Source organism: Pteropus medius, unplaced genomic scaffold, assembly GCF_902729225.1.
Source record: "Pteropus medius unplaced genomic scaffold, Ma_sr-lr_union100, whole genome shotgun sequence".
In the NCBI taxonomy this organism is placed as follows: Eukaryota; Metazoa; Chordata; class Mammalia; order Chiroptera; family Pteropodidae; genus Pteropus; species Pteropus medius.
The window spans coordinates 3,865,511-4,153,868 of record NW_024349222.1 but is presented as its reverse complement, the minus strand read 5'-3'; the positions used below and the strand labels follow the sequence as shown (position 1 = coordinate 4,153,868).

The following is a 288,358-nucleotide window of genomic DNA, read 5'->3' as shown; positions in this document are numbered from 1 at the left end:
TGGCGATCGAGTCACTAAATTACAGCGTATATACAACCAACAGTGACGTGTGAGTCAGCCTCTTATTGCTGAGGGTTTTTCCTCCCAAGAAAAAGATGTATTTTTAGAGAGAGAGGTTTTAAAGAGAAGCAAGAATATTATGTCCCTCTGGGGAATAAAACTAATCAATAAGCCCAGGAAATGAATTCATAAAATAAATGAAGCCACAGAGTTAACAGTTTTCAGAGTGTAAATCATTGGTGACAGGCTTTAGGTTTCCTTCTGCTTGTCGAGGAGAGATTGCAAGTGGTGAATGCTTGATCTCTAGAGGAGCAAGGGGCATGCCAGCCTGCCTGTGGCCCCACTTCCCAGACAGCTCTGTGCACAGGACCTGGATCAGAGAAGGCAGCCCAGAATGGCTGCTGAGGGTCGGAAGTGGCAGGAAGGCCAGACAGGGGAGGACACCTCTGCTTGCTGCCTACAGCGGCAAGTCTCAAGCTGGTGGTGAAGGAAGCTTTGGGATTGAGACTTAGGCCGTCTTGCCCACACCCGCTATTTTCAGGAGGAGACTTGTCCAGGGGGTTTCGCTTATGCGTGGGGATGAAGAGGCTGGCAATTACTATATCCTCACTGTGGGCAAGGTGTTTTTTATGTTATCCCATGTCATCTCTGCATAGCTTTGAGGAAGATTGGTATCTCCACTTTCAGAATAATATATTAAGAAGCCTCAAGGTTTTGGTAACATATCCCAGGTCACATGAGTATCAGGTGGCAGAGATGGGACTCAGATCTGTCTGGCTTAGAATTTCACCTGCTTCCTACAGTACCACCTTGCATTCTCTACCTAAAGTAAGTTGGATGGGGTGGGGGGGCTCTAGCAGCTCTATTTCCCTGATGTAATCCTCCCATAGGCCTAAGAGGAGATAAACACAGGCTGTGTGCACGGACCTATCCCAGTGAGCAGACTTTTAATATTTTCTTTCCTTACAAAGGACCAGTCATCCTGGTTTTGAAGGCAGAGAATTGACTGTTCCACCTGTTTATTGGTTTCTCTATTTCCCTTCCACAGATGGTCTTATGGAGTGTTACTGTGGGAGATTGTTAGCTTAGGTGAGTATCCGTTTCTCTCCCAGGTGAAACTCCAGGCAAAAGGCCCAGGCCCCTCCTGTGCTCCCTCACTGTGTAATTCCAAGGGTATCGTTTGTATGTGGTGTCACCAGATGTGACTTGGAAAGAGAACTTTATGAGTTTCAGTGTATAAGTGTGTTTTATTCACACATTTCTCTTTTTGAAAGCCCTACAGCTTATGTCATATTCGATACTAACAACCACTATACTAACAACACACCCACCAACCATGGTGAACATGAACTCGGATATCTGATATAGATTAGCTGTCTCTGATGGTGCAAAGATGTCATAGAGCTATTGCAGGTTTACTTCCACAACTTAAAAATGGTACATTATACAACCAATAAGAGCCATAATTTGAAAGCTAATAGCCTATGAAAATGTACATGCCAAAAAAATGTACATACATCATGGTCCTAGTTTTATAAATATTACACTTTTAAAAATCTGAAGGGACTACACAGAAAGGTAACAAAAGCTATTGCATTTTTTCATGTTTTTTTTTTTATCTTTTCAAATTTTCTACAATAAACATATTTCTTTTATAATTAAAATTGTAGATACAATAGGAATTGCATAACTATAGACTTCTAATTAAGGAAAAGGTACAGATGTGCTGTTTGTAGACAGACTTGGGGAAGAAAAATAGCCCTGTAAGTCAGGAACCCCGTAGTAGATCTTTCCACTGAAGGAACGGCCACACTGCAGTACGGTCTGTAGTTTATCCTTTGTAGGTTTGTAGTCCAGCTTTGACATACAGTGGGTTCGCTCAAAGAGCAAGATCATGCTCAGTGCACCCCCTGACACACCCATCTTTCTCCCAGGCTCCTGGCTTCTGGCCCCTGGGCAGAAGACTTTGCCTTCTGCACCAGCACCAGAGGAGCCTTAGGGCAACACCGGTTCTGTCTTCCAGGTGGCACCCCCTACTGCGGGATGACGTGTGCAGAACTCTACGAAAAGCTGCCCCAGGGCTACAGACTGGAGAAGCCCCTAAACTGTGATGACGAGGTGTAAGTCAGGCCTCATCTTATTTAACCCTCCTGCTGCGTGTTTCGTGGACAGACTGCCGCTAATGAAGGAATTAGCTAATTCATACACATATACCTATATGTATACACACACCCACAGACACTGAGATTGCAAATAGCTAGAAAAAAAGGCTTTTTAAACTAAGACTGTTACGCATGAGCAGGTAAGAATCGCTTTCTAGGCATAGATATTTATGGTGAAATTGGGAGACATTTAAGGTGATGATTCTTGGGAAGGTTGAAATGAGGAAGGTCAACAAATGCAGAAAAGATCTGAAACAAATTGATGAAATTATTCATGAATAAATAAATGCCTTGAGGCTAACTTTGAGGATAATGATTTCAGAGCTGTTACATTAAGGAAGATAGATTTTTCTTCATAGAATTTTGATTCTACTAAGATCATTTTCCAGGAGTAAGAATTATTCCAAGGGGAAAAATGAAAAACTTCAGTGATACCAGAATTCCCTGAATTTAGCAGAGGTTAGAAGCTGCCTAATTAGCCTGATTTGAAGAGTGAAAGGCTCTAGGGTGAAGAAATAACTTACTGTCTATGCTGAGCCATTGCCAAGAGTAAAAGAGGGTGCTATTATGTTCCTGGGACAAGAGACTTAAACTATTCCAACCTAGGCAAATGAAATATACTTGAACCATCAGCACTGGACAGTCCCTAAAATCCCACCTTTTAAGATTCATTCCACGAGGAGTGAGATTTTTCACTCATTATGAAAATTCCGGTAAAGTACAAACTGTTCTAGAATCTGTCCCCTGAGGCCAGTGGTTGACGGCCTTCTGTGTACGTAGTTTCCCCTGAGGCATTTGTTTAGTTTGTGAAATCTTGAGCCTCACTCCCAGACGTTTTGGTTCTGTAGTCTAGTGTGTGGGTCTCAGAAACCTGCATTTTAATAATGCAAGTACTTCCAGGCAAATTTGAGAAAGTAGTGCCTTAGACCAGTGCTTCCCAAACTATGTTCATGGAACGTGCAAGATGTAAAAAAATGATACGGGGAAAGAAGCTCTGTGGTCAATTATGTATGGGAAATATCATGTCAAAACTGGTTAAACCGGGATTTTGTTTGTTTTTAATGGCAGGAATTCCCCGGATTTGACGCCAGTCCCAGAGGGAAATGCAATAGGTGGCGTTTTGTAAATTTGTTTGAGCGTGAAGCCATTTTTTAAAACAGAACTCTAACATGTTGAGGGATGCAGTATCCCAAGGGAGATAAATGCTGCCCTAGAAACATGACTCAGCTCCTCCCAGATGATCAGAATAGCTGAGGCCAAGGTTCTGAAGAAATGGTGCCTGTGGCAGGCACTGGGTCCACTGAGAAGAAAGAGGACTTAGCGAGGCAGGAGGCCTCACAGACACTTTCTAGGTGCTGCACCTTTGTCTTCTGCTGGCTAAGCTTAATGATTGTGTGTTGAATGGTAATATTCTCTTCTCTTTTTTGCATACCCTATGCTTGGCCATGCCCGGGACTCTAGCACAGGCATAGAGTTAACCCTTTAATTCTGTTTTCAAAGGTATGATCTAATGAGACAATGCTGGCGGGAGAAGCCCTATGAGAGGCCCTCGTTTGCCCAGATATTGGTGTCCTTAAACAGGATGTTAGAAGAACGAAAGGTGAGTATGGCATTCAAAGCAGGGGCATTTTCATTCGAATTTCTCATATGCCCAGTGTAGTTAATAGAAAGCTGATATAATTCAATTATGTCAGGTTCTCCTTGACATAGCCTTAGGTATTATAGGGACATAAAAGATGTGGTCCCCAACTCTGAGACAATTACAATTTTGGAGGAAATAAGATGTCTATACAAGATGTAGTCATACACAGTAGAACAACATTTAGAATTAGTCTATTCGAGCTAGGAGGAATCTTAAATCTTATCAATCATGTAGCCTGACCCTTTAATTTTATAGATGAGGAAACAGTCTCAGAGGCAAAAGTGACTTGCTCAAGGGCACAGAGCAGGTAGACAACAGAGCCTGGTCTACAGGCTACTGGGGGGAGGGCCAGGAGTTCCATAGAAAACTCCTAGAAGTTAGGTGGCTGAATGTGAATGTATTGAGTTCAAAAGACTAATCTAGTTTTAGGAAAATACATTTTGAAAGTCATCAGAGCCCAAGTGGTAACTGCACCAGAGATATGGGTGCAATCACACAGGGAAAAGTGAGGATGAGAAGTGGACAGAGGGAGGAGCCTAAAAGAAGTGGAACTTTTCAGGAGGGACCAATGAGGACAGTGAGAAAGAGAAGCTCAGAAACCAAGCAAAGCGAGAGGATGAAATCTGACTGGCAGGAGTCAAGGGATGCATTTCAGGAAGAAAGCTGTCAAATACAAAAGAGGAACTGAGGACAGAAAACTGTCCCCCAAGTACCTAGTGTTTAAATCGAAATAAGCCAAGGAAACCAGGGTATTTACCGTAACTGCCCCCAGCAGAGGCAGTACTGAGGCAGCCCGTGTCTCTGAATCACTCTTGTTCTTCTAGACCTACGTGAATACCACGCTTTATGAGAAGTTTACCTACGCAGGGATCGACTGCTCTGCTGAAGAAGCGGCCTAGGACAGACCATCATCATCTAACATTGTTTCCCCTCCAGCAGGAGACATCCTTGATGCCAAGGAAGCATGCGAGCCTCTGCCAAGAGAGGTGACATAGAATAGAGAAGTGTATATATATTGCTGTACGTCTGGGACTTTCATCACAAAAACCCCTGTGTGTGAATTTATAGTACACTCTGACTCTAATAGAACTGTATATACTGTTTTGAGTAAGAATGTGCTGAAATTAGAATGCCTGTTTGTGGTTTCATATGCAATAATATATTTTTCTAAATATGTGGATTTTAAAGGTAGGTGTGAGAGTACAATTACTGTAATGCATAATTCATTACTGTCCTAGATATTTTTGATATTTACATTTATATTGATTGCTATGAAATATTTTGCTGTAGAGAAGTAAAATATTGTTAACAGACTTAATACTGACCCTGATAGCACAGGTAAGAAAAGTGGGGGGAAATGTATAAGTTCTAACAGGACATAGGTTAACATTTAAGAGACTGAAAATCCAAGTGATATAAAGCAGATTCTTCTATCCCTAAATTTTCTCCCTCATCTGTAGAAGCCATTGAATTTCACTGGCTCATTTGAAAACTTTGTCATGTATTTCCAGAGCCCACGAATCAGTCAGAATGTTAAATATCTAAAAAGACTTAAATCTCATTCCTTAGATGCCTAAGACCTTTTTAGGTTTTACATAAATAAGTTTTAAAAAATTAATGGGATTTGGTTTTAGTTTTTTTGGTAACATTGATTTGTGTATTTTAAGAAATTAAAATAGGAAGGCTGGAGTTATATTTGGGAGACATGTAACATTAATCATACCAAATTAACATCCTTACATGTATTGTACATCATAAAAACTGTTTCGATCAGTTATAGGCTTACTATTTATACTGTAGGCACATGTTACACTGAGATCATATAGTAAGTAAATAATAAATGTCTTGCCTACCAAGATTTTTTTGTGCAGGAATGTGTCTCAGGTATTACCAAATGTTTTTGTGATACTTTAGAGAAAAACATCTTAATGTATCATCCTCCAACTTGTCAGTAATAGGTATGTAGAAGAGTCGGTGGCCATATTCCGCTTGACATGGCATGTCAAGCTTACAAGCTCAGGAATGACTTCTAGAAGTGTCCACCTGTCTAGTCCATCTTCTTGCAGTGTGCTGTCGTGTTTCAATGAGAACAGAGCTTAGGGCTGGACTCCCTTTTAATTGTTATGATGTTAAATAGTCAACATATCACATAAAGTTCTATATCCCTGCCATCTAGTCAACCTATGTATTCAGAAATGATGGCCAGAAAACTAAATTTATCCCAAAGGCTCCTCATTCACAACAGCATATTCACATGGAGACAGAGCGAAAAGCAAGAGTACTGGTATACCAATTATTTAATCAAGTGGAAACTCAAATGAAGAGCCATTAAAAATAGGTCTAAATACAGTTGACCTTTGAATAACTCAGGGGAAGTTTAGGGGTACCGACCCTGTGCAGTTGAAAATCCACATACAATTTTTGACTCCTCAAAAAACAAATAGCCTACTGTCAACCTAAAGTCTTACTGGTAACATAAAGCCGATGAACACATAACAACATATGCATTATATACTGTATTTTTACAACAGAACAAGCTAGAGAAAAGAAAATTAAGAAAATCAAAAATGCATTTTAGTATTTGTTGAAATAAATCCACATGTAAGTGAGTGGACCTACACAGTTCATACCTGTGTTCAGGAACTCAACTGTATAATAGTTCTTTCTATTTTCTACCCAAGTGATATAGAGTGATAACTCTTGGTTTGCATGTACATGGAACTGAATAAGAACAAGGATGATCTCAAACATCCAGATAATTTTGCAGATGGTTTTGGGACGCACAATACATTTTTTTCCTATTATAGTTTGAATTTGCTTATAATTTTTAATTATTTTAAATAGTATACATCATTATACATTTATCTCACATCAAGTACCTGACAAAAGAGATGGCTAGGTATATTTACGATTTACTTGTAAATTCACAATACCAAGGCAGAAAACCTGAGGTATGCTTACTGAGGGCATATCACCACTATCAACTGTCAGAAGGTGACTAATTTACTTCTGAAAGAGCCACACTGTTGATTACTCTGTGACTCACCTATATCATTGTCAAAGAAACCTCTGACATTCTATTGCATGTTAGCTGCATTCATTCACATTGAAGATTCACGGACTTATACCCAAAGGTAAACTGTCAAATTGAATAACGTCATGTAGCTTCCACATTATCAAAGAGCAATTAAGAAAGAACCCCTCAAAGAGATTAGACAATTCAGGAATTGGGAATATAGATTAAAACTTATTGTGTTTAAAAGATTCACGCCCCCCTGAACAAGCCCGATCCCGTCTGATCGCGAAAGCTAAGCAGGGTCAGGCCTTATTAGTACTTGGATAGGAGACCACCTAGGAAGACCAGGTACTGTAGGCGTAAAAAACTTAAAAAATAAGGGACCGTAAGCTGACAAGGTCCTTGTAATCTGTGAGGTCAACCAAGGGTTAATTTGCCTAAATAGTAAAAAAAATTAAAAATTATTAAAAAAAAGTTAAAAAAAAGACCCATAGGACACTGCCTTTAAAAAAAAAATCAGTGAGTTGTTGATACGAATTAAAATTAAGTAACAGCACACCAGTTAGAATAAAAACACATTCTCAATAGTCAAACAGCCAAAACCTTTATGTTAATAGGGTGCATTGAAAAGTTTACATTTACTTCCACATATCCTGTAAGGAGATTTAAAAAAAAAACTTTAAAAAAATCTTTACCTAACAAATCTGTAACTCCTAAGAAGTATGATGGTTTAAGGTATTTAGAGAGAAAAAATGTAGGTAACCTGAGAAACCACCATTATGAATGTCACTGACCTATTAATTCAACTTTAAACCACCTTCCACTGTTATTTGCACACTACCTATGAAGGTAAGTCAAAAATTGAAACCAACTTAATTTCTCCCCACACCGCCCAGTCACAACTTTGGAAATCACTGTGGCAATTTAACCTTTAAAATGTAATAAATAAACCTCAACGGCACTTTTCCTCTTCTGCTTTCTTTGAAACTGTCAAGAAACCTCATACCATTATTGACCAAACTCTACTGCCAGCAGTGGATGCCAGAGGAATCCATGAAACAACAAAGTAGCGATTCAAATATTCTTGGGGAAAGTGATTTCTTCTTTCCTTTCAGATCTTCTTTTACCTTCCAGAGGACCAGTTCCATGCAGAAGGCAGCATTTCCACTTGAACGGTGACCTCCAAATACAAAATAATGTATTAGACATAAGATCACTATATCTGCGATGTTACCCATGAATGTTCTCAAAACAAAGCCTTGAGGTTGTTTATAACAAAACCAACACTGGCCACTTACCAAAATATGACTGCTTAACATCTATAACAACCCCTAATGGTTGCTTTATAGATGTTTCATATAAATCATTATAAAACAAACATCTCCTGTTTTCTGTGTAGTGCGACCTGTCACACTGTCACTACCTTGCTGTTGGTGGACAGCACACTGGTACCTTCTCCACATACCTCTTTTCCAAGGAGATACAAGAACAAAGTGGTGGACATCTCTGAAGGACAGACATCTGGCAAGAAGGGGGAAATATGGAATGCTAGAAAAAGTACGCTTCTCTAAGAAAAGAATGACATTAAATGCAGGATTACAACATTTTAAAAAGTAGATAAAATTTACCCAAAATATAAAGCCTACAGTTCTGGTGAGAATAAAAGATGTCTGAGATTGAGAAAAATCGTATGGTGACCAACACTTCTAATAACATTTGTCATTTCTTTGTGTCTTACCCTGAGAAAACTATTGTATATAACTTTTAGGAGATTTTGCTTTAAATAGGCTATTTTTTGTTAAGTGAAATTTTTATGTCCATGGTTCAAGATAGTTTTCAATAGAACACATTACAAATTTTATAATAGAATTTTGTGGGAATACTTTGAGATATGTTTTTAAGAAAGCAGATAATAGAAATTAAAGACCCTCTGCAAGATGGTATTAGTATCTGGCAGGCTTAGAATAAAAGAATAAAGACCAGGAAAAAAAATCTGTATTTTGTACAATTAATGACATAATCAGAGGAGCATGCCATATCTTAAGTATCTTTAGAAACATAGCATTATAACAATTTTAACATATTCAAAATTAACTTTCTTTTCTATCTTGTGCACAAGTGGAGTCTATATGGGTACACATGAATATATAGTGTAACTAACCTCCATTCCAAGCCAGACACTGGTAAACTGTGCATATAGCAATGCCACTAACAGCATAGTTGGTGGCTGTACTTGTACTTGATTAAAGTTGTGTGTATTTCATCAGAAAAACCAAAAAGTCACTAAAAAAGTTCTGAGAGCAAGATATACCAATCTGGTATAAAGCAAGCACAAGATAATGAACCTACTGAATTTGAACTATACTTCTAACAACAACACACACACACGCAATCTACCCTGGGTGAGATAACCTGGACCTAATCAACTTTAGAATCTCATTTGGTTTAATGAAAAGCACATATTAAAAGAGGTACACAGCAAAATTTAGAAAGGAATTAGATCTCCGTACTAACGAGTTTCATGTATAAATTCAAAGACTAGGCAACTTGCTGGACAATTATCTGGCTACTATTCTCAGTGTAATTGCCGCGAACACCCAGGATTCTACCAAGCAACGGGCAGGTAATGCTTTTTACGCAAGCAGATGCTTTAGTCTCCATGGATTCAGAGAATCTATAGAGAACATGCCATAAGCATTTTAGACAGAAGACCTTTGCTATGGACCTTATGGTTTGTTCAGTCAAGTCAGACTTAGGATCCTGATATTAATTACAAGCAGAAGGGTTCTTACCATCATCCTGAATGATTCTCAGTACGTAGTCAGCCACTAGACTCTTCAGGAATCTTTTGTGAGGTAAGCCTAGGCGATGAGGAAACATAACTATCGTGTCCACAACTGAAGTACGAATTAACTGTTAAAGAGAAAAACCTATCAGAAGCTCTTTCCAAATAAGGGTAGCAGCAACAATAACTGTAGCAGCAGTAACTATGCTACAATTGCTAGTAATTTGGAACAGTTATGATGTATCAGTCACTAAGCACTTTATATAGATTATCTCACTATAACTTGCCAAGTAACATAATAAGGTTGGTATTTTCATTCCTCATTTTAAAGTTTAGGAAACAGGCTTTGACAGATTGAGAAAGTTGCCTAAACTGTTAGTAGAGTAGGAAATCAAATCTAAGCAGTGTGACTTCTGAGTTCACTTTCCTACCATGATAGTGCCACCAGGGGGCAGCATAAGTACAGAGAAGGTCCAACAATGACTGGGTATTAGAAGGGCCATGCTCCTTCCACCTTGTGACTTGGCTGAGGGTGGGGGAGGCACACCTCAGTTTATCCAAATTCTATCTCAGTGGTTTCCTGGTCTGTCCCTGTGGAGGGAGCATGGGCAAGCACTCGGTCCCATCTAGGTTCAAATCCTCTGTGTTTACAAAAGAAGCTGAATCAATTTTCACTGCAGTTTGGTAAAGCCTGAAGTATGATAGGATAGATACTGGGGAGAGGGGCCAGATATTGGAGAACTTGAAAAGTCAGGTACCACTTTAGATTCCTCCTTAGGAGAACTATATTTGGAAAAATATTGAATAAGATTAGCCTCAGGCCAAGAGTAATTTAAAGAATGATTGAAAAATGAGGAGTTGGAAATTTAACGTTTAGTATCTGCTATGCCATGTTTATAAGCACTTTAAATTCTCTTTTAATGTGTCAGCTACCTTCTAGGCACTGGTTCTGGCTGCAGGGCTGAGTTAAAAAGGCGGAGGTAGAAATAGAGAAAAATAGAAAAATCCATGACTGGATGAAAGAGATTAAAAGGAATAAAGGAAACACAGTGGTTTGTAATTTTCTGGTCTGGGAGACAAGCAGAATAAGATGATTCCTGAAAAATGAGACAGGAAAGCTATGGTGAAAAGTTCAGTTTGAAAGGTGGTGCCTCAGGTGACAGAAGGATATTCCTGTGAAGAGGTTTCTTACATGTCTCTCACTCTCTTTTACCACAGTTTGGTAAGGTCTAGATGGAAGTGCATTCCAGGCTTTTCCGTCACATGCAGAGACAACACTGCTGTGTGCAATACATATCTATACTTGAATATCATCAGCTTTACTGCGAAAAAGGCTGGCACTCACCTATGAAATTTAAATGGCCTTACCTGTATTCTTGTGCTGAAGAACCAGCCTTTTTCTGGTTGAATGTAAGTGAATGTAAGTTCTCAGGGGTAGCTGAAAGAAATACTCAGTAAAGGCCCCCGAAGTTCTAGAGGTGGCTGTACAACGTGGCAGCCACCAGCCACACGTGGCTATTTAAATTAAACAAAATAAAAACATCAGTTTCTCAGTCATATTAGACACATTTCAAGTGCTCAAGAGCCACATAGGGCCAGTGTCTACCGCCCTGGAGAGTGAAAATATGGAAGAGAATATTTTCCCTATTGCACTGTTCTAGAACAAGAGGGCCATGGAACTCTTAAAGTGCCAAACACCGCAAGGGCACTGTTGAGTAGCTTTCACAGAGACTGCATGGCCTGCAGTCTCTGTGAAAGCTACTCAACAGTGCCTGCAGCAGTCTCTGTGAAAGCTACTCAACAGTGCCCTTGCGGTGAACGAAGCTACAGGAAATATATTAATGAATGGGTGTGGCGGCTCTGTTCCAAAAGGACATTGGCAAAAATAGATGGCCAGCCTGGGCCATGGTGTGCTGACTGCTATTCCTGAACACACAGCAAAGAATAGACAGTTTTAACCTGGAGAATATGAAAAGGGAGATTTTCAAGTCTATCATGCCAAGAAAAATGAATATGACATTTGATTTTGAGCTTACCTATAAAGCCTGCTTGGCTTAATGTGAAAAAGTATCTCCAAGTATATGAATCAAAGAGCCTGATAAACAGTCTTACTCATTTGAATGTTAAAGACAATGATTAAAGACAACGTCAAAACAATGACTGATGAAGGATTTTGTTTCCGATCTTGATTAGCCAAATGATTTTAGCTATCTTATACTGTTTCTGGTTTGTGATACCTGGACTATGTCATCAGCAGAGACAGCGATTCCTGTCTTGGTTAATAGGGCAAATCAAGCATCAGTGATAATACAATGCTAATGACTACCATCTTAACACATATAGTTTTGCAAAAATATGAATCTGTGATTCTTTACCTTAAGAGCATAGTGACTTTGTTCAAAGCCATGTCCAATTAGCGGCCAACAGTGTCGGCACTGAACAGGTTCAACAAGATGGCTTGCACATCACGAATTGATGTTTTAGTGCTCTTCAAGTCATCTTCTACCACACCAGAAAACCTACCCTAATAAGACGCACAATGCATAGAAGTCAAGAATATAACTCAGTGGTTTTCATCGGTTATAGTTACTGACCCAATGTAACAAGCATTTGCTGAATACAACAAAGATCTTACCTATAAGACTGTCAACTACCCCTTTACTAGGTTATATTGGTAACCTAGTAAAATTTATAATTTGTATCAATAAAATAAGGCTGGGGGTAAGGGGAAATACATTATTATAAGCTCACAGAGTTCCTTTTGAACTCTGATCTTTATAATGTTTTATCAATTTTAATTTAATGAAGTCGCCTATCTCCCTGTAAACTAAGCCTAAAGATGAAATGTGGGTAGCATGGAAGAGCAGATGGAGCTGTAGGCAGACAACCTGGGTTTGAACTATGTTATGACTCTGCTATTTACTTACTATAGTTGATGTTCAGCAAGTTATTTAACCTTCTGGTTTCAGTTTTCTGACCTGTAAATTACCAGTCTTATTGGTTTATGAGGACTCAATAAAAAAAAAAAAATACATGCAGGAATCTGACTATTCTAGTGGCTTTCATGAAGCACATACTAAATGAATGTTCAGAAACATGGATACTGTTGTGTTTCACTGCAATTTAGGAGAAAAGCAAGATATAAAACTGGTGCAAAGGTATTTTCAGTTTAAATTATATGATGAAATTATTGTCTCCTGTAAGAAAAAAAGATACCTGACTCCATCATCTGGCTTAGTTAGGGAATGTGATACATAATCAAATTTTTGGATGAAGAGGAAATTATCATGTAGAGTACTAGGATTCATTTTATAAAGTTTTTAAAAGAATGCAATGCCTTGACTGCATTTGAAGTTTTTTTTAAAGATTCAAAGTTTCTTTTTAATTTATAATGCAAGCCCTTTAGTTATCACTTTGCCTCTATAAATTATCAATAATTGACCAAAGTATTTCTTGCCTTGTTCCAAGAAGGAATTAAGGAAGATCCCATTAAACCCATGGAAGAATAAGAGTCAACAAGAGTACAATAACTTTAAACGTATTACAGTTTTGTCAATTATATCTCAATAAACCTGGGGGGAAAGAAGTACAATAGGTGGGCCTACCAGGATATAGCCAAAATGAGTAGGGGAAAAAAATCAAATGAGGTCAGGAGAGAGATTAGTACATAAAATGCATTTTCTAAAAACAGCAACTTTATTGAATTTTTATGCTTAAAACAATATGAGAGAATTTAGGTTAAAAAACACTAGTTAACAGAATTCTCTAAAAATATTTAATATTTATCACTGAGACAACTTTAAATTTACATGACCACCTTACTTTACTGTGTTCCAAAATTATTATACACACACATATAACATATATACTATATATACAATATAATATGCATATATATGTATATATGCATATTTAGTCATATTTGGTTATACATATAAACAAGTCTTATTAAAAGTGCCATTGGGGAAATTGTTATTTAAAGAAAATTGAACAATAAATATATTATCACGCCAGTAATAGATACTTCTAAATTTTCACTCTAGAATAAGATGTGCCTTCTATTTTATTTTTAAATAAATATATAAACATGTCATGGCTCACACATCTTTAGAAAACCCAATTTAAATTGATCAGTGATATCACTGGTGTTTCACATGAGGTTTTTGAAAATTAAAAACACATCTATATTGTACCATCTCAAACTAGCATTGAGTTTGGATCAGAAATATGTCACAATTTAATGATAATAATGATTAATAAAATAGAATGTGCACCGAACCATTATTCTACATGCCATATCAAAGTTATGTACTCTCAAGGTCACGTTTACAAGATTATAGAAATGTTCACCTAGTGGGAATAACACCACGATATTTTGAAAAGGAAATGATTACTGACTAAACAAATGAATAAATGCATAAGATATTTTATTCAATATTTTTTGCCTGTGTCTCTAGACGCCTACCTACTGCTCTAACATACTGAAGTCTGAGGCCTTGTCTCTCATTTTGGGTTGTAACCCAGGGCCTAGCAACAGTGTCTGCATAATTTCAGTAGGTATCCAATCAAAGGTTTTGAATGAATAAATGAATTAAAGGAAAAGAGTGTAACTCTTGACTCCAGTGAAAGTTCCCAAGCTAAAACTTCACATGAACTATACTTTGAATGTTCTACAGTCTCAAAAGCAAATAACTTATGTAACACATACCTCGTGTTATAGTCAATGGCTTCCTTGTCTGGTTTCACAACAGTGTCATAGATGACCTGGAGGCTGGGGTCAACCACAGTCACTAGAGTAAGTTCCATGCCTTTGGCTGTATAGCACTGTAAGGGGAAAATATTAATGTCATCTTAAGTAGACACAGCGTCTGTTAACATCTGGGAGATGTTAAAGGAATATTTCTAGCTAGAATATACAATTAATCATATCATTCAGTTTTACCAACAAAAGCCAGTCAGTGGACCTGACAGTCATGTGAAAGGTGTTCTAAGCTTTAATTTTTTCCTTGATGTCAGTAATATTTCTGCTAATAAAATAATTTCACTTTCTTGTCTCTGCCTTTATAATGATTTTCATTAGAGATCAGCCTTATCCAATAGAATCTTCTGTTATGATAAAATGTCATATTTCTGTGCAGCCCAATATGGTAGTAACTCACCACACATGGTTATTGAGTATCTGAAATATGGCTAGTGTAGAGGAACCTAATTTTTAACTTTATTTAATTTTGGTTTATCTAAGTTTAAATAGCCACATGTGGTGAGTGGCTACCATACTGGACAATAATACAGTTATAGACCTTGCTGAATGAAAAAAAAAGAAAACCCCTACATCAGCTATATAAACATGGCATCATAGAGGACAACATGGTAATGATACTTAATTTCTAAGCCAAAAGCCAACTATACTGTTTTCAGTTAAAGATCTGAGCTTGAAAACTGAACACTGCCCTTCTATATTTATTATAATTAAACTCCACGAATTCTGTTCAAGATGACTGTTCACATATTTGAAACATACAAAGCACTTTCCCATATGTTAGCACATCTGATGCTCACAGTCACTGTGGAGTTATTATTAACTCTATAATTTACAAATTAAAGCATCAAGGAGACTTGCTGAGGGGTGACAGCTGGTAAGAGGCAAAGCTTCCCAACTCTCATGATTCCAAGTTGTGTTCCCTACTTTTTAGTATTAATTCTTATATGAAGGGAGAGAAATCTCTATAAACATTTTACTGTCTCTATAAATAACAGTGTTTAAAAAGTACTTATTAAAGCTTTTATGCTGATTTGGAGGATTACAACAGTATTCATTAAATTTTCCACCCATATAATTTCAGCAATTTGATAAGTAGAACCACCACTGGTTATATATAAAATTAATAAATAAAAGAGGATCATGAACCAGTTCCTGGCTCCATCATTTACTAAGTGCAGGAACTCTGTCAAGTCACCTAACCTTTTTCATCTTCAAGTGCTTCATCTGAAAATATGTGAACAAAACTGCAGAGCTATGCGGACTTGAGAGATAAAGCCTAGGAAAGCACTCTATACAATGCAGAGTGCTCCACAACTATTTGGCTGTAATTACTGCAATAAGGTAAGATATAAAATTGACATACCACCTCACAATTCACAGCAAAAACACCGTGATTACCACCAAGGGGTGGGAACTTGACAAAAGTCTTCACAAAGCCCTCAAGGTATTCTTTTTGGTCATGAATGTGAAGCTGAAATCAACATTGCCAAATAAATTACTCTTGCAAGAGTAATTAAGCTCATAAAAGTTTCACTGACTGAAAATTAGCAAATTAATTCTTTCAAATGCTTAATGATCCCCCAAGGTCTGTGTTGGAGACAGCGACAACCCAGGATCTGAAACAAGCAGCATTTTGGGGGACAAACCCTACCTTGGCAACCTGACATCCAGGTGATCCAAGCACACCTTCGCAACAGCTGTACCGTGTCTCTAAGGCACCAAGGACTGTAAACCAATCAAAAAGTAAAAATCAAAACAAGCAAGCTTCACAAGGCAGAGTGGCTAACTTTAAAAGCATGTGTCTTATCTTACCTTCAAAGACTTAAGGACTTTACTGTGCAAGTGATCCGATATTACCATTCTCCACAGTCACTTTTTTAGATATTACATAATGAACAGGAAAAATCAACTCTTAATAGCAGTGTTCTCAGGGGATGCACACTGAAGGTGACTGTCAACTGCCAACATCCCGAACACCTTTCAACCCCTTCCTCCCCCCTGTCATTTGCCCTGGTCCCTCAGCTTCCCCCTGGTGTCACTTTATCCTACTGTGACTCCAACTCAACCATCCTCTCAACATCTTCTCCTTCTCCCTGACCCTTCTTCCCTCCTCGTTGTTGCAGCCCTCTGGGTGACTGGCTCCAACTACTACCTTTTCTCATCCTGTATATGAGTGGTTGATCTGACCCAAGAAACATCACCCGGTTACGTAGACCAAGACCACAACAGATTCTCCAATCTTGGCTGGTCCTCTAAAATCCTGATGCCTCACTTCTTTTGCATCCTTAGCCAGGCACTTTGCACATTTCCACAGCAATAACCTTAAGCTTTCACATTTCTTTTCTTACCCCACCCTCACCTTCTATCTCATTTGTATCCTGATCTATCCTGAGCCCTTCTTCCCTCTGGCCCAAGGTAATGTCCTCCCAACTGCTCCCAAATAAATCCCTCTGCCTCCAGGGATTTCTACACTTTTCCTTAGAAAATGTTATTAGATTGACTTTCCTAAAATGTGTTTTCATTATATCATTTTCCTCAAGTGATTCACTTGTACGTTGTACAAGTGATTACTTGTACTGATCAGATATAGATTTCTCAGACTGGCCCTGAAGGCTCTTGCTTAACCAACCTTATGTTACACATCCAATCTTGGCATCTCCTAGCTTTATCTTACTTTCTCCTGTGGTGAGAAAAGGGTGGCAGAAAACCAGTATTAACAGAGCATTCATTATGCCAGAATCTGACAAATCAACTCATTGACCACATACAGCTCATTCTATGAAAGTGGCAACAAAAGCTCAAAGAGCTTAGGTAACTCGCCCAAGGTCTGAGAAAGTGGGTGGCAAAATAGCCCAAAATCTCAGGTCTACTGGCTCCAAAGTCCCCATTCCGTTCATTATGGTGTATGGCCGAGTTAGCCCAACTGGTCTGCCTGCTACACTTATTCTTCTTCGGTGTCTTCCTTCTTTTTTCTTCTTTCAAATTCACAGCCCTCACTCTCTGAAACTAAGCCCTCTATGCTTTAAACTCTCAGGTCAAACTTAACCTAATTTATTTTACTAAGTTATTTATTCACGTATTTATTTTGTCACTCAATCATACCCTCTTCCTATTTCCTTTGCCCTGCTTTATTTTCTTCATGGTATTTATTATAATATCATCCATATTCATATCCATATCTACACAAATAATTCATCTATCCTTCCACATATTCATTAACAGCCTACGTGTTAGGTACTATGCTATATCTTGGGGAGACAGTAGGGAGAAAAAAAATGATGGTCCCTCCAAAAGCTTATAGTCTTTTGGAGATGGCAGATAAACTAATGAATCATCACAAAATGTAATTGTTCAGAGCTGTGAAAGGAAGACACAGGGTATTGCAATAGAAGAGGGTGGCCCTATTTAGATAATGAGGTTGGGAAGGGACCTCAGGAAGGTAATATTTAAGCAGAGACTTAAAGAATAAGAAGGAACCAGCCATGTGAAAAGCAGAGGGAACAACAGCTAAGAAGGCTCCAGAAAGGTAGCCAGTGTGGTGTCTTCTACTCTTTCCAGATATTGATGGAAAGAGTAGAAGACAGAGGGGCAGAGGCCAAGTTAGGCAGTGAAAGTATTTTAATTAAAACAGTGAAAGTGTTTTAATTAAAGCAAGGGAGTGATGTGAACAGAAATGTGATGTCAAAAATTATTCTGGGGGTTGTCAGATGAGAAATAAATTGCTGGGGGGCACGACTGGAGAAAGAAAGAGCACAGTGAGACTGGAAAGGAGGGTGGGGCAGCAGTCAGGGACTGAGATGCGGGCGGTGTGGACCTGGGTGCTGGTAGCAGAGGTGAGGAAAGAGAGAGGTTTGGGATACATTTCTGAGAAAGAACGAATGGGACATGCACATCCCTTAGATGAAAGGGTACACAAAAGAGATGATTGGTGACACCCAGGTTTTTCATTTGATTAGGAAAAAAAAAACAGCTGAGTGGACTGTGGGGAACTGACTGTACTGGAGAAGAGATGGGGGCTGGGGAGGCAGGGAAGCAAGAGCTCATTTTCACTCAGTGTGGGGCAAGGGGCAAGGAATTGAAGCTATTAGCAAACGCTGGCATGTGGAGAGCAGTTGTAAAGTCAGGAGGTAGCCGACTGACTTGTGGTCTTAAAAAGGCAGAAAGACTGTCTTAGCCTGAGCATTTCTGAGCCAGTGAGTTGCACGGCACGGCTAAGAAGCGGTGGCCTAAAATAGGTGTTCATAACTGAAATTTCGGAATCGATAAAAGTTTCTCTTTACTGTACAGTCCTGAGAAACTATGTATTGAATTGAATACTTTATTCCACTTTTAACCACTTTGGTACCAGCTCGCCAAATAAAAGAAACAGAACTACCAAAAACTTACTTTTATGACTCAGCACTTGGCCAAAGTGGTAGTTACACTCTTCTACCTGACTATGTTTGCCTGCGGGAGTCACACCATAGATTTCCCCACACCGACAACAAATCTTCTTAGAAGCTGAAACAAAACATGAAGTAGAATTATTCATGGATGGACAAGGGAGAAAAGAAAAATGGACCTGAAGGTGGGGACTTGCCTTTGCATTCCTGATCCCATAGTGAGGACATATCCAGTGTGCTCACAAAGTAACAAGAGAAGTAATAGGATTACTCAAAGGAGTACTTGCAGGTAATTAGTTTATTGTACCAGGGCAGCCCCTGCTCAGACAGGCATCCCCATGCCTGCCTTCAGAGTCAATGCTGGATAACTGTGGTTTTAGATCACAATTCGATTGTAGTTAACATGATTAGTCATCTACTCTAATACATAGTAGCTCCTAAAATAGGATCCATAATATCCTTATTATTTTGTCCCTTTTATATATACAGTGGTCTGTATGTTTATTAAATCACTGTAAGTATATCTGGGCTTTTCATTAAACCCATGTATGAATATTTGTTTTTTATTAATAATCCTCAAACTGGTCTTGATAATGATAATGATGATGATCATTATGATCACAGAAACTCATTTGAGTATCTATGATGAGATTATGAGGCAGGCACTGTGCCAAGCACTTCATATACATTACTTTAACTGATTTTCATGACAGTCTGATGAAGTAGCCACCCATTATTACATTATTCAGAATGCGGAAACCAAGGCTGGGAGAGGTTAAACGACTTATCCAGCATCCAAACCTGGATCTGCCTTCCTCCTTCCGGTCCCATGTTCGTAACTGCTAAGTGCACTGCTGTCCACTGAGAGGATTTTTTTTTTAAGTAAAGCAAATGGTAAAGAGAATTCCAAATAAAAATTATAAGGATGCAAAAGATAAAGATCAAAAGATGAAAAATATTTCTATAATTGCCTTTCAAACTCCAAGAGACTTAAAATTTGACAGTTGTGATGTTACATATTCTATTTTTTTTTGTCTCTATCTCTTTTGAGTGGAAGGTGGAGATAAAAATTAACTAATTATGACTAATATTTGGAGAAAATACAAAATAATAAGACATTCTAAAGCTTTTTATGAGAATTCCTCATTAAAAGTCTGAATCATTCAAAACACAGCATTGACTATGTATATGAATAGTGATTAGGAATAGGAGCGCCAGAATCAGACATCTTGGATTCAAGTCCTAGCTCTACCACTTATTTTGAGTGACCTTTGACAAGTTATTTGACTCCTCTGAGCCTCACTTGTATAAATGGAGGTAATAACAGTACCTATCTGAAATGGTTGCTAAGATTTAGTAAAATAGATTATGAATAATATAAAGTGCTTAGATAATGGAAATGAAACGAAAAGGAAAATAACCCTTTTAGGGGTCTAGTCTTAACATATAGAAAGAAAAATTTTCAGTTCCTTATACTTACAACCATTCACAAGAGTTTTTGTCATGCCCAGGTTTAAAAGAATACTTTCTGGTTTGTCAGGGTTGGGTTGGGGGTATTTATTTTCATGTAATTGTTCTTCAATTAGAAGGTAGTCTCTAAGATGTATGTAGAGAACAATTCTCGTGAGCACTGAGAAAAGAAAAAAGAATTGCTCAATAAAACTTAAATGGCATTTTTTTCTTTTTTAATTAGTAGTAAGGTTAGAGTCTACTAGCCGTTTCAGATTTAACATGCTAGAATTCTGATTTACATTAAGTAAGGTAGTAGCCTAAAAGAATGCAAGTCTTCCTATTCTTCAACAACAACAACAAATCAGTATTGTTCCCTGATTATGTGGTGTCCTATGCTTTGGATGACAGAAGGAGAATAAGAATTATATCAGTAACAGCTAGTGTGTATTAAACATGCCAAAATCTATTTTAAGGACTTTGATTTAAACTTGGCATTAACCCAGAGAGGCAAACACACTGATTTCATTTTTATCCATGAAGAGAATGAGGCTCAGAAAAGTAAAGACACCTGACTGAGGTCACACAGCACAGCTGAGACACAAATCCAGGTTTTCTGGTTCCAAATCATGCTTATTGATTCTTAATACTCACTCACATAAGAACAGTATGAAAGTTTACAAGCAGGAAGCAAGGAGACGCATGATGACTCTCACCAGGCAAAATAGCTCTAGGATCTCCTTCCAACATCATTAACCCAGGCCCAGATCCCCTCACTCTTATGGATTCTTAAGAAAGTTTCTCCGGAAGCTAAGCAGGGTCAGGCCTGGTTAGTACTTGGATGGGAGACTACCTAGGAAGATTAGGTGCCGTAGGTGTAAAAAATAAAAAAATAAATAAGGGATTGTAAACTGACAAGGTCCTTGTGTCAACCAGAGGTTGCCTCGCCTAAAAAAAAAAAAAAAGAAAAAGAAAAGAGAAAAAAAGAAAGTTTCTCTAATATATTATTAAAAACTCTAGCAGACTTTGCTAGGCACACTTTGGTAAAAACCCTTTGGTAAAAGGAAAAATTCTTCTGAATGAGAAGTATTGAAGCTTCTAAAAGCACCTACTTTTTTTTTTCCCATCCTTTACATAAGGCTTTCTTAGAGCAGAAGCACTGCTATCCGGTATTATTTAAAATATAACTAAATTCAGATAATTCCTTTGCTTTAGCTTCTTACTTGTGGGAGCTTGTTCTCAATTCAGACTTTGAATTTGTTCCCAGACCTACTGAATCAGAATCTGCATTTTAACAAGATTCCCAGGTAATTTCATGCATGTAAAGTTTGAGAAACATTACTCTTGCTGACTGGATATATGCTATATAAAACAACAAGAACAACAACAACAATAATAAACAAAGAGGATTCAATCCAAATATTGCTTAAATAAAAGACGACTTTTCTTCTATTTACACTTATTTTTAAAAAGGACATCAAATATACATAGTATGCAGATCCTTCATAAACGATAGTTTAATAATTGTGTTATACCAAATTTACTTTCCCCTTTAAAGTAACAACTATCAATATTGTAGTAAGCTTACCATTTTTCTTTTCATTCTTTCTCAGTCTAGTTGTTTTGATGTTACTGCTTTCAGACATATCTACAATATACAAAAATATTCCTCCTGAGAAAACTTTTATCTGAGATAGTGAATTTGTCTGCTTCATAAAAACATATAGAACATAAAAAAAATGGTCTATAGCATAGTAAAACATTTATTTTATCTTAAAACAAGTACCCACCATGTGAGACCAACATCTTCATAATCATTTCCAAGTTGGGATAAAAGTTAAATCTTCTGAATTACTAAAAATGTCAAGACTTCATATTTGACAAAGCTAATATATTTTAAATACTGGATGGAGTATGTCTAAATTTGAGTCACTGAGTGCACGTAATTTACCATACCTCTAACAGCTTTGCAAACCATTTCTATTTTCAGTGGGAATATTTAAAATATATACTTAGACCTCTATGTCCTGTTTCTGTATGCTATAGTTAAAAGGAAAAGGAGGGGAAAACTAGAATACTGTGAAAATACTAACAAGAGAATTTTAATATTTTAAGCATTTAAGTCTACTTAAAGTGTCTTACATTAAAAAATGCTATAAGAAAATCGTAAATAGTTTTTATATTCTCAAGGTTGAAATAGCCTTTCTAAACATGACACAAAGTCAGAAATCAAAAAAAAAAAAAAGATTGATTACACTTTGAAAGCTTCTGTATTATAAGAAAATCTTCACAAATAAGGTTGAAGCACAAATGACAAATTGAGGGAAAGGCGATAGGCAAAAGTTTGTCCCAAAAGAATAGGCTACTTCAAAAACAGGGCAGAAGGATACAAACAAGGAATTTAAAAAGAGGAAGAAAAAAAGGAAAGGTCTTCAACTTCATAGTAATAACAAAAATAAAATAAAATAACTATTTTCAATACGAACCTTTGAATTCTGAAAGAGGATAAGTGATAAAGTTTGGCAAGGTGTGAGGAAAGACACATATACTCCTATCTTATTGGTAGGGAATGGTAGCTTTTCTGGAGGTAGTTATATTTACCAAATTTAAATATACGGATCCTTTCTGCTAGCTTCTATTTGCACAGGAATATATGTTAAGGATATATATGCTTGAGTATGGGAAATGTTAGCATTCACACTTATATTTATCACAGAATTTATGGTAGAAAAATGTAAACAATCTAAGTAGTCAAATGTGTTTGGTTCATCTATAGTATAGATTCCATAAAATGGAATGTCTATAGTATGTTTTATATAATAGCCTATCACGTAGTCATTAAAAAGTATGCTAGAGATCTAGATATTAACATAAATTCTAGATTAACTGACTAAAGAATTCTATGATACCCTCTTCAGTGAAAAAAGTTAGGGAGACTAAATGATTGTTTTCATTAAAATTATTAAAATTATATTCATCTCTGTAGTCCTGTAAAGAAGAAGCTATTTAAGGGATTTGAAGGAGATGTCTTCCACTGTTTTTGTTTGTTTGTTTTTTGTTTTGGGGGTTTTTTTGTATTGAGTTATGCTATGCATTCTCAATGGAGGTCATACTACACCCAAGGAAGCAAAATTAGCTCTTGAGGAATGAAAAAAATCTTAGCTATTACAATGGTATGTGGCTACCCAAAATTCAACCTTACCTGACAAAATGTCATCCCTAAGTAAGTAATTTTAGGTGGCGGGGGAGGGACGGGAGATAGAAAAAATAATGTCTAAAAAGATTGGGACTAAAACAACAACAACAAAAAGGTCGAGATATACTAGTACACACAGAAGTGAGTTACTTTTATAACCAGAAACCAAACTTAAATATGTCAGTGATAACTTCTTTCAATGAAGTTATATTTATATGTCCAGTTTCAAATCGAATTTATTTTTAGCCAAAATGCCACTGTATATTCTATTCAAGAGAATATTTTAAAAATAATTCCATTGAATGTCTAAAAATGACCCTGTTAATGAAAACACATTCAATATCAGGTGTTAATCATAAGTTTTTACCTCATTTCTTGATTTGAAAAGAAATTATTTTGAAAAGAAATTACCTTGATATCTTGGCTTCTTCAGAGTATTTATTGCTATGTTTACATACATATTTCTACTGCTACAGCATTCATAAATGGCTTTTTCTTCTATTTTAGCCTAGATCACAAAGTGAATAATTAAATGAAAATACTAAATCCAAAGTCTATGAATAATAAACATCGCTTGCAATATAATGGATAACTATGGCAAAATGTTTATTTAACTCAAGAAATGGGGGAAATGGTGCCATATATAAAAAGCAACTTATTTTACATTTTATGTTTATGTTTTTTGAGAAAGAAAAATAAACTTAATCCCATGAGTCCAACCCAAGGACCAGATATTCATCTTCACAAACTAAAGACCACTGTTTGTTTGTATAAATTTAAATTGCACAGTGCAAAGACTATACAAAGCCTGTAATGTACATGAACTCATTTGATTCTCAAAGCAAGCCCCTAACATATCAAAGGCACATAAACTATTATTCTCATTTAAAAGAAGAGGAAACTAAGGCTCGAAGTGTCTAAATAATTTGCTTAAGATCACACATGAAAGGGAAGACATGACCTATTTCATTATCTTTTTGCTATAAGCTATTTTTCTAAAACCATTAAGTAATTACTATTTTTATATCAGGACTTACTATGATAGGTCAGTAAGAAAAAAAAAGAATGAAATAGGAGAGAAGCAAGAGAATGTAACAATAATAAACAGAATGTTATATGAAGAATTTATTGTGTACCTAGTATGTGCAGGTTTAGTATAAGCTCATTAAACATTTTCTTATTAATTTTCATTGTGATTCTATGAGGATGAATGCCATTATCACCAATTTATATGAGGAAAATGAGGCTCAAGAAGATTAAATATCTGGCTTCCTGTTGCAGAGCTAGTAACTAAATCCATGTGTGCCCAAATGCCAAGCCAAGACTCTTATCATTCTGCTAAACCATTACAGAAAGAAAGCCATGGGGCCTGGGGACAAAAGAGAAGAAAATATAGAGATGTTTAAAAAGACAAAGTTAAAAGAAAACAGGTAATATTTCTCTGTTAGAGGTGCCTTTTTTACTTGCCTTTGCTTTGCCATTATTCTTTAACCTATACAGAATCCCAGAGAAGACAGACTTCCAGAATGGCAGGGAGAAAATCTTTATGAGCTCATGTTCCCACACAAAAAAATAAAAATAATAAAAATACTGGCAAAGCACATAAAAACAAAAACAAAAACAAAAAAAACCCCAAGCATTTCAAAACTCTGAAAATTAACCAGAGCCATAGAACAAACTGCAAATTGTCTAAAAGAAGTGACTGGACTTCACTAAGACAGCAGGATTTGTACCATATTAGCTGGAAGCTATTCTTTCCCCGCTCCCTCCCCAGATTAGTGGCACCATAGCTGTAAAATGTTGGCAGCCTGGTGGCCAATAGAAAGCACATACGTCTTTCAGAGCTACATTGAAAGCATAATCTCAAGCACACTATCAGTATTTTGTCAGAATGAGCAGTTCCCTAAAAAATTCCTATTCCCAGGGTGTTGTAGGCAGAGGTCCCCAACCTTTTTGGCACCAGAGACTGGTGCTCCTGTGAAAATCTAATGCCTGATGATCTGAGGTGGGGCTGAGGTGGTGACGCTAGTGCTAAGGAGCAGCTGCAAATACAGATGAAACTTCCCTTGCTTGCCCACTGCTCCCAGCTGTGCAGCCCGGTTTCTAACAGGCCATGGACTAGTACCGGTTTATGGCCTGGAGGTTGGGGACTCTTAGTTGTAGGTATTTGATTTGACTCAGAGTTCAGCTCATGGGAGAAAAATCCAAATCCCCAGAGTGCTATCAAAACAAGAGCAATAGGTGGTAATATGGCAGCTACCTAAGGCTATACTTTCATTTGGGCAAATAAGAACCTGTCCAGGAATTTAAAAGAAAGCCTTGGAGAACTGATGACTATGTGGAACTTTGAATATTTCTGACGCATTCTCAGAGCTTAAAAGGTACACCATGGAAGACCTGGGAAGAGAGCTTAAAAGGTACCCCTCATTCACTCACTAGTGGCTGAACTTAAAGTACTGCACAAATGTGAAGTAAAAGCCCACACTGTCTTATAAACTGCAGCAAATTTGAAGACATGTCTTTTCACTAAATTCCCTTGGCAAACTGTGAAAGACATATATCGGGCATTTAAGAAACCTTTCAAACTAATCATTGGCTGATCACTAAATTATACTGATACAAGGTGACCCCTATGAAGCCAGACTTAAAAAATAAAAGCGAGAAATTAAAAAAAAAGCTACCCCATACATTTAGTGGCCATACTCTAGAATAAATACAGAATCTACAGAATTAGTCCAGGAAAGTTATTAAATAAGTAGAAATGGGAACAACAAAAGCCCAGCAACAAAACAGTAAAAACGTATCTGACACTAAAGTTAATACAATATAATATTTAACTGTACAGTTTTCAACAAAAAAATCATGAGACATATAAACAAACAGGAAAATATACGCATACAAGAAACAAAGAGCAGCCAAGAAAAAATGTCCCTGAGACAGCCCAGATTTTGGACTGAGTAAAATCAGACTTGAAATCAACAATTATAAATATATTTTTAAAATTCAGTTTAAAAACAATTAAAGGAAAGTGAGAAAATAATGACTCATGAAATAGAAAACACCATAAAGAGGAGGTATAAAAATTTTAAAAATTTAGCAGTTCTGGGGTGAAAAAGTACAAAATTTGACAGGAACAATTCACTGTGGTAGCTCAGCAGATATGAGCTGTCAGAAGAAATAATCAGTGAAATTGAAGATTGATCGAGATTACTCAGATTGAGGAACAAAAACAAACAAAAAAATGAACTGAGGCTCAGACACCCGTGGGAAACCATCAAGCCTATTAACATATGCATTACGGCAGTCCCAGAGAAAGTGAAAAAAGAGAAATGAGCAGAAAAATATGTGAAGGAATAATAGCTTAAATCTTCCCAAATGTTATGTAAAACATTAATTTATACATTTAAGAAGCTCAATAAGCTTCAAGGAGAATTTATTCATAGACAGACATACCTAGACACATCATGGTCAAATTGATGTAAGTCAAAAACAAAGAGAACATCTTGACAGCACTAACAAAAAATTGACTTATCACATATAAAGGACCCTTGATAAGATTAAAAGCTGATTTCTCATGAGAAACCATGGAAACAGTGAGATGGCATTTCAAAGTGTTGGAAAAATGAAGGTAAAGTTAAGATATTACCAGATGAACAAAGTCTGAAGGAATTCATCACTAGCAGATCCATCTTACGAGAAATACTAAAGGGAATCCTTTGGTCTGAAAAGAACACTAGATAGTGATTTGAATACACACAAAAAAATAAAGAACCCTAGTAAATATAACTTCATAGAAAAATATATAAAAAAATGTGTTTTTGTAATCTTTTTCTTCTATTTTAAAAGACAATAGCATATAGTGATAATTGTAAAATTATTGATGGGCTTATATGATAATGTAATTTATATGATAGCAATGCTATAAAGGAGGGTAGGGAATCAAAATATATTGGAGAAAAATTTTTATATACTATTGAAATTAAGGTAGTTTTAATCTGAACTAGGTTGTCATAAATTAAGATGGTAATTATAATCCTCGAGGAAAACACTAAGAAAATAATGCAAAAAATGTAGTCAAAGAAATGACATGGCCATTTAAATGGTACACTAGAAATATCTTTCTGGTGGGGTGATGTGGGGAGAGGTAGGAAGAGGAGGTAGCCTGAGGGAAACCTCCAAGTCCTGGGAGGTCAGTGTCCACAGCAGAACAGCTGGGATGAAAGTCTGGGCTGAAGTCAGGTGAGGATGTGCACTTTCCTGAGTAAGAGAGCAGGAGGTGTTCAGTAGAGTTAACAGAATCAGGAATCAGGCTGGGTTTTATGAAAATGTAGGCGTATGTTAAAGGCAATTCAAAGGCAGATATAGATGAGTGATTACATGGTCTGGGGTGCTAGGGAGCAATGAGGAGGGACTGCTAATGCTACAGGATTTCTTTTGGGGTGATAAAAATGTTTTAAAATTGATGGTGGTGGCAGTGAATATAGCAGACATAAATGGGGAACTGTATGAAATGTGAATTAAGTCTCAATCATGTAAAGGAGGAGACAGGAAGGTAAGGAACAGGCCCAGAGGCAGGGGTGGCACCTGAGTGGTAAGGCCTCAGAGACCCCAGGAGAGAGGGGCCTGGGTGAAGGACAATGGGATGTCCTATGCTGTTCAGGGGTCAACAGCATGAACCCGGCAAGCTGGCCAATGACTATGGCAGGCTGGGGAAGGCCCTGGAAGGGCAAGCGGCCCGACACTAGACTGCAGGCAGGGAGAAATGAACGAGGAAGTCAATCCCAGAGCATCAGATGCTGTTTAAAAATGTGTTTGCAAAATGAAAAAGAGGTTTTTCAAGGGCACTGGACCTTGTTAAGATTGGGAGACCCCAGGGTGCTAAGAAGGAGGCTGTGCCCCAGAATGGCAGAGTAGAGGGAGGGGCAAAGGCAGGCAGTGGAGGGTGCCCTGTGGGAGAGGCAGTTGAGTGGGAAACTTAGGCAGGAAGGAGAGTGACAGCTATGGAAGGTGGCTATCTGCTCAGGAGATGGTGAGATTAGAAAAAAAGAAGAAGAAAAAAGGAAAACAAACAACAAAAAAAGAAAACATTTTTAACATAAAGGAAAGCAGTAATTATAGAAGAAATATGACACAAGACATGCAGAAAACAAAGCAAAATGAATGTAATCCACTTAAAATAAATGTAAGTGGATTATACATGCCAATCAAAAGGCAGAGACTGAAAGAATAGGGAAAAATATGATTTGACTGTGTACTGTCTATAAGATATACATTTTAGATTCAAAGACCAAATAGGTTGAAAGTAAAAGGAAGAAAAAAGACATACATTATAAGCAGTAACTAATAGATAGTCGGAGTAACTATACTAATATCAGAAAAAGTAGATTTTAAAATAAAAGTTGTTACTAGGGACAAAGAAAATCATTTTATAATGGTAAGAAAATCTATCAGGAAGATACAACAGTTATAAACAAATATTCATCTAATGGACACAAAGCAAAAACTGACAGAATTTAAGTGAAAAATAACAACTCAGCAATAAGAGCTGGAGATCTCACTATCCTAATTTCAGTAATGGATACAACAAGTCAGAATATAATGAAGAAAACAGAAGATTTTAACACTATGAGCAACTATATATAATAAACATCTATAGAACACCTCCATGCAATAGGAGCAGAATACACATTCTTCTCAAGCACACATGAATTATACTCCAGGACAGATCATATGTTAAGCTATAAAACAATCCTCAATAAATTCAAAATAATTAAAGTAATACAAAGTAATACAATATTGATTTCTAATATACTATTAGTACTATACTTCTAATAGTATATTAGAAATCAACAATAGAAAATGTGGGGACTTCACAAATATGTTGAAATTAAATTACATACAACTAAGTAACCAATGAGCCAGAGAAGAGATTACAAGAAAGATTAAAAAAAATTCTTTAAGATGAATGAAAATGGTAACGCAACATACCAAAATGGAACACAGCTAAATGAAGCAGTGCTTAGAGGAAAATTAATATGGTAAATGGCTGTATTAAAAAGATCTCAAATAAATAACTTTTCCTTCCATCTTAAAAAACTAGAATTTTAATAGCAAACTAAAGCTAAAGAAAGCAGAAGGAAGGAAATAATAAAGACTACAGTGGAAATAAATGAAATCATTTTTAAATATGGAGATAACCAACAGAACCAAAATTTAGTTATTTGAAAATATCAGCAAAATTGACAAAACTTTAGCTAGACTGACCAAGTAAAAAGAGACAACTCAAATTACTAAAATAAATAAGGAAAGAGGGTACACCACTACAAAACTTACAGAAATAAAAAGAATTATAAAGAAATTCTATAAACAACTATATACCAAGATTTTGAAAATGTAAATGACACAGGAAAATATCTAGAAAGACAGAAACTCTTGAAAATAGGCAAATTTATAGAGACAGAAAGTAAAGCAGAGATTACCAGGGACTGAGGGGAGAGAGGAATGAGAAATTGTTCTTTAATAGGTACAGAGTTGAGTTTCTATGAGTTTCTGAAAAAAAAGCTCTGGAAATTGATAGTGGTGATAGTTAAGCAACATTGTGAATATACTTAAAACCCTGAACTGTGCACTTAAACATGGTTAAAATTATAAATTTTATGTCATGTATATTTTAATAAAAATATCAGGAATATATAAAAAAAACAGAAACTACATACCAATATCTGTAAATCTGATGAATATAGACACAAAAATCTTCAATGAAATTCTAAAAAACTGAATCCAACAATATATTAGAAAAAGGATTATTCCCCATGTCCAAAGGTGTTTAATCCAAGGAATGCAAGGTTATCTAACATTCAAAAAATCAATCGGCATAATATACCACATTAATTAGAATAAAGGGAAAAACTCTACATGACATCTCAGAAGATGAAAAAAATATTTAACAAAATCTCACATGATAAAACACTTAACAAACTAGGAATAGAAGGGAACTTTCTCAACCTGCTAAAGAACATGTTAAAAACAAAAACAAAAACAAAAAAACCCCACAACAGTTACCATTGTACTTAATGGAGAAAGATGAAAGGCTTTCCCCATAATAAAAGGAATAAGACAAAGATGCCCCTTCTTACCACCTCTACTCAACATTATACTGGAGGTTTGTGCTAGGGAAATTACACAAGAAAATGAAATAAAAGGTATTCATACAGGAAAGGAAGAAGTAAAACTATATTTGTAGATGATATGATTTTGTATAAAGAAAATTCCAAGGAATCCACTAAAAAACTATTAGAACTAATAAAACAAGTACAGCAAAGTTAAAAGATGTATGATAAAAAAAAATCAATCGTATTGTTATATAATACTATTGAATAATCTGAAAATAAAATTACAAAAATAATTCCATTTACAATGGTATCAGAAAGATTTAAATACCTAGGAATAAATTTAACAAAAGAACTTCAAGACTTATACTCTGAGAACTACGAAACACTGCTGAAAGGAATTAAAAGATCTAAATATATGGAAAGACATTCCATATTCATGGTTCACAAGACTTAATACTGCTAAATGGCAATACTCTACAAATTGATCTAAAGATTCACAGTAATTTCTACCAAAATCCTAACTAAATATTTTTGCAAAAAACACAAAGCTGATCCTAAAAGTTATATTGACACTCCAGGGACCAAAACAGTTTGAAAAAGTACAAATTCGGAGGACTCATAATTCCAATTTCAATACTTACTACGAAACTACAGTAATTACGACTATGTAGTGGTGGCAAAGGAAAGAAAAGAGATCAATGGAATATAATCAGAGTCCAGAATTTATGGTCATTTTACACTTATATTGATGAGCAACTGATTTTTGACAAAGGTGGCAAACCAATTAAATGGGAAAGTATAGTCTTTTCAACAAATGGCATTATGATGAGACATCTGCATTCAAAAGAATGCCTTTGGACCCCTACCTTACACCTTAAACAAAAATCGACTCAAAATGGAGTCGATTACCTAAATGTAAGAAAACTGTAAAACTCTGAGTAAAAAAAAACATAGGAATAAATCTTTGTAACCTTGGTTTCTTAAACAGGATATTAAAAGCACAAGCAACAACAGAAAAATTGAAATCCATTAAAATGAAAAACTTTTTGTGCTGCCAACACTACCATCAAGAAAGTGAGAAGACCATCCACAGAAAAGAAAAAAATATTTGCAAATGCTGTATCTGCTAAGAGACTTACATTCAGAATGCGTAAAGAACTCTTACAATTTAACATAAAAATGCAAATAACTCAAAGGACGGGCAAAGAATCTGAACAGACATTTCTCCAAGAATATATACAAATGGCCAATAAGCACATGAGAATATTTTCAGCATCATTAGCATTAAGGAAATGCAAATCGAAACCACAGAGATACTTCACACACACTCAGATGGTTATATAAAAAAACAGACAATAACAAGTGCTGATGAGCATGTGGAGAAATTGGAACCCTCATACATTGCGGGTGGGGATATAAATTGATGCAGCCACTATGGAAAACAGTTTGGTAGTTCCTCAAAAGGCTAAATTAATAAGTAGCATATGACCCAATAAACATATTCCTACATATATGCTAAAAAGAAATATAACCATTTGTCCACACAAAAACTTGTACACAAATGTCCACTAACTGAGTGAATAAATAACATGTATATCCATAAAAAGAATTATTATTCAGCAATAAAAAAATTAATGATACATGCTATAACATGGACGACCCTTGAAAACATTATGCTACATAAAAACATTAAGCTGGTCACAAAAGGACCACATAGTATATGATTCCTTTTTTATGAAATGTCTAGAATAGTCAAATCCTAAAGAGACAGAAAGTAAATTAGTGGTTGCCCAGGGGTAGGAGATATGAAGGGTTGGAGCGTGACAGCTAAAGGATACAGGGTCTCTTTTGCGGGTGATGGGAATGTTTTTAAATTGATTGTAGTGGTTGTTCAGCTCTATGAATATATGAAAAGTCAGTGAACTGTACATGTTAAATGGGTGAATTATCAGATATGTATATTATATCTTGATAAAAGTGTTAATTAGGAGAATCCTTAGAGTAGTCTTTCCTCGCTCCTAATGCAGGAATCTCTTGTGAAGACAGCTTAGCTTATATCCCATTTACAGCAACTGGCAGCTCGCTGCTCTGTGAAGCAGCTGTTTTATGCAAGCATATCATTTATAAAGGTCTTCCTCATATTGACCTGAAATCTGCCTCTTGTTGCTTCCATCCATGATCCTTTTTATAACCTCCAGAACAATCTAAATAGCACCAATCAGAGGAATAGCAGCACTAAGCCAAAATCTAGTGCTCAGACATGTTTGCCTAACAGTTTTTAAAAGAGATTTTTAACATAAAAATTCTTGAAAGATTGGAAATCTGTAAATATTCGACTTGAATTTACAAACTGCAACAATCAGATGGAGCTGAGTAGTGTCCCCTTCCTTTATATGGGGCTTATTCTGTCCAGAGCCATCGTCTCCGCCACTCCTTACTACTCACACAGTCCACATGGGTTCTTGAAGATAGGCATTGGGGTGGGCGCTATAGCTACTGCCACTGATTTGAAAGGTTTCAATTTGGAAAAAGGGTTCTCAGTAGAAATTGCAAACACAGTGTCTCCAAGAGACAAGGCATGTCTCATAAATGAGCATAAGTAGGTGCGAGTATGGGGGAATGGTGGGGACTATGGTTCACTAGACAGTATATGACTCATATGAAGGGGGAAAGACACTACTCAGATCAACGTACTGCTGGCCTTGGTACGAAAATCATGGGATCGACAGTTTTTGTCACTAGAAGTAACCAGGGTACTTTCTAAACTTAAGAAGACCAGAAAAATCTTCCCCAAACTGGTCCCACAGCCTGGTTTTGAAAAGGCAGTAGAGATAATATAAATAAAGCTGTTTGCTAACTGTGTGTCATGAGTTTTTTATTCAACATAATAGTGCATGTGTGTGTGAATCTTCAGTTAAATTACACTATTCAGCATTAACTAACTTTGTTAGCAGTTGCATCCTCTGTTTTATAAACTTCCAAATACTTCTTAACAAAGAGGCTGACATTGTCTCACTTCATCCGGCACTTTGGAGGAGGATTCTGATGTTACTGAAGTCTGCTTCCTATGAGTCACCTTATATTTTGTCATCTTGTAAAATATAGAATTTGATTAAAGAACACATGTTCTGCTTAACATTCCTACTATGTGTATGAAAGAAATAAAATTATCTTAGGTTAAGTTCTATACCAAATCGAAAATAATTTCGAGTTTGAAATTTATTAAAAGTGAATACATACAAGTGTAGAATTATCTATAGTCATAAAAAGGAGAAGACTGCTAAGTCAGCACTGCTACTTAAATGTACACCGTTAGAGCTGATATGATTATTAATCTGATTACTCTGTTTCCACATCCAGAATCTTAGAGTTTGGTTCTCTGATCAACATGTAGGAAACTGTAGTTTATCATTCTTAAAACAACTTCATATCCCAATGTTTTTCAATCACCATTTCACTAAGAAGAATGTTTTGACTTGAATAAAATTTGTGAACGATTTGTGCATACTCAATATTAAAATGATCACAGCTATAAACGATTTCAGCATTCCTTCTGAACTACTTATGAAGACTATGTCAATTCTGGAAGGAGTTAATCTGCCTCACTTTTTGGAAAAAAAAAAAAAAAGCCAGTGTTGCACTTCTTAGTAACAGTTCCCTCATAGAGCCAAGAAATTTTAGGAAGGGAGAAAGTCTTAAAAAAAAAAGGCTACTGCTACCAAAAGGAGAAAAATTACTAAAGAGGTAAAGTTATACTATCATATTACTGATGGAATTATTTGCCAAAGGTCTGTCTATCTGTCTCTGTCTCTCTGTCTCTCTCTCCGTCCCTTCCTCCCTTCCTTTCTCTCTCGCATACGTACACATTGAGTGTAGCTTGAAAGGTGTATTCCAATGTGAAATTTTCCTTTGAAAAAAATTGAAGAGGCTTAAATTAATCACAGCCGCAGATGTTTTAGGTCTAAAAAAATGCCTAATATTTCCAAGGATAGGATTTTAAAAATAACTGAAAGTGACACACAGACACCAATCTCATCATGAAATGAAAATAACTATACCCAACAGTAACTAAGAAAAAAAGCTGAAGTTTCTCTCTAATGGAGCCAGCATTTATCTGAATTAGGGATCTTGAGGAATATAGCCAGTCGCTCAGGGGCTCCATATGTAAGTAGGATATGAGTTATACGAAATGAAATTCTGGACTTCAGACTTAGTTTACAATATCTTTGCAGGAAAAAAAAGCAATACTTTTCACAGGAATGTGTGATCTGCTTGGATTTGCAGTTGGGACTTCCCTTGAAAGAACTACATCCAGATGAAGGCTGTTTGATATGAGTGAATTTTCTAAGAAGTTTCAATGAACAAGAATAAAGAGAAAAGGTAAATTTTAATAACATTAGCCCTCTCAGATGATTAGAGCTTATTTTAATCATCGATTAAAAATTTCAAAACACTTCCTTTACAGGCACACATGTGAGCACACGCGCACTCTATTTTTTTTCTCAAAGAAAACACAATGCAAACAAAAAAGTCTCAATAACCAATTTAATCTAGAAGAATAAATTTAGACAATTGATAAAGCAAAACACTTCATGTAAGGATGCTTGCAAAATACTACTATGGCTTAGCATCTAGGGATAAACACCATAAATGATTTAAAAATTAGCTAATTATATTATTTCAAGCAAAGCTCCATGTGATTGACAACTGTAGTTGGTAATACATGGACTTAATAGGAATTTTTTTCTTAAATAAGATAAATCCCATTTCTTAAATAAGTGATTAAAAAAAAAAGATTTTCTCATACCTCCTGAGACTTTCCTTTGGGTCTGAGAGGTTGGACATGCAAATGTATTCTTCTTCTGTTCTAAAGTGGCAGCCGTTATCTGCACCACCTGTTGCTGAACCTGAAGGAGTTCAGTGTGACTAACTGGTGGTGACATTGGTCCTCTGAATGGGCTAATGATCTCTTTACTGGTTGGAAAGTATAGAGTATCAACATAAAACAAAGAAAAATAATTTAAAAAATTGATAAGATTGATAATTTCACTTTTGTACAGAGGCTCTTTGGAACTGACTATATTTACAATACAACACGTGATCCAAATACACACATAATTGGAGTATTCCTAGAAATAAACTGAAATAATAAAATTGGATTAACAAGCATATAATTTAAGAAAATTTTCTTGAAATAAGAGAAAAAATTAAATCTATGAAAATGACACTTTGTATATAGGTAAAAATGTTAATAAGACAGCTAACGATAAGACATATTCCTACCAAAGTTACTGAAATTTGAAGTTAAATAATGAATTCTTTAGGTAACCAGACAAAACTATAAGGTGACTTATAACAAAAGAAATGGCAGGCTAACATCAGACTTCTCCATGGCAACATTCATGACAAGAAGAGAACAGAATATATGAAGGAATGTTCAGCTTGACTAGTAACCAAAGATATGTAATATAAAACAAGGAAATAAAATTGCACCAAGATTTACAGATTTTTAAAAAATATAAAGCTATTTTTGGTAAGGGTTTATGGGAAAGTAACTCTGAAACACTGTAGGACTATGAATTGTCACAACACTTCTGAAAGGCAATATGGCACCATACTTCTAAAATCTTAATCTTTATCTTCTTTTGTCAAGTCACTTCCATTTGTGAGAATTTATTTTAAAGAAAAAGAATTACTGATGAAACCAACAATTATTTAAATATAAGAATTTTAAGGGGGGCATTATAATACAATAAAATGAAAACTATAAACACCACAGCATTTGCAATTAAAGGGAAATAATGTTAGCTTCCAAAAAACTTGCTTCATAAGAGAGCAGGAAAAAGACACTAGTAAGTACCTAAATATCTGACCTTGGGATAGACACTCATTTCACAGATAAATCATTTCACAGATAAATAAAATTAAGCTCAGAGATATAAAATAACGTGCCCAAGAATAGCCAACGACTCTGCGAATAACTAGAATTAAGATTCTTATTTGTAACTTTGAGGCATAAACTCTTTTTATGTCATGCAGATTCTGCTGTCAGTGTGTACGAAGTACAAACAACAAAGAGACTACAGCAGAGAAAGTTTGTGTTAAAGAGCACTTTTTAACACAAAAACATTAAAGGAATATTACTTGCTGTAGTGCTTCTTCAATTTCTTTACATGTCATAAAAAATTTCAATATTAATATAAAGTCTAAGAGGTTCCAATTACTTTGAAAAACTAGTCAGTTCTCCTTATTCACAGTAGTTATATGTTCCATAGAGTCCCACAAACAATGAATACTGAACCATTGCTCCTAGAGCAAATATAGGGTTCAGTTTAGATGAGTCTCTGGTTATGACATTTTCATCAACCAATCAGTAACATAATCTTATTTTATGCGTGTTTCTATTTAAAGACACTTTATTTAGTATATATTGCTGATTCATTAATATTGAACTTGTAGTCAACAGCACTATAATTCATGCTTGAACCAAGCTTATCTTTCATGTGTTATGACATTTTCATCAACCAATCAGTAACATAATCTTATTTTATGCGTGTTTCTATTTAAAGACACTTTATTTAGTATATATTGCTGATTCATTAATATTGAACTTGTAGTCAACAGCACTATAATTCATGCTTGAACCAAGCTTATCTTTCATGAATATTTTCTCTGTGAGGCATATCACAGCTTTCTTGTTCTTAGGAACACTAGACAGCACTATACTTTGGGGTCATTTTAAACAGCAAAATCAACAAAAAATACAAAAATGCAAAAAACATGGCACCATATAGACTGAGAAAAGGACATTTGTTAATAGTATGAGAGGTGAAACAAGAAGGCAGTGTTGCTTTGTTCTACTTTAGCTGGGAATATGTACATCAGGCAATTCAAAATTTTTGCCATTATGAATGAACCATAAAAGCATGAATCTTAATTTTGAGGTTACAAATTAATTTTAGTAAATAGAAGAATTTGCAAATATAGAATCTGTAAATAATGAGGATCGACCTATTATTAATTTATGGGTAAAAAAGCAATGCAATAACAATATAACTGCTTTGAATGAAAATGTTAGATAATAGGGAAAAATGAAGGATGTGGAAAATGCTTACAAGAGGGAATCAGTTTACCGAGTGCCCACTTGTGCCCTTGGTGGATCACAAGACAATAAGTACTAAAATATACTTAATGCTAGAAATGGCAAGGTATGCATTCTATAAAGCAGGGATCCCCAACCCCCAGGCTGTGAACTGGTACCAGTCCATGGCCTGTTAGGAACTGGGCCACACAGCAAGCGGTGAGCAGCTGGCCAGCGGGTGAAGCTTCATCTGTATTTGCAGCAGCTCCCCAGAGCTCGCATCACCACCTTGGCTCCACCTCAGATCATCAGGCATTAGATTCTAACAGGAGCACCAGTCCCTGGTGCCAAAAAGGCTGGGGACCTCAGCAATAAGGTAATGTGTGGAGAGAGGGAGAGAGAAACTAAATGACTCACATCAAACTTGGCGGCAGTGTGTACAATTCTCTTTTTTGGTCCAGAAATGTTTTGGTAATACAATATATTCAATCCCATTTGCTTTCCTGAAGCCTAATGGGAAAAAGGTAGGAATTATCTAATTTATTGCGTCAGTAAAGGCAAATGTAGCATGTTTCATGGAGAGTCACAGCCATTCAAGCTACAAAATATTGGGCAACTTATTAAGAAATAATTCAGAAAACAGAACTTAATTTGGATAATTTGACATGCACATATTCCTGTAAAAGATTCCTCTAAGTTAGGAAATCAAAAATTACTGTATGTAATACCATGGCCTCTGGAAACTGTCAAGTCTGTAAGACACTAGCTGGCCAATTATCAAGGTTTTTACCTTGTCATTCCAATATATTATTGACCACAAGTATATATAGACATATATATGTATATATATATATTTTAATATATATATTTTATATATATATATATACATATATATGTCTATATATAGACATGTAATATGTCTATATAGTATATTAGAGTGTGTGTAATATGACTATATATGTCTAGTGTGTGTGTGTATATACTATATAGACATATTACACAATATGTGTTATAGAGTTTAGAATATTTAGAGCATATTTAAGTGAAACTCTCTTTGATTTAGGAAAAGGATTTAAAAAAAAGCTGACCAACCTGTTTGGCAATCTCTCTCTTACAAGCTTCACTTTCTGTGAACTCAATGAAAATTCGAAGACATTCCTTCACAGTGTTATTGGAATCCGAGTGAGTCTCATCTACAGTAAGCTCATTAAAATCGAATTTTGATAAAGAGATTTGCAGTTGGCTTGAATACCAACACTCAGTTTCTATTTTTTGAGTATCATAAATTGTTTTACATGTTTTTTGCTCATGGAATAACTTTCATCATGCTTTTCATTCTGTTTGTCACTGAAAAGTGCACAAGATATACTTTCTTCTGAAATACAGATATACAGATATGCCTCACTACCAAAGCTTCCCATCTTAGAAATGTGATTTTTAACACCATACAAGTTTATGTTACTTTTAACACCTAGTGAGGTCTTCATGAGTGATTTTAGTGTTTTGTTACTGTCATCATTTACTTGTGTGGTTACTTGGGTTTTATCTATTTCTTCCTCTTCTGTGCCACTAATTTGAAGATTTCTTTCCTCTGGGGGCATTATATGTATCCTTTCATCCATATTCTGATTCTTGAAGCCTCTGAATGGTTTAGATTTCTTAGAAATAGGCATGATTGGAGGTGCATCTATCACAAGGTCATCTTCATCAGAATCTTGAATATTTATTTTAATTCATATTGTGAAACATAAGATCTTTGGCTCTCCAAAGATTTGTGGCAATTTCCAGTTGCATATTTTGCAAGCGGCAAAAGTGTTGCATATCAGTCTCATCCTGCTTGACTTTAGATGCCCCAAGCAGCCCTGCAGAATAATTGAGCACGGGATCATATTCAAAATCAATCACTGGACGTTTGTGGTCCATCAATCACATACTTTCTGGGCTGACTCTCTTCATTCTTTGATGGTTCATTCTACTTTTTCTTTGGAAGCTGACTATTTTCAAGAAAAGCTTGTCTCACATTTGTGTCACTCAGTGAGACCACAGAGCTTTGTGATAACTCTTCAAGTGCGAAAGTAAACTTGGAAAGCCTCTTCTGCTTTTCTTCAATCTTAATATTGACTAACTCAATTTTTTTGTTGACTCTTTCCAATTCTGCCATAGCTGTGCCTAGTGCTATCAATGGAAGATGAACTTTATCTTTAAAAAACACAAGATGAAATGCAGACTCTAGGATATCCTAAACAAGTAGTTTCCAATCAGAAGCACATTAGCTTTGCTAAATCTAGCCTTAAACACAGGGAGTTGTTTACTAACTGATCAGTTCTTAGAAGGAGAATAAGTCAATCACCTCAAGTCTTTCAAATGTCTAGCTCATTTCTACATCTGATGAAAGTACACTTGGGCCTTAGAGTGACTATATACATCAGTGGGACCGGTCAGGTTTATACATAATTATTAAACTGTGTCGACTGTGACACAGTTTATATATATAGTATTCACTCCTTTTTACTAAACGGTGACAATATGGAAACAGTTCAAACAGCTGAATCCCATTATTTAAAGCAGGAATCTTTCCTTAATTTAGCTGGTCTCAACATTCTAGGTCCCTCTGCTGTTCTACAGAATGCCTCAAACACAAAATAAAACAAAACATGTGGCCCCACCATCCATTAAAAAATCTAAAAAATCAACAAATAAAACAAAACTCCAGGAACAGCAGGATCCACGCCCCAGAGGAAAACCAGGGCAGTGACAAGAGATAAGTCTTGCAGTGCCAGCTGTTCACAACACTTGGCAGCTCCTTCCTTTTTACTAAGGAAATCAACATATCTTCCCCTTTTCCAAGATACATTTTACTATGTTAATTATCGGATAATTTACACATTTCTGCCTTCTCCCAAACGAGATTTCAGACATAAGATATGGTCCCAATTATGCTTTTTTTAAAACTGAATTTATTTTAGGTAACCTACATGTTTTGATAACACACACGTTTCCTCTTTAAACAATGAGCTTTCTCCTGGCTCAATAGCCTTTCAATTTACCATACATTTTCTATTAAGAGATTAATTCCATTGAAATCCAAAACAAAGTATGTGACAAAAGTGTATGGTATTTTGATGGAGGAGGAGGAAGGCAAAGAGCAGGCATAAGAATGAGAATTATCATAGGGGTTCAAACATGAACGTTTGGATCCAAGTTTTCTTTAAATAAACTTGGAAAGGGGAGTAAACTCTGGGTAACCAGCCAGAATTGCATTTTGGCAAAAGCTGGGTTTTATTTGGTTGCCATGATTTAGGGAGGGCTGTTTAAGTACTGCTTTGGGGGTATGACTGATAAAAATAAGTGATTATACTTTCCATTCCACAAATTAAATTTTTTTCTGCTCCATCAGAAGCTAGATTTGGAGGGCTAACTTTGAAGTCTGAAGGCACACTTAGAATCCTCCTTCAGACTACAGGTGATTTGGAACAGCTCCTTTTGATTTATAAAAACTCCTTGCCCAACCTGGGTACCCACTCCACTACCTTTCACCAAAGGAAATTCCTTATAATAAGTCCACACTGGGGATGAGTGATGGAGAGAACACCACACAAGACCACACACATGCATCTTACAACCAGCAAACCTGCGCACACCTTCTAGGATCCTCCGCTCCTGGGAACTGACATCTGCTGGTCCTTGCAAGACCAAACGCTCAACGCCCCCAGCTCCCACACCACGTGACTTCGGCCCCGCCCAACTCAAGCTGCTCGAGAGGGCCACCCACACACGTAGAGCCAGGCTGAGCGCAGAGCTCTCTGTTACTCCTCGAGGTGGCGCCCTCTCCTCCCAACCTGAGAAAGGGAAGCTCTTGGGACTGCCTGCCCACGCCAACCATCTTCCCGAACATTACTGGGACGCCCCTCTTCCCAGGTGTTAGGAACTGTGTGACCACCCAGAAGGTCCGCTAAAAATGCCCCTAAACAGGACCCCCATAGCACCCTCACCGTTTGGCCTATCTCAGAACACACTTTCCGTGGGAGGGACAAAGGGAAAGAGAATAAGGACTAGCCTTATTTTGGGTGTGATGTTAGAAAGATTTACCCTTAGGCACTCTGGAATAACCTGGTTGCTCATTCTAAGGCAAGCACTTGTTTTTCTCTTGCCCGTAACAGCCACTCTATAGGAATTGCCCTTCAGCAGTTAAGATACAGGAAAACAGATTAAAATCTCTCTTTGAGGGCTGGGGAAGAGGCAGATTATGGGCATCAGAGAAAGAAAATATGAGGATGTTTCAGAATGCAGAAGAGAGATAGGTTTAAAAGGATTTTATTATGTCCTTTGAAGGGAAACAATTTAGAGGCCCAGAGAACCTGTTCAGGAAATGCAGGTTTAGCGATGGCATGGATTAGTAGGGGACAAATGAGTAGACATTCTCCTCTCCCCGCCCCACCCCCTCCCTGTTCCACCACACACACACACACACACATCCCAGCCTGGGCTTTATGACCCTCTCCTCACTTCTAGACTAGGGAAGAGGGGAAAAGAAATTGGACACCAGTTAGGGGCTATCTGATAATCTTCATGTCCCTCTCCCACCCCAATACCCTGACTACACTTTACAAGGTTATCTACAGTGTTCTCTGTGAGCTACGCCAACTGAGTATGAGAAGCCGATTTTTTAAAATATAGTTAACATCATCTCTTTTAGCCATTTTAGTCATAGTAATGCTATGTTAACTTTCTCACTCTACAATACTTTAGTACTAGAGACTATATGATTGAAAAGTGACTCTTACACTTATTTCCAATAAAGAAATTATTGGCATTTCCAAGGGTGGGTGGAGAAAAAAGTGGACCTGGTTGGTAGTCAACCCCTCCTCAAAAAAGTGGACCTGGTTGGTAGTCAACCCCTCCTCAAGCCCACCTGACATTCTTCCCACATGCCCTTTTTCACCCACAGATTAAACATAGCTCCTCTGCACATGGAGCACCTCCAAGCAGCTGCTACCACTTGCCTAACTTAGTCCCACCACATTTCTCGGTGTCTAAATTGGTAGTACAAACGCTGGCATGGAAAATGACAAAAGTAACCCACAGAGAGCAGCATGGGCTATTATAGCTCAAGGTCACTCCCATTGTCTCAGCAACTAGCATACTATTGGCAAGGTCAGACAAAGGCCAGCACCTGCCCAGATCCCTCTTTTCCTGCATGGGTGCCATCTTATATATTCCATGGCTACTCAAAGGCAGAGCTTCATAGCTTTTCCAACCAATGGTGAGGCTGGGGGTGGAGTCAGAGGAGAAAACTGGGGAGTGAGTGAATGACTCTAAGAATGGATGGTAGGCTAAGTGGTACCTGAGTATGAAGGTGTGTCTGACCTCCATGGGGAAGAAGGCTCACAGAGACCTAAGCTAGAGGTAGGGAAAACAATTTCCCAGGAGCAGAAAGAACCATCCCTGAGTTAAGGACCCTCCTGCCTTATGAGCGTGGGGACTTCTTAGCTCCTAAACAACCTCTTTTGACTTTTATTAAAAAATTGTCTATTAACCTTCATAGGTCATGGAGAGAACCTCAGCTTGGAAGCACATCTTACCTTTGCTTAACTCTAATGTGTGATCTTAGGCAAGTATCTGACTTACCTGAGTTTTTGTTGCTTGACCTATAAAAGAAACTTGCCTTTTTGTGGGGTAGTAGAATTCAATGTGATATAGTGTACCAAAGTGCCTAGCATAAAGTAGGTGAGAATTTAGGAGGGCAATGAAACCTGTCCTAAGTTCTCCCTCTCTTCCCTATCCACACATATCCACAAGAAACCTGAATCATTTCCCTAAAATCCTTCCAGTTGAAACTAGTTCATAAAAGGGAGGGAAAAAAAACCATGTCATTGGTTTTCTTTGTAAATTGAAATACTCCTGGGATGGATGGCCTCATAAGTCCCTAGTAACTTGAATTAGTCCTTGAGATGCTCTGCTTTTCTTCCAATGGAGCATAAGAGCCTGGATGCTTGAGGGAAGAGAGAAGGAAAGACCCTTTAGCTCTAAAAGACTCAGGGTCCATGAATCGCTCTCTAAGAAATTATGTGCTGGGACTCCTTCTGTTTTTTCTCTTCATCTGGAGCACCGTGTTATCTCAAGTAGTTATGGATACCTTAGAAATGGAAAAAAAAAATTTTTTTTTCTAATTGTCCTGTGAGAGCAGCCCTGATGACTTTTAAACAATTCAAGAATACTAGGTGTCTCTATTATTAATTTATTTTCATCTCTTGATGTGGCACAACTGTTTTGACAATAAAACATGAACAAGCATGTTCTTTTTGCTTTGGTGGTGGGGAGGAGCATGGATCATGCCGATCAACCTGAAAGTCCTCAAAACGCCCCCCAGTAAGGTAAATAGATATTTATGTCCTCATTTAAAAATAAACCAGCCCAGAGTGACTACTTTTCATAAGTCACTTTCCAAGATTATTTTTACTTGAGTATTCCACACCTTAAATTATTTTCTTGTATTTTTTCCATTATATATTTTTTATAGCTGAGAGAATTTTATTTAATATGTCCTCCTTTTTAAGACACCAGAAAATTTAAATGTCTCAGCAGAGTTTCCAAATCATGACATTAGTTTTAGACATTAGTCACAAAGAAAGATACTTTTTTATGACAAAATTAAAGTTGTGTATCAGCGGGAACTTCCTCATTCTGAGGTAAGTTTCTCTCATCAGTCAAACCTATGTCATCAACTGAGGCTGAGGAAATCACGTCCGTCATTCTAGATTTTGACTTTGTGTCTGATTTTCTCAATTCTGAAGAAGTGGTGCCCCAAAATGTGCTGCTGTCAGCACTCTTAGAAAAAGATGTGTCTGATATGCCTTCTGATGGATGAAAGTAAGACAGATTTGCCAGCTCTGGGTTGATGGAATATTCACTCTCAGATTTCTTTTTATAACTGAAAAAAGAAAACATATATCAAAAATTGTTTTAAATTGTGTGTGTTTGCAGCTCAACTCAAAAAAGCATTGTAAAAATTCAAACAGTGTATTGATACTTGGTATAACACTATGTAAATGAATGAAAAATGTTAGATTGTAAGAAAATGTGCTATTTAGAACAGAGTTCACAGCTCTTTTGTTCTAAGGCTATCAAAAAAAGATGCATATCTAAATTTTCTATATCTTTTCCAGTTGACTAGGGTGATTTCTATTTCTAGACAACTATTTTAAATATTGAGGAAATGTTCAAGTAGGATATTCCCTGAGAGCCCATGCTTCTTTCTGAATAGAGGAAATAGAACCAACTGAATACCTTCTATATAAATTTGGGAGTCATGTTTTCCTAACAGTCCACTAGAGAAGAGAGTGAAAGATTCACATCACATATGTTATGGAGATTCCAGAGGTGTGTAGACTTACTTTGTCTTCAGTTTGTACAGTAGGGAACTAGATACTGCCAAGAGGATGACAAAAAGGAAGAGGGTACTCAATGAGATGCCCAGCATTAATTTTAATTTGACATCCTGTAGTCCTTTCTGGCTGTCCTCATCTGTATTATTCAAATCAGAGTCTGAAAGGAAAGAAAGAAAATGCAATGAAAAAGAGTAACTGTGTTCATCAAGTTTTTCCAGAGGCATAAAGATTGCAAAAACACTTGCAGAGAAGTCTTCCGCCACCTGGAGTATTCATTGCTAAACTCCTCTATCCTCAGGCAATGCAAAGAAGAAGGCTACAGGCTGCTTGCTCCCTTTGGCCAAGTACTCTTAACTTTTTTTTTTTTTTCCGTTTAACCTTCACAGCAATCCTGGAGCTGTCCTTAGCTCCATTTTACAGTATCACAGAAGTTTATGAATTTTCCCATGGCACAGAGCTAATAAGTGGCAAAATCTGGTTTTAAACCCAGTTTACTAGATATTAGAATGTATATGTTGCAGACCCCACTCTGACTAATAAAAACCAGTTCAAGACTCTAAAATAATTACTATTAAAAAAGTGGTGAATTTACACACAAGGAATTCATTATTCAAAAGCAAAAGATGCAATTCTACTACTGGGATATAGATAGATTTTTCTTTTAAGCCAAAAGGATGGAGTGCCAGATGCTTTCTCCATGAAGTTTAAGAACTCAATTTGCCATTTTATTATTGAGATCAAACCTAGTGTTCTTGATGTTAAAAAAAGATATGGAAATTTATTTAACTTTCTAAAATAAGTTATACAATAAAAATGTTCAGATCCAGAAATGTCCAAAGTCTTTTTACTAAATCTATTAATGAAAACATATCTTTATTGCCAAATTTTATATTTTTCTCTGTGTATGACTGACTTAATAGACATTTACTTAGTAATGATTTTAAATGACCATGTTGATATTTCTTCCCTCTCCCCTAACATTCTCCCAAAAGTTCCAGGGGCTTTCATTATTTTCTAGGTAATGAGGTTTTGGTAATAAGCAATGATGAGCTCTCATGTCTAATTCTCTAATTTATAAAATATTGTAATTGTCAAAGTGCAATCTTAAACCAAGTGGAATGAAATGTGTGTAATTGTCAAAGACTGACATCTTGACTTTGGGCAGATTATTTCAGAATTAAACAAATGGGCTGCATCCTAATTGCTTTGCTATTCCTTAAAAAGCATTTTTATGAAGAGGTGTACTCATAGTACATTTTGTTTTTCAAGGTGATAGTCAAAACTAGAAAAGGGTTTGAAATTCCTAACCACTGGAAATTAAGTTATAAGTCTGGACAGAGTTTCTCTCTAAGCTTCAATTTTCTCATCTGTAAACAATATCATCTGGAGATAATATCAACTTCATAGAGTTGCTGCGAAGACTGACATAATAATGTGTATGAGCACCAGGCACTTACTGTGTGCTCAATAAATGATAGAAAATGAATTATGCTTAATTTAATTACTTGAAAAGACAAAATCTTTCTCAAGTGGCCCACCATTTGTCATTCCTATACATAGCTCTTCTAAACAAAGGCAATTCATTCTATTTTCTTGAAGCACTGTAAGGCAAGTGGCTGCACTTGTCAGATAATCCAGTGCAGAACTAACGTGACAGGACTTAGATGCATTACCAGATGTTATTTCTTTTTCAATAGTTTATTTGTAGGATGAAGTTTTGGGGGACATTAATATATTACCTTGTCATGAAATTTTCCATTCAAATCAGGTTTTTTTTAAAACTCATATAAATTTAATTAGTCCATTAATGAAAATTACCACATTCAACAGCAGAAATTCTCTCATTCATTGCTGGTGAGAATGTAAAATGATGCAGCCACTTTGGAAGACTGTTTGATAGTTTCTTACAAAGCTAAACATAGTTTTACCATACAATCCAGCAATCACAATCCTTGGTATTTACCCAAATGAGTTGAAAATTTATATCCACATAAAAACCTATACATGCTTATTACAGCTTTATTCATTATTGCCAAAACTTGGAAGTGATCAAGATGTCCTCTAATAGGTGAATGGATAAACAAATAGGTATATCCATGCAACAGAATATTGTTCAGTGATAGAAAGAAATGAACTATCAAGCCATGAAAATATATGGAGGAATCTTAAATGCATATTACTAAGCTAAAGAAGCCAGTCTGAAAGGCTACATACTATATGTTTGCACTACATGACATTCTGGAAAAGGCAAAATTATAGGGACGGTGAAAAGATCAGTGGTTTGCCAGGTGTTGGGGTGAGGGAGAAATGGATAGATGGAGCACAGGGAATTTTTAGGGCAGTGAAACTATCTGGATGATACTGTAATGGTAGACACGTGACATTATGGATTTGTCAAAACCCATAGATTTGTATAACACAAAGTGGACCCTAATGTAAACTATGGACTTTAGTTAATAATAATTATCAATATTGGCTCATAAGTTATAAAAAAAAATGCAAGTTGATAATAATAGGGGAAACTGAGCAGGAGGAATATATGAACACTCTCTATACTTTCTGCTCAATTTTCCTGTAAGCCCAAAACTGCTCTGAAAATAAAGTCTATCAATTAAAAAAGAAAATCGCCTACCCCTCTATTTGGTTTATCTGATTCAGGAATGGAAGTTACAAAACAAGATGGAAATAGTCATCTGCAGTATTGTAACTAGAAAACAATGCTTAAGAACCATAAATTTCCTGAAACAGTAAATGTCCTCTCTGATACGATGTTAGCCACCACACTACGCTCTTACATGTACTACATCTTGCTAGGAAAAACAGCATCACTATGCAGGCACCTATGTGCAAGTATTTATGTATTCATTTAATCGAAGTGTTTTGTTCTTACTTGGAATTGGTTGAAATAAGTTATCTTTTCCGTTTCCACTTTGTACGGTTGGTGTTCCATTTAAAGCTGTTAAAACAACAAATTGGTGTTATAGTAAACACAATTCATTAACTAAAATTGTATATGTGTATAGTATATACAGTTTATTCATGGTAGTTATTTTCTATGAAGTCACATGAACCCTGAGTTAGTGAATACTGAACTGCTGATCCTAGGGCACATACAAGATTAGTTTCCTGTGAGCCTCTGGTCACAACATTTTCGTCAATCAATCAATACAGAACCTTGTTTCATGTGTGTTTCTGTTTAAAGATACTTTCTTTTAGTGTATATTGCTGTTTGATTAGATGAAGCTCACAGTCAACAGCACTGTAACTCATGCCTAAGTGAAGCGTACCTAACATACGTTTTCTCTGTGAGGTACATCGCAGCCTTCTTGTGCCTAGGAACGCTGGCCAGCATTTTAATACTACACACGGGGGGCATTTTAAATAGCAAAATCACTTACAGAAAGCACAAAATGCACATAGCATTAAATAGACCACAAAAAGGACATTTGTTTACAGTATGAGAGCTGAAATAAGAAGGCAGAATGTTGCCTTGTTCTCCCTTAGCTGGGAATTAAAATTTTTTGCTACTCTGAGAGTGTCTGCAAATGACTGCAAAAGTGCATCAGATATTAATTGGTGGGGGGGAGGTTACAAATAAATTTTAGATGTCAATAAATTGTCAAATACAGAATCAGCAAATAATGAAGATTGACTGAATATGGTATATATTTTACATTTATAACACATGCATATTTCTGTGTGATATTACATTTATACATGTGCCCCATCTATGATATATACATTACATTTATACATGCATACACATATATGACATGCACATTACATTTATAATTCATGCTTATATATTTATGATATGTACACTAATTTTATGAATGTATGTACTTTGATATGTAATTTGCATTTATTCAGGCATTTCTATGTGCTTACATGCATAATGCTCTTAACACAAAGAAGGATTATATTGGACAAGAGACTTATTTAAAAATGTTAATTATAAATAAACTGAATGATTAGATTGCAACATTTATAGGAGAATAAAACTTTTGGGAGGAGAATCAGAAAATGCTTGACACGATTCACTTTCTGGGTTTATTTTGCATTTGCTGTTACATGTGTTGATGGTAGCAAATGTTGACATTAATTCTTAGTATTTACACTGATCTTGGCTTTCTTACATAAGACTTTAGAAAAATAAAACATTTTCCCAGCTACCTAACTACTGCGAGTTTACCTTTAACTAACATTGTCCAAAACGCAGGCTCATTTGGACCCTGGGTTGTTTCTGTTTAAAAAACAAAATAGAACAGGATAACAAAATAAGGTAATTTGGCATTAGTAAATTCACGATAGAACATTCATTTGTTTGTTAGTTTAGTCATTTAACAGTTATATCTGAGCTCTTACCATATACCAGACCCCTGTGGTTGGCACTAAGTTACAGAAATGAACAAGAAGCAGGTCTTAATGCTCAAGGAACACACGCTTGACTTCAGAAGCAGACAAGAATCACTGTTAACTGCTTTGTAGGATAAGAAGGGCTTTAAAGGAAACATACAGGTGGGATGCACAGAGGAACCAAATTCAACTTGCAAAACCTGCAAACCCTTCGAAAGGGAAATGATGCATCAATATAGGTTTAGAGGACTAGTAATTGTTTGCTAGGCAAACGAACTGAGAGAGAGGTCATTCTACTGTGAGCAAACTCAGAACCATAAGCAGGTTAGGTAAGCGCTTGGAGCTTTAGGTAGGCTGGAGTGAAAAACATCAATGGGGCATGTGACCAGAGATGAGACTGGAAAGTTCATTTCAGACTTGAATGCCTGGTTAAGCTGTTAGAATATAACCCCAAATTTAAATAGTGAAACTTAAATTTTTACTTATTTAATGATATATGCTCCAGGTATGACTACAACCTTATAATTTTAATAGTTCGAATATATTTTTCAGAGGGTTCTTTAGTGTTTTCTTCTTCATGTACTTCTAGTAAATTAAAACTTTAGTGTAAATTACTAAAGATATTGAAGGAGAGAAATACCAGGATGATCAAGTATCTATTTTTAAATATATCTAAAAAATGAATAAGGTTTTTGTTTTTGCTTTTGTTTTAGTAACGTTAAAGTTGCAAATGAATTCAGAGTAATCATATTAGGAACATACTTGGACTGCATGAACTGGAGAAAATAGGGTTTCATGTAACGACAGGTCCATTGTCTTCAATTAGACCATTCATTCAAGACCTTAGAGGAGAGCCATCCTGGGTTGTTAGGGTTTCACAAATATTTTATAAGGAACAATATTCTTGGCAGGAAAGTAAAATGGTGATTTTGATTTTGCAACCTCTCATTTTCGACATCCCTCACCCCCAAATAATCTTAGGAAACATTAGTAATTGACTCTATGCAGAGAGAAATTTATTCCTCAAGCAGGTAGAAATTTTTATGGAATTATTGAAAGTTACATTAAAATGTATATAAATATACATTTATATATATTTAATATATAAATAGAAATATAAATAATCTATAAATCTATAGTTTATATTTATATAAACATAAATATAAATTAAAATAAAATTGCATTTTAAAAAGAGTTTACTTTCTACCCCTTGTTAGATACATCTGAAAATAGATTCTTAGATTTTCACCATTTAAAAGATTTTAGAGTTACTTTAAACTGCAGCAGTACAAATTCTTTAATCATGCTATTACTTTATGAAATACTCAGGCTAGTGAAACTTAAATTTTTACTCATATAATGATATGCTCCAGGTATGACTACAGTGTAGTAACTTTAATACTTTGATGAGTAGAATGTGCTTCATTGGGTTTGCTAGTAGGTGATGTAGTTGTTTCATTGATGAGTTTATCTAAAAAAAGGGATAATGTATTATCAGCATATAAAAACATTGATTCAATATCTATGACTAGGCATATTTTTAAGCTAAAAAGTGGAACAAAGAAAGGGAGAAAGGAAAAAAAAAAGAGAAAGATGCTGACAATTTTTGAGATAATTTTAAGGAGGGAAAAGAAAGAATAGTTTTCGTGATAATTTGGTTGCTTGCATATAAAACTGAAAACTTTTTCATATAATTTTCCAGAGAGAGGAAAAGCTGGGAATGTGGTGCCACAAGCTCCCTTGGGAGGTAAAGAAGATCTATTGGATTAGATACATTGTTTCAGATGGTTCCTGCATAGGCCTTGAACTGATACTATCAGTCGAGGACAGTTTGGTCACTGGTCAGTGTAATGACATGAAAAGGGAGGCAGCATCAGTGTCCTTGTAATTTGGAAACATGAATATACTACTCAAAACACAGTTTCAGATATAAAGATTTGGAGCTACCAGTCAAGGATTTTCAGGCTTGATTTAGTACATATCTCAGTCTATAGTGTGCCCATCTGGAGATATGTCAGTAAGAGTGTATTTGGGGACAATTACGACTAGAGGACCATAGTTTCCCCCATGATGTTTGTATAAAATTTTAGTTAATGTCGCCAAATACAGGTGTCAGTAAAGTTCCATATGCAGTACTGGCAAGCTCAGCATAGGAGGAATTCTACAGAGAGGCAGAATGAATTCAGACTGAACCTATAAATAGCACCATCACAGGTATCTTGTTGGCAAGAAACCGTGGAAAAGAGACTCTGTTACCAGAGTTGACACTGATTCAGACAGGACTCAAACAATTGGTAAGTAATCCTTACACTCTGCTATGCAACCCTCTTATTCTAGTTTGGAGAAAAGTGTCTGGATTGCCTCAGCTACCTCCCTTGCCTTCAGAATTTTCGGGACTAACACAATTGTTAGTCAAAATTATTTTGGAGATTTCAATCTCTCATGGTCCTCAATAGGCCATCTCCGAAGGGAATGTGAAGTACCTGGTCTGTTTTCTTAAATAGGCTCTCTGTGTCTTGTCACAAAGAACTCAGATTGTTGTTTGCTTGTACAAGCAAAATTCTCATGAATCATTTGTCTAATTAATGTATACCTTGAAATGTCCCTATCTCATTTTTGTCCTGAGGTTTGAAATTACTCAAAATATTTCATTATTGTCAAGTATCTTTATTAATAATTAGGCATTACTGAGTCTGGCTTTTCCCAATATTGAAATTGCCATAGCCAGGAACGTTCTTTTATATTTACTTCCTTCTTTTCCTTATCTTCCATTTTATGCTTTAGTTTCATAGATATGAGCTATTTACACATAAAGGTGAAAGATGTGTTATATGCAATTAAAAGACTTTTAAGGGCCTCCAAAATCCCATGCCAACAATGGTTTTATTTATCAAATAGTTATGCTTGATGGAAAGATGCAAGGAAGCAACATTTGAAGCTGAAGCATAAAGCAGAAAGAAGTAAAAACATCAGTCTAAGAAAGACATAGAATTTTCTAGAGTCCTAAATTTAGTTATTTAATTTTTCTTTCCATGCAAACCAAAAATATGAGGCTAAGAAACGTAAGAACTTCCTCGCCTTCTGAATTTATCAATGCAACAGACATGGAGTCTCCTTAATTAGGAACTAAGACTTCTGATATTAGCTCTGCTAAGACCTTTTTTCTACCCAATACTCTCTAGTGGTGTTTTCAAGTCTTGCTCTAAGGGCTTTTCATATTTGCAATGGTGCCTTTCAGTACTTACAGTTTCTTAGAGCAAACTTCAGATCAGTTGTTGCTCTCACGGATATTTCTGACTGGGTGCCATTTGGATTTGCTGTTGTAAACACATCTAAAAATACAAGATCAAAAGTTTTCAGCAGCTAGCTAAGTCACTTCTTGTTCTTTTACATTTTTCTGCATCTGATTTTTTTCCTTAAAATATATACACTAACTAATGATAAGAAAAGAACAATAAAGTATCTGAGACATTCTTCATCTACAAAATAAAGAAGTGAGGCAAAGATTAAAAATAAAATTAATGGGAAAAAAAAAGCTAAACTAGTATCCTTTCGCTACCTGATTGTTTCTGAGAAGAAATTATTGAGGAACTTATTTGGCTCCTATTATGCACATATTTAAGTGCACAATAGGTGCCAAAATAGATTTGTAAATGTGTAATATTATCACTGTTTGTATTGACATTATCAAAAAGCCAAGTTAGTGCATTCATTTGTCCTTGAATCTTCTGTGAGACTATGGAAAAGTTCAGCTTAAAAATCATATGCTTCAAAAACAAAAACAATCAAGGTCTCCCATATAAATTCACATTTACATATATACATAAAGAATTCTGCTCTTAAGAGCTCAGCAGTGTTGGCTGTAATTCAAGACTAATGAGCATATTCACTTAACCAGAATCAAAGTAAATCAGATCAAAGTGGCAGACTGAATGTACATACACGCTTTCTTTTTCCAAAATCTCATCAAATGACAGAAAATTTTATACACACATGAATGTATATATGTTTAATACATTCATATATATCTATTTCCCCCAGCATGCACGCGTATGCATACACGCACGCTTGCACACGCACACACACACACACACACACACGCACAACACTGCTGTTAATGCATCATAATTTTTGAGAAATTGCTGAGCTAGATCTTTGGAGGAAAAAAAATCACAGCCCAACATTTATGTTATGAGTTATGAAAGTATAAAAATTAAAACGCTGTGTATTTTTGCAGGGAAGAACAGATCAAAGAAACAATAAAAAGATAGTAAAAAATGAATTTCAAATGAAAATATTTAGATTACATTAAATGTGAGTTTCACATCAGTAAGACATTGGTGTTAGACATTTGGTGATAATCCTTGAAAAATATAACGTTTTATGGCTATTTTGTGCCATATACAAAAATAATTGTATTTAAGACCTAAGAGTTAAAAATAGAAATATAAAACTAATTTAAAAACTAGAAAAATAATTTAATATCTTGAATTAGGTAAGGCCTCTCTAAGTAAGATGCAAAATGTAGAAATTATAAAGAAATTAATCAAAAATTGATTTTGTAAAATTTAGAATTTTCTCTATGATTAAGATACCTAAACAGATTTAAAGATAAGCAACAGCCTGGGAGAAAATACCTGTTACTTTTACCATAGAGAGAAGATTAATATACTAAATATAAAAAGATCTCCTACAAATAAATGAAAATAATATCTAATATAAAAATGGGCCAAGGGTAGAACGAAGAAATCACAGAGGTAGAAATTAAATGCACAATAAATACAGAGAAAAATAATCAACTTCATAATGTAAATTAAAATGGTAATAAAAATTTCTCACTTATTCACAAAATATGCTAACACTATTCATTGTAGTTGAGATTGTGTAGCAATCTTGGGTTAAATAAATTGGTAGATATTTTTTGGAGGGCAGTTTGGTAGTATCAATCAATATTTTTAAAGATGTACCTTTATTCAATAATTCCAGTGCTTGGTATCCATTCACAGAGAGATACACCCAAGTGTAAATGAGAAGAACATACAAGGGGAAAACTGTCCATAATCTAATTCTTTATAAGATAGTAGATAAATTATGGAACATTATTTTATGCAATGTTATGTATCCATTAAAAATAATGAAGTAGATGTGAAAAGAGCTCCAGAGGTGTTAAATGAGAAAAGTAAGTCACAATACAATCCTTTAGTATGATCCCCTTTATGTTTTTATATAAATATGTGTGTGTTAGAAAGATTTTTTTTTCCTTTAATTAAAGTAATCATCAGGTTCTTGACTTATTTAACCTCTGGTTAATTCAAGATAGAGTTACATCCTGAAAAATAAATGATTGTACCATTTCACACACAGTAGAGGCAACCTAGTGGTGGACAGATTAGATATCACTCCTGACTCTGCTTCTTGGTAGCTACGAAACCTGGCAATTGACCTCTCTGAGCATTAGGGATTTTTTTCACCTATAAGAGAGGGATAACAACTCATCAAAGAAAAAATAGGAATCCTATTTATGGATTATAGTTTTCAAAGTACTTGAGTGTGTGTGTGTGTGTGTGTGTATGTATGTGTGTGTGTGTGTGTGTATCTATATATATCTATATCTATAGATATAGATATAGATATAGATATAGATATATATCTTGGTTGTATTTCTATTTTTCCTTTGAATAATGTTAACAAAGATCCCAGAATAATTAGATTTAATCTTAATTTAAAAGAATTCTTAAGAATTTCTTATGAAATTTTCACTTTTTAGAATGGCGGACCTTATAAGGATATGAAAAGAAAGTCCATATGAAGAAAGGTGAATAATCTAAAGTTTAGGGGACGTTTCAAACATCTCAAAGTCATTTTGTTTGGGGCTGAATTTTGTCTGCCTCCCCATCCCCCCAAAAAAGATGTGTTGAAATCCTAACCCCAGAGAACCTCAGAATTTGAACAAATTTGGAAATAAGTTCATTGAAAATGTAATTAGTTAAGATGAAGTCACACTGGAGTAGAATGGGGTCTTAATCCAAGATGAATGGTATTCTTATGAGAAGAGGGAAATTTGGACACAGAAACTCAGGGAGGACACCGTAAGCAAATGGAGGCAGAGACAGGAGTTCTAATGCTACAAGTCAAGGAACGCCTGGGTCAACCAGCAACTGGAAGAGGCAAGGAAATATCCTCCCCTAAAGGCTTTGGAGAGAGCATGGTGTAGTCAGTCAAAACTAATTTTGGATTGCTGGCCTCCGGAACTGTGAGAGAATAACTTTCTGTTGCTTTGAACCACCCAGTTTGTGGTACTTTGTTTCAGTAGCCCTAGGAAACTCATACATGCCACCAAATAAATTTTGGTTAACTCACGAAGAATTAAGTCAATTGTTACTCATGTGAATAAATAACCATAATGCTACAATGAATTCTAAGTTAATTATAGACAATTACCAAGAGAACGTTGTTAAATAAACTTTATAATATCACATGAAAAAGTCGTAGGAAATAAGAATGTTATTTTACACACTGAACCATCTATAAGGTAAATTAGGATTTAAGAAGTAGAAAATGAAAAGATTATAAGTGTTTTAAAAAGAGTTAAGATAAATTGAGCTAATATAATCAGCTTGGTATACATACTGCTATTAACTTTAAAGACTTACATTGTTTTACATCTTTATAATGATGGTCATTTTTCTCACTAGCATGAGTATTATCCTTAGTTTCTTCTTCTTTATTATAGTCTTCATCATTCATAGGGTCCATGTAAGACTCTGAAAAAAAGTAAGACAAACCATAGATCAGAAATATGTTAATTTCTTTTACTATTTTCTTTTTCTAACTGCATTTTTTTCACAAAGGATTTGAGGCAGAGATTTAAATTCTAAATTATACCATATTTCCAATAATAAACTTTATATCTCACATAGAAAATTGTCACATACCAATTTTCTGGGATAATGGGTCATCTTTCTTATCCATTATTTCTGTGAGAGCTTTAAATGCTTACTCACCTTCATTACTGGGAATCACATCACTAATGTCTGAGGAAAAAACCCCAGATAAAATAATAAACAATATGAAATTCATTGGGATGATGTGATTTATCTAGTAATCTACTGTGTCTCCTCAGTTTCCTTTTTGTTGGCCAGCGGTTTCTATAACTAGCTAGGACATTATGATGTCACTGCCAAGTGAAGGTCAGAATGCTGGGGAGGAGTTTCCAAAAGCTTTGTGACTCGGTTTGATGTCTATTTTATTTTTGCTACTATGATGGTTTTTAGTTTTTTTTTTTTAAATAAGCAATTATAAGGTTTTCTTTGAAAATTAAGAAATATGTCTTCATGAACTAATGTGAATTATTGGTCCTTGAATTTTATTTATTTTTTAATTAAAAAAGTTTTTCAATTACAGTTGAAATTCAATATTATATTAGTTTCAGGTATACAGCATTGTGATTAAACATTTATATAACTTGTGAAATGATCTCCCCAATAATTTCTGTGGATTTTTAAGAACCAGTAATATTGTTGATAGTAAAATGAGAACAGACCTTTTTGGTTTACAACATTGTACTTTTGGATAACTGAAATCAAAATGTCTGTTAAAAATTAATCAGAGATACCAAAATTCAATCCAAATGCCCTGCAAATTCTGGTTCAGGGGCTATCTTACCAATAATTTTTTTAAAAAAAGTTTTTTGAGGCTCACCTTTTTAAGGTTTAAGATCTATATTCTTTAGAAAGCATAAAATATTTGTTTTGCTTAAGACTTTTACAACTATACCCATCTTTTACCTCCATACAGATTGAGGAAATTTTCTAATATTTAGTTAGTCAAAAGAGGACTTTGGTATAGATAATCTATATCCATACCTGTCTCACGATAACTCATATAATAAGCAATAAAGGCAAGAAATCAAATGGTCACTGTCACCAATAGTACTCTCCCTGATATTAAAGGATTAACTAACTTCCCCTCTCTCAATTTAAATTATTGTTGATGAATAGCCTCTGGGCATTAGAAAACATTTATAATTAAAATGACACAAGCATCAGTGAAAAAAAGTATGAATTTAAAAAGACTTAAAAGTTTTTTCAGCGTAATGAAGGTTTACAAATAAAGTCCAACCTGTGGTCTCTACTGAGCATACCTGATGAACTTCAGAATGAACTCATAGGGAGTCTAATGGCATAAGAGAATGAAGGGAAGCAGAGAGGACTTAAATTCTTAAGTATAATGGAAGTCAGGTTTCTTACTGTTAAAGAAGGGAATTATAAATATGTAAACAAGTGTTGGCCTAAAATTAAAAGAAACTACTTGAACCCATGGTTTTCAATATATGTATAGACAGATAGATTTAAATGTGTGTATTTTTACATATACTCATGCGTACAATAGATTCTCTACCTTTGCCCACTGAGAGGACCTGGCAACGGTGATGTTCCAATTTAATAAACACATCTAGTACCCAGATCTTGCATGTAAATACTATTCTCCACTAAAAGGAACCAAAGGAATTCTTGGAGAAATGGTCGGTTCCAGGTTTGGGGCAGGGAGAATCTAAGATGAGTATAGGACAATGAGTATCAAGAGCCTAAAAATATCTTTCTATGCTTTAAGGTAGAAATTCCACTTCTAGGAAACTATCTAAATGCAATAATTATGAATGCTGAAAAAAATTTTAGTCAAAAATATGCTTATTACTTCATTCTTTAAAATAAGGAAATTTGGAACAACCTAAATAACAAACAGTAGGTCAAGTGACCAAAAATGTTATGAATATTCACTAAATTGGATGTTATACAGATATTAAAATTAAGTTTATGAGAATGCCTATCTTATAATGTTAAATTACAAATGCAACATCTAGGTCCAGTATGAGTATAGCTTCTAGCCGAGACCTGGCCCTTCACTGCAGCCTTCTAGAACTTCTTCTCTTATATCTCATGCACCAAAGTTTATATTAGTGCCTTGAGCTGGGATTGGCATTCATGCTGCTTCAAGATCTTGACTTTGTTGCTCTCAAATACTATCTGTCCTTCAAGGTTTATGCCATGTAGTCATACCACTCTCTACCACCCCACCTATCACTATCATCTTTTGTCATTCTCTAAACCTGTCCTAATTCACTAAAGACTTTGGTACCAGTTTCCCACTATTCCTCTCATTTCCAAATGTTTCGTCTCCCAGAGAACTTCATTGGCCTTATAGACAGTGCATCCAAATGCTTGTTCTCTCAGTTTACTTGACTCCCCAGTGCCAACTCTCTTCCCTTCTAATATAATTTAGCAAAAACCTGAAGGCATGCACTTGGACATCATTATCACACTGCACAGTTCCAGCTTTGAAATGTCAAACTCCCAGACCCTGAAATTAAAAGTAACTATTCGAACCCATGGTTTTCGATATATATTGGTAGATTTCCTCCTGACCCTGGTTTGGTTCCAATATTCCACAAACATCCCTCCTCCTACTCAGATGCCCTTCTCATGCTGCTTGAGTTCTGACACCCCACTCTGGGCCCCCATATCTCCCTTTGCCCCAACCTGGCACAGATGCCTCCTGTGTTTGACCTTACCAAAGTCTTTGGGATGGGAATTTTCAAGACAATGAAGGGAAAAGTGACAGTGTAGTTAGTTTGAGATTTAGTGAACTCAGAAACATTCAGAACTTCTGAACATTATTTTCTCTTTCCTTTTTTTCACCAATCACCCTTGCCGCAAATCCTGTTCTAATTCCTTTCTCCCCTATCTTATATCTTCTCATTCACCTTGGAGTGATGATCCAAGTTCACATCTTCTAAAAGGAAATCTACACAGTCAAAAGACCAAAGACATCAGTCTTTCCATGAAACTTAGAGGCTTCTAAATATGTACTGAGGTTAAATGATTTGCCCTCCAGAAAAGTGAGAGTGTGAAGGTCACCTTCAAATGCAACTGGGAATTTGACAGTGACCAAGTCTGACTGAATGAATCATAAATATTTAGATTTATTTTATTTAATCTTTAGCCCATCTTATCCCAGAAGGGATTTTAGGAAGTTTACAAGAGGTACAGGAAATAACTGGATAGTACAAATGAAATATGGAAGAGGAAGGTAGGAAAGCAAGTGCAGGGATCTAGTTAATCGAGAATCAGCTTAAAAATGCAACTGTAGAGTCACATGATCATGTTCGAGGCTGGTATAGAATTGGGTCTATCCTTCATAGCAAACCATACCAAAAGGAGAATCTTGTCACTTACAAGACCCATCGTGTTGAGAAAAATAAGGAACTCCTTCTCATAGGACAGACACTTAATCCTGCTTTGGAATCAGTCAGGCTCATTTTCTGTGTGATCTGTCCCCTGCTTAACTCTTCAGCTGCATCTGTGCAATATGCCGCCTCCCTTGGGGCCTCAGCCACACTCATGCTCTTCCAGTCCCTCAAATGTGCTATGCCTGTTCTTGCCCAAGGGTCTTTCTTCATGCTGCCTCTTAGCTTGGAGGGCTCTTTTTCTTCTACTTTCTTGGCTAACTCCAGAAAAACCTGAAGACCTAAGCCTAAATGTTTACTATCCCAGGGAACTCTTTTGAGGCCTGAGACTATGTCAGGGTCTCCTGTTCTTCTTAGCATGCCTTGAGCTTATCAGGGGTCCCCCACCCTTAGGCCATGAACCAGTACCTGTCTGTGGCCTGTTAGGAACCGGGCTGCACAGCAGGAGGTGAGTGGTGGGCAAATGAGCCAAGCTTCATCTATATTTGCAGTCTCTCCCCAGCACTAGCATCACTGCCTCAACTCCACCTCAGATCATCAGGCATTAGATTCTCACAGGAGCACCAGTCCCTGGTGCCAAAAATGTTGGGGGCCACTGCCTTAGAGAATTCATCACGATCATAGAAATTTTTTGCCCTTTTTTTTTTTTGCTTCCTGACCTTTTGCCCTTGCTAGAATATAAACTCTGTGAGAATCTGTGAGACTCTTGTTTACTGCTATATCTCCAGACCCCAGCACATAGTAGGTACTAAAATAAATGCTGAAAAGAAATTGTGAGAGGCTCATTAATGAATTTCATTTACTGTTTCTTATAACAAACCATCTTATAAACTGAAGGCCTAAGCAATTTAGGAACTAAGTTGGGGGTATTGGCAAAAGGCCATCCTAATAAAAACTCACAGGAGAATGTGCTGTGGATCTGGTAGAATTATGTCATTCTGTCCCTGTTCCACCAATGGATCAAAGAGAGGCTGGAAATGGACACTTGGACATGGCTCTTGTAGATCTGCTCACTCTGCTTCCTAGAGTTGTCTTTCTTTCCATGCGGTGAGGGCATCGGGTAGGAGAGGTGACATATAGTTTATTCTGTACAGTGATATCACCCTACACAACAGGTCTGCAGAATCCAAGAAGTCCTGAGAACACCATCTTTTTAATACATAATTATGATTCTTTCTCTTATTGTCTGATCCTTTATCTGTTACTCAAACCCCTTCCAAACTCCTCCCTGACAGTTTTGCTCTGCACTGACTGTTTACTTAGTATGTATGTGCGTTTCTATGTGATACTATCATTCAAAAAATGGGAAGAGGTCCGATTGTCAGGACAACCAAGGGGTGTGCTTGCTTAGTTCAGACTCTTCCGAAACCACAGACTCTTGCTTTGCTCTTGGATTACTTCACTTGTGTGGTTGCAAGTAAGTCAGTATTCCGTAGTTTTGTTCTTTTGCTCCATGCCTCATGCCTCTGAATTAACTCACTTTATAAATTCCTGTAACTAAACTCTGTGCATTCCCTTCTTCCAACATAAGAAATGCCCATCTAGATTAATGCTGCAGAGTAGTTGGGCCAGCTATGCCCAGGAAAGCCTAACTGATCCTTACCTTATCCTGGCTCCTTTCCAACAGCTCAAAATAAAAGCATCTAGTTACTCACAAGCTGCCATATCCCTTCCCATTGGTACCATGAAAGGGCCAATACCAGGAGATACGGTAGTCCCCCTTATCCACAGTGTCACTTTCTGCAGTTTCAGATCCCCGTGGTCAACTGCGGTCTGAAAATATTAAATGGAGAACTTCAGAAATAAACAATTCATAAGTTTTCAATTGCATGCTGTTTTGAGAAGCATGATGAAATCTTGCAACTTCTCACTCTGTCCTACCGGGGATGTGAATTATCCTTTCGTCCAGCATATCCACACTGCACGCACCCATACTTTAGTCACTTAGTAGCTGTCTCAGTTATCGAATCGACTGTCACAGTATTTGCAGTGCTTGTATTCAAGGAACTCTTATTTTACTTAATAATGCTCCCAAAGGCATTCACATAACTTTTAATATAATACGTTGTTTTAATTGTTCTATGTTATTAGTTGCTGTTAATGTCTTTCTGTGCCTAATTTATAAATTAAAACTTAGCATAGGTATGTACGTATAGGAAAATCATAGTATATATAAGGTTCGGTGCTATCCACAGTTTCAAGCATCCACTGGAGGTCTCAAAAATATCTCCCACAGGTAAAGTGGGGAACTACTGTATTAGTCTTCCCTGGAAGACTCAGTCTGGTTAGGAACAAAATCGTTTTATTAGATCATTGGAAGGTGTGAACCCCTCTGGATGCAAGGGGCGCGAGCTCTGCTATACCTCTGACTGCTCTTGTCGAGCTAGAGGAGACCGGGCTTCTGTAGTCAGTCTTTCCCAGGCAGTGGCCTGATTACCAACATCTGCAGCAGGAGCTGTAAGTCCACATGTTTCCACCCCTTTGACCCATCAATTTGAGGATCTTAGCTTTCAGTGACATTTTCATCAGACTCACCCTTTCTATACTGTGAAGGAAGAATTTATTTCAACTTGTTGTCACTTCCTCATTGTTGTTTCCCAAGATTCCTTTGGTCTTTTCAGGGGCAACTAATTTTATGATCTTCATAATGAAAGGAGCTTTGCGACCTGGGTAGCGGGTGAACAATTTAAAGGAGGAATAATTTTTTAATAAACAAAGCGTGTGTGTCAGAGGAGATATAACAGAGCAACTAAGAGCAGGGGCTCTGGAGACAGATTGCCTGGTTCAGATTCCAGCTCCACCACTAACCAGCTGCATGACCTCAATTTATGACTAAATTTCCTCATTTGTAAAATGGGAGTAATGACAATAATATTTACCTCATAAGATTGTGGTGAAGATTAATTCAGATAACCCGAGTAAAACACTAGGCATGATGCCTAGCACTAAATGAGAGCAAGGACTGTCCCTGCGGGAGTTCACCACTGCTCCTCAGCATGCAACTGACACCCAGTCTCCACATCTGCAACAGGTTACGGAACAGTCACTGTCACCAACACTTTCCTCAATGAACAGTTGTGAGAATGGGATGGGAGACTATTTGTCACGTACCAAGCACAGTGCTTGGCACAAAATAGATTCTCAGTAAATAAATTCCCAGCCCTTTTATCTCCTAAAACGCCTTCCTAATTCCCACTGAAGCACTCACATACCCTTCTGTTCTGCTTCTAGTTCTTTCTAATACAGTAACTTGGGAAGCTAGGAGCAGCAGGGGATGCTCATTTAAAAAAAAATTACCTTGTTTATTTTCCCTTCCTCTTGTCAATAGATGAGAAGCTTGAGTATCTTTCTTTCACATTTCTCTATCCAAGTCACCCAGATTTTTTTTCAGTCACTTAGGAGAGATAGGGTAATTTCAATTGAATATAATGAGCCCAGGGGCAGCACAATCTTTCTTCTGAATGAAATGAGACAACATGGAGACAGCTTGCAGCAATTAGGAACTTTCTGCTTGCCATTTTTTATTCCTTTTATTTCAAACCCCTACGTTCACAGGGTTTTTCTGAAATTAGTGTCCAGAAAATGCTCTGCCAGTACTTAATACTAAAGTTCCACTTTATGTTATCTGTACAACCTCAGGAAGCTTGTGTTAAGGTTGGAAATGTGCTAAAAATGTTCCTGGGAGTGCGAAATGGGGCTTGCTTTTTGAATGAATTTTCTTTAACTTCCATGGCTATTGAATCTAATGATTTACTATCTTTTTTTAAAAAAACACCACTACTTGCTCCTTCTTTAACAAATGCTGGCTCCTTCCATGTTCTGTAGTTGAATTGTTTTGTGGACAATATCCAGGGAGTCCTAAGAATGGGAAGGTAAAAGTCATTCATTTAATCATAGCATATTTATTTCACCCCATCTTAAAACAGAGACTAGCATTGTGTCCAGATATAACTCATGATCTCCAGATGGAACCAGGAACCGGGGAACATTTATGGTCTGCATAACTCCTGGTGACCTGAAAGGAATCTGCAAGAGTCAGGTGGATGAAACGGATGTTGTTTTTAAAATGTAATGTGATTCCTATTCATTTCTAAATTTAATGTATGGAATATATGCATTAATAAATTCTACAGCAGCACATTGCTCTAGCCTCTCAGTTGCATATTTCTAATTGTTCATGTACCTACATATTTTATGTTATGGCTGAAGAATTAATATCAGTTTATTTCTTCAGTAGAGAAGGAAAGTTAGCAAAATACTAACTGTGATAGTTCTGTAAAACTATTATTGACAAAGCTAAGATCCCCTGCTTTGGTTGTTTCTGTATATTAATTCTTAAAAGTCTGCCTGTTTTCCTATAAGGATGAATAAAATGTGTGCTTTTTTCCCATTTCACAGTAAGGAGCAAGACCTAGAAATTTCTTATGTATTCTTCTAGTTGCTCATAAAAATGCTCTGCTCCCACCTCCAGTGAATCTTCCTGGACTTTCAGATTGTCCTCTTGTCTCCTGCCCACTCAGAGACCCCACTTGGGCCTCTGGCATCACCCTCACACCACTCAACACCACTCAACACTAATCATGCTGACCTTCTTGGTGTCCCCTCTTAGATCCATTGTCCCACCCAATTGCTGGCCCAGGGTCCACTTTGTATTTGTGAATGTACATCTTGTGAATAGAAATACTTTATGATCTCAGATGGACTGATCATAGAAGCACTAATGCAACCACATTAACAAATAACCAGAAAAGAAACTGAAAGTTGGCTCGCTACACCATATGGAGCCCGTGTCTGTAGAAATGGAAGAGATTGGAAAGAGGGCCCAGTGCCAAGTGGGTGAAGGTGATCCTCACGGTTTAGAGTGTGGGGTTCAGGGCCCGCTTGCGTGGTGTTGAATTCCGGCTCCATCACTTTCTTGCTGGTGACCTTGGGCAAATTACTTAAGTAATCTTAACTATAAAATGGGGATAAACATGGAAATCAACCTCAAGGGATTGTCATGAGCATTAGATGAGATTATCCATGTAAAATGCTTAGTGTACTTAATCTGTAGGCACTCAATATATGTATGCTTTTGGTGTATCGTCAAATTGATATATATTATATATTGCTTTTAATTAATCTCTGATAGCAGACATTAATTAGATACATACTTGCCATGTGGATTCATTCATTCATTCATTCGTCAAAAGTTTATTGAGCAATCTACTATATGTCAGACACTCTCTTATAGATGCTTAGGATACATTCATAAACAAAATAGAGATCCCTGATGTTTATATTTCTAGTGGGGAGAGACAGACAATAAGCCTGATAGGTAAATAATAAGCCTAATAAATAAATATATCATATAAATACTAGTGGAAAAAGAAAATTCGAGCAGAGAAAGGGGGATTGTGAATTCTTGTGGGCAGGTACAATCTGCAGAGACTTCATTGAAAAGGAGATATTTGAACAGACTTTAAAGAGGAAGAGTTAGCCATGAGGCTATCTGAGGGAAGAGCACCCATTGTAAAGGCCATAAACACGAGTGTGCCTAGTGTGTTCGAAGTCAGCAAGGAGACCAGGGGCGGGGGCTGGAATGGAGGGATCAAGGGGGAGTTCAGCCTTTTCATCTGAGTGTAACGGGTAGTGTTTCAGGGTTTTGCGCAGAGATGGGGCTACGTTCTCATCCATAGATAGGGCAGGGGTGGGCAGCACAGTTCCTCATTTCCAGCCAATGTTAAGAAGCCTCAGCATCTTTACCAAGGTTTCGCCTTAACCACAGCGTCAGGTGGGCCAAATGTCCCTGTTGTACCTCCATGTAATTATACTTCTGATCAAGACAAGCCCTGAGTTAAATAATTAAGCCTCTAGACAAATAAACAAGTCATGATTTACGAATTTTCTAAATGCTACTGCATCTGTTGGAAGTCAGTGTGCATGTGGTTTTTAGCAGTCCCAAATACGTCCTTACAGAGACGTGTATATGCACAGGATAATTGAAAGAGTGGATAGATTTAATGATCAGCTTAACTTATATGGGAAGTAAGTTTCTTATGGTAGTCAATTTTGCTGTTCCAGACCACTGCAAGACAAAGAACATATCTGTTAAAGAAATAAATTGAGACACACACAAAAAGTCAGAATAGATGATGGTTATGTGTCTTTTATTTGTGACATTTGAATTCTTAAGCTCGCAAATAATCGGTTTCATAAATATCCTTTAGTTTTATCTTGCTTTTCTAATTGATTTAATGGTGTTAGTCTGTTCTTACAGTCAAACCCTTAACTTAATCACAAACAGAACTTAAAAAAAAAATGATAATCATGTTTTTTCTGATGCAATTAGAAGAGATAATGGAAAACTTTGAAATTACAACCCTAAAAGCTAGTAAAACAGCTTGTCAGATTAGAACTGGACTCTTCCCTCTAGGTTACAAAAGATCTTATTTATTCATTGAAAACTTCTTATCTAGATTTAATAACTGCTCAGAGGTAAACAGCCTGTTATAAAAGTTTTTGCTGTTATATTTTTTAAATCAGAAAGAAAAAAAAAACACAATTATTTCCAAAACATGCTTTGTTTGGCTAATCCTAAGAGAGAATCACTTATTTCACCAAGGACCAAAATGACAAGATCAGGTGACAACAGTATTATCCAGGAGACACATCCAACTCCTAACGATTTTTACCTTTGTGCCCATTCAAGACACGGACATACTTTTCCTATGATTGTTTTTTATCAAAGTGTGATACCCAAGGGGTGTGGATGTGAAAATATGAAATGTTAATTTAAAAAATGTTAAAAACTGATGCACGTAAAGAAAATATGGAAATGTTAATTTAAAAAATGTTAAAAACTGATGCACGTAAATGAAGGGTATGTAGGTATTCATTGTAATCTTTCTTTTTTGAAATTTCCATTTTGAATTTTTTAAAAAATATAATAGTGGATACATGTACAATTTAACTAAAAAAAAAAAAAAAAAAAAAGAAGGAAATGAAGGAGAGCCAGCCAGGTTAAGAGGAAGAAGCAAGGTATCAGTCTCAGACCCAGAGAGACAGAGATGCTTGAGGGGCTGACCAGACCTCAGACCCTCCATTTGCAGTGAGATGTATTTACGGCGTAGTGAGTCCAAAGAGATTAAAAAGAAAAAAACCATCTGTGATGATTTTCTGATTTTCTTTAGAATTTGCCAAACAAAGTTCCATGAGAATAGAAATACTCTGTAATTAAAAAATAAGAGTAGTGTGCCAGAACTTATCCAAGGAGAGTTGATTAGTGCAATTAGCAATATAACCAGGAAGAAATCGTTCCAAGCAGTTTAAAAAATATTTGGATTTTTAAATTGAGTGAAAATTTCATATGCACAAACAGTTAATAGAAAATAATCTTATAAAAGAATTAATAACAAATGTCTTCAGAGTCTGGCATCCTACTTGATTAGGCATTGCTGAAATGCAGGAACATAGTCAATTTTTAATGCAAAACTCCTGTAGTTTTCCATCGTGCAGCACTTCCAAGTTCTTTCTTGGGCACGGGCTCTGTGTGGTCATTCTCTGTCCCACCGCTCGCCATTCCACATGGCGTTTACTGTGTGTTGCAGGGGCTCTTGTTTCTTTATTCTCTGGATCCTTAGGATACTCGGATATTCTTTCAGCCAAAAGCGATGCTGAGAAAAATATTTGCCTATCTTGTCCTCTCAAAAAAAGAGGGGGTGGGGTGGGGTAAGGTGGTGGTGTTTGCTGTTGACCAGAGCACAGAAAAATGAAGAGAGGTAGCAGCATCTGGATTCCATGAGACAACTTGGACGAGATATGAAGCAAGGGTTGTCTTGCTGGGTCAGGTTAATGCAGAATGCCACCGTGCCCAGACAGTCAGCCCTTTCTAAGTTTGGACAAAGGAAGATTTCATGCTTTCTAGGCTCTTGTGGCAGCCACAGATGTATTTAATGCATTACGTAAAATAAAATGAAATCAGAGTTATTTAGTTACTCTTTAATTAGCATTACATTAAAATGCATAAATCCATTCTTATCTACTTCCCTCCACCAACTGCTACTTTGTCAAATTCAAATGATCACTGGAAGTATTATTACCGCCTATTCACAGGCTTTCAGGGCCACCACAGCTTTGTGAATAAATCAGAGAAGGCAACATTTCTTAAATCAAAACTCACTTAGGATTCAAAAGGCAGGATATAGCACAGAATGCATTAGTCTGTCTACTGGAAATAGAAAACTTGGGAAGGATGGAAGAAGGAAGTTAGCTGTAGTTCCATGGTTACCTTGGCAACTGTGGCACAATCATTGGGGCAGAAATTAATTTTTATGCCATAATATAATCCGGCAGAGGAAGGAAGAGTGTGGAGGAAGAGGAAAAAAACATTGGCTGGATTTAGAAGCTCAGAGGGCCAGCTGGGAAGGTTACAAGTCAATATGCTGGGAGTTTGAGCTACTAATCACCAATTGTATTTTTGTTGTTTTTACTGAAATATTAGCATTATGCAGAGACAGCCATGACTTCCTACCCCTTAATAAAGAACAAACACTGCACTAATCTGGCTCGGGGCTTCTGCTGATCATCTGATCTTAGGAAACAGAAAAAAAAATATCTTGAGTTTCTGGAAGGGACAAGGAATGTTGTGGTTATAAAAAACACTCAGTTCAGGGTGATCTGGCAACCAGTCTCTTCCCTGTAGATAAAGTGTGTAGACTCTGTTGGGGGCAGAGACCAGCCACCCCACAGAGTGTCCCTGACAAAACTGCCTGTTAGGGAAATGGTGCTGATGCTGCGAGTGGGGCCTCAGGTCCCCACAGCTCCACAGCCCTGCACGAACTTAGGCCACAGGATCAGGGCGGGAGCTTCCAGGGACCTGAAAGGAAGGCTTGTAGAAAATCTTGCTGTGCATCCAGAGTCCCCAAATGCACTTGGTTCTTAGAAAACACATTACAGAGAAGTCGGCCAGCTGACAAGACAGATAAGTGGAATAGTACGAACAGTATCTCAGTCTCAAAACCTGAATTCCAGTAAAGCTTGGGCAGCAGATCCCAGGCAGAACTGTGAGGCTTCTCACTTAGGAGGCTTCCTCCAGAGACAGGAGGTCAACGAGTAGTCCTTCTCTCACACTGTGGCCAGCCAGGTCCACGGGTCATGGCTAGTAGCAGTCAGGGTTAAAAGCACACGAAGCGAGAGGGGAACATCTCTCAGGAGTCACCGCTCGTCCCCACCTCGCCTGCTCCCGGAAGGAGGTGTGCCATTTCGGCCAGGGAGGTCTCCCTGCTGCCCATCAGAACTCCAGGAGCAAACAGCTTTCTTATGTCTTCCGAAGGGTGAGACGGGGCGTCAGTGACACATCCTGCTCGTCATCTCTTTCTGGAAAGTAGGAAGAGAAGGATGGTTAGGAGAAACTAAAAGCAGACCAATGACTTGCTTAAAGATTCTGAGAATATCCCCAGGGCCTCTGGAGCCAACAGTGGGTTGCAAGCATGGCCCATGAATAGGGCTTAGTGTGCAAATGTATTCCGTTTTGTTGTTGTTGTTGTTGTTGTTTTTAAATCAAAGCAATGTTTAAAAATATGGGTTGCTTGCCAAAAATCCAGGTTGCTTGCTTTTCTGAAATATTGCAAGATCTGGAGCCACTGGGCGGCTGGAGTGGAAGAACAACCGTCCTCTTCAGATGGAGAATATGCTGTCAAGTTTGTCCCAGTCCCTGCCACTCCTGGCTGCCTCTCCAACAACAATCAAGTACCCCTTATAGGTTGAATGTCATTGGATTTAGACCGCTGTTTTTCTTAGAATACAATTTCTTTTTACCCATGTTTCCATTAAAGATAGACAAATGAAGGATGCCCTAAGTGGGTATAAGTCAAGAAGAGCAAGAGAGAAGATGTTGCTTAATGGAAGAATATACCAAAGGCTCTGACATGCAATCACCCTGCCTTTCACCATCTACCACCTGGCAGGCTCTTGTGGGTATTTACAGCTCCTAAATGTGCCCCCTATTATCTTTCTCTGGACCTCTGCACAGGCTGAGACTCTTGTCTGTGGCCTGCTCCTACCACATCCTGCCCTCTTTCCTTGGCTAATTGGCAATGATTTTCCCAACTCAGGCAAGAGGACTTTCACTTCTCTGGCAGACCTTCTGACACTTCCATCCCACCCACTGTGCAGTCAGCTGCTCCCTTCACTTGTGTCCACCTAGAGTCTTGCATGCAGTGAGTTGGTTTGTACATCTGTGTGTAGGCAGGGACTGTAGGCATGTCTGTTAGCCTTACTCCACTGTGAGCTACTAAGTGTCAAGACACTCATTCAATCACTACATGTGCTTTTATCTTGTAACCCCCGGCCCCCACCCTTAGCACAGTGCCTTGCATGGTAGTTCCTCGGTGGTTCCTCTTTTATCATCAGGAATGACCTGGATAGCAGGCTGGTAAGGAGCCTCATGCCAAGCAGCATTCTGGAGGACATATTTAATGTCATTTCAATTAGATGAATGAGCTGCATCCAAGTTCCAGCTGCTACATCTCTTTCCCACTGACCCAGGATCAACGCAGCATATAAAATAGGAAACATCTGAGTAAAAGCAGCTTGAGCATGGGAGTGCCCAGGGACTCAGAGACTCTTAGAAAATATACCAACGTGTTGGTTAAAGAACATACATGGCAGACCCTAGATACTTTTGCACCCCAATAATGTTATTAAATACAGACAAGGGTGTACAGATACATATATTGAAAAAATTAAATGAGCATCTACTTAGGCTTATAGACCAGGTGCCTGTGAGAGGAGGTTGCCGTTCACATGAAGCTACAATCTATTCGGGAGAAAGATGTAGATCACAAGATAAAATCCAATGACATAAATGCAAATATCCAGAGGAGGGGAGGCCATGAGGCAAGGTAGAACCAAATTCACTTAACATTTTGATCCCCTTCTTCCCTCACTACCCCCGTGTGACCTCTCTGTGCCTTCAGGTCTTGGCTGGAATGCCCCTTCTTAGAGATGCCTTCCCTAACCTCCAAGATTGAGCATAACTCTATCTTCTAGATTCACAACTGGAATAGTCTACTATTTGTTTCATTCCTGACTCCCAAATTCATCCCATGTCAGATCCTGTAAGAGCCACGAAGTAAGAGGCTGTGCCTGCTGTTTGCTGCTGTATCATCAGTTCCTGGTAATTGACATTCAATAAATATTTGTTTAGTCAAGCAAGAAGTGGGCCCTCAGTCTCCTCATCTGTAAAATGGAACAGTGACAGCTACCTGAAAAGGTGATCGGAAAAGGTAAACATACTAACATATGTCTGGACTCAATACACATGAATCCCCTTTCCTGATCTCTTCAGAAGCACAGACATGGCAGCAGTCACTTTGTGCTGGGGGTTTAGAGGCGTGAGAGCACTTCTCTATAATATACCCACTGAGAAGAACTCCAAATTTTGAGAAGATGGAATCTGACAGGTGAGGGTGGGAGAAGGGGGACTGGAGAATAGAGGCTATGGCTGAAGGGAAGAGTGGCTGAGGTGGAGCCTGCCAGGGATACAGTGTTGCTGTGGCTGGAGCAAAGGGGCCAGTGTGGGATGGTGACAGCAGGGGTGGGGAGACTTGTAAATGCACGATTGTTCAAATAAGGACCCATGCAGCTGGTGTGAGGAATGAAAACATATGATGACAATCTTAAAATTAATTTGCTGTTCTTTTGTTAATCTTCCATGGGTTCTTGTGTTTTGGTTACCTTTTGATGAAAGAGGTGACCAAAAGATAAGATAGGAATGCAACGAGTACATGTATGTTTGTGTGTATATGTTTGAGAGAGAGAAAGAGAGAGAGAGCGCGCACGCGCGCGCAAGGGAGAAATAATGGGATGAACACAATTTTGGCTTTATAGCTAATTCTGTAATTATTTGCAATGGGTCAATACTTTTGGAAACAAAGGACCTCACATCTGTTAAGCATCTATGAGATGCTAGGTGCTTGAGGGTGGCGAGGGTGTTCCATCATTACATCTATAAAACTCTGAGAGAAAGAACTAAGACTTCAAAGAGGAATTTGGGCCTCAGAGCAGTAGTCAGCTCCAGGTGAACAGGTAGCTGCAGAGCTTAAACAGTAACATTTGTTTCCATCAAACAAAAGTCTGCTATCCCTCAGTTTCAGTGTCTGGTGCTGCCCTACAGATATTACATCATATAACCCTTATCCTAGCCCTGTGAAGTAACATTTGCCCTCCTTATTGGACTGATGAGGAAACAGGCTCAGAGGCGAAGAATAATTTATCAAAGTACACAGTTAAGTGGCAGGAGTGGGATTTAAACTCAGGTCTAAGTGCCAAGGCCAGCTCTTTCCTCTCCACCATGTGATTGTGATGTAAAGCATCTGGGACATTCTTATGAATATGCATTCAGATGATATTGATTTTGTGGCTATATTAATTACAGATGGTTAACAGTAATTCCTGAGTTTTCAAAATGCCAAAGAGATATTTTTCCATTACTCAGAATGATGCCACTTTGAATTACAAGTGCTATCGGTAAATGCTAAAACAAATCTGTCACTAAAAGACTAGATACTAGAAGTATGGAAAAGTAAAAAAAATAATAATAAAGCAGAAGAGGGAACAATTCGAGAGAGAATATGGGACTTATCCAAAGCCACTGAGTTAGTCTGTGAAAAGCCAGGACCACTACTTTTCTTACCACACCATGCAGGCTCAAAATTCAGAAGAAAAACTGTTTACTAACTTTCTTATAGGGAAAGAATCGTTGAAATAGCAGATCAGAAACTTGAGGAAAGACTTCTCAGTTGGATCCACCTTCAAAAGCCTTCAAAGCTGTATTCTAGCACTTTACCACTGGGTGGTGCAAATGAGCTGGTTAAGAAACAACTTGTTCCGTGGGATAAAAACCCCAACCGTAAACCCCAAACCCGCCACTACCAGGTTCCATAGTTTTCCTCCTCATCAAAGCCCTCCGCAGGCCCTAGCAGGGCCAAACACATTGCCTCCTATGGAGGAGACTGGCCTAAACAACTTTTACCCAGGTTGCTCTTTAAGGATGAGTTTGCCATTGCAAGTCACCTGAATGCAGTACATATAAAGGAACACTAGTAAAGAACTCCAAAAGGTGCTTAAAAGGCATCTGTAGAGGTGATGAGAATTTTCTGAGAATTGTTTATAAGGACTGTATTTGGCTTGTATAGAAAGATTTTTTTAAGCACCAGATTTCAAAAATCTATCCTTGAGAAAAGAGTTAAAGCTAGGTTTTGGTTGTCTTCATTCAGTAATATTTAATATAAAGTCCCTTATTCCCCACTACCAGTGGGAGAAATTCCATACCCACAGCCTGGCCAACAAAGCTGTTCAGAACAGGGACCTCCTCCTACACTTCACTTCCAGTTGAACCCCCACCCACTCACCATGCCCACCAGGCTAGACTCAGCTAGACTCCTCCCTTCGTCTCCAAGAGGCCATGACCTGTCAAGGTTTCCAGTAGTTTCTCATAGGCTGCTTCTTCTATCTGGGAAAATGCTTTCTGCTCTTTTGTGCTTGGCAAACTTTGATATCCTTCAGGATTCAACTGTCAGCTGCCAAGATGGGTCCATTAGCTCCCTTCTTGGGTTTCCCATCACTGCACACATTCACTCATATCATATCACTTTCTGCCAGCATTGGACTTCATCATTTCATTTTCACCTGAACCTGAGAAGACCTTTAAAACTTCACTGTATATTAATGTATGATAAGGAATATTTTGGTCAAGTCACACAGCAGTATATATAGTTTGATCCAATAATTTTGGGACAAAGTATAAACAAAATATGAGTGTAACATGATGAGTTTATCTCTGTGTGGATGAAACATGTTTTCTATTTCTGATTTTTTGCCCTTTGCATATTCTTAGGATTTTTAGACATTTTTAATACATGTATATTTTTTCTAATAAGCTCCAGTAATTTAAAAAACAAAAAGGGAAGTAGACCAAATCTCCAAATTGACATCATATGTAGTTTTAAAAATGAAATTAAAGTGACTTCTGCCTAGTTTTTGTGGGAAATTGTGGTGGTAGATGAAATCAGCATATATTTTACATAAGATACTCAACCTCTTCTGTTCTGATCTAAAAACTTTTAAACTGAAATAGAGATATTTGCTAGTCATCCCAAGAAGTAGAACAAACGTATATGAATGCTAAGAATCAAATCTTATTCTTATTTCTCAGTTTACTCATTTTTAGAACTGGTAGTGGAGGGCAGGGGGAATAGGTGATCCAGAGAAGTAAAATGACTTATTCTAAGTCACATAAATGATTTCTGACACAGCCAAGACTACAAAGAAACCAACTAACTCTTAGTTTACTACACTGTTCCATCACACATTTTAGTAACCTAATTTTTCCATGAAATAGATAAAAATTTGATGTCTACTAAGTGTCAGTCATCACATGAGCTCCAAAAATTAATAACAAAATCATGGAATCACAGACTACTGCCAAAGATGAGAGGATACTTAGATATTTTCTAGTTTAACACTGTCATTTCAGAGATATGAAAACTCAGACCGTGAGAGAGTAAGTGACACAACTAATTAAGGTGGCACAACTAATTAATAGCAGAGATAAGACTCCTGCCCTGTGAACTCTCTGCACTTCACACTGATTTGAGAGGCAATTTGTATAAACAAGAATTTCTTAGAGCGTGCTTCAGGTAAAACCCTTCTTGAATTAATGGCTCTCCTTAACCTGAACCCCTTTAATGGCTCTCCACAGCTCTCAAACCAGGTCCCAGCCCTGGCGTACAACGCTCTTCTTGGTCTGGACTCTTCTCAACTACTCAATCTCGTATCCCAACTCTCCCCAACACTCCTTCTCTCCTGCTGAACTCACAGCAATTCCCATATATATGCATTTGCTCTTCTCTTCTCGGAATACCTTTCTCTCAACTCCAACATCCTTCATGGCTCTTGGTCAGTATCGCTTCCTCAGAGACACCTCCTACCTTCCCACCCTGTTCCCAAGAAGTCTTAGGTGCTTCTCTTCTGGTTTTGCTTAGCGCCAGTCGCACCCCTCACATTGTTCTGTGATAGTAATTACTTCCTGGTTCCAGCATGCAAGATTGCTCTTGAGGAGATGAACCATATCTTGTTTCTATTTGGACCCTGGTATGAAAGATCTGGCACATACCAGGTGCTTAAAAAATATTTGTTAATTAGACTAAAATCAAACGAAGAACAATTAGTAGGTCTATAGACCCAGTAAAATGAGAGAGAGAGGGAAATATGCATTAAGTACCTACTACGGTGGAGGCACTTACATTTATTTGCGTACTTCTTTCTCAAATCTCTGTGAACTAGGCATTGCTTTTTCTAATTTACATATGAGGACACAGAGAATTGAAGTAATTGAGAATTTCCCAACTTCACACAGCTAGCAAGTGAAAGAATAAGGACTTGAACACATATTTGGTTGACATGAGAACAAAAACAAGCAAACAAAAAACACACAGTTTCCATTACTCTCCTGGGGGGTAGGAATAAAAGAAAAAGAGTCAAGCCCTTTGTTTTTCCAGCATTTTAACATATATTAGGACTAGATTTGCTACGACAGCCTTTTAAAGCCTATTTCTATTTTTTTTTAATTCACAAACTTTCTGCTAATTCTGAGAAACAAGAAGGAGAAAAGGAGAGGAGGAAATGTTGGAAATAAATAAATGATTGAGGAAGGATGCGACACAAAGATAAAAGGAAGGTGGATGTAGAAGGTGCAGCAGTGTGGTAAAGAGAATGAGAGCACTGTGAAGAAAACTTTGCGAAAATGACCTTTGTGTAAGTGATACCCTTCCCCCATTAGCCACTATTAAAAACCCCATGGCTTAAAACTCAGTAGTTTGACGTACATAACATGTTAGATTTGACCCTAAGAGGGAAGTAAATTGCCTTTCAGCTAACATAGCATGCATGCACACTCACACACACACTTGCTTGCTTTCTCCAATAACAGAGCTTTGTCAACACATTTTAAAGGCATTATGTTAAGGTGATGGTTGCCAAAAAGATACCAAAAAACAAAAACAAAAACAAAAACAAAAAAAAACCCCAAAACAGTGAGTCTACCAGAAAAGGCAGTCAGGGGGTGGTGTTCTTTTTATAAAGTGCTTCCTTGTCCACCAACCAGCAGCACAGCCTCAGGGCCCCCTTAAAACCCCACCTCTCTCCCACCCTTTCACCTTCCACTCCTCCCCTTTACCACCCCCACCCCCTTCCCCAGCCTCAGTGCTCCCCTTACCAGTCCCCTCTGCCAGTTAGAGCATGGCCATGCCTCACCTGGCATCAGCCCCCAGTTTCTACTCAGATAGAGACAGACTTAGGAACGTGGGTTTGAGCTGCAACATGAAGCATGGGGACACTGCTGGTGGGGCTGGGGACAGGGATGTGGGTTAACGCCAAAGCCCTGTGACTGAGCATTCCCATGGCAAGGTTAGGCCCTTTGGGATGGTGACCAGGACAGGAGGATGGCTTTCTGCGGTACTTTTCATCCTACAAATTCCATTTCTTAGAGACTTTAAAACCACTAAGTTGCGTCCATGTTCTCCATTTGTTTCTTTTGTTATTGGCTATTTTTTTTCAATTGTGTGGATTGAAAATGTTGACCATCATGAAAATTCCATTTCGCTCATGGGTCTTTCCCCCTTCCAGCCTCCATTCCAAACAATCGTGCTGGTGATGTCTCCCCAAGATTTCATCAGAACTGCCCCAATCCACGGGGCCCTCAAGGGCCTCAGCCCCTGCCAACATCCATTCCCTTGAGGCCATGTGTCTACACTGGAGGTCAAGCAGATATTTTGCTATTTCCTTATGATGAGATCTAACCCACTGGTAGCAAAAGCAAGTGCCTTTGGAACCAGGAGTTTTCCTGGAGGATGAGGAGGGGGTTGAAAAGAAGTCAACCAGAGATGCCTCTGTGGTATGTGCATTGTTTTGAGCTAAAGTCCAGTTTAGCTTTAGGCTCAAGAGAAACTTTTGCCCCTCCCTTAACCCAGAAGAACTTAAAGTAGCTTAGTAAGAGATTATCAGAAATAACCTCTTTTGACCTACTTATAGGGCAGGGCAAACTTCTATTTACTAAACATCTGCTCTTCTTATCAACCTGCAATGACCTTCTGAAGCCCCACGGGCCTTTACCTCATCCCTAACTCAGAATGTCTCATATGCCCATTTTCTCTTTCTGCCTTTGAACCTTTGTATAGGTGGGGTCTTTGACTCTCTCCTGTGTGTGGGGTTCCTGTACATCTGACATGTAATTAAATTTGGCCATTTTCTCTTGCGAATCTGTCTCATGTCTATCTGATTATTAGACCAGCTGAAAGAAACTTGATGGTAAAGTTTCTTCTCCCCTTACAATGAGAACAAAAAGAAATGTGAGTTGGCATGAGCAAGGCACAGCGTAATAGTCAAATTGCATGGGTCAGTTTAAGGTAATTTCTGACTGTAGACAGGAACAAGCATCCAATGAGGTTTTTCCTAGCATCATGACACTATGAGTAGCATAACATACTAGTGTCAAAAGAATTCCAGGACTAGGCAGGTGTGGTTTTAGGGGCTGTAGATTCAGAAGAGGAAGTGGTATTGTGCTAAGGCATTTGATGTTTAGAATCAAAATCAGAGCTGTTGCTCAGAATCCTTCAGTTTGAAAGACTCAGAATTTCCTGCGATTCTAGTGTAGAAGGTCTACATTCTCTAATTCCTGCTGGTATCAACAGCACAGGGTAGAATGGTGCTGCTGAAAATCCAGAAGACATAAAACTTTTTTCCGTTCATCTCCATCTCCCACCAGATAAAGTCCCAGCAAGTTAAAGTGACTGCAAGTGTTTTAGATCTGCCTCCCTCTCTCCAGCCTTGCACACACCTCACTACTGTTTGTTTCTGTATCTTGCACACTTGCTTCTTCTGCACGGAAAGTCCCATTCCCTTCACCTTCCCAGAACACTCCTGTTCATCCTTTCATGTCCTGCTTATGTGCCTGTGAGAGTTATAAGCTGCCGAGATGGGAGACAGAGCTCTTCAGAGAAAGGGAAGCAGACTCAGTGCTGAGAGCGGCCCCAGAGCCAGAAAGTGGTCTGGCAGCCACAGCGGTGCAGTTCTGCTCTGAAAGGCAGTGTCTCACTTCAAGAGGGAGCCCAGGAGAAACAGCAAGCTGCTTACTGCAGGGAAATCCCGAACGAGATAGAAGGAAAAACAAACAAGCAAATATAAAACATCCCCAACCGCTCCCCAGCCCAATTCCCTGTGGGGAAACCGGAACTGTTGAAGGCAGAAATAATAGGCGGTCAGCTCCCGCCTGCCCTTGGGACACTGGGAGGCCCTGTTGTGGTCCCAGGACCACAATTGTCCACATGAGGCCAGCTTTCCCTTCACTGTGGTGTTTCTCTTGTTTTCTAGAATCTGAATAGCTGCATGGAACAGAGGAAGTTACACTGGTCTTTTCTCAAAAAGCCTTAACAATTCCAGGGGAAGGGCCCTCCCACTCCAGCTCCCTGGTTAGGCAGGTAATTCCATGGGTGGGGCCTCCTGGGGCAAGACTTTCTAAGGAGCCTTCAGTTCCATCCACAGTGCAAGGCCCAAGGAGAAGGATGATTCTGCTTTCACCTGTAGCAGGGCCACTTGGTATGTTCTCCAGGAGCATGAACCCAGCTAATCTCCTCCAGGAACTGGACCTTTCTGTGCTGGTTCCCAGATCCTGCAGAAGGCCGGGAGTTCTGTGAGCCCTCCTTGGAGATGCTGTGTCTCGCTTCCCCCCGGGGCTCAGAGTGCCTCGTTTCTGTCATGGCTGAATTTGAAGCCAGGAGGATGCGGCTCCCCTCACACCCCCACCCCATGCCCTGCCCCCATGGTCCTGCATATGGGACTTCTGGGCTGGAAGCTTCTGTTCACATGGGCAGACTGACCAGGGAGTAAAGAGCAGGTGACCTGGGCAGGGATCACGCACAGGGACTAAACTTTTTTTAAAAAACTATTTTTCTTAATGTAGTTGCATCTGTTTAATGAGAATTGAGAGAAAGCATCCCAGTAGGAGACTGACACCAGGCACCTTAAATGATTTTTGGAACAAGGCTTTACACATAAAAATAACTTGATTAATGAACAAGTGGATGAATGAATTAATTAGTGTCAACTCACAAAAGGGAGTGAATAAGAGGCGGCAGTGGTATAGGAGCCTTAATTAATCAACAAAAGTGTGCTGTGTCCCCAACAGAGTAATATCTATTACTTCCTGTACTTTTTCCATGTGCCAGGTACTGTGCTCAATGCTTTACATTCATTATTTATTTCATTCAGTCTTTCCAGAAGTCCTATGGAATGAGCGGTATTATCTTCATTTCATAGGTGAGAAAACTAAGATTTAGTATGTTAGTCAAAGTCACATAGCTAGTAATGAGGGTAGTCAAGGTTGAAACTTGAAAACCTGTCTTCCTAACTCGCCCACTATATCCCAGGGATCGTGATGACTAGATCTTCATTCATATCTGCATGTGCTTCCAGCTGAATCTCTTTGAGTCACTGGCCATACAAAACAGCACTGGTCGTGGGAATAGGGACTTGGCTGGTGGAACCATTCATGGGCGGCCCACAGCTGGGGCTGCTGTCTTTCCTTGCCAGCATCCCAAAGTCTGAATTCTTATAAGGCAGGCAGGGCCGCCAAACTACAAAAAAATAAAAATAAAAAAATTAAAATCCTCCCAACTTAAAGTACGTAAAGGAGCCAGCCAGCAAACAGAAATTAAAAAGGTCCTTTCCGCTTTCTTTTGGGAATGTGGGTGGCAAATAAGCCCAAAGGAATAAAAATAGAAACATGGCAGGCCAGACCTCCCTCCACAGGAAAGAACAATATTTATTTGATTAATTTTGTTCTGAAACAGCAGCCCACACTACTGATATGGAGGGCATTCCACAACGAAGGGGTGTGTGTGTGAACATGTGCACATATCTGCATGCCCTGAGTACATGTATACATATGTATGGATAGATAAACACACAGACCTGCCACCCACAGAGACTATTTATTCATATGATATAATCACACCGCTCTTCTTTTCCCATATCCTGCAAACGTTAAAAATAAGTCACTTTATGTAAACAAAGTCAGTCTCTTGATTTACATTGTTTCTTATAAAGGCAGATCTGCACATTTTTGAAGCTCTCTCATTTAACCACAGGAGATGGGTTATGAACACATGGCAGGCTCCCTCACCATGCACCGTGAAAGCAAAAGCCGAAATCAAAAGTTGCATCATCACTGCATTTCTCAAGATCTCCTCATCAAAGCCCACAGTCCCCCGTTCTGCCACTTGGTACTTTTTAACATCCTGACTTACTCTGCAGATCTACCTATGATGCCATCCCCCATCCTGTCCTTCTCGCTGGTGCACTGTCAGCTCATGACCATGATAGTGTATAAATCCAACCTGATTTCTGCTCAAAGCAATGTACCTACAACCCAAGGAGGCACAGTTTCAGCCCTCTCTGGCCATCAGCCTCTCCTCCCTCCTCCTTCATATCTCTGTCTACCCATCTCCTCTACTGCCTGGCTTGAAGTCCATACACCTATATGGGGTCTGACTCCTCCCCACACTCTGCATTTGTCAGCACAGCTGAATTGGTTTCTAGCAGATGTTCCTTATGCTCCTTGTTTAGGGTGACTGAATACACCCACTCCCTTGGAGAGTTGTAACAGATTTCAGCATGGCCCAGTGCCCACCTGTCGGGTTGCCCAGCTCTTTCAATATTGGATATGGGAAGGCAGGGTAAAGAATTCTCCGTTTGCTTTTGTCACTTGGCCTTTTCATGGGGGCAACTGGCTAGTGAAGTAGAGTTCCAGTTAGGCTGCGGGCACAGACTTTTATTTATCCTGAGAGAAGCTTAATGGGTCCAACTCTTAGTGACATTCAAGAAACCCTGAAGAAACATGATTTGTTATTTTGGATGTGCCCTGAACTTACAGGGCATGGGTCCCTGGAGGAAGAATTTACCTTCCTGGGAAAACAGAATTCCATAGAAACTGTTCAGCCTCGCTGGATTCACCACCAGACAGAGCTTTCCGTCACTTAATTAGACCTCTAGTGTGGATCTCCTCAGCGAGCCTGTAATTTAGGAAGTTTGTAGTTTCCTAGCAGTCTCACTTCTTTGATAGGAACAAGGTATGATGCTGATGGAGTAAACAGGCATGAAACAAACTGAATTTTCATTTAATAAAGCAAGACCTATGGCTAGGAGTCTGACTACCACTCATCGAAACGTGTTCTCAGGTTCCCACAGAGGGAGATTTAGTCTCCTCAGAGCTTTAGGGACCGATTACCTTTTAGTGTCCCACTTTGTACCTGACTGTCATCTCTATGGGGTGGCCATTATTCTTCCCCTGTAAAGAAACTGAAAATTGGAGAGGTTAGTGACTTGCCCAAGGTCACATGGTCAATACCTGGCAGAGAGAGAATTTGAACCAAGATCTGTCATTCAGACTTTCTCAATGGGCACTGGAATCCTTTTTCTCCTCCACATCAGGGAACTAGAAATAGAAACTACAGCCCGAGGGCCAAAATCCAGTCTATGCCTGTTTTGTATGGCCCGTGAACTAAGAATGATTTTTACGTTTTTAAATAGTTGGAAAAAAATTGAAAGTAGAATATTTCATGCCACATGAACATTACTTGACAAATTTCAAGCTACGTAAAGGAAGTTGTATTGGAACACAGTCCCACTCATTTGTTTGTGTATTATCTACAGCCACCTTTCCATTTCTATGGCAGAGCTGAGTAGTTGTGACAGAGACCATTAACTGCCCACAAGCCAAAATATTCCGTCCCTGGATCTTCTCAGAAAAAGTTTGCTAAGCCCGTTCTTCACCCTGGGGATACCATGAGCAGTGTAACTGTATAGTTTTCAAGCCATGTGGTTACAAATGGGTCCCCAAGCTGCCTTTCCAAAATCGACCTGGCCATAAATAGTCCAATATTTCTCCTATGTTGGGAGAGCGGTGATGCCACATCAGCAAGAAAACTCATGTAAAACAAGAAAGCAGCGAACTCTGTCTGCATCCCTTAAAACTAAACTTCGATGGTTTTCAGAGCACAGGTGAAGGCAAGCCCTTTTTTCTTATTCTCATTAATAAACCATGTAAACGGTATGAATTTTACATAAACAGAATGTGCTTCATAGGGCTTAAGCAATTTTTACCTGTAGGGCCCCTTCCTGACTTGTTCTTTGATGTTTTATTTTGAAGCTGCAATTTTAGACTTTTTAGCAATAGAGGTCATTATGGGCTATTGTTGTCACAATGTGTTTTGCTCTCATTATAAGAAATTGTCCACGTATTGAAGCATCACTGCTTCAGTTGAAGAGAAATAAGAGCAGATATCCTTTTCATTTACATACTTTTTGTTCCCCTTTCTGGGCTCAGCTGTGCACTTCAAAGACCTGGCTCACATGTGAGAAAAATTAAAAAATAAAAACCATACTTATTGAGATGAAGAATTCTGGAGAGGAGTGGTGGTGAATAGTTGCACAACAGTTGGGTATACTTAATGCCACTGAACTATACACTTAAAGATAGTTAAGATGGTAAATTCCATGTTATGTGTATTTTACCAAAATTTAAAATAAAATTAAACAACAACAAAAAGGCCCCACAGTATCAATTTTAGAAAAACAAAAAACAATTTCAAAACTTTCAGGAAGATTTTTATATACAATTCCACTAACAAAATGGGGGGGAAAAATCCTCAAAGAAGGGATTTTGAAAGATTTGAATCTTTATCAGGAAAAAATGAGCTTTAGTGTATGTGCTTATGAACTCGTGTGTGTGAGTGTACTTAAGCATGTGGATGTGCTTTCAAGAAAACTTTCACATTTAATTAATTAAATTCCCTCTGTTATTACTATCAATATTGGAAATAAAAAAATTTACAAGAATTCTTTCATTTAGAATAATCTCTATTAATACAAAATACCAAGAACACTTGCAGCAGCAACAGAAATCAAAATTAAGAGTAACTATTCTGAAAACCTCTTATTGACAATAACCTCTTACACCAGTGACACCAAGGACAAAACCATACCTAGTGGGCACCTATTAAGAATCTTCTGTAGTGTATGTGCAAAGGCTGCTGTCACCACCAGGGTAAGAACGAGTTCCAAAAAAGAGGAAAACACAATAGAATAGAAACCTTATATTAAAAATGGAATTTAGAGATCAGTATGAGTGGCAACCTCAATGAAAAGTCTTCCTCTTCAAACATTAGATTGCAAAACTAAAACCAGCATATGCTGGATGTGGGCAAACATCTTATTTGACTTCCGTCTATTTGCCAATGCTTTTCAAAGATTTATAAGATACAATCCCTTGAGTGTGTACTGTGAGTACTCTGGTACTTTCTGCCAGTTCCCCAGAGTAGAGGTGGTGCATGGCAGGGTGTCTGAAGGCTCTATGTGTGGAGTAAGCACACACAATAACAACAGCTGCTTATGGCCCAGGCCTGGCAGCGACAGGGTCAACAATCTAAGTGCCAACTGGCGATGACACTGGTCGTGTCGAGTGAAACCAGTGACAAAAGAACAGATGTGCTGCGTGTCTCTTGGTGCCTGCAGCAACATAGTCACTACAGACCAGCAATGGTGATGGAGCACTGAGTAGCATGGTGTGAAGCTGACATCAACTCAATCAAATGGCCACTGTCTTGTCTGCTTCACACAAACCCTGTACACTCCCAATGCACGTACGTGCATGTGCGCACGTGCGAGAGTGCACGCACGCGCGCGCACACACACACACACACACACCCCTATGCTTCACTTCCTATGCTTGGATGTTCTAGGCTTTCAAAATGAAAAAAACCTCTACAAATAACACCTTAAGTGCAGACACTGTGAATGTGTTACCAAGTTATAATGGGTCAGACCATCTCTTGCCCATCACAGGCTCTAAGGCAGAAGAGCAAAATGATGGCCTTTAGGCAAAATGCCCTCCTAGAAAAAGTTTGTTAGGTCTGTAGATCTAAAAATAAAATAAAAGAACTGCTCTAATAAGTTGCCATTATTTAACATTCTGGGGAGTTCACTCAAAATGTTAGAGCTCCAGTTTCTTTGGATTTGGAAATCCCAGGTCTCTATGACCCCACTGAAAGCATTAGCTGGACTTACATGGTAACTGCTCCCACAGCTTCCTCTTTCTTACTACCTGCTTGCTAACTCATATTTGCTACCATCCTGGCCTCTGCAGGCTTTGAGTTTGGCTCTTCTGATCTATGGATATTAAACTTCTTGAGGCAAGGGTCACGTGTTTTTAGTTGCCCCAGCACTTGGCAAGAACTCTTACACACTGTCAGCTCATTCAAGTCATTCAACAATGCACGTTCCATGAGCTCAGACTGCTGGTGTGACTTGACCACAAGAAGCAGCTGGGAGAGGAACAGAAACTTGGGGATCAGCTAGCTGCTATAGATCATCAGGACCCATCTGAAATAGTGTGTCCTTGAGCAAAATTCCAGCTCAAATGAACGTCTTCAGCAGAGACCAGGTCAGACTGAGTTTTGGAGTTGGACTGCACGTGTTTGACTCCTGTCCCCACAAGGCTGTGTGACCTTGGAGAAGTTACTTTACCTTCTTATCTAATTTTCCTCTTCTCTAAAATAAAAGTAAAAACATTATTTATCTCATAGAAATGTGTGTAGATTAAATAAGGTAACACAGAAACTCATTTCCTACAGCATCTATAGACGATGGACTAGTGATAGTCCATAGCCTTACTCAAAAAATTTCCCTATTATATTATATTTTAAAAGAATGTAGCTATTATAGACCACTAAAAGTCCTTCTATGCTGAAATACTTTAATAAGACATAAGATATAAATCTCTACCATCAATCTCTGTTCTAAAATAATTAGAAATAAGTGAAGTAAAAGGAAAAGTAGTGACATCAATGCCATTCTGGGTCCACGATGAGCCAGAACTGAAGAAGAATCTAAACCTTCCCTATCCAGTGGATTTACAACTTACTTTAGAGGCAGAAACCATTTCTTCTAATGTAATCTTACACGGAAGCCATGAATGAGAGAAATGTGGCAGCTCTGCTTGAAGAGAAGGTGAGGTCCCAGAACTGGGCTCCAACTTCACCGAGCACGTTCACAGAACCTGTTGTTAAGGACCACTAATCTTGGCTTTGGCCTCTCACTTACAAGTGGGAGAATTAAGACCCTTCATACCTCTGCATTGATAAGAAGGCTGATGCCAAGACCCATCCTGGTTGGTAACTGTATCCCCAGCACCTAGCCAAGCACCTTGAGCACTAATGTTGGTGTGATGCGGGCTCTAACACAGGTGAGGGAGGCATCAGGCTGAAGAGGTGAGATCTGAGGGGATGGGTTTCTAGAGTACAGTGATGACAGCTGCCTGCAGCGGGTAACAAAGACACCATTATGGTCTAGACAGGATACTGGTTATAGGGTCGATTTTGGGGGAAGGGCTGGCTGAGGGGAAGTAAGCCTGGGCTTAAGCAAACAAAATTAGTAGGGCTAGATTCCATCAAAAAATCAAGATGAAAGAGTCGTTCTTCAATCCAAGCATCTTGTTGAACTCTAATTCTTCTTAGAAATTTGGGAATAGCTGATAGTTTTAAAATGCGATGTTTGAACCACCTGCATCAGCAGTATCTGGGAGCTTATTAAAAATGCAGATCATTAGACCCATTCCAGACACACTGCATCAGAATTTCCAGTAGTAGAACCCGTGCATTTACATCCTTCATAAGCTCCCCATATGTTCTTACGCAGGAAAAAGTTCGAGAAGCACCATACTCAGTCTCACTGAGGCTCTCCCATGTTGTCACATTGCTCGGACCACACCCTTGGAGATTCTGATTTAACAGGTCTGGGATGAGGCCTGAGAACTGAGATGATTTCTGAAACCTCCCCAGGTGATGTGCAGCAAAATAATCTACAATCAGGGGGGAGGGTGAGCCACCCGTCTCTGTGGCATGAGTTACTTTTGTTACTATAACCTACTGAAAATGAAGATATTCTAATTGGCCCTTAGAGATATGTTGCTACTTTTCTTTTCAGTTTGTCTACTGAACCACCCAGGCAGCAGGAGGATCAAAGTTTTCCACAAAGACCTGTCAAAACATTCTTGTGACTACTGAGGTCATTCGTTAAATATGCCAGATATATTTACCAGGCTTCTTTTAAAAATAAAGTTTATTGAGGTGTATTTCGTCTTCGAATGTACAGTTTGATGAGTTTCGACAGATGTATGCTCCCATGAAACCATCACAATTAAGAAATGGAACATTCCTATCACCTCTGAAAATTCCCTCTTGCCCCTTTGCAGTCAATCCCCTATCCCTACCAGTGGCCCCAGGCAATCACTGATCTGCTTTCTGACACCGTTAATAAGACTGACACTGTGAATTAGATGGTTCTAGAGTTTGATATAAATGGGATCAAATGGTATGTACTTTGGTGTCTGGTTTCTTTTGCTCTGCACAATGTTTTTAAGATTTATCCATAACACAAATCATTAGTGAATTATATTTTTCATTGTTCCTTCTCTGTTTCAAAAGAAAGTGCATAGGGTACTACCTAAAAAGAGGTTTCCAGAGCAACCTGAGGACAGATTACTATGAATTGAAAAGGAAGTGAGAAATCTAGACAATTGGCTAGGAAGGGGAGGGGGAAGTGACCACACTGAGATAATGGGGATTTTCACAAAGGAGGTGATTTTTGGAGCAACGATCGCTTTGGAGAGATGGCTGACCTGAGCTGTAGAATGTGGAAAGTGAGAAAAGAAAGGAAAAAGCAGGGACCAAAGACAGGCATCACCAGTTTAAAAACTTTTGTCTGTGTGGTGATTTAAAAATGTCCAAAAATTCTTTGATAGTTCTCTCTTCAAGAGATAGAGCTTAATTCTCCTCCCCTTAAGTGTGGCTGGATTTAGTGATTCACTTCTAATGAATGGAAAATGGAGGAAGTGATGGTTTATCACTTCTGCCATTATTCCTTAAAGATATTGTGGCTTCCATCTTGGCTGCCCTCTTTGGGATCAGGGAGCCCGGGAGCAGTCAGAGGCACCTAACATGGTATAGCGTGAAGCGGTGTCATCCCTGAGAAGAGAAGAGAAAGTGACTTTTAGGCTTAGGAGAACATTGAGGCAGGGGGACTGGCACATACTACAGCCTGGAGGTGAGAAGACCTGACCCATTCAAGGAACTTGAGGAAGTTCCCTTTGGAGAAGTCTGAATTTTGCTTTCTTCATCCAGACCTACCTGTATGCCTTTATTTTTATTTATTGGTCCAGTTACACTCAGATTCACAACGTAATAGGAATTTATTAGCACTAATGTCCTAGAACTAATGTTGATTAATATGAAGTTCTAGTACAACATCATGGTTTAACTGGCTTTGTTGGTGGCTTGTATATCTGACCTTTATACATAAAATTATTTAATGGGAAGAAGTGTTCTAGGGACCACGTAAGTGACCACACCAGTCCTTAGATTAGGGAATGCCTATAATTTTATTCTCATATTTTTATTGTGGTGGGACAGGTGGATGGTGAGAGAAGATATATTGTCATATTTCAATAAGTAAAACATTCCCACATTCAAGTCCCAAGTTAATACTCATTTGACATCTTTTGGAGCCAAAGAATCTACTCTTATCTGGCCGGGAAATTTAAACTAGTCTAGACTACACATAGCAGCAAGATTTGGCAGGCTTATTTAAAATATATGGGCATTAAGCCATATCGACAATTCATATTTTCATGTCAATGCTCGGGAAGATAAATTAATTCCTGCTGTGACTGACAGTCTGCAGCCATTTCCAACAATGCAGACACAGTAAAGTGTAATTATGATTTGGACTCCCCCAGAGACCAACAGTGTGCCTGAGGTATTGAGCTCCTTCCTGAAATGAGGATTCTGACATGAGACCTGGGGAGAAACACTGAACAGATGATTTTGAGCCTTATCTGTTCTTCATTTGTAAACTGGGAGAGAAGTCGCCTAGCAAAGACAAGCAGACAATCCCAAGAGCTTAAAGAACTAAGTGACAATGCTTCATCGAGGCATCATGGGGGCAATTTTGGACACATCTGGCAGCCATTCACAGTGGAAGAAGGTATTCATTGTATATTTTAGTAAGTAACTCTTCAGGATAGAGCTTCTAATTTAGTGGTATCCAGAGGATGTTCCATGATGAAAGAAATGTTCACTATCTGCTCTAGCCGATGCAATAGCCACTAGATCCATGTGGCTTTTGGACACTTGAAATGTGGCTAGTGAGATTAAGAAACTAATTTTTATTTTTATTTAATTTTAATTAATTTAAGCTTAAGTAGTCACAAGTGGCTAGTGGCTACTGTATTGGATAGTGCAGCTCTGTCTGAGTAATGAGTCTTTAAAACTGTGAGCTTCTTAAGGAATGGAGATATATCTTATTTGACAAGTCACTCTGGCACACAGCACAATATTTTGCATATAGTAGGTTTTCAATAAATGCTTAACAGACCCTCAGCAGCCAAAAGAGTACTGACTTTATAATACAGAAGGTAGATTGTATAAGACTGTGTAGTGAATATCTTCCAAAGGTTATTTCAAAGCCTTAGACCCACGAAATATTCTGGAGAGAAAGGATTCCCTGAGCAAATACATCTGCAAGCTCTATGCCTTGCTTGGAGAGTTAGGATGCCTGTGAGAGTATTAAAGAAACTGGAATACCTTTATTACCTCACTATTTCCCATAGTTATCTGACTATGAAACCTCCTTCCACATAATACCTTTTGACATCTTTTAGAACGAGTAGATTTTGGGAAAAATACTATGGGAGATACTGCAGTAATAACAGGGTAAGAGGAAAACCTCCAATGATTCCTTGAAAGGAGAGACCCGATTTTTAGCACATGGTCAGCAAGTAATTAATGTTTACTGAATGATCTAGAAATGATTCTCTTCTAGTCATAATCAGAGGCAGGCTATAAACCATTTCCAGTCAGCAAAAGTAAAGAGAGAGGCAGTGTGTGACTCGTTAAGTCTAGGCATTCTCGGGCTGCCTTAGTAGGCATACCTGCATAACTAGAAGATAATCTGACATATAAGAATTAGACAGAGATAGACAATAGCAGACTGGGACAGAAGTAATACGAGTTACGGAAATATATTAGTAGTTTTCTAAGACTCTATAATTTAAAATTTAAACCAAGCAGCTAAACACTGAGAATTCATTATGATAATACTACCAGCCCCTATACAAAGGAATCACTTGTCCAGAGACATGGGGTGGTGTAAACCAGGATGTGACATGAGTCCCTGAGGATAAGAGAAGAGAGCAGTCCTCTTTGAGAAGAAAAATGACATAACAAGAACAGGACTGAGACCAGGGCAGAGACATAGTCCTTAGTTACTTCCAGTCTTGGCTTTTGCTAATATCTTAGTAATAAGAAATTGGAATTAACTCTAGATCTACACTACGGTTTCAGCTAAAAATTATTGATAGTTATTTGTACATATGCTTCACTATAATAAATTGTATATAGACCATTCAATGGTATGAAATAATCTCTTTTCAATAAATTCCTTTTGTTCTCTTTTAAAACGTGAAGTTAGAAAAAAGGAAAAAACTCTTCAGATCCAGTTAGGTAGAGGAGTCTGAATGGGGAATCCCCCCAGCCAAAACCTTCAGTCAAGATTGTGGTGACTTTGCAGTGAGGCACCTGAACCAAGCCTCTCCCTGAAGGGCTGGACATGGTACATGCGGATGACGTGCAGACTTCATCGTGTGCTTTAGAATCACTGAGATCTGTCCACTTAAAATGGGAACTTTGAAATGAAAAATATGTACCTACTATAAAGATAATACCTCAATGTTTATAAAGACGTTTAACTCCCCTCTCTAGGAGGGACCTCCCCATACCCAGGGCAAGTGTAATTGTTTAGTCCAAGGTGATAGTGCACATCCGCCTCCAACTACAGTTGCAAAGGGGTCTGCGCCACCACTGGCTTGCTCCTTTAGGCATCTCTGTCACTGCAGCTCTGTGAAGGGGGAGCAGGGGACATGGCCAGAGACAGGAGAGAGAGAACTCAGAGCCCTTGGTCCTGGGCACACAGGTCACCTGTTATGTGCAGCTTTGGTCTCTGTTATTAAGGCCTTTTAAAGCAAATAGTTTGATTTTTCTCACTATTATAAAAGTGATACACGTTTGTAACAGAAAATTTGAAAAGCCCAGATAGGTATATATAAAAGAGAAGCATTATCTGTAATCCCAAGAGAGAATCGCTCGACACTTTTCACCATATTTCCTTTCTTCTCTACGATTAGATGATTCTAACAGACAATACTAACAGATATATGATTTGAGTGATTTTCTAATACAGTTTTGAATCTTGTTTTAATTACTTAATATTATGTGCTGACAATTTCCTCATGGGTATTTTCAACTCTGATTAATTATATTTTAGGCCCTGAGATAAATCAGACCACATTTCACCCTAACCCAATTAAAAATTAGACAAACAAACAAACAAACGAAAAAACCCAATTACCTACCATCCTGCAAACCAGAAGCAAAAGCTCTCTGGACATCAGCAAAGGGTGAATAAACAGAACTGACAAAGGCATGTGGCTGATCTTGCCACATTCCAATAACCCAGCACAATGCAGTTCATTGAAAACAATACCACTTTTCTTTGCTATTTTTCAAATTGACACTTTAGAATATGTTTGCCAAGTCTCCTAAAATGGTCTCTGGCAGGCTCTCCCACTCATCTCTGGGCATTTGGGTTGCCCTGAACAACCACCACCAGCTGATGCCACGCTGGACACACCACACACACACACACACACACACACACACACACACACACACAATCTTCATCATCATCATCTGAATGGACAAAGTCCCATGAATACAATCTCCAGTTACTCTCATGCCAAATACAGCCCTTCTGCTCCCATGGTGGGTTTTATTCATGAAATCCTCTCTAAGCAAAGAGAGAAGGTCACCTTGAATGAACAATAAGGCCATTAAAGATTATAATCTCAGTAAGGCAAACTGGGAGGGCTCTACATACGATCTCTTTCACAGATGGGGAAACTGAGGCCCAGAGATATTGTATGCCTTGTTCAGGGTCAGACAACTTATGTGGTAACATAATAGAGAAAATGTCATTGTAAAGGTCAAACTGCCAGGCCCACAGGCTGAAGCTCCTTCTTCAAGCCTGTGTCCATGTCCGAGCCATCTGGCTAGATGTCAAGGAACCCGCCTGACAAGAAGCAGCCTGGAGGCCTTTGCACAGATGATGTTTAAAAAGAAAAGGTCCTTTCAAAAGCCCCACAATGGCTCTTCGTTGCTGGCTATTTTGGGGAGCAGCTCTGGCTCATGTGAGAGGCTCTGCTTCTTTTCACAGTACTGACCTGATCTTGCCATTACAGGCCAACCTTGGCTACTGTACTCACCCAAACGTCTCCAAGGGAAGTTCAGGTGTGACCTGGTCACCTCTTAGGGAAACACAAAGTCAGCATATGCTTGGATCTAGATGGGCTGTACTGAGCCCTTATGAGACAAGGTTTTCCAAATCTTTGGCCTTCAAACTGTTTTTCTTCCATTTGGTCCTAAAGTATCCATTTTTAAAGCAATGATTTTGATGCTGAAGCCTAAAATCGTTTGGTATATGAGTCAAGAGGCACTGCCTACAAACAGAGGAAGGGAAGATTTGGTGTGACAAAATGGCAGTAACGAGAATCATGAGGGATAAAGAAAAACACAGTTTGGATGCTGAGAAATTGCCCACCACACTTATTCAAAGTAAAGATATCAAGTGTGAGGAACAGATGAAATAATATGTTGTAAAGGGCTTAATAGAACACCTGAAACTCAAGAAACAAAGTCAGTGTTTATTTCTTGAAAACGTTTAATGCCTTGCACCTGGTAAGAACTCAGTGATGGGGTGTCATACAATGATGTGGGAAAACTGAGGAGAATGAACAGGGCTGGGCTTTCCTTTCTTTGTGAAGACCTCACATATGAGGAGTTTCACTTCCTCCCATCTCCCTCTCTTAGTCAACTCTTTACTTCATCCTGTGCAGCAGTGGTGGGTGTGTAGTTGGAGCCAGGGTAGAGGCAGGGAGGCAAAGCTCAAAATCTAGAGACACATCACAAAGATAAACAGTGTTGCCCAAACTGTGGATCACATCCAAGGATCATTCTGTTCTCTATAAGATGATAATGAGTGATAACAATAGAAAAAAGATTTTGGGAGCCAAATGCTATTAAATTGGGTGGGCTACACAAAATCGAACCAGTTTATTCACTGATGACTTCTAATCCGTGATTGTACATTGTGAGTCTTCCAGGGTGGAGATGATGTAGCCTTTTGTAAACTCATTTGACCAAGGAAAAGAAGCCTGTTCACACTGAGCATTACTTGGGACTGGCATTCTGAGGAATACTCTTAGCCAACACTGAGTGTTAAATTTTTCTTCTTTGTTTTATCTTCCTACCTAATTGAGCTAACAACCTCCAATCCTAGAAGAGGAGAGGAGACGATGTGCTAAAAATAGTAATTTTCAAATTTGAGAGTAACTGTCATCTAGAGCAGGGGTCCTCAACTCCTGGCCACAGACCATACAGGTCCGTGGCCTGTTCAGAACTGGGCCACACAGCAGGAGGGAAGCAGCAGGGAGTGAGCCAAGCTCCATCTGTTTTTGTAACCACTCCCCAGAGCTAGCACAACCACCTCAGCTCCATCTCAGATCATCAGGCATTAGATTCGCACAGGAGCACCGGTCCCTGGAGCCAAAAATGTTGGAGACTGCTGATATCTAATCTTACCCCTCAGGATATGGTCTGGGAACCAGCAGCATCATCATCGCCTGGGAGCAAAATGTACCTGCTCAAGTCCCATCCCAAGCCCAGGTGCACTGAATTTTGGCAAGATGCTTAGGTGATTCATGGGCACATTCAAGTTTGAGATGCAGACTGAGGGTGCTTGGGACTACACACTAACCATATAATTTTAACTTTGGTGTATGTGCAATGAAGCCCAGGTGTGCACATTTTAAAATGCCACCTCCAGGGGATTCGGATGCAGCTAGTATGAAGACTTCCATTGAGAAACGCTGACTTAAAGTGATCCTGCGGCCCAAGTACCCTGCTATAAGGTAACAGATCAGCCTTGTGAAAACATTTGGTTTTGCAGCAGTACCTCTACAAAGTATTTGATGATATAATCACCTTCATTGTTAGAAATAAGGAAATGAAGCCCTGGAGAGAGAAGGTGAAAGCCCTAGACCAAGGTCACTCAGGGGTCAGCGGGTGTATTAGAGTAAACAAGCACCTTCCTTTCTTTCCTCCCTACCTCTCCAACATCTCTCCTCCTCCTCCCTAGTCAGCCCTTTATTCACTAGCTACTGCATTGCTAACAGTCCTCTCTGAGTCCACTTTTGTTTTTAGTGAAAGGCCAACAAAACACTGCCGGCTGCTTGTGCTTGCTAATGATAATTCTGATTAGATCAATTCTGTCAGCTGACTCGGGCTGCCAAGTGCCAAGGGCTGACAGCAGTCTGCTTATTCAATCAGGGCTTGCCCCATTTTCTAATTACCAGCATCATTTGGACTCCTTTCCTCTAACTGTAGACTTGCTTGAGTTCAAGTCCATCTTCAGCTGTTGCACTTTTATGAGAAATGAATCCTTTGTCACATTTGTGTGTCAGTCCTGCAGCCTCTCCTCCCTGTTGGAGACCAAATGAAATTGCATGTGTTTCCCTGGGTTCCCAGGCTGTTGCTGACCAGCAGGTCCCAAAGGGATCCATGAGGCTAGCTCTGTAGGCAGAAGGCCATGCTGGCCTTCCTCAGTGTGCTGGCCCGGGTGACCTCTTCCCAGCTTCTGAATTCCAAATCATATTCCCACTCAGAGGCTTGATAGGTGACCAAATGTCCCAGCTTGCCAGGAACTGAGAGTTTTCCCAGGACATGAGATTTTTAGTGCTAACTCTTGGGAAGGTCAGCCATTTGTGCCTGACACACCAGGACACAGGCAGTGTGAGAGCACTTAACATTCCCTGAGTGATTTAATTGAAATATGGAACAGAGAACTGTCTGAGAATCAGGGTCTCATCTTTCTCTGTCAGGCCTAAGACTAAACGATGCATCTCTTCACTGCCCTGCACCTTATCTCGCTTTTAATCTCAATTGCTCATCCAATAGGGTGAGGCATAACTTCCAACAATGGATAAATGGAGGTCTGCAGGCACATTCTGAGATGAGGGAGGCACCAAGGAAGGAACACTTGGTGTGTAATCTCTTTGAATGGAGGTGTGTCATCCACAGAGTACTCCTCTCAGTTCAAAAGCACAGCTGGCGCTTATTATGTACTAGACAATACGGGCAATGCACCTTACGTCTTGTACACTCCCAACGCTCGAAGAGGGAGACACTGATACCATGAACTATATCTGCTACAAGGCTAGCTCAGGGGTCACTAAAAAGGCAAAAGACCATACAGTCTAGGGACAGGAGCAATAGGATACCTCTGGTTACTACATGCTGCTACTTTATGTTCAGATCTCACTTAACAGCTAACATTTCTTAAGCACTTACCATGAGAATAACCCATTGAATTTTTATAAAAATTCTATTATTATACTCATTCTATGAATGAGGAAAATGCAGCTATGAAAAGTCAACTATCTTACTCAAGATTGCAAGTTAGTAAAGGAAGAGTCCAGGGTTTGAACCCAGAGAGTTGAGCATTGTCTCCAGCACTGTCTGAGACTGAGTCTCTACCCTTGTGGGGGCTGGACCTGCATCACAACCAATGTGCTGGACAGTCAGTCAATATCAGATAAAAGGAGCAGGTGGGCTGTGGGAGCAGAGAATTGTGGTTGTGCATGACGAAAGCATGGCAGAGAAAAACATAAAGTGGGGTTTCTAATTCTATACTGTGGAATCCCAAGGCATGACTCCAGAAATGTCCCACTGGAGGTGTGGGAACTCTGGGAATACTGATGTTCTAAGGAAAGCAGGCCAGACAAATGCTGCTCTCTGGCCCTTAGCTGTATTAGAGTCTAAAGAATGTACAACTATAATGTGAAGCCAAATGCTGGATTTTTTTTATCATCCCTTTGAATGGAGGTGCTTCATCCACAAAGTACTTCAAGGGTTGAAGATGAACAGGCATTATTTTACATTTTTTAGAGTGCATTTGTAAATTCTCTAAAGCATATCTTTCTTACGCACTTAGAACATCTGAGCAACTTTCTTTGCATGTATAGGGTACTTGATGCACACGAATCAACTGAAAATGTGTTGATATGATATGACTCATTTTAATATGTGCATTGCAACAGTAGAACTTAGAAGTTAGGTATTCCAGCACTATCAGCAATTGAAAGTGTTCATTTCAGTAATGACAATACACAAGTACAGTATTCTTAGTGGACACTGGACTATGCTAAGAGCCTGACACTATATTATCATTGTCCTAGAAACATTCTCAATATCTTTTTCTATTACTTTATAGGCTTTGGTTTGTATAAAATGAATATGTAATTTTAGGTAATTATTAAAAACACTCATTATAAATATATAAAAACATTAAAATTAATCTCCCTGTAATGATAATGAACAAAGCATAAAAGGAAAGACACTGTTTTAAATAAATATAAGCTTCTGGGGAAAAAACTGATACCTCCTTCTTGCTCACTTCCACTGTTAATAATTCCTGGTTAATCCAATTATAGTTTTTTCCCCCAAAGAGGCTCTTATCTAGAATATAGAGTTTTGGGGGATCCTTCTGTGACTTTGAGACTTCAGTCAGCACTTGGCACTGCCAGATGTTAGAATCCTTGCAGCCCTTCTTCAGAAAATAACAGAGTTGTCTTATGACAAAGAAAGGCTTTCTCTGCCTGCTGACTTATATTCAGCTTCATCCTACAATGGCCTTTATATTTCTGTATGTTAAGAAGAAACTGACTTTCAGATCTGTCCATCTGATGTTTCTGCTCCTTTAGATGAGTGAAACCAAAACTGTGAGTGCTTAGGAGAGCCTCTTCCTTCTGTCAAACCTTTGGGGAAGGTATTTCCCCTCCACTTGAATGTGTCACCTGAAGAGAACGAAACTAAACTCCCCCAAAGCAGAACCACGTTCTCCCTGCGGTCAAAGTGGTTCCTCTACTCTTCATTTACATAGCCCCTACCCACTCTCTCCTCTGCCCTTGGTATTTTTTGAAATTAGCTTTATTGCTTTTTCCAAAATTTTAACTCCCTTGAAGTATTTATAGGACAAACTAGCAAAACTCAATCATAATGTGTTTCAGCTTCTTTCCATACTAGTTGTCCAACCAAATTCAGAGACAACTTAGTTCCTGCCCCTTTCAGAAAGCTGTTGTGAAAGAAAATGAAGAAAATTGGCACTTCTTTAGTCAATGATATACCCAGAAAGTTTTCCTTCGTTCCAGAACTCTTGAGTGATGCAAAGAAAAACTTTTTTTGCCACTTACTCTCATAGCACAATAATAGATTCAAGTTGAGAAACTCTAAAGGTGATAGATAAAATTCACCGATGTCTTCTTTGCCAGATAGAGGTACTGTGCTGTCTATGTACATGTCTTTTATTTTTGTATTTTGATTCTTTAACACCCAGGGCCTTGCTGACCCTGGAAGGACTACCCCTCCCAGGGCTAGCCAATTTCTAAGATAGTAAACAACTCACTCTCAAGCTCTTTACTCACCAACCAATATAAATCAACAAATCCAGAGCCCCACCCCAATCACCTCCTCTATCAGCTGTCATGCTTAGGGCTACTATTCCCCTGTCCTAATCACCCCATATCCAGGTACTAGGGAACCTGGGCAGCCCCCAGACCCCATTGAAATTATTCAAAATAGTCCATCTTAAACCTGCTTACCTTCCTTGCCCACTCCTTCCAAAGGAAACCATAATAAAGGCTCTTGTCCATGTTGTCCCTGCTCCCTCTGCCTCTGACCAACCTGGCTGCTTCCCTATGTGGCTCTGATGACATGGCGTAAACCTTTGTCTTGAGATCGGTGAGTATAACTACCCTTCCACTGGCAGTCATCTCCTGATCTGTTGGCCCCATTACATATAAATGATAATAAAACCTATATTTTAAAAGCATATACATAAAGAGAAAGAAAGCTAGGATAGCAAAAGATGACAGCCTGGCCCTTACATTCTGGACACTATTCAGATGGACTTGGATGAAATGTAATTGCTCTATCGGTTAAATTTAGCAAGACTGCCCCTTTAACTGTTTTGAGAGAAAAAGCATGTTTTTACTATAAAGCACTGAATTATACTAAGAAAGTACTCAACAGATCTGACTAGAAATAGCCATGATGGGAGCATCTACATTAAGTTACCACGTTATAAAAGATGATGGGGTTTTTTAGGGGTCTTTGACTTCTAGAGTACAGATTGAATCCAACTATAAAAATAACTTCATTTTCATGAAGAAAATGAATGTAGTCTCCATTCACCTAAATGATAATAGTAAAGTTTTATTTTAAATGTTCTGGATTCTAATATACTTTATGAAAATTGTGTAACAGGAGATTCAAGATGAAGAGCAAAGGTCCCGTGATGTATTCTTATCTAGGCTTACTTCTGTCTTTATCTCTGGAGTAAAAGCTAGTCAATGGCAGTTTTACTAGACATCATCTAGCAGCTGCCACATAGTAGGTGCTAAATATTTATTTATTGACCTAAAAAATGTTTCTGATCGTCTTTCAATAACAGTGTAAGAGATGAAATAAGAGATCAAAGATGCCCATTTAAGGGATTAAGTTAGTAGGTTTTGGAGCTGAGAATTAAAGCTACTCCCTTTGGCCCAAACCATTATAATCTAATTGCATTGTATCACCTCTTGGAGAGAAATTTAAGACCCTTATTTATTGGCCATGGACATCCTGGCATCTTTTGACCTTTAACTGACCTCTAAAGCCTATCTAATTCTGCAATGCTTTGGCTAACAACTAGCCATTAGTGAGTATTTCACATGGGTCTAGAAGTGTACTGTGACAAATGGCTGAGCTCCTGGAGGTGACTTGGGTGTTATCACTGCACGGTGACACTTACCAAGGGCTCAAGCTCCTTGCGGTCTATGAGGTTCATCTCTGTGACGAAGTAATAGAAGTGTTTGTAACAGGTGTTGACATGGGCCTCTGCACCCATCACAATGACCCGGTCGAAGTGGTGGATGTAGACGTGGACAAAGACCCGGAAAAGGCGGCACAGGATCTTCTTGCAGATCTGAAGGAAGTTCTTTGGGAAGGGAACACCTAGAAAAGACAAAAAAAGGAAAAGAGTGAGAATGAGAGTGAGAGTGACAGTGAGAGTGAGGTGAGAATGAGGTGAGTGAGAGAGTGAGAGTGAGAGTGAGAGTGAGAGTGAGAGTGAGAGTGAGAGTGAGAGAGAGAGAGAGAGATCATAATCACAAATGGAAAGCTCCAGCAGGCCCTGGGGCACATGCAGGAGGCCGAGGAACAGTTCTGGCCCTGGGCTCCCAGGCGAGCCTGCAAATGCCCAGCTCTACAAAGGCAGCTATGTCAGACACCACCTGAAAAAGTAGCTAAAATGGCATTAAATTCCAATGCCAACAACAACCAGGAATAGACCCAAGAAATGAGGGAAGAGGGTCATGTTCGTTTCTTGATTAGATCATTTTTGGTGGAGATAAACATGCAGAAATATTTATTTTTACATAGAAACATGGATTCTTCCTTCTAGTCTTTTAATTTGTTCCCCATATTAATAGTGGACATGAAAGTTCATTTTCCTCCTCCATCTAATATAAGAAATCTGGTAGCAGGAGGGTGATGCTACAGAGAGACTGGCACTCCCTGTCCCAGAGTCGTAGGGAGTGGTGGAGACAGTAGCAAGTTGGAATGTACTCTCTCATCAAGGGGAGCAGCTGCCACACGACTCCCACCAGAGGTGGCCATGAGGGGATGAAGGCCAAGGGCTGTTAGAACTTCTGATGCTTCGAGATAATTTAGAAATCTGGAGTCTATGTGAACTTGCAGCATTTTTTTTTTAAAAAACATTAGCAATTAATCTGAGGTTTTCAAAAATACCATAGGTCAAAACAAAATACCTTTCTAGGTTTGATTTGGCCTGCAGGTTACCAGTATGCAAATTCTGATACAAATTTTTCCTGAGATACACTGTTTCCGAGGTGGGCAAAAGCAACAGACTTCATGGATATTTCGCATTACACTCATTACCACTCCATCACCTTGAAGAAGTTAAGAGCTGGGAGGTGTTTTTCATAAGACAGATAGGGTGAGTGGTCAGACGGGGCACCCAGATCTCCCATCTGAAACCCATTGCCAAGTGCTGTTCCCAACTTGGTTAAGCAGCAAATAACAGATTCACAAGCCTACTGCCTTTCTTCCTCTCAAACACTGCCAAAGCTCTTGTCATTTACGCTGTCCTTAAGTGGTGACATGTTATTATGGATTCCTAAGATAAACAAACAGGCTGAATTCATACTCTTCTCCTTTTTCCAGCTGTTTGGTCATGGGCAAGTTATTTAACCTCTGTGAGCTTCAGTTTTTTTTCATGTGTAGGATAAAGACATAAATGCCAACAGTTGTGAGGATTAGAAGTGGTACCTGTGTGGTTTTGGTTTCTCAGTCATGGCAGGCCTTCCTTGCATGGATAGGAGGGCGTTAACATGAGCAAAATCCTCCTATAGTGCCTAAAACAGAATAAGAGCTCACTGGAAATGACACTCCTTTCCTCTGCAAGGTAAAGTCTGGAACATTTAGCTGTTTTTATAAAGAAAATAATTATCCTTATCAAGAAACGTAGATGTGACCACCGACTGTCCTTTCAACAGGATTGCAGAACTGTGCTCAGGCAAGCTCCTGGTCCCAGAAAGCCTAGAGCTTTGCTGTCTGTGCCTTCACAGGATCCCAGTGGCAGCTGTCTGGTGAGAGACACTCTGTAACAGGATCACCTGGGCCTCTCGGGACAAGATGAGGGAGACAGCACACGGCTGGCAGTTGGCAGAGGCAGGATCTGCCTCCCCAGGGCCCAGCATTAATACCAGCTTTTCTTAAAAAACAAAGTGGCAACATATCAAATGAACCTAGGGAGAGACTGGGGCACAGCTTCACAGTGACTGGGCAACAGATGCGGGGATTTGGGGGAGGTGGGAGGCAAAGCTGGGAGGAGGTGGAAGGCAGCCCCTCAAAGAGCTGAAGGGAGGCCAGCTGCCGGGCTCAAAGAGGGTCTGGAAGCTTAGAAGAAGCTCGACTCCCAGAGGTGATGGCATTCCCCTCTAATACAAGTGTGTTCCCATCAGGAGGGGAGTCCTGTAACCACACAGTGACAGTGCCAGGGGTTGACATATGTTACCTTCGCAGCCTATCTGTGAAGTAAGCTTTATCATCCCTTTGTCACAGATGAATAGCATTCAGGCTCTAGAGCAAGGATTAACTTGCTCTAGGCCACTTAGCTAAATGGTGGCAGGACCAGGATTTGGACCAAGTTAGCCTGACTCTGAAATCCAAAAGATGTGGTTGTGTTTGGAGTATGACTCTCTCTGCCAAGGGTAGAGGCACAGCTTGATCGCTAAGCACAGTGACGTGTCTACAGGTTACTCTTCAGTGACACAGAAATATAATTTAAAAAAAGAAAAGGGAGAGAAGGGTGAAAAAAGTTCATACTCTTGGAGCTGCAGATCCGAGGTGACAGAGGTCCGCTAATACGCTCTGCTGCCTTTAAGGAGAGATGTATCTTTTATGTCCATGCCTTAAGACCACAGACCTACAACTCAGAGTAAAAGCCAACACCAGGGACTGCATATACTGGGGACTGTGTACATCCCTGCCTCTGATTGGCTCTGAGCTCTTGGCTCTGTCCTCCATTCCACACCTGGTCTCTGGCCTGGCCTTTGGCTATGACCTTGGTTTGCTCTTACATCTTCCCTTTGGGCTATGGTAAGAGTAGTTGAGAGGAGTTGGTTTTGGCATGTAGAAGACCGAGTTTAAAATCCTAGTCACTATCTAGGCAAATTACTCATCACTCTACTTTATCATAAAACAGAGAAACATGTTTACTCTGCAATGTTCCTTTAATAGCATCTGTACTGTGCCTGGCACTTAATGGGAACTTTGGCACTAAATTCTACTTTCGTTATTTCTCACCTGAACTTCCGGGTAGCTGGGACCTCAGGCTCAGAAGCTCTTGGCTCTGGCTACCAACTTGGGCCTGACCCTTCCACCATTGCCTCCCTTACATGTAGTTCATTCTTCAAGTGTGAACGCTGCAGACAGTTCAAGTCGGGACATGCTCTGTGTGCACCAGTCACCCCAGGCCAGCTCTGGAAGCCGAGATGTCCTAGGCTGGGGATCTTAGGGATTCCAAGGTTCTCTGCTAAGCCACAGATGAAATCCCAGCTCACAGAGTATGGGGTTAAAAATAAGAAAGCTATGTGGCATTTGGGAAATTCATTCAATATTATTTATGGTTCAGGGGCCAATTATATAGTTTGTATAACTGACCCTTTTCTTAACCCTTTTCTCCTTTCTCTTCTGCCTTCCAGGTGTTCAGATTGTGTGTGTGTGTGTGTGTGTGTGTGTGTGTGTGTGTGTGTGTGTGTGCTTTCAATAAACGTTCTCCAGAAGGTGGGAAGTAGAAGAGATCGCCCCTCTGGACATAGAGAACTGGATGGTCACCTTTTTGGTGGACCCAAGAACTCTCACCCTGTATAACTGGCCACATGGCAGCAAGACAGGGCAAGACTCACCCTGCTGATCCACTACCTTCCCAGACAGCTTCCAGAGGGATCAGATCACAGAAACTGATTGATATGAGGGGATTCTGTCTTTATGGTGCTAAGAAGTAACCAATCACCATTAAATAGCCACAGAAAAGTAAACCCTGAGTGAAGCCCAATATGTGCATGTATGATGTCGTTTAGTCCCAGCGACACCTGAGCAGTGGTATTATCATTCAGCATTTTAAAAAAATGTAAGTGAGGCTTAGTTCAGTTAATGTATTTGCCCCTGGCCCCACAACTAAAAAGAGGTAGAGCAGAGATTTGGCTCTAAAACTCAGGCTCTTCCTTCCATATCTGTTACTATAGGATCCACAGTGGCAGGGACCCTCACTGCTGAGGTGGTCATTTTTTAACCTGCACTTAGCTCAGTACCTGGCTTGTAGAAGAAGGCTCCAAAATGTCTGCTTGTCTATTTTAAATGAACACAGTCTAACAGTGAGAAGAATGAAAGGCTAATGACTCATCTAAAATGAACACTGGGCTAGTTACAATGGCAGGCTGAATCTGAGGGGGCTGTGCACTGGTTGGGTCTGGACAAAGGGTAGTCTATGTGGTCCACACAGCACCACTGACCCAGCTCAGGTCCATGTCCAAACTCCTCCCTCTGTCTCTTCTGCTTCTCTCAAGTATATGAGATACTGTAGACTCTCTACTTTAGTATATCTCAAAGTATGTTTTAAAAATCACTAATCCTGAGATCCTCGGCTATAAAAAGAGGGTCATGAGGTCAAATATATTTGCAAAAAAACGCTACTTTCATAGAGGTTTATAACATACCTAAGCCTAGTAAACGGTCTGAGAATTCCTGTAGCAAAAAGTCCTATTGAACTCTGGAACTTCCTTTCTCTCATGATATTGATTGATTTAAAACATATAGAATCTGTAATCACACCTCTCAGGTTTCATTTCTGGCTCTACTACCTATTAACAATGAAGCCATATGCAAATGGCTTGGCGTCTCTAAGCCTCAGTTTCCCCATCTGGAAAGAAACAGGGATGTTAGTGTTATCTGTAGCCTAGGCGGTTGTTGGGGATTACGTGCAAACGTGTGACAGGCTTTGCTAATGCCTTGCATGTAGTAAGCATTCTCTCGTGAACTGTTAGTTTTAGTATCCCATGGGCCAAATGTTCTTTGTAACATACTTTTGGATTAAATTCCTCCTGAACTTAGAGTGATAGGTACTCAATTAAGCACTGGGTTATATTCTGCCTTGTATTATTTTCTACAAATTTCTCATATTTATATCTTAAATTCCCTGAACACAGAGATGGTTTATACTTTGATTCTACCTTGAAAAACACTTGGCACAGGGCTAGGTAGAGAATACTCATCAATCAAAATTGAATCATAAAAGAACAGTGATCTTATTTAGTCAAGATGTGAATCCATCATCTCCTATTTGGGAGAAGGAAAAGAGCCTAGAGCAGAAACAACAGCTTTTTGCTAGAATCCTGATATGGTCCTGGCATGGAAGGCTGCACACCGCTTTTTGGTGTGAAGGGAGGCGAGCTCTGTGATTAGAACATTTTGATCCAGCTTAGGGGGTGGGAAGAAAGAATTTGAAATTCATCTCTTTTTATCATTTAAACTTCCCTTCTCCTTTCAATGTAGTTTTTCAGACGGTGATAGTTAATTTTCAGTCACTGTACTCAATTAGAAAGTTAATGCCAGACAATATTAACCAGCAGTCTTAACTTAATAAATTGCATGTTTGAAGGATTTGGAGTTACACTTTGACTAGTCTTATAATGACCCAGACAAACTGTTCAAAAATAATCCCAGACAGATAGGTATTGATAATATATTTTTTTAAAAACTTCAAAAATAAAAAAAAAACAAAAAAACAAAAAAAACCAAAAAACTTCGATCAGAAGGTCTCTAAGCAATTTGTAAGCATGAACTAATCTCAGAGCACCCCTTCTTCTAGTCCACCCTGGGCCATATCCTATGATTCTCGGACTCAAGAAGGGAAATTTCAGATTCCAAGAAGTAGGCTCAAAATGGGAAAATGTGTTCAGATGAGTGTAGCACAGAGAAGTGACAGACATCGAAGTGACAGATATCAAAGATGACCTTGGACCTGGATAGCCTTAGGTCATGTGATAAGGCTTGGTCTCTGCAAATAGGTCAGTACTGAATTGGAGTTAGTGAACCTAAAACAGGGCCTGGCTGAGCCCAGATTCCAGAGCGAGCCAAGGCAAGCCTGGGCAGAGGTCAGACTCCCAAACCAATCACTCACATGCGGTTCTCACAGGAATTTGCTCAATTGTGAGACTCAAGGCAGGACTAGAATTTGCCAGGTGACGGGGCCAAGGGAGGAGGAAGACTAGACAGTTGGGGGTGAAGCTGGCAGGTGCGGTGAGCCTGCAGGGCCCGGAGTCTCTGTGGAAAGCCTGACGAGGCAGCCCCACAGCTCTCCCCCTGCCATTCATGAAGATTTGGTGCTTGGCCAAGGAGTAGTGTCTGACATAGCCCACAGTTTACGAACGTATCTGACCACAACTTTCTGATCTGCAAGCCACATTCAGTGTGAGAGCTAAATCGAGCACGGAATATAATCATTTTTCTGGGGCCCCATGCTGATTTGCCTTTCATCTCTGACTTAGTAAATCCCCTTTTTCCCAAACAAAATTTAATAAAAATTCCAGTAATTTCTGAGCTTCAATCCATTTTCTTCCTGTCTCTTTCTCTCCCCTCCTCCCTTCCCTGAATCCCTCAGATGCCCAATTTAATCCTTCCTTGTTGGGCACCCCTGAAAGAAAGTAAGTTGTCTAAATGGCTCGTATGTTTTCTTTTATCCTATTATGGAGGCCGCAAAGGGAAAGAGCTCTTCAGAGAACGCAGAAATGCTCTGGATGAGAGGGCCACAGACTGGAGACGCAGGTCCCAAAGTCAAACAAGATCCAGGTGGCAGTTTCTGAGCTAGCTGCTGCTCATTCTGTTTTCCTCATTTTCTCTCTTCTGAGGAGAAAGCCAAATGCTTGGGAATGAGACTCTGGTCTATGATCGTGCTAGGCTGAACCTGGTAGTGGAGGGGCAGAGAGTAAGGGCAAAAAGGCTGTCCGCAGGGACACCAGAGAACTGCCTCCAAACAGCCCAGGTTCCACAAGCAGCTGGCAGATATTCTGCCCGTCATTTACCTAGTTAATGCCCCTTTTTTCTTAAGAGCTCAGCTCAAAGGCATCCCTCATGCCCGGACTCCGGTTCCCTGGTGTCTGCTATCTGCTCCTGAAACTTTCCTGAGCACGAATCTCAGATGGTAATTCCACCCTTATCTGTGGAACTCAGGTCGGCCACTCTCTCGGGACTACACACTCCAGGGGTCAGGGGGTGTGTCCAGGCTCCGCACAGATGGATCCTTAGTGCCTAGCACAGACCTTGGAGCAAGGTGGCTATGTAATAAACTCATGCAAACTGCTGGATTGAGTCGAGCTCTTGTGCCATCTACTTACCCTGAAATCAAAGCTCAGAAGGCGAAGGGGCTGCCTGGCTCAGGATTTACAGAGCTAGTTTGTGGTGAAAAGGGATCTGAATTCAAGTCAGTCTGATCCTAGAGCCTTTGTTCTTTCCTCTCTGCCAGGAAACCTGATGGGGCTCTCGCAGCTCCTTTCATCTCACTCCATTCTAATTGGTAGCTTTGGGGAAGCAAAATTCGTTAAAAGATGAAGGTGGAAAAGGGTGGTTTGGTTACTTCCCCAAGCACCTGGGTCACTGGGGTTGAGAACAGTGGTTAAGCGTCTGGCTTTGGCACCAATCATCTGTGGGTTCTCATTCTAGCTGCGGAACTTCCGCGCTGCTTGCCCTTGGGGAAGTTTGCTCACTTCTAAGGGCTCAGTTTTCTTATCTGAGGAAAGGGGATAATACTACCTCATTCTCTGGGACATTGTGAGGAATAATCAGGAAACACCACACCGGCAGGCACTCAGAAAGCCTTCAGTAACAAGGAGCTGCTGGTGTTACTATGATTCCAAAGATGACTCTTCCTCATCAAAGCCAAGAGGCCAAAAGAAACAGGACAGGTGAAGCTACCTTTTTTCCAAAGGGCAAACTTTTCTGGAAAGTGGATTTGGAGCAAATGTGATATACGAGAACATCCTGTGAGCTGTCCTAGGAGTTTCCACATGACACAAGATGAAACCTAAGGCCCTCGCCAATCCTTTGGGGACCCCCGATGACATGTCAGTTATAACAACCAGAAATGCCCGCATTTCTCCTTAAAACTGTTACTTGTGTCAGAGAGCGTTTGTGCTCTCCCTTTTGTCTTTTGAGTCCAGTGATAGTAGTGCATGTGTGAAAATCCTTCTACAAGTCATAAAAATCTCTCATTCTCAAGAGCTCATGAATAAAAACAACATCCCACCTACATGAGAAAAGAAAACAGACCTCCTCTGGCAGCGTGGCTGAGAACATACCATTTCCAAATGACTTGCAAAACAAAATGCAATGGGATCACAAGGGGGGAGAAAAACAACTAATAATACATATCTGTTTCTTAAAAATCCACATCTTCTTCCTTAGTTTACCAAATCCTGCCCATTCCATCTACATTCTGCCGGGTCCTACAAAACATATGTTTATCTAAAGAAGCCTAACGCTCTTGCTGATTCCTCTAAGCAGATGTTTTGTGTTATCTCAGAGAGCTCAAGAAAGTGTCTGTTCATCATGCCAAGGAAAACAACCCCATGTAGCAAGACTTTGTTCTCTGACTAAAAAAAAAGTCCCCAAACAAGCTGACAGCTGCAAATGGTTAGAAATAAACTGACTACTACTCTATTCTCCAACTCCCTCTGCCCTTCCCTAGCACCCCCTGCGTTACCCTTCAACCTATTATCATGGTGGTTGGACCAAAGAAAGAAAAATAGACTAGCATGTGATGACATGTTTTAAACAGATGGTTAATTCTTTCAGGGGAAGTGCTGTTCTGAGCCACCCAAAGGAGTGACTGTAAGTACAGTGTGCCTGCTTGTCACACACACTTCTCTCTTCTTCCCCAGGGCCACTTCCCTGCTACCAGAGGCTGTTCCTTATCTGCATCCCATATCCAGGATGGGTGCCTTCCCCCTCTGCCATCAGGGCATGGAGGTGGAAGTAGATCAAGAAAACCCCAGTCAGAGTTTGAAAATGACTCGGCCTCCTTGTCATGGAAGATATATTGTACCTTCACAAATAAATCTTTTCTTTATTCACCAGCAGAATCTTTCTTCCATTATATGAAAGGCAGTTAATACCAAGTTTTATCTGAACAGTTTCTAATCTATAGACTTCTCTCCAAACCCACTGCCACTTCCCTAGTTCAAGCTACCATCACCTCCCACCTGGTTTGCTGTAGCTCGCCCTCAACTGAGGGCCCTCCCTCTACTCTGAGGGTTTTCCAATCTCAACCTGGCAGGTGGGGGATCTTCCTAATATGTAAATCTAACCAGGATATCTGTCTTTCTGTATGAGACTCTAAAGCAGCTTCCTATGGTTTCAAGGTAAAATCAGAGCTATTTAACATGGAAGGCAAGACCGTCTATGGTTTCATACATGTGTGTCTCTTCATCATCACCTCTGGATCCTCCTGACTTGCATATAATACTCCAGCCCTCTAGAGCTAAGATCCTCTCACTGGCTCGCTTCTGGGTTAGACCTAAATTCACAGACTAAGCTGTGTACAGTCATTCCCCCTCATCCATGGCGATACATTCTAAGGTCTCTAGTGGATGCCTGAAACTGTGTGTAGTTCCGAACCCTATATATACTATGTTTTTTCCTATACATACACACCCATGAATGATAAAGTTTAATTTCTAAATAAGGCAAAGCAAGAGATTAGCAGCAATAACCAATAATAAAATAGGAAAATATACTGTATTAAAAGTTATGTAAATGTGATTTCTCTCTCTTTCTCTGATAACTGATCTGATAATTGAGATGGCGTAGATTTGCTAGATAAAGATATGATTCATGTCCCAGCGGGACAGAGTAGACAACATGACATTTCATCACACAACTCAGCACGGCACACAATTTAAAACTCATATGTTATTTATTGCTGGGATTTTCCATTTAACATTTTTAGTCTTCAGTTGACTGCAGGTAACTGCAATGATGGGTAACTGCGACTGTGGAAAGGGAAACTGCCAAGAAGGGGACCCCTGTATCTGTAAATCGCCAACCTGAATACAGTCTGAACCAGGAATCACATATTCAGATGCCTTCAGGGGTCAGAAAGGAACATAAAAGAGTAAAGTAAGCTGGACGTCATGAAATAGGGAATGGTGTGGGCTGTGGCAATCTGGAGAGTGCTTCGTGCAGGAAAGGAAAAGAGCCTCTCAGCCTTAGTTTTTGTGAGCAGGAATATGTGGGACCAAGATTGCTGGAAGTTCTGGTCTTTCAGGTTAGTGCAGAAGTCTAGATTCTACTGTGAAATCTCTTCATAGTTAAATGTTGGTAATTCAAAAACATTAAGAAAAAAATTTTAGATGTTTTATTTATGAACATACCTAGTTTATATGCAGTAAGAAGCCTGGAAAAGTTGACTCTCCATACAACGACAGCTTAATTTAAAAAATTTACACTAAAATTTTTTTAAATTAAAAAAAAGCAAAAAACACTCTGGTAGCAATGAGCACATACATGTGGCATCTTAGTTTCTAATGTCATTCTTCAAAAAAGGGAATCAGGGCTCCTTGGAGAAATGGCTGATTCTAGGGCTGGGGCAGGAAATACACAGATGGCATGGAACACACCTTGCAAGGCCAGAAAGAAAGGAAGTCCTCAATCAAAGCACAACAATAGGAGCCTGTCCAAGGGACACTGGTCCCAACCTGAGAGAGCTCCTGAATGGCCAAGCTAGAACATAAGCCACAAAATAAATGGAGTTGTACTAGATTATAACTATAACCCAAATCCATATCCCTGAATTCAGACTGATATAAATAAATAATCGAATAAAAGAAATGGGGAAATAGACAAACCTCCTATGCAGCAGAATCCCAAATAATTTATGTTAAATACTCCTCTGAAGGAGGTGGATCTCATTCCCCACCCTTGCCTGTGGGGTATGCTAGGTAACATGCTTTCAAAGAGTACATTATGCAAAGGGAGGCAGGAAGAATAACTTTATGGTCAATAACTTTGATGACAAGTTATGTTCATGGCAAAGGCCTTTGATATAATGTGATAAAAATGTTACTTCACCTCTGTGGTCTTCTTCTCAGAAACCCATAATCCTACTCAAACTATGAGAAAAACATTAGACAAATCCAAACTGAGGGACAGTCTACAAATTATCTGACAAGTAGTCCTTAAAATTGTCAAAGTTTTCAAAAATAAGAAAAGTTTGAGAAAACAGTATAGCCCAGAGGAGCCTAAGGAGATATGATGACTAAACATAATGTGGTATCTTGAATGGATCCAAGAACAGAAAAAGGGAATTAGAGAAAATGTGGTAAAATCTGAATACTGTGTGTTCATTTAGTAGTAATGCACTGATGTTAGTTCCTTAGCTATGATGAATAGATTATAAATGTAAGTATAAATGTAATGTAAGGTGTTACCAACACGGGAAACTGGGTGAGGGGTATATGAGAACTCTCTGTATTATCTTTTCAACTTTTGGATAAAACTAAAACTATTCTAAATAAAAAGTTTATTTATATTAAAAATAACCACTTTGTGGGCCAAAAATATTTGATTGGGTCCAGGGGCCATGAGTTTGTACCCTCTGGTTTATGCACCGGCATTTCTATGTTGACTGATGAAACTCTCTGATCAGGACTGGCTTCGTGATTTGCAGAGCCCTTTTGTTAAAAAAAATTATTAAGAATTTCAAGATGGTGACGGAGAGAATTAAACCAAGCACGGGGCTCTTCTGTGTGATCCTATTGGTTCCACAGCTGAGAAGCTGGCATTCTCTGATTCCCAAGATAGTCTGATCAGCATAGTCTGACCAGAGCTGTCAAGCTAGGTGTCATCCTTGCTATGTAAAACTCCCACCACACATGCTTTATTTGTTCATCAACTAATTTACATGACTAACAAATGTTTGTCTGTTCGGAGATGTGCTAGATACTAGAGATTCAGCAATAAGCAAAAGAGTTCATTGGACTGATAAATCATGAGGTTATCTTATATATAAGTGAACTCAGGCACTGAAAGTTGACCTCAACTTTACACCCACCCAGGTACAGACATCCCTGAGGTTCATGCCCTGGCTCTACTTTCCCCTTTCTTCCAATCTCAACTGGAACACTACTCATTACAATGGGACTTCTGAAAAAAGTGGATTTTTAAAATTCTAATATTAAATGTATAAAAGCTTTATGAGGTGGCTCATTTTATAACATTTGCAAATAAGTTTCAATTATGTTGGCTCTTAAGAGAAACATATATCGAGCACTTAATAGCACCCAATATTAACATATGTTAATTATCTGAAACCAACAAACCCAGGAGTTGTTTCCCCCACTTCACAGATGAGAAAATGGGAAGCTAAAAAAAGGCTGAGTCACTTGCCACCACACATGCTTTATTTGTTCATCAACTAATTTACGGGTGATAGGTGGTGAGCTGAAATTTCACCACAGATCCACCCCACTCCAAAGCATACATTCCCCCAAATAATACTCCTCAAAAACCAAGGTGGTTCCTTTAAAATTATTTTTTAAATTAACCTTATCTTCAAGAAAGTACCTCTCAGTACAGGCATACCTCAGAGATATTGCGGGTTTGGTTCCAGACCACCATAATAAAGTGAGTGAGTATCGTAATAAAGTGAGAATCACAATAGAGCGAGCCATAATCTTTTTCTGGTGGAGGGTCTTGCCTTCAGTTTGTAAGAAACACAACACCTGTGAAGCACAACAAAGCAAAGTGCAATAAAAAGAGATATGCCTTTAGTTAGTTTTAAAAATCCTCAACTGAAATAAATTACTGTGAGACCATTAGCCAATTTTAAGGTTCTTAATGAAACATGACTTTTGAGAAGAGTCTGAGAGTTTAGAAAATTTGTCTTTTGGAATTTGATAGAGGTGAAGTGGGAAGAGGGGTGGGAAGACAAAGGTGACTAAAGTAATTATCTCTCTAGGACCTGAGATTCTAAAGTGAGAAACTGAGGGCTGCAGGCCAACAGTAGCCAGCAGGCATGTTTTCTTTGGACTACATAGTACTTTTGAAATGCTGCCAACATTTAGAAATTGGGAACTATCATTCAAAGATCAAGAATTCTGGCTTCTCTCGGAAAAACTCAGAAGAACTGGCACAAATAGACTGAAATTCCCACATGGCAATAGCTAAGTGATGTCTGCTCCCTATTAATGGGAGATACTATATTCACCTGGGGAGCCCTATTTATTTCATTCATTTATTTTGCCAGTCTGAATTCTTTAAAGAAAATGTTGCAAGAGGTTACAATTTTGATTGTAGTAAATGGTAGACACCTCTGACTAGGTGACCTTCTTTGGGACAGGGCTTCTGCCCTTCAGGGAGAAGAGGCCACTCCAGAATGTTCCCCCCCTGGGCTGACACCTGCTCCTCTAGATTAGGCTATCAGTCCCAGCTATTGTGGAAGCAGGCGGTTTTATAAGACCAGGTGAAGCTTGGTTGAATAGAAAATGTCTATTGGCTATATTGGAAAACCATTACCCTAGTAACATTGTCCCTGATTATGTAATACTTTCAGACTCCTCCTTCCTTCAAGGCCCCTCTGAGCACTGTAGTGGGAGAGTCCTCTTTCTGGTGTTCCATTTGACACAAATGTGCAGAAGCCTCTATTTGCTTGTTTTCTGAAGGCCACCCCAGAGGGAGCATTGACAGATAGACGCCAGGGGGTGATGAAGGCAAATGAGCTTGGTGTTTTGCAACACAGGAGTTTTCTCCCTATGTCTTTTCTTTGTTAATATGCAGTTACATATTAACTTTGTTAATATCAAGTTACATTGGCTTGTCTTTCTTACTGCCTGTATATTTGCACAGTATACATGAGCATTGTTAAACCTCTTTAGTGTGGCACATTTAGTCTATGCTACATTAACTACAGTGATGCTTTAGTGATGTCTCACAGAAGCACGTCAGCCAGCTATACGCACTGGAGAAGAGAATAAAAGGCCCACTGCCATCCAACTCTGTGCATCCTGAGAAACCCCTAGGAGCTCCAGGAGGACCACATGGCAGAGCAAGTGTCCTTTGCTCAGAATCTCTCCTACGTTCCTACAAAGGTTCTCATGTTTTCTGGGCCCAAAGCATTATCACACTTTGAGATAGTAATTAGCATTTTAAAAATGTTTTCTAGTTCTCTGAAAAAACTTCTGACTTATAAACCTATGGTTTGTATTTCAGACAGGTATTTGGGAACATATATTTATAAAAGTAGGGGACTGTCTAAATTATTTTGGTCTAATTATAAAAGTAATGTTAAAAAACTAGAAAATACTGTAAGTTATAAATATCATTATTACCCATAATCGCACCAAGAAACAGCCACTGATAATATTTTAGCGTGTTACCTTCCAATCTTTTTGCTTTGCACATATATAGTACAGTTTTTTAAGATTAGAATCATATTATACATTAAGTTTGCATCCTCCTCTTTTCACTTAACCATGAGTATTAAATATTCCTTCAACAATAAATTGCATATACCCATTACACAGATCTAAGAATTACCAAGACAAAATAATGTTTGGATGACTTTCTGTGTGCAAATCTTTGGCAGTTAATTTCTGACAGTTTTCCTCAGATTCTTAAAAATTAGTTGAATCCTACAGGTTATATTAATAGTTATGCACATTTTGTACTTTACTCCATAGCAGAAAGTTGTTTTACAGAGAATATTTCCCCTAAATCTTGAAATAAAATGAATGGGCACTATTTATCCTGCTGTGGTGGTACCCCTGGCACACCATTAAGTCCCCCAGCCATGTGGATGCCTCAGTTGGAAAAGCACCAACGCTGGACTCAAGAACTAAAGCTGTAAACAGCAAGTAGGAGTCTTCTTTTGGGTATAGCGGTGGCTCTCAACCCTGGGGGCACATTAGAATTATCTGGGGAATATTAAAAAAAAAAAAAAAGAATGGTATTGTCCCACACTAGAGCAATTGAATCTGAAATTCTCCAGATAATTCTAACATGCAGCCTTGGCTGAGAAGCATTGCCTAGGTCAGTGATTCTTAAAGTGTGGTTTCTGGACCAGCAGCACCAGTAATATCTGGGAACTTGTTAGAAATGCAAATTCCTGGACCGCAACCTAGGGACACTGAATCTGATTCTTTGGGATTAGGGCCCAGCAGCCTGTGTTCTAAGACACCCTCCAGATAATCCTGATCCATGATAAAGTTTAAAGACCACTGGTTTAAAATGTTCCTTTGTGCATATTCTTGGCTCAAGGATTAGCCTGCTTAACAAAGCAGGGAGGCTTGTTAAAGATGAACAGAATCTGATGTCAGACAGAAATTAGTTCAAGTCTCTTGTAGGCCACTTACTAGCCATGCGATCCTGGGCAAGCGAATTAGCCTCTCTGCGGCTCAGATTTTCACTAGCAGGACGTGGGGGATGACATTAATAGCACCTACCTCATTGGGTTATTATGAAGATTGAGTGGAAAAAAATAATGAAAGTATTTCCCAACATAGGCAGAGTTTGGTAAATATTTGCTATTACCATTATCCATCAGAGATACCATTATTAGTGGTAAGGAAAACAGGAAAGAAGCTCTGGAGGTTGAAGAAGCCAACTGATTTGGTGGTTTGAACATCCAAAACAGGTGTTTGTTCCTTTACTCTTCTCTACTGCAGGCTTGGATTTAGATTCCACCTGCTGTTGGCATGAACAGATGAGTCTCCAAAGATGAGATAGTAAATTATTCTTTCAGGAACTGTCTTCAGACTGTGGAAGTGCTGAAAATATATGGCTAGAGTTGGAGCTTAGTCATCTGGATCTGAAATCTGCCAGGAGGAGGAGGAGGAGAGGGATCAGGGAGAGACATCCAGCTGACGCATAGACCGATGCTCTCAAACAAGAGCCATAAGAAGCCCTCGAGTGCATTAAAACACAGATTGCTGGGCTGCACCCCAAAGTTTCAGCATGTTTAGTGGGGGGGCCCAAGGTTGTGCACTTTTAACAAGTTCCCAGGTGATGATCATGCAGCTGGTCAGACCACACTTTCTATGCTAAACTGAAACTTCATGAAACTGAAAGGCAACACTGAACTGTGACCAATAAAAGTTTAAGAATGGAAGTAATGTCCTCTAAGACTTTCACATTTTCTCTGTAAGATTCAAATTCTACATTTGCCTTAGAACAGGACTGGCCGACTTCATCGATGTGCCGATGGCCACGTTTTCATTTCAACCCCAGGTCCTGTGAGGGGGATCGGAGAGAGGGGGCGATGGGCAGCCCTTGTTCTACTCTCACAGAAGGCAATGGTGGGTTGAGAATCAAATAAATCATTTCTAGTTGCACCTCCTCCTCCCAAGAAGCCAACACACATCAATTCCTTAGTCCATACTGCTTGTATGCACAGTGTCATCTCCTCCTTCTTACAATCTTATGAGTAGATACTATAGTAAGTCCTCATTTAACATCAATAGGTTCTTGGAAACTGCAACTTTAAGCAAAACATATAAAGAAACCAATTTTACCATAGGCTGATTGTTAAACAGAAATATGCCATAGGAATTTAACTCTTGTTTCTGCCAATTAGCCTATGGTAAAATTGGTTAAACTTGCAGTTTCCAAGAACCTATTGACTACATTAAGTGAGGACTTACTATACTTTTATCCCAGTTTTACAGATGAAGGAACTGAAGCTCAGCAAGGTTAAATTTTCTGGAGACACATGGTAATAAGGATCTTCAGAAATCAGATCTCGAAACATTTACATTTCTCTTCCTGATCAATGTAACAGGTAGAAGAGTCCTTAGTTTTGAAAATACCATATGCACAGTTGGGTATGAACCAGGCATTGTTGGTATCAGGACATCCTGCATCGGGACCAGGGTGGAACTGAGGTAATGGGGATGGACTCTGCATCCGGGTGTGGGTAAAAGGGTACAGTCCATATTCCTGCTCTCCTGCCCTCCAGCAAACTCTGGTCTCAGTTTCTGGATGAACTGAACAGGAGAGAGAGTTGGTCCTGACCTCATCCAGTTCTTTGCTTACTACCCTCAAGGCCGTGGCTAGGATGATGACATCTACCCCCAGTCTCAGGTCCAAAGGGACGTGGCCAAGATTTATTCCCAGAACCAGAGGCTGGCTTCACTGAATGACCAGGGCAATGAGGGCTGGGGGATCTGATGTGTCGGGGTCTGTTCCCCTCTTACCCTGCTGGCTCACTCTTTGGCTTTCTGATCCATTGTCCCAGGCCCTGCCAGCCCTGATTCATTCCCTGACCCAGAACCCCACGTGGGAAGCCATATGCATCTTTATATTATAAGACAGGGTAGGGCCAGAGCCTGGGCAAGGGACTAAAGTGATAAAGGAAACTGAGGTCTTATTACGAAGGGAGGCTAGGAGAAGACAGGAAAGATAAGGTTCAAATACTGAAAAACTGTCATTTAGAGGATGAAAGAGAGAAGAAAAATAGCAAGACACTGCCTGGAGCCAAAATCTAACAAGTGCTGCAATGGAATTCAAGCCCATTTCTTTCCAACTTAAGTATGTTTTCTTTCCTGTACTCCTTTCTGCCTCCTTATCGCTGGGGGCAGCCCCTTCCTTCTTTAGGTCAATGCAAGGACAAATTTTATATCATCCAAAAGAGAAGCATTGCCTCAGGTGGTGGTGAGCTTCTCATACAAGGAGGTGCTCAAAATGAGGCCACTTGCTAGTGTCGTTGAAGAGGATACGCAGGCAAGAGAAGGTGGTTTCCATCATTGGTTGCACATTATAATCACCTGCGTTGCTTGTTAACAGGACATTCCCAGGCCGTCTTCTGATTCCCCAGGTCTCAAGTGCAGCTTGGGGACAGCTAATTTTTGAAAGCACCTTTAGGGATTCTAATGAAGCCTTTGAGAATCATTGAGGTCTCTATGACTGTAAGACTCTAGTGCAAGAGAGGGCCAGCTGTGGCGTGTTAGTGCTGGTGTGAACAGTGACAATACTAGGTAACTGTTGAGTGTTTACTCTGAGCCAGGACTGACTGGTACATGATCTCACTAAGTTCTCACAACAACCCCACGGGGCAGGTGCTACTGTCATTCCCATTCCACTGATCAGACTAAGGAAGATTAAGTTCCCTGCCCCAAGTCACACCACCGGAGTTAGAAGAGCTGGGCTGTGAGCAAGCCCCAAGCAGGCTGGCTCTAGAGCTTCACTCCTAACCAAAGGAGAAGGCACCAAATGAGACCTGATCCCAGGCAGGTCCTGAATAAAATCCGCGAGCAGTTAATCTCCCAATTACAATAACTGCACAGTACAGGAAGCACCAAGAAAGGGAAACAGACTCTTAGATCTTGAAGTGACCATAAGAACTGAAAAGCTGCAAAGCTCTCAAGGCATGAAGTCTACACATTTCTTGGGCCCAAACATAAAATATTTGGTTTTTTAAATTTTTAACTTTTCAACTCAGCACAAAGGGCGCCCAGGTAATTCCTACTGCCATTCCTTCATTTAAAAACAAAACTTGCTCGTTAAAAATGGTTTCATTCTGTCACGGAATGTTCAAACAAAATGGTATTGAGCATATTGACACAACGGTTAAAACATTAACCCCAGCGAAACTCCTGATATGCTAATTCAACAGAAGCAATCCATGCCTTTCTAGGAAAAGCTAGGTCACCCCTGTACCTTGCAAGGTGCATTCAAATCCTCACCCATCACGTGGTCTAGAGGCTACTACCAGGAGTGCAACGTTAGCACAGAGCCTTTCTCAACCAAATATATTTTTTCTTCCTTTCTCTGGGCTGATCTCAAAGGCTGAGGAAGTCCACGTGCAGAAAAAAGATGGGATCTCTACATCGTGAGTGCTGAAATCACTGGGGACTTTCTATGTTAAACTAACCCTCTCATTAATGTTGGCTCTGGGCAAAATGGTAGGAGGAGCAGAGGTGGTCCATCTTTTCAGTGCCACCCACCCTCCCCATAGCACTGCAAATCACCCATGTTCTTGCTTCCAGCCCAGAGCTCTTAAGCTATTCTTGCTATTTAATGATTCTCTATCTCAAATTTGCTGACCCCTTGTGAAACGGTTAAAACAAGAGAGAGTTGGAACAGCCTGGATGGGATCAACCAGAGATATCTATCTAGGGTTTTTCATGCTGCCTAAGGAAGCTCAATTTAACCTAAGGAGGGAAGAGGCAGAGTCAATATCAGCTTCTTAGATCCAGAAATCACCTGGAAAATACCAGTTCACAACCTCTCGCCAGGATAACAAACCAGGTGAACTTTGGAGGAACTTGATTAATTTAAGTCTTTCTAGGTTTCAGTCTCCTCAGCTGACAAACAAGAGGCGTGGCTGAGCTCGGTGTGTTTCAAACTCTTTACTGTGGGTGTTGAGGTGCTGCCGAGCTGGTAGGAGGAACAGGGATCTCTTCCATCTATCTCTCCATGTCGATATTTGTGTTCTAAATGAGATTTCATTTGACAAAATCAAAGCTTAAAAACTCCTGGCCTACGTGATTTCTGAGGTCCCTTCCAGAACTAATATTCTATGGTTTTGAGACTTTATTTCCCACAGATATAGATGGCTATCATGTCTTGGTGTTGCTTTGTCTTGGCGTAGCCTCTCCACCCATGCCGACTTGAGGAGTGCTAAAGGATTAGAGACCTCAGGGCTACCAATCTGTCTCTGCCATGACTGAGAAGCAGCCTCCACATTCTGCACATCTGGGGTCAGACGGGACCCTCAGTGTCCTTGGAACTCTGTCACATGCCTATGAAAACCAAGCCAGATGCAGACAGCAGGGGTTTGGGTGGAATGAGCACTTCAGGCATCACAACACAAGGCACCTGATGGCACTGCCTGTTTTGTGATGGAACTAAAGACGTTTTCCTTTCAGGCATTGCCCCAGGATTTCCAAGTCCATGTGAAGGTAATATGAAATTGATGAGGGGTGGTCATAACCTGATATGAGTGGGTATTCTCTAGTCAGAAAGCCCTGCGTTCATAATTCTGACACCTCCTTCATTCTTGCTATGTGGCCTTGAACATATTATTTCGTCTTTCTGAGCCTCAGCTTTTTCATAGGTCAAATGGAAGATGAGGTGACATTGCGTGTGTTGACAGCTTAGCGTAGTGTCTGGCACTGTAAATGTTATTATTATTGCTGGAACTTTATACTAGGTCAACACCTAAACTGCCTTAAAATGTGATGAGTAATAAAAGAAGCCAAAAAAGTTAAAGAGCTCAAAACCCAGCTGTACAGATACCCATTGCTTTAGATATCAAAACAATTATCTTTCTAAGAGGGCTTCTCTGCCTAAAGTCTCAGGTTCCCCAAAACACACTGAGCAGATTCACGTGTTCCCAGTTATTCTCATGCCCTGACTTACTTTTTGCATCCAGAAGCTGGAAAGTATTTGCACTGTTTAGAAGATCAAGGGCAACCATCCCTCAAGTCTCCCACCCTCATCTCATGCCTTAGGGCAGAGAAAACCACCTAATAAATCAAAGCACATTATGAGTTCCTTCATGCTGACTCATACGAATAGCTCTTCGCCTCCCACCTGGGCTGAGAAAAGACAAGACCAAGAATTCTCTGGACTGTGCCCTCCCAGGACATAATAAAAACCTGACAAATGTGAACTTGTAGTGATGACAGCTCATTCTCCAGTGTGCCGTGAGAGATGATGGGATACTCAGGGGCTGATCACAGTGTTACTCACTACAGAACAGAGCTGGCAGAAACAGGGTGCTTCCTGCAGTTCCTTCCAAGCAGGTGAAATTGCCAGGGTCCCTGTCTCCCCTCTTCCCCCCGCCCCATCTCATTCAAAGCCCCACAACAATGTCATGAACTTCCAGGACTTGGTGCTATGTGGTCTTTGTGTTAAATACACAAGCAAACAAAATCGTACTAAGCAGGAAAGTATTAGGGGAGGGGAGAATACACTGATTAATAAGATTATAAGAGATAACAGTTGAACAGAGAGAATAGATGTAGAAGGAGAAGAAAATTTTCATCAGTATACAAATGCTATGTACCAAGCACAATTCAGGTAGGTACTTTATAGGAAAGCTGGGAAGGTGAGGTGGTAACAGATGGATCTGGAACACAGCCTGTCTGAATTCACATCCTGACACACAGTCATTTGGACAACTTACATAACTTCTCTGTGTCTCCAAGGTAATGACAGAACCTCACCCACAGAACTCTATGAGGATGAAATGTATTCAAATATGTTGGTGCTTTCATAGCAGAGCCTGGTGCATAGGAAGTGCTACATAAGAATTTGCTATTATTATTGATAAGTTTTCTCATTTAATTTCTCCACCTCATTTTTATCTTTATGAGATGGGGAAGGTCTAAGTTTTATAGTTGAAGAAACCAGGACACAAATAATGCATCTAGGATCATAAGCTTGTGAGCAGAAGTTTGAGAATTCAAACTCAGGCTCAAATGATTCCAAGTCAATTAGACAAATGACACAGATTCGTGAAGGTTACATGAAAGAGGGCCAGACAATCTGTCAAAGGAGTTGCCAAAAGGGGCTGTGGGGTGGCTCCGAATTAAGTCTGGAGGGGTGAGTGGATTGTTTATATGTGGATAAGTGTGTAGAAAGATACCTATCCATGGGAGCAGATTATTTTCTTTTTAAATCAGGACAGAGCAACTCTGTAAACCTAGTAAGCCATTACCTTTAAAGAGTGTCTGGGAAATATGAACATATATAGAGTTCTTGCTGAGGTGCTAGCTGATTGCATTGTTATTTGTACTGCACTCTACCAAAACATAGTGAGCATTTAATAAATGGCTGCCATTACTCTTACTACTATATGTTGGCATGAGGTTAAATTTACATGTATTGTCTAGCATTCCCCAAAGTTTGCTCTCACATGGCTAGCTGTTCCTTAAAAAAAAAATTAAAAAGAAATAATAAAAAATAAAGAGTATCAGAGTTAAATAAAATGCTGTTTATTCTAGCCCTTTCCAAAAAATTTCCTAGTGTGTATAATGTAAAGGCTCTGAGGAATTCTACAGTAAAGAAAACTGCTTACTTTTAATGCAGTGTTTCCTAAACCTATTTGGCCACAGAAACTCTTCTGCATACATGCACGCCTCAGACATATTGCGGGTTCGGTTCCAGAGCACGCAATAAAGTGAGTCATAACCTTTTTGCTGACGGAGGGTCTTGCCTTCAGTTTAGAGAAAACACAACACCTGTGAAGTGCAATAAAGTGAAGCACAAAAAACGAGATACGCCTGTAATAGGAACTTTGGGGAGTATTGAAATTTTCCGATAAATTTTGATTACCCTGCGGGTGAGGAATATTTATTCCCACTTTCCAGGTGAGGAAATTGAAGCTCATCTACTAGGTGGTGAAGCCCATCCTAGACGCCTAAGTCTCTGCTTCTGAGATAAGAATATTTGCATTTCCCAAACACTGCACTATGAAAACCACCATCCCAGGAATTATGTCTTTTGCTTTTCATTTTTAAAATGTATAAGTAAAACTGTACAAATGTTAGTAGGATTAAGTGACTTGGCCAAAATCACAGAGCTGGTTCGGAGTGGAAAAGGGACTAGGCCTAAGTCTGCTAACTTTTAAAACTCTGTAAACGTAGAAATAAGCTACCACCATTCGTCATGAATGGTTTGAGTGCACACCTGCCTGAGCTAAGCAACCGGTCAGCGGCTGACTTTTGACAGCATTTAGGGTTGGTTCCAGTCATCTTGACAACTGGCTGGCACACATCTCATTGGACTAATGAAAAAAAATCTGGTCACCTAGCAAGTAAAATCGCTCTTATTAAAGCAATTGTTCTGCAGCAGCACTTGCTCTTCCACAGGAAACGGCCGTGGAGGCGGACAGGCATTAGCATTGGAACACACCCACGGCAACGCACTCTCCATCAACACCACCCTCCAGCACTTCCCTGGCACATGTGAGTGTGGGACAGAAGCAACCCCGAGGCCTGCCAAATGCCTCTTAGCACAGCACTTCCTCACCACCCCACCCCCTGCCTGTTCTGCCAGTAAGCGGACTAGTCCTTCTGGCCATGTTGTACCAGCCTGAACCCAGGAAGGGTGGGAGAGGTGAGCCTGGTCCTTGGCCAGCAGCTCCCAGCCACCAGCCCCACCTGCCAGGAACCAAGATCGTGTCTAACAAGACCCATAGGTTAGTCAGGCAGACCCTGTCACTGGAAGCTGGATAAGCATCTGGACACCACTAAGCGATAGAGATAGGCATCTTGCTCTAGAAATTAATGTCAAGTCAAAAACATTTACTGTTGCATGGTCCTGTGACAGGGCAGGAAGTAGGACAGCAAGAGGAGGAGAAGGGAGAAAAAAACTAGTGTGTACAATGTTTCCTTGAAGGTATTTTTCTAGCTGAGTTTCCTCTTTGGGATTGACATTCTCCCCTGAATTCATAAACTATAACATGTTTTAAGGCAAAGCAGGGTATACAAAAAACAGTGACTATTTTTCCCCAGTTATGTCAACTCAATTAAATGTGTATTTACCACTTTTAGAGTATCAGGCCCTGTGCTAGGCACTGTGAAACAATGCCATCATGATAAAGAAGGTGAGACAAGATTGAGCAATGGTTTTGAAACTGTATTCTGCAGGTGTTACAAAGGTGCCTAGGGGCAGTGATGGGCATGTGGTGGTAAGAGGCTGAGGGCATAGGGTACCCTCCGGCTCTCCTGCCCTCTCTTTCCTTCACCCTCTCTCCACCAGCTTAAGCAGCTCTACTTTGATCTGTTTTGTTTCCTTGCAGTGAGAGCTGTTGGGAGGTTTCATTTCTTGATGTTTATCATTTCCTTGGGAATATTTGAAGGTACTTTCTGCAGGACTTGTCCAGGAACATGATTCTTACTAAGCATGCAAAGACAAATGCCAATATTGATTGCCCTAATAGGTTCTGGCAGAAGAAACACACTTAGTTGTTTGCTGAGAGCTTTTGAGCATGCTAAAGTGCTGGCCAGACCTGGCCCAGTCCCAAGTACCTACATCCTCCCTTTGACAGTTTGCTGTGGCAGCTGCTGGAAAAGCCCTAGAGCACCTTGAGGACTGGATGCTTCAAGTGCCAACCATTACGGTGATGGGTGCCTCTGGGCCTCATATACTGGAACCAAGAAGATTCTCAGACACTTTCTCTGCAGACATGTCTAGGGAGGTTTATACCTCACAAGCTCTGGACACCTGGATTGCTATACGAACATGCACAAGAAGCACATGGATGGTCCAACCTGCTGCTTCCTTTCCTTAGGTGTATGGTATTTATAGGCGAGAGGCAGCATGTAGAAGACATTGGGGACCCAAGAATGTGTGTGATGGTCCAGTCCTGGCCCTACTGCTGCTGCACTTGTGACCTGGGGCAGGCCACTCCTCTTTTTAAGTGTATATTTTCTCATCTGTAAACCAGGGGGCAGTGATTGTTCCTACCACATAAGATGAAGGGGTTAAATTACCTATGTAAAGTGATAAGCATATTAGGTAAGAACCTGATATCTCTTAGCCATTTTTAGTATTATTATCATTATCACTCACACATCTGAGAAGAACAACTCAACAAAGCCCAAGGAAATGTCCCATCATGGCAATAACCCACTCGATGGTCTGGATCTGGAAGTAAGGCTTGTCAAAATGAAAAACTAAAGCAGATTGAAGGAACTGCTGTGTTGATGACAATTTTCTACCTTCTCAAGAACATCATGAAGAATTTTTTGTTTTAGGATGCTAGAATGCAGAAATGCAAGAAACTTAGAGAATTCCATCAGAGAAATTTCAAAGTCTATAAATGTTGCACTAACAGGGTCAAGTGTGGCCCTCTATCAGTTGTCATCACATTCTTTATGGCCCTTAAGGCTCAATCAGCCTGAGTTCCACTCAAATTTTATTAGCTATAGGAATTGGATTTCAGAACATGTTTTGAAGGAAAATGTCAAGAACTTATCCTTCCAGGGGCCAAGGCAGCAATCAAAGAATCACCTCATGACTGGTTATATCCTTCATCCAAACACATTACCCTCTGCAATCTGTTTGCTCTTGGGGACAGGGCGGGTTGGGGAAAGAGTGTGAGCGTTCATCCCTACTAAATCATGTAAACTCAGCACACCTGTAATTTCACAGCTGCCTGCAGCTGCCACAGTCATGTAAATATTTGTATTGGCTTTTACATGCCATCTGGAAATGGCAGCAAAATGTGGCAGAGTTGCTTCTGGGTACCAAAAATAAAGTTACAAGCCTGTGAAAACGAATCCTTGTGACTTAATAAAATCTGTGACCTAAATGCATGTTCTCTGAAAAAAGTGAAGTTAGATTCCTCCTTCAAACAGAAGGAAAGGGGGAAGTGGATGAATAAATGAATGATTATTTACATAAAATATTTATTATCAGTGGGAATCACAATTTCTAAAATACTTCTGAGTATGGAAATTTTCTACTAAAGAGATATTATAAATTAAGAAGTGTGGTTAAGGATTAAAGGCAATGCATCTTATCATTGATCATTTTATACCCACCTGCCCCCATATTTTCTCCTATCAGATGCCCCCCTCCTTGGAAAACACAGTAAAGTTATGAGGATGGACTGGGGTATGGAGAGCAAATTGTCTGGGTCTGAACCCAGCTCTTACTTAACTATCTGTGTGATCTTGAGTAACTATCAATTTCCTCATCTGGGGATGATAATACTACCAACATCATAATGTTGCTGTGGGGATTAAATGAGTTAATATTTTTGAAATATTTAGATTTGTGTGTGACTGGCAACATGTCTATATGAATGTTAGCAGCTGCTATAACTACTTATTATTATTATTATTATTTATGATTGTTATCAAATTCTCCCATTCTTCCTCCTACAGGAGGAACTACCCTAAAGCTCCCTACATCAGCAACATTAACAGGAACATTTTAAGGGAATGTCCTCTCCGGAAGATCACTATAGCACCTCCTTAACCACTTACCTATGTTAACATTTCAGACTGAAAGGCACTTTGAAAGACAGAGAGAGGCTGGGATTAAAAACAGGTATATTAAAAGAGAGAACATTTCTGGGGGAGGTGTATGTGTGCACATGCAGGTGGAAGGCAGACTTGGAGAGGGGCCACAGTTCTCTAGAATAAACAGCATGGAAAGAAGGGGAACACCAGTAAAGGACAACCAGAGGGGATAGGACACACTCAGGGCTGGTAGCAGGAGACCCGAATGCTTTGGAGACTCAGACGGCTGCTGGGAAATGCTGACAGTGAACACTGAGCTGCATACACTCTCACCAGAGTCCCATGCTTCAGGTCTCCTGCTCCTCACACCTCATGCATAAGCTTCCATTCAGAGTAATTTTCCTTGACAAATACTTCTAGAATACAAAATTCATCAAATAAATTATATCCAGATACGATTCTTTTGCTGTTTCCTCAAACTGAGATGCTACAAAATCATAGGCCCTCCTAATTTTATTCCATTGCAGTGGGCATCATAAAAGTTTCTCCCCAGTCTAGTCAAGACGGTAGAGTAGGGAAATGCTACAGTTGCCTCCACCCATAACCATATTAAAATTACAACTAAATTATAGAACAATCAACCTGGAGAACCTGGTTGTTCTGGAGTTAAGATTAGCTGAACATAACTCCTATAACTAAGGATATAAAGAAGAGGCCACATCGAGACTGGTAGGAGGGTCAGAGAAATGAAACGGGCTGGCCCCACACCTCTGTATGGTGGTTGAGATTCAGGAGGGATATCTCAGCTGCGGAGGTCCCTCCGAAGGAGAGAGGGGTCCCAGCACCACACCACGCTCCCCGTCCCAGGGTTTCAGTGCTGAGAAGAGGAGTCCCTTCAAAATCTGGCTATAAAAATCAGTGGGGATTCCAATCACCTGGGTGAGACTCAAGGCTTGTGGAAACCAAGATGTCCCCTTAAAGAGCCCGTACCCAGACTTACTCGTAGGTACTCACCCTGAGGTCTGGCGGAAGGACAACAGCTAGGGAGGCTCCAGAGACATATAGGGAAAGACTGAGTTGTGCAGCTTCAAGGTGAGGGCTGGAGGGACAACTGCCATTATCCCCATTTTGAGCCCTCCTCCTGTTCAGCGTATAGGCGGGCACCATCTTGCCTGTGTTGAGCCCTCCCCCAAAACAGTCAATTTTGATTTTGATTCTGCATTGGCCTGATGAGACCTGCTTTCTCCACCCTGGTGACTCACTGGAACCTGGCCTCATCCAACTCATGAATTGCTGGAGGCATATTCATGGGTAGGCAATCAGGCCTCATGGGTAGGCACTCTGCCCTCTCAGCAGAAGGCTCTACAAGAATGGACAAATTAAGAAAACAATCTCATTTACAACTGCATCAAAAACAATAAAATATCTAAGAATAAATTTAACCAAGGAAGTAAAAGATCTGTTCTCAGAAAACTATGTCATTGAAAAATTAAAGAAAATACAAATAAATGAAAGTATATACTGTGCTCATGGACAGAAAGAATAAACATCATTAAAATGTCCATACTACTCAAAGCATTCCATAGATTCAATACAATCTCAAAATACTAATGGTTTTTCACAGAACTAGAATAAATAATCCAAAAATTTATATGGCAGTATAAAAGATCCTGAATAGCCATGGCAACCTTGAGAAAGAAGAACAAAGTTGGAGGTATCACACTACCTGATATTAAACTATATTACAAGGCTATAGTAATCAAAACATGGTACTGGCACAAAAACAGACACATGGATCAATGGAACAGAAGAGAGAGACCAAAAATAAACCCACACCTATATGGTCATTTAATCTATGATGAAGGAAGCAAGGATATACAATGGGATACAGATAGTCTATTCAATAAATGATTGTGGGAAAACTGAACAGATACATGCACCGTATACAATAATAAACTCAAAATGAATGAAAGACTTAAATATAAGACTCAAAACTATAAAACTCCTGGAAGAAAACATAGGCGGTAAACTCTCTGACATCACTATTGATATGTTTTCATATATATCTTCTCGAGCAAGAGAAACAAAAGGAAAAAAAAGAGACTATATCAAACTAAAAAGTTTTTACACAGCAAAGGAAACCATCAGCAAAAAGAAAAGATAACCTACTGAATGGGAAAAGATATTTGCCTATGATACATCTGATAAGGGGTTATGTTCACAATTTATAAAGAACTCATACAACTCAACACCAAAAAATAAAAAAATAAAAAAATCCAATTAAAAAATGAGCAGAAGACCTAAATATGCATTTCTCCAGAGAGTACATTCAGATGGCCAATATACATATGAAAAGAGGTTCAATGTCACTAATTATTAGAAAAATGCAAATTAAAACCACAATGAAATATCACCTCAATCCTGTCAGAATGGCTATCATCGATAAATCAAAAAACGAGTGTTGGTGAGGATGTGGAGAAAAAGAACCCTTGTGTACTGTTGGTGGGATTGCAAACTGGTATAGCCACTATGGAAACAGTTTGGAGTTTCCTCAAAAAATTAAAGATAGAACTACCTTATGACCCAGCACTTCTGAGTATTTACCCGAAGAAAATCAAAATACCAATTCAAAAAGATATATGCATCTCTATGTTCACTATCGCATTATTTATAGTAGCCAAGATATGAAAGCAACCCAAGTGCCCACCAACAGAGGATTGGATAAAGAAGTTGTGAGATATATATATATATATATATATATATATATATATATATATATATATATATATATATATGATGGAATATTACTTGGCCATAAAAAATAAAATCTTGCAATTTGCAATGACATGGATGGACCTAGAGGGTATTATGCTAAGCAAAATAAGTCAGACAGAGAAAGAAAAATACCATATGATTTCACTTATATGTGGAAACTAAAGAACAAAATAATGAACAAACAAAATGAAAACAGACTCATAGATACAGAGAAAAAATTGGTGAATGCCAGATGGGAGGAGGGTTGGAGGGCTGGGTGAAAAAGGGGAAGGGATTAAGAAGTACACATCGGTAGTTACATAATAGTTATAGGGATGTAAAGTACAGAATATTGAATGTGATCAATAATTTTGTAATAACTATGTATAGTACCAGGTGGGTATTAGACTGAGAAGATCACTTCGTAAATTATATAAAGGTCTAACAACTATGCTGTACACCTGAAACTAATATAGAATAATATTGAATGTCAACTCTAATTAAAAAAATTAAAATTAAAAAAAGGTATATTAAATGGGAAATGCAGTTTGTGGCAAGGAGTACCACAAGGGGATAAATATATAGGTCAGTGCTTCTCAACTGGAGGTGATTTTGCTCCCTGGGGGACATTTGGCAATGTCTGGAGACATTTTTGTTTGTCACAGTTCAAAGGGGCAGGTGCTACTGGCATGTGACAGGTAGAAGCCAGAGTGCTGTTAAACCTTTATAATGCTCAGGCCAGGCTCTCTCACAATCCTCTCCCAGCAAAGAATGTCAATAGTGCCAAAGTGTAGAAACCCTGTGTCAGGGTAGACCCTGAGCAGAAAAGCACCTGGCCCCATAGGCGTTTCACTGTCATTTGGATCTAGTGTTAACCTTCAGCTACCCAGGACTTAATCTAGTTTCCAAAGGTGTCTGACCTACTCTAAAATGATTTACATTGGATGCTACTCCTGTAAGTGCAGTAGTGATTTATTACTGAGCATTCCTCGTTCTCAGAGAGAAAAGACTGAGATGCTGGCTTAATACTCAAGCAACCATATAGTTTCTATGTTAGCAATGACCAGGAGGCTATTGCCTTCAATATTGTCAGTTCATGCATTGACACATCTGTACATGTGAGGTTCTGAGCCTTCAAAGATGGCTCTTTAAATTTAACATGTTTAAAACATGTTCAGTGAACTCCTTTCCTCTCCTTCCCAAACATGACCTTGCCCCAATCTTCCCCATCTCAGTAAATGCCTTGACCATCTTCCCCGTTTCTCAAGCTGGAAGCCCAGGCAACATTCTCTACTTCTCTTCCCCTCACCCATCAGGTAGATACTGTTGCTGCCACCTCCTGCATACGTCCTGAATGCATCTTCACCTCTCTATTACCACAGCCCTTGCCTGACCACCGTGAATAATTTCCTAAATGACCTCCCCATTTTTATTTTTGACAATTTCTACTTAATTCTCTACACAGTGTCCTGAGTCATCCTTACAAAAATAATAACTAAAGGCTATGTTTCTTGACATCCTTTGATGGCTTCCCACCAATGCTCAAATAAAATTTGAACCTCTTACCATGGCTTGAAAAAGCCTTATATCAGGGGTTCTCAAAAAACGGTCTCCAGACCAGCAGAATCAGTATCACCTGAAACTTGTATAGGAATACACATTTCTAGGCCCCACGCCACCCCAGAACTACTGGATCAGAAACTCTGGGGGTAGGGCCCAGCAATCTGGGTTTTGATAAGCCCTCCCTCCCATTGATTGCGATACATGCTAGAGTTTAACCACTGATTTATATGAACTGGCTCCTGACTATCTCTCCCACCTCATCTTGCTCTGCTCTCCTCCTTTCCAATTACACTCCAGCCAAAGGGGCTTCTTTTCAGTTCCTTGAGCAAGCCAAGGTATTTTCTACTTGAGGTCCTTACATAGGCTGCTCTTGCTGCCTGGGACACATTTCCTATCTCTGTTCTCATCTTCAGGTCTAAGCTTGAGATATCTCTTCTGACCACTCTTTCTAATGTAGATTTCTGTCTCCATCTTTAGTTCTCTGCAGCTACAATCATAGCACTCTCCTTCACCAGGTGCTGTATATCTTTATTTTCTGGCTCGCTTGTTATTATCTGACTCCTCCACTAGTCTGTAACCTCCACAAGGCCAGGACCATTACCATGTCTGGTTTATTTTATTTTATTTTTTTTGGTTAATGTATATACAGCAGGTATTACAGTGCTTGGTACAGAGATGATCAATACATTAACTGCATAAATACATTAATACCCTTGAAGTACTTCCAGTAGAATCCAGAAAGAGAAATATGTGGAGCACTACCCCCTCTTCTCCATTTGAATGAGGCGGACATAGCTACTTGATCTCCAGTGCCTAGATATGGCCTCAGAATTTATCATAACACTTCATTCTAAGCATCCATTAAAAAAAAAAAAAAAAAAAAGGTTGTTACTTGCAATGGAAGTAGAAGAGACAACTAAATGAATTTTCTAAATAATATTTTAATAATAATTTAATTGCTAATGTTATTTATGTGCCGGAAACTATGCTAACATTTCACAGGCATTGTCTTATTCAACAGTCATATGAACCCTACGTGAAAGATGCAATTATTGTTTCCACTTATAGATAAAAAGAAAACGAATTGTAAGATGATATCATTTGTCCAAGTTCCACAGTAAATGGCAAAGGAAGGATCTAAAGCCAGAATGGTCTGATTGCAGCACTTGAGCTCATTGATGAATCCTTCACTGCAGTCGGAATAATACATGATGTAGGTCGTCCGTGAGAGACTGATAGCTGAGCACTTCACCCCAGATAAGGTGTTAGAGAGAATCCTAGAGTAGTTCTGAGGCATGAGTGAGTCAAAGACACAGAAAGCAAAAGAATGGAGAAGCCAAGGCATGAACCCTTTATTCACACCTACCTATTCTGTTTTTAAAAGAGGTTGGGATGAGGAGAACTTTGGTAAAATGTGCTCAATTCATACAATGATGTTTGGCTGAACATATTCTATTCAGAGGTGATGCTGCTGCCTGCCTCTCAACTCAGTAAATTCTTTCTTTTTGAATATTGGCAGCATATCTGATCTCTGTAAAGTTTCCTTGTATAAATGAATGCTGGGGTGTGCTGGGCAGTGCTTCAAAGGTCTCATGAGAAGGAACTAGGGCTATTCAAGTTACACTTACACTCAGCTAATCTGATTCATCTCTCCTAGGCCAATAATCCTTTCACATAATGAGTTATGATATTGTTGGAAGTATGCTGTTCTTATGAAAAATGTGATGGTAGAAAATATTTGGAAACCATAAATTATTAAAGTATTTTAATAAAAGTTAAGTATTTACACTAAATATCCTCTCTGAGTATGATTGAAAAAAAATTATCAGTTGATTCGTGCTAAAGGGAAATGTGCATGGAGGTGGAATTTATAGCACAGCACTGCCATGGCAACTAACTGATGTCACGTACAGGATGGAGACTTTCCGGATGGGCCCAGGATTCATCTTGGAGGTATCATATGTTTAGTTAAGCCAAACATAATTTCAAATTTAGTAAATGTTTTTTGTTTTGTTTTTTTTAAGGTTAATTTTACTTAAATTGATTTTGGAAGGAAGCGATTAAAGAAAATCAGATGGTTCCTTCCAATATTTTAACCAGAAATGGATGTAGAAGTCTCATATAATTCACAATATTGAGCTTGACATGATGCCATGACTCTATGGAAAGAACAAAGAATTCTCAATGCAGAGAAAAGATCATTTCATATGAGAGCCAATGCCTTTATATGAGAATTTCTGAACATATTATTCCCAGATGAGCAGCATCAGCATCCTCTCAAAAGGGTCCTAAAAACTCAAATTTGGGTCGCACCCAAAACTACTGAATCAATCTCTGAGGCAGGCTCTGGAATCTGAAATTTTAACGTTTCCAGGGAATTCTTAACTGGAACCATTTTTGGTAGACTCTGAACAAAGAAATTAGGAAACATTCATTTGTCATAACAGGAGCAGGTAATTTTTGAACACCATTACATCTTAATGAGAAATATAGGCCGTGATCACATACTAGGCCCACAGGCTCTGAGGAGTATCATAGAGTGCAAACGGAAGCACTTAAGACATTTGTGTGTGCATTCTCAGGGAAGCAAAACAGTGTAACACAGTAGTACTGGACTTCTGGGTTTCAAAATCCAGCAAAATTTTAAAAAACTGGGCAAGAGAGTCAACATAAATTGTCTCCTTTATTTTGCCATCAAGGGCAGTTAAAAATTCCTCATCAACTCTCACTATCATTTCTCATTAAAGGGCATTTTAAACCCTAAAAAAGAAATAAGCAGGTAAAAAATAATCTCAGAATAAAGGGCAGTCTTTTGCATGGAATAAATTTAGGGATAAGCATGAGGCATTTCATACCATGTCCTTATTTTCCTCATTCTGTTACAGGGAGCATCGGTCCCGGCACTGGCATCTGGGAAGCTCTCAGGTATAGAGAGACCAGGGATTCATAGAGACAAAAATTAATTCTAAGCTCTACCTCTTGAGAGTTGTATGATTTGAGCATCACTTACATGACCAGTTCATCCTGGTTTGCTTATCTATAAAATAAGGATAATTGTCATTGTGACTATTAATGACCTAGCATGGATTCATCAACCGTTACACAGAGGGGACTCAAAAAGTATCCTCTTTCCCTGGTTTCTTTTCTCATGGCTTTGCAATGTACTAAAAATCTTGTTGAACACGAGATAGAAAGATGAGATATAAAGAAGGGAAAAGGGGAGCATTTAACTCACTGTTCCCAGCTTTTTAGTTTAAGCTTCTTTTGCTTTAGGTTCTGATGGAGTGTCACATTAGACAGATTTTTGGTACCTGACTGTTACTGACTCTCTGAAATAGCAGTCCTCTGCCAAACTAGGCAGAATTTTTGACAATCTAGTCACAAAAACACAAGGGGTACAAGTAAATTCCTACTACACATATTTAAAATGCCTTTCACTTTTCTGTTATGCCTATTTATGAGTAAATTATTTCCTCGAAGTAAATATAGGCCAGGTGATTATTTGTAAATAGTGCACAGGTGTGTATGTGTGTGTGTGTGAGAGAGAGAGAGGAAGAGAGTGAAAGGGAGAATGAATGAATGAATGAATAGTGGAAGGGGAGGAGGAAGAGGGCTATTGTGTTGCACAACCCCAGGGCACCATCCACACTGTATACTATGTGAATGACGTCTCGCTGTTAATCGTGTCCCAAGGAGTTGTGTTAAATGATGGACCCGGGCAGAAGGAGGCACACAGATAAAAGTTCCACAAACAGAGCCCTCACACATCCCTCCAAAGAATTTAAAGAAATAATTTCATAGCTAACAGTTTTTGAGTGCTTATGTGTCAAGCATTATGCTAAGCACGTGACATGCATCATCACACTTTATCTTCACAATAACCCTATGATTATTATCCCCACTTTCTTTGTGAGGAAACCAAGTCTTAAGTGGCCACTTGCTCAAGATCACTCAGCTGGTCAATGGCAGAGGCAGAATATGAGCCCAGGTCTGTGAAATCCAGAGCCTAAACTCCAGACCACTTCGCTAAACCACTCCTTCAAGCAGAAAAAAGAAATGGACAGAGATCTTGTTTAATGTTTATGAGCTTGAAAGGAGGGTTGCTTTTTCTTTTTTCCTTCCTCCTAAAAGGCAGTTGACCAACTTTGACTTGTGTTTACATTTGTGAAGGTAGAAAAGAAGAGCCCTTTGGAATAACTCACAATCTCTGGGGCAATGATGTCTCTGTCTTCCTGGGCCAGTAGCTCTCATAGTTGAGGCTCTCTCAGAGTAAGCTGGTCACTGTATTTCCTAAAAGGATGACCTCCCTTTCTTCCAGAACTAATCACTCATGCCCTGCTGAACTGGACTGAAAGCGATGGCCAAGTATCCTGTCATCAAACCTCCTTCAAGGCAATGCTGGGGAGTGGTTATTTTGAAAGTGGGTCTAATCTGTCATGTTAGGCTGCTCTGCTAAGGCTCACTTTATTAGCTACCACCAAGAGCTAATAAAACATGTCAGGAAGTCTCTGTAAGCTGTAAAAACATTTTCAAAGGTCACTGCCAACACTCCGGACTTCAATGACTTTTTAAAGGAAAAGAAAACAGAGGCAGAGGCCCAGAGTTCCAAAAGCAGTGGCCTCAAATGGGCTGTAAAGGCTGACAACTCCAGCTGTTGAAGAAGCTCTGCCTAGAGAATGTCTTGAAGAAAAGGTCCAAAAGCCACAAAAGGGCTGTGGGGATGGGGGCAAGGAAGGAAAGCAGGACATCCCAGGCTTGATCTCACATGAGGATACTTTTTTTCTCTTAGTTATTTAATTTTACTGGGTGGGGCATCTAGCGATCACACTTGCAATAGCTTCCTTTATAAACAGTGGTGTAGGTGGCAGAGAAGTGATTAACCTTAGATTGACTATAGCACATCAGGCATTTTTCTCAATACATGACTTTTTTTCTAATATAAAAGTAAGCATGCTTTAAAATAAACAGTAGTAAAACATAAAAAAAGGAGAAATAATCATTCACCTTAAACACTGGGAAAACAGGTTCATGTTTTGGGAGCCATGCTTTGATATTTGGAATGTCTCAAGACAAGTGACTCAGAGCCAGTGGTTCTACTAGACTGGAAATATTAATAATCATTGAGATTTCCATTCACTGCTGATAGACAGGTCCAGGCTCAGAAGAGACAATACATTTTTATCCTGGCTTTGGATAAAAATTTTAGACTGGAAATCGGAACTCTTGGGACAAAAAATTCATCCATGGAGTCAGTAAACCAGAATGTCGTCTTGTAGAAGCTCAGTGTGAAAAGACCATTGATAGGATAGCATGTCCCAGATGGAGAGTGGCAAGTTCTGTCCTGCTTTGGAGCGGCTGCTGGTATGCTCTAGTGCATAGATTATACATGGTTGTCCCTAATGATTTATTGTAGGCTTTGATAGGGACTGGATATGATTCGTTTCCCTAAACATTAAAATGCTCGGTGAACTAGTCAATAACCAGATACTACTGGCCTGCACTGCTCCTTCCCATTAGTCTCACTCTGTTTTCTTTCTTCTCTTCTGTTTGCTAAGACAGGCAACATAGAGCAGTTAGTTATAAGAACCTAGCCCTTGGAGACAAATTGAGCAGAACTGAGCCCCTGCTGGGCTTTGCCTGCTTCCTAACTTTAGGCTACTTCTTGCTCCTCTCAGTGACATCTACACAATGGAGATAACAAGAGGACTAGCCTCAGAGGACACTTGCAGGATTAAATGAGATATGCTTTTAAAGCTTTCAACAAGAAGCCTGGCAACTAATGGGCACTCAATAAATGAGGAATTCACAACACTGTGTTGCTGGACTGGGACCTCTCTGAGAAACAAGGGTCATGTCTCTTTTTTCAGATCCCAGAACAAGGTGCCTGGACACCCAAGGCAGAGGGAACTCTAAATATGCTGATAAATAAATTAATTTGGTTTGATTGACTTCACTCTCCTTTCCTGGTACATTCTCTCCTATTTTATTTTTCTTTCTCCAAAATAGTAAACGATATTTTCTCCTGCTTCAAATAGATGCAGGATCAACAGCAGGTTGAGGCTGTCCAAGTCTCTTCTTATTTTTTTAGGCATTCTAGATATATTTATTTTTCTTGTATTATTTTTGACATTCGGCATTCTTTACCTCTTTTCTCTTTTCAAAGCTTTCTGCTCTGGGAGAATAGCTTCTCCCTCAGTTATTGGGGTTCTGGTGAGTTTGCCAATCTGTTATCCCCCCATTCCCACTTCATTCCTACCCACCCCAATTCACTTGTACTCAGAATCATCATTTGACCTGAAATTATCTACTTTCTAGTAAATCCTTTTTCCCACTCAGGTTAGTCCTAGTCAGTTTCTGTTGCTTGCAAACATAGAGCTCTAATATACTCATCTTGTTTCTCCTTCCTCTCTAGACATGTTTCTTTTCTACATTCTGGACCTTCTGCCACCAAATTTAATTTCCTTCCTCACTGAACATGGAAGAATTTATTCCATTTTGTGAATAAGGATGACATCACCTCTCTTCTAATAAGTGCAGCCCTCCTCTTAACAGTGGCTCCATGAAATTCAGTTACTGTCAAAGGAACCTGATTTTTTGCTGAGTAAAATGTAATGCTAGCATCCTAAGTGCCCGGAGACTTAACTATCACAATCTTAAAATGGTAATGCATGAGGAGAAGTAGCTACCATCTGCTTTAACTCTATTCATTTTACAATGCGGAAAAAGGAGGAGAGACTTTTAATGACTTGTGTAAGGCCAAACTCCCAGATAGAGGACAGATTAGAATACAGTCTCCTGATATTTGGTGAGGTGCTTTCGTCATCTTATTGAGCAACTTATGAGAAAATACTATTTTGGATCAAATCCAAGCACATTTTTTTTTTGTTAACTAGAAAAAGCCTTTGTCATAGAACAGTAACATCCACAAGACAGTCTCATAATACAGACATCTGAGAACTATTTAAATTAAAAAGAAGCTAGGGAAGAAAGGAATCAAGGAGGAAGGGACAGAAGTATTTAGGAAAAACGCTTGCCATTATTTCTTCTACAGGGAGGTGCAAGGATCCTCCAAAACAGTCATTCAAAGTCATTTGCCAGCCAAGGAATGTTGAACTCTTATGTGTGGCTAGCTGGTTTAAATTTGAGGGTTTGCTGTACCGCACCCCTAGCCTACCAAATACATTGGATAATTGACCTAAATCAATGAACCGATAAAAGTTTCTTATTTTAAATTAATGTTTTAAACTATTTCATTTTCTTTTATCCCCAAAGAATAAAAAATCATAGTCTCTTAAAAGTACCTGAGTGATTGAATAAAGGAAATGGAAGGGAGATACACAGGTGTTAGAAATGCATAATACATGCATAGTTTACCAATTCTTTTTAGATAACACTGTAGAAATGTTGTGATCCCCAAGTATGAACACCAAAGGCACATGGCAGTGCTACATACTTTTAAATTTCTCTGATCTAAAAATTCGCTTTTTTGCAGGTATTTTCTGGAAGGAGATATTGGTTGGCATAGCAACTAGCATATTACATTAACCTTAAAAATGAATGAAATTAGATATGCACACATGACTTCAACCACAAAATTAAAATTAAAGGCAGTTGCAACTGATAAAAGGTAGGGCAGATATAGCTTTCTGATTTTTTTCTTTTTTATAGTATCTAACTCAGAGAACTTAAAAATGAAGGGCTTTAGATAATACCTAACTGTTAAACACAAAACCCAGAGTTGTCAAATACATGGCTTATATGTCGCCAGGCTCCCCACACATGTCCAAAGCAGATGTCACCAACTGATTACAGCATTCTTTTCCACTTAGGCCAAATGGTCTCAGAATCTTCACAACACAGTATAGCAAACAGCCATAGCCAACAGGTAAACACAAAAAAATCTCACTTACTATTTCTCTGTTAAACTACTCTGGTACTCATGAATGCTTATTCAATAGCTAGAATTTCCATAGTTCTATTATTAAGTTCATTATTTATGAACTTTGTAAATTCATAATGAAGAACCACATGTATCAGTTGCAAACAGCTCTAGAATACCTAGGCTATTCATTTCCTCTGGCTCTCAAGATTATATAGCTGGGCCCTGAGAATCCCCATACAATTCAATTATCTACCCTAGCATTTTCCATAACGTTCCACTCAACTCCATTCCTATAACTGAAGTAAAAATATCATCAAGTAAGAGAGGGTAGGAGTATTTTTTTCATATATATTCCAGCTCAAAATTAGATTTCTTTTCCTCTGTTCAAGACATAGGCCCTGATCTCTTCAATTTCATATCCTCCCCAAAGTGGAAATAAACCTCGGATGGGAGGCCTAGGATGAGACACTATGACTATGAGACTGATAGAAGTGTCCCTCTCCAAAGGGCCAAGATTTATATACTTATAGTCTCATTTAATTCAAGGCTTTTCTCCCATTGAAGCACAGTAAGAGTTAACACATACATTAGAAAGCAATAGCCAAATAAATGCAAATCAATAGGGTCTCCATTGATTATTATGCAGAACAATACATTACAAAGGAATAAATCAACGTCTCAATATTTTTAAGTTTTCACTAATTCTGAGTAATTACCTCCTCCTTTTGTTCTGATGAGTTTGTCTGTGAAATTTGACTATATCTCTTTCTTTATTAAAATATTCTTTTAAAAAACTTTATAGAATCTTCAGAAGAATCTAATAATAATAATAGAAGCTCCCTCCTGAAAATTGCTCTCGAGTAGATATTTTGTTATTTCCAGTTACAGTAATTCTTTATGTGCAAATAAGTGATTCCAAAATACTTGATAGTTCATGAAATTAACTTGCTCTTTTAGAGTAGCTGAACTATTTTCCTAGCAAGTGTACATTAGACCAGGGTTTCTCAGCCTCGGCACCATTCACATTTGGGGCTGGATAATCATAGTAAGAAGGCTGTCTTGTGCACTGTACGGTGTTTAGTATTATCTACGCATTAGATGCCAGGAGCACCCTCTCAGATGTGACAACCAAAAAAATGTCTCTAGACATTGCCAAATGTCCTTTGGGGATCAGAATCTCTCCCAGTTGAGAACTCCTGCTTTAGGCCATTCATATATTCTTTACTAACCTCTCCCTTCTTCTGATAGATGATCCGAGATAAATCGTATGGCATACCTCCTCCCTTTTGAAAAGATCACCCTTCTGGGTTATCTGAGTAGAAATTAAAGCAATTTTACCTTTAATCACACAGCACCCCTGGGAGAAGTTCATATGTTATCATTGATTTATTGTTGAAAAACAGAATCCAATATCACACAATGTGACAGGCATACGCTGTGTCTCCTGAAATACCTCCCCTCTTCAGCCTCCATGCCTGAATCAGGGTAGCAAGATCATCACCCCATCTATTGCCTTCTTTCCTTGGGGAGATAAACTGCACTGGAGACTTCTATAGCTCAGAGCAAGAACTAGCCAACAACAACCATCTCCTAGGTAATTTTGGATAAGTTATCTAATCTCTTAGAGCCTGTTTTCAAATTCATAAAAACAAAGATAATAATTCCTACCTTAAGAGGTTGCTACTCAGAATTGAAGAAAACAATGTATATAAAGTGTTTAGCGCAGAGTCTGGTATATATGAGGTATGTGTAACAAATATTAGGTCTGTCATTACCACTTCACAGGGAATCTTAAGCCAGGGCCACCGCATGGTCTGCTTCGGAAGTCATGTTAGAGACCAGCCGAGCCGTGTGGAAAAGCAAGCAGCAGGTGTACCATCCACCACAGATCTGGATGAACAAGGAAGCTCAACATGTCAGAGGGGCAGAAAACATTTTGGAAGCAGAAATATCACTGTGTAATATTGCCATATCTTTCTTCAGATAAATAATTACATATAATTAAATACTGTGATGCCTTTTTAAAGTTGCGTATGATCTGAATTAATAAAAAGAGACATCTGTGACTATTGTAACAAATTACTTGAAAGTACAAAAAATTTCTCTTGCTTTCACTTCACAATCCCTATCTTTTGCTGCTAGTAGGTTGAATCACATAAAATTGCTGATATTCAACTATTTTTTATCTGCAAAATGGCATTGTTTGAGGGGTCAATGTACATTTTGTGGGGGAAAACAGACTCTCTCACATATCTAAAATGTTGGGTTCTCAGTGAAGTCAAATAAATTATTCTTAGTTATGTGTGGAAAATTCTGAGGAAGCCAAGCCCCCAGAAGATACACTATTATGGGTGAAAATTCTATTCTCCATATTTCTTTCATAAATCCAAGATGCTAATTTACAGAGCTCCCAAAAGACCCTCCAGCAGAAAAGGCAGGTGCTTGACCCTGCATCCCAGCAAGGCTCCGAATTAATCACAGGGAGAAGGGATAACTCATGTAAAACTGCTAATAAAACTGCTAAATAAAGCGATGGTATATGTATGCTACACTGGGGCCAGACACAAGAAGAGGCCACATTGCACAAAATAGCAGATGGAAATGCAGTTCAAGCCGTTACGGATTTGTGATTAGTGAGCATCCCGCCTCCCAGCTCACTCCTGCCAGGTTCACCTGCAAGGGACACAGAAAGCACTGAGAGCAGGAAAGACAGTCCCAGGAACTTGGCTGAGAGAGACAAGTCAGTGGATGGCTGTTTTTGAGTATTTCATGCACCAACTATACCTTGACTGATGTGGTCTGGACACCCTTCCATTAACTTAAATCTTGAAAACTGTCTTTACACCTCTCTGGACTCTTCCATTAGTCAGAAGGACAGAGTGATAAAAACTCCTAAATTCGTACATTCAATCCTAACCCTTTCCCAAATCTCAGACTCCCATATCTGATGGCCAACAGATCTCCACCTTGATCTCTTATTAGGGCCTCCAATTTAATATATTCCTAAATGAAATCATGTCCTCTTGCCCACTCCTGTACCTGTAGCATCTACCTCAGTTAGTGCTATCACTAACGACTTTACCTCTAAAAAAGGCAACCCTTCAAAGCTGGCTCAAGGTTCTTTTCTTGCTCTCGACACATTTAAATAATTTTGCCCTAGAAGCGTGTCTCAGGTTCAGCTACTCCTCTTGATCCCACAGCCACTGCCTTGGATCAGGTACTTATTTCTCACTTGGACAATTGTAGCTGCCTACAGCCTGTACTCCTCGCTCTTCATCTTTTCTCACACCAGTCTCTCCTAGAAATTGCCCCCAGGTCCTGATTCCCAAAAAAGAGCTTTAAAACCTTGCTTTCGGTTGAACACTGTCCAAACACATTCCCATGGCATTTAACTAAATGAGAATAATACATATAAATGGCTTATTTTGTCTCTGGTAAAGAATAATGAATAATACTATCACTATTAATTGCATTGTTAATTGTATACACAGTTCTTTACTTTATTGATTATTATTTTATTATTTTATTTTTTTAATGCCTGCATCACCTGGTATTCCTAGGTGGTCTCCCATCCACATACTAACCAGGCCCAACCTTGCTTAGCTTCCAAGATAAGACAGGATCGGGCACATTCAAGGTGGCATGGCCATAGACTACACGGTTCTTTAAAATCTACTCTCAACCTAACTTTATTCTTGCTGCTCATCCAAAACGCCCACTTTTCCAATCACACTGACTTTCTCCTAGTTCCATGAACTCAACAGGCCATTTCACAACTTCCTGCCTTTGCACATTCTGTTCCCTTTGCCTATAATACCTCCCTCCCTCCTTCCTTCCTTTCTGAACTGCCAGGCAAATGGTTACTCAGCTTTCAAGACTTAGCTCAAATTACCTCCTAGGTGAGACCTCCTAAATCCTCAGGTGGAATTAATCATTTCTCTTCTCAAAGAAACATTTTTATACCTTTGCTATAGTAGTCCCCACATTTTATGGTGATTTATTTGTTGTTCTCGCCATGTTACACTGTGAACATCTCAAGAACGGGTGCTTTGTCACCCATTTTCATCACCCAGTATCTAGAATAGATCCTGAATTAGAGAAGGTCTGTGTATTGGTAGGTGAAAGGCCAGTGGCCTGAATGTAACAATGGTTCTTCTAGAGTTACATTAAATGTATAAAGATAATTACTTAAAGGGGGCACTTTTTCACATACACTTTCTATTCCTTCTTTTAGTGTTACTTTAAGGAGACAATAACATGAAACATTTAGCTGAGCCTTCCTTGGAGAGAGCAGAAGTATCTGAGATGTAGAAGTAGGCTCTTTTAGGGTTCCTCCGTTCCCTTTAGTTGCGGTACAAATTACTTCACCCACTTTGCGAACTTGAGTTTTGATCTATTCATTATAAGGAACAGAATGCTATTCAAGTTATTTAAGCAAGTAAGATACTTATTTTGTTATAACATGGCACCCAAAGGGTGGCAATGAAGTACAGTGATGGAACTGGGCCAGGGAACCGAAGGGTGGGGTCTGGGTGCTCTTTTTCTCTCAAGGGCCATGTGGTTTCACTTCTCTGCCTCGCTCTGGTTATGGAGGCCTTGCTTTTCTTTTCAGTCTCCTGTGAGGCTTTATTTTCTCTTCATTTGGCATGCATGGGAGCCCCAAATGGCAGCCTCAGCTCAGCTCCCATGACTTTTCTGCTCAAGGGCTGTGATTAGCAACTTCCCTTTGGGCTTAAGTACTTTTAAATTAATTAAAAAGGAAGCCATTAGACTGAGGTGGCCTTAATGCCTTAGTAGCCTGTGTAAACAAACCAGAACCTACGCTGAAATGCCTCGAGGTTTAGAAATCAAAACCTAAGGGCAACCAATCACAAATAGCCAACTAGGCTTTTCCCAAATGAGGCAACCACTCAAGATATAGCCAATGAAATTACTTCCTTTCTTTGCCATGGCCTCTTCTCTTTCCCCAGGCTCCTGTCAGCGGAGCACTTCTAACCACTTCCAGTTTGGTGCTGCCAGATTAGAATAGATTTTTACTCAAATAAACTCTTACAATTTTTAAAATACCTCAGTTTATCTTTTAACAGTACAAGGCCATGAGAGAGGCGCTCCAGTTCGCCTTTCAGGTGGCACACAAATTACATGGCACAGGCCAACTTATTGGTGGGCCTGGCTCAGATCAAGTGACCACCCTGGTCCAGTCAGCTGTGTGAAGTTGGGGCGGGATCACATGGGATCTCATCTGGGGCTGTGAGCGAGGATGGATGATCTGGAAGGGTTATAGGTAGTATAGCCACCTCCAAAGGTATATTCCCCCTCGTCCCCCCAGAAAGAAAACTTGCCCTGCACCTTTCTGCCTCGTGCTTCATCACTGCCAGCCTTGCCAGCCTGCTGCTCTACTAGCACCGACGGTGCTGAACAGAACACCCGTAGACGCCAAAAATTAAATCCTCTTAATACACAGTTAAAGATTAAAACCATCGAAGGAACATCAAAGCTAGGAAAACATACAGGTAAGGCAGAAGTTAGAACATATGGTGAATTTAGCAATCTATCTTCTATCTGATAGCAGATTTTCAGAACATGGTGACTACAACAATTCTGAGAGTCAAACTTTATTTCATCCATTATTCCACATAACAGGTAACCATTATACTCTACCAATTTCCTCTGCTCCCCTCATCTTCCAAATGGGGACTGGCACACAATGTGAAGAAATTTCTGCATCATAGAGACTAGAGCACAGAAGCTGGAGTCACACAGACAGTTTTGCCACTAAGCACTTGAGAGCAAAAGAATTTCATCTAATCTCTTTATGTCAGTTTCCTCATCTATAAAGTAAAAATAATAAAATCTACTTTGCAGGGTTCTTGTGACTGTTAATCACAATACATATAAAGCACAGATTCCTATGCCTAGCATATAGGAAACAGTCAATAAATCATTTTAGGTTGAATCATGCGAATTTGACATTTTGGTATGTCAGACTAATATTATATGCTTCCCCTATTAGAGGACTTAACACTTGTTATTATTAGTGCGCATTTGTATGTTTTCACCATTAAATTATGAGCTCCATGACAGTGTAGGCTCTGCCTATCTTGCTTCTCACATGAGGCCTGGCACAGCACTTGGCATATAGTAGGTGCTTCATCCATATTTTTCAAATGAATGAATGTTGATGGTGATGGTGATGGTGATGGTGATGATGACGAAGCCACCTCTTCTGGACTGCCTATATCTGGGACAATATAGACAATACAGCTTTTTATTCCATTACCTGGCATCTAATAGGGACAGAATAAATGTCTATTAAAGGAATGAATGAGTGAAATAGTAAGTGAATTTCAAATCTATATACAGGAAGTCCAAAGAGACTATCAAATCAATAAACACTGCTATGAAGCTGGATTTTGGTCATTGTCATCACAAAACACTGAGTGGCTTGCCTTCATTTTCACATTTCCAGCAGGCTCTTTCTTTGGTGCTGTGTGGATACTGTCATCATTCACATGGCCCCATGGGCCTCCCAGGGAAGCGAGAGAGGCAAAGTACTGAATCCATCCCGACAAACCAGGGAAGTTTAGGATTGCTGAGTGTAGCTTCCAGAAGCCTGCTGCTTGCTCTGTGGTTACCCAGAGACAGCCAACAGCTTGCAATTGTGCGATAAGCCTTTGGGTAGAGGAAGGCCATCCTCAAGTACTATGTGTGACCCATGCTACTTAAAACAGTTTTTGTCCAAGAGCTTGCTTTATTGGTTCCCTGCATCTCTCATCAAACATTCAATCTTTCAAAGAGGAAAACAGGTTAGAAGAAAGAACAGTCCTAAAANAGAAAGGAAGAAAGGAAGAAAGGAAGAAAGGAAGAAAGGAAGAAAGGAAGAAAGGAAGAAAGGAAGAAAGGAAGAAAGGAAGAAAGGAAGAAAGGAAGAAAGGAAGAAAGGAAGAAAGGAAGAAAGGAAGAAAGGAAGAAAGGAAGAAAGGAAGAAAGGAAGAAAGGAAGAAAAGAAAAGCTACAGTAAAAAAGGAAGACTTCACCCAGCCATACATGTCTTTAAAATTTCACATAATGGCCAGTTTATGTTTCTGGATTTTAGTATGAAGTCACTTTTGGAGGAGGGGAATGTTCTTTCTAGTTTTGACAACAAATAAAGGAGGAGCAAAGTATAAAGGTAAAATGTAGTTACAATTAGAAGAAAGTCACTTTCAATAATTTAACCTTCGGGAAACCACAAACGAGTGCTCAGGGAGATGGGAAGAAGGAAAGAGTGGCTCAGGGCCAGGAATATCAACACCCTGTTGCTCTTTCCGAGGACCCCTATCACTACTTGCTGCCGACTCCCCTCTTTGCCTTATGAGGCAGGTCTGGGAAAGACTGAAGTGCCTGCATTTTACCATCTGAGTTTAGAAAAAAAGCTTGGAGCAGAACATTAGGGAACCAGAGGAGGCTGAGGACTATTGCTGTTTCCCATGATTCAGAACTGCTCTTTTCAACTCCAGCTACTGTTTACAGAAGCGTTACCACAGGATTATAATTATGGGTTTTGTTTAGTTATAAAGAGGGTCTGAATCCTCCATCAAAGGAGGCGGAAACAACTCACTCAGAGGTGTGGAGTGAATCTCACACTCACAGCTTGCTGGGATTCCAGCGGGCTGCATGGATTCAGGCCAGCGCATGAGCCCCGGAGGCATGGAGAGTTCTGAGCTCATGGTGGGCAGGAGGGCCCAGTGTTCTGCCCAACCCTCCCCTCTTCTCGGAGAGGTGCTGGAGGTGGAAGAGTCCAGGAAGTCCTGCACTCCCACTCAGCCAGCTCTCCCCGACCTGTGGCACCTTCCTTCTCTTCCATGAAAGCTGGCCATTCTCATCATGAAAGCAGAAGTGCCTAGATGCATGGAGGGGAGGCTGTTTTAACAATGGGAATGTGGGAAAAGACCCTGGAGGCAGTCTCTGGCAAGACAGAGATTCCTGGAGTACTGTTTTGCTCCCAATATTGCTTCCTCTCAACTTCTTTCCTTGGCTTTTCTCCCATTTTTGGCCCTGTTCCTGAAACTTGGGCTCCACATTTTTTGACAACTCATCACACCACTAGCTCCAAGGACCCAAGCCCTGGTCCTACCTGTCCTCACTGAGTCTTCACAGGCCTCTCCAACTCTAGAGGCTGTTTCTAGGCACTGAAAGAATGTGGTAAGCACAGGATAGGATTTGTTGACCTCCTGCTCCATGAAAGCTGCACAAATTAATATATAGGTGACTTGGCTGCTAGAATAATGCATGTACCACTTCTGAAAATGACCGGAAGGCTCTGCTTGTTGATAAGGCAGACAAACCACATTGGGGGGTGGTGAGAGTAAAAATTATCCTCCTCCTAAGAGAAATCTGCTTGCCACTTTCCAGCATTCATTCACTGGACCTGTAACAAACCAAACTAGGACTTAGTCTCCAGCCTGCCTGAATTCCCTTTCTGCACCCAGATGGGAGATGCATCTTCAATCAACACCTGAGCAAAGGGGGAAATCCCTAGTGTTTGTTCCCCTCCTTCAGTCTACTTCCTCCTGGACTTGAGACATTAGCATTCCATTAACATTTGGTTAGGAGAAGCTACATTTTCCCAGACATTATTATTCATCTTGAAAGAATGTGGTAGCTGTACCTACAAGACCCACCATCAATCACTAGCCATTAATCCCCACTCAGTGTTCCTCCTGCTGCAACTTCACTGTGCCAGTTCTGGCTTAAGGTCCTGCTCACTGGGTTCATCAAGAGCAAACCTTCTGGTCCTCTTCCCTCTGCCTCTGGCCCCCCAGCATTATTACTGGGGAGTGCCTTTGCTCTGGGGAGCTCTGGGCTTAATTGATTTTGTAGCGCTTCCCCTTCCTTCCTGCTATAAAGTGTTGGCTTAGCATGAAAGCTGCCCAGATCCCTGATCCCATGGCACCCTGCCTGCCTCTGGAAACTCATCACTATGCTGCAGATCAGGGCTCAGCATTGGCCTATGTAAGAAGCCCCCTGTTTAGTCATAATAAGCATACCAACTACCATTTACGGAGTGCTCACCAAGTGCCAGGCAGTGTGCAAGCACTCTGTGGGTGTTGTGGCATTTAATCCTCACACAACCCTGGCAGAGGACCCTACCTTTCTTCTTGTATTATGGTTGAGGAAACAGAGACTTCGGTTATTAACTTAAGTCAGGTCACATTGCTAGTAAGTGATGGAGCTAGAATTCATCCATTCAACAAATATTATCAAGCTCTTATTATGTGCAAGTTTCTGTTCTAGGGATTGGGGACATATTAGTGAACAAAACAGCCCCAAATTCCTTCCCTCATGGAGCTGATTTCCTACTGCGGTTTAAACTCAAACCTGTTTGCCCCCAGATCTGGAGTCAAACAATGGTTAAATTATATGTCACTCTATATATACTTCAGAGGTTGTCACAACCACAGAGAAAGATTTGCTTTAAAATGTTTGATCACAACCACAATGACCTACCACTTGACACCCATAGGATGGCTAGTATCAAAAAAAATGGAAAATAATTGTTGGTGAGGATGTGGAGAAATTGGAATCCTTGTGTATTGCCGGTGGAAACATAAAATGGTACAGCTGTTGTGAAAAGCATTTGGCAGTTCCTCAAAGGATTAAACATAGAATTATCACATCATCCAGTAATTCTACTCTAAGGTATATACCCAAAGGAATTGAAAATAGAGACTCGAACAGATATTTGTACACAATTGTTCATAGTAGTGTTATTTGCAGTAGCCAAAAGATGGAAATAACCCATATGCCCATTAACAGATGAATGGATAAACCTCCAATGGAATATTATTCAGGCTAAAAATGAATGAAATTTTGATATAAGCTACAACATGAGTGAACCTTGGAAACATGTTTCTAATTGAAATAAGCTAAGCACAAAGGAGCAAATGTTATATGATTCCATTTATATAAGCTACCTAGAATAGGCAAATTCATAGAGACAGAAAGTAAAATACGAGTTACTAGGGGCTGGGAGGGAGGCGGGGAATGGGGAGTTAGTGTTTAAATAGGTATAGAGTTTATGTCTGGGGTGATGAAAAAAGTTCTCAAAATGGATGATGGTGATGATTGAACAATATTATCAATGTATGACATGTTTAAGGCAGTGAATTATAGACTTAAAAATAGTAAAAATGGTGCATTTTTTGTTATGTATATCTTACCACAATAAAAGAAAATAGATTTTTGTTTTGTTTGATCATAAAGGAAATCATCCCAACAGTAAGATGTCAGCCAATCATTGAGGGCCTTCAGGGTGGGAAGCAGGTGCATATCATCCTGTCATTTGATCAAAGTGAACAAATATTTCTGTCCCAAGACACTTAGGGAAGAAAAATGTCAGCTTTCCGTGAGGCCTCACTCAGCTCATCCTTCATCCAATGAGGTCATTTATCCCTAAATGTAATGTTAGTATAGTGCAAATAAGAGAAATATAATTTGATGAAGATGGTGGCAAGGGAATATTGAAAACTGGTAAATTTCAGTCACTCAGTTTAAGAGTTTTTTTTTAACTTATTTTTTATTTATTCTTATTATGATGACATTGGTTAATGAAATCCAGTAAGTTTCAGGTGTACAAGTCAACAGTATATATATTGCATTGTGCAGTTTAAGAGTTTTTAGATGCACCTGGTTAGGATATTGCTTAGAAAAGAAGATTTTTGCATCGAGTTTCTGGAAATTCTTTCTTTTTAAGAGCACAGTTGCTCTTGTGATGAATGCATATTTTGCATCTTTCTGGAGGTAAGCACAGGCAAGCTGATCGCTGAAGGGTGAACATTCTGACCACGTCTTTGAATCTCCATTACTCCTAATAAGATCTGCTAATGAAAAGAAGGCTGCCTGGTAGGTCTTCAGGCTAGGCACATCTCCTAGAAACAGCACACAGACCAGTATTGCTTTCTTTAAAAATAAAGTTATGTTTTTTTTTTCCCGATTGCAAATTAATGGTGCTCACTGTAGAAGATTTGTAAGATGCAGAAACATAAAAAGAAAGAAAGAAAATTGCTCATAATCACATCAGCAAGAGATAACCACACACACATATATGTATATATACATATGTATACATAAGTGTATATATTCATATACACATGTATATAAACTATACTACATATAAGCTTGTTTCTCATTTTTTTCTTTCACATTATACTGCATATTCTTTGAAAACAAAGTTTTTAATGGCTATATAAAATTATATCATATGAATATTATGAATGAGAATGCAGAAACCTGGTAGAAACTTGGTTTTGCTGTGAGTCTGTGAGCAAATGATCCTCTTGTTCCTAAATGCATAGAATTCTTATAATATGAATGCTATATTTATAACACAGTTTGATATGGTTACAATCTAAGGCAGCAGTCCCCAACCTTTTGGGCACCAAGGACCTGTGCTCCTATGAGAATCTAACGCCTGATGATCTGATGTGGAGCTGAGGCAGTGATGCTGGCGCTGGGGAGTGGCTGCAAATACAGATGAAGCTTAGCTCATTCACTTCCTGCCATGTGCAGCCCGGTTCCTAACAGGCCACAGACTGGTACCGGGAGTTGGGGACTCCTGATGTAGGGTATGTGTTAGGGATCGGGCCTTGGATATAGCAAGTGGGATCTTCCCTAACTAGTAGTGACTTCTCTCTTGGTAGATGTATCTCTTCTAGGGAAAAGGCACATTGCCTTCTCAGTCTGAAATCTGTACCTGGGAAAGAAAGTCTTACGGTTGGAAGGAAGGATACTACTGCAGTGGAGGAATCCAGCTCTCTTAGTCCTATAGAAGGTGCAAAGTTTCTAGGAAGGAGAATCTGGGTAGTGAATCAGTGCTCTCTAATTTTTCTAGCAAAGTACTTACAGTTTTTGTACCAGCCTCTTGGGATTACAGTGTGGAGAAAGCAGCATGAGGCCTTGAATAGGCAAGGGAGCCTGGAGGAGAAGGACAGCCATATAGAGCACACACTGTGCCTAATTTTAGACTTTTAAATTGTCTGTGTGTGTTTTCTTGTTGATCTCCCTCAGGATTTGGCAGAGTCTTTTAAAATCTGAAGCAGTTCCAGCTGCCCTAAATGAACAGAAGGGGTCTTGCTCACACTTGAGGCATGACAAATGTAAACAAATAAACAAATAAGAGAAATGAAAAGGTAGAGTATAGGGGAGTTTTAGGGCAGTGAAACTATTCTGTATGATACTATAATGGTGGATACATGACATTACGCATTTGTCAAAACACACAGATTGTGCAACACAAAGAATGGACCCTAATGTAAACTATGTACTTTAGTTAATAATAATGAATCATTTTTGGTTCTTGCATTCTAACAAATGTACTACACAAATGCAAGATGTAAACAATAGGAGAAATTGTGATGGTAAGGTGCATAATGGAACTCTCTGCTTTATTTTCTATAGAAACAAAGTCTATTAATTAAGAAAAAAAGAGGGTGTTTGTTAGCCCCAAATGCCCTCTTTTTTGCAGCTAAACAAAATGAGATGAAACAATTCATATAGTGTATGGCAGGAGAACATGGGGCAAAGATAGTAAAGTATTTATGTATATACATAAAAAGTTAGCTTTGTCTTGAAATCTGCCCAATGATAGAAAATAAAATTAAAATAAAATAAAATAAAATAAAATAAAATAAAATAAAATAAAATAAAATAAAATAAATCAAGGAGGAGCAGCACACCTACTCCTGTACAATATAGTAGTTATAGGGGTAACTCAAAATTTCAGGGGACAGAGACAGCCACTTAGCCAGATTCCTTTCCTCACCTGGAGAATCTTTTCCAGAGCAATATCTTAAAAACGCCTAGTTGACTTCTAATAAGGGAGAGGGTGGGGTTCCATGAAGAAGCCCCCATCTTTCCAGATTCAAAAGCTTTATTGTCACACAACAACCCATTCTTGGGATTTATTTTTTTTCTATACTTCAGTGTCATGAGGAAACATTCAGCAGCAAGAGTCAATTTTATTTTTGTTTCTATAGTTTTTAGGTTTTTTTTCTTTTTCTTTCCTACCCCACTTCGCTTCCCAGCCAGCCTCAGCACCCTCGTTCCCTTTCCTTCCTTCCTTTGTTCTGGATTAAAGTATGGAGTTCCACTTTCCCCAAAGCAAGTCTTCAGGATTTAGGGCCATAAATAAAATTAAAAAAAAACAAAAACCAAAAAAAACCAACATTCTTATTTCTATCATTGAGAGAGAATGATGACAGTCAATGCTGAAAGTTTCTGCAATATCATCTCAGGATGAAGGTAAAGGTTACGGCCATCTTGCTTTAAACAGAAACAGTGAATCTGACTAGTTACCTTAGTTTATTACAGCCAGTCACTAAGTCATTAGCCTATAGCTGTCTGTTGCTCAATTAAATTTTGATGACCCATGAACATCTCCATGGCAGCCCTACCTATTGAGACATCACCCTTCTATGGCTACAGCTAATTGACCAACGAGTGGACCAAGTCAGACAGCCCGTTCATATGTGTTCTCCTTTGAAAGTTTCCCTTTAAAGAGTTAGCCTTTAGCCATGTGTTGGGCCAGAGAGCACAAAACCAAGTAAGAGTGCAAAACCACCTTACTCTGGCAGAGTCCAGAATAGCAGTCCATGGTGGGAGAAGGAGGAAGTCTTGGAACAGAAGTAGAATCTTGCCATATTTCCATTGCTCCACTCCCCTGACGCAAACAGCCCAAGTGTAAATCTTAGCACAGTGGGGAGATAGTGGGTAGAAATGGGGGAGGGGGTCTTATCTGAAATGCTATTATCTCGGATTGGGCTAATTCTCACTACTTAATTTGGACTTTTTTTGGTGTGATTGAAAGTGATGTAAGATTGTTATTACCTGAGAGTGACTGAGAAAAGCCATGGCCTGTAAGAATTTTGTCTGAGGATAAAAGGAGGATTACCACCCTGAATACATTTTATGAAGAAACAGTAGAAGACAAAGAATAAAGTTATATTTTGGTTGAAACCCTAGTTATACCCACTAATGGACCAGTTATGTACATGGCTAGCTTTGTTTTAAAAGCTTACTTTTGGCTATTTTGAAAAGAACGGATTGGAGAGAGGGCAAGAGTGAAGTTGGGAGACTCAAAATTAGAGGGTGCTCTGATATTCCAGTTGAGAGGTAATTACAGAAATGGCAATACAGAAAGATTGGGGCAATCCAACACGCATTAGAAGGCATAAACAATAGAATTAGAGGATAGAGATTGAAAGTGGGGGCAAAAGAAAGGGTGATATCAAGGATTTTTCTAGGTTTCTAACCTGAGCAACTGAGTGGACGATCTTGGTAGAATTGTGAGCTGGAGAGCCCTGCAGGAGAAGCAGGTATGGCACGGGGCGGGAGGAGGTTTGATAATAAAGGCAGGCCTTAGGAAGTTGCTGAAGCTATTTTAAAACAGCCTTGCAAAGAGCTTTGGTTTCTTTGAGGTATGTCAACGAACAGAACGCAAATGCTGGAATCTGAGATGTATTTTAAAAACTGACATATGTGTTGGCTGGAGTCAAGCTTTCAGTTAGCTTGGGAGCAACAAAGTATCCTGTGACATCTCCACACCATGTCTAGCTCTATAAATCTAGAATGGATTCTGATGGAGGAATACATCTGATCTCTCTTGCTGCTGCTTCCCAAGGGAAGGCCTGGCTCTTCAAATGTTTGCCTACTCTTGTCAACAGATGCCAACTCGTACAGGTACCACTTAATGGCTTCAGACGACCTCAGAGCATGATTGTGAATAACCATCATCCTTGGCAACAGGCAGCGAAACTACACATTTATTTCCCAGTGTTCAGAGCAGAAACATCTGTCTAAAGCCACAAGGCCCGGGTGGATGCAAGCAGCTATGAAGCCCCGGAACCCGTGGGGCTCATTCATCTTGACACTAGATTGTTACAGACATTTGCAGCTGCTGAGAGCCCGTTCTGAAACTCATGGCCTTTATTTAACCAGGGCCAGGCAGTGGGATGGCCCTGAGGATTCCCCACCTCTTGCCTCAGCAAAGCTAATACAGGGATTAGGTTTAAAATGTCAGAGTCTTGAACGAAAGGCAGTTTGTCTTGGTTCCTGCTACTGAGGTTATACTCCCTATGGCCCTGGATTTGGCGATAAAGAACCGGTTACACATGGTGTAATTTTCAAAGTGCTGCCTCACTACTTAAATCAGCAACATAAACACGAGATGACTCGGTCACAAGGTTTTTTTCCTCCCCAATAAGTCACTTCCAAGCAGCTGTTTGTAGGAATTGCTGGTCAGATCTTCAAAATGCTTAACCACAATAAGGAAGAAATCCTGCAAGATAGCTGGGCTGAACTGCGCTCTAACTATGCTCTTTAAAATCCTTTGGAAGGAAGGAATTTTTATAAAAATGTCTTTACGTGTATGTACAATCTGTAAACACGAAATTCTAATTTTTTCTCAAACATAAGCTAAATTTTACTCTTTGCTTTCAGAAAAATTATTTAAAAATATGACTTAATGTCAATTTTCTGGGCTTGAAAATTACTCTAAGGTTATATAATATGTTAACATGAGGAGAAGCCCAGTGAATGGCATATAGGAACTCTATGTACTATTTTTGTAACTTAACTGTACATCTAAAATTTGTCAAATTATAAAATAAAATTTTAAAAATTAGGACTTATTTCTTGGGTCTCTACATTTTCCTACCCCTGACTCCTCTTTCTAAAAGTGCTCTTTCCCACTAATTAGATAGATAGACAGATAGATAGATAGATAGATAGATAGATAGATAGATAGATAGATGATAGGTAGATAGATATAGCTATAGTTACAGATATATATATAAACATAGATATATATAGATAGAGATAGAGATAAAATCCATTTTGGATGGAATCATTAAAAAATAAATGAGAGTGCACTTACATTTATATCAGTCTAAACTTTGCAGTAATTGACCCTATATGCTAGCAGAGCTGTGTGAGAAAGATCCTCATTTTTCATTTTTAGATGGAAAAGTACTGGCTGATTCAAATGGATTTGGCTTTAGATCTGAAAACACTGCATCATGTGGGGACAACCAAACAGATGTGTATCTACTTTACTGAAGCGCTGCCCTGCTGAGGAAAACACAATTTCATCACATTTGGTTCTAAATTGCATGATGAGTGAATTCTATCACTCATATAGGTTTTAATGTGGGTATTTATGCACTTATTTATTTGGCTAACTCACGCAGACATGGAATTAGATTTGCTTTTCAGATGCTGTCACCTCTGAGTTATCTACAGTATTTAAACTTTTTGGATATTTGGATGCAATATGCTTTTATCCTTTTGCAATAAGTTTTTATCCTCATTACATGACAAAATGTATTGGGGGTTAATACACTATTCTGACTGATAAAACTATTATGTAGCATATACAAATATTGAATTATGAATAATTATAATTTAATAAACTATGTTCATGGAAAAAATCGAGTATTTCTATTAAGCATTAAGATTTTTCTTCAAGACTTTGAAGGACCTCGAGATTTTATTAAAAGTGCACTTAAGGATCAGTTAATAAGAGAACTCCAGTAAGTAGCATATCAGAGAAAAAAAACTTTTCTTGGACTTGAAATGAGCAAATTTCGTGAAATGGCAATAGTAGAGAGACCTCAGAGAATATCTGGTCTAATCTTCATGTTTTGGGATTTTAGGAAGTTGAAAATGACTGGTACTTAATTTCAGGATGCTAGACTCCTTCCGCAATCTGATAAAGCAATAGATATTCCACCTATAAAAGTCATTCTTATACTCTACTTTAGATATATAATTTGGAGGGTTGTGTGGAACACTCAGAATTTTTTCTTTATTTTTTTAAAAAATAAAACAAAAGACAAGCACCACCATAAATCTGTAAATGTGTCTATGACTATTCACTAAGCAAAGGAAAATTAAGATACACACTAAATTTTTATCTTTAGTTAAATCTGGAGTTTGGAATTGAGGTGGGTTGAGGGGTAAAAGAAAATTTTATTGAGACTTGAGACTCTTGGTGTTGCTTAAATTATCAGTACTAAGATGTGCTTCTTTTGAAACACAAAAGCCTGAAATGGATGAGAAACAGAGAGAGGGAGGGTGGAAGGGAAGGGGAGAGAAGGAGAGAGCGAGAGAGAGCGAGAGAGAGCGAGAGAAAGAGAGAGAGAGATAGATAGAGAGAGAGAGAGAGAGAGAGAGAGAGATCCTGTCGTTCAAATGAAATTATAAAGTTAGGTTTGTGCTCCTCTGCTCATAGCCCCCTCCCCAGCTCCAGAATTCAATAGTTCTCTTCCCTGGGATTTTACAAAATACCCTCTAAGCCTCCAAATTCCTGTTCAGTGTCCTCAGGGAAGAATAAAGAAGCCGGTACTTTGGCCTTTAATAAAAAAGGGATGTTTTTTATTAAACATGTTTACTGAGCTCCTGCAAGGCACTTTACATATATGATCTTGTGATTCTTATACTAACCCTCCGGGGTGAAAAGATAGGAAGGTTGACAACATACATCACTGACCCAAAGCTTGACAATAATAATAATAATCTTATTTGTACTGTGAGGCCTTCTCCTTACATGAGGGGTAACCTTGCACCCAATTTCCCTTCACAGGAAAAAGAAGTATTCTCACTTCCATATTTTATAGATAAGGAGTTGAGGCTTGCAGTCAAAGAACTATTGAGAGTAGCAGAAATCAGTGCAAATCTTTTGGTCACCCCTAGTACTCCTCTCAAACATGCTGTTCTCTACCCAGCAGGCAAAGCGGTTCTTTTAAAAATCAAGGGAGATCACTTCATATTTCTGCTCAAAACCCTTCACTGACACCCCATCTATCTCAGAATAAAATGTGGCCTTACATAATTTGACTTCCTTTAACTCTCCCCATTTCCCCACTCCAGCTGCACTGGCCTCCTTGCTGTTCCTCAAACATTCCATGTGACCATTCCAAACATGGCCCACCTCTGGGCCCTGCTCTTCCCACTGCCTGGAGCGTGCTTTCCCAGATATCTCAGGACGTTCTCCTTCACGTCATTCAGGTGTTGCTCCATTATCATTTTCTCAGAGCAGCTTTTCTGCTCTGACTATATAAAACGGCACTCTGTCATTCTGTAGCTACTTTTCTTCATAGCACTCACCACCACCTGGTATATTATGTATTTAATTATAGTCTGCTTCCCCACTCCACTGAGATATAAGTTCAATGACAGAGAGGACATAGTCTTTATTATTCTCTGCTGTGTCCCCTGTAAAAGTCAAAATAGTGCCTGGAACCTGGTAGGAGCTCAGTAAATATCTGCCTAGTGAGTGAATGAATAAATGCAGGAATAAGTGAATAATGCTATCTCTCCTCAGGGCAATAAATTACAAATGGAAAATGGTGAGGATTCAATATTCAATTCAGCTTCCAAACTAGGGCTGATTCTGCTTTTAAAAGATGGCTGGCTGAGCAATTTATACTTGACCTTTCATTTCCCAATATTTCCTGAGTTCATTTAATCTTTTCTACATCAAAAAAAATCAAGCGCCCACCATTTCATGCATAAATTGAGTTTGATTTTGCTACTTACTTTCAGAAAAGACTTTTACAAGAGGCATTTGGTGAATATGAAATATGCTGAACACCTATTCTGGTGTCACTTCTCTAATTCTGCCGATGTAGTCCGACCTGGGTTAAAACTAGGCGCCTTGTAGAAGTTAACGATAATCAAGACAGTTGAAGACAGATTTTATCTTTCTGTTTTCACACCTTGGCAATATGTAGTTTTATATCTTGCCAAAAGGGGTGATGCATTTCGTAAGTTTTTTTGTATGACAATCCTTGTGAGATCAGCCTCTGATGAATATTAATGGCTTTGAAAAGATTGGATCTGGAAGAGATAATCCTAGGACCAGTTGAAGCATGTATACCGCCATTCACTCTTGTTGGCCTGTAAATTGCAGTTACAGAAATAATCTGTCAGGAAACAGTGTATTGTGGTTTTTAAAAATTATTAAATGTACTTATAAAATTTTAAGAGACGTGCCTTGAAAATTAGTTTTCTATGTCTTGAATCTATAGACAGAAAAAGTTGGGGACATACAGCTGTTGGATCTTGATAGGGTCAGGAAAAAAAGGACTCTTCAATTGTTACCTACAAAGAAGTAGTATCAATCAACCTAATGATACTAAATAATCATGAACTCTAAAACTACTGCAGAGTGGAGCTTTTGTTGCATTGACAACCAGAAAGAACACTTCGTGGGGAATGCATGGATGCTGTTCAATCCAGCAAACACTACTGGTGCTGATTCTGTGTTAGGCATTCACCCTGCCTATGACTTAGGGTCAGTCATTTTCCTACTTTGGGCTTTAGTTTTTTGTCTGTAAATTGGGCATAAATCCTGCCTTGCTGACTTTACATCATTGTTTATGATAATCAAGGGTGAAGAATGAACAATGAAGCATTACAAGTCTTCTGGTTGTTGTTGTTGTTGTTGTTGTTGTTATTATTATTGCAAATAAATACAATAATTTCACCTTTTCTGTAGATATCTTTGGCCTCCAAACATAAGATAGGACAATAACTCTTTAAAAACTTATCCAAGATTTATATCACTCCTTATCCCAAGCAAGAAGCTACTGATATTACTGTTGTCTAGACACCCTCACCTCTACTTACACCCTGATCCCTAGAGAATGTATGGAGTATTTAAAGAGAAAAGACAATAAAGTTGGACTTTTTATAATTTGATTTCTGTTAATCTCTGTAGAAAGCATCATGCTTGTTATAGTACTCATCACATGTGTAATAACTTGTTCAATATCTGCCTTCATCATGAGACTAGAAGATACCTGAATTGTGTACCTACAGTGCCTTCATATAATAAACACAAAATATACAAAATAAATATTTGGTTCATGAATGAATAAGAGCCTAACTCAGCCTCTATGCTTTTAAGAGGAAATATCAAATATTTATCCAGAACTTATGATATGCCAGGTACTTTCTAAGTGCTTTCACATACATTAATTCATTTAATTCTCACAGAAACTATATGAAGCATGAGCCAATATGCCCACTTTGCAGGTGAAAAAAATGCATGAATAACACACGTTAACCTCACAGAGAGGTTAAGTAACTTTCCAAAGGTTATAGAGCTAGTATGTAGTAGAATTAAGACGTGACTAGAAGGCTGGCTCCAGAGTCTGTATCCTTTCATCACTACACTAACGTAGGGTGAATGGTGATGTATGTTTGTACGTGTCTCAAAGCTCCAGCTTCCTGACAGTTGATCTTTACCCAAATTGATGTCATCTCTGGCATACTTAGGCATCCCTATGCCTAAGTATGACGCTGTTAGATAGAAGGCGGAAAATGGAAAAAAGACATTTAGAGAGGTTTCTGTGGCTTCTTAAAGACACTAAGAGTAGAGACAATGTACTTAGAGGAAAAATGATTAGGCTGATTTAGAGGTTCATCTCAAACATCACAAATGGTCACGACCAAGTGAAGCGAGGTCCCAAGGCTCGCTGGCCTGGAAAAGAGAGCTGATGTGGGTGGGGCTCAAACTGAAGGTCCAAAGAAATACTGAGGAACAGGCTAGGCTACCTTGTTTCACATCAATTATTATTTTCTACCTTTCTTTCATTTTACTTCATTTCTCATCTAGCCTTATGTGAACCAAACCCCTCAACTACAGGGAGGAACAACTCATAGTGATCCCTGCTATTGCCAAATCCAGTGAAGGAATCATGGGGGAGCCAGTCACAGCCTGCCTGGGGACTCACAACTGCTCAGTTAAGAGGACCGCTGCTCAGAAGCCTGGGAGCTCAGCAGAGCCTCAGAAGACCATCATAAAAGAGGTCTCTGCAAAGGCCAATTCTGATGATGGACTTAACAGAAAGGTGCAATTTGTATTGGCCATCGAGCAAGAAACATATGAGACCAGAAAGCCAATGTATATATTAGGTCCATACCGTTTGCTATAGATCAGGTCTCTAGGGTTATAACTGTGCATCAATGACTGCCATATGTATTCATGCCCAGAAGAACCAGAACGCTAGACAGGGCGTCCTAGATCTCCCAGGACTGCTTTCATCCACCTCTCAAGGCAGCTGCATTTCTGCCCTGGGGTTCTGTGAGATCTGCCTATAATCCTTGAAATAAATTTCTCCCCTACCACCTCCAATTTAATGTTTGTTTGTTTAAACTACTTCAGCTAGTTTTTGTTACAAAAAAAAAAAATCCTATTCAAAGTCATTGATGACAGATTCAGTTCTAGAATTTGGGATTTTTCAGAAAAAAGAATGGTAATAGGGTACATATACTACCTGTTACATCACACCTCCAGCAGGGCCAGTGAGAACATCTTGGAATAGAATACATATTAATGTAATATCTCTGTAGCGAAATATAATAATGGTGGTCTTAAGTTAAATAAATAAATAATACAAATGGCCTCATGTCAGAGGAAAACACTTGTGGTTTTCAGACTTCTTCTGGACTCCAGAATGGCTGATGATGGATTGTAGACCCATATTTATAACCTGAAGTCCGATACAGTGGACTTTACAAACCTGGCCTGGACGTGGTCTGTAAGACAAGGTTCAGTGTGTCCCTCAGAAAGCCTGCCGGCCCTTTCATCAGCCCTCACTTCATTTCTCTTTTCCTAGCACCCCCTCCCCAAGGCATTTCCAAACTTAATGTATTTCAAGCATACATTTTATCATCTGTTCATCAATCAAACCACAGAGAGCTCAAAATGTGGGGCTAGAAAAGGCAAAGAATAAGTAAGGAAGTCTGACTGGAAACTGACTTGTCCATTAGACAATAGCACTGATTCACTAAGCAGAAGAAGGAAGATGATCTGCTTCTCTATGAAAAGAATTTTAAAAATCCAATATTTTACTCAGTGCTTACAATAGCAGAGGACTATGCTAAGTCTTTAATTATAAGACCTCATTCTGTCCTCTCAGTAAATGTTAGGGGGTAGACGCAATAATTGTCCCCATTTTATCTGAACACAAAGAAACTCAATAAGGTTAAGCAGCTTGCCAGTAAGTGGCAAGATTGGGATTCTAAAGCAGACTGTGGTGATACCAGAGCCCACACTCAATCTGTTTAACTTGGTATAAATAAAGTCAACTCCATTGAGCGGCACTCAAACCCAATTATCTTAGTTACAAGAATCACTTAGGAAGAAAAAAGAAAAAGGCCACACATGTGTTGTTGTTGTTGTTGTTTTGCTTGACATGAATAGGACAGGAGGGGTGCTTGTATTGAGAGGCGGGGAGGAATCTTGGGGAGAAATACAGTTTTTCAAGCCCCTTTCAGTTGAGATAGCACATATATTGGCAGAGCTTGTGTACACAGAGGTCCAGGCAAATGACCAGGCTGCTGTGAAGAGAATCTCTCATTTGGGCACATAATCTCACTGCTATGGGGATTTGTGAAGCTGACTTGAGAGCAGCAATGCCATGCTTGTCACGGAGCTCTAGTTCATGTCTAGGCAGCAGCTGCTTCTACTTCAAAAGAAGTCCAGGCTCAGCTGAATTCTGATCTCAGAATAATACATGACACTTCCCTACTCCTAACTCAGAATTCATGGCGAAAATGAGCTGCTCCGGATTCCCCAGGACTCATTTCCCCAGCTTGCTCCATTTCCTTTCTACAGCCTCCTACAGCCTAGACAGGGAGGCCTGGCTTCAATCAGAATGGACTCCCCTCCCCCATGAGTGCTTTAGAAGCAAACTTGCAGAGTTCATTACAAGCACAGAGAGGTGGAAGGGAATGGAATGGGCAAAGACACTTGATTTTTCTTGCAGAACCCTATGCATGTGTAGGCAAGATGGAATTTGCAAGCACACATGGGATTATCCTAGGTGCCAGCTTCAGCAGAGGGCATCCAAGTTTGTCACAAGAAAAGGCAGAGTGAGTGCTGCATGTTCCCCTAAAAGCAGATCTGGGCATTCCGGGGCAGGGAGTGCAGAAAGCCTCCCAGGCTTAACTTCATGCCAATCTGCAGTGGAGTTCACGGCCCCTTGTTGTGGCCCTAAGACAGTGCTGCTTCCATTTTTTTCCCCTACCCTAGACCTAGTGCTAAACCTCCTTGGTACAATTCATAGAGTTTATGTTCTATAAAAGGAAAAATTTCAACAACTGATATGGTGCTAATGTGCAAGCATCTCAAAAGAGCAACTGGTTATCTCTGAGGAAAAAGGAAATGCCAGTAAACCACTTCACCTGTCAGACAATGCTCACGTAGCCAGCGTCAGACATCCCTTCAGAGTGACCAGTTTGAAGAGAAATTTCTGCATAGACAAGCACAATCTTTTCATAGCCTGCAGCCTGTCTGCCCCAGTTACTTAACAGTGCCTTAATGTCAGTCCAGGTGGCCACGTCGTTGTGATACGTAGGTGTGTAAAAGCCACTAATGAAATCTCAGGTTTCCTAGCTAACCTGAGAGATGGATTTAATCCAATTTTTGGCTCTTCTCTCCCCACCCCCAAGTTCAAATGCATAAAAGAAATGCACAGAACAATAAAGATTATGCTTATATTTTTGGTCTTGTCTTTGATCTAGTTGGAATCTATGTTTCAACTTTGGGTCAGAAACGAATGCCACTGCAATTTCAGTCTACCTATCCAAAGTTATTTCCTGTCATCTCCTTCAGGAACTCTTACAGAGGCTGCCTTACTCACTCTTCCATTTCTTTGGTTCAGTCTTTGCTCCTCACCCTCCTGGATCCGGCTCTCCAGTAGGTTCTCCAATCCAGTCCACCTGGCCCCACCACGACTATCAAGTTGGTTATTACACCTGTAGGCCTGGCTACCTAACCTGAGCCCAGCCCATCATATCTGGCTCCACCAAGTGATGTCTCAACCCACTTCCAATCTCCAGCTTGGTCCAGTTTAATAGCTCCCAGATCATATGTTAGGCACAATCCCTCCTCTAATAACAGTCACTGCAAACTGAATGTTTGGTCTCTATCATTATTATAGGTGATCATGTATCCAGCAGCTATTTATTGAGGTGCTACTCTGGAGCATACACTGTGAAAGGGGACATGGTGGAAATGTCCTTGTGATCAGAGTGCTCCTGATCTAGCAGGTCTGTGCTTCTAACACTTTGATGCACATATGGGCCACCTGGGAATATTATTAAAATGAAGATTCTGTCTCATTAATGTAATCTCAGTTGGGGCCTGAGATTCTGCATTTTAACAATTTCCCACGTGATCCCAATGTAAATTATACTTGGAATACAAGGTAGTAGGAAACTAGAAGGGCAAGTAGAGGGGATGCCAACATGGGTACCTCTAACTTGGTCAGTGATATTGCAGCTGAGACCCAGAGGATGGGTTGGCCAGAAATAAGATTGTTAGGTCTGTATGGGGAAATGAGGAGCGGTTGAATTTCCATTCACTTAAGTCCCAAAGCCTGAATAGAAGGAAGTACCTCCTTTGTTGATGACATAGCTAGGGGAGACAGCAACTCATCAAAGGCGATAGCTTTAGGACATGCCTAAAATGGTTCGATGGCAGGCACCAGGGTCCCCAGCTCGGCCAAAGATTCCTGTGCCCCCAGGGTGGCACAAATGCAGAATGCTCATGAGGACCACGTAGACTGGGACAATGGGCATCTCAGTGGTGACTAGCGTAGGTAAAGGACTAGCTGGGATGGATTTGGCACCGATTCAAATCCTGGAAGCTTTGTCAAATTCTAAGGAAGGACAGAAAGCCTCAGCAATGTCTGAGGCTGGGTTTCCCACCACCTGGTGAAAAGGGGACTGTACTCAGACATAAGCTCAAAAATTAAGGAGAATAAACATGACATTCCACTCACACTCAGGTTTGTGCTCTTGATTCATATACACACCAGAATCTTAAGGAATTCAAAATGGTTTAATCCATAAGTGACATAAGGAGACACTCGACTTTTGGCCCACAATATTGATGCCAGGAAAAAAAGGGCAAGGCCCAGAGTAACACTTTGAGTTTTCTTACCAACGTTAGGAACATTTTTGTCACCCTCACCTCAACTGATAGGTTTTGGTTGAGTTAATGACTTTAGAATAATGTTGTAAGATGAACCACTTGGGAAGCCCAATTAGTTACAGCAGCCAATACACCAGTGAATTGAACAGCCCGGCAATGAAATGCGTAATGTTTGGAAATACCAAGGGAGGAGATGGAACATGCAGAATGAGCAACAGTATCTCACGGTAGATGTCACCTGAAGCCTGATTTCTTAAGTTATAAGAAAAGAGAATAAAGGGGAAAAGCTCTCCTAAAAATATTCTAATCTCATTTGGAGCAATTTCTCAGAGAATGGGAAACATTTAAAAGAAAAATGTATTTTAAAACCATTAAAATAAACAAATGAAATATTCTTGGGAGCTAGAACATGATTCGTTTTCTCATTTGCTGTGGCAGTTTGTTAATGGAAGGGGGAAGCTGGGCTGAGCATTGGAGAATTAGAAATCAGGGAAGAGGAGTAAACAGACGGATGCTGTGGCTGATGTGTGGATGGGAAGCTTGAGCCAGCCAACCAAATAGTGGAAGGTTACTCAGTTTCACGGTCACCATTCAAGATCATAAGTCTGAAGTTTCATAACCATGAGTTTCAAGGTTACCATTCAAGGAATAAGCACTATCGCCGCATAAAAACACAAATGATATCTCCCATGGTTACTGTGAAACCAGGTATCAGGGAGGAGAGGGGTCAGTTGAGGATTAGAAAATCTAAGTGTCTGCGGCAGCAAGATCAGTGTTTATAGCTCAGAAGTGAATGCAAAAAAAAAGCTCTTTGGAGCCCCTTTGCTCAGAGTTCCCTGATGAGCCCTGACAGTGTTAATTGCCTCATAAGAGCTTCCCAGAATGGTTCTTTAAACTACTCTGCCTGATCAACCTTTCTGGATTTCAGGAGACATCTTGCTCCCTGACCAGCTACTTTCACTATCCATACCTTTGGCCAGGCACACCCTCTCAGGGTAGATAGGGAAGCTTGGAGGAATTGCTGAGACCACAAGGAGCAGGCACCTGAGCCCCCAGCCTCTTCCTTCCTTCTTAAGTAGCCTCTGTTGGTCTGTGATTCCTTCCTGACCACCAGCAACAAGAAGGAAGGCAGATCCCCAAGGGAAATTATAAGTGACAAATGCTTATGGAGCTATGATTTTCAAACTGCATTCCTTGAAACTTTAGGAATCCACTTCATGGGTGAAGGAAGCATTTCACCTTGGAGGAGTTGGGGTAGGGCTCTCGAACCTTTCATCCACCACTGCAGCCAACACTGATCTAATTTTACTTATTTTATTTGAGGTTCTATGCCTTTGTTTGTTTGAACAATATAAAAAGGCTTAAAACCAGTAAAACGGTATATCTGTACCAATAACATCACACCATATATCTTCATAGTTAAAACCACTAAAGGGATGAAGCCAAGATAAAAGCAGAGTGTATTCAGGTGGAATTCAAAGGAGATGGAAAATTCCTAAAAGAAGTCATCATGAAACACAAAACTCAACGGGCCAACTTTTTTGGCCTATTAAGTGAGGGTTTTTGTGGTAGTCGTTTTTTTAAATATTTGCTATGAAAACAGGCACAACTCCTGGTTCTTACATGATAATGTTAACCTTCTTAACCCTTCCTCCCCTTCAGAACATCAACCACATAGATTCTGTTTCACAGTTTGTTAAACTGCCATCCTGCTTAACCAGGGGGGAAAAAAAAAGCTAGTCAAGGATCAGATTTCACTGAGACTCTTAAACCCAAAGAATTTGGCCCCTGCTAATTTAGCCATTCCTTAAACAGGTTCCTCCACTTATAAATTACTGGGAGTTTGTGCATAGCCTTTTTTTTTTTTTTCTTAACTGACATCTGTGATTAGGGAAAAATTCAATATTTTTTTTAAAAGAAATTTTCATTTTTTAAAACGATTTTTCCACTCTGTTAAGGACATTCTCTATATTCCCCACGGAGGAGATACTAGATCATCCTACAATTAAAAATAAAAACAAACAAATCCCATGAATCACATCCAAAGAATCAAAAGTTAAACAAACAACATTTTCCTCACTTAACTGAAGATGCGTGGTTTTATTTTAGTTGTTAATTCTAACTCCTAATCTCCTTGAGAGCTAAGTGATTTAATAACCATATATGAAAGGAGATCCGAGGAATTAAATAGAGACAGGGAAGGGGACAGATTAATCATCTTGGCTGTTCTGTTCGCAGTGTTCATAGAATTCAGAGGGAGTCCAATCCCACAGAGAGGAGAGCCTCAAGCACCTCCTAGAAAGACAAGACTTCTCTTGGGAAGGAGAGCTTGACCTCAAGCGGCAAGAGGAACTAACTGCTATTAAGAAGACATGAGGACGATTGATGTAAACTTTCCTTGCCAACTGAGGTATAACACAGATGACTGACAGCCACACAACTCCTACGTCTGCACTCCCCGCACTCATCTTCTTTCAGGTCCCTTTCCTGTCTGCTTTTAAAATTGTGGAGTCGGGGGTTGGGGAGGTATGAAGTTGGGAATGTAATAATTTTGAAATGGAAAACTCTTGAGGCAGCTCCAGAAGAAGAAGAGAAAGAACATTCTTTTCCAAATGACACCGAGCAGGCTTAAGTAAATTTATTTACTCAGAAAAGGTCAGTAAAGTCATGCTTTTCCCATTAAAAACTGTACACAACCGATCAACACTAGGGATAAACACAGCTCCATGTACCAAGATCCAAAACATGCAAAAAATTCTCCCAAATTCTCTAGGGTACCAGGCTGATGTATCACACAGAACAGATGAAAGAGAAAAATGTATTTTTTCAGGCATCACAATGCAGAGCAGTTTACAGCAGAGCTAAGTAAACTTTTTAGGGCTAGAATAAATGAGCACCAGCCTGGAAAAATAAGGTAACACTAGATATAGTCAACACCCATTAGGCAATGTGTTGCTCAAAAGCAAAAGACATCAAGCAATCCACTACCATTTTCAGAAAAATAATGTAGGGACATGCACGGCTAAGAGAGAAATTAATTAGAGGGAGGAAGGTAGCCTGTCATTAAAATGGTCACAGAAAAGAGCAGTGGATCCAAGGTTTTCTCCCAGTCATTTTTATAAAACTTATTTTGATCACCCAGCCAGATAGGAGCTCTCCATCTTTTTGCAATTCTGTCAGGTTTCTTTCTTTCTGTGAACTGAATTTCTTCCCCTGCATAGTAGAGACAATAGTAACTCTATCATACAATTACTGCTACATGATGTATTAGAATAATCTGTATACTAAAAAACTCTATTTAGTTTTTCTTTTATTTTTACTGGTCTTTTTTCACTTTGAGGTGGTAAGTGCAAGGACAGGGAGCACTTTTTCTCATTCTTGCTATGCCCTGCAATGACTTATCCCATGCTCAGCACATGGTAGGCATGCAATAAGTAAGTATTTTTTGAACTGAACTGAATCCCAGCCATGGTCATCTACCCCTGACCCTGTCATACTCTCAGAGCAGCTTTAGTCGTCCCTGGGTCACCATGGAGGATTACTTCCGGGATCCCCCTACAAATACCAAAATTCAAGGATGCTCAAGTCCCTTATATAAAATAGCATAGTATTGGTATATAACCAACACACATCCTCCTGTCTACTTTAAATAATCTCTAGATTACCTAATATAATGTAAGTGCTATGTAAATAGTGGTTATACTGTATTGTTTAGGGAATAATGGCAAGGGAAAAAAAGGCTGTACATGTTCAGTACAGCCACAACCATCATCGGCCTAACAACATAGTACACGTGAACAACGATGTAACATTTCTTTCAACTATTTTTGATCCATGGTTGGTTGAATATGTGGATGTGGAACCCACAGACACAGAAGGCCAACTATATTGTCATTGTCAATTCTTTTCATTAATGTTTGCACTTGAGAGGACACTGGAAGACTTCTAATTTCATCCTTTCCTATCCAAAACCAGTGTTGGAGATGCAGAGTTTCCAATTTTTAAATAAGGGTGAGATTCAATTCTAAATTATGCATGAACCAGTGTCTCTGGAGGATGTTCTTCCTCTGCTCTCTCAATTTCATAGCCTCTAGCACAGGAATAGGGGGTAGCAAAGTAAGACTTCAGGATGAGGTGAAGTAGGAAGAGGAGAATGTTTTCTAACTTTTGCTAAAAACAGAAAAATATTTCCCAAATACACTGAATTCTCATTCATCTGGGAGATAGAGAATGAAGCTAGAATATCAGTTCGGGGACTGCTTTTTTCTCTTTTCTGAGACTATTATCTTTCCTTTAATAAAAATCATTTTCCTTTTAGAAAATTTTTTTCTAAAGCAGATTTGCTGTGTTTCAACTAGGCATCCCCCAAATTTTAAATCAGAAGTAGCTCCAGTCCAGATCTCCCCTCTTTTCCAGCTCCAAACGTATTTTCCACCCATGTCTGTTCCATGCTACAAATGTTCCCTTTATCCATCTTGATTGGCATGATGCATCTGAGAGGCAGCCATAAGTTAAGCCACACAGAGGTGAAATTGCTGTCAGATATTCAGTGAAAATGGGGGTGCAAACCTCACTTCCTGTCACAGAAATCAGAGGTGCAAAAAGTCTCTTAGATAAACTAATCTCACGCCTTCTGCCTTAAAAAGAGAAGTATTTCTCTCACTGGTTCATACAGCCAAGGATACCAAAAACGAGCCTGCGAAGCCCCATCTCCACCCTTCCAGTTAATCAAGTCTGAATAAATTCCTGGAAATAGAACAACTAAGGGAGGTTACTCTATGCACTGTCAAGGCCTTTAGAATTCCCGTGATTTGTAGATAAGAAGGAAGGCTTTCTGTGCATGTTGAAGGTGCATGGGATTCTTAATTTATGGTTTAGGAGTTACAGGCTATAGCAATAAACCTGCTAAGCTACTGAATCACTGCCAAGGGTGACCTCTAACAGAGCCTGCAAAGGTCAAGCAACCTTTCCTCTGCCAGTCAAAGGGTTTTTGGTTTACCCCAGGCACTTTGGGTTGGACAAAAGAGAAAAAAAACTTAAGCGAACGTAAGCTACGGTGGGCAATTTGCTGGAAGAAAACAAGAGCAGGAAATGTAGTAAATGAAAATGGAACTGAAAAGTCAAGACCCATAGCACTCATTCACCCTCTATACTTTAAACTCCCTCTTTAAGCTGCGTCAGCCACGCCTGTAGCTTCAGTGCCTTTTTATATGATCCGCCTCTTTTCTGAATCCCAGACCTATATACCCACTTGCTCAGTCCACATTCCTATTTGGATGTCTCAGAAGCACCTCAAAATCAACTCATCCAAACTGCTACCCCCTAAAGTCCACCTCCAAGCCTCTAACTAAGTTGCTCAGGATGGAAACCTAAGAGTTACCCTTTACTTCTCCTGTTCCCTACCCTTTCCGTCCCCATGTGTTCCATCACCAAGTCTCCTTCCTAAGCCTTTCTAATCTACCTAATTTTCTCCACACTTGAGTGTAAACTCTCAACCTCTTTTCTCTGGACCACTGCAATGGGTTCCTAGTCAGTCTCTATGCATCCATCCTTGCTCTTCTCCAACCTGTGGCCAGAGCAATCCTTCTAACATTCAAGTCTTACCATGCCACTCATCTGCTTTCAGAGACTCCCTATGACTGTAGAATAATGTCTAAAGTTCACCTCAGGACCTCCACGTTCTCTGGCATGGTCTCCAAGGCCCTGCTACTTCCGTGAACTCATGTGTGACTCCTGCCTCACTCACTATGCAGCACTTGCCTACAGTACCAGCATTCGCCTTCTTTCAGTCCTTCAGAGATGCCACACTCTTCTCACCTCAGAGCCTTTGCACAAGTTGTTCTCTCTTCTCCAGACAACCTTCTACCCTACCCTTTTCAACTTGCGGAATTCCACTCACCCTTCTGGTCTCACCTTAAATATCGTTTCTTAGCTCCTTTCCAGTCAGAGATGTTATTATTGTGTGTGTGTGTGTGTGTGTGTGTGTGTGTGTGTGACAGCGTGTGGTATTTGGAATGTTATGCACATGTTTGTATTTTGTATATTTGGCACACTGCATTTTCCTTTTAAACATTTTATACTTATAATTATTTATTTCACTTCATTCATCAATTTGTACAGAACACCTGCTTGTGAGCAACCTTAGGCACTGGGGTTGCAGCATCAAATGGGAGAGGTTCTTACACTCAGGGAGTTTCTATCCTTTGTAATACCTTATTCCACTATTTTAAGTTCCATGAGGAGAAGGTCATACTTGTTTTGTTTACCACTGTATACCAGTGTTTAGCACACTGGCACACTGCCTGGCACATGTGAAACATTCAGTAAATATTTGCTGACTGTCTGATTGGCCTCCCAAAGTTACTACTGTACTGGGCACATAGTAAGTAAATACATAGTGAATTAGATGTCTTTCAGGGAATTATGTCCATAGAAAAAGGTATTATTTCAGATTTATTATGATGCTTTTCATTTTGTTGTTTGACTTTTAGTTAGGAATTATTGTTTTTGTTATCCCTGTTAACTAATATAAATGAATACATGAACAAGACAAATAACTTCAGAATGAAAATAATATTAAGAAAATTGGACAGCATGGTCTAATAGAGATAAACCGGAGGGATGTATGTCACATTATATTGAACGGTTAGAAAAGCCCTCTCTCAGGAGGGGAAATTTGAGCTGCGACCTGATAACAAGAAGGAGATAGCCGTGCAAAAAAAATGCAGGGTGGAGGGTTCCAGACATAAGGAACAGAAAGTTCAAAGGCTTGGAGGTGGGGAATGGGAGGAAGGACTAGCAGCGTGGGGGCAGGGGGTTATTTGAGAAGCATAAAGAAGGCTAGGATGGCTAGACTCCAGTGGGCAGGGGAAATAGTGCAAGAGGAGGTGGGAGAAGTAGCTCATAAAGAGAACAGCAGGCTGAGGGAAGGGTTTAGGGCATTTTTCTGGTTGTAGTGGGAAGATAGTGGGGTTTTTTAAGCAGAACATGAACATGATCTGATTTATAATTGTTTAAAAACTGACTATCTTCTCTGCGAAGAATGGGCAAAAGACGTATGTCCATTCTGTCACTAAGAACTTCTCTGAGTATCAAAAACTACTATATGAAAAGAAAAAATTGTTTTGATGTTAAAAAATCTGACTTCATTTGGGGCTATTATACAATTATAAAGGTATTTGTTGCCTTCGGTCCTTTTTGATAGTTTTGAATCCTCGCTGACAGCAATGGGACAAATTTTCCATTTTATTGGTCATTAGTCCATTAAGAGGCTATAGCTGTGTTATCACATTTATTTATTTATTTGAGATCTATTTGTTTTGCTCATTAAAAAAAAAAAAAGTCACTTCAACTGCTGCAAAGTGCGTAACATTGTCACCAGAGCCTTTCCTTTTGAAATTCACTAGTGCATCTTGCATTTGTCAAACTCATTATTTATGAGCAGTGAGCTGTGCAATGAAAGCGAGAGTCACCCTTATGGGCACATCTGCCTGTCTTATATCAGAAACTGCTTATTTCCAAAGAAAAGAGAAGTCTTCAGTTTTTTACTATGTTATTTAAAAAAATGTATTGAGGTATTTTTAGTCTGGAGGCTTCTTCTGAAAGCATGAGATAATGACTTTGTAAATCCTACTGAAAGCAAAAACACATCTAGAAGCTATGGAAGAGCAGAAGCTACGTTGCTATCTCTTAATTAAGAAGATGGCCCCTGGACTAGATGAATAGGGGTCTGTCTCTCCATTAGGCCTGCCCATGGAATATGACAGACACATTTTTTTCTTTGTTTATTTAGCTATAACATCATTAAGACATTGTGATGCAAGCCAGTTTACCTTTTAGAAACCACATTCACAGGCAGAAGTTGCAGTAACTGTATGGTCAAGAGCACTGAGAATTCTTTTAAGGAAGGAGCTGTATGTACTCAGTGATTCAGTCTTTTATTACCATTTCAGCCTGGGCAAAGGAGCAGAACATTAACCTTAGAAAAAGCCTGAGCAGTAAATTCAGGGCATTAGCATCTACATGGGAACTGGAGTCAGAGCCCCACTCCTGCTGAGTCTGGGAGCCCTCACTTGCTCCCTACTGAAAGTACTGTGCCCAGCCTGAGGTTGTGGCTGGCTTCACAACTTCTGATGTTGAGTTGGGGGTAGGAGGCCCTCTTCAATAATAGAACATTTAGGACCCTGGTAAACCCATGAAGACGAGGCATGTGCTGAGGCAAACTCAGTAGGAGACAACCAAGGGAGCCCTGGCAGATGGCACGGTGCTGGGCGAGTGAAAGGGGGATGGACAGAGGAACTAGGGGCTGGCCAGTGTTCAGCATGGAGGGGCTGGCATCAAGTAGTAGGGACCTACTACCATCAGTCTGAACACCAGAAATATACTCCAATATGACACAATGGGCAGACAATATGGGACAATGGGATACCAATCTTAAGGGTACCAGGTAGAGTCTCAGACAAGGATCCACTTCTTGGTCTTGGAATCTGGGCTAGAAGGTTGGCCCATTGCATAGTACTAGGAGAGTCCATTCTGTTACTAAAACCTGGGAAGAAGGTCAGAACCTCTGGTGGGTCAGAGCCTACAGACAGGGTTACAGAGGGCTCTCAGGGGTGTGGAGGAGCCCCAAGGGGCAGGCACAAATACCAGGCAGACCAGTTTTTGTATTCCATTACCTATTATTGTACTCAGAATACGTTTAATAAATAGTTGTAGAATTAATAACTCTAAACTTAGTTCTGAAACTTGGCTTCCTCAAGAAACTAATCCTTATGGATCTATTTATTGGGCAATTGAAAAGATTCACTTTGATGACAAGCCTCCTTCAAATCATCTAGGAAAAGGCTACATTAATTTATCTGAAAAACTCGAGCCCCATTTTTAGTCGTATTTCTTGTGAACTGACAGAGTGCCTTGCCCCATGGACCTTTCTCAAAGGCCAGCTGCTCTCTAGCACTGCAGGAGGCCAAGGGGCTGCAGGAGGTGAAATGTACACCTGTGGCACCTGAAACAACATCGAGTCCACTCAGTCCCATGGTGAGTTATCGGAGACTGATAAGGGCAGCGAGAGTCTATGTCTATTTTAAGAGTCAACGTGTTTTAGAACTAAAAAATTTAATGGGCCCCAAAGTGTCAACTGTCTGAAGGTTGACTGAGAAATACTGGCTGAAAAGTCCACCGCTGGAGGAAGTCCAGAAACCTGCCTCTGACCCTGCCTGACAAGGAGTTTAGGGCCTCCAGGGTCTTTATTCCTGGGAACCTCAATCATTTAGGTATGCGCTGCTTCTCATCTGGGAGAAAATATAGCACCTACTTTGCAAAAATACAGTATCAATGATATTATTAGTAATCCTGTTAGCTGATATTTGCTGAATATTTTATACATATCAAGCCCAGTGTATCATCCTATTAAGACCTTACAGCAACCTTATGACCCAGGTTTCCTGGTGTTATAGCAGAAGAATTAGAGTTAACAGACCAGGGAGTGAGAAGAGAAGACAGACAGAGTCACAAGAACAATGTACACTGGACTGAAAGTTTTAAGTGAAGACTCTGAATTACATTGGTCTGTTCATTTGTTCAATGTGAAACCACAGAGCACTATAGGTAGCTAGTTCATATAACTTCATATTCTTTAATTTTTTTCCTCTTGTTCTTCCTAACCAGTGAGATTTTTATCTTTAAAAGACACACACGCACACACACGCACACACACACACACAATAAGCCCTCACCACAAACATGAAAATTATGCGAGCCATCTGTCTCACCTTATTAATGTGAGGTTTGTCCCACTGGTATCAGTATTGCTAGTTTCAGCAAACCATGAGTCAAAATCTAAGCACTGTATTGAAGGCACAATGAGAAAGTAACAAAGTCATGACTTGAAAAATCTTATTTCATCCAGATAGGATTTCTTCTGCAAAGGCCTCGTGCTTTGGTGTCAGAGAAAAGCCAAACTTTTTGTTTCTTCAAATTATCCTTTGGATTTTTTCTCTCTTGCTCAGGCTTTAAATCTATTTGTCCGTGTTCATGCAAAAGTATGCATAAATGTGCCTAGAATGTGTGTATCACAGAGGTCCCTGGCATAGTGAAAAAACACAATGTGTCAGAAAGATATAGGCCTTTACAAGCTGGGTGACCTATACCTCTCTGAGACTCAGTTTCCTCATTTGGAAAAGAGGCAAAAAACACCTTTCTAAAAAGGTTTCTAAAAAGGTTGTGAAAAGTAAGTGAGCTCTGTAAAGCATCTAAGCACTCAATAAATAGTAGACATCATTTTCTTCACACAACTGCATAAAATCAAAGCTAGGCGTGACATAATCCACTTCGAAAGGTAGGTGTGAGATTTGCCTCTGAAACCAATGGTAAATACGTTTCATTTGGCATAAGATGTTTTATAACCCCTATTCAAAAGTTAGTCTGTCCATAGAGGGTAACTTATATCTGCCCATTTGCAGGTTGAAGTAATGTGGCCATGTCCATTTAAAGCTGACCGATGGTCATTTCCATTACAGTATGTATACCTTGTCACAGGGCTCAGTTCATGGGGCTCAGCATATGCTGATATAAAGAGTAGGGCTGCGATAACCTAAAACAGCGAATAATGTCTAAATCATTCATTCAATTTCTTTCCATAATAGCTATCTTACAGTAAAAAATTAGATCTTGGCTATGGCATTCTGTAAGAATATGTTATCAATTGATGGTGAGAAGAAACACAACCTTTCTGACCCAGATAGAAAGTTACCCTGAACTTGAACACTGCTGTAAAAAATTTGCAAGGAGAACAACTGGTGGTGGTCTGCCACTCTCTACTGTATGGCACAATAATTATATCACAGCAATTCCATTCAAATTTTAAAATACTTCCTATATGCACATCAAGTACCAGCAGTTAAATATTTAGTCTGAACTAGCTCATTAGTTTATTGCTAAGGAAATTAGAGGGCGAATTTTTTTCAGAGACTAATATGCATCTTCCTTTCAGTGGTCCTACAAAACTGTGTTAGAGAGACAATGTGACTATGAACACAGGTGAAAATCCATCAGTACTGGTGGTAAATAGCACAAAGCATGTGTCCAACTCATCGATAGGGCCCCAAGAACAGTGCTGTCTAACTGGTTTAAACTACCACAATGTCACCAATGTCACCATTTATCACAAGGAACACTGTGAAACACTCAATGCAATCTTAATTTCTGTTCATTCGACCAAAATCATCAAGTGCCTACTAGGTGCAAAGGACTGGTCTCCCCATTACTTTAGCTACAGTAGTAGTTCTCAAAGTACTGCAGGGATCCCTGGGGTCCTTTCAGAGGTATACAGAGTCCTCTCCTTCCCAACTATAAACCTATATGAACCCAAACTTGAACTTAGAACATATCACAATAGACTGAAATTCAGAAGCAGATCAGAGTCCAGTTGTTTTCTATTAAACCACATATTAAAAAGATTTGCAAAAACTAAAATGATACCACCCTTCTTACTCACTCTTTTTTTGTTTTGGGAAATATAGTTATTGTTCATAAAAAATACTTATGTTACTTTGTGATGGGTTTATTATTTTTTCAATGCATTAATAAATATTTTAAAAATATTCCTAGTTTTAATTTCTAATATAGTAACTGTTGATAGATATAACCCACATAAACAAAAGACCCTCAAGATTTTCAATAATTTTTAAGAGTATGAAGGAGTTTCGACAAAAAGGATTGAGAACCACTGTTCTAATCTATTGCATTTATATCTTACAGCATCCCAGTTCCCTTTCCCAATTTTAACTGTATTCACAGAATTTATCACTGCCCAAAATTAAGCATTACATATGTAATAATAATTACAAATTTTATTTGTTTTCTCCATATGCCAGTCATTTGCCTATCTGCTCTCAGATCCATTCCCTACCCTCTCACTGCAACATACACTTCCCAGGATCCGTTGCCAAAGACAATGGGACGCACTGTCAGGAGGCTACAGGAGGCGAGCAGAGCCTTCATTCTCTTTCGGCCTCCAGCAGTACTGCCTCTTCTCCTGGGTTCCAGTACTTCCCAATGAGCCTTTCTTTCCTCTGTGCTCCCAGGTCCTGTGGAACAGCCCAGGGCCCCAGACTCTAGTAATCCTCTCTTCTCACTCTGTTTGTCTAACCCTAGGGTGAAGTGGCTTGCAGCTTGTTATTACTACCTGGTTGCTTCACTTTCCCAGTTTGACTTGTCAGCTCTCCTCACACCTTGGGGGAAGAAACTTATCTCAGTTTCCTCATTTGAAAATAGGGCTAATAATAATGGTCAATCGAGGCTGCAGTGAGGATTAGAAAAAAAATACATAAAGGACATAGTATATTGCTTGGCTCAGAACTGGTGAAAAATGTTAGTTAATATTATTGTTAGTATATTTTAAACTTTGGAATTACTGCCTTACATAAAAAATAGAATCTGTTTCTTTCAGCTGGTGTTTCAATTATTAACTGAGATTCTAATGGATATAGAAATTATTTTTCCAACTACTGTAATTACGACATGATCAATAGCTTTTCTCAATTTTTACTTCGATTGAAAAAGAAATGTGCAGAGAACACTACAGGAGAAATCCTGTGTAATCAAGCATTGCAAACCATAATAAATCAGAAGTCTTCCCTTTTTATATCATTGTGAAAGGAAATAAAGCTCAAATGTATTCAGTACTCAATTCTCTACTGGGAACTTGCTAAAAGCGTTATTTACATGCATTATGACACTTAATTCTTATAACCTTACAAAGTAGGTATTATTATCATTACCCCCCACTCTCCAAATGAGACAGGCTGAGAGAGGTTCAAGGCTTGCCAAGATCGCATAGCTCATAAGGAGAGAAACACATTTGAACCTGGACTGAAGATGAGCCCTTATCTGTAATCTACTTTTGTAAAGCATAAATAAAGATATCAGACCACATCCCATGTGATCTGATAGTTCGTGCTTACAGATTGTTTTCTAAGAGACTTGGTACCTATAATTAATATACTTGCTCTTATTTCTCTTCAATGACACAGAAAAACAGATGCCCTCAACAGCAGGCTTTTTCCCCCACTTTGGGATGGGCAAAAACAAATGGTTTATCTCAGGGCCATAGGAGGTAAGTCCCCAATATTTGATTACTTTCTTCCCTCTGCTCCAGGTGGCAATGGGAGGATTCCCTGGCTGGGTCAGGGAATCAAGGTGATGTTGAAGGCAGTCATCCACAAGGAATTCCTGGTGGTCCCCAGATGCCGACGTTCCACTGTGCTGCCACAGCAGGCAGTGGGGCTCCCTCATTTCAGCTGTTCTGGAAGCCAGACAGGAGCCTGCCATTGCTGGCAGATTCCTGGAGAGTATGACAGGGGGTGAGCAACAAAATGAACACCTAACTATTGGCTGGAGTTTCTCTCTTACATCATCAATGCTCTCTAGTCCTGGGATCCGGGGTTAGACAATGTAGAAACACCAAAAATCTATTGCTTCCTTTGAAGAAAGGTTTTTTCTTTTCCCAAGAGAGAAAAAACAGCTTCGGCTTGTACTCCACAAAGACAAACATTTTAACTTCCAAAGACATGCACTAATAATCAGTTAGACACATCACTAAGGAGATATCACACATGAAAGGATTCTTTGCCAATCTCTCTTTAAATACTGAACACTCTCTGAAAAATGAAAGTAATAGCTAAGTGACAAAAAAAATTCAACTACCTGACAATTTTTAAGAATACATCTGTTCCATGACATAAATTATATGACATCAATCAGATAATTTACAGATGCATGGTAGTAATTTGTTCACCATGTGTCCACTTAGTGCAGTGTTATGCTAGGTGCTACATCCCGTAGCAGAAACACGAAGGTAGAATTGGCTTCATGCAGGCCACGTGGCCTATGCATGTGACATCTCTTCTGAAGTTCTTTTGTGGACCTATTCCTGGTTCTGGCAGTCAAGGCCATGCAGTTAAACTCCACTGATTCCCTAAGATATAGCAAAAGATGAAGGGAACATGGATTATCAACTCCACAGCCAAATTTTTAATATAATTATCCATTTTCATCCTAGGTTCTTTCCTTTCTCACCTCAATTCACCTGATGAGTCTATTTCATCACACTGACATTGTGTGATACTGAGGCAACGAACATTTAAAGCATACCGAACATTGAGCTAAGTATTTAAAATGTAACATGTTATTTTATACTCTCATTAATACTATGAAGTAAGTACTTTTACATGCATTTTACAGACAAGGAAACAGGTTTAGAGAGATTGAAAATTTGCTAGCAAAAGTTAATAACTGGGATTCGAACTCTGGTCTGACAGACTAATGCTTCTGTTCCTTTTTATCACTGCTCATCTTCCCGAGCATCCATTCTATTACAAGACTTGAGAGAAAAAATGATTATGTGAAAGAAAACATGGATAGAATTATCATTTAGAATATGAATTTAACACAAATTTTTAAAGATAGAACACCAAGAAACGTCCTGTCTACAGATACCTTACAGACAATCCATGTCCCTATACCTATAAAAGTATTTGAAAGGATCTAGGGCAGGCTAATTTGTTTGGCTTCCCTTCAAAATGACAATATTTAAGTATCCATAGACCCTCTATCTAGAGAGGTAGAGAGGGCAGAGAGAAGGCTCTGGTGTCAGGGCCCTGCTGATCTGCACTGCTTAGATAAATAAAAACCTTTGCTGTCTTTAGAAGTCATTGATAATTATAGTATGTCCTTGGGGATCTCATCCTCACTTCAAGTGGCTTATACAATTGTTCCTTCCAGCTCCATATTCTGGTCTGGGCAACAGTTCTGGTTAAGCCATTTTTCTTCATCCCATTGCACTTCCAGTTATATTTCTACATCCCTTACAGCTTGGCCTGAGCTGGCCTGCCTCTCCACAAAGCACTGGCCCTCACAATGCACCCTCCTTTGGCCAAGGAAGGGTTCCACCTCTACAACCACCAACCCAGTAAAAGCAGCAGATGCCCCCACCCCCATCCCGATAAGCCTTTGCTTTTCATCTCTGCTTTCCACTGAATATCACATATCCCATTTCCCTGCCTAGCTGATGCTGAGATGCAATAACTTGTCACCTGAGATATGGCCCATTAAAATTACATAGCACAGGTAATGGAGAACTCAGTGCAAGTGGGGACAGCAGGTAATTAACCTTAATTTATGGTGCTTCTCTGGGCTCCCTATCTCCACTCCCTTTTCTATGCTTAGCACATGGAGGTCTTCACCATTTCTTAGAGATATCTCCTGGGATTTGTTGAGTGAGAGTGGTTATTTAACACTGTCCTCATTAACTCAGCTACCAAGTCACAGCAGTATTGGGTTAACAAGGTGGGGGCAGGGAATTGTGACCATCACAATAGACCATCAATTCTCCAGGGGAAGTGGGCGTAGGGAAGAGTGGATTCAGCTGTCTCTGCATGTTTTCTATGAATAGACAACTGAACAAATTTGAATAGAACCAGAATCTAAGGAGACAAGATCTAAAAGGAGCAGAAGCTTAGAATTCCCACCAGGAAGGACCCAGTACAATCTTCATCAGATGCAAGGCCTGTGTTTCATGTCCCTTGCTGTGGCTGTCGGGTTTGTCTTAGGACATTCTCTGGAGTCAATTTAACATTGGATGCAACAGGCAGAGGTAAATCAAGAGTAAGAATTCTGCTGATTCTGGGGTAAGAACAGACATGAAATCGGTTGTTGAGCTGGGGCACCTTGGGTCTAATTTCTAGCTCTGCCTATGTGACCCTGGACAAGCTACTTAATCTTTTTCTTCTATGAAATACAGATCATACTACTTGCCTTTACACTGTTGTTTGACTGATTAAATGACATAACACAGCTAAGGTATTTAGGGAGTATGCATTCAGAAAATGACAGTTTTATTATTATGCCCTCCCGACTAGTAAATTCATAGGGAGTCAAACAGTTTATCAGATCCCTAAGACAAATCACATTTCCAGAGCCTTGGAAAAACTAGTTCACAGGGCTATCTTGGGGCTTCATTCACAGCACTGAGTTGTCTGAAACATTTTCCCATCCTCTTGAGAGATCAAATCCAGGGAACCTTGACCAACTCTGATTAGAATGAGTGGTTTGTCTCAGGTGTGACTAATAGGCTATTCCCCATTCCTCCAGCTAACCCGCTGGTTTGACACTGGACATGGGCAGGTTTAATATTCAGTCTTCTGAAAACCAAGTGAGAAGACTCAGCCCAGTGGCTTTCTCTCTAAAGAGTTAGGTGCTCATCCCTGAAACTAGGAGTTGGTGTAGCTCCTAAAGTAACAACCAAATTTCCCAAAGTCTTTGACAGATGACAGCCTGAAGTACTTATAACCCTCCTCACAGAGTGACCCAGCAATGAAGACTAATTAAAAAATAAAAATAAAAACCTTTATTGAGTTTGTAACAATGCATTTCAATTTTCTGAAGATACAGTTCAGAAATTTTCTAGTGGTCTCCATGAGTTTTGATTGATAGTTATATATAAATGTATGCAGAGAGATGACTAACACATTTGTTTTTCAGCACCTCTTCTGGGTGCGAATGACTCCTGGCTGGGTGTTTTTACTCACACTGCCTCATTTAATCCTTACAACAGCCCTATGAGATCAGAATTATAATCTTTCGTTTACAAAGAAAGAAACTTTCGCTCAGAGGTTATGTGTTTGCCAATGTCGCAGAGCACCTAGTCATGGCAGAGCTAGCTGACTGAATCCAAGTCTCTGTATGCAAATCCAGTGCTGATTCTACCACACTGTAAATGTGTTTTGTTGATATACATTGTTTTACCAGTGTTATGATCTATATATATAAATCTATTATATCAAAATAAAAAAAAAATGAGGGAAACCTACAATAGAAAATTAGAAGTTAAAATTTAAAGGCTAAATATAACCTTGGTTCTCCTACACCTTATGACTGAAAAGCTCACCCCTATGGACATTTTTATAGCCTTGTGTTTCCTGCCATGATATTTTGAGAGAGGATGAGACTCAGCTGTAGTCTCATGTGAGGGGTTGCCAAAGGGATGTGACTATTTTCACAATTCACTTGACCACTGAACAAACTACTCATTTTAGAAAAACGTGCAGAGCAGTTTGGAGCAACTAGATACTCTGGACACTATGGAAATCGCTTAAGGACACAACTATCTATTTTGCTCTCTCTTGGTGCCTAAAATAGGGCCTACTACCAAGCAGGTGCTTGACAGACATTTATTGAATGAACAAATGACTGAATGGCAGTAACAGGTAGTCGTGGGCTCACAAAGCGTGTTCATGAGGCTAAGTCATCCTCTCTGCCCAATCTTGGAATGGAATGTAGGAATAGTTATAGTGCCAGTATACTCTTCAGGCATTCCAAAGATGATGTTTTAAATAAGAACAAACGAAAACAAAACCAAACGAAAACAAAAATTATTTCTTTAAAAGTTATAGCAAAAATCGGGTTTTCTGAAATTTCTCCATCCTAGACCACCTCCTAAAACCATTGATTGAGAAGTCTTTAGCCATATAAAGGAAAATTTTCAAAATAATTGATACATGCTGTGAATGGTGGTGGGTGACGGAGGCATAGATTTTGGCCAGACACTCTTGAGCTAAAACCCTGACTTCTAAATGACTTATTAGCTATATAACCTTTGAAAAGTTTGTATAGCTCCTTAGCTTATTTCAATGTCAGCTTCCTCACTGGTAAAATGAAATATTTAATTCATTGAGTTATTGTAAGAATTAAGAAAGATTAATAGTGCCTGGCACTTAGCAGGCTCAATAAATGTGAGTTCCCTCCCCATTTCTCTCCCTTCCTTTCCCTGCTCTTTCCTTTCTTGACACCCATTTATCCTAAAACCATAGAGGTAGGAGAGATCATGTAATTATTTTTTAAGTGTTCTTATTCCTGCTGTTCAAACACTTTCTAAAAACACGAGTTGGAGGAGCTCTAAGTTTTCTACTCCTTTTTTTCTTTGAGTGTCAGATCTAAGATATTAAATCCTATTATATAACAGAAAAACAGGGAAGCTGAAGGTTAGAACAAAAAAATTACTGTAATTCGACAGGCAATAGAAAAATAAAAGGCTTTGACTTCCTAGGCTTCTTATTTTTCCGTCGTTGTTGCTAAAAGTGGTTAAAGAGATATAATGGAAGAAAAGGTGGCCCTTGCTTCTGAAGATAACTGCTGTCTCAGGAGCTTTAATGGGGACATCTGCTGGCTTTTTAACAAAGGAAACTGGAGAGGGTCAAGGGCAAGTGCAGGAGACTATGGTTCACGAGGGAGCCACATCTGTTTGGTATTCTCCCAAGTGAGAAAGCTCAACTTCTGAAACAGCATGGGTATATTGGTTAAACTAGAATCAAGGAAGAGATAAAAGCTTTTCTGTCCTCCATGTTTCAATGGTAGAGATCAACAGCTGTTTATATCCTTTAATACCTAACTAAGAGTGAAGCCTTCACATCTGTCAGTATTTTCCGGTTCTATTTCCTTGAATCACAGTGGGGAGGAGGTGAAGTTTGAACCCCTCCCAATTCCCAGGCAAGAACACAGAAACATGCCTAGGATTCAAAGCTGTAATGCTAAGCAGATATCCCCATTTCTCATCCACCCAGGGTCTGCTGTTTGCTGAGAATTCTTTTACTTTATCCTGACAGACATCTTGATCGTTTTCATGATAATGACTCATGGCAGCACAAAGATCAAAAAGAAAAAAAGTAGGCTGAAATAAGGGGGAGAAGTAAGAGGAGGAAATGGATTCTAATAAAAAAAGTGGCTCCTGAAAATAAGTTATTTGAAAAGCTAGCAACAATACCGTCCAAAGGCCAATAACAGAGGTGAGCAGAATGCTGAAGAAGACCCTCAAGGTAGTGGTGGATGATGGTGGTTTTCACTGACCTCTAACATTTCACCTTGAGAAAGTTAAATAGAGAAAATTAAACTCCGTGGAGGCAAGGTACAGAAAATACTCAGGATGGTGATAAAGGGATTTAGAGATATGTGTTTAACTTCACTTTGATCACCAGTACCATAGACACATTGGGACTTTATAGAGATCCATCCATCCATCCATCCATCCATCCATCCATCCATCCATCCACCTATCCATCCTATAACTTATAAGGCACAAAGACTGGATCTTGTACTGGGATTTTCAAAAGAGTAAGACATATTCCGTAACTTTAAGGGGTTTATATTCTAATGAGTGAGAGGACATGGTATAAAGAATGCATGAACATTCACTAAATAGAGATGATGGTGATTCCAGAAGGAGAGAACAACATGGATAAAACCAGAGAGGTAAGAAACAGACAGTTTCTGGAGGATGAAAAGTATTCTGATCAGTTATAATAAATAGAGGAGTGAGTGGTGGGTGCTTATTAAAAGTGGAAATTCTTAGGTCTTACCTAAGAGATTCTGATTTAGTTGTTAAGAGGGAGGACCAAGGAATTTGCCTTTTAAACAGAAGGCCCAAACAAAATTTTGACAACTCTAACTTATATAGATTCATATTTCCCAAAAGATGCTAATGACATCCCATTAAAGAAAAAAACAAGCTAGCAGGTTCAAATTAGAAACACCAGATACTAAAATATTATTCCTTTCTTAGAGATTTATAATGCGCATTAGCATGTTAAAAGTCCTGCAGTAAAGAAATCGATTTTACTCAGCATTTCCCCAACTTATTTTTCCATGGAGGTAGGGGTGGAATCATGGTACACCTATTAAAATCTCTCAGAAATGTGGTGACAGAAAGAATCTAACTATGGGAGGTGAACGCGCAGTGTAAATATATATATATATGCCTTACTGTTAAAAAAATAAAAATAAAGTTGCTCTAAAAATGAGGGAAAAAAATAAAATTTCTCAGAACACTGGTGTACAAGGAGCATATGATTGAGAAGAGCTGAAACAGATGATTCTGATCAGGTGAGTATGTTCCCTAAACCCACTGAATGGCTAAAGAAATGCCTAGAAAAAGATAGAAAAGTCGATTACTCTGGAGGACATGGTGGCATCCACTGATTTCCTACAAGCAAAGTCTAAAACCACATATGATGTCCTATATTCCAAGCTGACCACAAGAAACTTCTCACTCTGAAGTAACATACCATGGCTCTGCGATATTATTTCTGGTCACCAACTCTATGTGGTAACCACAGTTGCCGAAGAGAATAGAGGCACCCAGAGTTCAAAGCATCAAGGAGCAGAAACAGAAGGGGAAGGACAAAGAAAAGTCTCCTTGCCCATGTTTATCTTTATTGCTATCATATGTTCTGCACAGAGCACTGGCAGTTGCTTATAGTGCTTTTGGAAAAGAAACATTCCTCCTAGCAACAAAAGAATCCTCTGACAGTCAAAGAAAGTGCAAAAAGATGTGAACCTAAGAAATTACTGCCCGTTGGAGGTGCCTATTACATGGCTGGGGGTGAGGGGGTTGAAATCTATCTTCTTCCTCCCATGTTGGTGAATGGAGGGTTTACACTACCCCCACCTCCTTTCTTAATGAGGGACAGCAGAGGGAAAGAACATGAGAGAACTGGACGAGTCAAGGCAACACCAGAATTCTGAGCAAATTGGTTTTGTGCTGAATATTTCAAGATGTACATACTGCCCTAATCAATTTATAGACTTTTTTTTCTGGTATTAACTTAATTACTTCCATACGCCCCACCTCAACTTTCCATATGCCACGTGGGGACACACACAACCCAACTAGAGGTGATTTCAACAATGTGTTTCAAATACTTCTTTCACTCCAGAGCTTTTTTTTTTCCCAGAGCTTTTTAATAATACTTTCCAACAGCACAAGTATTTCTTTCAATCATTCCACAAATATTTCCTGACTGCCTACAAGGGTTCCAGGGCACTGTGCTAGATACTGGAGATACAACAGTGAATATAAGGAGATTCCTCTTTGCAACTGAACCTAGGCCCTAAAAATAAATGAATTTTACATTCAGCCTGCCAGTGCATGGAAAATCTAATGATCAGCAGCATAAAGAAATACAAGAGGTAGAAAAGGTTTGGTTCTTCTCCTTGAAAAGTTTTATGACTCAAAACACAAGGGAAACAAAAGCATTTGCATTTCAAGTGTCCTGGTGGGTCTAGCAGCCACACAAGGGTCTGAGTTAACAGTACAGCCTGGAATTAATAACCTATAATTGGGAGAGGGAAGGGCAGAATGGCAGGATCTTAATTTTCCCAGAATGCCATCTACTTGTTCATTTGATCCGCAAACAAATCCATGGATTCTCACACTGGGAGAGATGAATACCAATAACTGTGCCAGAGTTACTGTAACTTTAACTAGTTAATTAGCTAAATAATAAGAACCTTACCAGAATAATTGAGTGGGTTTGGAGTCTAGTCCTAAGGAAGCCAGCATGATCAAATCTAACATTTTACCAAGTCAATGTTCCCAGCACATAGTATGTGTAATTTCATGAATGAGATCCATGAAATTATTGTAAGTGGTCCACAAATGATATTTTTCAAAATTTCAATGAGTTCTTAGCTATGGAAAGAGAAACTGCAGGTATGTGAGTGATGGAATTTGGAGAAACATTGGTAATGGGTGCTATCCAGTATTCAAAGTCAGTCCTGGAAGAAGCCTCCAAAAACTTTCTGAGCTTGGGTAGGATGTGACAAAGTAACCAAGAAACATCATGGACTCACCCACACAGGTTGGAAATATGTCTTCATTGTTGATCTGGACCTCAATCCAATCCATGAGAAGGTTCATGTACTGGGGAGCTGGCAGCGCAGTAGGCTTCTTGTATTTGAGGTCATCCTGCCACCGATACTCATATTTGGGGCCCCCTGACATCACAGGACAGGTCCGCTCGGTGCAGAACTCACAGATGGTGCCGTAGATGAGGTTGATCCGATTGAAGAAGTCCACCACATGCACTGCCACCCAGTCATTCTGGTCTTCGCCGCTGGGCAGCTGCACGGCCGCCTTCAGGTCCACACCGGAGTTGAGGGATGCCTGAGCCCGTTTGTGGAGCTCGAACCTCTGTGTGCCAGGTTCAAATTTCCTCTTGGGCCGGAAGGTCTTGTCCTTGTTGAATACCTGCTTCAAGGCTATGGACATGGTCTTCTCCTTTCTTTCTTTTGTTTTGCAGGAAGCGAAAAGGCACTTGGAACTTTTCAGGGAGAGATCACAACCCAGTAGCGTTTTCCAGCTCTCTGGCCCGTCTTGCGTCCTGTAGTTTTAAGCTATTTTAAATGGCCCTTTCCATCTTCCTCTTGAGTGATCTCCAGGAGAACTTCATGTTTCTTCCTACAGGCAGGAGAGTAAAGGGTCTCATAAGTACTCAGTTTGCATTTAAGAGATGACAAAGGCTCAGACCAGATTTCTACCTTGCATTTGGCTGTGCCCACTTCCATCTAGGTACGTGGATGAGGAGATTAAGCCAAATCCCTGGGAATCTGCATCGGTGATTCAAACCATGCAAACCACCAAATAAGTAAAGGCATCTTACTCCTTTTCCTCACAGCCTTGGTCAAATCTCTGGTGACTCTTCCCTGTGATTATAGGCTCAAGGGACCTCTCGAAGGTGATAAGGATGAATATGGTAGTCACTGACCCCTACCATCCCACATATGCTCTTTTTGAGAGCACTTGTTACCCCCCCCACCACACGCACACACTTTGCCCCTATTGAATAAGCATGAGGCCACTACTCCCATCCTCATGAATACAGCTGATTGGAGCAAGGGTGGCTATCACACCAAGCTAGCTAATAAGAATATTTCTCCTGGGAATTTGGAATCAGGCTCCAGCATATGTTAGGCATTATCTCTGAGAAGTGATGAGAACTGGATCTAGCTGAGCCCTATTTGGATCATGTAGAGTGCAGCCCAAAAAGCTGGTTGGTCTACAGAGAGGGGAAGGAGGAGAGAAAGAGGAATAGAGAAGAAGAAGAAGGAAGAGGAAATGGGAGAAGCCACCTACACACAAAGAAACAAAGACAAGAGCACAAGCAGCCACATAAGAAGAAGAAAGAAAAAGACACAGTGAAGAGAGAGTAGCTTCCTTAGTTCCTGAAAATCTTCTAGGAACTGATACCAGTTCCCTTTAAGGCCTCGCTGTGATTCCAAGTCCTTGGGATCCATATGTTTTTCCTGAATTAATCAAATCCCTTGTTTTACTTTGGCTAACTTGAGTAGGTTCTGTTTTTTTCCACGAGTCCTTAACTGTGACAGCATTTATCACTCCTATGACTGCTCATCCTTCATGTCTTTAATATCACACCCTAGACAGAACTTCGAGACAGAGCTATCCAATAAACCTTTCTGTAAAATAATGCAAATTTTCCATATCTTTGTTGTCCTCTATGGTATCCATAAGTCATATGTGGTTATTAAGCACTTGAAACGTGACTAGCATGACTGAGAAACTGAATTTTTCCTTTTATTTAATTTTAATGAATTTAAATTGAAATAGCTACATGTGGCTAATGGCTATCATATTGGACAGCACAACTTTACAGTCTTCAGTGCTCCCTTCTCCATTATCTCATTTGACCCTTAGAAAATCCTGGCGAGGTTTATAGTAGATTTATAGTAGGCATAGTAGATTTGTAGTAGGTATCATTATCCCTGGGTCTCCAAGAGATAAAATTACTTGCCTAACAACACTCCATAGCTAGTAGGGTGCAAGGTCAGGATTGAAATCCAGTTTCTTGTCTCCCAGCAAATGTTCTTTCCATGTGGCCTTATATTCTAAAAAGGGATGCCCTTCAACCTGTCTCTCCCCTTTTACCCAGACCTTCCATCTACATGCTCCCCAAAGATCACAAGTATAGATTGGCTGGAGGTAAAGACTGTGTCCTCTGAATATAAGACCTGAAACAATAGAATGCATAGAAGAAAATATAGGAATGAAACTCAAGGAACCTTGGACTTAAAGAAGATTTTGTGAATTTGATCTCAAAGGCAAGAGAAATAAAAGCAAAAATAAATAATGGAACTATATCAAACTAAAAAGCTTCTGCTCAGCAAAAGAAATCGTCAACAAGGTAAAGAGACAACCATCTCAATGGGAAAATATATTTGCAAGCAATGCCTCTGATAAGGGCCTAATATCCAAAATATACAAAGAACTCATATGACTTGATAACAACAAAAAAACAAATAATCTAATCAAAAAATGGGCTGAGGATCTGAACAGATACTTCTTCCTAGGGGACATACAAGTGGCCTACAAACATATGAAAAGATGCTCGACATCACTAGCTATTAGGGAAATGCAAATCAAAACCACAATGAGATACCATCTCACATCTGTTAGAATAGCTATAATCAACAAGACAAGTAATAACAAACATTAGAGAGGACGCAGAGAAAAAGGAACCTTCATATACTGCTGGTGGGACTGCAAATTGGTACAGCCACTATGGAAAACAGTATGGAGGCTCCTCGAAAAACTAAGAATTGATCCATCATATGATCCAGCAATCCCACTACTGGGTATTTACCCTCAAAACTTGTAAACCCATATCCAAAGATATTTGCACACCGATGTTCATAGCAGCATTATTCACAGTGGCCAGGGCATGAAAGCAACTGAAGTGTCCTATGATAGATGATTGGCTAAAGAAGCTGTGGTACATATATATAATGGGATATTACTCAGCCATAAGAAGAGATGAAACACTGCCATTTGTGACAACAAGAATAGACCTTGAGATAATCATGCTAAGTGAAATAAGCCAGACTGAAAAAGTAGAAAATCACATGATATCACTTATATGTGGGATATAAACCTAAAAGCAACAAATGAACAGGACAGACAGAGACTCAGGGACTTGAACAATGGACTAGTGGTTACCAGAGGGTAGGGGATGAGGGAGAAGCGGGGAGGTAGACAGGGTAGAGGGGGTCAAATATAGGGGGATAGGGGGAGGGCGAAGTGGGTAAAAGGGATCAAATATATAGTAGCTGAAGGAAACTGGACTTTGGGTGGTAATCACACAATAGAATATATAGATGTCAAATTATAATGTACACCTGAAAATTATAAATTGTATTAATCAATGTTACCCCAATAAACTTAATTTTTAAAAACATAAATAACTAAATAAATAATAAAATAAAATTAAATAAATAAAATAAAATAAAGACTGTGTCCTGTGGCCTGGAAACAGAGAGGAGACAAACTGATTCACTCACTGGTCAGTCTCTAGCCAAATGAGCCAAGAGTTGTGGCCAGATTCAGAAGGACCCACTATGGAATCTGGAACTGAATTAAATAAGTTAAAATGAACGGAAGTGCTCTTTCCCAAACTAGAAGGGCTTCTGTCATTCTACACTCAAACATGACTTGGCATTGTCTTAAACCTTAGTTATTCAAGCAAAACAAAACAAAACCAAAAAACAAACAAACCACATCTGCGACATTTCGATTCCCTCTCACAGACTCTGCCCTTGTGCTCAGAACTGCTGACCATTTAGCCAAATGCCTCTTTGGACACTCCTTACAGCTTCTGTGTGCTCACTTCTTCCCTCTTATCCCTACCCTCTTCCTGTTAGATTTTCACTGAAATTCCATATGCTGAGGTGTTTTTTTTTTCCTCCTCATACAGCATTGAGCATACACACACCCCACAAAGAGACCTTTGTGGAAAAGCAGGTCATGTGACACTCTCTGCCTGAGACTGTGAAATCACATTCCTGTGTACTTCTGTATGTCACCAAGAAGGGTATTACCACACAAACTCTGAAACTCGAGAAAAAGAAATAACAATCTCTTCTTCAAAACAATACCTTCCCAAAGGCTTAGCCTACCTGAAAAGAGGCTTAAGAAAATTGAGAGCCTTAAAAGAGCATTTCCAAAATAAAAATATGAGTTAGAGGTTGGGAAGACAGAGAAAGGATGGTGACCACTTGTTTTTGTTTGTTTTTTTCTTTTAAAAGAGACAATAGTCTTTCTGTATAAAAATTGCTTAATTGCTGACAGTAAAGTAGCACACCCCAACAGCCGCCCCCTCCTGTCTTCAGCAAAAAACATGTGTTGTTTTGTTAATTTGATAATGAGGGTACCGTTAATTGCCAGCGCCCTCAAAGCAGTCTTCTCTCACTGCCTTACATGACCCTCGATACCACTAACTGCTCTGTTTCTCCATGGTCAGGTGTGTCCGCCTGCATGGACACTAGAGTGGAAACTGCCCTCCACACCAGAGCCAGGTTCTCAGCAAGTCCCTCTGGTACTTGAGAGTGTGAATGTGAGAGAACAATCAGCAAATTCTCCACATCGCAGAGCCCCTCAGTGGCTGGTACTCACAAATATTTAAATAAATATTACAACCTTGTTTGCAGTTTGGAGACTTTTCTTCCTGATATACTTAGAATAGAGGGTCTTCAATCCCTGGGCCGTGAGCCAGTACCAGTCCGTGGCTTATCTGGACCTGGGCTGCACAGCAGAAGGTGAGTGGCGGGCAAGCAAACGCAGTTTCACCTGCATCTGCGGCCGCTCCCCAGCGCTTGCATCACCGCCTCAGCTCCACCTCAGATCATCAGGCATTGGATTCTATAGGAGAATCCCTGGTGCCAAAACGTTGGGGACCACTGACTTAGATAATCAACTTCAAGATATCAGTCTCTTGAACTGGATGGAGGTTCATCCAAAACTTTAACCAGCTTTAAAGTCACTTTCTTTTCGCACCAGCACAACAGGCCTACCTGAGGGAAAAGTCATCTGTGGAAGATTATTTCTCAACCAAGTCTCTTAATGTGCTGCTCTTATTAAACTCTACTATGTACCAGATTATTTATATATATTATTAACATTTTAACCCTCACTACAACCATACATGGTGGATGTTTTTATGACCATTTTACATAAAAAGAAATTGAGACTCAACTAGATGAAATAAATTGGCAGAAATCACAAAATTAATAGATGGGAAGGCCAAATTTTGAATTCAGACCTCTCTGGCACTGTCATTTTTTTCTCTCTAAAGCAGTTTTAAAATCTCATGAGCATCTTTATGTTTTCAAAGCTCCTCCGTGTGTAGATTTCCAAGCTCCTCACAAGACTATAAAGGAAGCTAGAACAGGTGGTATTATCTCCATTTTACACACGAGGAAACAAACTCTGTTCTCCTAGTGCTTGTTCCAAGTGTATTATCATTCTGATACTCAGACATGAGCATGTCAAATTCTTTGTCTAGAATAAAGTTCTCTGGAGAGGGGATAGGATGATCAATGGTAATCGAAGACGGATAATAACAAATTCATCATACCACTGATTGACTAAACAAAGAGGCATCTGGGTCTTTATCCGAGTGTCAGATGCTATACTGAGACAGGTACCCAAAAGAGTATTGGGATGAAAAAGGGAATAGAAAATCCACCTGGGAAAAAAAAAGAAAAAAGAAAATCCACTTGGCCTTACTTTCCAACCCAGAGCCCCATTAGGACCCCTGCCCATAATTTATACTGTCGGCTTATTAAATGCTTAGAACAGTGCATCTCAGTGTTAATGTGAGATCTTGGATTTTTATTTTTTATTGTTTTTTTTTAATTTTTCAATTAGAGTTGGTTTACAACATTATATTATTTTCAAGTGTAAAACATAGTGATTATAATTTACGAAGGATCACCCCATTAAGTCTAGTATCTATCTGACACCACACATTATTGACTATATTCCCTATGTTGTACTTTACAATGTGAGATCTTGCTAAAATCCAGGTTCTAGTCTTAGGTGGTTTAGGGTAGCACCTGAGGATCTGCATTTCTAACGTGCTCCCTGGTGGTACCAAATCTGTTGGTCTGTGGATGGACTTTCAGCATCCAGGCCAGATCTATGAAATCTTATTAGAAATGCAGACTGCACATTCCCTCCCCCCACCCCTCAACACACGCACACATTAGTACATCAAGTCTGCACTCCAATAAAATCTCAGAAGTATATGCTTTGAGGAACACTGGGTTGGAGGGCTGCCTGACTGGCTGGGTAAATGGATGATTAAATTAACTTCCATTTGTTATTCTGTTGGACAATTGGCATCATAAACACAGTTTCCAGTTGAGTGTGCATGTGTGTTTGAGAAAAAGAATGCTGATGGACTCACTGTTGTGAATACAATGGCCCTGGCAGATAGTGACAATGACGATGGGGTCTTTTGATCTGTATTGATTTGGATAGCACGGCACTCAGAACTTTGGAGATTCCCGGAGAATACCTTCTCATAAATGCCAGATGGAATGTGGCTGCTGATATTGTTGCTGAGTCCTCAGGCAGAAAAGCTTCTTTGGCTAAATAAAATGTAGCACTAGCAACAACATAGTCATTATTCTCTGTCCTTGTCCAGTCTCAAGAAAGAAAAGAACAAGTCATAAGTTTTGCTCCCTGGGTAGAAACTATAAGCAAATTCTGTGTTATGAATGGCACCCATGACAATGCTGGCCTTCAATAAATATTTGAAACCAATTGCTCATTTAACCAATCAACATTTACTAAAGGTCTTTTATGTGCCAGACACGGGGCTAGGCACCAAGGACACAGAGCTACTAAAAACTTAGTCTGTGCTTTTGAAAAGTTCACAATTTGCTATCTAGTATTGAGGTGAGTTTATTGGCTTTGCTTTTTAAGCTACAAAGTTAAATGAACCAATATAAATAGTGATGTGATTCTTTCACAGTTTTATTCAGGTTAGGAATGAAAAATGACAATAAAGAATGAGGTCTTGTGGAAAGAGAAAAATAGAAATCCAAATAAACAGCATAAAATTGACAGGAGCTCCATGTGTTCTCCATATTTTCTGCTTAATAGATCAATTATAGCAATAAAACATGATGTACACTATAAAAATATGCAGAGAGAATTCTGCTGGACTGCAAGGGAATGTTGACAAGGTAACTAAGCAATGCTGGCAAGGAAAGTTCTTATTTTTCTTTTCCTATTGATGTCTTCTTCCTTTTTAGTTAAAAAATCAGAGTCCTTGCCAAGGGTAAGGAAGGAAAAAACATCTTCCATTCACTTCGGAGAGGTCCATCTTCTCTAGCCGTGACTACCTCTAAAGAGACCTTGGCAGTACAGAGGGGTGGGTAAGACAGAAAGGAGAGAGACTAAAGTTGATATTAACTGGGGGAAAAGAAGTTCAATATATCATCTGTGGGATGGAGGACTCTTCCTGGAAGGACCAGCAGGCTGGACAATTCACTATAAGAAGGCCATAAGAGAAATGCCTCAGAAGAACCCCACATGAGGGAGGTACCATGTCATCATCATTGCTGGGGCCCCAGGAACTAGGATGGTTCCTGGCACAGAGCTCAGCTTCACTGGATGCTTGCTGAATGAATGAATAAATGATAATGAATGAAGAACCATTTGCATTAAAGTGAAACCACAAGAGTGAAATCAAATGGGACCTCCTGTCTTTAGTTCTTAGTAACTCTATCTTGACCTGTAAGCTCACTACCAACTCACTGAGGTCAGATATTACCAGATGCTGGGCTGCTCAGAAATGTCCCTTCCTGAAAGGTCAAGACATCTGTCCTACTTCTTTCTCAAATGGGCTGTTCCTTTCCCCTGTTATCTAAAATTCCAGCTGTTCAGAATTGAAGAATGACTAGTCTGATTTCCATCTTCCTACTATATTTTTCTCTTCATGGCTGCAATAGTCCATGGAACCATCCCCTCACACCCTAAATATTAGATAAAAATAGATTAGATTTTTATTTTAAAGGAGCATGTGTGTGAGTAAAATAAACATCATCTGACCTTCCAGGCTCCAATAAAAGATATACCTAAATATATGATTTTATCAACCTTTATATACTATTTAATTCTTGCCTACTCATTAGGTGCTATCTTTGCTCACAAGACAATCCCAAATGTAGAGATTTCTGCCTGAGAAGCAGATTTCCTTTTTTTTTTTCCTACTGATCTATCTCCTCAACTTTGAGCCGCCATATTGTTTCATTTTAGATTAGTTGAGAAAAACATTGCTGCTTCATTTTACTCTTCAAAGACATGCATGGTTTCAGAACTTTAAAATGCCCATGTTATTTCTGAACAAAGATAAAATTGGTACAGACAGGTGCAGCACTACAGAAGCCGATCACATGACCCTCACTCCACATTATTTTCTAGCTCTTTAATGTCCGTTCGACTTGCAGTCTCACTGTTTTATTTGCATATTTATTTAGTAGGACATTCTAGCATTAAAAATAGGATTAAATATTCCAAAGATGAAAACATCACACGTCATCTTTTGCACTGCAGCAGCAGCAATAAGAGTGACTGATCAATGCACAGATGTTACAGCAGAGACCCATAATGATTCTCCATTTCATAGACTCAGAAACATCGCCATTCAGAAGAGGACACTCAGTGTGAGAAAAAGCAGAATGATAGAAAAGGGTGGGATGTATTTGGTGTGATTTAATTCACTATATACTCATGTTCTGCTGAAGAAAAGATAGACTTAAAAAAAATATTTTCTTAAAGAGAATAAAGTTCTCTTAAATAAAGGCCTTCCTGAGGTCAGTAAAGACAGGTTTGGATTCCCAATAATGAGGAAGATGGCAAATTTTTGGTCCATGCTTGGGTAGGATTGATCCAATCTCACCACAGTTTTAAAAATAAATGGTGAAGGTAAAATTATTATAAGATAAATCCCAATTGACCTACTTATAATTTATGAAAGACATACTAATTATTTCAATAATTTTTAAAAAATAATTACCACTTGCTCTATTATTTCTAGATCTTTGGACTAACTAGAAAATAATTTATGGTTTAAATATATATATATATTTACATATTAATTAAATTAATATTTACATATTAATTAAATATATATATATATTTAAACCATAAATTATTTTCTAGTTATATATATGATTTGAGAACACAATATCTAAGGCAGGTGGGGGTAAGAGAATGGAGGATGGGTAGGGAACTACAGATAGAGCTAATATAATAGCTGGAAAAAAGGCAGGTAAAAATTGTATTTTTGCTTTTTTAAAAATTTTTATACATTTTTTAATTTTTGCTTTCTAAAGCACAGGTATATACCAGCTAATGTATGTCACTCAGAACCTCCATCAGATACTGGGATAAAGGTCATTGTCAATTACAATTTCCTTCTTTTTCTTTGAGACAGGGTATGCCAATTCCTTCTTGGAAGAGTCTTGCTTTAGAGAAAAAAATGTTCAAATTCAAGGAAGTTGGTTTCTGTAACTGTCAACAGGTTTTTTAATCTTAGCCACTTTAAGTGAATTTGAGTCTCAGGGTCTGGAAAATTTTTATCTCTGGCACTATGGAAACTTATGTATGACATCTGGAACCACTGCAAGAGATCTATTAAGGGGGTTAGAGAGCACAATACGGGCTAGAAGACTGGAAATTAGAAAATACAGTTCTAATTTTCAAAAAGGTACTGTTTTAAGCATGGGTAAAGTTGACATGAATTGCAGGCAAATTTAGAGGTAACATAGTCAAGTAGCTAATAGCATAGGTTGCTGTGAAAATTCAAAAGGGTATATGTAAAATGTTTGAAACACAGTAGATGTTGCTATCATCCTCATCATCATTTCAATCATATTATGATGCAAGTTTCAATAATCAGATTATTGAGAGACCAATCGCTCTAGAATCTATCTTAGAATACTTAAAATTCTATTCAACTTATATAGCCATGACAATAACTAACATTTTTTTTTTTTTGCTATTTATTTTAATTTTCATAACCCTATGAGTTAGGTATTATCATTCTCCCATTTTACATTTAGGGAACCTGAGGCACGGTGAGATTAAAACTTCGTCCCAGGTCATAGAACTAGTAAGTAGCCAAGCTGACTCTAAAAACTCTTAACCCTAATTAAGACTGCCACTTTAGACAGTTGGGTAGTTCAGAAAAAAAAAAAAAAAAAAAAAATCAGGGGAACTTCCAGGGCATGTCTAAGAAAGTTGGGGAAGAGGATGAGAGAAACATAGCCCTAGCCCTATGTACACAGTCATATGCCATTCCCAAAGACATATATTTCTTGAACCTTTGTGGTCTAGAGTCAGATGACCTGGATCCAGGTCCTGGCAATGACTCTAATAGGCTATGTCTTTGGGTAAGAAACCCTTTATGATCCTCAGTTTTGACCTCTTTAAAGATAATGGTACTTAATTTTCAAGGTTATTGCGAAAATTAGAGATACCGCTGTGAAAGCACTTCATAAATGAAAAATCATTATGTAGTTACTGACATGCTGATAGTAATAAAGGGACTTTTGACATAACACCAAGAAATGAGTAATGAGAAACAATTCAGTTCAATACGAATGTGTGTTTATAAGCAAGAGATTGACAATGGAGCCGTGCATAGGAGGAAAGAAAGAAATCAAACGCCTCCTTCTTGCTTAATTTAGATGGACTTCAAATTCTCACACAAAAAGATATAATATTATCCTAAGTAATTTGATAATGAGTCAATATTCCCAAACATTTATAACCCACTTTGCTTAATATCGTGAGGGAGTTCCATGTAATAAAATCTTGCATGTAATAAAATCTTTTGCAATATTATTTTATGAATTGATATGCCAGGACAAATTATATCCCCTGTGACCTCCAATTAATCCCTAAAACACTTTTTTAGAAAAAAGTATAAGAGTTTTTCATTTTAATTTTCAAAACACTTTACATCTAATACAATACATTAGGTTATAACTCAGCTGTGATCTCTGTGTTCTGATAACAAGATTAATTTTCCTGATGAGTTATCTGACTGGAGGATTAAGACTGCATCCCCAGAAGCTCTCAAGAGAGAAAAGACAACCATCTATCTGGGAGCTTTTCAGTTTGCTGAGGTGAAAACAGATGGACAAAGAAGACAATATTGAGATAAAATTGAGACAAATAATTAATGATGCTATCCTCTCAACACTCCTGAACATGTCCACAACAACTAAAAAAAGATTTGAAATAAAACAGATTCAAACAGTAACTGTAAATAATGTGGCCACCTGGAGTACTGAAGAGAGCCCTACCTTCAGAGTCAGAAAAATGTGGACTTGAGTCCAGACTCTACCCCTTAACTAATTACCCTCCTGGGCTAAAAATGATCCCTTTGTGCTTCAATTTATTCTTTGATTAAATGAGGGTACTGATATCACAGCATGTTTGGGATAAGTGACATAACGTAAATAAAGACGAGCAAATGTCAAATGCTATATTTATTAATCTAGTTTCTCATATTATCAGATTTCTTCTCATATTAACTGGCTCCATGATTAATAGAGATCCTAACCATAACTTGATGTGTTCTTTGACTTCTTTCCCTCAAGACATGAGCAACTGACCCTCAAAATGTATACAATCTTGGAAATTTTTAGAGGAGAGCTCGTTCCCTCACTCCTGGTTTTTATGAAGAAGAATTTTCCCTAAGCACACAACTGGCCTTTCTCTGTCCTTTTACTACCTTTTCCTCAGGGGAAGTAGAGGGACTAATTCATTTAATTGGTAAATTTGAGAAGAACCAACTGGGCATGCTCAGCTGGCTCAGCCTCACCTCCTAGGAGGTGTCTGCCCTCAGGGAGTGTGCTATTTGCTGTTTCCCCAACTTTCTGTTCTCTCCAATACTACATGGAAAAAGTGGGCAAATCTAGGGTTTAGATTTAGCCAATTCATTTGGCTAACAGACCTAGAGCTACGTCCTCCAGCCTGGCCTCTATAAATAGTAAGGCTGACCTGTTTCTTTCTTTCTTCTCTTTTTTCTTTTTAGACGAGGCAACTTTTGGTTGACCTCACAGATTGCAAGAACCTTGTCAGTTTAAAATCCCTTATTTTTTTTTTTTTTTTTTTATACCTACAGCACCTGGTCTTCCTAGGTGGTCTCCCATACAAGTACTAACTTAGCTTCCGAGATCAGACGGGATCGGGCTTGTTCAGGGTAGCATGGCCGTAGACAAGCTGACCTGTTTCTGTTGTTTTAATCAACTTCTTCAGAAGCCATGTAGAGAAGAGTGGTATTATTTGTTTATTGGAGGCCCTCTTAGAGACCCCACCATTATGTTGTGCAGACTGGCTAGCCTATGCAAAATTAGTTTTTTTTTTTTAGAAGAGCTTCATTATAATATCAGTTGAAGACGTAACTTACTCATCTTCAGAAAGGTCTTGTCTATCTACCAGGCACATGAAGTCTTCTCAAGAGTTTACTCAGACAAGAGAGTCACGCCAGTGAACTGCCCATCGCAGGCACAGAGCGAGAACGCTCAGAACAGAGCACCCTCTCACCCGTGAGGCATTTCCAAACATGCCACAATGGTCACTGCACATTAGATTTGAGGGCCCTGTGCCCTGCAGGTGGCTGCCCAGGGCCAGCGTTCTCTGCAAAGGATCTAAACACTTCCTCCCAGGTAAGGCCTCTCCCTTGCCCAGCCACGTTTCTTCAAACTTCTCTCTGGTTTAACTTCAAAACTCTGATAAAGTAAGAGGAAAGAGGAAGAGAAAGAAGAGAGGAAGAAGGAAGGGCTGGCTGAGCATCCCTGTCCAGTGATGTCTGCATCTCATATGCAACTCTCTCTCACGCTTACACCACGACCTTGCACAATGCTGCATTTCTGTACACCCACATCTGGCCCATCAGTCTGTGAGGGCTGGATCGCACCCTAGACTACACTGTAGCACTGATACCTAACTCAGGGCCTACCACGAATGGGAACTCATAAATTTTGTGGTTGAACTGTGTCTCTAACTTATTGCTAATCAAATACTGCACAGATAAACAGTTTCTTCTCCAACTGAGAAGGCCACGCTCCCAGATCATGATCAACAAAAGAAACCTTTTTAGAAAACAGAGATACTTCAATGCAAAGATCAACAGCAGCCGCTGACATGTGGTTCTCCAAGCCAATCTAAACAGCTCACACATTTTCATTTTCCAGCATTCACTGAAAAGTCGGCTCCTTTAGAAGCATGCCCAGCTTTAAATGAATGTTTAAAAATTCATGGTAGAGCTTTGAAATGATGTCAGGTGGTATGGCAAAGACCTCTACTTGCATGGTTTTTTTAAAGAATGGGTTTTAAAAATATACCTCAAAGGAAAAATAATGGGTTAGAAAAGTCAGTCAGCTTAGGGAATTTTTTTCTCTAATAGAAGAAAACTTATCATATCACTTCGTTTAGTGCAATCTCTGCGTCTGTGACTTTGGTGCCCATCCCTAAGCTTCTGTCCCTGCTGTATCTACCATCCTCCCCTTTGTACCCCTTCACACCAGACCGAGGCAGCAGGTGTCCTGGCCCCTAACCTGTGTCCCTCAGTCATCCTGTACAATACCATAAAATTCATTTTCCTTAAACCATGATCCTGTTTATGAGGGAGGCCTAGAGCAAAATCATTGCTGATAGCATTTTATAGCAGGGAGAACCCTCAAAAATTACTTAATTCAATTCAACCTAAATGTATTAAATACAAAAATAGACACGGCCACACCTAATGCCCAGAAAAGTGAGGCAAGGCTCACAGGACTGGAGCTGATAGCAAAGCTTCAACCTCGGTGCCAGTGTCCCTTCTACTAAGCCGCGAATCTCTTAAATTCTTAAACAAATCTGACACCTATCCGCCCTTTAAAATTGCCCCCAACTTAACTAACTCTTTCAATACTTTAACACATACCATATATAGTTTTTTAATACTCTGGGTGGTTTTTTCTTTCTTTCTTTCTTTCCTTCTTTCTTTTTTTTTTTAAATGAAATCTTATGCAAGATTTTAAATGAAACCCAATTATATAAAAATGGATAAAAATTCTCTCTACCATGGTTGAAGCAGGGAAAAGGACCCTCGCTTTTAGTCTACCCCTCCCCAAAACCCACTGAGACCCCTCTGTGATCCTTCAGGTATGGCTCTATCAAACAGACAACTCACTGGGTTCCCAATGCCCATTGCACTTGCCAGTGACTAAATCTCTGCCCCAGCCCCTTCCTTTCCTCGACCCACCTGCCTGCAATCATCCTTCAGCCTTCAATGCCTGGACAGTTGCCACCACCTCCAGGTAGCCCCTCTTGATCACACTGCTAGAGACTCTTGTCTCTCTTTTGCTCGAATTCTCTGAATTTGTAACCCTTCCTTTGTACCCAAACAGTCTGAAACATTTGTTATTCTCTTGCTCGTCCCCCGCCCCATCTTACAGTCCATATATGAGGGCAGCCCCTGTGGGTCCATCAAAGCAAGCTTCAAACATGAACTGCCACTCAGTTAAAGATTCAGCCCACCTCTTCACTTTCTTTCCTGACTTCCCTAATCTGGCTTTGTTTCTGCTCTTTCTTATTGCGCTTATTTTGAACTTTTGCTTCTGAACAAACTCACCGATAGGATTTGACTTGCTCTTCTTGAATTCTGCACTCTTCCCCCAGCGCTGCCTCCCATTTGTACTTTTACTCTTTCATTTTTGTCCTCTTGGGCTCTGGAGACTCTGCTAGAGGTGAGGGACTGCTGAAGTAAAAAATACAACCCCCCAACCCTGCCCGCCCGCCCTCATCCTGAACAGACTGACTATCACACTCCCCCTGGACCTGCCTCAGAAATGATAGGAAAACCAAGATTGCCTGGGTGCTTGTTTAAAATGCTGACCCTTAGGGTCTCACCCCTCACCTTTGGAGGTATGTGATTGACTCTGACACATTACAATGTTTAAGAACTCCCTGAATTGGGGTGTTTCACACACCAGGCCTGGCATATCCAGAAGTCCATGGCCAACAGTCATTTCTGGGGGAGAATGGGCAGACAGAAATGTGGTCATCCAAAGAGCTGAATTTCTAGCAGTAAGAATGACAGAGAAAGTCCTTAGGGAGAAAGAGGACTAACCTGAATCACACTGGGGATTGGAGAGTGGCCCTTTCCCTGACTGGTCTACCAGCTATACCACAGTTCAATTAACCACCTGCTGCCTATTGTGTCTATGGGCTCCTGTACTGTTCAGATTGGTGGGTAAGTAAGGGAGTCTGAAATCAGACTGCCTGGGTTTGACTCCCAGGTCTATCATTTTCAGAGCTTCAGTCTCTTGAGCTTATTATGTAACACTGCTAAATTTTAGCTTCCTCTTCTATAAAATGGAGATAATAAAATGATCTCTCTTATAGTGTCGTTGTGAGAATTAAATGATATTATCCAAATCAAGCATTTGGCAAGGCATCAGGCCCACGGTAAGGTTGTAATAAGCATTAGCTTTTCATTCTTATCATTAACATAATGCTTTCTTATTTATATGTGTGTCTCCCACTTCTGGACAAAGAACTCCACAGGCTTTCTACTTTCCCTCCCTTATAAAAATACTGTTAATAGATTATACCTCGCAGGATTGTAGCAGTGATGGAATAAGACAGTAGGTAAACAAACGAACAAAACAGAAACCAACTCACAGATACAGAGAACAAATTGATGGTCACCAGATGGGAAGGGGGTTAGGGGGTGGGTGAAAAGGGTGAAAAGAATTAAGAAGTATAAAATGCTAGTTATAAAAAGAGTCACAGGAATGTAAAGTATAGCATAAGGAATATAGTCAATAATATTGTAATGACTATGTGTGGTGTCAGATGAGTATCAGACTTATCAGGGGGATCACTTTGCAAGTTATATAAATGTCTAATCACTATGTTGTATACCTGAAACTAATATAATATTGTATGTCAACTCTAATAGGAAAATTAATTAATTTAAAAAAAGCTAGTCAGTGAAAAGAAGTCAGCAGTGGGTCTGGCACACTGTAGGCGCTCAGTAATGTTCAGTGAGTATTGAAGGGGCTGACCCTTGCCCTGAGCTCTAGGAACAGTAGGAGCTTCCCTTCACCAAGTCTAATACACTGCCACCTCCCTCCAGCCACCAGGCAGAGGAGCCTTTCAGGAGGACGGGGGCCAGGTTTAAGAGGTTTCTCCAGGGACCACACGGAGCAGCTGGCCAGAAAGCCTGTGTTGATTGGACATTTATGTCGATTATTTTATGATGAAAACTCGAGCTCTCTCACTGCAGTGCCAGAAAAACTCATCCTGAGTCGGGTGCTTTTTTAATATCAAATACTTTAACTTTGATTTTCTTATGTAACCACAATGTGTAGACTTGCCAAAAATGTTAAAAATAGAAGACAATCAAAGAAATCAAAGAGAACATCTTTTTATAGTTTCTAAACCAACTTACACGGAAACAGTTACCCCACAAAAGCATAATGGGTGTCAATTTTTTCATTCATTTAGGGGAGTGGTTTTTGTTTTTCCTATTTTATTCTTTAGTTAGTTTTATTTATTTTTCCCACATTATTCTTTAATGACAAACGAGGGTGACGCTACTCTTCTTAAAAACAATAAAAACTACAGAGGAGAGAAAAAGCCCTTACAAGCCTCCAAAGGCCTGGGGAATTTGCCTGGGGAATTTGCCTGGGGAAGTGTACACTCAAGCAAAGTGTGGAAAACTGACTGCCTCTGCTGGTGCCCAGCTGAGCCAAACCCCTGCGGTGAGGACTTGCTTTATTTTTGGTCCAAGCATAGAGTCCAGGAAGCCACATCTACTGACTTCTTTTTCATTTGAGATTCTACATTCATCAGTATGCCTTGTTGAGAAAGTCTCCATTAGAGATTTCCTCTATTTGTTCCAAGAAAGAAGAGGAAAATCAGAAATACAGACTCACCATTCCTAAGAAAACAACACCTGCCCAGCAACTGACCAAAATAGGTGTTTGCCACCTCCTACTCTCTCTTTAAATTGCATTTTATTCTCCTCCCCAAAAGAAACCACAAAAAAGCAAGCAGCTCCCCAACTTTAGTGTTTGATTTTATATAAGTGCCAGATGACTCAAATTCCTCTTAGAAGTGTAGAAATCTATAAAAATACTGATAAGCATATAACCACAAACATTTCTTCCAACTTTAGTCAATTAAAAAAAAGTTCAAAGGCTTAATATAATTGAAGACGGAAAAATGGAATTCCACAAAGACAAGTAAGACTGTCATATTAAAAAAAAAAAATCCACTTTAACACGTCTCAAACGCAGATCTTTATATAACTGATCAAGATAAAAACCATTTGCAAATATTTATATTTTAAATCACAAGATGGCTGTTCCCAGACTGTAGAAATTGAGAATCATTACACAATGAGCTGGTCCTAATTTCGTCTCCCCTGATTTGCTCTAAACCAGCGTGGCTTCTCAAAAAAGACAAAACCTGACAGACCGGGGCATTCTGTCCAAGAAGCCCTGATTTATTTCAGCTTTGAAAGGCCACTATACAAGGATTCTCATTTCTGTCGGGAATGCAATCCACACGACCGGGCTCGTGGTCCTAAATCAAATACACGTTTTTCTCATCTAGCAGAACGATCTTATGAACTCAGAGCTCAACCTGCGCAGGCGTCTGGGAGAGAGACAAGGGGGGAGGACGGGGTCATGCTGGGACGCAGAGTAGCTCCATGTTGCTCCCGAGGCACCCGGCTAGCAGAAGGGCCCAGACAGGAAGGAGGCAGGGCCTTGGCCTTCAAGATGTCCAGTAAGAGAAGCTTTCCAAGTTGGCATCACAAGCAGAGATGGATCTGCTGCCCGGAGAGTTAGGTCCCTAAACTGGCCCAAATCAAGGTGGGCCTTGTGACTTCCCTGACTTCCGAAAGCGACGCAAGGACCTGAAGTTGGAAAGTAGGGACATAGGGCGATGGAATTCCAATCCCTTCTCCACTGAGGGGGCTGCCCAGATAGTCTAAGCTTTCGCCTGGGGTACCTGGCCTGAGAGCAGCCACAGACACTTGAAGCACTAATTGTTTGATTTTCTTTTTTTTTTTTTAAGATCAGTCTAGGTTTAAGATGCATTTAAATTTATAAAGCCACCTCAAATTGTGTGGGAAGGAGACAAAGTAAATCAGATAATAATTTGCATTTCCTCCAACCATATCCTAGTAAACGTAAGAGGGAACATTTAAGTACAAGGTGTTTTCTGATGAATAACGAAATAAATGCACACCTCTTTATTCCATGGCCTATGAGAAACTCCTGAGGATTTAGGATTTGGAAGAAATGATCCAAGTGGAGTTTCCTTAGTCCTTATTGGCCCAACCTACCTCTTCCCACTTTTTCATTCCTCTCATGAAGGCTGGCTGAGTAAACCTTACCCAAGCCAGAAAACAAGTGAAGGCAGTGACAAGTTAGCATACTCTAGACTAGTTGCCATGACAGGTAGGGCATGAGCCTGCTGATTAGAACCTTCCTATCCTTTGTTATGAGACACACAGCTATTTCCTGTTCTGGGAAATTTTGGAGGGGCAAGGAAAAGGAAGAGAGGAAGGGAAGAGATATTCATGACAAAATCTGACAAAGGCTGCTTTAGGAACCACAACTCTTCCTCTCAGGCAATAGCAAATAGTCCCTTCAAAATTAACTTTGAAATCTGGAGTGAAGCTTTTGAAAAGAAATCTAGTGTTCTGATATTGTAAAAAAAAAATATGCATAACTTTTCCCTCAGCAAACCTACCTTTAAGGACCTAGCAAAAGACAATTATAGTGGACTATAGTGTATGGCTGACTTCGAGATGGACGCCAATGATCTCTGCCTCCTGGTATATATGGCCCTTGAATAATCCTCTCCATCTGAGTGAGGGCTGGACGGAAGGACTTACAGTGATAGAATACAGCAAAAGGGATTAGGTTATAAAAGACTGACTTCTGTCTTGTTCACATACTCTTTCACACTCTCTGCTTGCTCACTTTGATGTAGCCAGCTGCCAAGTGTGAGCTCTTCTACGGAAAGGCTTGCATGGCAAGGAACTGAAAATGGCTTCCGGTCAATAGCCAGTGAGGAATAAAGGCCATTGGGCCAATAGGCCACTAGGAACTGACTATTGCTAACCACCACCAAGTAAGCTGAGATCCTTCCCTAGTTGATCCTTGATATGACTGCAGCCCCTGCCTATACCTCCATTACAGCATTGTGTAGGACCCTGAACAGGAGAACTCAGCTAAGCTGTGCTCTGATTTCTCGCCCAGAGAAACTGTGAGAAACTGTGATTTCTCACCCAGAGAAATAACCATGTCGTTGTTTTTAAGCCACTAAGTTTGGGAGTATTTTGTTATTCAGCAAGACATAAATAATATGGCTTTTAAATATCATTGTTTATAATCACACACAAAAAAGGGAAAAACCTGAAAGTCCATTCAGAGGAAGCTACTTCTATCAAGGGTGGCACATCCATACAAGAAATATCAGGCAGCCCTCAAAATACAAGGAGGCCGACATAGCTATACTGACATGGAAAGAAGTCCATGAAAATGAAAATGTTGCAGAACAATGTGAGACTTCTAAAACATGGCAGATATCAAGATTTCTATTCCTGCAAATTTGAGACAAGCTCCTTACCCAGTGTTCCATTTCAGAAAATAACACCTGTAGGTATCCAGTTGCTACAGGCAAACAAACAAGAACAAAATAGAAAGAAGAGAGATCATTCTTGACTCTTCTCTTTTTCCTCAAACTGCTCATCCAAGCTCTCAGTAAATTATATAGTTTACCTTCAAATTGCCACCATAGCCTATACTTCTCACCACTTCCACAGTTACTCCTTTCATCCAAGCCACCATCCTGTCTGTCTTGGGCAGCTGCAATAGGTTTGACTCGTTACCCCGCTTCCACTTCTACTCCTCTACCATCTATTTCTAGACACTAGCCAGAGTGGTACTTAAAAAATATAAATGAGATCAGGCCAGTCCCCTCACCAAACCCTGTAAAGTCTTCCCATTATAATTAGAATAAAAATCAAAGTTGCTATGATGATTCACAAAGCCATGATCTATAGATCTGTTCCCTGGACACCTTTCTCTATAATTCTCCCTCTTACTTATCTGCTCTATCCCCATTGGCCTCCTTGATGCTTTATAATGCACCAAGTTCACTATCATTTGAGGGGTCTATTAGTTTGCTAGGGCTGCCATAGCAAAGTGCCACAAGCTGGGTGGCTTAAATAATAGAAATTTATTGTCTCATGGTTTTGGAGTTTAAGAATCTGAAATCAAGATGTTGGCAGGGCAATTGGAGCTGGGAAAATATCTGTCCCATGCCTCTCTCCTTGTTTCTGGTGGTTTGCCAGCAATCTTCAGTGTTCCTTGGCTGGAAGACATATCACCCAATGGTGGTGTTCTCATCATGTGCATATCTGTCTCAAAATTTCCTCTTTTTATGAGGATACTAGTCTGCAGGGATTAGGGGTCTACCCTATTGCCATGAGATCTCATCTTAACTAATTATAACTGCAATGACCCTATTTCTAAATTAGGTCCCATTCTGAGTACTTGAGCTTAGGACTTATATATATATGAATTTCAGGGGGATGTACTTCAGCCCATAGCAATTGCTATTTCCTTTTCCTTGAAAGCTCTTTACTCAGTATGGTTGCCATAATGATACGCCTTGCAGTCATCCAACTTCCAAGGCACATAACTGACCAGGAGTCACAACTGCTGTGCTCTAAAATCTATCTCTGCATTTGGGCTGAAACCATGCTATCCACAACCTACTCCTGGTCAGTGACTGAGAATGACAGCAATACCAAGGCAAGTCCTTACCTGGGAGATAAAAGAATTTACCTGACAGGTATCTTTAGCTGGAGGACTTTCCTAGAGCCTTAACAAATTCTCTTAGAACAGCACAGCACTCCAGAATGCTTCCACTAAACCTTCCTTCCTCCCCTCTTTTCTCACCTAAAGTCAGACTCACATCACAATCTGATGGCTCTTCCAGGCTCCCACAGGCTCCCTCCCCATTTTTCCTAGTAGTCAGAGCAGAGCGCTCAAAAGGACCCCATGCTTGGTTGAACACTGTACTGTGGCCATCTTAAAATTCTTAGTATGTTATTTTTGAACAAAGGGACCCACATTCTCATTTTGTACTGGACACTGGTCTTGCTGACAGGGGTTGCCTCAATACATCTCTTGCATCACTAATTCTTAGTGTCTGATTCTTGGAGGACCCACACTGACCCCAGATATCAACATGACTCTTCACTACATCATGTAAGCTCTGGTCACCTCCTCAGAGAAGCTTCCTTTGCCATCCTAAATAAAGCACACACATCCCCTGCAACCCAGTCTCTTTCTATTTCTTGCTCCTATCATCCTGATTTAATGTTCTTCATAGCTCCCAATGATTTACTGTATATTTTAATTTATTGTTTGTATTGTCCTCCCCTTCATAAAATTAACTATACAAAGACTTTGTTTTGTTTATTTTTAAACCTCAGCACCTATAGTAAAGCCGGGCACATGACAGGTAGCCAATAAATCCTTTGTGAATAAATTAATTTATTCAAAATAAACGTCATACTAAACTTGCCCATATTCTCCTTCAGTTCCAAACATATATAAAATATAATCCAGCCTGACCATCTTGAAAATGTACTTCACAGACCTATAGAATATAACCTTTTAAAAATATAGGCTGGAAATGAATAGAGAACGCAAAGCCAAAGCAGTAGGCATGAGAGCAAAAGCTGCGTCACCAGAGGGGGCTGCATCTGGAGACAGCTGTTAGAAGCCTAGCACTGGGATTTTAATGACCAAATGAGGACAAGTAATATGGCCCTGGGCCCATGCAAGGTAGGAGACTGGAAATGACATTACTACATACGGTTAGAATTCTTGAAAACTTCTTGAATTCTTGAAAATATACTAGAAAAACTACACTGTTCTCCAGTAGCTCGGGGAGGAGGCAAGTAAGTCTGTATTCTGCCCCAGGTTCAGGGTGGAAAACATGCATATAGTGAAAGGAACATCTAGTGAAAAGTGTTGCCCAAATTTACATTATTTAGATTGTGAAAGAACCTCCGAACTGATAAATCACCATAAAAATGTTCCTGGACCAGAGAAAGCTCAGTAGAACTAGGAGATTGTGAAAGAGGCAATATTGAAATGATAATGGCTGAGAATTTAACAGAATTAAAGTAATACCTGTGTTCTTCATTTGAGATATCACAGATATCAAGCAAAAGAAATATACGCTCATACACATGTGCGCACACACCACACTCACACACCTGGGCAGAGTATAGTAAACTTGCAGAAAACCAGAGCCAAAGAGAAAATCATGAAAGCAACTAGAGAGAAAAAGTTTACCAACCTAATAATGGCAATCAGATTAGCAGCGGACTTTTCATTCAAGACATAGAGGCCAGAAGATAATGGGATAACAAAAAATGGTAAAAGAAAATAACTATCAAATTAATATTCTGCTCAAAAAGTGCATGTGAAATAGACATATTTGTACAAAAAAAGAGAGAATATCCAATTCATAAAACACTCCCCCCCAAAAATTGAACAATAATATTTCAATAGGAAGTAAATAAACTGACAAAAAAGTAAGATAAATAATGATGAGCAAAGAAGATAATAAACATGATAGGAAATTTATAAACACCCTACTGTTTAAACAACAGTTTTAAGATTAATGGAGGGAGGAGTTATGAACAACTTGGAATTAACTAAACTATTAGATAGCAATAATATAGAAGGACAATTACTTATAATACTCTAAGGTCTTTGTGTTGTTCAGTAGGAGAATAGCACTTCTAAATAATTTTTTAAAAATTTAAAGCTAAGCATGCATATTGTAATTTTAGAGTGAGGAAGAAATGAAGTGTATAACTTCTAAAGTCGTAGTAGAGGAGGAAAAAGAAAAAAAAAGAATCCTCAAATAAGACATGCAAAGACAAACAAACCCGGAAAGGACTTGCCACCAGCAGATCCTCAGTGAAGGAAATACTAAAGAATATAGTTCAAAAAAAAGTAAATGATCGCAGATGTAAAACATATAAGAGGAGATATAAGAAGGAATTGCAAAGATATAAAACACAAGATTCTGAAATATAAGAAAGAATTCAGAGGACAGAAAGTGGTAAACGAATAGATAACTCGATATAAGCATTGACTCTATAAAAGAAACAATGCCTCGTGGGATTTTTAAAAGAAAAAAATACATAGACTTAAAATACAGAAAAAGACTAGCATAGAATTTGGGGATGGCGGACACAGTGGGAAGGGTGTTGTTCAAAGGAAGGTAAAAGATATTGATTACTTTAGAATTGAGTAAGTGAAAGATACATGCTGTAAAACTACTAGGTTAACCACTAAAAGAATAAAAACAGTATATGTACTTTTTGGAGTGGTACAGAAGAAAAAGTGGAGGGAGACAAAAAATACCCAAGACAAGTAAAAAGAGAAAAAACAGAAACTATGGGACAAATAGGAAACACAAAGACTCTGGCAGACATGAATTAAAATATATCAGTAATGATAACATGTAAATCCACCAAATGTTCCAACTAAAAGACAGTAACAAACTCAGATGCCTCCTAGGCAGGCTAGGTCACATAAATGCGTAAACAGCAAGTATAGGAAAGCAATGGCTCAAATGAAATGGTAACTGGTGTTTCCTCAGGGTCAGGGAGACAAAAGAATATAGTGGTGTCTGGGACAAACTGGTAAGAATGTCTGTCTGAAGAAGGTGTAGCTCTCACAGATTGTTGCCATGTGGGGATACAAACCAGTGTCAGGTATGTCAACAAAGCTGGAAAAGATGATTTGGGGAGATAAAATCTGATTTGGGGGGAAAAAAATCTGCTTTGTGGGAAATCTGATTTTTAAACATAAAACAAAAGAAAAAATAAAAAACAACACAACCCTTGCAACATGAATGGTAGGGATGGCTTATATTAAAAAACCCCAGAGTGTTCTATACCCTGTAATTTCCACCCTGTTCAACCTTATCATTTGGCTGAAGAGACCTAACATTAAAGGATGGGAAAAACACTGAATAATCCAGACATAAAGTACATGGAACACCAGTGGTCATTTGAAACTCCAAATAATGTCTGGATGTTTGTTTCATCAGTTCTGCTTACACCAAGTCTCCTCTGGGACTTACTGGGCACTTGGGTTTATCTAGCTGTTAATAAAAATAGTGATGTTTAAAAAGCCTGAAAGGATAGAGAGGAGAAAGCAGAGAAGGTAAAAGAAGAATTAATGATATTCACCTCCTGTTACTCTGAGTCTGTTATTTGAGCCAGTCCTGGAATGTCAGTTCTTCCCCATGGCCTATGAGGTAACGTCCCACACGTTCGGCATGACTTCCAAGGTCTTTCAGACCCGGCCCAGCCCAACCCCTGCCTCCACACCTTTGCCCAGGCTCGTGCTCCTGCCAGGATGCCTTCGTCTTCCCCTCTGCACTTCAAACAAATCCACTCCCCAGTGAAGTGTTCTCTAAGGTTGCCTGAGGTTCCTGATGAAGTCCCTGTATGAAGAATGCATCAGATGGCTATTTTTAAACTTAGCTGAGCTCTGCAAAAATACATGTAATGAGACAAAGAAAATTGTGTTTATCATAATTCCAGAAGGCACGAGGGGTAAATGTGTTGGCCTAATGGGGCTGCTCCTGGCAAGGAATACAGCCATGGTGGAAACTGGACTCTTTCCTAGAGGGTCTTGTTTGTGGGCAGCTCCTGCCGAAGCTGTCTCATCCACTGGAAAGCATAGCTACAGTGCCTATGATCTAATCTCTTTATGGGGTGTACGTAAATATTTGAAGTCTTGAGAAAGATTATTGTCTCAAGAATACAAAAAACAAAATAAAAAATAACAACTGTTTAAGCAAATATCTACTCATACATGATGTTTACTTCTTAATTGTTAAATCTTATATTCAAAGATATTTTATTCTATCTGAAAACGATCGGTAGTTTAAATTTTCTCACTTTTTAAGAACACACGACTGTATAACTCCTGAGGAATCAGAGCCAATCAAAACTGAGTGAGTTACTTATAGTCAATTTCAAATGCCAAATTATAAAAATGCTTTCCATTTCTTTTAGCAAAAACATTTCACGTTGGGTGTGGGAGCACACTGACATGTTCGGTATGCTTGTAGGTGAAGGGAACCTAGGGCCTCGGAAAGTCATAAGGACTGGTCCTGCGTGCAGCTGGAGGGACAAGGAGAGCTGGTAGAATAGAAAACAATGAGGGAGACATGGCAGAGGATTGCTCACTGCTGAGGTGGTCCCTCCTCTGCTCCTACCTCTCATGAAATCATTAATGAAACTACAGACCCAGGAAAATGCTGATTTCCACTGTATTTCTTGTAGAAATGGAAAAAGATAAGGCTTGGAGTCCAGATTGGGTGAATGGAAGTAAGGAGGCTGCACAATTCAGGAGCAGGGACAGAAAAGCAAAATGGGGGCCAAAGCAGGGATGAGTGGGACAGAGAACAAAATGAGGGCCAGAGCAGGGGTGAAGGGCCATGCTAAACTCAGAGCCAGGAACTGGGGTTCAGACTAAGTTCTACCTAAGTCTTTGAGGAGCAAAGATGCTCCAGGTGAGAGATGTTACCTGTATTTCACAATGTATGCTCTTCTGAAACACACAACCTATCAAGGTTGTCTGGGGTGAAGGATGGGCTGAAAGAGAAGTGATCAAAGTCCTTTGCAAGGGTTTTCCTCTAGAGATTCACATTCATTAGGAGAAGGGAGAAGGGCTAATCAAATGCCGCACAGAGATCTTGATCCAACAAGGTCTCCCAGGGTTGCCATGGCAGCCTTCTGCATACCAGGTGGGAGCCGAGAAGGTAGTCTCTGTGCTTCTAGTTATAATGGTCCAATATTAAAAACAAAATGAAACAAAACAAAAACCCGGGTGGGGCAGGAAACCATAGGAAGTGAGCAAAGCCCATGGGTGGGAAGCAATAAGCAGAGAGCAGACATAAGTCCATTATTTTGATCTTATTTCTACTTTAAATAAAAAGCATAAAGAACCTGAAAAATATTTGCTGTTACCCTCAACTTTGGAGTCACTCTAAGCCATCCAGTTTAAAGGGCTACCATAAAGTACCATAAAGGCTCCATGGGCAGCAGTCCCAAGATGATACCACTCTGCTTGTTCCACATTGTTCCTGCTGCATTTCAGGTCTGCCCACCTCCTCAACCATGCACCTGTCCTACATACTGCTTTGTGCGGCCCCCCCACACACACACACACAAGATCCCATGCATCCTGAGGCTTTTTCTGTAGGCGCTCATCTCCAGGCATCGGGCTGACCAGGGTACCAGCCAGTAAACTATATCTACACACCCAGGTACAGGTAGCCACCTTGGATGGGTCAGCCTAGGACCCTGAGACATGACAGTGATCATTACACTTCAGTTAACAAAAGCTTGACTCCTAGTCTTTAACTCCAACTACACATGAACCACCTTGGAAAACTGGCCTTGCCACCTTTATTTTTAAACAGACCACTCATCTAAGCTCTAGACCAGCATTTTTCATTACCAGGTGAACAGTTTCAGTAAATGATGTCTCATTAGCATCCAGTCCACATATTGATAAAATCTTAATAACAATAAGAGTCTTAGCAAATAGTTGTATATATCACTAAATCATTGCTATTAGCTATTGCTAATCATATGAGTGCAAACTCACTGAACTAATACTTGAGCGTCTTTACAATAAAAGGGTCAAAACCTACATTCAATTTGTCCACTCAGTATTCCTTGATCACCTGTTACCTCAGGTTGGGTTTGCTGTTGTGAACAAGACAGACATGATTCTCATCTTAATGAGCTTAGAGTCTGGTGCTGGAGAAGCCATTACACACACACACACACACACACACACACACACACGCACAATATACAGTAACAAATTGTACTGTATGCTAAGAATGAAAAGAGCAGTGCTCCAAGAGAAGACAAAAAGGCAAGAGCCACTTAAGGTGGTGGCCCAGGAATGCTTCTTTGAGGAAGACCCCTGGGCAGAGACCAGAGGGATCCAGCACAGCTTGTCAGAGTGGGAGGAACCTCCAGTGCATGAGGACTGGCAAGTGAGAAGGCCTGAGCTGGGCACGCTGAATATTTCTGAAATCCCTTACGACGCTACAGAAGCTTATTGTTTCTAGGTCTTTTCTTCGTTATCACTGTAGCTTTTTTGGATCCTTTTTTATACCATCATCTCAGATCCTAAGAAGTATGCCATATTTATCTGCAAAACTATCCACTGTCTCTCAGCTCCACACTTCCCCTCCTAGATTCTGCTCGGTATTGCCCCCTGGGGCTGGAGGTCTGCAAACAATTTCCCAGCCTCCCTTACCAATGGGTTTCCTATAATGTTGTAACCATGGAGCCAGAGGAGAGAGAACACCAGATCTTCCTGCATTTAGCTCCTCCAGTGAGCCAGCTGCTGTAGTAGCAAGCAGCAAGACTGGGTGATTCAGAACTTTCACCATATCATCTAACTCAGCTCAACATTCAGAAAGGCGGATATCATGGTGAACCACAAACACAATTTTTTACACAGAGATTCAAGATTGGCATCACATCTACAGCGGGTTCATGATACACTCATTGAGTAATACTGACTCAATTACATAGGAGATTCCTTTGCATACCAACAGAACACCATAACATTGTGGTCAGCATATGGGGAAGTGAGGCTTGCTTACACAATGTACATTTCCAGCCTGCGTGCCCACTTATCGCATGCTAGGGCTGATAGAAGGACTGGAATAGGGTTATCAACATCCGATGGCAGGAGCCCAGAATAGTTCCTACTTATTCTGAAAGGACTGGTAACTTACAGAGACTAATAGAGCCAGACGAGCCGTTTCAAATGATGATGTCCCGTGGAGATTTTAGATAATCATGGTTCCCACCCTCGTTTTAGAAAATTTTGATGGTGCCACCAGGTTTTCTATCCAGCCCTTTTGGGCTTGTTTTCCAGCTTTTCTCTGCTGTTTCATACTCATACATATCTCTTTGCCTTAGCACAGCCTTTTGTCAAAAGTGTCCCTTTTCACTTCTCCTGGTCAGTCCTCTTTCACTTGTGGTTTTCTTCCCTTGTCATTTAAGCTTTTTCAGCTATGCACGGAAACCAACAGAAACTTTTTTGTGTGGGGGATTCCCTTGCTCCCAGGCAGTCTGAAAGCAGCAGGTGCCTCTGCAAAGGCTTCAGTCCAGACCTTAGACCTATACCCAGCAGATACTAATCCTGGGCTCTCACTCTTAAAAACAGTGAAATGGTTTTAGGTCAAAACCAAGTATAGTGGGGATTAACTCTCTCATCTTGAACTCAAGCCACTCTTGCCTTGACATTTTCCAAGAACGCTAAGCTCATTTCTTTTGCCATGGGAAGAGAATGAGTATGTTGCTGGTACAAAGGGTAGCTTAAATTGGGGGTGGTGAGGCACGCATTCCCCTATTCAGGTGATGAACCCAAACTTGAGTGGGGGGTGGAGGGGTGAAGGTTAGAGGATAGTTTGCCAGAACTGCAAGTAAAAGCACACATTTCCCTGGCTGGAAACTGAGGCCCATGCCTTCAGTGAGCAAACAGGTATAGAAGACCCACTTTGCATCAGGGGAAGTTCTAGGTTCTGAGGAGACAAAGATGAATGAGACACAGTTCCTGCCCCAAAGATGCTCATGGTTTAGTGAGAGAGGTTTAGACACACATACACACAAACACGCACACACACACTACCACAATAACATTAAAAATACTGTCTTGAGTGTTTGAGGAATTACGAATTCGCTTAAAGAAGAAGCAACTAACAGTATTTCAGAGAGGAACTCAAGAAAAGTTTCCTGTAGGAGATGAGATTCAAACTTGGTCATTTAAAGATGAGTAGGAGTCTGTAGGGAGACAAGAGTGGGCAGAAGAAATGGTGTATGCAAAGGCATGTGGTGTGAAAGCACTTGATCCATTGGGGAAGAAGTTGCTGCTGCAGCTCAGGAATGAAAGTGAGGGGTGGGAAAGGAGGTCTGCAGAGGGTACCTGACTTGCTCTAACGTTCCCAAGTGAAATAGCTCCGAGGCCTACCTAACCAGGTTTCTTGATTCTCCTTCCAGTGCTTTTTTCACTGGACTGCAGTGCCTTTATTCCCATTGAGATGTAGCCATGTGACACTAGAATCATTTTAAATAAATGCCATCAGATGCTGTGGGCAATGAGAAGCTCAAGGGGACACCAGATGGAAGCACAGAAAAGTGAATAAGAAGATAGATTATAACAACAATGAAAACAACCTGAACAAAAAGATTATTTATGAAGGCCTCAAATAATACGTCATACGGCCATTTTTTTTTAATTTAGAAAATAAAGTATATAAGGACAGAGGAAGATGATAATTATGATAATAATTGCAACAAATGTTCCTAGTATTTTATACTTTTAAAATCCTCATATAAATATTATTTCATCATAAAAAAATAATTCTAAATATGGACAAAATTAATATGCAGTCTGTAACTAAAAAGAACAGGATATATTACTTATAACTATTCATTTGAGGCTATCACTGCTGTCAAAATATAAAACAGATGCCTTCATGCTGAGGGATTTGGCACCAATTCCACTTAAACCAGAAGGTTAGAAAATGAGAAAAGAGAAGTGTATTCATGCTGTTTATTAAGGAAATAAAATGTTTTGCTTTCAACTGTTGGAGGAGGGGCGTTGGGGCTTGGAAATTATGCAAGAGAACACAGCAACAAGCATGGAGAAAAGTGAAGCACACTTTTAGGGCATTTTAAGCCCCAGAATAATTTTGCCAGAATATGGCTTATTTTCTTTCCCAAAATAGTCACTGTCAATTAAATTGCTTAGTTTTGGAGAGTGAGGGAAAAGAGATATATCAGAATCAACTATTATTTTTCTATACTCTAGATTTGATAGATAATTCTTCATAGATCAATATACGTACTTTAATATTTTCTGAACACCTTTTATTTGGTATCACCACCTTTAGAGGTATATTTCAAACTTGTCTGAGATAGCTAAATTGAAAACAGTCTTCTCATTTTGTCCCCACTGAGATTGAAGGCCCTTGTAGTGAAGAAGAAAAATTTTACAAATGAGATTTGAAAGTAAGTCCAAGACATATTAAAAGCAAATTGTAAAGTATTTTTTGTAAAACTGAAAACCCTGTATATGCACGTATCTATTTGTGTATGTTTGCATGAGGAAAGAGAAAGGTGTGGAACAATAGAAGCCAGTCTGTGGAGGAAATGGGAGGAAGGAAGCGAGAAGGAAAATTAGGGGAGAGATTGTTAACTTTTTCTCATATATCTTCATAATGCTCACACATGTTACAAGGATCAGATAATGTCACAGTTTTCCCTTAATTGAATAGAAAAAAAAAAATTGAAAAGAAAAATAGATCCCATGAGTTAAAAAACAAAACAAACAAACAAAAAAAAAAACTTTAAGAAGTTGCTTCAATAAACATTCCCTGAGTAAAATATATCCCATAACAAAGAAATGGTCTCTTAAGGCCCAGTCACCTGACAGGTAGGCTGCCAGCCAAATGCTGTCCAAATGATCCCTAAAGTGGAGATACCTGAAGATTTTCAGAAAAGTAATTCATCTAATATCTAGCACTGTAAATAAGCAGACAAATGGCATTCAACCATTGACCAAAACTATATTCGGAACTAGCAGCCACCAGGCATCTTGCTAACAAGCTTAGAACAATTCTTAATTTTATCTTGAGCAGAAGATAATTAACTCCAGTTTTAGACTGTTTAGGTTTAGTGGACTAAATTTCTAACATGAAAGTGACAAATAAAGGAAACTAAATGTAAAGCAAGCTTTCAGAGATGTGTCCCAGTATTGGGGGTCTGTGTGGAAAGAGCAGGGCTTTGGAACCAAGCAGTCATGGATTTAAATTCTGGCTCAGCTATTACTTGCTGCATGACCTTGGACATATCCCTCAATCTCAGTGGACTTCTGTTTTCTAATGTGCAAAATGGGGATATGTATTACTTTCTTGCGAGTTGTTGAGAGAAATGAGTAAGATTATATATTTAAGTCACTTAGCAGCCACACTGGCAAGCAATAGACATGCAAGAAAGGGGGCTGTTATTACTAAATCATTCCAACACTCATCGATTAAGAGTGGGACCTCTCATCTATGGTCATGAACCCTGAACAAGCCGGATCCTGTCTGATCTCGGAAGCTAAGCAGGGTCGGGCCTCGTTAGTACTTGGATGGGAGACCACCTAGGAAGACCAGGTGCTGTAGACGTAAAAAAATAAGGGATTGTAAGCTGACAAGGTCCTTGCAACCTCTGAGGTCAACCAAGGGTTGCCTCACCTAAAAAGTAAAAATAAATAAAAAATAAATTAAAAAAAAAAGAGTGGGCTCTCTCTGCTCACCCTTTAAGAACATACATTTGTAATGGTGCCCCTTCCCCATCCACATATGAGGAGTGTTAATCATGCGACAAAACTGGGATCCTGGGGATCTTGTTAAAAGGCAAATTATGATTCAATAGGTCTGATGAGGTCTGAGATGCAGCATTTCTAACAAACTGCTAATGATACGGACGCCGCTGGCCTTTGTGTCTCAATTGCAGCAGCAAGGTCCTAGGGTAAAACAGCCATACATTAAAACATGATGAATGAAGCTGAGGGAGATGGGACAGACTTTGAGGCAGAGGTAGCTGCTGCATCCCTTTGCCCGCACACATCGGGTGCACTTCTTGTGTAGCACTTATCCCTCCTGTCTGCTCCACTTGGCTGTGAGCAGCTTGAGGGTAAGGAACCCACCCTTATGACACCAAGTGGCTGCTGCACTCAACTCAGCTATGAGTCAATAAGTGAATGAAGAAATTGATCCATGAAGGTGGTGAATGAATGAAATTCGGGGAGATTGCTGTTGGTTAATGTATAAAAGCCTAAATAAACATAATTCTTAGTTATTGAGTTCACTTTACATATTATAAGTGTCGTTTGGATTAAATACTTTCCTGTGCTTGATAATAAGACAAAAGAACCATTAGGAAAGATTAATCCTGGGCATTCACTCTAGAAATTTAAAGTTCAAGAGTTCTCTTTACTCTAACATGAAAAAGAAAGATTCAGAACTCCCTTCTCCTCTCAAGTGAAGTCTCCTGTCCTCAAGGAACTATAGCTCTCAAAACCTCAAAGGGACAATGCTGGCAACATATTATTATAATTAGCATAGATTCTCTTCTCAGGCATGTAACAGCTTTATCCCTTGATGCTACTCTAGTATATAAGTTTCCTAAGTAATTCAGGATCACTTAAAAAAAAAAACTTTCATTGATTTTATGACAAAATATATCAAGTTTTCCAACTGGGGCTTCATATCAGCATCAGCTTGAATGATCAAGTCATGTGGTTTTCACATGGTTCATCTTACTCCATGGATAAACTGGATTACATTTGCCAAGTAAACTACTATAGCAAAATCTGGTTTTATTACTAAGAGTTAGAAACCTTGTTACATTCAGAAGGACCTCTGAAAATCTAAGCTTCATTAGAGAATATTGGGAAGCACTTGTTCAATTTTGATCTATTTACATAACATGATTTTTTTTTCATCGGAGCCTTAAGTTCTAATTCAATTGGTCAGTTCAGGGCCTGTCTTTGTATGGTTCTTTTGTTGCAAAGTTGGATGCTGCATATGGTCAGTACAGTATCTATTTTCAAACTTCTCTAGATATGTTTAAAATGTTAGTTCTGCAGCCTGAATGTTCAAAAATATGGGTGTGGTTTGCTGTGGTCATCTTCTCAATGAAATTATAGGACTTCAATAAATATGGTACCTTACGTTTAAAATAGGGGAAACCATAATTAGGTGTGCTTACAAAAAAAGAAAAATCAGCTTTGATTTAATCAAGTTAACCCAGGTAGTCAGACATATTAACCTTAATCAGTAAAGGAATCTACCTTTTCTGAACTGAATCCTTCTGCTGGAGAGCATACACTCTCCCTAGGCTTCTGAAGAACTTTAAAATCATTCTTTAATTAATATTTTCAACACCCCTGTGGCCTCATTATGCTATACTTATTAAGCATTTTATTTTCTTAGTCCTAAAGGTTCTCAAAGCAAATACATGTTCTCCAACAGACATTCATGTTTTCTTACACAAGAGTTGATTTTCCATTCATGATATAAAACAAATGTTAATTAGGATGATGATTAAGATGGCCCAGACTTTTTCCAAACATTATCATAGTTGGCAGCACTCCACTTTCCTCTTCCTATAAGCCAAGAAACAAATTGGTTAGTCGTCCTTGTGGGTTAAAAATATCTAGTTAAAAGCAGTCGAAGAATATTCACAGCAGCTTTCCAGAAAGACATTCTTTAAAAAGCTCCCTATTTAGGGCTCTCCTAAAATGCCATTGGGAGGGTCAATTCCTACAACCTTTTTGAAAGTCCCCAACTATACCCTTTGATTCACAGGTCACTTCTGGGAATTTTTCCAAATGAAAAATCATAGATATGCACAAGCTTGGATGGGAAAGCTTATGCATGTCTGTATTATGACATTGTTTATCATTCAAATTTGGAAAGCCTATCTTTCCAAAAACAGATGAATCATGGAGTATTCATATAATGTAATTCTTTAGAGATATTTCTAAAGCTTTAACACAATATTTAAAGATGTGAAATATTTATGCTTTAGTATCACACATAAACAAGTAGATACATTTAAAAAGAAATAAACTCGAAGAGTAATTACCTCTAGATGGTAGGAGAGGGTGATTTGAAATATCTTCTTTTGTTCTTTCCTGAATTTCTGTAGTTTTATATTTTCTGCACTAAATATGTATTACTTTTATAATTAGATTATAAAATTTCTTTCTAAATTTTTTTCTTATCAGTATGTAGTCTTTATATATGTAGAACTAATTAATTTATCGATTAGTAGGAAATAAAAAAAGAGTGGTGAACATAAAGTTAACTTACTATATAGATTCAGCATTTACTTCTTATATTTAAATAAATTCCTCCCCCTGATAGACTCTCTACCAACTAACTCCAATTTCTACTAGCTGATCCTTTTTGTGAAGACGTCCAGTGATCCATAGTAAATCCAAATGAAAATCCAAGACAAGGAAATAAAGTATGCAGAGGAAGCTGGCCTTGGCGGTACACCAAGAGGTGGAAACCATTAATACGAATGGATGGAGCTTTCGAACAACAGGATAATGGAAGAGGGAAATGCTATTCAGATGACAGCTGCCAGCTCCTTTTCCCCAACTGTCACTCCCCTACTGCCCCTCCTCTTTCCCCAGCCTTGATTCCCAGCCCACAGGAACGCTGCGGTGCATGTGGCCTTCGTGGTGTTCTCACACGCCAAAAACACAGAGGATAAAAGGCCACTGTGTTGAAAGCTGTGCCTCACAGAATAACCACAGGGTTCAAACTGCTTAAGAACACGTTGCTCCTTTTCATATCAATCACAGTATTTGCCAAGCTACTCCCCAACCGTACTGGGAGGTACAAGGGTGAACATTGTTTAATTGGCTTTGGGAGTCTTTGGAGCTGTGCTAGACCATTAATTAGAGGAATTGTGGGAATTAAATGTGTGATGTGTGTGTCGGGGAGGGGAAGGCTAGTTATGCCATGGTCATGGTAAACCATTTGCAAATGCCCCTTTAGACAAACTTAAGAGAAAGTAGAAGAAAATTGGAAGAAATCACTTCTTACTAAAACAAAGTCCAAGACAGCAGTACCCTAAGTTTTTGTTCAGGTACCTAATCCCTCTGAATACAAATACCATTTAATAATGCTTAACTGATTTATTCTCAATGCTAGAATTTTCTCATCTAGACCAACAGGGAAAGCCCTGATTTGTGATATTGGGGTCTCACACTCAAATGCTTTTATAGCTGTCAGCAGAAAAAGAGACAAAAAGCACTGGGCACATGCACCATTTGCTCAGCACCAGCAGCAGTTGCTAACGTAGAGATAAAGACCCAGATTGCTGGATCTTCTGATTTTTCTAGAGTAACTGGGAATCTAGATTTTTATGTGAAATCTGTGTGTTTTTACAGGTTGACAACTAAAAAGGAAAATTAATGCTTTCTATGAGCAAACAAAATATCTCCGAGGGCCAAAATAGGCCCATGGACTGCCAGTTTGCAACCTCTGATTCAAAAGAACAAGATCTTCGCATAGGATTTTCAAAGTTCATGTTACTAAATTTGTCTGTATATGCATAAATTACCATCCAATACATGGACTAGAAAAGAATCATGGATTTAAATTCTAAACTACCTGACCCATTTACCCTAAGCAAGTTCTTAAACTCACTTTGGGTCTGTTTTCTTCCTTTTATTAAAATAGGAATCATATACTAGGGTTTTACAATTTAAATATTTTACTCTAGGACTTAAAAGATCAAATGTATTAATTTTTACACCTCAGAGATACTGCTAATGATTTCTTTTACATATGAAAAAACTGAGGAGAAAGAAAAATCACACAGAAGCCAGAGGATGGAGCTGGAAGCCAAGAGTCCTGTCTCCTTATGATTCAGCAATCAAATAAGAACCTTCTCTAAAGAATGACTAAGAAAACAAGCCTATTAACCCTTCAGGCTCATGAAGCAAGTCCTCATATAAACAAATTATTATTCTAATAGTTCCAGCCAGACAACTCAGATTCTCATTTAAAACACATGGAATGGAAATATGTCAGCTTAAGACATCTCTATCTGTCTTTAATAACTGGGATATTAATCACATGTAATCCAATATACATTTTAAGATGAGTAACTCAAACATTCAACAGAACTGTCCAATTTAATAAGCATTCTCAGTTTCTGATATTTACTGATTTGCTTTCCACACATGCCAATTCTTATTAGGATGTCAACATCCGGTTTATGAGGGAAATGAGTCATACTATGTCACACTATCCCACCTTCTGAGGGACAAGTTAAAGCAGGAAATAAATGGCTGTGTATGTGTATGTCTGTGTGTGTGTGTACAGGAAAACAATGCATTCTAATACTGAAGGATCTCAACTTTGGGGCATCATTTTTTTCTGAATACTGTCTGTAAAACTTTCAGAACCGTCTTATACCGGGTAAAATTATAATTTTGCCATTAAGTTTTATGTTGAAATTATTTATAACATAGAGATATCACTCAATGTTTGTGATTTTTTTTTCATTTAAAATCTTTCAATTAGTCTTCTGCAAAGACAGCCTCAAGTTAAATCTCTGTATTTTATACCTAACCTAACTTCTTAAATGCTGTGGCATACTTGACCAGACTTCAGGACTGTTGAGAACTCCTAAAAATGGTTGAAAAGTCACCATTAAAGTGGGTATACCAGAAATCCAGGACTGAGGCACCATGTTTCCTTTAGCTGAGTCTGGTTCACCTTCCTTTAGTTTCTTCCTTTTTATGTCTCCACTTCCCTGAACTGGAACAAAACTGTGACTTTCTACCTATAAGATATCTTGTGAGGAATACAGAGTTTCTTTGCAAAGCTGCCTTGTCATGCAATCCAAATTGCAGAAAGTTCAAACAGATGTCCTCACTTAACAGATGAAACGAGTCCTCATTTAAAGCTCCAGTTACCTCAGTAGGATCTTTAAAAAAGTGCTCTTTTTGAGGTGAGAAAAAATTTAGAGCAAAGTAATATACTTCTAGGAAGGGAAAGTGTCAGAGAATTGATATGGCAGGCTTTTGTTTTCTTGCTTGGAAAAAAAAAAAAGTTACTGGCCAGAAGGAAATTTTAAAATTATAGTTCAAGTTTTGCCCGTAGTCTTTGATGCTCTTTCAGGGAAAGCACTCCTTCAACCAAAAGGACAAAGAGTCAAATCAAACCCTCTTTTTCCTTTACTCTTCTACCACTAGCTCAGCGTTCTTATTTCTTCCAAACACACGCCATTCCTCTTCCTACCAATTTGGTAGATCTCGTTTCCAATCGTGATTTGCTAGTCATGGTACTGCAAGTTCTACTTTCAGGCTTCACTGCCTGCTATCAGATCAAATGAGATAATGAGAGAATTCTCATTTCAAACCCAAAACAACCTTTAAACCAGGAGGTCTAGCCACATAATACCTAGAACAAACTTGGTGGAGTTACTGCTCTGTGTTTCTTACACAATATCAAAACCAAATAATACTAATACATTCTAATTTCATCTCTTCCCCATTTAAATGTTCATTTGGGGATTGGATTACCCTTCACCTTCTCTCTCAAGTCTGAGAGATCAAACAATTACCCATTTAACTTACCATTCTACATTCAGCATTTTACCGATGAGTAACATAAAAACTACAATATATCCCAGACTGGATTAAGGGTAAGCACTGGATATGTTTTAAAAGAACAACAAAACAAAACAAAACAAACAAACAAACAAACAAAAGCACCCTTCAGCCAAATGAGGACTGTCAGTGAAAACTTTAGCCCAGAAAGGGCCAAATATACAGTGGGTGTCTCACTCCTCCCCAGGTACGCAGGCAGAGCAGCCATCAGTCACCCAGACAGAGGCTATTTCTACCTTCAGAATCTTACTTAACTGAGTCTTTCCAGGTAGGCACTGCCGATGATGGGGTCAGACTTGGCTCTCCAGATGAAGAGCCTTTGTCAGGTGGTCTCCAAACCCTCAATCCACTAGGATGCTAAAACGAAAATCTTACAGGCAGAGAGCATCTTTGGTTTTTTGAAAGACTATCACAAGGAAGTAGGCACAAATCTTTTTTTTTTTTTTTTGTCTAGTATTTAAACTAAGCACGGAGAGATCAGCTATTCTAAAACAAGCTGTCGGCCTTTTGTGACAAAGTTCTCTATTATCTTGTTCATCTCCCTGCTAATTTCTTAGCAACCTCCCTCAGAGATCTGAGGTCTCTTTTTCTTTTATTCGGAGAGGAGTTGGGGGAAAGTTCTCAAAGCCATAAGTGTGAGCTGATCAGTCACTTCAGAGAATGAGAGATCCTCATCCCATCGTTTCCCAATTCAAGGCAGTGGAAGACAGATTCTAGCTGTCTAATTATTTATGAATTAAGAGCTTGGGGTGACTAAACTGGAGAGCAAACCTGGTGTATGCGTGGAGAATCAAAAGGAAAAAAAAAAAGGCAGGGAGAACAGGAATTTGAAAAAATTTAATCTCTCCTTTACAAGATACCTGTAATTTACTCAGGGAAAAATCGACCACAAATGTCAAACCTAGCAACTCTTTATCTCAAGTCTCTGGCACTTTCTCCATCTGCTCCAATTCAGAGACCAAGACAAGAGCAAGTAACAAGACCTTCAACTTCTCTCAAATTAACAAGTTATGGTAAGTGAAAACACAAGTAGAGGCAGTGCAAGCCCAGCAGGCTTCTGTTCTTTATTCTGAGAAGGGGAAGTTGGCCTGGAAGGTGACACTGCCTTCTCGCTCCATCAGTCGACCTGGGCTCAGCAGCCTGTCAGCTCGGCAACTCTGTCTCTTCTTCCTGCTTACTTTGCCCAATTCTGACTTGAACCTGTCTAGAAATAGTGACCAGGCCCCTCTAAAGTTCAGCTGTGGCACCTGAATCATAGGATCATCAGGGTAGTGAACCTGTAAGGCGTTGCCCCGATCCCTTTAGGACTGGAGCATTTATTCCCGCAGTAGCTGGGAGTGTTGGAGGCTGCCCGTTCATGGCTGAATGCTGCTCCAAGAATTACACTTAGAGAGCCACCTGGCTGGAGGGCATTATCTGCTGTGGTTTGGACAGCTCAATGACTGGATAATGGGAGGAACATAAAGGCCCAGCCCCTTTCCTTAGTGACATCCCAGTTCTAAGCCCATCCCCTTTCCCCTGCCCCCAAGCATTACAGTTAATTCCTCCCTCTGCCCAATTCTGCTGCTCTCATTTCCCTGCCAGCCATTGTTGTCATCAGCAGTCCCCAATAAATCTCTTACATGCAAATTTCAGCATCTCAGAATCTGTTTCCTGGAGAATTGACCAGCGATCATCAGAAACAAAGTGCAAACAGTGCTTCATTATCCTTTGTTGCACGTTATTCATTTTTTAAAAAAATTTTTGGCATAATACGCTTTATTTTTTTAATTAAATTTATTGGGGTGACATTGGTTAATAAAATCATATAGATTTCAAGTGTACGGTTTAATAATACATCATCTATATATTGTATCGTGTGTTCACCACCCAAATATATGGTGACAGAAGGAGATTTGACTTTGGGTGCTGCACTTTAAATCATACATTGTTTACTGACATCCCTAACCCCTGCGCCAGCCACATTCAGACTCTGGTATCCGGTGGGTGCATGAAGGACTGGACGGGCTCCCCACCAGTCCAGTTATAACAACTATACTGCAAAATTTGTGCCATAATTTTAATCCATGCAGTCCTCCCCCATTTTTGCTTGGTTCTGACATGCATGCATTTCATTGACTATGATTTAGTTAAATAACACCAGTCTCACAACAGCCTGGTTCAGATTTCAGTTACTACGGTATATTATATTAGTAATTGCATGAAGGTAGCTCTTCAGTCCACAAATCACTATGTAAATAACAGGTGTGCATCACGACCAGTGACCAGTCGCATTGCCTTTTTCAAAGCCTGTTGTTGATCAAGCACTGAACATCTGAGTAGTATAAATAAGCAAGAGCTGCAGTGATGGTTGGGCCCTGGGGGTTGGGGAGGTAGAGGAAGGACAGCAAGAAAGCAGGACCCGCTTGGCCAGATTGTGGTTACTGGCAGGTCTCTCCCTCAAGTGTAAGTGTCTTGAAGGGGTCCAGAGTCTCAGAAGTGTTCTAGGTACGTTAATCCATCCACCTTCAGGCACCAGAAAGGTGGGACCAATACCAAACCCATGTATTAGTTTCCTAGGGCTGTTGTAACAAATTACACAAACTTAGTAGCTTAAAACAATACAAATTTATTATCTTAACAGTTTACATGTCAGAAGTCTCAAATGGGTGGCAGGGCTGTGTTTCTTCTGGAGGCTCTAGGGAAAAATTTACTTTCTTGCCTTTTCTACTTCTAGAGGCTGCCCCCAGTCCCTGACTCAGCCAGTGCTCCTCACCATTCTGACCTCTGCTTCTGTCCTTGCAGCTCCTCAGACTCTCACCCACCTGCTTCCTTCTTATAAAGCCCCTGTGACCACACTGGGCTCACCTTGATAATTCAGGATAATCGCCCAATTCAATATCTTTAACTTTATCACATGTGCCGCATCTCTGCTGATATGTAAGGCAACATATTCACAGATTCTAGGAGTTAGAATTTTGACATCTTTGGGGGCCCTTTATTTTGCCTATCACACCTCATTGGATTTTTCCAAATGATGGTACTCTCCTGAACAGTGACCTCCATTTGGCTGCTGGAAAGGCGAAGCTGCCAGAAAACATCTGTATCTGTATCTGGACCCTCTGGGAGAGGACAAAAACAAAGAAATGCTTTCAACTGGTGCCCCTGACCCTGAGTTAGCTTCGCCCAAATGGCTGCTCAAGCCTCTCATCTCTAGATACGTTCCACATCAAAAAGGACCACTTTCCAGTAAACTCAGGAAACAGGGCATTCAGAGTCTCCTTCACCAGACACTCACAGTGCATACTGGCATATCAGGGGTCTTGGCAAGTCCTGGAGTAAAGAAACATCTTTAACTTATTTAATCATGAGTTTTAGCAATTTATCTTTCACATAACATTTCATGGGACACTGTGGAAATGCTGCACTAAATTGTGCTCCAACTCTGGTCAGCACCATGGAAATAGCTCTGCAGGAAGTCCACGCACCTGTCAGTATCCTCCTAAGAGCCTAAAGGGTGAAGCTGAAGTGCACCTGCTTTGAGGGACTGGTTCTTCTCTTGCACCAGCCCTCGGGTGCACTTCGGCAAACCCAGAACCTGCCTATTGACTCACATGTACAAAATATATGAAGTGTCGTATGCTTCAGGTACCTTAGTCCTGCCTGGAGACTCATTTCCTGGAGAGCCGGGGATTTTCTTTTCCCTTCCCTTGACTCTGGCTTTCAAACTAATGGGGAAAAAATGAGCAGGAAATAACGTGTCACCAAATACACTCATGGGTTTTGCTTTCCTCTCATACCTGTCAAATCAAATACTTAGGCAGATTGCCACATGAAAACTAAAACATTTTCTCCTTCCAGCAAATGGGCTGCTAGTATCAAAACAGAGAAGAGTGCACTCATTTGCCTTATTGTTGGTGTGTTCCAGGCATGCCCTAAAAGCTGTATTGCATGCAATATTTAATTCACTGTAGTCTTTATCAGGAATCACTGAAAGTTTTGGAGGAACCACAGAATCTCAGAGTCAGAACAAAACTTAGAGATTGCTCATTTGATTTTCTTCTGTAACCCTAAAATCTTCCACCAATATCCCTAATTAAGAGGCTTTTCATGTATGTTTCACACATTTTACAACCAGCATCTACCTCTCAATTACTATTCAGTTGAACAAGAGGCCCAGGTAACTTGCCAAGCCCAGGGCAGGCTATGAGCCTCCTCTCTGTGTCTGAAATGCCTTCTCTCATCTACCACATTTTTTATAATAACAATAGCAAATACTATCTCATGTCTACCATATGGTAGACACTGTGCCAGACCTTTTAATTGTCTTATTTCATCCAGACCACAGCCCTGTGATGTAATATTGCTACTTTATACAAACTAACACACAAAACTATTTACTGAGTGTTTTATGGTAGTTACTGAGTATTTACTGATATTATTCACTGAGTATTTTCCCCATTTCAGATACTAAAATGCTAAGTACTTTACATTTTTATCATCATGTCTATGATTAGATGTTATGGTTCCTCTTTTGCACATGAAGAAACTTGAGGTGTGGTAAGACATTCACCCGCTGTCACAAAGGTAGCAAGATGCAGGACTGAGATCAAAACTCATGAGTATCTTCTACTCCTCTTTCACTTCTTCCTTCTCCCTGTTGTCTTTCCAGAGGGGTCCTCTGTGTATCTCTGAATTCACAGAGCATTTGTTCATCATTCCACTTTTGTTACTTGTCATAGTCTACATAGTGCTTAATTTCTCCTTACTGAGCATCTCTTATGCTACTTTGTACCCCTTAGTATGCTGCTCATAACACACACTATATAAACATAAACTGGCTTAGAACAAATCTTATAGTAACCAAGACTGGCAAGAAAACATGCTGTTGATCTCAGTTGATCTCTTGTCTGTTTCAGGAAGCAGCTACACAATGACATTTAGTACAGGAGATTAAACTGAACAGTTTGTCCTTGATGCTTGTTGTAGTAGCTACCATGGGACTGAGTGACTGTTATATTGGATCCTCTCAGATCTATTGGCGAGGAGAAGATTGTAAGAATCTCTGAGTCAGAGTCAAATCTCCAACATCTAGCCAACTGCCTGGCATATAGTTGTTGCTCAATAAATATATTTTAAATAATGACCAATTATAATCAAAGCCATGTCCTAGATATTTCGCATTTAGAAACTATAATCTCCTATACCTCTGAAGTAATTCTCACAAATAATTAATCTAGGAGTAGCTTTAAGTTCTTCGAGTAGTCCTAGTCGATAATGATAAATAATGGTTTTTTTGGGATTGATTTTGCAAACTGAGGTTTTTTTTTTTTTTTTCTTTGAAAGAATAATTCAAAGTTACTCATTGGAAGTTTAAGAAGAGAATTCCAATAGAGAACTGTGAAGTAGCTCCAACTAAGAGCCCCACACCAGTTGGGGGGAACAAAGGAATACATTTGGGAAATATGACTCTCTTTGTAATATGCACCTGGGACATTTGAAGTCTGTGAACAATTTATGAAGAAACTATTTCACCTACATCATAATAAATATCTTTCAGCTAAAGCATACCATCTTTCGACTGAATCTCTTGAACTCTCAATACCAAATGCTGATGTTCTACAACGATCAAAACAAGATCTGAACTGAAAGATTTTTTTAAAGTATCATATTGAAAAACAGAAGACTCATTCAGAGTCTTTTCATTCATTAAGCCACCGGGGGCCTCTCCAGGGGCTAAAGAATCCACATGCAGGGACTACCCAGAAAGCCCTGGCAGGATTGGTGGATTGGGGGGTGAGGGGCAGAATGAAGGGGTGGGTTGCCTGATGGCCTAAGGTACACTTAGAAAAAGAAATTAAATTTTTTCAAGGGGGCCTGCATCACCAAGTGCAGGAAATTAAAATTTTTATTCTTTCATCCTGAAGGCCATTTTTCCAAATATAAATAAATAAAATACATAAAGGTATATTAAAATATAGACCTATAGAGAAAACAAGGAGAGAGATAAGGCATCCGATACTCCTAGTAAATTCAAAGAGGAAACAGTTTTCAGCTGGGCAGCTTGAAAACTGTGCTGAATTTAATTAAATTTGTCACCAAGTCAGTTCTTCGTAGACAGAGGAACAAAATTAATGTGGATGCTTAATATAGTACGTCACCTGGTTTAAATATATGAAGAAATGAAAACTTTCCTACCAGAGCCATTTCCCAAGGTCTCCTAAAATTCTAAACCTGGAAACTACTCCAGGGAAGCAAATGGTTCTAGTTTAAGTTGCTCTGTAGTGGCTGCCTGTCTATTACGTGGAAGAAGTCAGGCCTAGACTTAGCAGTATGAGTACTGTGGACAGTTAGAGATGTCTGCCATGTCATTATGATAAGAGTGATGACACATGTAGTACTTAACTGCATCTCCTCAGTATACTGTGCCATACTATCTAAGTCTACACAATCAAAATTTCAGTGGCTCATACAATGTTTTTAGTTTTCTTAATGTTCATTAGTCACATAACAGATATCTTTATTCATACCATAAAAAATATATAATTATACACACACATTAAGAGATACTAAGTTTTGTAGTTCTAATGCCAAGCCTTAGTATCAACATATATTTGCAATGGGAAAGAAAGAAGGAAGGAAGAAAGAAAGAAAGAAAGAAAAGAAGGAAGAGAGGAAGGAAGGAAGGTAGGGAGGAAGGAAGGGAGGGAGGAAGGAAGGTGAGAATAAACTTCAAGTTCCCCAAATTTAAAGAAACATCAAATAAAATTATCAGCCCAGTAAATTTATAAAACATCTTTAAGTGACAATATGCACTTTACTAATACCTTTATTTTCCCTTCAATGGAATTTTAACACATCTGAAAAAAATAAACATTATAATTTCAGGTAACTCAGTTGATGATAGAAAGAGGTTTAGTGTTTCACTGGAACCAACTTTGGAGAAACAATTTGAGTACTTCTGCACCTAATGATGCTGTGTTTAAATTGCTCTAAACATTCTTCTTATTGCATGATGCTCTGGTCCTACCCACAGGCTGTCTCTGTGGCAGAATTACCCAAGATGGCTTGAAGTAGAATCCAAGCCCACTTGTGCAGCCCCTGGGATGCTCACAGTCTGCTGCTGTGCAGAGACCTTGGCAGGCCCAGCTCTCAGCCTTTCTCCCAGAGGCGGCAGAGCTTTTTCCTCCATCTGCCACAGAAGCCAGAAAAGAATTCCAGCCACACCCTGGAATCTTATTTGCCTGGTCCTCTATATCTGGTCAAGCTGCAGGGATTCATAAACAGTTTGCAGCATCTAACCTAACTGCAGTGGAGGGGGAAAGGGTCTCACTCTCTATAGGCAGAAAAAGGAACCTGAGTGTATTTAACATATTTTATCAGAAGCCAGGGTCTTTAAAAGTCTTTCTCATGAAAGCTATTTTTGCAAGGTTATGGTCATGATGTTATTAGGTAACAAATTTTTTTCTCTATTAAAAAGAAAAACACGACATATTGAAGACACTTATTTTACACTTCGATAATAGTTTAACAGAAAATCAGGCAGAACTTAGTTTTGTGTGGCCTTTGCCAAGTTATGTAACTTTTTGCAGCCTCAGCTCCTCAAAACTGTAATATAGGATTCTGCAGGATTCTTTTGATGATAAGGTAAAGTAGTGCATGCAAACTTAGCTGTGCTTGATGCATGGCTAATGCTCAGTGTAGTATTAGCTCCAGGTGATACTGTTCGATTTTCTTCTACATGCTGGTCCCCATGGGAAATAAATTCCATGGGTTCTGTTTTTCAAAGAAAGCAAATGACAGTATCTTTCTACCAAAATAGATTTCTTGTAAGGAAAGCATGCTTTTTCTTAAAGATGCCAAATTAATCATTTCTCTTCTTATTTGTATAGCCTTGAAAAGAAATTGAAAACCTTTCCTTTCAGCAGTACCTCTTCTTCTACTCTTTGAAAAAATAAAATTAAAAAAAGAAAAGAAAAGAAAAAAAAGAATCCCAATGGAACCTGTCTATGGCTGATAATTCCAATTCTCTTCAAATAGATTTAAAAAAATCTTTCTTGGGTATCTACACTGTGTCCTGTCATGCCAGCCCAAGCCACCTCATACCAGTGCAACACATTTTGATTGCTGGACTTTTCCCAAATAGATCAGGAGCATGGCAGAGATGGGCTAACTGTTCATCAAATTATTCCCTCTTTTTCTTGGGCATATGACTGGAAAAAATTTCCTGGCATCCCTTGCACTTAGCTGTGACTATGTGACTAAGTTCCTACCAATAATGAGATGTGACTGGAAGTGATGCATGTCCCTCAAGCCTAGATAACACTCCCATGTACACCTCTCCAGCTTTTATCATTCTGCCCTAGTTTGATGAAGATAGATCCTGAAAACTTGGAAGCCACATAGAAGATGGCAGAGCTATAAGACGGAAGGCATCTGTGTCCCTGATCACTGCTTGGAAGAAAGCCAACTGCAGCTCAAGCACCTCTGTTCCAAATGATGAAATTCTTTCATCATTTTTGAGCCATTCTAATTTTTTGGACATGTTTGTTATAGTAGTTTGTACCTGAAGCATCTGGAAGTTCTGGTATTTTTGCAAAATTATGAAGTACCAATAGATTATTTGTAAAATAATGAATCTAATTATTGTGTGCCAAATCAGATGCTAGCTCATAAAATAACCAAATAATCTAGAACCAAGAAGACTAGCTTCTACATAAGTAAACGATCAGAGGTTTAAGAAAAATGTTCTTGAAATCCTTGAAATATAGAATCTTCATTTCATTTAATTGTTCTATGACACAAGAAAAATCTGCTATTGCTTGACTTAGTGACAAGAACATCTTGATTCAGCCTTTCATGGGAGTATAATTTGTGCCACAGCATTAGTACAGATAGACATTTCTGACAAGTAGACATTTTTGAGGGGGTTGTTTTAAAAAAGATCAAATTGGAGAGAACTGGAGTTTTAGCTATAAGCTCCTGTCTATATTTAGTAAACAGATTAGGATCACATTCTTAACTTCAGAATTGTGATTATATTCCATTATGAGATGACTACAGAGAGTAATTTGTGTTTTAAATAGATCATAAAACATATTGTTTTATTTAATTGTTCAAATGTATAAAAATATGCATCTGTTCAGTGTACACACAGGAAATACATTAGGGCACATTCTCAAAAATTTAACCCTCAAGCCAACCCTGAGAAATTCAAGCCTCAACCCCAACCTAAGTCCAATTAAGTAAATTATTTATTTTGTTGTCCAAAGTATAAGAGACCTAACATAGTTTAAAGCCATACAGATACAGATGTAATGCCAAATGAAATTATTTACTAGTTATCAAAAAATGATGGTGTTGATACAGTAAAGACCTTATAATCAAATGGACTATCAGTGGAACTTTTGGAAAACTGCCTTAGGTCATCACAGATGTGAACCTGGACCCAAATGGATTATAAGTTACTTACTAAAAACATCTCTCAAATCAATCTATTCTCTCCATCTCTATTGCTCTCACCTTCATCTATGTCACCACAACTCACCTGGCCTTCTAAAATATTTGCTCTCCTCCTGGGCTCCTTGCTTCCACTCTTGCCCCTTCTCCAAATTGTTCCCCCACAAGAGATCTCCAGAGAGATCTCTCTAAAGCACATGCCACATTATACCACTGTCTTGCTTCAAATTCTTTCATGTGTCTGCATTAGTCTTAGAATAAAGTTGGAACTCCATCATGGCCTGTCATGCCTTACCCCATCCCAACCTATCCTAATACCAACCTCCCCATTCCCTTCACTGAAACTCAACTAATCTCTTTTATGTTCCTTGAATATCCTAAGTTCTTTTCCATCAGGGCTTTGGGACTTCCAGTTCTCTCTGCCTGAAGTACTCTCCCTCCAGCTCTCTATATTGTTGGTTTTTCTTCATCCTTCAAGTAAGTCTCAATTCAGCCATCACCTTTCCCAATTACCCTCTTGCTCTGTTTATTTCCTACATGGCACTTATAACATTCTATAATTTTATCGTTTATTGTCTGAAAATCTGGATACTCTATGGGAACATGAACCTTTTTTTTTTTCTCTTTTTACTACCTTGTTTCAGGCATCATATCCTCAGAGACCTATGGATGGATGGATGGATGGATGAAATGTATAGGCAGTAGATAATTTCCATATTTTTTGTCCCATGAACCATGCATTAAAAAAACTGTGTTATCACATTTGACAAGGAGTGCTACTGCCCTGTCCTTATGGGGATGGTTATAGGGCAATCCCAATTTCTGTTCTCTTAACTCATCTCTCCTGGGAATACACAGAAATTTTAGCTCTAAGGCTATCCATATGGCCCTTTACATACAGTGAGTTTTAATCTTAAAGGAAAAATAGCCAAGTTGGCAAAATTGATAATCTGAAGAGGATGTGTCTTAATATTTCATAATCTATTATATTTGGGGACACAAGGGTATTCTGGCTTTGAATTTTAAGCTATTCAACTTATGACAAAGCTCTTTCAGGAAAAAGAGAAAGTTATCTTAAAGTAGAGTAAAACCACAGTCTGCTTCCTTGGGTTTCCATATCTAAAACCATAGCCCTTTGGAGAAGGACAGCAAATCAAACCAACAACTATGTAAAAGTCCAGGACACTTTTCACACTTGTTTATGGCACTGGGTCAATCTGACAGAATAGCTAGTTTCCCCAGTTCTGACTAAATGGAAGAGAGCCATGCCTACAAATAGTTTTCCCAAAAGTTTCTCTGCACAAATCATAGGAAATACAGGACTGGATCTGGGCAGGGCCTCTGGAAATGTCAGGGCAGTCTCTCCACACTGAACACCCCTGAGAGTGCCAACAAGTGTGACCACACTTTTCCCCACTTTGAGCCATGACAGAGAAATGCTATTCCAATCCAACTGAACTGATGAACTCCATTCCGTAGCGCAACAAGAGAAAACTCAACAAGCCCCTGCAGAATGCCTGCCAAGGAACTGCACACTGGCAAGGGGACATCTGCCTGCATGGAGGGTGTTTACAAGATACAGTCCTGCCACACATGTGGCAATGGTTACCACTGTCAGGATGTTGCTGGGGTCTTTGCCCAGGAAATCCCACACTGTTCTCTTCTTGAAGGCTCACAGGAAAAATTCCTCCCAGGACTTGGTAGCAAGGCAAGCTTTGCTTCTATTGAGGATTTAGCCTTGTTTTTGGTTTGTTTTACCTTTTGGATACTGTTATTATTTTGACAGATCATATTTCCTCTTTGCTCTTGGAAATCCCAGGGACAGATTTGCAACCCTCTGCAATATTATGACATGCATTCAGATGTTCTAACTGACTTCATCTTATTTTCTTACATTTGTTTTCCCTCAATTGTGATTTAACTACTTTTTATTCTTTTGTATTGCATATACTTTATAAGTGGCTTCAAATTCTTTTAGGAATGAAATAGGCTATTACTGCATAGATACACACAGTGGATTTTACACCAAATCTTTAACAGCCCTAGAGCCTGTAAAAATACAATGTTGCCTCAGACAGAACTGGGTTTGAATTCCGATTCTGTGGATTCCAGTTATGTGATTCTGGGCAAGCCACTTAATATTCCCAAGCTTCCGTTTTCTCCTTTTCAAATTGAGGATAAAGACATCGACTTTGTATAGTGGCTGTGAGAAGCAAAGACAATTTATGGAGAGAGTTGGTACTTAGTAACTACTAGGTAAATAGTATTCTCTATTATTATTAATAACTATGTAGACTGTTAGCAAAGACTATCTAAAGGCGATGTTTGGAAAATACAGGGTCACAGACACATGGAGAAGAATGTCATGTGACTATGGAGGCAGAGTTGAGTGAAGTATCTACAAGCCAAGGAACACCAAGGATTGCCAGCAACCACCAGAAGCTAGAAGAGGAGAGGAAAGATTCTTCCTTAGAAGGTTTGGAGAAAACATAGCTTTGATTTCAGACTTTGATTTCAGACTTCTAGACTCCAGAACTATGAGAGAATAAATTTCTGTTGTTTAAAACCATCCAGTTTGTGGAAATTTATTACAGCAGTTCTAGAAAACTAATACAATCACCTCAGACTCCTTTTCCCAGACACTACCCCAAACTCAGGCATTGCTCAAACACTAAAAAAAAAAAAAAATCCTAAAATTTGGCGCGTGTGAGTCTTCTGTTAGTCTAAAAACAGCTCACTTAAATTTTTCCATAATAATGCCTTTCTTTGCTCTTTATAAATGTCATGAAACCTTATGACCACTGACAAGCTGATAGTAATTAAAAGGAAACACTATCTTCGTCTGTGCAATGGCAACTCTTTTTAAAATATTTATCCTAGACAAGAAGACATTTCTGTTCATCACCCACTCCACTCTTGTCATTTCTTCCTAGACTACAGACACTCTCAGATGTGGTCTGGAAAGAAATCCACATCTACTCAGTGAGTAAAGGGGAGTGTGCTGGCAGGTGACATTTTTCATTGCCACCACCTGAAACACTTAGTATAATCTCAGAGGAAAATCCCATTAAGTTTCAAATGGGCCAAGAGAAACAACAGTGGAACAAGCAGACGGATGGAAGCTGTTCTGGGAATCCCAAAACTGAGGGTAGGTTTTAGTGACAGTGCTTATTTATTTATTTATTTATTTAAGTACTTTTTCTACCATTTTTTTTTAAAGAGCTCAAATTATTCCTTTTCTTAAAATTTTAATTTTTTTTAAAGAGCTCAAATTATTACTGTTTAGGAAGTTACTATGTGTATAACCTGAAGCTGTGCTATAAAAGAGAACCAAGGGTAAGTTTTTCCAGAGAGCCTCCCTGAGGGTGATATGATGAAATGACAGCTACTAGAGCATCTAACACAAAGAAATAGCAATGTCGGGAAAGAGCGGAGAAGGATGCTCTTGGAAACTCTCGGCAATTTTGCCTCATAGGTTAATACCAAAATTTGAGATACATAAGAAATCACATGCAGCCTTTTATTCAACAAGCAGTTAGTGCCTTTATGTAAGAGATGCCATGGAAACAAAACTGAGTAAGACACGTTTCTTATCTAGAGAGAAGGATATATGAGTCAACCAAACAACATGAAACTATGTGTTACCAGTAGAATGGAAATATGACAGCGCTCATGACCTGACCAGTCTCAGGGAATCTCAAAGAAAAGCAATGGAAGTAGGAAAGGACACTGAATGGACGCCAGAGCTGCCATCTACCAAACTATGAACTCTTCAACTATTCCCAGCACCTGACTTGTCCTCTCCATATCCCTAAGCCAAAATAACTAAGCCACAAAATAATGGCTTCTTTATTTTCTTTCAGTCATCCAACAAATAATTATTGAGTACCTACTGTGTGCCAGGTGCCAAGATAGGTACCTGGATTCTTCTGATTCAGGTCTAGTGACCCATTTATCCTGGGCCTCATATTCACTAAGGTTTCATAGTATAGATTTTTAAATATTATTTCCAAATGATATCATATATACAATCACAGAAGATACACTTACAGGATTAAACTTCAAAGCATATCACAATTTTTATATACTGTTTTGGCAACTTAAGATAATACACACACACACACACACACACACACACACGTATACAGAGTGTACTGAGTAACATGGATTATCATACACATGTACTGAGTAACATGGATTATCAACATGCCCCAACTCCCAAACTGCGTATCACCCACGGCAATGATCCAGGTTTCTTTTGATTTCTTTGGGTTCTGCTGAGCATTCAAGAGGGAGTAGCAAACAAGACAGTTGTTGTACTTGCACTCATAGAATTTAGTGTTAGTGTGGAGACAGAGATGAAATAAAGACACATACCAAATTGATAACTAGTTACTGCATGAGAGGACAGTGGCATGATGTGAAGCTGAGCTGGAAAGCAGAATTTTTGCTTTATCTGAAGTGCTTGAAATTTTACAATATGGGTATATCTATGTATTACTTGTGTAAACATTATACATTTTTACATCAGGCACACCATCAAGAGAAGAACAGCCAGGAAAGGGACTAGAGGATATGGCAGAAGCTGATACCAATGTGGTCAGCAATGAGAATGAGTGAAAAGTCAAGTTGTTGAAGCTTCAGGGTTGGTCTGGAGCTACTATAGCTGCATACAACTTTGTGGTGACTGTTGCGTCCATGTCCTGTGGGAAGCACTGTCAACATGGACTCAAGGCTTTCCATCCCTGAGCTCTCCACTGGGCTCAATCACCTTCTGACCCCGCAAATGTAATGGATTACTTTCATGTACTGAGTAACATGGATTATCAACATGTTATTCTCAAACACCAGTTTGAAACTTGCCTTTCTATGAAGAGCAATAAATCTTACCAGAAGATGCCAAATGCCCCACAGCTATCTTGTCTAGACTAAAATGTCTCATCTCTATTTTATTAAACAAATTGTGTCTTGCCCATTACCGTAAACCTTGTAATCCTTGTGGATTTCCCACAGTTCCATCAACAACAGGGAAGTCCCTGCTAATCAGCTTTCCCTGCATGGAAATGATCTCAAGACAAGCTAGAGAAATAAGAACCAATATCATGGAAATGTTAGCCATGTCCACACATAGTCCACTAATGACAGACAGGGCAGTTGTGACAGACAAATTTTGGGCAAAAATGTCTCCTTATACTGTCATTCTTTTAAATTTTCTGATTATATTTTGAAATATATTCAGATTGTATGGCTTTTACAGAACAGAGGCATGACCATTAACTGATTATCCAATAATCCTTCTGATCAGAGCAATTATGTGTGCGTGTGTGTATGTGTATGTGTACTATTTTGTTTTAATACGGCAGGTGCCCTCTTTGTAGTGTGCAAGGTTATTAGGGATATGTGTACAAGTAAAGCCAGCACAGAGAAAGACAAGTGAATGCATCTCTGTACATGAATGTGCAGTTAATAGAGGAAAAGCTTCCTGTAGAGGGCTTCACATCTGAGTTCTGCTCTAACAAGTCAATGGGAGCTTGCATGGTGAATAGGTTGCCAGATAAAACACGGAATAAATTTCGAATAAAAAATAAGTGATTTTTATAGGTACATCCCAAATATTACATGAGTGTTCTGTATTTTTATTCGCTAAATCAGACAGTCCTTCTGGTGGAAGCAGGGAAGACATGTATGTCAATCATCTTTCCTTCTTTGTCATGAATATTGTAAACATCAGTATCAATTAACATTTATAGGACATGGGAGATAAGGTCCATGCTATAGGGAAGACCTATGAATGATTCCTGCTACCTGAAAAACTCAGAACATACCTGCTTCTTCAGTTGTGGCCTCCTTGAGATCCTGAACTATACCTTATTCTTCCTTTTTTAAGATCTATCCCAGTAATTGGTATGTGCTAGATGCTGAACCCTTCTGAATAAATGAGGATATGATAAAAGATGAACTATTAAAGGAGGAAATTTGGGGTGAGGGGAATTTCTGTACATGGCAGAAAATACAGGTAACTTCAAGATGATTGACAAGAGCCAAATCTCCAACTACTTCCATCACCTATGAGCAGAACCTCTTAGCAGAGTGGTTAAATTGAACTATCTTTTAGCTTTGTTAATATAGTTGAACTGTCTCAAACAAGTGTAAAGTATACTAAACGCCCTGGGTAGGTGGGGGTTGGGGAATAGACGAAATTGAGAGATCAACACTTATACAATTATTTACTTTTTAAAGCTATATTTAAGGAGGACAAAGCATTGCAAAAGCCCCAGAGGGGAACAAGCAGTTCTGACTGGGACAATTCACGATGTCTTAGGTAGAAGTTATATGAGGTGTACTACATGGTATGGCCCTCAGAGGGGCTTTGCACTTTATAGATTCTGTGTGTGTGTGTGTGTGTGTGTGTAATCATAAGTCTATGTGTACATTTATATAAACATATGTATTTTTAAATGAAAAGTTGCAAGAATAGTTCATTGAACTCCCACATATTCTATTTTATTCATATCAACTGTAGTTGATATGATCTGAGTCTGAGAGAAAATTCACATTTCCTTTTGAAGTACTCTAGCATGGAAATGTTTAAGTAAATAAAGTAGTATTGGTCCCAGTGAAGATGTATAATAATTTTTGTTTTTTAATGTACCTTATTTTTAAAAAGTTTGTTTTATTAAATAAAAAATACTTGCTAACTACAGAAAAACTTTAAAAACCTAGGTAAATAAAAATGCAAAAATAAGAATCACTCATTATTTTTCTGGTCAGAGATAATGACAACATTTATAGCATATATACTTCTAGATTTTTTTCTGCGATACACGTATATTTGTTATAGCGAATATGGTATCAGAGTCTACATACTACCATGTAAGCTTCTTTTTAAGCTACAAAGTGAATCTATTCAAGTGACCAAATCAGTATATTCCCACATAATAACTTGTACTGCTTGTACAGAAATTTTAGCTGATGAATTACTTAACCAAATACCTGTTGCTAAACATTTAAATTGCTTTCAGCTTTTTGTGGTGATAAACTTTTCTAACAGCTAATTTTTTAAAGACATTCATCATTATTTCTTAATCATAAATTCCTGGAGGGAGAACTACTAAGTCAAAGATTATGTATACTTTTAAGGCTTTTGATATATATCACCATCTTGCTCTTTACAAAGGTTGTGTCAACTTACATAAAAGGTCCTCTTTTTCCAATTATTTTTCCAAGTTAGTCATCCCACAAAATCTGTGAAATCAGATATGTATATGTTTATATATATACATATATATATATATATACATGCTTATATATATATAAAAAATATAGAATAATATATGTAGTAAGGTTTCTTTTCATAGGAAACCAGTCCAAAAAGAAAAATTTTAAGAAATCTCACTTGTCCACAATTAGCCTTGGGTGCTGTCAATTGATTTAGACAAGAACATTTTAAGCGAAATTTTCAATTAAAGTCACCATATTTTGGAACTGTGGTTGTTTACCATTCTAAAATGACTTTATTGAAAATTAATGTATTTCTTTTTTATGAAGATAATTAAGCTAGCCTTATTTAATGACATCCCACTTCACGCTCCTGGAGACAGGAATCCATTTGCCTTGACCATAACCAGAAGAAGGTTATTTGGTCAAACAAAGTGAAAACCATAAATGTTAAATAGCCATCATTACCACAGTAACACTGGTCCAGGTGTAAAGCAGTTTGGCTAAAATGGGTTATCACCTACTCATATACCTCCTCAATAAAAACGAAACAGGAACAAACAAAAACCATTACAGCATCTAGAACCTCCAAAGAAGAAAAGATAGCCAAGCAAAAGTTTTAAAATACTAAACCATATCCAAAGGCACAGCAAATGCATGATACTATAAGACAGAAGTTAATAAAGCAGAAAAACATTTCTCAATATACTACTCCCTTGAGGACTTTGATAAATGATATCAGAGCTTGTGAAATGCTAGGCGGGATGGGAAGTGCTGGTTCGGTTTTAACTAAAGGAAAGGAGAGCTCGAGAGTATCAACATTTTCTAACGGCAACAGAAAACCAAGCCGGCTTAGTCTTCTATTTGATAAGTGCCATGCTCAATTGACCAACTCTGTTTTTCACCTTTTTTGAGACCCAGAAAAATCAAATAAAAAGAAAATATCCAAATTAAGAAGCTTAATTTAACAACGTTGGCCCTATAATCAAATAATTATAGTCATTTGGTCAATGTCTATGATTAACTCAGTGAAATGAGATGTTTGGCTATAGGGCCAGTACAAAAAAAAAAATTCTTGGAGGATCATTTTCTCTTATGTAATAGTGTTGGATGAGTGAATATATAGAGTCACTCAGTTCTTTCCAAAATACTCTGCATCAGTCTTGTTATGATGATTCTATAGTACTAGGATGGATCATCCAAGCATCTATGATAACATAATGGTAATGCTTTGCTCACTTTTCTCAAAAAAAAAAAAAAAAAAGCCTCAGAGGCAAAGGAAAGGGGCTGAAACCCTGAGAAACATAAAATGACGAATGAATAAACTCCTCCTGCCGAAGATATTCAGATGTATAAAAGGCACACAGGGGCATACTTAAGATCTAGAACCTCACAGTCAGCCTTGAGTTTGGTGGATTTTTTAGCTTGGAAAAAAAAAAAAATGAGCACCAAGCCTCATATGATTAGAAAGTGTTTGTGGCCTGCATGCCTCATGGGTCTGCTCATCACTGGCATCCTCTCTTTGGACTGTAACTTGCTGAATAGAGTCACCTGGCAAAATCTGAAACTTCTGAGCAGTATGAGGAATTCATTTCCCAAGGATTGTCTAAGAGAAAACAAAGCTTTTGAGATGCCCCAAGAGATCCTGTATTCCACACAGCTTCTGAAAAGAGACATCAAAGAGGCCTTCTATGAAATATCCCTACAGGCCTTCAACATCTTCAGTCAATACACCTTCCAATCTACTTGGAAAAAGAAATACCTCAAACGAATCCAAATTGGACTTGATCGGCAATTGCAATACCTGGAACAATGCTTAGAAGAAGAGGAGAAGGAAAATGAAGACATGAAAGAGATGGAGGAGGATGAGAGTAAATACCCAGGAGCTATGGTCTCCCAGCTGACCAACCTAGAGCTGAAGAGATATTTCCACAGGATAAGCAGTTTCCTGAAAGACAAGAAATACAGTCACTGTGCCTGGGAGATCGTCCGAGTAGAAATCAGAAGATGTTTCTACTACTTCACAGCACTACTCAGGAAAAAATAAGGTATATTTTTTAAAACTAGAATTCCATTTCTCTCCAAATCCGCTTCTCCTTCATCTTTTTTAAGAATCGTTATGCTAGTCTTAGGTCAGCCCTCGGCTAGATTGGTGGTGGTTTATGTAATGTTTACTGTCTCTTAAAGTTTGGCCAATCATCCCTGAGTGACCAAGAGTCTTTGTTGGAAAGTCCTGAATACAGTTTTAAAGGAATAAGATTCTCCTCTCCATCTCCTACTCTCTGTTCTTCTTTCCATTTGCTATTTTGTACTTGCTTTCCTATATCACCTTTGAACTTCAGGAAGTCAATGACTAGAGGATATGGATCGGAGTGTGTTGCAAAATTTAACACCTCAGTAACTTAACCCTCTCCTTGCCAAAGTTGTTTATGAAAGTTCATTATCTTAAAAGAGCTTATACAAACGTCAATAGAGTTAAAATTCTCTCCAAAAAAAAGGTGGGGAGAGTTGAAATTCCTGGCTCATTTGTTTCTCAGGTTGGTTTGCTTGGAATGATACAAAGTTTGTAGAATGGTATTTTATTATTTTAAGAGAGTGAAGATCCATTCTCTGATTTTGAATAGTTGAATTCCGTGACCACTAAGCCCTTGTTCAACTTCTGAGAGCCTATGATTCTAAGGCAGAGAGTACCGTTCATTCTTAATGCATATTATTTGATTTCTACATCTAAAAGCATGAAAAATGCTGCAGAAAAGTGTAGTATCTGCCTTCATTGTTTTGTGTACCTGAAATGAAATGCCTACAATCATACTAAAAAAAGAATTTCACATTGGATTTTTCCAATTAGAAGACCACTTTCTGCCTAAGTAGATTCGTCATTTTAATAATACCTGATGCTTTAATATTTTTTATATTTTTAAGTTATTTTGTACCTAGATTGCCAGATTATTCACTTAAATTTTCTCATGTGTTTCTTCATCTGTATTAATTCATTATCTAGCTGAAATAAATTTCCTTTTCCTTCTTCTTCTCCACCCCATTTCAGAATCATCTACTTTCAAGCAAGAACTAACACCGAGATTGTGGATACACAATGCACAAAAGGGTGAAAACGTACCTGGTTCAGTCCTTGGGAAACTTCTCCTGCTATTGTTTTAACACTGTGCACTAAACAATTTAAATTCAAGATTTATCCAAATATAGGTCTCAAATGGTATCGCCACACAGAGAAAGTATTATGATAAAACTGAGGCAAATTTCAGTCAGAGTTAGAATAAATGTTTAAAGAACAAGAACAAATTGTGGATCATGGTATGCTGGTTATCAGTGAAAGGATCAGACCATAAAGTGAATTAGTATCATCTATTTAGTAAAAACAACCTACAAACAGAGTTGTTCTAAAAGGAAAAGAAAAACAAACAATAAACAATACTACAAACTGTAAAGGAGTTGGGGCATGCAAACTACTAAGCAGAAAGTATACACTTGGTATTTTCCATGGATTCTCTAATCTCTTTATGTGGACTCCCTAATAACTCTACTGGGATCATGTCAGTTACTTCAGTAATTTATGGTTGTAGTCCTGTCAAATGTTTGCTATACAAGAGGAAAGAGAATTGGCACCTCAAGTCAATAAAGATTGTCTGATTGCACAAGCAAAGGCAGAAGTCATAACAGTATGCTTTTACTAAGATCATCTCTAGTCAGAAAAAGGAGATCATGGCCACTGAAAAAGGACACAAACTGGCTTCATCCCTAAGGAAGAAATACTGACATAATATACATTTCATTTCATTTATAATTAAGGAAATGCAAAGGAAGACAGTAAGATACTTCTCCCCGCCCCATGAGTCTGGTAGAGATGAAAAGGAATGATATATAGAGTGTATATTGAAGTGTAGGGTATAGGAAAAAAATCCTCTTTTCTATTGCTGGGGAGAGGGTAAACTGGCACGAGTTTCCTTCAGGACAATATAGCAATCTTAAATATCCTAAAAAGATCATCAACACCTTTAACTTAACTATCCTATCTCCAGAAATGTATTCCAAAGAAATAATAAGATTGGATAAGATTGTTCACTGGAAGCTTGTTTATATTCCTCCTCTCTTTGTTCTCATTTTCACCTCTCTGTATTTTCTACAGTAATTGGCAGTGTGTGTGTGTGTTGCAGGGGAGGGAGTAATTCTAAAATTAAAGAAACTGTAGAAACTTATCTTCCTTAGGGATGACCCTGTTTTCCTTACTGGCATAGCTGGGATGAGCACTGCCCTTTCACTTTGGGCACTTCTTGGGCAAACCAGGTCTTCCTTGTTGCTTCTCTCCTGCTGCTGCTACTAAATTTCAAAGGAATCCTTCCTTGGGAATCATTTTCATAATGAAGTGCTTGTAAAGTGCCTTAAGGTGCTTCAAAGATTTTATTATTTTCTTTAGTTGGTACCACTGGTAATATCCAGAAATCGCTGGAAAAAGAGTGCTCTATGCATCCACCCTCCTGACTTAGCAGTCTCCTTTTCTCTTTACCAAATAGAAGTGCAAAAGTTCTGTTAAGTCAGGTAAAGGGAAAACTAGAACTGTTCACAACTAAATGTACAGTTTTCACTTAAAATGCCTGACTTGGTACATAGGTCACAAGTGTCCGAATGGAACCTTCCTCCCTTCCCTGTAATTGAGTCTCCTCGGAAGAGGGGCTCATTGGGCGCCCCACAGGAAAAAGCTGACAACATCAGTACATGCAAGGATAGAAGATAAAGGTTCCAACAGGTGCTCAGACTCGGCCTTTTCTCATGACAAAGCAAATCTGGCGCGGACACCATTCGCGACCCTGTCTTCCCAGAGTGCTACTTCGCTTTAGCCCTAATTTCTTAATAAATAATGCACACTCACTAAGAATGAGCACGATGTGTAAGCATCTAGCTTATGAGGAAATGGAGGGCAATAGGGCGACCGATTTATAATCTCACAGGCGCACCCACAGGAGAACTCGGGGCCAGTCCCAAGCCACCGGTTCTTAGGGGCTTGGAAGTGTGAACACGGCCTTAGAGGCGTCTGCGTTGTGTCCTCCAGGTCAGCATTTTATAAATGAGGAGAAAGGACGTGGGATTTAAAGTTGGGGTCCTACGCGCAATCAGAACTCCATGTTCATTCTGGTGGTAGCCACCTCACCATTATTTCTAGGCAAAGACTTTTTCCCATCATCATTTTCCACCATTTCCATCATCGTTCTCTTTAAGGCGACTGGCCTGTCCTTCAGCCCTTGGCAACTCGCAGACCTCAGAACGGCTTTCTGCCTGCCAGAGTGCCCTGATTCTGTCCCGCTGCCCTGGCAGCAGCCCTGCTACACGCCTTTAGGCGGAAAATGAAGTCCGCTGGAACCTACCAAAGGACACCCTGTAATGGGGCGGAACCTTGCTTCCACTCTCTGGAAAGCGGCGCCCCTCTCGCATCTGCGCCCTTTGCAGCGCGTGTGGGATAAGATCTGAGAAATGCGCCCTGGGCCACAGGCAGCCGAGGAGGCGGAGAAGGAACAACTTTCCCCCCGCCCTCTAACCACAAGGCCCGGGTGGGGCGGCCTCGCCGGGGTCCGGGTCCCGGGCGGGAGCGGGCCGGGTGGGGGCTTCCTTCTCTCCTCGAGTGCCACCAGATGTTGGAAAGGCACACAATAGGGAAAACGCGGAGAAACAAAAAGCATTCGCCACGATCTCAATCGGCTCTGTCGCGTGGTCCCTGTGGGGAGGACATCTAGGAGGGGGTCAGAAAGGTGGGTGAAGCGGGGGGTCGTGATAAGTTTGGAGTCTCCGATACTTACTTGCCTGGCGCTGGGGTCAGCCCTTTACCCTCCAGAGAGGGGTCCAAAGGCACGGAGGAGCAATCAAAGGAAAGTTAAAGGGTTTTGACCTTCTTCCTCGTAGAGGGAAAGGGAGGGGCTGCGATGTTTGACAGTTGTTGGCCCCAGGGTTCGGCGGGATTTATACATCCTTTACACACCCTTTCCCTTCTCTAAGCGTTAACAGTTTAGGGGCGACTTTGCCGACAGAGCGGAGTTCCCCTTCGCAGCCCCACACTGAACCTCCTCCTTCAAGATCGAGACGCCCTAAACGTTGTCCCCCTGCCCAGTCTCACTTTTGTAAAAGTTTGTTTTCCCGCCACCCACAGCCCAACACGCACCCTGCAGTCATCTGCGATTCGGGATAGGTTTGGGGACAGATTCGTACTCAGAAGGAAGATAGGTTTTATGTATATACATTTTAAAATCAAGGCCCCGGGGTAGGGACCGGACTCTCGATCCTGCCGGGGAAGCGCGCGGGAGGAGCCGGTCAAGAGCCAAGACGCGGGGCAGGGGTCTGAAGCGGATTTCAGCCCCGGAAGCGCACAGAGGGCGGGCGGAGAAGCGAGGTTCGCCACCTCCCGTCCCGCTGTGCACCCGCCCCCAGGGGCTCCCCGCATCTCTGCCTGCCTGGGCGCGCCTGGAGCAAGCAGCTGCCAGGCTGCGCCACCTCCCTCGCTAGAAGCGAATTCTCACTCACCGTGGGGTTTTACCTTCAGCCCGGGGCCCTGTTGGCTTCCTGTGCCAGGTCAGCTGCAGCTGGCGCGAGAGGAAGAAGGTGAGCTCGGGACGGGAGTGACTCTTGCGGACCCACGAGAGGGGCTCTAGGACCAGCGAGCGCGCGGCGAGCGAGCGCGGGGTTCCAGCTGCAGCCGCTGCAGCTCCAAAGTAGCCCCCGCAGGCACTCAACGCGCCGCAGCCGCGCGGGGGCGCCGAGCCGGGACCTCCTGGCGGCTGCTAGCGGAATGGCAGCTCCTTGGGAAAGTAGTCAGGTCGCCTTCGGGTCATCTTCCCTCGGGAAAGAGGTGAGGAATGGACAGTCTACCAGACTCCCAGCCTTAAGGAAAAGACATTGACCCTCTGGCCAGGGCGGCGAGGAAGATATCGGATCAGAAAGGATGCGTTCTGGGTACACAAGGGTCACATCCAAAGCGCCAAGGAGCTAGAGAGAGGGCGATTATCTTCTCCAAGATTTTCTCACTTGTTGAAAAATGCCATCCACTGCCTGACTGAGGGGAAGCATTAATCATTGGGAAATACTTTGAGATTCTTCCGGATTTATTAGAAAGAGCTGAGAGTAGTGAAATGAGCATGGGTTTTGAAGCCCAGTCCACAGCCTGCCACTGTCTACTTGAGTGATCTTGGTCTATGACCTATAAGCCTCAGTGTTCTCTTAAATTAAGGAGAGCAATATCTAACTTGAAGGATTGGTTGTAAGGGGTAAACTAAACATAGTATTCATAGTTCATAGTAGGAGTCATTAAATATGAAGATTCCTGAAGAAAAGAATGAATCTTCCACATCTTTTTATCCCCATAAAATTGCATCTTAATGTATATCGATCGAAGAGTACCAAATGACTAAGTATTTCATTTTATAATTCTTATTACACATTTAAAGAGGTATGATTTCCAAAAGTGGTTTCCATGACTAGTAAATGAGAACCTCTAAAACCGCATACGTACATCTTTTGTAATATCAAGTTATTCCTGATATTGCAGGAAACATTTAATAGTCATGGTGTAATGATATCAATCAATCCTGGATTAAATTATTCTATGCAATTCTGTATCACTTAGGCAATACAAAAGGTAATAGACAGTCTGGAGATCATGAATATAAAATCTAAACATGAAGAGGGGGAACAGTCAGGTACAAAAATCCAGCTATTAAGCAATGCCTCTGTTCATCACTGAATAATGCAATCTCATTTCCAAACTGCCTCAAATCCCAGTCACTGCTTTTAAAGCTCTTTTCGATCTTTTGGCCTCATGGCAATCAGTTAGTCATCTAGAACAATTAGGATGGAAGTGTCTCCTAATTGCTCAATTTACCTTTCAGAATCCATCTCTCTCCCTCACTAGTCCCCAACTGGGAAGAGGCTGTTGCTCCCCAAGAAAACTCATTATATGATCTTTTCTGTCCTGTCAAGAAGAGAGGAAAAATAAGATTACTTGTCTCAGAAACTAAGGCAGAACATTGAGATCCAACTTCTGCCTTGGAGATAGGGCTCACCCGCCGGGGTGCAGATGAGCCAGGCTTGCACAGGGCGAAGAGGGCAGTTGATTCTAATCAATAAACAATGGAACTGTCTCAGCCTCTCTCCTTCGGTTTCAGCCTCAACTGTAGGAAAAAAGAGAAATTTCATCCTACTTCCACATCCTCAATGGCTCCTTCCCTAACAAAGAATGGTAAATCTGGCAATTGGGAGAGACTTTGGTATTTTCTGGATAACTTTTACTAGTGAGTGGGTCAGTGAAGAATGTTGCCCCAGCTCTCATCCACCTTTTGTCTAGCTTCTCTACCTGTGACTGGTGACAGAGGAGGATGGCTCACCTTCAGAATCTGCTCTGAAGAGCTGGCATTTAAGATGCAACCCCTCCTTGGTCTTCCTGGGTGGCTGATGAACAACAATTATTTATTTCTCACAGTTCTGGATGCTGAGAAGTCCAAGATCAAGGCACCAGCAGATTCGATGTTTGATGGGGGCCCATTTCTTCATAGACATCTTTTTGCTGTGTTCTCATCTAGCAGGAAGGGGCAAGAAAGCTTTCTCAGGCTCATTTATACAGGCATTAATTCTGTTTATAAGGGCTCTGCCTTCATGACCTCCCAAAGGCCCTGTCTCCAAATACCACCACCTTGGCAGTTGGGATTCAACATATGAATTTGAGGAGGACACAAACATTCGATCTATAGCATCCTGGTCTACATCTCATTCTCGAATCCAGTTTTTATCAGAGCTTTGCATGGATATTATATAGCAAACTGGCTCCATCATGAATTCAATAAGATACTGTTTCCCAATAGCTATTATTCCCTATGTGTATGCTTCTTTGCTTCTGAAAAGCAAAGAAGCAATCTGAATGGAAAGAATGAGGAAAGGGGAGGATTTGGGTACAAAAGTTCACCCAAACTGAAGTGATCCTCTACCTCAAACTTGCTTCAGCTGCTGCCTTCCCCCTTTCAGTGAATGGCCACTCCAAACTTTCAGTTACCTAAGACCCTGAATCATGGCATCATCTTTAACTTTTCTCCTTTTCTAGTCTACTTCCTATCTATGGACAAATCTTGTTGGGCTTACCTTCAAAATATATCCAAAAGCAGGCCTCTTTCCACCACCTCCATAGTTACCACCCTGGTCCAAGCCACAAATACCTTCAGGCTGGACTACTGCAATAGCCTCCTAACTGGTCCCCCTGCTTTCCTCCCTGCCACGCCACCCCCACTCCCATATGTTCTATTCTCAATACAGCAGCCAGTGCAATTCTGTTAAAATGTATGCTACATTATGTCACTCGGCTAATCAAAATCCTTCTTGGGCTTCCCGTCTTAGAGTAAAACTAACACAAACATACATCCCTTTATCTCTGACCTCATTTCCTACTACCTTGCTCATAACAAATTCACTGCCTCCACACTGCCCTCTGTGGTTTCCAGAAATGCCAGTTAAGCTCCTATTGTAGGGCCTTTATACTTGCTGTCTTTCTGCCAGGAACACTCCTCAGATACTTCATGACTTACTAGCTTACTTCCTTCAGTTCTTTGCTCAAAAGTCACCAGAGGCCTCCTGTTTCGACTCTTTTTAAAATTACAATTACCACCCTGCATTCCCTGCTCCAATTTTCTCCATAGAATATTGCCATCTGATATCCGATATATATACTGCCTGTCTTTCTGTGGCTGCTGTAACAAATTACTATAAATTTAATGGCTTAAAACAATTCAAATTCATTATCTTATCCATTATCTGAAGGTTAAGTCTCGGTTCTCAAAATCAAGGTGTCAGCAGGGCTGCATTTCTTTTGAGGTCTATAGAAGAGCATCAGTTTTCTTCTTTTTATCAGCTTCTAGAGGTCACCTGCATTCCTTGGCTCACAGTCCCCTTTCTCTGTCTTCAAAACCAACAACAGCAGGTTGAGTCTTTTTTATATTGTATTACTCTGGCTTTTTGGCTTTCCTCTTCTACTTATAAGGGCCCTTGTGATTACATCAAGGCCATCAAAACAGTCCAAGATTATCTCCCTATGTTAAGGTTAGCTGATTAGCAACCTTAATTCCACCTACAACCTAATTCCCCTTTGCTACATAAAGTAACATATTCACAGGTCATGAAGATAAGGCTATGGACCTCTTTTGGGGCCCTTATTCCGTCTACCACACTGCCTTATTCTTTCCAATGGAATATAAATTCCATGAGACAGGGGTTTTTCCCTATCTGGCTTATTGTTCTATCCCTAGACTATCTTAATAAATGTATAGGTCCTTGCTATGGACTGAGTTGTGTCCACCTTCCTCCAAATTCATATGTTGAAGCCCTAATGTTCAATGAGTTGTTATTTGAAGATGGGGCCATCATGATGAGATTAGTAGGTTTATAAGAGTAAAAAAGAAAAGAAAGAGCAATCTCTCTCTTCCACGTGAGAACACAATAAGAAGGTGGCCATCGACAAGCCAAGAAAATCCTCATCAGGAACCAAACTGGCAACCACCACAATCTTAGACTTCTCCACCTCCAAAACTGTAAGAAGTAAATGTTTATTGTTTAAGCCATCCAGTTTATGGTATTTTTTAAAGAACAGCCTGTGCAGACTAATAAGTACTCAATAAATAGTTATTGGATAATTAATGAAGAGACCTCACCATAGGTATTGTACATACTAAACATTTATTATGTACCTACTATGTGCATGTAAGTTGCTTAGCACAAATTCATTATCCGTCCATCATGTGGTAAGTGCTCAGGAAACACCACCTCTTTTTCTTTGCAGCTCGTCATTCTCACACCACCCTCACATAGCCACACCTCCATGAAGGTAAGAAACTCTAGCGCCCAGCACATGTTACATTCCACACTGAATCCAGAAGCCTCTATGCCCCTTAGGATGTCATTTCCTGGAATTTGGACCGAAAAGAACATTTCTGGGTAGTTTGATATAGAATGAATAACATTTACATTCTTTGCCTACGTCAGTGCAAATTACTTTTCATCAATTTCAATTCACGGTTTATACATTTCCTGTAAGAGGAAAGTCATGCTGGTCTTCAACAATGTACAAGAAAAATCCCAGAAAGATTTTATTGCCAAACCACCTCATTACAGCTTCCCCTGAGAGGGTACCAAAGAGCAAAGAGATATCAGAAGGGTGTCACCATGGCAACATAACAGATTGCAATAGAGTAAAAGTGGAAAAGCATGTTTGCACAGTCATTGACAAACAGACCCACAATTATGTTGCTCTGGAGAGTAGTGCTCAGAGTTCAAGGGTTACTCAAATCAGATTTGGTGAAAGAATATTCCTATTTATTTTGACTGAGTCTGATTACCCAATGTCATTGCACACCAACTCTAATTGTTACGGGCAACTTACTAACAAACAGCAGACATTCTCAGAGCCCCTCTTTTCTTTCCAAGTAATGAGAGTTCACAAATCAAAGTGTCCTCTTAACAAATCTTCAACAGTAAGACACACTTCCTCTTTACTTTGATTTTGTTTTCAAATCCTGATTAGTCAGAAGGCTGGAGAGATTGTCTCAATGCTTTATGGGACATCTCTGTATCCTGGAAATAAATGTGCATGGCTCCCCTAAGCACTGAAATAACAGCAATTCAAACAAACAACATATACATATATACTAGATATGTATAAAGTACAGATATGTAAAATAGATAAAAAGTATGCATATAAATATCTTTATATATACCTATATATATTTTCTAGGTATATATATAACTTTTTAAGCCATTTTAACCATAATAAGAATCCATGCTATGTTAAAGCATGTTTTCTGCTAGCATAGTTCTTAACACTTATAATGACACTAGATGCCCATAGTCATTTCCTCTGAAATCCATATTACATCAACCCCATTTGAAGAAGTGCACAGAAGTATAGGAAGGAGACAGAGTTTGAGGGCTGGGAAGAACCCACGACACTGTTCCAAGTTGCCTCAGTGCATCCAAATAAGATGGTGCTGTTGGGAATCCTAATGGGCATTTATCTATTTCAATTCTGTAGGAATAGAGTGCATGTTCTTCCTCAATAAATTTTTAGTTAATTTTATTGAAATAAGACTGTGACCTTTCCTCCAGCGCTTAGGATTTGTTTGTATATTTCATAGTGTCCCGAGGCCCCTTCAGATCTTCCTACCAGACCATGGGGTTCTGTTGTTTTTAATTGGTTGATTCTTTAATGAGTGACTCTTCTCAAGAGATGAACCTGATGTTTTTGCTCTGGCCTGACATAAAACAGAGATGGTACACTTGTGGTCGGCCTCAGTACTTTGAATAATGGAGAGGAACTGACTCACCATAAACAAGTCAGCTTAGATATGATTCCAGGAGGATTAGTTGCCAGGAGAATGACAGTCTAAGGTAGTCTCATCTAAAGGCATCATAGCCTGGATCCCCCAAATCGATTTAAGCGTGAGACTTCAGTACCTTTCTCAAATGGGAAAATCAGACCACTGTGTGTTCAATGGGTTTGGAAAATTGCACTTTCAAAGTAATTATATATGGGAGGTAGAGGAAGATAGATACAAGGATGGTGTTCATGGATGCTTCCAGCTGGATCCCAGCTCCCTCTCTCTTCCAAATAGAAAAATAATGAGGATCTCAAATGGACTTTCTCCTGAAGGGGGTAAAAACACAACTTTACCTCCTTTGTGATCAATGCCCACTACCCAGGCCAATAAGTCATTCATTAACTCCCAACTGCCTTGTACACACACCAAGAAAAGCCTTTTATGCGTCCTCAGCAATCCTTGAATGTCTGTGTAAAGAAATGAAAGACAGAAACTTTTCTACTGTCAGACTGAAGGTGGCTACTGATGAATGGGGGCCTCTCCAAACTAACCCCTGCTCTTCTGGCATAAAGAATAAACATGACTTTCCTTTTCAGATCATAATTATGACAAGACACAAAAGCAAGGGTATCACTCATCTCAATCTACTTTAGCCTCCAGTTGTTTTACCTACTCAGACCCATCCTCACGAGATTCCAAATAGATTTGATACACTGCTCAATATTAATTTCCACCATTTGGAAAGCCCCTTAGTTGGAATAATTACTGAATTTCTAAATGGCCTCTGGCCAGGCTCAAATGCGATAGTGTTTCATGTCCAGCAATATGAAAGAAACCTGTCTCGGGTATTGAACAGCTCCGATGATGCTTTTCTGAGAAAAAATATCTCCCTGAAGGCTTTTTAAAAAGTTGCAGTTAAAAATTTCCCCGTCTTACTACCTAATGTTCGGCAGCATCTCTGTATAAATAAATGGATAATTTCCTTCCTTCCTTCTTTTATTTATTCTCTCCTACCTCCCTCTCATTATCCCTCCCTCTTCCCTTCCTCTTTTCCCTTCCTTCCTTTGTTACTTTGTCCCAAAGAGGGTTTATGACAGCTATGTACTCATAGGATTTCTACCCAATGTCCCAGTAGAACAATTCTTTTTTGGATTATAGACTTGAATTATAATTTCATGCGTTCTCCTTGACTTTCTGCTTTTCTGTGTTCTTTTCCGTTTCTCTCAGCAGATGTCGAATCAGGTTTTCATTTGAAGTCACTCCTTATTACTGCTCAAATTGTGGGCAGTCAGCACTAGAAGCCAAAAGGAGAGCACAGGGGAAGAGCTGGACAGTCCAGCGAGGTCCCATCTAGAACCGCTCCAGAACATTTACAGGAGGTTGAGCGCAGGGGACACATTTATTGTCTATTATGTGCTAGGAGCTGTGCTGGGTATTAGCTCATCTAATCCTCATAATGATGATTGATGGTAGGTATAATTACCCCCATTTGAGAGATTGGAAAACTTGCCCAGGGTTCACACAGGCCATCTTTGGTGCTCTCAGTCCCAACTTTGCATTACCCTGCATCCATCAGCCCTATAAAATCCGAGATTAGAGTTTAGAGATACAGGTTGGTATAGTAAACATCCTTGATATCCCTGGTCACATCTCTGAGCACATCTCTGATTCCCAGATCTCAAGTATACACCAGACATCCTTTCAACGTCTGCTTCAAGACTGTTTCCACAGCTGCAGGAGCCTGCTCAGCGTAAGAGTGAGCACAGTGTCTGTACTGCAAGAAGGGAGGACCAGTTAAAGCCCCTAGGAACAGCCAAAGGGAATGAGAATAAATGCTCTGTTCTCCTGTCCTTGAGGTGGACAGCTACAGGAGGCATTTTTGACATGTCTTACAGATCCAAGCCTGAAGTGGCCAGTTGTCAGTTCATCCTTATGCTGCCTTTTCTTCCTCATTGTTCAAGTCAGACTGTTCTCTCACTTGTGTTTCCTGGAATCACCTCCCAGATAAACTAAATGCATTCAAATTCTTGTCTCAGGCTCTGATTTGGGGGGACTCCAAACCAAGGTACTTGGGTTCCTGGTAGACTGGAAATAAAGACCATCTTGTGTGCTGACTGGTAGGGAAGAAGGTTATTGTTGTGAGGCCTGTAAGAAAATAAGCTCAGACTAAATCAGAGAAAGATCTTGAAACAGAAAAAACAATTCTAAGCCAGGAATTTCCCCTTAAGTAGAACTCTCTTTGAGGAAATTTATGCAAAGTGTTCAGTAAACATGCCTAGAAGAAAATACATCAAAACATTAACTGTGTGCTCTTCTGAGTAAATCTTCAATCGACATTCCTGTGATCTTCCTTCTCTTTATCCATCGGTCTTGACTGCCCCCTGGGGAATCTCAATTCCTATTTCCGGAGATACCTTTTTTCCCCTGCTCCTCAAACTAGGTAGAAGACACTTAGCCATCACTCTCCACCTGGAAGGCTGCACAGCTTGTTAATGAAGAGTAAGTTGTGGGCAATAGAGGCAGGTCAAGTTCCAGTCAGCTCAGAGACTTGGTCTCAGTCAGGTTTTGTTGCAGAAACAATTTCCCCAATTTAGTGGCTTAAAAGGGAAGTTTAAAACTTAACCTCAAAGATTAAAACTTAAAACAAAGGTTAATGTCTTGCTCATGCAACATGCTCATCTAAAGTTGATGGAGGTGGGAAGGGGGCTCTGCTCCTGTGGCTCCCAGCGCAGCACCAAGGCTGTGGAGCAGCAGCTGTCCGAATGTTGATGATCGCTGTGGCAGAGTGACAAGGAGCCAGAGCTCAAACTGGTTCTCTAATCTTCATTTTGAAAGTGACAATTGTTACTTGCTCAGATTTCATTGGTCAAAGAAAAGTTGTACGTCATTGCCTGAGTTTCACTGAAAGGGAAAGTGCAATCCAACTTCCAGGTGAGAAAAGAAAAAAAAGGAAAGATATAAAGCAGAGTGTTTGTGGAAAATGTCCATCATATCTGGACAATCACTGAACCTATGTTTCAATGTCTGCTTTGTGTACCAAGAGATATTCACTTTACGAGGTTGTTGTGAGAAAATTGCTTATAAAGCCCCTGGCACATAGCCATTACTAAAATGCTGCTAATTTGACTATGACCCTTTGTATACCTCAAATGCAAAAGTTTAGCCCAATATTTCCCACATCTCTGGAGTAAATAATAGGAAGTTCTTTACCCCATTTCCATAAATTGCATTTCTTAGTTTTAAAAAGTGGTTCCTGTGCCCTTTCTCTGAATATCTCCAAGTTCTAAGATATGGATTCTAGTACAGTGCTCCCCACATAGAAGGGACCTGATTACTACTAAGAAATGAACAAATGTTTGTTTCAAAAGAGAGTTATGCAAAGATAAAATGATGATCATGGTGTTTCTTACTTAGATCAGGTTTTATTCTAGTACACAGATAAACTCAGCATAAGTTCATTAGAACAGCATGGTCCTCATTAGAAAGAACATCACATTACTGTTATTATGCTCAAAAAACGAAGGCTGGACCTGAAGTTATTATGAGAGTGTGGGTCCTTTGGCCAAGTATGTTATTACAGTTTCAATGGAACCATTACCTTGTCATGGTAAAACCTGCACGGGATTCCTCAGACTTGAGTAGACTCCGGCTTTTCCTGGGGAAAGTGGGGGCCTGGTAGGGTGTGAGCAGGGCCCAAGGCATAGGTTGTAGCCCAGCCTCACCATCCTAGCTTTCAGTTTGGAAAGCCAGAATTTTGAGTAACTTAGTTACGGGACTTTCTCATTGTCCTTGGGTTGGGTTGCCCTGTTCCCCTCCATCTTGTTCTCACATGATGGTCATTGACTCCTTAGTTTTATGATATTCCTTATCCTGGCAGAATTTGGGCCAGGGATTCCTTCTGTTCAGCCAAGTGGCTCGGCTCATGTGGACCTTGGGGTTGTTTACGTGTTCAGGACCTGCTATTGCGAAACCCTAAAAAAGTTTATTTTACGTGGCTGGATTGCTTTTGCCAGAAATGAATTCATTTGCTCAAGTTATTTTTAAAATGTTTTTCTTAGCTTCTTAGAGAAGCTCTAGTCTCTTGTTTGTGTGGTTCTAGGCCAAAAAAAAATGCCGAGTCTATTGATGGAAGCCAGAGAAAATGTCTAGCCAAAGTAGATCAAAGAAGGCTCTCATTGGAAAAGAAAAGCCTCTACTCTGAACGCTGGATTAAAATACCATGTGGTGCCAGTCCCAGGGGCTGAAATCCTTGATGCTTCTAGAACCAGGAAGGCCACGCAAAGAGTCTCTCACTGCTCCTACAGGTGTGTGTGAGAAAGGGCATCACAAATAGATATTTGTCCAGGAAAAACACCCACTGCGGCCAATTGTAGCCAGTCCAGCAGCAGGGAGACTACTGGAAGTAGTCAGGCTGTCGAGATGGAAATCCGCTTCCTCATCCAGGTCAAATGGGCTGACTCTCACACTACTTTGTAAACATTTTACTTAACAATTGTTTTTTAAAAATAACTCTTTAGGACATAGATTCTTACCTTTGGGAAAATCAGAAACCTTTCTGAGAATCTGAAAGTGGCTATGAACCCATCAGCCAGAAAAATGTGCATGCAAGCTTTTGCTTAAATTGTTAATGGTGTCAATGGGGATACTATCCAATAACTGCCAAGGAGTTTCTATAAATCCCCTTGCTTCAGAATTTGGGGGAACTTTAAACCTGAGATTGATAATATGCAGATACTAATTCTTTCAGAACTTACTGAGTTCCTGTTCATGGCAGGCACTATGCTGGAAGCTGGGGATACAATAATATATAAGATGAGGAACAGCCTTGTGGGGCTCATGGTGTAATAGACAAACCAACCCATAACAATGATGCATAGTGAGTTAAATAGTACAGTAGGGCTACAAGCACAGAAACCTGCAAGAGCTCTGAATAGAGGGTAACTAATTCAACATTGTATGTATGTATCAGACAATTAGATATAAGCTAGTGCACAGACATGGTCCTTACCTCATGGCTTAAAGTCTGGAATGCTTTAAATCTGAAGTTGAGGGAGGGGCCTGGAAGAACTTGACACCAACCTAAGGTAAATCTTGATTAACAAGTATAAGTTCATGCAGGTGAAAGAGGTAAGTATTTCAGGCAGTAGGAGAAGCATGTGCATAAGCCAGTGATGAGAATAAAGTGAACTGGGGGATTGCAAACTCAACGAGGGGGAGTGGTGAGAGAAAGGGGTGAAGAGGTTTGCTGGGGTCAGATCTCTAAAGCCCTGCTCTCACCATGGATCGCGGGCTTTATATTGTGTCAAATGCTGTCATTGAGGGTTTTTTAAATCAAGTGAGTAAGGAGATCAAAAATGAGATAATATTAGAAAGATCACTCTACGTTCTGTGGAGAAAAGTGGATTGGGCAGGAGGAATGAGGATGGTTAATGGGTAAAATCATGGAGGCCAGAAGACAGAAAGCTGTTAAATTAATCTGGATGAGAAATGACGAGGTCCTAATAGTGTCAGTGGAGGTGGAATGAAGTGGACAAATTTGAAAACCAGGATGGGCCTCTGGATAGCACTCTCTCTCATACCCTAGAACGACTTTATCCTTTCTGCTATATGCAACGAAGTAGGGATGGTTCAAGCTAATAAAATAACCTTGCTACTGAGGTGGTATCACCTAGAATCATGACTGTAAAATTGTCGTGGTTTAATAATCAGATATGGGAACTCTACATTCAGCTGCTTAGTGATAATGACAATGACAAAATGATAACAGCGGTAACTAAATTTTATGGTTCACTTACTCTGTGACAGTTACATTTCCAAGCATTCTGCATGTATTAACACACTTATTCTTCACACAACCCAATGATATTCTATTCTTATTCCTATTTAATGGATGAAGATATTGAGGCAGCACAGAGAGGTCAAAAACCTTATCCAAGGTCACACAGCTGAGAAGTGAAAAACAGGGATTTGTACTTTGGAAGTCTGACTTCAGGACCCATAATCCTATTAGCTCTACTATCTGCCTATACTGTCAGAAATATGCTCCTTCTCCATAGAAATCAGCATACGCATTAAAACGAACATTTTTAATTGGTTCTGAATATTCTGAACAATCACATGCCACTCACATCTCCAACTCATAGTCTCCAGAAATGTATTAGGAGAAGTAATGAAGTAAAATGCTGGGTGTGAATGCTTTTGCAGATTCAGGCTACAAAGAACAGAAAAGCAGAAAAAACAAACAATGGTGTTTTTAAACAATGAATGTTGTTTTCCTTCAGCCATAAGAGTATTTTAAAACTTGACAAATCCATTCAGCTTTCAAAGCATTCCACATTCCCCACCCACAAGCAAGTGCCAGAAGGTGCCAGTTTGAGCCAACTCTGAGCTCAGGAATGATTTTCTAAATATGGGATCAGATTTCTTAAATGTCCACACTCCACAGATGGATACTTACCACTGTCCTAATTGGTGTTATGAAAACTGCTTAGCAATTTATCCAGCTATTAATTTAAAGAGGACATTTCAGCAAGAGATGGAGTAGTGAGGCACAAATGCAGGAACAGAAAATGATAGGGTATTACTACTTGGAAAAGGTTGAAAATCACTGCCTTAAGGTCTTTGAAATTTTAGAGCTAGGTTGTACATAGGCTCAATTTTAATGAAGGACTTTGAAGGGAAAAAACGTTCCTTAATTTGCAGGAACTGATTCTTTTTGGAGAGGACAAAGAAAATAATGTTCAGTATACTCATCATATTCATTCAACTTTTGCCTCATGCCTAGCACCACGCCAGGAACTGAAATACAAAAATGAAAAAGACATGGATCTTGTTCTCTAGCCTAGTGGAGACAGAGAAGCAGAAGAATAGTGTAACAGATGGAACCAAAGAAATGTACTAGGAAGCAAAAAGTGAGAAAGTGAGACAGAGGTTAGAGGGTTGAAAAGAAACCATGTTGCAAAGGTTTTGATTTAATTTTGTAATGATACAGAGAGATGTTAAACAGAAGCCATCGTCAGATTTTAGAATGACTTACATTGTTATCCACGTGAAGAATGGGTTGTAGCAGGGAGATACCTAAGGCAGAATGAATCCCACTCTTCATAAAAATCATTCTGCAATCCTGACATCTCCCTCTGCTTCTGCTCTCCAATCCATTTCCTCATATTCCCCAAACACACACAATTTAGAAATTATCTAATCTTTTAAAAGTGTTAGTTTCCAACTATTTGAGGTTTTCCTAGATACCCGTTATTGGTTTCTAATTTAATTCCATGTGATCGGAGATTATAATCTGTATGACCTGAATCCTTTTATGTTTATTGAGACTTGTTTTATGGCTCATAATGTGGTCTCTCTTGGAATATGTTCCAGTGCTCTTGAAAATAATGCATAATCTGTTGTTGGGTATTGCTGTGTTCTATGTCGCTTACATCAAATCGGTTCATAGTCTTGTTCTATATTCTGATTTCTTGTTTTCCTGTTCCATCGAACATTGACAGAGGGATACTCAAATCTCTGACTACAATTGTAGATTTGTCTATTTCACCTTACAGTTCTTTCAGTTTTTGCTTTGTGTATTTTTGAAGCTGTTATTAAGTGAACAAGCACTTAGGACTATTATGTCTTCTTGCTGAACTGATCCCTTTAAATACTATGAAATTATCTTTATCTCTGGTAATATTCTTTGCTCTGAAATCTACTTTTTCTGATATTAATAATATAGCTACTACAGCTTTCTTTTTGATTAGCATTAATATACCTTTTTCTATTCTTTTACTTTTAATGTTTGTCTTTTATTTTTATGATTAGTTTCTTATTTGCAACATATAGTTGGGTATTGTATTTTTTATCCAATCTGACAATCTCTGCCTTTTAATTAGGATGTTTAGGATATTTATAAATTCTTTTAAACAGTAATTGACTATTTAAGAAAAAATAATTGCAATAAAGTGTGACATTTAAAATAGATATAGAAATAAAATGTAAACCAACAACAGCACAAAGGCGAGAAAAGAGAAATGGAAGTATATTATTATAAAGTTCTTAAACTACATACTTATATTGTATGTTAAGTGGTAATATCACTTGCTATAATCCTAAAGCAATCACTAAAATAATAAAACAGAGTTACAGGTAATGAGCCAACAAAGGAGACAAAATAGAATCATAAAAAGTTTTGGTTTCTTCTTTGAGAATCTTAGCAATGCAATTAACCAGTCTTTTAAAGAAACCTTTTAACTCGACTGTTATATTTATGAATTAATTTTCTTTCTGTGGAAAAATGTCAAATCTTCTTTCTTTTCAGATTAAAGGGCATAGAATGCTTCCACTTTCATTTTGGACACCTGTACTGATTAACTGGAAGGAATAACCAGCTTAGGTTTTGTTAATGTTATTATAACAGGAATTTTTTAAAGAGAATTTACCCCATTATCTTACATTTGAAATATTAAATATATATATAAATTTTAAAAATCAAAATGTAACCCTGGGAGTTATAAGCAGAAAGCCTTTTTAAACAACAAAAACAACATAAGATTCCAGTGTGGGGGTGGAAAAAATAATTTTCTTTCTACCTTCTAAGTTCTTGTGGCTGGAATAATTACCAAATTAACATGAGACAGAATAACGGGAGAGAATGACCAAATTTATTTTTTATGTACATATGGGGGCTCCTTAAGAAAATGAGACACCAGGACATATCAAGCAGTTAAGGCTTATATGCCATTTCGAGCTAAGGAGAAAGGGGGAGGGGTTTGTGTCTTGGGATCTTGAATAGAAGGAAAGCAATTCACATTGAGACAGAAAAGCAAATGTTTGGTAAATATCTGCCACGCCATCTTTAACTACAGACTTTAATCAAAAGGGCCTCCCTTGCTATGTTCCTCCCTGCTTATCATGCTTAGTTCATGTTTCATATTAACTATAGTTATCTATGGTATCTCCTTTCCTAGAGCAGGTACTCTATCTAAATATATTTAGGCAGTTAGGGAGAAGATCGAAGGTTCTTTTTGAGTCTTTTGTTTCTAAAAAATAACCAGCTTATAATAATCAATATCCCAAAAGGCTTATTTTGGGGGGGCAAACTTTGGTCCCCCCTCACCAGAATCATAATCTTTAAACGTATTTTCTTTCAAAAGAAAAACTAAAAAAAATCTAGTTTAGGTTCAACGTGACAGTCAGCTGAAGGAAAAACAGTCTTTCAATATCATAGTAAGGCTTTTCTGAACAAATAATTGTAGGAGACAAAATTTCAAAAATATTTTATTCAAAATTCTCCTTCTAGGAGAAAATATATGTAGCAGTGTTTACACATGCTTTAATAACTTATTTCACTATACAACTTGCACTCTGTGTAACAATACAATAAACCAGAAAAAAAAATTAGTCAGCACTTAAATAATCTATCATATAAAAAAACATTGAGTAAGGGGTACAACATGGTATTTGTACAGTTTTTCATGACTGAGCTACAGAGCAGTTCAAGTTCAGTGTGTGTGTCTAAAAATCAAACTGTACAACTTTCTTATTAGTGACATTAAAGGCTATTAAGACCTTTTACAACAGAACATATTTTTGGTTAAATCTGGTGGGTAAGGGCAGAGGCGCTCTATTACTTTTATCCCTTTCTTATAAATATTTGTCCCTTTTGTGTTACTTCCACAGTTTTAAATAAAAACACTTTTTATGCTTATATATATTACTATGTCAACATTATTCCAGCACAGAATTACGTTAATCAGTTATTTCATAGCTAACAAAATGGTTTAAACACATTAAGGAAACAAAAGAAATAGACCACTTAGTTCTGCTTAAGTAGCACCTAGTATAATAGCACGTCAGTAAAGTTTCTCTTGCTATTCCTCATGTAATGCAGGCAGAGACATGGCAACAACTTCAAAAATATGCACAGAAATATAAGCAAGAAGAAGACAAGATACTATTTTCTATTTCTGAAATAACATATTACTAGCTAGTACATTCTCTATTGCATTTAATAATCTCTAAGTTACAATGATTGCCAAATCAGGGTAAGACTATACAAGAAGAAAACAAGATGAAAATAACTGACTAGTGAAATACGAACTTCTTCTAAGTAATTATATTTTCCAAGGGAAAAAAAAGGCACAGGAGGTACACATTTCCATTTGGCTCAAAATAATGAAAATTAATTTAAAAAGTTGGCAACATCTACTAAAACATAAAATTCAATTGTTATATTTTCTGACAGAGCTTAACAAACTAAAACCACCCTGACTGTAGTTTATCATAATTGGGACGATATACACTGCTTGACATATCTACACAGACTGAATTTGAAGGACTAAGTCTACAAGTAGGATCTAAAAATGAATTTCAATTAAACATCTGCTTGACCAATATTTTTTTCCTAAAGCTTATGCTAGGTTCAAGTTAACTTCCTGTCTATGGAACTGAAATATTTCAGATGCTCTAATTTTCAGCTAATCACAATAGTATTACAGTAATCCCATATACTAAGAAACACCAAAAGATGGAAAGTCAACTAGTATTATATCTGTGAAAGCTAACTCAGACTTCACTTTGATACATGTAAACCATGAATCCTAAGTTTCAAAAAACAGTAGTTGTGGTCAAGTTTATATGCTATCCCTATGTCTTTAAAAGACAGTGATAATATTTATTATAATTGTAAACATAAGTCTGTATCCCAAGAAAGCACATCAAAGGAAAAGATGTACCCATTGTTAACAACGCACCTGACATCCCCTTGCAGACTTCTTGTGACGACTGTAGTGTAACAAGCTTAACTGCCATTGCTGAGTAGGATTCTGGGGTATGACCTGAGGGACTGATATGTCCCATATCACTGAGCTATTTTAGCAGCAATAATGACTGTGACAAAATATACTTAACAAGTTACACATTTAAAAAGTCATTAGAACATCTCGTTCTTGTACACTAGTATAGAAAGGTCTTCCAAAAATAAACGAGTGTAGGCCTGGTTTAATTTTCTCAGCTAGAGCCATTATTATGTTAAGATCGCCCTCTGCTGTTAAATCAAGGTCTATCTTCAGGTTCCGAAGAGATTTAAAGGGCTTTTTCCCCTTTTGCCTACAAATAACGAAAAAAATGTATATGTAATATTGAAAATGTCCAAAGGGAACAAAACAAAAACAATGCACAAAAGTTTTTCTTCCATACAGTTTTACTTACGTATCATCTTCTATATATTTTATTAGCGTCAAGGCTTTTCTGTGAAGGACAAGTAGAAATTGTGCAAGGAAAGTACTCCTGAGAGATAAACCAGGTTTCAAATGAAAGACCTACAGGAAAATGAAGCATTTTAATAAATATTCTGTTCTCATTCTACTTACATAGCATGTTTCTATCACAACATTAATAGCACCTGGCAGGTCACAGGCATTAGAGCAGTCCCTTAACAGGAAGGAGTATGGTGGAAGTACTGAGTGAGTCTAGAAGCAATCTGACTCAAATAGACTCAAATTTCGCATTCTACCTCAGAATAAATATATGCATATTTTTTTTACTATTAAAAAATCACAATGTAAGTTACTTCCAACTGTGTTACTTGACTTTTTCTGCCCACATTGTCGAATAAAATGGAAGTTTCCAGAAGTTGAGCCATGCTTAGACTATGATTTTGAGATATTCATAATCCTCTAGTACTTTTGTTTGGGGGAAGGGTATAGGTGTAGTAGGATTTTATTTCTGCTTGAGAAACATGGGAGAAACATGGAATTACATGACTACAAATTATCCCTGAACTTTGAAATATGTCATAGACCACATATTTGGATCAAAAATTTCTAGTTAACCTAAGGATTTCATTATTTCAAAGTTACATTTAAGACAATGTTTCCTGGCCTGATCCCCAGAATGATATTATAACAAAGCTCTGTTATATTAGGAAATAAGTCCTATAAAAAGTATAATTTTCTTCAAATGTATATTTAAGCAGAATTTTTTCAAAAGAATGAGACAATAAAGATGCTATCATTTAAACAGAAATATACTAAGTTTTAAAGACATTTTTGGCTCAAGGCAAATAAAAAACATTTATGTACCTTTTCCCTCCATCCCCAAAAAGAAAATACCTTGAGTTATAGGTTAGTGCTTAGACTTGAAAACATTATTTGAATTGGGGAATACTGCATTTTTAATTATTAATATTCAGGTTGCTATTCATAATTCAAAAAATCACTTAAGACACTTTAAGAAAGACCAGAGACACCACAAAAAGATAATGACTTAATTCTATGATGTTACAGATAGAGTACAGGCATTGTAGGATATATTAGAAGAGAAATGTGTCACATCATTCACTATGACAATCTTACGTTTAACACCTACCTGATCCAGGAAGGCTTTTACTAGTGTGTCTCTGTGTAAGACATCTTGAAAAATATTCCTATGAAGAAAACAGTTCAAATGCTGAAATGGCTGTACAATGCTACCTTCCATAATCCTATACTCTAGCCAATAAATTAAATTTTTAGATATGGGATATTATATATAAACATATTTATAAAAATTAGATGTATTTGAAAATATAAAATATACATTCATTTTAGCTCAAAGATACATTTGTATATTACTGGCTTTGTCAGGCCAGTATGTAATTATTTTTTCTTAAAGATATAAGCAGTCCCAAGCAGGATATGTAATATACACCACCAACCTATATAGTATCCTCCCCTTATAAAGAAATGTTAAATAATTGGTAAATATAATTACCAATTCCTGCCATCTCAACAGCAATAAAAATAAACACACACCACTCCCACCAAAAACAAAAACAAAAGGTTAACTTTATATACTAATAACTTCTAATAAACATTTTAGGATGAAAAAAGGTAAAAGGATGAATGCTAAGAATCATTTGAGTGGGATTAAGGAACACACCTAGAAAACTATCTGCAACATCAGCACCACTGAGTTTGCATCAACAAGTCTCATCATCTAGGAAGTAACATGAATCAGCTGGTGTTCTAGGAAAGTGTTACCTTCCTTGGCAATGACCAGAGTAAGATGTTAAGATGTAATGCACCCTTGAAAGAAGGTGTACCTAACACACCGCCTAGGATATAGCAGGTGCTTAAAAAAAAAAAAAAATTGCTCCCTTCCCAGGCCCGAACTCCCTTTAATTTTTTCTTTTCTCCTTCCTGCTACTTGCTTTCTACTTCCTTAAAGAATTTACTGAGATGCTAGGTTATACAAAGTCAGATGGTAACATAATACTTAATAAGGTAAATGATTTTTAACTGAAAAGACTGAAAATAGTAGAGATCATCATATAACTGATAGGAGTGGCAAGAAAAGAGGTGTGTGTGCAGAGGTAAATAGGAAAGTACCTAAAATTTCCTAGTTTTGGGAGATGGGTGTACCAAACAACAGAAGGAAACCGAGAAGAAAAGAAAAAAATAAGCATTTCACAACTACTGGTTGTCCATTTTGTGGCCAATGTGGGTACTGACAGCACCCTTATTTGGCTTTGGAGAGAGAATAAGGCCATTTAGGTCTAGTGTTCTGAATATGCCTATTTCACTGAATGAATGTTTTGGTCGTATAGTGAATTAAATGAAGCAAAGTGTTAAAAAACATTTTTAGTGACTGATTTTTCATGTAGTGGCAGTGACTGAAATAAATTTTAAATGTTAAAATTAAAAAATATCTTTAAAAATTTGCAATATTATTTAAAATAAACTAAAAAGCAAAATTTGTCTAAAATATGTAAAATTTAACAATACATAATCTAGTTGTTGAAAATATTTTTGGACAATTTTATGTTCAGAAAATTTACTTAGAACTGGAAGGAAATTTTAAAATTCATGACATCATTTTGTTATGATCAGCAAAACAAGAATAGTTGGCTGATCAGTTTGTCAAATTAGCAAAGTAAACCTAACAGGTTAAAATGACTAAGAAATGTTAAAGTATACGTATGTGTTCTCTAAAAAAAAAAACTAGATGGTTGTAAACCCATTCTAAAGTTCACCAAATTCCCCCCTCCTCACCAAAGAGCTTTGAAGCAAACAATCGAAAAAGAGAAAAAACACTAAACACTTTAGGGAAGAAAAAAATGCTTAAAGGAACAAATTAATTCTGAGAATTTCTACATGGGTACCAAAATTACCAATACCACATGTGAAAACTTAGTGACCTGGATTCCAATTTTGACCAAGTTATTTTCTACACTATCTCCCTGAAAACTTTGTAAGGAACCAAGAAGAACACTGGAGAGCTGGGAAAAGATGGGTCCTAATAAAGTCATCTTTCTGTAGCTATTGACAAATGAAGCTGGGGCTCCTTGGATACAGTCTTCTTTTTCTATGGTTTTGGTCAACACCTCAGCACCTGCGTGACTACTAATGCTCCACTTGTCTGTTCCATCAGCTCAAAATTTTTTTTAGAAACAAAGGACAAGGTTGCTGGCTCCAATTTTACTGCTTCCTTATATACTCAAACCTGTATCATTCTAGTTAATATTTATTGAGCACATTCTAGGTGCCAGACACTTTAAATTGATTACAGAAAACCATAACAGTATACTACAATTCTTTTCTTGATTTCAAAACATCGTTTAAGTATATTCTCGGGGTTTTATAATTCAGATTTGTCAATACTACGTTTTTTCCTAATTGAGTCCACAATCAATATTTTATTATCATTATTATCATTTTTATCTTTTTAATTTACTGATCAGATTTTACGGCAAGAAACAAATACCATGATATAAAATGCAAAGTAAAAGAATGCTCTATTAATATTTTTTGACATTTTTGTTGTATTTTATATTCCTATATCAAGACAAAAAGACTGAGAATTACTGCTCTATTTTAGTTAATAACCTTTCTAGTGATTCTTCTTATACATTAGACTGTAAGCAACATGAGAGCTGACGCTGTCTGTAAGATATTAACCTTAGCACCTAGTACTGTGCCTAGGGGCTCAATATATATTTGTTAAATTAATATTTAAATATGTATTTTAATGTCTAATCTAATCTATCTTATGGGAAACACAATTATATTTAGAAAAACATATTTAAGAAAAAAATGCTTGATTAACCAAATAGATCTTTGAGCATAATTCTCCTAGTAATATTTCTTTGATTTTAAACACAGACTCATTTGTTTTGTTATTACTCATAAAAGATATAATTTCATAATATTGCTTAATGACAATACCAAAAAGCAGGGCATTACATACAAATCAGGAGTGAAGCTTTCGTCCGTGTAGATGATCGTATCCTGAGCCATATCTTCCTCTGAGGTGGCTCTCCAGAATGCTGTCAGCTCTGATCTCATGTATCTACGCTGATTATAAATATGTTCGTGACAGGGTGGCATCTGCTTGACAGTATTGACATCCACATCTATGTGGGTGGTGGGGTAAGGAGCATACATAACTTGCCGGAAGGGTAGCACAAAGCTTCCAGTTGAATCCTGTCGTAATGAATGGAAAACGTACTGTCTTATAGGCCATAAGATACGAATAATTATTTTTTAAATTAAAAAAAAACTGGCTTTGATTTAGCAAATCAATCTCTAGAAATTTATACCCAGATATTAATCATGATTACATGCAAACTTATAGTGACAGAAACAACCTAAGCATCCAAAAAGAGAAATGATTAAGCTGAAGTTTGTGTTGATACTGAAGAATATTCACAACATATTGTGAAAAAAGCAGGTTATAATATGTGGAGTATAATCCAATTTTTTTTGGTGGGGGGAGATATGTGAAAAAAAAAAATACAGAAGAAAAAAGACCAGAAATATACCTGCTAAATATCAGCAGTGGATATTCATTGAATTGTGAGATTACAAGTAACCTTTTGTTCTTGACTATTCCTATGCTCTTCTAAATCTCAACAATCTATGTTCAGATTTAAAAGTAAAAAATATACTTTCCATGTATAGTGAGTTGAGTTGCCATGAAACAAGGACATACTGTATATGAGGCATTATGCTATGTGCTATGAAGAAAACAGAAGACAAAGGCTATTTTCAATTTTTCACTTTTATAATGCTGTGATAAATCACCTTTATAAGTAAATCTTCCTCCGTACATAATTGCTTCCTTAGGATATATTTCCAGAGGTAGAAATAGTAGGTTAAGTTTTTAAACATTTGTAAAGCTCTTAATATATAATGTCAAAGCATTTTCTGAAAGGCTATACAATTTATAGTTGCATGGAAAATTCTTTACACATATTTTTTCATTAAATTATAGTTTCGAGTTTTTCTTCTATGCATCTGGTATAGGATCCTTTCAAGAATAAAGTTATATAATTAAATGAGAGGGACCTAAGAAAATAAAAGTCTAAGTACCTTCTGCCTTTGATAAGAAGTTCTAATTTTCAGATTTGTACAATTCAAATTGGAAATGAGTTTCCCTTAAGCAGTTTCTGTTCTTAAATACTATTACTTTGAGTGCACGGCATGGACATTATTGAAAATACAAAAGCTGAATGTAACTTTTATTTGCAATAATTTTTAATATTTTTTCTTTCATGTGTTATGACTACATCCTCAAGAAAGCATCCACTATGAGAAAATCACATAACCATTAGGAAATCTACTTCTTCACATGTTTGATTATACTTGAACATCAATATTGGGTTCAATAAAGTGAATAACTGTCTTCCTTATAATTAGTGAAAATGGCTAATTTACATTTATCTCTTTTGCTCCTTGAAAAGCGGACTCGGCAAATTAAAAATAATGTAAAGTAATTTTTCATATGTGTGTGTGTGTGTGTGTGTATACACACACATAGGAATTGATCAAATCTTAAACACTTTTTCGAGATAGGAAGCAGCTTTAAATTTTTTTTCAATAAATGAATATGGTACATAAGCACAAAATGGTAACACAAAATTAAAATCTGTTCAGTAAAAAAGAATGTTCCTATTTAGACATGCAACCTGATTCAAGCACATACAAAAAAAAAAAAATCCTAAGGCTAGACAGGCAGCTAAAAGAAACCAAAGAAAAACACAAAGAAAGATATTCTGTGATGTTTCACTGACATTAACTATAAATTCATAAGACATATACCTATGTTCAGATCTGTGTAAAGGAAATCAGCCCCTTGGCATATAAACATGAGATGCATTCAATGTTAACATTCAAAACATACTTATAGAGACTCAAAATTGGTTTCACTTGTGACATGTGGAAACTATACCTTTAGCAGGCCTTGGACAAAAAGTCCTGACTCATACTTAAATGATGATTCTGCTTCACATAATCTAGAACATTTTCTCTCTGCGGGAGTCAGAAAAAGGCATAATGTTCTTACTATCTGTAAAAGAAAATATTTTAGCATTAAAATGTGACACACACACACACACACAAAAATACCACCATTGGTTTGCTTATGAAAGAAACTAAAATTGTTTTCACCAATAAAATACATCCTGAGAAATAAGTATTCCTTAGTCACCCAGAATAGTCCATGAGCTATATCAGTTGCTTAAAACAGGTATTCTGTAGTCAAATAAGTTTCGGAAATGCTAGTAAATTTACTGTAAGATAACTCAAAACTTTTGACATTTGAATACATATTGTTAATTATCCAGGTGACTGATATCGTATGCAGATTTTCTCAAACTTATTTGACCCTGGAACCCTTATTTCAGTAGGAAGTATAATTATTGACTGTATCTTTGCCCAGCGCCAAGTGCTTTTCAAACAAGCACACAATTTTGGACAAGAAAAACTAAATGCTGTTAAATCACTCAGAATTAGGCTTTTGTTTAAGAGTTCTACATGTGAAATCCCATTATAATGAATATGAAAGAGTGTTCAAATCCTTCAAAAGAACGAGAACTAATTCTATCAAATTTGATTTAAAATAAACAAGCCATTGGTTGGGGTTTAGAAACCTATGATTCTAACAGGATTTGGTCCATAAATCCATTAGGGCAAGTAAAAAGCCTTTGAAAGGGAGCAGAATTTACCACCCCCAAATATACCTTTTTGGCAAAAGGATTATTTTAGGCTGATTATTTTTAAGAAATAGTAGACACAGTAGAAACCCTGCAAGTTATCCTTTTCTAAGAGACACTTAAATTTATAAGAGAAATCTCCATTTGTAAAGGTGTATCCCTCTCTGTACCAGGAAGAGGATGACTAAATCTCTAGAATCTCTTAACAGTGGAGAAAGCAAGGACTTGGAACTGCATAACTGTACCCTTATTACTGTGCTTTTCCTCGTAATCGATCAATAGGCCTTCCCACATCCCTACCCCTAAACATCTTTTGTCATTGGCTGAAGATAGTATTTAAGGTGAAGGCTTGGGCCATTTGGGGAGTTACTCAGTTTTTCTGCATATCTCCCATGTATACAGGAGGTATACATGTTATTAAGCTTCTGTTTGTTTTTCTCCTGTTAATTTGTCTTATTACAAAGGGGTCTCAGCCAAGAACCTAGAAGGGTGAAGAGAAATTTATTTTTCCTTCCCTATACCATGTAACTATGCTGGAATTCAGACTACATTCAGAGTTTTTATATTAAAGCAGTGGTTTACAATCTAGAGCAGTGGGAACCTTTTTCTCAAATTAAAAAGATAAAAGGGAAGCTATTAATCCAGAACACAATGTATGATGAGAAAAATGTTTAAAAAACACGTAGTCCCATACGGCCTTTCTCCCTCCAAGAAGTGACTGGGAAGTCCCTCCATGGAACCCAAAGACTTTAGGGTACACAGATAGAAAGCTACTTTCTTGGGGGTAACAGAAATAATATTACTAGTCACTAGATGCAGTAAAATAATTAAGGTAAACGTATCTCTCATAAATGGTTGTATGAGAAATATAATTTTGGTAAATTAAGGGTCATGTAAATATACAGGGTAGCTTAAAACAGAAAAAAGTTATAAATATATTTGTTAAGCAAATAATCACTCCTAGCATATTTCCTGTATAAAACTTAACAAAATAGGTTTGCTTAAATTGATAGATATGTATACTTAATCTCTTTCTAATTAATGATCAGTGAAGAAAAGTACAAAATCTCTTAGTTTGGGTCTAATGCTTGGAAAGGTAATTGTTCATTAATTCTTTGGTAACTCGTGTAGCAATGAAGTGGTCACAAACATTACTAAATAAAGTATAACCTCCATTGACCACTTAATAGCAAATGGTCCCTAAAATGGATATATTTAGGGGGAAAAGCAAGAAAATAAAATCAAGGTGATCAGACATTTCTTTGGAATTCATACCAAAAGTATATGGCTATCTTCATAGTAAAGATAACATCAGGAAATAGAAGACAAATTTTTTTAAATATCTGATTTTAAAATAATCTCGAAACCATTATATGATTTATACTGAGACCAGTATTTATGTTATTGAAAATGAAACTAATGACTTCTTATTCAAACAGTTTACTTTAAACTTATTTTTCTCATAGGGTGTCCCAGTAATTTGGTCAGATTATATTGCCTTGTTATACTATTAGATCATCTTGACTGTGACCTAACCTTTACATTACAATCCATAATACGTTAGCAGTATTAAAAAGACAGATTTGCTGGATTATAAAATAAATTACCTTGTTTACTTTCTCTGCACTGCTTCCTACTACGACAGAACAGCCACAGGTTTGCAAGTGTGAGCTAATGGCACTATAAATTCAAGAAAAAAAATTAAAAACATTGGCTGTAAAACAATTTCACAAACTAAAAAAAAATAAAGGCACGTGAGCTTCAAAAAACTTAGAATAGCTTTACATGAGAAACTCCAAAACTACAAGTATAATAGCCATCTTTATTTTTATGGTACTTTACATTTTCCACATGCCTTTTACAGAGATTCTCCCATTTGAACCTTATAACAACACAGTTAGTAAAATATCACCATTTTATAGTGGAAGAAACTGATGTGTAGAGAGATTAAATGATTTATTTAAAGTCAAATGGAATTAAAAATAATATAATGAATGAATGACACTGAACAGAATCAGCACTAATGCACTTCTGATTCAAGCCATTTAAGGCTTTTAGGTTAAACACGCTCAAGCCTCTAAGATTCCATTTTAAAAAATAAAATTTCACGATAATCTGCGATTGTAAAAAAACACTAAAGTGGAAGAATGAGATTATACATGTAGAGAAAGCACTTAGTATAGGGAATAATATGTAGGCATCCAATAAACACTGGCTATTATTACTGGTTACTATTACTATCATTTTTCCTTAGAAGAAATATAAATTAAAAATGTTAGCCATTATTATGTGTTTTTATGTTCCAGGTACTGTTTTAAATGCTTAATATGATTTATCTCACTCAACGCTTACAATCATCTCATGAAGTAGGTAGTATTATTATTCCCATTTTACAGATGAGGAAATGGAGGCACAGAGAGTTCAGGTAGTTTTCCCAGGGTTACACAATAGGAAATCTCATTTTAGAACCCACTATAAGATAGAAAGAGTGAATAAAAATGTAAATAATTTTATTTTCTAAGACCAAATAACTCAAGTCTATCCGCAATGCAACTTACTTTGAAAGGGTTCTTCATTTCAGTTTTAATGAGAACTAAAACAAGAAACCAGAACCAAAGGACCAAGATTTCTTGTCCAGATACTATGAGAACTCAGTTTTTTAAATATTAAGAAGAGTAACATCAAATATATCACAGACATGTAATAAATGACAAAATAACACAAAGATAAGCAATAGGTCAAATACACAATGTTGTCCCTAGAATAATCCGGGGTAGACATGCTGTTATTTACGTCCTTCTAAATCCTGTCATAATTGAACATAAGATTTGTATCTGCTTCATCCAGCTTTTATAAAAAGAAAGTAAATTCTTACTTGAGAAGAAAGCCTTCATGACAACTGTCACCAATATCATCATCATTGAGAACTGTATCAGTTATCTAAAATGTACCAAAAAAAAAAAAAAAATTCTGGTATAACATATTGCTGAAATAACTTTTAATACACAGGTTTTCTGAAGTCTAGGTTCAACATAATACATTGCCCTCATTCCTTAAAATCAAGACTCTCCATAAAACAATCTCTGTGTACTACCACAAACTTGTTCAGAAGAACAAATGCAAAAGCTGGTCAGGCAGGTTTAGCAACAATTTTTACAAGAATCTCCTCCTCTTCTGAGCTATCAGAATCGGGAGATAAATCTTAATGACAAAAATGTCAGAAAGCAACAAGAACAGTTTCCTAAAGACTTCCCTATATATGCATAGCGTGTGATTCAAAATGTCCTCAACAAATGATTAAGGAAACTAGATAAGTGAATGTGAATAATCTTCCATTAAGGGCCACTGATTTATACACTGTTTTGTTACCAAAAGTAGTGCCTTACCGATTGCTTCTATAAGATCTAAAATTTCCCCACTTCTGGGAAATACGAAAATGGTCACATAAATAAATTTAATGTTTTAACTATCACTGACCAAAGAGCCTCTGTTTGGCAAAAAACTTCAGAATTTTAGGTGTGTTTGATAAAGTGGCTAATGCATTATATGAATAGTATGTATGACAAAAATGAATACTACTAAAATTAGAACATTACTAATATACATAATAGTAATATAACTCAAGGAAATTGATAAAGGATACCATTGCTCCTATTTAATAAAATAAATAAAAACTTACATCTATTTCTTCAGGAACACTGTGTGATTTCATAGATGAAAGCAGTTCCATTACAGGAATCACTTCTCCAGTAAGCATTGGAATAATACTCTGACCCTGCACAAAAAAGTAAAATGAAGTAAAAAAAAAAATCACACAACAAAGTTGAAGCTGAACAATAAAAAATTAAACATCGAAGCAAAGAATAATGCTCTTTGATAAGAATACTAGATGACTTGTTCAAACACAGCTGCAAACAAGTCTACCACTCCAAAACATTGCTGAAAGATTTATGTGCCATTTAAAACTCATCTTCATTCTTCTGGAAATAATTTTCTTTAGTCAGAATAGAATCATTGGTTTATCATTTACTATTACATGCATAATTAAATCACCATGATAAATTTAGAAAGTATCTCCTTTGAAATGTGGGATATAAAAACTCTTGATAAAGGTCATCAATGTAGTTTATGTCTAAAAATGAGGAAAACCAAGGATAAAAAGACGTTGAAATCCTCAGCAAATAACTCAGTTGTAAAACCTCAATCAATACTGAAACTCTGTATTCATAGTAAGGCATAATTTACCCAAATGCAAATCAAAATCATCATATATGTATATTTTAATAATCAATAAAATATGTTTCCTTTAGAGTTATTTCAAGACAATACTACTTCTTATTCCTCAAAAATGTAATTTTGAAATCTCTAGACTGAAATTGAATGAAAATAATATAGAACATCACAAATGTAAAGTGTCTTAAATTTGGGTGATCCCTCATATATTCACTACCATCACCACTCTCCCTAAAGTATTGACCATCCTGAATATACAAACTTTTAGAGATGTAGGTAAAATTGTCATATGTCTATCAATTTTTAGGTAAACATGTTTTTAAAATGCACATATTTAAGATCAATCTAACAAGATTTTTCCTCACTCATGTTTCATGAAACAATTTTATTCAAACTCTTCACATGCATCTTCAAATTAGAACCTCTGTCATCCCTACAGCCATTTTTTGAGTGACCTAATCCAGTTTTTCAGAGTCCCCTATCATATAAATTGCTTGAGAATTTAAATGTGATGCTGTCTCCGGAAATTTTATCCTAAGCCATAAACTCCCTTGTATCAAAGAAGGTATTATTATTTTAAAAAATGCATCCTGTAGTAACCTCCACAATATAATCACTTATTGTTTCTGCTTTAATATTTTAAATGCTTTTATACAATTAAACAATCAATAACATTGCAAATCAACAATAACTGAAGCTTTTGTTAAATTTACTTCCTTGTATAACGATTTTTAGCAGATGACAGCTATAAGCATCCAGAACTAGCAATGACTAAAGTTGTTTCACAATAATGCGTCATCCCCAAATAGTATTAACTGTTAAAGTCGCTGAAAGCACATCATGTGAGGTTTGCAAGGACTCAATTACCAGGCAATTCATTTACAGAAAGAATAATTGTGGGAAAACACTTTCCTTTAGGTCTAGGTATATGTAGTAGTTCATATGTGCAGTATCTGACATTTATCATCATAAACAAATGGATATCCTCACTGAAGCTTAACAAAAAGAAATCCTACAGGGCTGTACACAGGGAGGCTCTAAAAAAATCTCTCAAGTTTCTTTTCCTCCTCCAACGTCTCTAACTTGAACTTATCAGCTGGAGAATGTTTCACCTTAAAAACCTTTGTCCCAAGTGTACTTTCCTCTGGACATAGAAGCGATAGGATAATATCTTCAAGAAGAGACATTAAAAGAAAATTTATTAACAGTGGTTAATTTTGTAAGTACAAGCTTCTGGTTTGATAAAAAATAAAAGCAGAATTTTACTGGGTCTTAAATTTCCTTATCTTGAGATAACTCTACTAATTACTCCATAACTAGAGATTGGTAAATGTCATCCCATTACTTGAGACGCTGTTTACTGATCAGCAAGCAAAGGCTGGACTTCTCTGGGTAAAGTCTTATAAGTCTCAGACAATTCTGCAGAATTATCTCCTCTGGACTGGAAAATTATTTACAAAAGTGTAGACATAACAATTTTATAAAGGAGATCATTTTATAGGGTTTTATATTTTCCTGTTTAATGTCCCTATATTTTCACAAATTTTTAGAAAAGTTTTTGTTTAAAGTACCATTCTGTGTCAGGAGTGTTAAGGAGAACCAGAGAAAAGGCAATTCATCCATGATGTTCATACTAGAATTTCAACAGAGGGAGCAATGAGAGTGGCCACAGGTAACAGGAGTAAAAGCAAAGAAGCCTTTCTCCATCCGAGAGTCGCCTTCAGAAGAACTTCTCTGCCCTGGTTTGCATTTCATTTCCACAGGGGAAGCCACATCTCTTCAATCATGCTCTTCAAACTCTGGTGCCTGCTCTCCACGGGTATTCAAAGTCATGGGATAAACATGGTACATTTTCCTAGAGACCTGATATCACTAGAAGCCTGATCTGTATGAAGGTGAGGAGTATCTCTGGCAAACTTCAATACTAAAACAAATATAGATATGTCATAGAATAAAATGTAAATTACATGAGTTTTAAAGATAGAACTTCGAAGAAATATGCTTAGAGCTATGCCTACACCCACAGATACCTTAGGAGTACTCACTTTCCACCTGTTACAACTACATCTGAGAAAATGTCTGAGGAAAAATACCTTAAATAAAATCTCATATACAATTTTTAATTTTGACTATAAATTAAGTTATTCAGACCTTACTCTGTGCATACTAATTAAATTAAAATATTAATTTGTAGATGCCAATACTGTTATCCTTTACATTGAATTATTCGGGTCTAAGACATTGAAGTTTTTATCCAGTTTATGCCATACATCTCCATAAAGAAAGGCTCTGTTCACTTTCAGGCTCACTGTTAAACTAATATAGCTTCAAAGCCTAAACAAAGTAGCCCTCATCCTTATACAGACACAAGCCATGTGCATAGTGGTGTTTGAGTATGCAGTCTGTACTTTACCTGATCTTCCATTCTCTCTGTGCCTTCTAAGACTATCTTCTGGACATTTTCTTGCCTTTCCTGAGCAAGAGAAAATTGATTAAAATAATTTCAAAAATAACATTTTGATGTTTGATGTTTTTGTGTTTGTTTGTTTTTTTACAATACAGTTAAGTAGCAGACGTATTTTTGTGTAATTTAGTTCATGGAGAAAATACTTTTCACTTTAGGACAGAAAAGAGGGGGTTGAAAATTATCTAAACAAATCCATGCTCTCCTAGAAAATACAAAATAAAACAAAATAAAACCATTTTTGCAGTTAAAAAGAGAAAATTTAGCAGATACTAGTCAGTGTAACATCTGCATAGTTTCACAAAGGTAATGATCTGCACTTTTCAAATTAAATAAGATAAAGCTGAATCTGGGGAATACAGAGCTTCCTGATTTTAAATGATTTTCATATACATGTGAAAAATAAGGAGCAAGCCTGCAAACATAGTAAGAAACTATTCTTTTAAAAGATACTACTTTTCCTTACTATCTGGTAAAAGCCTCATAAAACTAATGCTTTAATGGATTTTCATGTTAGCATCAAATTGCAAAGTAGAAAGGAGAATTAAATTGTTATTCAGATCTGCTAAAGGTATATAAAAATATAAATATTACTATAGATTAAGCTATAGGACTTAGGGGATAACAATATTTTCCTCTAGCTCAATCTGCAAAAGGAAAAAAATGAATAAAAATATCATTTATGATATGAAAATGAAATTAATATCTCCTAGAAACCATTTGATCTAATCTCCTCATTTTGCAAATATGGGAACTTGGCAAAGAAGTTAAAGGGACCAAAGGATCCATGGCCAACTGCTTAGGAAACAACTGTTTTGAAATGCTTGTACTCATACACAGTAGTAACTGAAATAGTCATACAATCCCACCCATGACCAAAAAAAAAAAAAAAAGCTTTAGAGTCAAAGGATCTCAAGATAATTAGACTATAAAACTTATTATTTCTCCTAATTACTCTAAGTTTAACTTTTTATTTGTAATGTGGAGATACCATCTCCTATCTTTCAGAGTTATTATGAATATCATAGACATCAGACTACATCTACCTGAATCTAATAAGATAGATGAAAATAATAGCTGTTTCAAGTTAATGGCATATCATATCTAAAAATTAGGTATAAATGTATCAGAAGATAAGCTTTTAGCGGTTAAGTTAGTATGATTAATAAGCTCAAAGACCACTTACCTTATGCATCCATATCCTTCCTTTCCGGATAATGTGTGTTAATCTATCAACACACACTCTGTGAAGTGGGAGGTAGAAGCTAAGTTCGGTCTGCGGAAGTATAATTGATAGTCCATATGTGCTTCTATCCCCATTCCAGTTTCCATCAAAGATTAATGAAACAATAATTACTCCCTTTTCAGACAACACAAAAAACTTTACATCTATAGCTCCACTCTCTGCGTTTCGAAGGATTTCTCCATTTAGGGTGTGGTTGGCAAGGAAAGTTATTTCTCCATCACTGAGAAGTAACTGTTCTGTCTTTGGAGCCCAAATGTGTCTTACTCTAGGACCAAGAATATTGTCCCAGTAAGCAAAGGTAGCTGCTAATAAAGGCGATTCACCACTTAAAGCGATCTCTGTCTTGGCAACAGCTGGAGATGGTGGTGGACACAGCGTCGACATCACTGCATCCCAACTGTTACATTATCCACATGCTCCAGGGATAGCTAAACAAGGACACACAAAATCAATGATTAGGTTAAACAATTTTAAAGTCATTCGCCAAAAACCCAAATAATTTAGGCATATGTGGCTTTTTCCTTGAAGCAAAAAAGATTTGGAAGCATGTCTCCCATCAGGACAGAGACATTCAACTAGGTGCACATTAACCATTTGCTGCTATAATTTTGCAATACATAGTAACTTGTCATTTATATTCAGAAATTTACTTAGAAATGCAAATAATAAACTAGAAAAAAATTCTGAACATTTATATGAATTATTACATACTAAAGCTCATAGAATAGATATTCAGTTCCCAATATTCAGTCTATGTGCAATTGTAATATAATTGAATATTTGGTTCCTAAGCCATCTCAACTAAAGAGGAATAAATAAGAAAGGTGAGGGCTCAATAGAAGTCACTGATGTTTGTTGTGGGTTGAACTGTGTCTCCCCAAAGATATGTTCAAGCCCTAATCCCTGGTATCTGTGAATGTGACCTTATTTGGAAATAGTTATCAAGTTAAAATGGGGTCATCCTAGATGATGGTTAGTCCTAATCCAATGTCTAGTGTCTTTATAAGTAAAGACCTAGAGCGATAGACACAGAGGGAATGGGGCCATGCAAAGATGGAAGTAGAAATTAGAGTGATGCAGCTACAAACCAAGGAAAGCTGCCAAGAATTGCTGGAAGCCATAAGAAGTTAAGAAGAGGTAAGAAAGAATTCTTCTCTCAAGCCTTTAGAGGAGTATGTCCCTGCTGACACTTTATTTCAGATTCTAGCTTCTAGAACTTCGAATAAATTTTTGTTGTTTTACATCACTCAGTTTGTGTTGTGATACTTTGTTATGGTAGTCTTAGGAAACAGGTGACAGTAAAAATACCTTAAAAGCTGCTAAGGGGCAGGGGCAGAGGACAAAAAATTGCAAAAATTCAATTGTGTGGAACAATAACAAAACATGAGCAAACACTCCTGTTATTCTCAATGAACTCTCTGGCTATCAGGGTACTAAAGCCCATTACTGTGTTTAAAATGACAAAACACCAAGACAGAGATAAAATATTTGGTATGTTATTCAACACAGAAAAGAACAAACTGCTCTCATATATCTGAACTTACTCAAATATATCACTCTGAGAATGCAGTTTGTGTGATATTAGTGTAAAGTGAATCATTTTTGCTTAATATTAAAATCAAATATTTGTATTTAAAGACCAAAAATGAAAAAAAATGACAATTTCGTTTAAGCAAGTGTGACATTGAGGAATCTAATCATCATGTAAAGGATAGCAGTTATTAGCTAAAGTATGGCATTCCTATCTTTGCCTATATGATTGCTTTGGGAAAACACATTTGATCTAAAAATTCATGTCAAAGTAAACCATTTTACTTAAAGGATTTTATATCTTGTCAAGAGAGTTGAGACTGAGGAGAAGCAGAACTTTTGTTAGAATATTAGATGCACACTTTTAACATGATGTCAAGAACAAGGACACACAGCTTGGCAAGATGCTTTACAGTAAGAATGTGCAGAAATGGTTTAACACACAGACAGTGCTTATGTGTGTATCTTTTATTTCAGCAATTCATTTAGGGGATGTTTATTTTTTAATGTGTTATATCACATTATAAATGGATATAAGCTGTATAGCTTCTTTAAAACATCCACTGTTCTGGATACAATTTAAGCAGTTTACAATGATAGAAATGTAATTTGAATTGAAACTGTAATGATGCTACTGTCATCACTAATAGCAGCAAACTGGAGGCCAAGGAAATGAATTAAGTAAACACACAGCGACATATTGTAATATATATATTTTTTTGGATAAAAAAGGTGAATAATCATGAAGACAATATTGCAACTCAAGTATTTTATCATTACATTGAAAATAAGGAGAATTTCCTAAAACTAAATTCAGCCCTATAGCAAAATTTGGATTATGAAAAAACTTTTTACATGATAATGAAAATTAAACCATTATAGACCACTAATTACATTGTCTCACTGCTAATGTTATTAGACAGAAAACAAAAGACAAGCATCATGTTGAATTGTTTAGTTTTAAATCTTGCTAAAAGTAGTAATTTGAGAAATGAAATGTCATAGAGAAGTGTAATTAGTAGAGATGTAAAAAATGATTTTACTAACACTTAAAGTCATCATTTTGGTGAGGAAAACCCATATATACAAATGTGGCTGGAAAAAAATCCGTTCAAAACTAGTAATATATTTTTTTAAGTCTATATATCTTAGTTACATGTAGTGTTGGCTTCTCCAGAGGGTCATCAAACATTTGCCTTAAGAGTCTTTTGAGGGAAGCCAGGATCCAAATTGGGTGACACAGTGGCTTGCCACTCCTGTAAACAAAGATTAGAGTTCATGAGATGTACCTGATATACGTTCTGAAAATAATCCAACATATGCAGATTATATTATTATCTGTTAAAACTGTTAGACTAGTAAGTCTGAAGCTTTGCCTTTTCTTAAACGTTTGCTAAAAATCAGCCACCGACTGGTATTTAAAAGTGGTCCACTGCTATTGTATACATCAGAAGTCAACTATCATTAAAGCCCACACTTCTTGTAGTCACGCTGTTTATTTTCTCCCAGCCCTAAGAGAAGCAGGGTCCTAAGTAAGCCCACACCTTACTTATGAGAGACTCTCCAGACCAACTTTGTTTTTTTATTTGTATTTATTTTTATTATTTATGCCTACAGCACCTGGTCTTCCTAGGTGGTCTCCCATCCAAGTACTAACCAGGCCTGACCCTTCTTAGCTTCCAAGATCAGACATCAGGCTTGTTCAGGGTGGCATGGCCGTAGACCATGGACCGTGGCTCCACTGGGGCGCGAACCCAAGTAAAGCAGACGGGCTAACCGCTACACTATGGAACCACGTCCTCAGACCAACTTTATTGACAGCGAACTGTTTGTAACACCAGACAGTCTGCGACACTTTCAAAATTTTTATCAGGCAATAGTCAGGAGATGTTCAAGATATCACTATCAGGCTTTCTCTCACAGCTTCAAATTTCTCAAATAGGCAGGCTATAAACTACCACTCCTTTGAACTACTTAACACAGAGCCCAAGGGCAGGCTTCAAAGATAGGAGGTCTATAGGTTTTCTATTTCTTTCTTTGAAAGGAAATTTTTGGACCACTAATAGAGACAAATAAAGAGACTATTTTGTCAGCTTTACAAAGAAAAAAAATCTTTAGCTCCTATGTTTCCTGAAGCAGGTTAATGCCAGCTTACTGCACAATCTGTAATGTGGTCTATAACAGCCCTCATTTTTGTTTCATATGTTTAAACAGCAGTCATCATGAAGCAAATCCAACTGATTTCCTTTCCTAGAGAGTAGCAGAGTTTGGCTGTGGTTCTAGCAAAGGTATGTATGTCACATAACAGCATCATATTTCAAGTATTCTGACTCTGTATTAACCTCCCATAAATTATATTTTTGCTTCTGTAATGTTCTTGTTATGTTAAAAGTTTTCCAAAGTCCGTGAAAGATCATGTCTAACAGTCCCTTTTGTACAAAGTAATGCCAGATATATTGTGTCCCCTTGCTTTGCATTATAGGCGGGGGATGGAAACAATTTGAAACGGATTTTATCCACTGGCCACAACCGGCCTGCTACTTTGCTAAAGCCTAACACTCTCCATTGTTTCTGAAATGGTCATTTCTCTGGCAAGTGCATGACCTCTCTCTGCCTCCTAAATACAGAGCTTGCAAGAGCTAACTGGAGCCAATCAGAACCCGTATGGGAATGGCAGACCGGTAATCAGTGCACTTCTGCAACTGATAGCATCAGTCAAGTTATGCCCAAGTTACAATGGTCACTTCCTTTAAGTAAGTCTGTGTAACCACGGAGCTGTGAAGCAAGTAGGTCATGTTCCACAAAACAGGCGCACAACCCAGTCTAGACTTGCTGCCCAAATTTACAAGGCATCATCAATCCTCAGAAACTACAGTTCTGTAGACGTACGTCCACACCGTCACCCCAACCCGCATTATCTCTTCTCTGACCCTAACTTGGTCAGGGGCAGCCGCGCGCCGCTCGCCCTCTGGCCTTCCTGGAGCCAGGCCTCTTGGTGCCCAAGGCTCTATGCCGCGGAGCCCGCGGCACAGCGGATCCGACCGGTCCCTCTGGGTCTCACTCCGGGTGCCCGGGAAAGAGCCGGCTCGGAGACTGCGGGAAGGAAAGCGGGTAAGAGACTCAATCCCCATCCCCTTGTCTCTGTGCCGCCGCGGCCGGGAAGCCCGGGGCCCGGATACAGGCACCGCCACTAGTCGCCAGTCTGGGAAACCCGATGCCCGGTTTCGGTCACGGAAAAGAAAAGAGAGAACGAGGAGAACCAGGGGTAGGGTCCCCGCCGCCGCATATAGCCGTCCAGGTACCCCTACCCTAAACAGTCGCGGGCAGGCTGGCTTCTCACTCACCCACTCGCCACCGGCTGCGCGTTGGTCGCCGCCGCAGGCGCAGGGACCGCAACCGCAGCCCCGCCCCGCCCCGCCTCCGGCCACGCCTCCAGGCCGGGCCGGGCCCGTCGCTCGCATTCGCCCCGGCAGCCGCTTCATGCCGTGCCTGTTTCCCACTTTGTGGTCTTCTGGTTAAAGTTTTGTGGACTCTTTCCTCGTTCACTCTCGGCAAATAAAGTGAGAGCAAAGAAAGGGGAGAAAGGGCGGGAAAAACAAAATCACACTAAGGAAACACCCGCCTCTTGCTCTCTCTAGACCCCGCCCCCGAGGGGAAGTAACCGGGCAGCAGGGGTGGCTGACGCGTCAAGCGCCATCTTTTACTTGGGCGGAACAAGTGAATGCTTGAAACGGCTCCATTTCCTCGTGGGACACCGTAGGTAACGTCTTGGCGTTTTCTATTTGCGGTGACGTGAACGCACGAGGCCTATGAAAGAGGGCGTGGGCGACTTACTCCTTTAGTTAAGTGACGCGCGCCGTGGCAAAGTTGGCGCAAGGTGTTAACCGAGATAGTGCTGTTCCTTCTGGAGAAGGCTGCTGGGTCCCGAGAAAGCAGAGTTAGTGGTTGTGAATGGTTTTATTTGTGCTTGGCAAGCGGTGGGCATTCAACAAATATATGGTGAATTAATTAACGTACTTAACATTTTGCCTTATGACAGTTAAATACACTGTAACTTCACCTCAAGTTCGGTTAAGTAATTTCCTTTTCCCACAATACGTAATCGCCACAATTTTGTCTTGTTTATTTTCATCTAAACATTTTCTCAAGCATGATTTTCACACCTTTAAATGACAGTTTTTGTTACTTGCCCAAAATGAGTTGTTTGGGTTTTTTTTTTTTAACCTTTGGAAAGGTACTTTACCATTCTGTTTGATGTACTGTAAAACTTAAAACAAGTTAAATCCGCCTTTGGTCTGCAAGTGTATATTCAGGTTATTCACTACAGATGAATGGCACTTAACATTTTTTTATTTTTAAAAACCATTCAGCACATCTTTATCACTCACAGAGGAAGGAAAGGAGGAATAACTACACAAATGACTCCTTCAAACCTGTTCACTTTTCCCACGGCTCTATGCTTATAACACCAAATAGCTACTATTTATCTGTTTCCTACTGTGTTTGGTACTGTGCTCCTCAGTCTACGTAAAGAATATGCTTAATTTTCCTGACATTTAGGATATACTTATTGTCATCCCTATTTTACAGAGGATATAACTGCGGTCCAGAGAGATTATTTACCCACGAATACCTATCTGTCTGATTCAGACTAGTTTTGTACTGTTCCAGAGTCCACTGAGTCCTGAAGACACCAGGCTGGTACTGAGTTGATAACAGCCTTTCTCAGATAGCACCTGTAGGGGATAATACTAATACCCTGTAGTTCAGAGTAAGATTGGGACTCAAATGAATTGCCTCGGAGCGGACTACAGCACTAAGAATAGTTTTTCCTACTTCAAAATTTTACCTAGAGGCAAAATTTCCTTTTTGTCTTCAACCGGTTTCTGGTTTTGTTCAACATCAACCCAGAACAACTATACTTTCTAAGAGAGAAATGGAACACCAAGGTCTAAATTATGTATGACTAGGAGAAAAAGATAAAGTGGCTCTGTGTGCATGATGCTTTGTAGCTAGTGAATGTGAATATTTTCCCCCATATCTAATTGAACAATTATCTAGGCATTGTGTGACAGTAGCTTGTGTGTCTTTTCAGTGGATTGGATTAAAAAAAAATCAGAAAGGAAAACGTAATTTAATTTAGTACTGTGGTCCATAGTACAGATAAGCTTGAAGATGTAAAAGGAGGACAAATCCTAGCACACATCCCTTCTTCAGGAAACCGAAGAGCAAATGGCATTGTATAGTAATGTGATTCATATTAGTGATACCAAAGGATGGCTTGGACTGCTTTAACTCTTCTCCCCTCCAAACTCTGTTAATTAGCCCAAATAAACCATCCCAAATAACTGTAGCATCTAAGTTAAAATAGGTTTTGCTATTGAAATATATCTTCAAGTGAGAGCCCTAATCCCCTATTTTCAACTAAAATGATACCTGTAAGACCTTATTTAGAAATTTTTGAGCTATCCACCTACCCACATATAACTAATGAGCAATCATACAAAAAGGCTCTACAACTAGGAAAGCAGACAAGGAAATGGTTAAGAGCTTGGGCTCTGGAATCAAAACTGGTTAAGTATCTCTGCCTGTGAGGCCGTGCAGTACTTAACTTCCCCTTGTGTAAGTTTCTTCAACTGCAAAAATGGCAAGCAGGGTAATTTCTCATAGGGTTTTAGTGAGGCTCATCTGAGATCAAACAAGCTAAGAATTTAGAAGAGCTCATTCAAGAAGTAGGGGCTCTAATCTCAATTTTAGTAACTGCAGGGATAGCAGAAGCAATAGCAAATGACTTATGAACCTCCTAAACTATGTACTTATGTATAATTCCAATAAGTATAATATCAGAACTCAGGGAACCTTGCTGCATTGCAAGTGTCAGTTATTGTCAGGAAGCCTTTCCCCCATTTTCTCTTTATTAATGTCAGAAATGTATTACGTGCTGCTTTGGAGCTGGACCTAAGGACTTCTTCATTACCTCCCATTTACCAAGATTGTGGAAAATTATATTTAACTGTGGCGTGTGAACAGTTGATTTTGGACATGGATGAGAAATATTACTATATAAACTGCAGTGAGTTTATTTTCTTTTAAGTAATGAGATTTTATGTCGTCTTAATCATTGCAGATTTATCAATAGGTACTTTATGGTACATTGCCTTTTGGTTGAAATATGGATGAGCCAACACCCAACTCAGGTATTTCCAGTTGGAATGTTGGTTCCTGGATATATAAAGTTAGTTCTGTGAGCTAGTGTGAATAAATAAATAGAGCTTTAGAAAGCTCTAGTGGGCCAGTGCCTGACACTAACAGTCTATAGTTTTAATGATGTGCAGTGTAGGCAATGGTCCTGCAAGAGAACATCATTAGAATACAATATGTATTTCCTTTTATGTCCTCCTGGGATATGTGATTGTATAAACAGTAAGCCAATAAACTTCTCAAAGAGAGGAATCATCCCCCACCAGGTATTAACCTGTGTTCCTTCCATGTTGGTGTCCTGTACCTTGAAAGCTACAGTTGTGAGTGATCTAAGGCCCAAAATAAAGAGTCCCCAGGGGAAGAAATTCCTAGCTCGTTGCAGCTTCATAAAACAAGAAAGAGAACAAGAAGTAGACAACCTATCATTTTCTTAAATCTTAGACAGGATCATTAGCTAATTTCTTACAGAGGAAGACAGATTTTGAAATTGTGCCTTGATAGGTTGGTCATGATTTGACAGAATTTAGATGCAGTCAGCAGTGCACCTCGATGGTTTTGGTGCTGCCCTTCTATATGCCTGAGTCATGATGGAGCAATGGCAGATGAGTGGCAGTGCTCTCCATGACAATGTATACCTCAGAATAACTCACAAAGGTTATTTTACAGGCCAGTCACTCCATACATTCACATGAAAGAGAAAGGGCCAAGTTTGTCAAGAAAATTTTGAAGAAGAAAAAGGGTAGATATCAAAACTTCCCAGGTGTCAAAATATTTTAAAACTAAGTAACCAGAGATATTAGTTTTGGTTTCATATTCCAGATCCACCTCAGAATATCTTCCTGAGCACATCTGCCTATGGTTACCCTTCTAACTTGTAACTCTCAGTAGTTTTTTGCATTTATATTTGTATGGTACTTTGTAAGTAGATTCTTTAGTTATTTCATGTGTGACTTCTGCCTCTCGATTTTGTCACAGGCTATTTGAGACCCAGGATAGCATGCTTACAATTTCATCTTCTGACTCCTATGTTTTTAGCACATATCAAACGATTGGCAAATGCCAGGTGGCTGATTGAAGCTTCACTCCAACTACTAAGAATTATTATTCTTAGGACAGGCTTCTGTGGTACAAATTCTTCTTTTGAAAATAGCTTTTGTCTTTATTTAAGAGCTCGGTCACTCTGTTTAAAGATCAGGGTCACTCTGATTTAGACTAGGTGAGTCACTTTGAGGGAGTTCATCTCTTTTTTGTCAGAGAGTTGTCATCTTTCCCATCTTCCTTCTCTACACTATTTCTTTAACCCAACAAAGAAATGTGAAACCACAACTAATATCTCTGGGCCAATCTCAGGTCACTTAGTTTTAAAATGTTTTGATACCTGGGAGGTTTTGATATCTACCCTTTTTCTTCTTCAAAATTTTTTTGACAAACTTGGCCCCTTCTCTTTCATGTGAATGTGTGGAGTGATTGGCCTGTAAAATATCACAAATAACCTTTGTAAGATTTTCATTGGCATCGCATTGAATTCATAAATCAATTTATGCCTTTTCATTTTTGAGCATGGTATATCTTTCTACTTACAATTTTTCTTATATTCATTAATTAGGTTTTATAATTTTCTCAGAAAGACACTTTGCATCTTTTGTGAGATTATCCCATTATATTTTAATTGTGTTGTTATTGAAAATTGATTTATCTAAATAAAATTTTAAATTATTCGTTGCTAGCGTTATGTTCGTCTTGTATTTGGTAACCTTGTTAAATGTTCTTATAGCTTGTAAATAATTAAAAACATAACAAAAACCCAATGAAACAAAGAAATGAGCCCCAAACAAAAAAGTAATAATCATTTCTCGCTCATGTTCTTCAGTTTCAGTAGCTGCCCATTTCCTATAGTGTCTGTGGTCCCCAGCGTGACTCTGAAGGCTCTCCACAATCTGGCTCTAGCTAACTTTTCAAGGCTTCATTCTTACTACCCTTTCTCCTTGTTCCTTGTAGATCCATGAGTGTTTACTACTCTGTAACAACTCACATAGTTCTCTCAGCCTGGAATACCCTTACCCTTCCTTTTCTGTGGAGGACATCTGCAGCTACATTTTGCCTCCTCTAGGAAGTCTTCCTAGATTTCCCATATTGGAATCAATGTATCATCATTTTATTGTGTACCCTTAATCTCCACTATTAATGCAAAATGCCAACTTTGTATTTATACTTTACATTTTTAGGGAAAATAATGGTGACATAACATTGAAGTTAGAAGCTATTAGAGATGGTTGCAGTATCACAATGTAGGATTTAAAGGCATCAGGTTTTAGGCTTGAATCAACCTAGGCTTAAATCTTGGTTCAACCGCTTTGTAACCTTGGAGGAATTATTTAACATCTTTTCGCAACAGTTTCCTCCTCTTGCAAATGGGATTGCTTTGAGGATTGAAGGAGAAGATCAGTGTAAAATGTTTACCATGATACCTGCCACATGGTCATTGTTCATTAACATTGGCTGTTTTTATCAGAGGGTAGCTGCTCAGTTTGTGTATGTTGAATAAACCTATTCTCATTTCCCACTTTATAGATAAAGATATTGAGAGGGCAAAGAAAAGATTTGCTCAAGGTCACACCTTTAGTTTGAGCAGTTCTGAAGCTAACACTTGTGCAGCAGCAACCAGGTGAGAGGTCTTTCTGCTTTATCAACAGGAGCATAAATCTGTCTCCTCACTAGACTGTTTCCTGAGGGCAAGGACTTTGTCTGAGTCACCTTTGTCTGCCCTTTGCCTCTAAGCATAGTGTCTTAAGTTGGAGTCTCAGTAAATGTTGAATGCAATTTATCTTAAATAAGTTCCCTTCAGAAACAAGAATAAATTAAGAAAATTCATTTAAGATGTGCATAGATTTGACTTTGCAGAATTTTACCAAGCTCTGAATATGGCACACAATCAGGTAACATTAATAAAGAAAAGCGTAATTTGAACGTTATTGTATTTTAGGTGACACAAACAACAGGCCACTTAAGCATTAAGATTTTCAGATAGTAAACATTTTGTATACTGCCAAAAGGATTTGAAATTCAGACACATTATTTTTAACCTGTAATTGTGCCCATGACATTATCAGTTTAAAATTTGATTATGAAAAATTAGAAAGTATTACCTATATAGAAGTAATAGAATTTGATGAGTTGTTAACATGAAAGTTAATTAGGATTCTTTGTGAGAGCAAGCAAATGAGTCACAGGCAGTAAGTCTGTTTTCAAAAATGTAAAAAAGGGTGATTTGTGTCATTATTTTTCATCTTAAAATATGTAGAGAGCTATTCATCTTTTTAGTAGCTTGCTTGGGAAATTACAGAATGTATTTTTTTGCCATAATTAAGATTTTGCAATTTTTCATATGTTATGAACATAGAAATGTGCATAAATAATTTAGTATAGAACAATAAACTAGATGGATAGATGAAAGGTAAGTTATTACTATCAAATCATAGTATTCTCTCAAAACTTATTTTCCTGCTCAGAAATGACTTGTTATTTGCTTGCCCATATTCCACATGTAGAGATATAAAAGAGAAATAGTGCTTGAACATTACTGATCACATCTCAGGACTATCACTTGCTTTTACCAAAGAGTGCTTTAAGAAAAGAATGAAAATGCTGCATGGGAAATGACATAGGATCTACTTCTACAGCATTTTTTCCACTAATGAACTCTATATTATAAATCAGGAGATGTGCACATTTCTTTCCTGAACACCAGGGAAAAAGAAAAACATGTCCCTTTGATGAATAGCAAATACCTAATACCCTTTTAGTTTTGTTATACCAAGATCCAATTATCTCCCTCATTTCTTAACAGTTTTTACAAACTGCTTGTATATTCAAGTAGAATTAAAGAAAAGAATCCAAATGAATAAAAGGAAAGAACAAGTAAAGTTGCAGGCCAGATGCCTTTAAATGCCTAAATAACATCATTGTGAAAAAACACCATAAAAAGTACAGTTCAAATTCATACTTGGTCTTGGGCAGCTTGTATAGTGTCCAGCTCAGTCTGCCAAGTGCTTGTTAAAATTAATTATTATACAGCAGCTTTCACTCTCTAAGTAGAACTCACAGAAAATATGCTTGGAGTGGAGAAATGCAAATTAGGTTATGAGGTAATTTAATACTCCAGGGACAGATTTTTTTTCACATTACTTTACTTGGGAAAGGTTCATTATTATTTATAAAGCAGAACAAGCCCCAAAGCCAATCCATTTCTAACTTCATTGTCACTTTCTGCATCCCAAACACCACTAAATTCCCAAATGAGTAGGCTAATTCTTTCCTTATAGAGCCAAAAAAACTTGCCTGGGGCATTACTAACTTAGGTGACAGCACTTTATTCAAAACAATTTTTTTTTCCTCCAGGAAAAGTGTTCAAACACCTTATTTGTCTGAAGCTCTAACTCTGGGGGAATAGAATTAGGGTTGTATCTAATCACTATACTACTAAATATTGTTTCTTTGAACACTTTGGTTTTACAATAATGGGGGCTATTGAAATACTTTAGTGCGAGCTTAGAGGACAATTATTGTTCTATGTATCATTTTACATGTTTAAGTAGTACTCCTGAAAATGTTATTTTTCAACTGAATTTCGTCAGCTAGATGATTAAATAGTACATTTAATATATTTTGTAGTACTGTATTTTGCAATTAATCTAAATACTGTTATCTAATTGTTTTAAGTGCAAAAATTATAAAAGTGTGTTTAGAACCAAACTAACAATAACAAGAAGAAAACATTATTCACTCCCCTTCCCCACCCCACCCCCACATCCTAACTCTAAACTAATATAAGGCAGAATGGTTTCTCTGAAGTGACTAGTTTAACTTTTGTGAGATGAACTTGTGTTGTTTGTAGGGTTCTGAGGTTAGCATTAGAAACAGTGGGTTGAAGATAGTTTTTCTATCTCAGCATAAGAACTTCTTGTCAGTTATAGCTGCATCAGGATGACAGTAGTGGTGAGTTCCTGTGGGTAAGTGGTCAAGGTTGGGCTAGATGTGCCAAAGAGGCTGTCCAGGTATTAGAGATGCCATTGCAGTCCTGAGAATTGAGACAAATGAGGGGAAGCGTGTGTTCCCTCTTTTCATCACTAGGGCCCAAAAAAGCATTTACAAAGTGAGACCTCTTTGAAACTGTAGAACAAAAATGGAAGCTTACAATTCCTCTCCTGATTCTGGCCAACCCATGCACAGAAACTGTATGTGAAAGCTGTCAAAGAGAAAAGCTTCCAGAAATGACATAAAGTTTTAAATTAGAAAAGAATGAAATAAAGAAGTGAGACTTTTTAAAATTGTGAGTTTCAATCCAGCTCTTACTCCTGTGTACTACTTTTGTTTTAAGGAAGGACTAAGATGACGAGGACAAACTAATTTTGCAAGGTTATTCACTTTTTGATTAATAGGGATGATGGGGCATATTCTCCCCACCCTCTCACCCCCATTAGAAAATCAGTATAATCAGGGAGGTTCTAAAAATATCTTTTTCTACAGAAAAGGTTCTGTAGAAGAATTTTTTGTAAAAAGTTTTAATTTGTATGATACCCAAGACCCATTTTAAGTTTTACTTCCTCTGAAGGTTTTCTGGACGTTTTCCTTTTCTGATCTAGAGCATTTTTCTTTGGCATTTATTCAACATTATTCTGCACTATTGAAATTTATCTTTTTTATCCATATGTGTTCTGTCTCTCCTAAGATCACATTCAGGTTAGGTTCTGAGGGAGGTAGGTACAAAGTCAAAGCTGAGACCTTTAATATAACTTATAAACCATGAGTTCTCTTCCTTCCCCACCCCCACCCAACCAATGCAGAACACCATGTCTAGCACATAGATGCTCATAAATACTCATTGTAGCTGGTTTAAAAGTATTACTGTAGTACCGGACACAGGGTTTTCTACATAGCAGATAATCAAATAAATATATTTTAAGTTTAATTTAACTTTATTACTAGGTAATACATTTTCATGTTAAGAAATCTAAATGATATTAAAATGAATATATTGGGAAGTCTAGCTCTCACCA

General features: G+C 38.8%; 4 protein-coding genes and 2 pseudogenes across 9 annotated transcripts in view; 2 read left to right on the top strand and 4 right to left on the bottom strand.

Moving 5' to 3' along the window:
- Window positions 1–5,660, top strand: part of TEK (TEK receptor tyrosine kinase) — a 96,002-nt gene extending 90,342 nt beyond the window's left edge. For both annotated transcript variants that reach the window (XM_039880682.1, XM_039880681.1), the window contains exons 19-23: window positions 1–49; window positions 1,049–1,089; window positions 2,024–2,120; window positions 3,663–3,762; window positions 4,629–5,660. The exon at window positions 1–49 is cut by the window's left edge and continues 22 nt beyond it. In XM_039880682.1, the coding sequence (XP_039736616.1) occupies window positions 1–49; window positions 1,049–1,089; window positions 2,024–2,120; window positions 3,663–3,762; window positions 4,629–4,703 (362 nt within the window). In that variant the 3' untranslated portion in view covers window positions 4,704–5,660. The remainder of the gene's footprint in view (window positions 50–1,048; window positions 1,090–2,023; window positions 2,121–3,662; window positions 3,763–4,628) is intronic.
- Window positions 5,661–67,542: 61,882 nt separating this feature from the next.
- On the bottom strand, window positions 67,543–243,019 carry MOB3B (MOB kinase activator 3B). 2 transcript variants are annotated; one of them, XM_039880678.1, is made up of 4 exons: window positions 242,842–243,019; window positions 182,293–182,899; window positions 97,690–97,892; window positions 67,543–68,934 (listed from the first exon to the last, which is right to left on the bottom strand). In XM_039880678.1, the coding sequence occupies exons 2-4, from the start codon at window positions 182,708–182,710 to the stop codon at window positions 68,905–68,907; spliced, it is 651 nt and encodes a 216-aa protein (XP_039736612.1). In that variant the 5' UTR covers window positions 182,711–182,899; window positions 242,842–243,019; the 3' UTR covers window positions 67,543–68,904. The 2 variants fall into 2 exon arrangements, with proteins under 2 accessions (XP_039736612.1, XP_039736613.1); XM_039880679.1 differs by lacking the exon at window positions 242,842–243,019 and adding an exon at window positions 242,124–242,225.
- On the bottom strand, window positions 139,162–139,280 carry LOC120617190 (uncharacterized; annotated as a pseudogene).
- Window positions 237,720–239,488, top strand: IFNK (interferon kappa). The gene is made up of 2 exons (XM_039880680.1): window positions 237,720–238,364; window positions 239,363–239,488. Exon 1 carries the CDS (start codon window positions 237,758–237,760, stop codon window positions 238,361–238,363), a length of 606 nt encoding a protein of 201 aa, XP_039736614.1. The 5' UTR covers window positions 237,720–237,757; the 3' UTR covers window position 238,364; window positions 239,363–239,488.
- A 14,889-nt stretch (window positions 243,020–257,908) lies between the features above and the next one.
- C9orf72 (C9orf72-SMCR8 complex subunit) lies at window positions 257,909–279,505 on the bottom strand. 4 transcript variants are annotated; one of them, XM_039880676.1, is made up of 12 exons: window positions 279,446–279,505; window positions 277,149–277,357; window positions 274,512–274,999; window positions 273,275–273,334; window positions 270,308–270,403; window positions 269,504–269,568; window positions 268,236–268,308; window positions 265,866–265,982; window positions 263,883–264,118; window positions 261,024–261,081; window positions 259,866–259,975; window positions 257,909–259,763 (listed from the first exon to the last, which is right to left on the bottom strand). In XM_039880676.1, the coding sequence occupies exons 3-12, from the start codon at window positions 274,953–274,955 to the stop codon at window positions 259,577–259,579; spliced, it is 1,446 nt and encodes a 481-aa protein (XP_039736610.1). In that variant the 5' UTR covers window positions 274,956–274,999; window positions 277,149–277,357; window positions 279,446–279,505; the 3' UTR covers window positions 257,909–259,576. The 4 variants fall into 4 exon arrangements, with proteins under 4 accessions (XP_039736610.1, XP_039736608.1, XP_039736609.1 ...); XM_039880674.1 differs by having other exon boundaries at window positions 277,258–277,357; XM_039880675.1 differs by lacking the exon at window positions 279,446–279,505 and adding an exon at window positions 279,410–279,429 and having other exon boundaries at window positions 277,258–277,357.
- Window positions 277,710–277,825, bottom strand: LOC120617198 (uncharacterized; annotated as a pseudogene).
- Window positions 279,506–288,358: the final 8,853 nt, after the last annotated feature.

Bases quoted from the DNA above. Each gene is read 5' to 3' on its own strand.
- MOB3B (XM_039880678.1), bottom strand. From the start codon at position 182,710: ATGTCCATAGCCTTGAAGCAGGTATTCAACAAGGACAAGACCTTCCGG. The intron at 97,893-182,292 runs GTGAGTCCATGA...TGTCTTTTCTAG, and splicing joins CATATTTCCAACCTGTGTGG to GTGTTCCCTTCCCAAAGAAC. The intron at 68,935-97,689 runs GTAAGTGTCACC...CCTACTTTCCAG, and splicing joins GCAAGGAGCTTGAGCCCTTG to AAAGAGATGACGAGCAGGAT.
- IFNK (XM_039880680.1), top strand. From the start codon at position 237,758: ATGAGCACCAAGCCTCATATGATTAGAAAGTGTTTGTGGCCTGCATGC.
- C9orf72 (XM_039880676.1), bottom strand. From the start codon at position 274,955: ATGTCGACGCTGTGTCCACCACCATCTCCAGCTGTTGCCAAGACAGAG. The intron at 259,976-261,023 runs GTAGGTGTTAAA...ATTTTCCTGTAG, and splicing joins TAAAAGCCTTCCTGGATCAG to GTCTTTCATTTGAAACCTGG. The intron at 259,764-259,865 runs GTAAGTAAAACT...CGTTATTTGTAG, and splicing joins AAATATATAGAAGATGATAC to GCAAAAGGGGAAAAAGCCCT.